Source organism: Chelon labrosus (assembly GCF_963514085.1).
Source record: "Chelon labrosus genome assembly, chromosome: 8".
In the NCBI taxonomy this organism is placed as follows: domain Eukaryota; kingdom Metazoa; phylum Chordata; class Actinopteri; order Mugiliformes; family Mugilidae; genus Chelon; species Chelon labrosus.
In genome coordinates, this window is record NC_140358.1 from 19,414,132 (window position 1) to 19,702,489 (window position 288,358).

The window sequence follows — 288,358 nt, forward strand, 5'->3', positions numbered from 1 at the left end:
TTTTGCTGCTGGTAGGGAATGCAATACCACTTTGCTGGAGAAGTTTTTAAAAGGCAAAGGCCAGAGAGTGAGACTTCTCCGGGTCATGTTTGGACTGGAACACCAGATGGTGGTCATCGGGTGAGATGCATGATGGGATTGCGGAGGAAGCGCCCGGGAGAGCTCGAAAAAGAGGACTATATTTAGAGAGGAATCTTTTACCCACTTTGTGACTTCTGCGGGGATGTCGCCCTTGTGCGTGTCCGATTTGTGTGTGTGCGTGCGTGCGTGCGCGCACTTTGACCAAACATTCATAATTGGGCCGAGTCGCTCGTTAGACTTTGACTCAGTGCTGTCGTCATGCCAACCGACCACTTTTCTTTTGTGGCCGTTCCCATTTTTGCGTAGAGATGGCAACCACAAGGAGATGCCTCACGCACGGCAAAATGCATCCATCATTAGTCCTCAGTATGCATCTTTACCTTTTTGGGCTGATTTCTTTTGTGCACTTTGGCAGACACAGTTTCTTTGTTAGGGAAGCTTGGCACTTCCACAGCGGAGGTTACCGACTCCCAGTAAATGTGTCAGTGGCACGTGTGGTTTCTCATGGGCGGATGTGTCTGTGTGGCACCTTCTTTTTTTTATTTTATTCCGAGCGTGCGCACGGTAACTATGTCAGTATGCTAGTCTCATTAAGGGATTACTCCTTTTCCTGGACACCTCTCCGAGCATCTGATAGGACTGAGACAGGCTGATCCCTACCAATCGTAACACCCTGCTAGGTTGACACCTGGAGAGTAGGAATCAACACACATCAGTGCTCAAGAATAGAAAAAAAAAAAAAAAAAAGACAGGAGACAGAGAGAAGAGAAGCAACTAAGACAGAGTTGGGGTAGATGTCAGCTTATGAATTATATATAAAAACTATTAGACATAAAGAGAATGACAGAGGAAAAGGCTTGGCTGCAGTGGAACTTCCTCAGTCACATTCAGTACGTCAAAGAGGTTTTTTTTTCAGTCTCTTGAAACCAGCTGTCAGGCAGCCCATTTCTGAGTCAGACCCTTTCTGTTCTTAAATAACTTATTTTGCATCTCTGTCTGCCTACCTCCAGCTCAAACCATACCTCTGCCAATTAAAAGCAGACCACCAAGGACTTATCTGATCTGATGTGTATTGAATTTAGATTAGTTTGCGAGGATACGCTGGTTCTTAAAGTCTGTTTAGCTCGTCACCTAATTGGATTAAAGTGCCTTTTTATCAAGGCGGCCTGTCACACTTATGGGGAGATTATACAGTTAGGACACTCACCTGTGTATCAAGAGGATTTGAGCGATGAATTGGAGTCTAAATTCTAACATCACCCATATTTTTTTATTAAAATGATGCAAACATGCCCTTTTAAATGCAATGCCGGTGTAAATTATTCCCCTTGTAACAGAGAATCTGGTTAAATTAATGCATCTGAGCTGTCAAATGCAATCGATTTACCTTAAGTTACAGAGTGAAAGATCCTTCAACGGACAGATTTTCAGCGGGCTAAGTCAGCCAAGCTCCCGCCCAGTCAAAATCCGAGCTCGTCCCGAGGCTGATCAGGTTACTCCAGCTGAAGTGTTGCGTTTGGAGTGCAGCTCAATCAGCCCCATTAATGGATTAACAGGCGGCATGTAAATGTTGCCCCAGTGGCTCGGGCTCTCTCTCGCGCTCTTTATAATTGTTAACTGTGAAGTTCACATCAAAACTAATAGCTGGTCTGATGCCTTTACCGCACGCTGCTGTTGCCACGGGCAACCGATGGAGTCTTGCTTTGTTTGGAGTAGTCTGCTGCCGTGATCGAATGTGCAATGCAAGGGAGGAGACAGACCCAGACTCAGCAAAAGAGCCAGAATAAATGAGCGTTACAAAGAGGGAATCAAAAGAGATATACTGGATTCTGATCAGAGAGAAGAAAGGACACACGCTGGGACAGATGACACATGTAAATGTCAGCCGGATAGTTTGGTTTGATTGGCTTTGAATGGAGAATACCTATGCCTGTGTAGCTCGCGTGTGTGTGTGTGTGTGTGTCTGCATAAGATAGGCTGCGGGGGCTGAGACACACTGCAGAGCCATAGCAGACTTGAGCAGCCCCAGGGAAAGTCTCGCCCTTCTCTGCCCATTTCTTTTTTTACACCACACCACATGTGCGAGCCGCCACATTGCATTTCAACCTGAACTTGTTTCCCCCTCCCTGTGAGCGCGCAGAATTTATTTATTTATTTTTTTCTCTCTCTTTTCGGAAGGTGAGGTACTTGATGCAACTCATCACTGAGCTCACAGCCACTGTCTCCTGCCTTGTCTGCTCAAAGAGCTCCGGCGCCCCGCTGGGAAAGATGAGAGGCTTGATTACAGTCAAATTAGCAAATGAGCAGGTTAATTACGGAACCAAATTCCTGTGTAAGGACTGTCATTTTTCTGAGAGATGCTCCTGCTCAAAAGAGCCCAAAGAAAAGGGGTAGAAGGAGGGCGGAGGAGGAGAAAAGGCAGAGGACAGATTTCTCCTTTCAAGGAAGCTCCCCAGTTTATGCCCTTCTTAGCTCTGAAGATTGCCGATTGAGGTTATGGGGAAACGGTTGCATCAATGAGCTATTATTTCTTTTTCAGAGGACACTTTTCCCCCCTACATTTTCTTTTTCCTCTCACTCTCTTCCCCTCACTCAGGAGACTGCATCAAACCCCTCACTCCAGCTTCCTACCCGCTCACCAGCTTTCATCCTTCACTTCACAGGAGCCTTGGGGAGGCTTCAGATTTTTATTTTATTCGCAACAACCACGTAGGGAAGGAATTCACGACAAGGACGTTCCATTTTGCAGAGTGCGGCGAACTTGCTGGGGAAAAGGCAAACGCAATTAGGGAGAAAAGGTAGATTTCTTTGGCCGACCTTGGTCAGCGGCAGCCACCGTTGTTGAGTTTGTTCGTGTCACAAGCTGGCGGTAAGTGTTTAGGAGCCCGGTGATGCACCGCGCCGAATGCTCTGCGTCGCTTCGGCCAGTGGCCTTTGGGTGTCTTTATGACTGCGCATAGCGTGTGTGCGTGGGAGACGTGGATGGATTTTGTGGGCAGATGTGTATGAAGTCTGGAGCAAATGGAGTGAGAAGCCGAGCAGCTGGCAGAGGACAAGGAGCCGGCTAGTGAGGAAGATGAGAGATTCACGCGCGTCCGCACACACGCTAGCTATGACAATTCACGCCGCCGGTGCACACGAGAAGTGACATGACTCACACCAGTTCACTTACCAGATGCCGTCACTTGTGTGTCATCTCGGCGACAACCTACCGCAACACCGCTAACTTAATTTCTCCTGCCTTGTCACCCGCGTGTCATCGTCTGTCATCAGTTCAGTAAATTACATTTTCACTCCGGCAAGTGTTTTCAGGGAATTTGTCTTGGATGTAGTCGTATTTCTTAATGGACTCGGAAGTTGTGAAAGTCGACAGTTGGGTGGATGCAGCTGCAGCCATAGGGATACTCATCAGAGGAGCGCGCAGCTCGGAGTGGGGAGTTTAGTCACCGTGAGAAATGTGAGGACATCTGTCAGTCATAATTGAGTGGGGGGAGGGGTGAAGATTCGTTCTGTGTGTAGCTTCCTTAGCAGAGGCGTATCTTTTTTTAAATTACAGCGTCAGCAACACTGACCCTTACCCTCCCTTTCTTCTTCATTTCTCCCTTTTCCGACATCCATAGTTTCGCTCTGCCCCCTCTCGCCTTTCTCCCCCTCCCACTTAGACAAGTCTATTGGATTTTTAGTCCATTCCAAATGAATTGAGCAGCGGCACTCATGTCGAAACGAGCCCAGTCGATTGCCTAAATGTAACTATGCACAGTTATCGGGACTGCAGCGCAAGCCATTTGCGGGAAGCCTAAACATTATAAACAAATAAAGCAGCCGTATTGCCTCCAGGCCTTTGGTTACGAATGCGCTGCAGTGTCTGGTGAATGGGCAGCCAGCGTGAAATCCAATATAGGCCTGTATGTGGAGGAGGAGGGAGAACACTCCGCTCCAATCTTCATCAATATAGCACTATACAAGACTGGTGCGGCCACTGCCACCAAAATACGCCCGCTATTATTTTGACCACTCCACGCCACATCTGATACTTCTAACACCAGTACTACCCGCTATTTCTTTTGCTACACAGACAGAATTACTGTTGAGCGAGGGTTCTGGTTACAGGTGTTTCCTGCTGAGCTGTAATGAATCTCTCCAGGTAATCAGAGCACGGAACTCGGGCGGTCCTTAAAAAAATGTCACCAGTTTTTGTTTTTTTGTGGATCTGAAACAGTTGATTCAAAGCATTTGTCGCACTCTTACATGGTTCTCACAGTTTTGGCCTCGCTTTAGTTGCAGACTAAAGAATCATTCTCTCATAAACACAACAGTCTAAAGTGCTGGCAAGGGCGTGGGATGAAAAAAAAAAATGTCCCCACTGCTCTTGCATATTATAATATCTATTGCAATCACAGTGGCCCCTGCAGAATCAGTGATTGCTAGCCTAGTTTTTAGTGGCAGCAGAAGCCATTATTAACGGTTCAAACTTAATGATTAATGTATGTGTTGGAGGAAAGAAATATACCCTCCAGCATGACCAGTATAGATGGGATTTGTCACGGCATTGAACAGGCTGTGTTCTGTCCTACCTACCCCACAAACTCTGCCCTAGACTTTATTTATCTCTTATCACTGTGTCCTAATGGTTCAGCGTGGTACAGGAGCTGTGAGGGATAAATCACCGGGGGTCTGGTTGCCACAAGACATGCACACCCGGAGGAGTCCTTTCTCCTCTCTGATTTGCTGAAAATCCTCTGGTTGCCTTGGAAACCCCTTTATCACCAGCAGTTATTGTGACATTGACCCAGAGCAAGGGCCGGGGCGAAGTGTGATGACCTCGCACCAATTGTTGCAGCGTGCCTGCGCGGCTCGCCTCCGTTTCTGGAGGATATGGGCTCCTCGAGACCGCACACAAAGGCTCGAGAACACACATATATCCGCAGCCTTTTTTTGCGTTGATTTATTTGCCTCAAGCCCCCCGTGGTGGGATTTTGTCTCTTTTGTGCATGCGCGCTTACGCGGATTTGACGGCGAGGTTAAACGGCAACGCGCTGCCTTTCCTGGTGCGTGACCTTGGAGGATCCTATTCCATCCATTCCTCTTTGTGCTGCTCAGACACTGACAGGCATTAACCCAGCCGCAGTCCCACAGCTGCCGCCAATCACCTCTCAGACAGCCGCATATTAATTGCCACAGCCCCTCTCTGCCTCGTCACCGCAAACAGTATCCATCTTGACAAGTCATTTATTCTTATTTTCAATTTTGCGGACTTATTTTCCAAAACAGAAGAGAAACAAATCTGCCAATTGGATGTGATAGCTCATTTGTTTCTGTCAAGCCAAAGTGGGACATTTCTTGAATTAAGACACAGTTTTAAAGGATCAGCAGTCAGAACACTTGTTGCATGGGAGATTATGTAACATGTCTACCCCATTGAGTAGATTGTTAATGTCCTTATTTGTGCAGAACACATCCTTTGGAAGACTGAATAAAAAAAACTGAAAGATAATTATTTTTGGATGAGTAGCTTTTTAAGTCTTTAATTAGTTTTCATAATTTTTCTTTTTTTTTGTAAATGTTCACATACTTTATTTTGCGATGTGACTCATGGGACCCCAAGGTACAGCATGAAAAACTGTATAAATCTTGTGTGTGGTGTGGTGTGCATTTAATTTAACTCCAGCTGCTGCATTAATTCCATTCATCCATCCATTTCTCTCTATTGGGTAGCCATTATGGATATGGCTGGTTTATAAAGCATCTTTATGAGACAGCTTTGGCTTTTTGTCCGGCTCTACTGCAAAGTGGCCCTTGCAAAAGCCTTAGCAGTCGTTCTCTCGTCTCCCCCTCTTACCCCTCATTTCATTTCTTCTGTGTGCCTTCCCAGCCACATCCTCTCTAATGAAGCTAAATCTAGCATGCTAAATGGGACCAGTCAGCTATGTCATTGGTGCTGGAGCGGCCAGGGCTGTCTTCAATTGGCCCCGGAGGCACAAACACTCCAAGACGATGAGTTGGTGGCATTAGAAGCATTCACAGTACAGCAAGCACAAACAATATAGGCCCAAGCAGGGAAGCACTTATCTGTGGTAGCTCAGAAATATTGGTGCCACGCATGTGCCCGGAGACAGAAGCACCCATGTGTGGGCTGTCGAGAACAGATAAAGTAACAGAGTCAAAATGTGCATGTGAGAGTGCAACTGTAGCTCCAGCTGAGATCGGTGCTGCTACCAGAGATCAAGAGCGGAGAGACGTGCTTGGTGGGAGACCAGGCTGTCGATTGCGCCGCTCTCAGCTTCAAAGTTCTCAGCTTCAGGATTTTCTATAGAATCTAATGGCTTTGAAGTGTGAGTGCACACAGTAATACAAGTGGAAAGCGCCGTAATATGGGACCCTACACGACAATCCAAAAAGCACACACTCTTGTAGGCACACACATGCGCACGCATAGTGTGTCAAATCTCCTACTGAAGTCCAATATATCCCTCACAAACCCATTAAAGGTGCTTCATACAATAGCCTCTCACAGCATACTGAGGGAAGCGAGAACAGAACAGACTGAGAGGGAAGCAGAGTAGAAGAGCCGTGCATTTGTGAGATACTCCAAATTAAAACGGATTCTGGTGTACATGTACATGGTTCTGTTGAATACGTTGGATAGTAAAACATACAGCAGCTTGTTAAGTTGTTCAAAATTGTATAATTGTGTAAGCATAGAGGGATATTCTATATCATACGTAGCTGATTATTCTTTAAAAATGCCATAGCTCTTCAAAAGTATTCATTAACAGCTATTTACGTATAAAGGATATGTAATACCATATGTGCTATGATGTGTTGGGACGGACAAACCTACGAAACACAAATAACGACTTGATTTTGACTTTGATGAATGCACGCGCAACTTATTTAACATAATTTCAGGCAAACATATGCATCCCGGAGACATTCCTCCTCGCCACACATTGCTTTGACATTTAAATACCAGAGTTTATCGATTTATTACACACATTTTCACAGAACGACTCGAAGCTAAACCCCATACAGGTTCCATGACTAAATTCCATGTTTCATGTCTGATTCTGTTATTTTTTTTTTTTAAAAAAAGAAATAACTGAAAACATGTGTGGAGGACATGCCTGAAGTTTCATGTCTGTTTCTGAGATCCCCCTCAGTTTATCATCCTTTAATCCACCACCATGAGACATTCCCAAATCTCCTAAATTAACTAGTTACACTCACGTGAAGGGATGAATCACTGTCGCGTGTTTTTGCATCAACCTGAGCTGAAATGAGATTCCCATATATGGCTGACAATCTGGTCTCCTCCCCGCTCTCCCCCTGTTTGACATTTCAGCCTGAAGAAATGAATCTTCCCTGGCATTTATTCACCGCTCCGGGGTTGCACAGCCCTACAGCTCCTGTCATTTACACTTTTTAATATGTGTGTTAGTGCTACACTTTTCTGTTTACTTAAACAATAGCTGATTTCCCTCTAAAGAGACAGGATGGCGGCGGAGATCGCTCCAGCGTTCTTCAGCATTTCACCTCTGCATAGGGTAAAGGCATGCGCGTGCGCACACACACACGCACGCAAATGCAAAGGCAACGCATGTTGTACAGTAAAAGCCAGCCAAAGCCTTCAGTGTGTCACCTCTGTCATAGTGTTAATTAGACAGTGTCACCGTCTGTCCCCAGTGACATTTATTGCACATTTGAATATTTTACCCAGACAGATTGTAAGAATGTCAAGGCGTGACACTGAGTTATTAAGCCCTAGCCCTCTCCCTCTGCGACAGAATGCAGGGCTTGTCAGCACTCGATTGTTTTAATAACTCACTGGCAGTGCCGCAGCGAAGTTTGCCCTGACTCTCTGTGCTGCAGCTAGTTCCTAGGGCATAGGTGAAACGGCCCACACACTTGCGTGCACACACACACACACACACACACTGCCATAGGTGTGATTACGCCGAATGAGGATGAGCAGGAATTCCCTCAATGAATAAAAGAACAGGTAGTCTGGCTCTATGACCTCTCCACTGACATTATCAATCTGCAGACTGCCATGCTTTTCCATATCGCACTTGACCTTCACCTCGGTTAACACCCTTGTCAGATGCTCAGTCCAGCATGGATGTGTGCCATAACCTTAGAACATGATACCACGGTGTCGCGCGGTCAAGCCCTTCCTGCTAACCCTCACAGTGGACTGAATGAATTGCACATGTCCAGCACTCTCGAACTGTTGCAAGTTAAACCAAGGAGGCAAATGCAACAAAGTTCCTCGTTCTCCTATAGAACCATCCTGGCTGCCATGTACAAGGACAGCATTTTAGATAAAGTGTTCTCATTCTGCATACCTTTGCAGCAAGGTCAGCGAGACCCTGTTTAAACCGAGTTCGGCTTGCAGATGTTAGGTTGGATCCTCATCAGCTTGTGATCAAACAATGGCAGATTGTGTGGCAGAAGCTCTGGCAGCAGTCCCTGTTTCAGAGGATTCAAACCAAGGTGTGCTGGAGAAGTAAATATCTGTAAGAGGGCCTTATTAATTTGTCTGTTCCATGCTGGAAATCCTGGGAAAGATCATTCAAAAATGTATTTTTTCAAAGTTGTCCCAACCGAGAGGCCAAGCCACCACGTGAAAGTAGCCAGAAAATAGAAAATCAAAATTATTACATGCTTCATTTTGCAAAATGGACCCACTGTTAATTTAAAGATTATAGTGTAAAATTAGGACTAACAACTGAGCGAACACAATTTCCCCCCTGATTTTTTTATTTTTTTTTTAAAAACATTATTCATTTGCCATATTGCGGAGAGACGGAATGAAATCGCGAGTGAAGCGGTGTGAAGAGCACGGAGTGAATGAAAAGAAGTTGCTTGTAGTGTGGCCTGGCACAGTTGTGGTTCTCGGACTGAAATGGGCTTTCATGGGTTTTTGTGGAGGGACTGGACTGAGCTGTAAATTTGAAGCATATTCTCACTTTGTTACAGAGTGTGGTGGACGTGAAGGCCCTTTAATACGGATAAATACTGGACAAATATTGATTTGTTGGCACTTTCTATTGCGCGTATACTGTAACGAGCCGGTAGCCCCCGAGGTGGATCCCTGGCTGCTTTTGAGTAAAAAAAAATTCTACTCCTCATTTGTTTTTTGAAACACTGTAAGTCTATATTATAAGCCTGGTTTGTTTAGTCATTCCGAGTATATCCTCCCTGCTGCCGCCGTGTCCCATTCCCACAGCTCATTCTCATCTTGTCCGTCATTTCTCCCATGAGTTTTTGAGCTATGTGTAATTACCCAGTTTGTTTGCACCTTGGCTCTAACTGCCTGTCTTGTCGCAGCCAGCCTGTGTTCACAGGAAGCATGTGTGTGTGTGTGTGTGTGTGTGTGTGCATGCGTGATGGTTTGCATGTGCCAATCAGTCTTTAGCAAATATGGGTGTGACATGCAAGAGTATGCAACAGTGCCTGTGTGTTTCTCAGCACATGTGTGTGCCACCCCGAGCCCACTCTGGCAGACACAGAGAGACAGAGAGAGGGACCTTGTCGTCTCTAATCCCTTTGTTTTGAGTCAGATTAGAGCTTTGCGAGGCGCTTGCGAGGCCTGCAGAATGTGGATTTAAGGATTAGTCTAATAAACAGAGGCTCTGTGGCACTCTGCAGCCCAGTGTGGAGATTACACAGGCACCAAGAGCAAGGAAGAGAGAGGGGATGAGTTCCTTCCCCTCGTTCATTTCCATCCTGACAAATGAGAGGATGAGAGGATGGCGAGACATGGGGGAGAAAATGGAAGGTGGATGAGGTCTGCTCACAGTTTCCGATCACCGTGGCGACTTTCATCCGTCTCAACTCCCTGCAGGAACCACAACTCTGAGTTGCGCACTGTATGCAGACCTTGGGATGTGTAACTCTTATCCCTACTCTTGTATGACCTCAACAATACTTCATAGCGGCTGCATTCAGGCTGCCTGATCACAGGGGATGCTCCCTCATTCAGAGACGACACTCGGCAAAGCACAAATAATGCGTAGCAGCCTGGTGAAGCCAGGCTCAATTCCTATCAGAATATGAGTCCGGTAGCGCGCCATTTTGATTTTCATTGTGGAGAGAAGCATACTCTCTGCACACCGCTGGATAGTCGTACAACCAGAGCAGTTTAGTTGGAAACGACTCAACCGTGTTCGATTGACACGTTTGAGCACATCACTGCCACTCTAGCAACAATTTGATTGGCCCGTCAGATCTGTACAAAGCTCATAATCAGGTCCCAACTGAGCTACTCCAGATTAACTTTCCCTCACAAATGTTTTGTGGGCGGGGGAAGTTTGGGCTTGCTTCCAGTCCAAATGCACGGAGCAAGCACTCTATATTAACTTGAAGGCCTAAAAGGAACACACAGTGATTAGCCCACTAAAGAACACAAATAGTCTACGTTGCTTTTGCTCTACAGTATTTCAGTACGGTATGAAAATCAACTTCCAGGGACACGAAACCCAACAGGATTAGGATCAGCTACAGTCTTTTATTGTTGTGAGAGTGACCTTCTTGTTGTGTGGCAGTGCAGATGAAAGGCAGCCTAACTCCAGTACTGACTTCATCACGAGCCCACTTGTTCGCTAGGGTCTAAAAATGTGACATGCGAGTTTGCTGCACATCACTGCACCCCTGCACCGCAGCTATGTTGTAGGACATTTAAACCCAGAATAGTCAAACGCTGACATGATTAAATTATCACATGAATTTGACGCCGTTGTGCACTTCCGCATCAGTCTCGCTTTTTGATTCGTGTTGCGATTTGCTTTTACAAAATCAATTTTCCTTTCCTATTAAAACGACTTTGATGCATCAGTATCGCGACAATGTCAATGACAAAAATAAGCATGCCAATAAACAGTGACAGAACCAGTGAATACAGTGACCGATCACACTTAATAAGCAATATACCTATTTGGCTCAAAAAGGTGTCGGAGGTAATGGGGCGAGGTGTGTGTGGGGGGGGGGGGGAGAGAGAGAGACGAAATGTTTCCTGTCCTGCACGCCCCTCAGCTGTTGGCTCGCAGAACATCTTGGACTCAAAATGGACTGCAGTTTCCAGTTGAACTGGTGCCATCCAAGCATCCCCTGCCATCCTTTTGCCTCGCGTGTGTGTCTGCGTGCGCATATTTCCGTGCGCCTTTGCGCTCGTGCGTGCACTTTCCTTGCCACCCGAGATGGAAGACATGATTAATGGCTCTTCGCGGCGAGGAGCGTCTCAGTCAGAATCCAGTCTTAAGCTCACACGAGGCACTTTTCCGTGTGCACGCGTTAGAGGGAGAATAATAGAGGTCAGAGTGCCTTTATGAACGCGTGCACATAATGGAATATTTATATATGCATATATGAATGTGTTGTGTTCTCAATATACACGCACAATCACACCAGTTTTCCCTGAGTAGTAATCAGGATGCCCAGACCTTCCCCTGACGGTTAAGCTCCTTTGCACCTTGTCTTTAAACAAACACAAATTTATTCACACAGATTAAATCTGAAATTTAAATTACAACGTCGTGAGACATTTTGTGTAAATCCTAGTAAGTGGTATAAATTGCTAAAGCCAATTACAGTTGGTGCATTTACATGGACACTATTAGTGCGTTAATAATCACAATAGTTGTCCAGTCAGAATTACAATATCTCATGTAACCACCTCAGTCAGAACAGAGATTTTAAGTCAGATCGAAGGGGGCAGTGTAGACCTTTGGTAGGAAAATATTATCTCCAAATAACCATGTGAACGCTTTAGCTGATTCTATGGCCGGAATTAATACAATCTTTCCACCCCACATGAGTTAAACATCGGGTGATGTGACGGGTTTCCTGGAAAGACAGAAATACGGCAGCAGTTCAAAAACAAGTGTTTGAAAAGATTTAACGAAGCCAGAACAGAGCCCTGCTGAAAACATGTCTTGGTTCATTTTTCTTTTTTCTTTTTCAACTAAATAAATTCAGCTTTGTGAATAAAACAGGCAGTGTTTACCACTGTCAGATACGATGCTCCACATCAGGCAGAACCACATGTCAAAAAAAAAAAGTTTCATTCATTAAACACATATATCTCACTGGATCATTTTATTTAGCACCAGTGTAAACATTTAAGTTGAACTCTCAATTTCAATCTCTAATTTCAGTCAGGGCGAAGAAATATCCCCCATGTAAATGTAGGCAGTGATTCAGGAAGCACCCTCCGGAAAAAAATAAAAAGATTACGCGTGAAAAGAACTAATTATACGCCAACATTAGAGGGATTTTGACTTAAAGATCTGGTGATGTGATGTCAAGTACACATTGTTCACAGGGGAAGTCTGAACATGTAATCAGAGGCTTTGCCGCATTGTATGTAGAGCAGAATCATTTTAACCACATTTGGACCTCGAGTAGGATTCTCTTCACGAAATCACAATACGCGCAGGTTTCTGATGATGTGTAATTGAGTACAAGTCTCATTCAAGGATTTGTTTTTCCCTCTTTATTCTCTCTGTACTCTGTTCTCTCTCTCTGTCTTCTCCTTTGTTTCCCTCCGTCACTCTGTATCTTCGTTTCTTTGTCTTTGTGAACAAACTGTGTAAACAACTTCATTTGAGCGGCGGCAAAAAAACAGCAGAAAATTGGAGCCAAGCGCTTTATAGCCACAATTTCGTCTTTTGTGATAACGCGGCCAGGTTTTCAATAGGCCATCCTTTGCCACACAAATTCCATTCAAATTAAAAATGAAGAGAGAGACGCGGGGAAAGAAAAGGACACCAAATGAACAACTTCATCTCCTGTTGACAAAGAGTGCTGGAAGAGTGGATGAATTTTCTGATGGAAAGGCTCCATGCTGTGTTTTTATCAGGCTTTTAGCTGCCAGTCTTGTTGGCTGATTGTTGCTTTTGGTATGGTTACAATTGAATTAAATGAGCCAGGTAACGGCTGCGCTGCAGGATCTTTTAATCCAAGCATAAGATGAGACACGACACGATACAATGAAATAAGGTGAGATAAGATATAGAAATTACTGTATGTACATTGCAATACTATGTGTAGAAACATAGTTGCATGAACAGTCAGGTCTACAGGTAGCCATGCATATATAGAGGACCAGTATGAGGAGGTAATTAATCACTTAGTTAATTAACAGGGTCTGCAACTATGTAATATTATTTGGCTTCCCAAAATGACGAACTGCTGTTCCGTGATAATAAACTGGATATCTTAGGATTTGGAAATGTCTGACAAACAAAACAAGATTGTTAAAGATGTCACCTCAAGGGTTAGGCAAAACGGTGCATGCAGTTTTCAGTATTTTCTGACATTTTCACACCAAAGAATGATTCAGTTATTTTAAAAAATAATGTGAAAAATAATCAAAAGTGATAATTAGCGCACAGCCAATACAGAGACACAAAAACAAACAAAAAAAACCACTTAAACCTTTCCAGTTGCACTATCTAGATTTGTCAGGACTATAAGAGTGAGTCAGTAAATGTCAGGATAGTGTGTGGCGTCTGCAGTGCGAACATGCCCCTGTTGGTGCACCCTCCTTGTTGGCTGCACTCGGAGTCATCTGGACAGGAAGCCTCCCACAGCGCGACGGCCCCCGAACTGCATCCATACCGGCACTCGCACATCGCCTCCGTGCTTATTCGTCTGATAAACGAGAGCCGTGGCTGGATGGAATCTTTGCGGCTAATTGTCTTTGGGTGTCTTGCCAACGTACATGTAACCATTACAAATGCGGTGAAATAATATGCAGAGCCGAGCCGCGGTCGATTGTGATCTGCACGTTCCCGGAGCCTGATGTCTCTGCAGCCCTTTCTTCAGGCGGATTTGACGTGTGATGCAACAAAACAAAAAATACCTGAGGCAATTTCCAAAAAAAATAAATACATGCACCAAGCGCCTAATGCAGAAACATTTTGAATCCACTGCTTGATTTTTTTCATTTTTTTTTCATCAACCATTACAAATCCTAAGAACTTGTCTTGATATGTTTTGATTTTGACCAGTTAAGGTGCTTATTTACCATGTGGTATAAACACACCTGAATCATGTACTAACACATAAAATGGGTATTAAGAAAAAAAACACAACAGCAACTGCAATTCAAACCTATTTGCCGCCTTTGATATTCGGACGCCGTTCTTTTTCGAGGTTGATTAAGTGGAATGGGAAACTTATTTGATGCTCGCTAATCCACTGATGTCATTAACTTCCTATTAACCGAGTGTAATTTCTAGTTACAGTGGATTTACATAGTGTCGTTCTCCATATTTTCCTTCTAACGCTGTTATTTGCAGAGAAAAGGCCATTATCTGCACTAAACTTCACCTCTGTAATTTCGAAAATGAATTCTCCACCCTGCCTGTCATCTTCCAATTACATTTCTCATTCTGCCTGGATTTCACGGTCACTTCACGGTTGCATGCGTGTCTTTTTCCTCCTTTTCGTCTAACCACCCTTTCCTTCCAGTCAAGGAGACGCAGCTACTCGCGGGGCTGGTGCAGGTGCGGCGTTGCACCCATGTATTTGTTCATCTGTCTGCTATGTACCGTATGTCTGGGTGTTTCTGTGCGAACGCGCCCGACTACCGTAAGATCATGACGTGTGAACAGTGAAAATATTAGTAACTTATCGCACTTCTGATGAATGAGACCAGTCCGCTTCGGTGTGATGAAGGGGAGTTTGGACCGTTGTCACCGCAGTAATTAACTTGAAAAACTTTGGCTTATTTGGGTGTATACAAGGACGTGCATTTCAGCAACCTTGGGGAAAACACCTGCGCAGATATAATGTGACGGATGCATTCCAGATCTCATGGTTGTCCTCCTTAACTTTCTCCATTCCATCCATAAATCTGATATTCTGTGTCTTTTCTGTTCCTCGTACTAGCATGATACTTAGAAACTACTGCTGAACCCGTTCTATTGTGACTCCCACATGCCTGCTAACTGTGTATAACATATAAAAATGCTATTATATCTATTATACTACTACTGTATTAATTTGTGTCTGATATATTTTTTCCATTAACTTCTATTCTTTCCATCGATGTTTAGCCATTGGATACCGGATATCTCGCACATCTCTGGTTGCCAAGGTTTGGACCTTTTGTCCACTCTAGTTTGCCTGCAGTCCTTCAAAGACATCATACTTCTGCACCACTTGTGCATGTCGGCAGTGAGGGCGCACTCAAAATGTCAGCTTGCACGTCTTTGCAAAGCAACATTCGGGGGCCTACACTGTACATCACGTTGACTGATTAATCCGCCGCAGTTGTCGCGCTCCGATGTCCTCCACTGTTTCATCAGTTGTCCTTGAAACCGTGGAAGCTGAAATAAGAACCTCTGCCATCTTGTTAGTTGCACAGCTTCCTCCCAAACAGTTCAAGGCACACGTTCTTGGCAGCAGGCAGTTCTTCACCGACAGCGAATGACTCGTTAGTCTCGGAAATGCGACGTTCCCAGAGCGGCGGCATTCGTAGGGTTGGTGGCTCTCAGCGCTTCCTTCTGCTTGCGCACGTGCGACGCGCACACACACACGTCTGGTCACCGGGTTAGGACGGTTATGATGTGTTCGTCTGTTGTGTCTTTTTAGTGTCAGAAATCATTGTTGAAAGATTACACCATAAACTCTGATTGTTGATTCCACAAGATTTTAACAGATTTTTAAAAGAAAGACTAAAGCTACTTTAGTGTCAAACAGATGCTCTGTTCAGTGGAGAGAAGTAACATTGACAGTATGGGCATTACCTTTATCTGTCATTCTGTTTTTAAAGAAGAAAAGAAAACTGAATCTGTTTCAGGGGTTTGCAAGTCTATTAGTCTGTGCTATTAATTATGTGCTGTTACAAACTGAGATCATAATAATTAGTCTCCGAGAATACTTTACTAGCAGTGATTAAATAGTTAGTATATATAAAAAGAGACTGCAGCTCTCATGACAATTTATAAACATGGCAACATGGTTATGTTATGATATTTATTTCCCTCCGTATCCATGACATCCAATTTCTCGACTAATTAAGTAATTTGGCCAAATTTGGGGCTATCTCTACTCTTTTACATCATTCTGCCTCTTCCTGGAGAAGAGATTTTATTTTATGGCTGCTTGTAATACTCATACATTAACAATTTAACATGCTTATCTAGAAATATGAAGAGGGTGTGACACACACACTAGTGTTGAGTGATGCTGTTGTTCAATCTGGATTTTCAACAGCTTCTGTTATGAATATAACTGCGGGTTTCCTTAATTCTGGACCAAACGGTCAGGCATTGTGACTTCCCGGATTCATGTTATTACACGGAGCTGCCTGGGAATTAGCACCAAAGGTGGTGTCACTGCACAGAAGTACTGGGTAATTGGATAAAGTGTTAATCAGAAGAAGGTTTTTCATTTTAATTTGCGTTTGAATTAACCAAAGAAGGTGCAACATTTTAATTTGTAAACCATTAGGTGTTTTTAGGTCATTATGCTTAGCTAGAAGGATTTCTAACATTAGCTCTGTGCTTATTACGCCGACTTTTGATTCTCCCATGAAACTTTTGAAAACAGGACAAGCAGCTTATTTTTTCTAGAACTTGAATTATTTCCTCAACGCCTAAACTCTTACCATATGCAACTGAAAGACATACACCGATCAGGCATAACGTTATGACCACCTGCCTAATATTGTGTAGGTCTCCCTTGTGCCTCCAAAACAATTGTGACTCATCAGAGAACAGACATGGGCCTTCTGAGGGTGTCCTGTGGTGCCAGGCAACAGAATATTATTAGCGGGGGCCTTTGGGTCCTATGGGTTGAAGGGAGTGGCCTCTGTGGATCATCCCACAGACACTTGATCAGTTTGGGGAATTTGGACGCCAGGTCAACACCTTGTGATGTTCTTCATGTTTTTTTTTAGTTGTTCCTAAACTGTTTTTGTGTGTGTGCCTGTGTCAGGCTGCATCCTGCTGGGGATGGCTGCTACCATCAAGGAGTGTCACTGCTATAGGGTGGGGTTGCCTGGCCTGGTCTAGGTGGGTGGTACGTATCTAAGTAACATCCACACGAATGCCAGGTCCAAAAGTTTCCCAGCAGAACATTGAATTGCCACAAGATGGTCAATGTTATTTACTTCTCCTGTCAGTGGTTTTAATGTTGTGGCTGATCTGTGTTTGGTTGCCCGTTGGTTGCCCGACAGCACTCAGAATGTCCCCACATCTCCTCAGCCAGTATCCCTCTCTGTTTCCTCGCCCTCCATTCAAGGTACAAACACATTAAGGTTGAACTCCTAATAGCCTGTGTGATGGATGCCCGAGCATAATGAGCTCTTTATGAGACTTAATACCTACTGTTAATCAATGGACATAGCAGGGCACTTTTCAATACTACCTTCTAAGCATTTTAAAATGAGCCCTCATTGAATAGATTGGCTCCCATTCTGTATCCTTCTCTCCTCTTTTTCTCCCGTCTCATTCTTCCTCCGTCCCAGCGTGCAATTAGTTACATCACTTATTCTCAATCAAATAATGGCGGTTCTTTAGAAGTGCATCTTGCCTGCACCGATATCGATAAATTCTGTCCAGACTGAGAGATATTCCGATGAAAATGCCATGCTACGCTGTAATGCAGTGGGCGGACCAGACTTTCCTCAGCCTCAAGTAATGGAACCATGGATGACCTATTCATTACCATAAATATCCCATACAGGCAGCTGCTGGGACTGCTCCAGTCTATTACTGCTGCCTGTTGTATTGGTGTACTTTGATCTTTAGCTGCTACTGTAATGCGTTGCTCAAGGCCGCTCCACTAGCATCATGCTTTATTAGCATCATGATCATGCAGAATCTGCGTCTACAAGTCTGTAAAAGGAAGCTGGTGCTGGAATATCAGTGGACAGATTAGGAGGTAACGTTATAATGTACATGCTTCGTTGTGTCAGACGCTGTTTTAAAAGCTGTGTCAAGTTCAGGTAACACTGTTATCTCAGGTACCCCCTGCACTGCATATCTGCGCCTGTGTGAGTTTGTGATTTTCTAAATGTGTGTGTGTGTGTGTGTGTGTGTGAGCGTGTGTTTGGGTGTGTTTGATTATCCCTTACAGCCTCTAAGGGAGCCGGATTCATTCTCACTCTGATAATGAGGGAGAGACTACCAATGCCCTCAAGTCATTTCTCCTCTTCTTCCATCCTTCCTGTTGCATCCGGCTGCTTTTCTTTCCTCGTTGCCTTTCACCTTTTTCCAATCAACGTCGTCTGTCTGTTCAGACACCGTTCTGTCTGCCTTTTCCCGGCTTTCCGTCCGCTTTAGTTGGATTCATGCGTCACTGGCCTCAGTTTAGGATGACTGGGCCGCGTTCGAGTCGCTCGCTGTTTTTATGTAACAGATTCAAATGGTGGCCGACCATTTTTCATCAGGGCGGTCGATGGCTTACTATCTCCGTGGACCACAGTGCTGGCAGCTCTGTTTCTCCCCACAATAGCCTTACTTATCCCACATCAATACACCAATGTCTTGTATATTTGCCTGGTTGCTCAAATGTCCATTCGCAGTGCTCATTCTTACCTAACTTCCCCTGTATAGCCTACAGGGAGTGAAAGGCGAGTGTGAGTCACACTAGTGACAGTGCATCCATAAATTTTATACCAACCCTTTGCTCTCTTTTCTACTCTCTTTTCTTCATCTCTTCCTCTTCGTATCTTTCTTTTCCAGGTGACTGAAGTGGAGATTGACACAACGGAGGCCCTCTAGGAGGCCCCTCCCCCCCACTGCCTTCTCTTCCGCATCCATCTCTCCTCCCTGCGTCCGAGACCCCTTACCCAACCACAGCATGGACCTGAAAGACCGCAGGCACCGCTCCCTGACCAGGGGTCGCTGCTCCAAGGACTCCCAGTACAACACCTCCTCCCTGGACGCAGATGAGTGCCGCGTGCCTACCCAGAAGTCCTACAGCTCCAGCGAGACGCTCAAAGCCTTCGACCACGAGCAGAGGCTGCACTACGGTGGCTGCGTGACTGACCTGGTTCATCACGAGGCTGATGAATACTCCAGGCAAGGTGGGTCTGTGGCGCAAAGCATCCCTTTCAGATCCTCAATATACAGTTGGGCTGATCCACACTGTGCTGGACTGAAGACATTAAATCTAAAATCAAGCTTTCTTCTTATAATTTTTAGGAATTTTCACTTTCCTTCTGAGGGTTAAATGAGATTATTGGTACCTTTTTTCATATCTGTATGAATATGAATACTAACCAGCTGCAGCAGGTTTGCTTAACTGAAAGGCTGAAGCAGGAGAACAAAGCCTGGCTGTCTCCAAAGGTTAAAAAAATCCACCTTCCAGCCCCCGTAAAACCTACTAATCAAATATCTGCTGGTTCAATTCCAGCCTACACCCTTTGCGTTTCAGTCCTTCTTTCTCACCCATTAACTTATTGTCTCTCCCTTCTAGTAATAAAGGCATCTTATTTCTTTTTTACACTTGTGTATTAATCAAACAAATGCAGTATTATGTGTTAATTAAAGCACCGTAGAGGTGCTCATAGTCACATAGTTCTTTTTGTCCGTTATCCTTGTTTCCAAGGTTTCAGTCTTTGTGCTAAGCTAAGTTAACCAGCTGGTGGTTGCACCGTTACTTGCTATTTTTTTTATTTACTCTACAGAGGTATTAATTTTCTCATCTAATTCTTTTCCAACATGTAAAAGCCTGTCTAGATAGACTGTTACATGCAGCTAAAAAGCATTTCCCTGTCAGAAATTTTAGCAATGATTAACACTGTCACTGCAACTCTGCTATAAAAGTCATTTTTTCCAGCACATGTGGTTGAGCCCGACGTAGTGACATACTCTAGGATCCCTCCCATTCCTGTTATATTATCCAACATTACATTAAAAAAAAATCTATCACACACTGACCAGTCACATTGTTGCACGTGTAAAAGGTTCCCAGCTGTAAACTACTCTTAGGCACTGTGTGGGTCTTGCAAGGATTCTGTGGCAAGCTTTTAATGTAATCAGATGCTGGAAAATGCTGCACTTTGCAGCAGAGGACCAAAGCAGACCTTTAGCACTGGCAAGGCTGTCATAATGAACTTCTGTATCCCCTGGTGAGCGAGTTAGCCGATAGGCCGATAGGTCACTTTTGAAAAGGTGGGTGGGCTCTCATAGTCGTGTCTTTAAACTGTATGTGTGTGTGTCAGTGCGTTCATGTGTATGGGCACGTGTGTATATTGCAAAGGGACATGAAACGGGCAGTATTGATCCTTGGCTAGTGAAAAGAGTCAGACTCAATGGGATTGATCTCTACTAAGCTCTGTTTTCTCTGCATGGACACAGACAGGAGAGAAACCCAGCTCAGAGCAATGCAACACAACAATGCAGAAGATAGTAGAAAAACACTCACAATCCCCCTTACAAAATAGACAGATGTACACGTTGAAGAGTCCTTGACTTTATTTTCAAAATGGAACATTTTCACAATATCTTGAAAACGTATACACACTGCAAAGTCTTCATGTCTGACTGTGTGGTTTCAAGAATCTAGTGAAATGAATCAGTGTGACAGTAGTTTAAAAAGGAGATGCACAAAGGCACACTCGCAGAGGAGTTTTTTTTCATACAAAGGAATACAACAGAAGAACATACTTCATCTGAGGCAAAGGTAACAACAGAAAATGGAGGATTGATTGGCGGTATGGATGAAAGACTGGAAGTCAGTGGTGTGTGCTGTTCGGACACACTCCAATGCTGCACTGAGCTGACCTCACACCGGGCGATAGCTGGTCGATACCACAGTCCTCTCAGCCTATCGGCTCCCTCGAAAGCCCAGAGCCGCAGATGCATCGTGGGAAGTGTGGCCACAGGAGACCAACAGTGTTGCAGCACCATATGGACTGTGACACTATGGGAGGAGGAGAAGTGCTGGAAGGATGGAGAAAGAGAAGGAGTTGAAGTGAGAAAGACGGAACGAGAGAGGCAGCCGATAAATTGAGTCTTCTTGATGTCATTTAGATATTTTTATAACCAGCATGAGACAACAAGGCAGAGAAACAATGTGTTGTTATTTGGAATGACTTGTAGTTAAATGGGTAAAGTGGCAAGTGAAGACAGAAGCAGTTTTGTTTAGCTGAATATTTTACAAATGGCTTGTGGAAAGGTTCGGCGGGCGAACTGACCTGCCATATTATTTAATGGCAAATATGTGTACATTAGAAAATGTAATTAACTCTGATTTCATTCTGTGTATGATGGTGTTACTTCAGTGGCTTATCACTGAGAAGCTTTGAGGTCACCAGAAGCTATTCTCAGACTGTTATTTTGCTTTAATGTTTCTGCATTGCACAAACCAATTTACAGATCTGTGGCGTGTGAATGCGTATGGACTTGCCTATACGGCTGTCATTAGACTGATGTGTGAGACAAAAAAAAAAAAAAAGGTGTAAGTCATACACCTACTGAACACTCATAAATGCACATACAATGACACAGTTTAACATTCGTGAATAGCTTATCGACTCACCTGCAGTAGCTGGGGGGAAAAAAAAGTTCATCCTCCGCTAAAATTTGTAATGCACATTTTTAACAAGTCATTTTTGTCGGGCGCCTCGGTTGTTCTGAAAAGTCATTTACATTAAGTTATGCAGCGCAAATTATTAGGAGTACAGCAGATGTCCTCAGGATATGTTCTGAGCCAAGCCGGGAATCTTGGGATACGATTCTTGGAGAAAAATTTAACAGTTTTTCTTCGATTAATTATATTAAGATTTCTCATATACAGACGGTGATATAATTTAGTAAGTTGTACAAATGGTCAGGTATGCAGTCATGTATACTGCTTAGAGACAACAAAAAGCTTTTCCTCAGTGCCTGTACAAACCCATTTTGCTAACATTTAGTTTTGGTATTACTCCTGAGATGCCATTGCTGGATTGTTGGATTGCTGTATATTTGTGTTTTTAACAACACAATTACTCCCTGTGTTCTGTGTTATAATTTCTTGAAGGCGCACTATTAAAACATGTTAATTGTATTACGAAAGTCTACACAGTATTTCACCTCTGGTTTATGTATGGCTAAAGTTGTCTAGGTGTCAACATTTTTAGTTATTTGATCTAGTGTATCTACAAATCACTACCTACATAGCAGTTTAGTTTAGTAAACATGATGATGTTTTAGTGGGTGGGGCTTAGCTGGAGGCAAAACAATCCACAGGTTAGTTAACTCTGACTAGCAGCTTCTGTTGCAAAGATTTAACAGGCGAGTTTTGTGTTGTGCGACCCGAAGTTCTGCCTAGCTAGCAACAAGGCTGGGAAAAAAAACCTGCATCAGACTTGGGTTATGGTGAACCAAACCAAGCTGTACTAGCAGGCTGGGTAAGTTACCTACATTTTGTATTTGTAAAGCATCAAGTTAACTATAAACGTATTATATATGCAGTAGTTATATAGGCTAATAAATATGCCAGTCTCAATGCCAATACAGGTTAATGACTAAAAGGCTACCAAAAAAACAATATGTTGTTAGCTTATGTGTAGCTAAATACGAAGTAAATGAAGCTTGCTAACTTGCTAGCTAACTTTCTAGTGGGAGCTAGCAAATGCTATTTTGAAAAGACAAACACACAAGCATTTTTGATGATGGCCTCGGTCCAATCTTCTCATTTTGTTACATTTAACCACAGGTTTCTCCGATCTTTTTGACTCCGAGTGACAGCTGGTATACTATAAAATTTCATTTTGGAGTTATTAACCTTACTCCTCCGATTCTGGCTCCCTGCGTCACAGCAAGATGACATTTTGGTAACGGTAGCCGCTGTGGTTTTTGCCTCAAACTAACCGCTGTGACGTAGCCGTGACGTAGTAGTGACGTAGGCTGTAATAGGGCCTATTATTTCCCCACGTTGCCTGCCTAGGTATCTAGGTGCGTTCATTTAAAATGTTGACATAACAGTGACCCAGACCAACAGATATACATAGCTATATGGGTTTTAGAAATTTTACTTACAGAAATACCAGCTCTTAAATTGACATAATTCTTAATTTATGTGTGCAGAAATGATTAACTGCTACTAGCAAGAGCTTGGGTGTACACTGAAAATTCAGCTGAATGCTGCCTTCAAATGGAGTTGTTTTTACCCTCCGTCCCCTCTGCCAAGTTTGTATAAGTTCACGAGTTGTCGCCCGTTTGTTCACATTCTCAGAAATGGTAGAGCAGGTTTGTTAAGTCAATACATTATAATTTATTTGTATAGAGTTTTCTCCTCAGTTACACAAAACATTTGAGGAAAATGTTGATATTCCAGATTACCTCGTTTTTTCATTACACCTTCATTTGATAGGCGGTAGTGAAGAGAGACGGGAATTTCAGGAGTTGAACCTGCGTCTCATCAGAAAGTAATATAGCCTCTGTTCCTGTGCATTTTCTACCTTACGTCACCCGTCTGTTAGCTTGCTAAACCGTTAGCGTCCCTGTCTTCCAGTCGCCAACAGTTGCCTAGCAGCGGTGTTCTCAGGACTACGGCTGATGTTACCATTTGAACGGCGAGCATTTTGTGTACAAGCCTTTCCGTGTCATAACCACGAGCTTAGGAGTTTCATTTGAAGGCATAATTAACCAAGGCAAAACAAAATGATCCCCGCCTCCCGACAAGTAATCAGTTGACTGACATTAATATCAGATCGAATGAAGCATACAGCAATTCCGTCTTATTATCAGAGTAAAGCTAGGAAGAATGTGCTATTGCATTGTGCGTTATACGTTTTATCCTACTGAAATCCCTATTTAAAAACAATGTCAGGGTAAACATGCTGAACATGTGCAAATTTTAAATAAGTCCTTTTTCATTTCAGTTTATTTCCTGTGTTTGGAAAACTAGCAGTCCCAAATGGCTCTTTACAGATCCTGATAAAGCGGGTTCAGTTGTGTCTTCCAACAGACCCCCCCTCACTTTCATTGGATCTCAACGCCACAGCTTCCCCATTACACACTTATTACCTTGTCTGCTTGGATAAGCACAGCCAAATAACACATTCTTTCCTCAACATAACATGCAGCAGCCTGGAAAGCTCATTACAGGGCCTCACTATTTAACGCCACAGAGCAACATATTTGAAAACATCAGTGATCCCAATAAGGCCAGAGTCTTGCTCTCATGAAAATAGAAATACCAGGGACTCATTACGTTGCTTTCTTTTAAAAATTAAACTGTAACTAGTCCATTTCGCTTTATTTTCCATGGCTTTGTTAGCAGCATGAATCACTGCTAAACAGATCCCTTGAGAAAAAGTACAAATAGGATAAAAATGTAAACTAATATACACTATACTTTCCTATCGCTGTCTCTCTTTATTTATCTGCTGCATTTTACCTCTCCGATCGTTTTGCTAATACTACAGTAGATGTCTTTGCTTTCTCTGCCAGTGCCTTTCTGCAGCTCCTATTTAGCACATCCCAGGGGTGTGTCATCCCTGCAGGTCCACCTCTAGACAGCAGGCATTATCACAGCCACTGCAGTCTCTAGGAGCTTTGGCCTTACCTTTCGGGGGGATCTAAATGAGCCCCTCTACATTCTCCTGTGCTGTTTAGCCCCAGGGCTGGAAACCATGCAGAGAATCCACCACCCACCTGCCTCCCTTACTGCCTGGACAACACTCAGCATCATCTACTGTCGCTTCCAAATTGTGTATCAGCCTTACTCTTTCCATCTCTCACCTTTTTACCACTTTCTTTTATGTCCTTCTTTGCTCTTCTGTCACACCTTTCATGTCGGCTTTCTCCGTCACATTCTCTTTTCCCATTTCTCTCACCCTTGCTGTTCCTGTATTGTTGCTTTAGTGGTCATATCACACATTTGTAATGCCGAGGCCGTCTCTATGGATTTGAGAGCAGGCACAAAGGGTATTTCTTCATTTTTTGATTTCACACAGTCTTTGCCTGCTTTTCGGGCTCCATAGGATTGACCTCTCATCTTCAGACGTACACAGAAATGTGCACGTATGTGCTGTTATTGACAGAAGGAGAAAATTCAAGCCGAGAGAGCTGCGGTATACATTCTGTGTGACCACGTTTCCCTCATTTCGTATTCTTTTTTCTCCATTGACTTTGATATGAAAAATGACTACTGTAGCCAAGGATTGCTTTGTCCAAAAACTCTGCCAAACTCTGCCACTCGAATGCTGGCATGATTGCCTCCACTGTCTGTATTCCAGACCCGAGGCAAAGAAAATGCACTGCTAGGTGGCCTGTTGGAGGTTTTATGCTAGAGAGGCTTCCTTTGTTTCTTCTCTCCTCTCCATTCTTTGGGGAGATTTCCAAGTATCTGCAAGAGCTGCTGCAGCAGCAGCAGCAGCAGCAGCAGCCTCTCATAATGTGTCCCCTTCAGCAAGATTCAGGGACTAACCCTAACCCTCTAGAGAACGCAGCCTCCTGTGTGACAGTGTTTGCAAAGTCCTCTATGAAAAGATGAAAGTAACCTGCACGATAAAGTCTATTATGTGGAGAGCGGAGACTATTTCAAATGATTTCTTAGCAAGAGACACGTGTTTACAATACAAACTACCTCTGAAGACCTAATTTTATTAAGAGTACTGAACGTTGCTCTCATGTAACACTTTCAGATACACGGCGGACGATATCATGTTATGCAAATCAGCCGCCAATAGTTTGTGTGGAGATTCAGGTGTAGCCTCAGGGATGAGGAGATACATACTGTAGGTATGGCAAGGTCACTTGTTTCCAGCTTGCGTCTTCTCAGACTTCAAGCAGCTCCCTCTGGAGCCACAAACAACTTTCTAAAAGTTTTTCACACACGCAGAAAAGCCCGCAATGACTTGAAAACAGACTTTGTAAAATTGATGGAATTCCCCTTTAAGACAAACATGTCGTGGGTACGCAGTGGTACATGTTTGCACTCTTCCACCACTGCTGAGACCCAGTGTGTGATTTCTGGTGGAGACGCCTGTGGTCCTTGCAACAAGAATTTTAAGGGCTTCCAACATGTAGAACTGTTGACTGCCAGTGGGAAAGCCAGTGAGCGTTCTTGTCCTTGATGCTTCACTGGCGACTTTTACTTCTTGGTCAACGCTCTTGCACAGTGGTGGTTTGAATTAGGGAAACGTTGTGTACCTACTACATGTTCGCCTCCCGGTGATGCTCATCGCTCGCAGAGGCTGGTGACATCCTGTGTCACAGAAGGAGCACATGTCTGTTTGCAGCCCGTCACGGCTCAACAGCATGGCCAAAAGTGACAAGGACTACGGTGCACAGTTACATTGGACATTGAAACCTGAGGGTAAATAATTGCAGAACAAAAAGTAAACAAGTAAAAGACAACAGAAAATGTATATTCTGTATTGTCTGTGTATATTCATGCACACATGCTCGTGACTGTCCTTGCATTCCGCTGGGTTACAGTCAACCTGGACTGCTGATGATCAAAGAGAGAACAAAGCAGCTGCATGCTATTAAAAATAAATGGCGGTGAGATTAAATGCAATCCCTCCCCTCCCTCCTCCGATCCCTCTTTATCTTTGTCTTCTCCCTGGCATTCTGTGCCTTCGCCAGCTGCTGACACTCAAAAGCATCCCGTTGCTGCAGCAATAGAGTAGCAGAGTTGCTGAAGAATATCCTGGGGCCGACTCTACTCCACTCCTCCTCTGCACTCCCACTCAAACCATCCCCACATTCGCTCTTTTCGACAGGAAACTGCTCATGTGGGTTTGTGTATGTGGCCCCTACACGGGCAATGAGGGCTATAACTCAGAGTAACATCTGGTCCAGCATTTGGCACTCGCAGACTCACTCAGGTACTGTACATGTCAGAGTGGCCCAGTTTGCGCACTCACTTTACCTCTTTTCCCTGCATTACCAGTGTGTCTGCGCAAGATGTGTCTGTGAAAGAGTGAGAGTGATTATTAGTTGTTTTGGTGTTAAGTACAGATCTGCCAGAACCTGATGTGCCCTTGGGATTCAGTTTGTGGCATCATCCGCACAGACCGAAATACACCTCTGCTTAGTTTGTCAAACGCCGTCTGCGCTATAAAAAGGGAAAGTGCTGGCTATTAGCAGTGATGTTGGCACAGGTGCATGCACACGCTCATGCAAACACCGGGTAACAAATGAGACAAATAATAGGAAGAGGCCAGGGAAATGCATGCCGAAGGTGGCAGCTATTTAGCACCGTTCCTGGCTCTTACTCGCAGACGCGCACACACACACACACGCACAAATATTGGGTAACAAACAAGACAATTAATTGACAGCGTCCAGGGAAATGCATGCTGACATCTGCAATTTTCTTGGAATAAAAATCACTTATCAGACAATTTTGTGTGGGTTTTGTGAGAGTTGAGTTAATCTATGTTTACTATATAATGACCCTCTTTGACTCTGCTTTGGCAGCTTTTGATAAATGAGGCAGATTGTAAATGTCACTGTTATCAAGTGTTTTTTTTTTTTTTTTTCCTCCCGCTCTCTCTCTCAGCAGAGTCTCTTGCTTCCTAGGCTGTAATTAAACATGTTCCCCAGCTACAGATTTTAAATGTGTGTGTATGTGTTTGTGTGCACAGACATATGCCACATTTCTCATACAAGTCTATATCAGTTTTGATGTTGGTTCAGTCCTCGCTTTAGTGACAGAAATTATACCAATGCAGCACCATGGAGCAATTTCTTTTCAACCGACGTGGCTGCAAGTAATCTTCAGACCCCATGAGATAACCATGGAGATAAAGACACATAAGGAATGAAGCTATATGCACAGGGAAAGATACATCAGAAATTGCATGGCACAAGAACATGTAAGAATCTCTGCAGATCATTCCATGTGCTGGAATGTCTTTCGTTTTTGTGATGAATTTGTACGCTTGCCCGGTGTGAGGCCAGGCTTTGAAACATTTACACAGCTGGTGCAGTCTCCAGAAATGTAAGATTTAAACCTTGATTTGGCCTCCTGGTGCATACTTCGCCACTTGAACATTCCGGGCAGACGGCAGACATCTTCGAGTTCACAAATACAAAATTAAACAATCGACCCTGGGCAGGATTACCCTTATGGTTCGCCTGGGGAATTCTATTAGACCAAAACACACAATAATGTGCACTATGTCATGCTGAGATGCAGCTACGCCACGATCTCTCAGCGCTGGCGAAAATATGGATTCTGCTTAAAAGTCATTCATTTTTTAAAACTAAGCCTTGTAAATCAATTTTGCAAGTAAACGCATAATACCATAGCGTAAAGCAGAATCGCTGTTGCCATGGTTACCTGCAGTTTAATATACCTTACAGAGCGAGATTGGGGGTTAAACCCAGATTTTGAGTTTGCAAAACATTGTATAGAACAGATTAGTTTGCATTGTCTCTCTTTTTCAGTGTTGCATGTGTTGTTGTTTTTGTGTGTGCTCAATCCTCAGAGGCCATGATCACAATCATGCGATGGAATTGGCAAATTTTGCAAGGCGCATGCAAAAACTGCCGTATGAGGACACTCGTATACAGTTTAAGTTCCAGCTAATGGTTGACTGGTTGACAGATTGTGTTATAATGAAACTGTAATGGTCACTGTTGACCCAGAACACCACAGCTGCTTATTTTACCATTCTGTCACAAGTGCTCTGTGATAAACAAGTTTCCTCTGGTATTACTGAAGTAGGAAAAAAAAATACAACATTGAAAATACGGTTTAAGTAGTTTATAGATCCAGTGCTAGAGCCTATCCCAGGTTGGGTGAGAGGTGGGGTCCCAAAGTCACCAACAAAGGAAGTCCATCACAATGTGACCAGAACTAGACATGCACATGTTTGCACCCATTTCGGTATTTAAACTCCTCTGAGGTCCAAACCAGAACCTTCTTGTTGCAGTCTCGCAGCTAACCGCTGGGCCATCTTGCAGAGATTGAACAAAGAATTGAAATTAATAAAACTATAAAATTGTTTTGGTTAGTTTTAATCGGGAACACAAAGGTAACCTGAATGAGACACCAACCGGGGACTTAGCTGTAGATTGGGCTTTAAATGTGTCATACCTCTCAGCAGTGAACATCTTTAGCTGTATTACCTGTCCAAATCTTCAAGCCTCTATTTTTAATACAGATTTATCATTATGGATGTAAGTGGGGTGTTCCACTGTTATAACCAGCCATGTTTCCGTCTAGTCAACTTTGGTTTCCTGGTCATGGATGAGAGGTGTTTCACTGCTTAGAGCTACACGTCTCTGTGACAAGATCTCCTCTAGAGTGCATGGTGTTGTGTCATGTCCCGTCATGTCCTGTCCAACACAGACTGCTGTCCTCTGGGCAGCAGTAGAACCAGAAGCCCAGGAATGGATGACATTTGTTACACCTATTTTGGGCTCCTCATTAGGAGGTGCAAGGGCCCCTGTGGCTCAGATGGGAACCAAAAAGCACGATGTCATCTGGGAGGTGTGGGAAGTGTTTGACCATGACACTCCTATTTGGGCATATCTGTTAGGTCGTTACTGCGCCGCTAATGGTGGTGTTAATGACTTGCCACATGCTATGGGATATGTATGGGTGGAAGTAGTGTGTGTGTGAGGGAGAGACATAGATTTCTGATAATCAACACCAAGCTTTACGAGGTTGACTGTCAGTGTGCACAGTCATCCTGTCACAACATGTCAGTTACACAGTGAAGGTAATGTTCTACAAACGTGGGTACTGCCACTCATTCACTAGGAGCAGAAAGCACTTTGAGAGACAAGTGAAGTTGAAGAGAAGATATAATAGATGACGGTTACCAAACTATTTAATGAAACAAGAAATACATTCATTTTCACCTTCAAATTTGGCTGCTTTAATTTTATATATCCTTGTTTACCGGAGCTAATTTTAACCAAAGCTTTCATTTGTACCTGACAAGTCCATTAATGTGAATGTTTTGAAGAATTAGCATGAGTGCAGCTGCTTTGTTTACTCATTAAGAGCAAAATGCACGTTTACTTTCCAGATGTCAAGATAACATTTTAAACTTGACAGACTCCACTACCACACATCACTTTGTTTCTCAAACCCAGCAAAACAGAGTCAAAAAATTTTCTTTTTGAATAATTACAGTTTTCCTCTTGCGGTCCTGGGGCTGATGACTGAGACAAGTCATTTAGATAAACAGTAAAAAACCTTTAATACTATTTAAATAAGGGATTGGAGGTTGACTAGATAGCAGAGTGTCAGGAAACAACATTATTATTATTGTTGCTTGTTTTTCACATAATTGGTTCCTTAATATTAAGGCTGGTGGCACTGAGAGTCCCCCTGTGTGCACATTCGTTCGACAATATCTGTACATTGGCTACTTAATAAAGGCAGAAAATATTGTGGTTCAAACTTGCCAAATGGTTTCTTCTTCAGCGACTGAAACACAAACTTAAAGCTTCGCTTGATATCTCTGTGGTTTGGTGCTGGGCGTGTAGCGTGGAGCTGCTCCTTAATTGGAGCTGCATCAGGATACGAGAGAATCCAGGCTCAGCAAACACAGAGCAGCTGTGGGTTCTACAATGAGGTTGACAGAAAGCTCAAAGACACTAAAACGTTTCACTGAGTGATACTTGGATAGTTTTCGTCGCTGTGTTAGTCGGTACTAGTGACAGTTTTCACATCGCGCCCTGTCATTTAATCCATTCTTAATATAAAAATATTGATGAGAGCAGCTTTAATGTCAAGGAAAGACTGTGGCTACGAACAAAAACTTAATTATGACTCGACATGACCGCCAGTGTCCTGCATGAAAATCAGACGTGCCGTACAATAGATCGAAAACTCTCCGTATTTTGACACCTTTTCTTCTTCCTTGTCACATAGGGAGCACACTACTTCCTTTTTTGGGACCAGAAATTACCAATAATAATGTCAACATGCCATGCTGCTTTTTTTCCCCCCCATACCTCTGTACCTGAAGAGTTTGACTTTTGATTATTAATATCGCTAGAGGTATTGTTCACTAGCACACACTTCTGATGTGTGTACATATGCACTCATGTAGAATTCCCTTCATTTTATACACTACTTCAGCTCATCACCATGGAAACCCTGATTTGTGAAACTGTTTATTAATATTCTTCACGGCTACACTGTGGGGTTTTGTGTGTGTTCGTGTGTGTGTGCATGTGTGCGTGTTCGAGAATAATAGTAGCAAAACAATCTCACAAACTCCATTCCTGCCTCCCGCAGTCAGACAACAGAGACCTTGAACCCTGACCCTTGTATCGCATGTATTCAGATTAATGCCACCCTGGCTCCTTTGCTCTACGGCTCCCTGCTTAGGCGCTGTCATTATATCCACTATATTGGCACACTGCTCAGGTGTAGACACAGTACTGCTGTGTCTATCTGCTCCGTCTCCCTACCTGCAAAAAGTGTGTAGGGTTTCATCAGTCTTCCCTTCCTCATCTTATGATCCCCTTTTTCGTCATCAGCTTTCCTCACTCTTTGTTTCACTCCTTATTTTTTCCCCCATCAACTTAAGAGGGGGGACATTTTTCTCACACGGTGCAGCAGCAGCAGCAGCAGCAGCACCTCGGCAGTCTGCGCAGACTAAACCGCGGACCATTCTTCATTGCTTTGACGCAAAATGAATTTAAATAACAGGCCGTTCGAGATTTATGAGTCTTCTCACTCAAACTTTGAGCAACATCACATTATGCAGCATGCACTAATTTAATTGGCCGTTAATCACATCCGTGGGACTGAGTGGATAAGAGGAAGGTCATCTTTACTAAAGAATATATGCATTTAAAGCTATTATTAGTATTGTTGTCACAGCTGCAGTAAATAGCCGGTGTGTACCTTTTATTATATGCACCTTATTACACACTGCCTGGCCAAAAAAAAAGTCGCATCCTGGATTTAACTAAGCAAATAGGTATGAGCCTCCTATTGGACAATTACTGCATGGGCGATTATCAGTGAGTAGCATTTCTTAAACAACCATGTTGAAAGACACATCCTGTGGTTGAGGAAAAGATGTTAGTCTGTTTGAGAAGGGTCAAATCATTGGCATGCATCAAGCAGAGAAAGCATCTAAGGAGATTGTAGAAACTACTAAAATTGGGTTAAGAACTGTCCAACGCATTATTAAAAACTGGAAAGATAGTGGAGAACCACTGAGGAAGAAACGTGATCGGAAAAAAATCCTGATTGATCGTGATCGCTATCACTTAAACGTTTGGTGAAATCAAATCCAAGAAAAACAACAGTAGAACTCAGGGCATGTTTAATAGTGAAAGTAAGAGCATTTCCACATGTACAATGTGAAGGTTACCCAAGGGATTGGGACTGAACAGCTGTGTAGCCTTAAGAAAACCACTAATCAGTGAGGATAACCAGGAAAAAAGGCTTCAATTTGCTAGGGAGCATAAAGATTGGACTCTGGAGCAATGGAAGAAGGTCATGTGGTTTGATGAGCCCAGATGGACCCTGTTCCAGAGTGATGGGTGCATCAGGGTAAGAAGATAAGCAGATGAAGTGATGCACCCATCATGCCTAGTGTCTACTGTACAAGCCTGTGGGGGCAGTGCTATGATCTGGGGTTGCTGCAGTTGGTCAGGTCTAGGTTCAGCAACATTATGTGCCCAAAGAATGAGGTCAGCTGACTACCTGAATATGCTGAATGATTCCATCAATAGTTTTTCTTCCCTGATGGCACGGGCATATTCCAAGATGCCAATGCCAGGATTCATTGGGCTCAGATTGTGAAAGAGTGGTTCAGGGAGCATGCAACATCATTTTCACACATGGATTGGCCACCACAGAGTCCAGACCTTAACCCCATTGAGAATCTTTGGGATGTGCTGGAGAAGGCTTTGTGCAGTGGTCAGACCCTCCCATCATCAATTCCTAATTTGTCCACTCTTTTAGTAAGAGAAGAGGACATAACACAACACTGAGACCCAGGACTAAACAGCAGACAGCAATGTGCCCAAATTGCTAATTAACTTGTTCTTCTTTGCACTAAAACAAATGGAAACAAATCTGGAGTTATAATTTATAGGCACATTATACTATAATGTTACTGGTCCAGCCAGCTTGAGATTAAATTGGGCTGTATGTGGGCCCCAAACTAAAATGTAGTACATATTGGTTAGTGTGTTATACAGACCTTTGCTTAAACAGAAAAGATATTTCATATAATGCCTCCTTTTGCTTGGGTTCTCATAGTAAAGTATGAGCAGTATAGTACATTCTATTGTATTATTTTGTGTGTGTGGAGTCAGCCGTGGAAATAGTTTTGACCAGCTTTCCTGCCTTCCTTATTTAATAGTTCTATGAGTAAGCTGAGGATTTATATATTTATTTTATTTTTTCTGAAGTGGAAATTGTTTTGTTCTGAGCGACTTCTGAAGACAGCATGAAATATTGTGGGAGACAAAGGGGAAGAACTTTACTTGGGATATGTTACCCCTTGAAGTCGGGTCCAAATTGTCTCTGCTTTGTCATTTCCGCTGTTTCCCTGACTCTCTCCGTGTCTTTCTTTCTCCCGCATCTGTTGAAACATTTCATCACTAAAGCTCTCCTTTATTAGGAAGGAATATATATGTATATTTTATTGCTCGGGAATTCACATAAAAGACACAAAAGGGAAGTTCATTTTCTTCTAGGAAACTAAAGTGCAGCGCAGATGAATTTTGAATTGGATGCAAATGAAAATGGAAAATATTAAGAAATGACACATTTTGTCTGCTATTAGCCACACATTCCAACATTTCCTCAGCTGTGACAAAGAAAATAAGACTTTTACTGCTGTTAGCAGTAATTTCAGCTTGTTCAGGGGATTGCTGGAGAACCTACCGTGCGCAATTGCATTTGCTTCCTGATTTTGATGCATCCTCCACCAAGGTTCACTGGTGGAGCACTTCAGGGTAAATCAGAACTTGTTGCGAGCTGGCACTCCCCTGAATGCTACAAATGGCATGTCCGAGGGTGGCCTGCACTGTAAACTAGCCGATCTGGAAAAAGCAGCATAATTGCAGGCAATGAAGCCCACAAGCTCTGCCTGCTTTACATCCTTTACAGAATTACACAGTGGGGTGAGGGAAAGTCAACCAGCATAATGCAGAGTCCTGCTGCCTATACTTTGCCTGTCAAACCGCTAACAAGCACAAATGATTTTTTAATGATAGGCCCCTCTATCCCACAAAGCCGTCTCCTCACAAACAGTCATACTCGTACACATGCACCACACATTGCACACTTTTGCTTCCACACACATGCATAATGAGTTTTATCAAGGGAAATACATTTGGTTTAATGGATCACTGCCAATGCCATACCCACTCGCATTATTCTATTGTCGAAAAGCTCCAACAAGATGCTTCCATTTCCCCATGTCAGTTATTTTTCTGAGACATTGCCTGCGGTGCATACGCCAAATGATGATGTATCTCAGGTGAAGGAAACTAACATTACTGCTAAGCAAAGAAACAAGTATCATTGCCATGTTTCAACCAAATGATGTCTCTGTGATGGCCAAAGGGATACAGATGATGTCGGAGAACAAGAGAAGCTTGTGTTACAACGTAAAAGTCCAGGAAAGTGCTTGTGTGCACATCAGGTCCATTGTAGCATAAGCCAGCAGCCTCTGTGCCTTTAGCCCTACTGCATTGCCAGATGAAGCTGTCCTCCCTAGAAATACAACAGTATCAATCATCAGCCATTGGTATATATTTACAATCAAGCAGCAAAGCCCCTTTAGCGGTAGCAGCTGTTATTAGAGCAAAGCAGGAAGTCAGGTGACTCTGCTACAGCACACCATTGGACTTTTACGCAGAAGACCTTTTCCAAAGCAACTCTCAACACGAGCTTCCTTTAACATTTGCAGTAACCATTCCCAAATTTAGTGCTAAGTGCCTATTTTGGTGTTTTTTCTTGTAACCATGACAACAAAGCTCCCCGTGCCACGGTGAAGTACAGTAGTAATTGCAACCAAATGCATCAATATTTCCCAAACCTTAATTAAGTACTTTAACCCGAACCGTAATCTTGTTTGGCGGTGTCTCAGAGGACGAGCAGTGTCTCTAAACCACCTCTTAGCGGAGAAAACAAGGCTAAACCTTCGAGGTAGGCAAAGATATACCGGCATTTCACCGACAGCGGATGAAGTTTGAGAGTTAGCAACAGAAGGGAGAGAATAATACCGCAGTGTAGCAACAAAGCGACGGTGAAACATAGTGGTGGGAATATTCAGATCTTGAGGTGTTTTGCCTGCTTTAGAGTAGTACACCTGCACCAAATCGACTCCACCCTGACCAAGGGACATGCTATATCCCCCCTGGTTTGCATCTTCGTAGACAAAGATTCATGCTGCAGCAACAGACCTCAAAGCTTTGAAGAACTGCTTGAACACCTTGGACGGCCAGGGAGTGCTGATTGTCATGGACTTTCCTCGTCACTCAATATTTATGGGGGGAAATTGAAGAGAAAGAGAAAGCTAAATATTCTTTGCCATCACAAGGAGCTCTCTGGAACACTGCCAGATCATGCTGGGATAAGATTTTACATGCCAGCACATTCACAATGAAGAAACACAGATGTTGCTGCACAACGCTTGATGCACACATTAAACGCGGATTATAAGCGCAAGTATGACAGCGTCAGTGTTGTATAGACAGAGCGGCATTGATCTGATTAGAATGCAGCGCCGCATTTGGCCCCCACATCTGTCATAATATCATGTAACACACATGCAATTGGTTTTCTATTTGCCGAATGACTGAGATAGATTTTCACGTCTGCTTCAACCCCACGCACCAATCCGTCTTTCTTTGAGCACACAGTACATCAGGCTGTGTCTACAGCTGATGGTGATATGGAGAGATCGGGTTTTACATGTATAATCACTGCTTATGGGATGTTAATTGAACAGAGCGGTGTCCTGCGGTACGTAACATTAGATACTGGTTGTAAGCACACACACACACAAACACACACACACACATATATGCACATATCATACACACTCTTTTATGTTGTGTAACTGTGTCCATGTAACACTGGTTTAGATTAGCTGTGTTTGTGGCCCAGTTATTGTCTTTGTAGTTGGATGGGTTGATCTGCATAAAGACTCATTCTAGCTGTGATTGTGGAGTAGACAATTTTCTAGCAAGCAGTATAATTTGCTGACTGACGTTAAAGGACCCGTGTGCTCTACTCTCTCAGGCCTCCTGGAGTTCTCTCCCGTTCTGCTACGATACTTCTTCTCAGGTATGGGTTCATCGACAATAGTTAGATCCTGTAGTGTAAATTATCAAGAAACTGTAAAAAGTCCCTCATGTCATGTATTGTAAAAAGGAAACTGTTCCTTTTGTCATCCTTTATGATAAGTGGGCGGAAAAGACAACGAAGCGCGGAAATCGAGGAATGGTAAAACTGAAAACTGTGATGTCTTGCACTGTCGCTGGTTGGAAGCTTGGCAAGCTGTAGCATATTAGCTGAATCCACCTGTGGAGTTATTCACTTGCCTCTGGTGTCTACTCTAGTCCATCTGTTTGTCTGAGTAGAAGTATGGTGCCGTTCACCACTCTCCTGGCTAAGTTTCCTTTCAGGCCCCCCGCCCCCACCTTCCTCCTCCATTTCTTTCAGCCCAACTCTCGAGTTTAGGCGAGGACATGTGAAGAGCTGTGAAGATCCAGCAGACGATTTTCATCTGTTTTAATTCCTCTCCCTCTGATTGCGTCCGTACGCCTGATGAGTCACAGTTAACCCAGTCACACAGCTGTGCGATTCCCAGAGCACCGATTCATACGATGCGCCGCCACAATGCCCACCTCTCTTCACTCGCCTCTTCCTTTCCCCTCCCTCACAAACTGCTAATGAAGTGAATCACAACTGTTTTCCCCCCGATCCCTTTACCCCAACAGCTGATGGTGAGCGATTGCATCCACAATACTCTTTTAATTAGTATAGAGAATAAATTGGTTGAGCATGCCTTTTTCCTTAATTGCTTTTTCCTCAGCTTGGATTTAATTGGGCTGCAGCACTGTTTATTGATCTCCTTTGATGTGCTTTAATTTGGATAATTTTATATATTTATTTTGGACGTGACGAGTCGGTTTGTCTTGAGGGGGAGCGTGTTAGGCCGCAGGGCTGGTACTGCAGCAAACTGCAGTACATTCAGGGAGCCCGGGGTCCAGCGTGTGATGGCAACTAGGTGGGGAGATGATCAAACCCAGAAGGCAGCAAAGCGGCTCCACTACAGTCTGAGAGGCCTCAAGTGAACAGCTCTTTGATCTCACATCAACACCTCATGAATGCCAATGTGGATCAGTAAAGCGAGGAAGGCAGGCCTTCTAAGCCAGCCTTAACAGGCCTGCAGGCCAGTACATATTTCTTCCAGCAGCTAGTTTGTATTTTGTGCCTGATTCATGCTGCGTCATCTCTCCCCCTCCTGCCTGCCACAACAAAGCCCAATTTTCATCCTCCGCCTCCATAGTTTCATAATTAGTGCGCTTCTCTGCGTGTGATTGTGGGTTTGTTTTCTAGATATGCGTGTGCATTTGTTTTTGTGAGCATTTGTTAGTGCAAGTGTCTCAGTTTAGTGCATTTACTCTCTACCATCCACCTGTCTATGTATTACCTCTCCCTCGCAGGAGGCAACTTCACCCTGGCTGAGCTGGGAGTTTGTGAGCCAACTCCCCCTCCTCACCCCGCTGCCGTTCCCTATTGTCCCGACCTGGGCCTCCTCCAGAGGGGCTACTCCCTCAGCGCGGGCTCTGATGCCGACTCGGACCCAGAGGGGCCGTTGTCTCCAGAGCGAGCCATCCAGCTGTGGGCTGGACGAGGAGGGGCGAAGTCCCGCCGCAGCTCGGGAGTGTCCAGCCGTGAGAACTCAGCCCTCACTCTCACCGACTCTGACAATGACAACAAGTCTGATGATGAATCAGGTAAGACTTTTGATGGCTGAGAGAGTAAGACTCGATGAGGGCGCGAGAACAAACTGGGGAGGTTGCATCAGAACGGTATCATAATCAGTTCTTAAAAGGATCATGAGTGAGAATGCATGTATGAGTCTGACACAGGTTGGTCAATATGGTTAAAATCTTTGAACCATCCCTCAAACACACAACCATTATATGAATAGCTAGGGAGTTGGATTTATTGATTGAGTCTGTTTGTGATCTGAAGAACGGTGGTTGGACACCCCCCCAGAGAGCTATCCTTATTTTGATCGATTGCACTTAGCCAAAGCCCTCTGACTCCACCCTTTTAAACCACTTATCTGCTGAGAGCTCACCACCGGTCTGTCATTCTTAAAACCAAAATTTTTGTTGGAGATAGCAACGCTGGTGCATTTTAGCTTTTGTGATCCGACCCCAAGATGCAGTCGGAGAGGAGCTAATCTTCTCTCTGTTGTTTTCTCTGAATCTCCCCCGCCAGTGTGAGAGTGTGAGGTTCCCGGGGGGAATCTCTTTCCTCTGGCAACTTTGTTTATTGCCAACTTCCCATTTCCTTGTTAATCCTGACGCAGTCGTAAACTTGTGCACGAGCTTCACCGAGGTGTCAATGGAGGTTAATGAAAAGTGGATGGAAGGAAGAGCAACAGTCTAATTAATTGAATTCTCGGCAGCCACACGTATCAGCTGTGGATCAACCTCCGTTGGACTGCGGGCCCACGATTCAGAAACAACTTCTGTTGACTGATCAAACTACTCAACACCTATTAAACACGTCAAGAAACACCTTCCCTGAGACGCTCCTCTCATCCAACCACCCGATAATTGCTTTGTGGTTAATTACCAAGCTAATCTTGCAGGCACAGATATCAGCTGCAGACGCCGCTCTCACTCTCTCTCTGTCTCAGGGCCAGAAGAACGCCGCTGAGCTCACTGTCGTCGGCATTTCCAGACCTTGTAAAATTAGCTTCTTAATCCAACTCTGTATTGTGATAATCATTCGCCTGCAGTATGATGTCACTGAGAGTTGATTGTTGAGAAGATCAAAAGTTGTTTCCCAAAAGAAACTTTGTCAAAAAGTGTTATTCATGCGTGTTTGTGCCAGACGTTCGCTTGGATACATTTATATTGGTGATTGAGCGGAACGCGTGTGAAATCAAAGTCAGTTAAATGTAATCCTAGACTTCAAACGTTTGCCATCTATAGAAGTGTTCAGGGGAACCGTCGGCTCACTCCTTTAGGCTCGTCTCACGGTTTCACAGACTAGAGATTTAGATCCGGCTTCCGCGCTGGTGTCTCTGCCAACGCGACGGGATCAGAGGCGGCGCAGCAGTCCAATAAAAAAAAGACCAGGTGAGCGCATGTGTCTGATCAAGTCGAGTCCTTCGTTTTTTTAGTCGCTCGGAATGAGGAAATCGCAACCGTCACCTTTGCTTGCATCTCCCTCAAAACAAAACATCTGAAGCTGACGACACGCTATACCTCAAAGCAGCCGGTGGGAAGGTTTTACTCCCACTGAACATAGCAGGAGTTGGTGCCCCGGGCCATTTTGGGTGCTAAATTTGAATGTGTGTATATTTTACTGATTTTCTCGTTGCCTTTCTATACGTTATCTTGCCTGAGTGTGTGTGTGTGTGAGAGAATGTATGAGCCCAAACGCTGCACATGCGAGTGGAAGTGTGAAACAGGAGCAACGGGAGTGTCAAAACAGCAGGTGGAGGATCTGAGGGTCTAATAATAGAGATTGACAGAAACAGACAGAGAAACAACATCATAAACACATGCTAACAAATCAAAAAAGACGGTGATGTGCTAAAACACCAAACAGCATGCTGCACCACTCTCATCTCGCCGCGTCTCTAACAATCTTCAGAACTCTCACCTCCACTTGCTTCTCCTCCTCCTCCTCCTCTTCATCTCCCTCTTCTTCCTTCTTTCTCCTTCATCTCGCAAGCCTCCTCCTCTGTCTTCTGTTCACTCACGCTGCGCCTCTCACCGGCTCTCGTTACGCTCAGTACAGCTCCGCCGTGTGACTGACAGGTGTCAGTTTAAGGGTCTAGGGTTCCCCTTCGGGGCACGGACCTACATGTGGATGAGTGTGCATGTGTGCCGTATAGCAGATCCCGCTACCAAAATAGATAGCCCAGAGAAACAGTGACAGTTAATAATAATAATAAAAAAAAAAAAACTCCATGTTACTACAATTTGTGCTTATGTGTGAATATTTTGTCTCAGCCAGACAGGCGGTTACAGAATGACTGCACATTCACAGATTTCTTTTGCCTCGTTTCTGGGCTCTTTGTTATTCCATCCTCCCGTTTTCCAGGCTGCCTAACTACGCGGACTATTTTTAAACCTTTGATTCTTGAGGAGTGGAATAGCCTGGAAAACAAACAAAACAGAACCTGAGTCAATAACAAATTAAAAAGTGTGATCCTTTTGACAGATAGCAGTCACAATACCTGGTGCCTTTGCTAGTCTCAACACAATTAGCACCCAAAGTCACATTAGCGGTATAGAGAAGCTTCTTGACTACAGCGCTTTAGCAGCAAAACTCCTGCTTAGATAGATAAGGGGCTGTGTTGTTGTATGCTTTCATGTGCGATTCTACAATTCTTGGAGTGTGTGTTTTGCATGCATTAGATGAAAAAAAGACACAGAGAAACATGCTGCATTATCACAAGAATTGCCCTCAATAATACCGTACAGTGCCCCTCCAAGTCTTAAGATATGTGCATTTAAATTCAGAGTCAGAGTGGTGTTTATTTCTATCACAATGCACAGTCGGTACAATTTGCGCATCCAAGGTCGGCTTATTTTATTTTCCACAGGTATTTTTTTGTGATGTGAAGGCAGGCAACTGATGTTTCACTTGTCACCACATGACAATATATTAAAAAAGAAAAAAAAAAACACCTTTTACTCTAATCTGCCCTCCTGTGATGATTTGCACAACTATGAACACCAGCGATTAAAGCTTAAAACACAGTACAAATGACGAGGCGGCTTAATTAAAAGCCAGACTAAAAAGATACGTTTTAAGGTCTGTGAGAGATCATTATACCGACAATGACCTTGGGACAAGTCGGGCCAGCAGCGGCGGATCTGAGGGATCTGTAACGTATCTTGAAAGCCCAGCTGTGAGATAATTCGGTAATTTAAATACCGCTAAGAAAATATTAAAAACCTGCTCTTAAACTAATAGGACGCCACAGCAGTGACTGTGTGCTGTCTCTCTGGCTGGTTTTTGTCGGTGCAACGGGCGCAGTGTTCTGAAATTGTGGGCAGTCAACTGCTTTACCGGGCAAAGATATCACTGCAGCAGCCAAGAGGTTATGAAAGCAGGCATTAAACAAAACAGAAATTAGACAGTTTAAATTGTTCAGATTTCTTTGTATTTGTTGTTTTATTTTATTTTTTTTGACATCAGAACAGAATAGAACATATTAACGAGTGGTTTCTTGTGCCTGTTAAATCAGTCTCTGAACTGAAACTTTTTTTTTTTGTAGTTGTTGTTGTTTGTTTTTCATTTACTGCTGGATTCCAATTACAGAGAAGTATGTAAAGCCTGTTAAATTTGTTTCATAAATGCAACTCAGGGATTTCAAAGTTTCCCCACATCCAGCTTTACTGTCGAGTATTGAATAAAGACACTTCTCTTTTATTGCCCCTTCCAGACACTATTAAAATAAAGAGACTAGAGCGTTGACTTGGCAGGGCCGACGCGAGTTTCTCTTTGCACGTACGAGCTCACTGAGACAAACAAATATGGGCATAGAGAGCAGCGCTGGGAGATTTCATTTTGGCAAAGTGGAGGAAGAGATTTACTGTCACACTGTGCACCGCCTCGTAAAACGTCCGTCTGGAAACACAGGCAGGAGAAAAGGAGCGCTTGTAAATTCCCACAGCAGTGCCTGATGGCCACATCCAAACTGCATTGATCAGGAGGGGAGAATGATTAAAACATGCATTAGATGAAATAAGATCATGCTTTGACATTGATTTAGACCCGAAGCCCAGGGCAGACTTTACGGCCACAATCCATAGTCCAGTGCTCTACATATGCTTGTGTGTGTGTGGAGGTCCATACGCCTCTGTGTTCTCCACTCATTAAATAGCAGCCTGTTAAGGAAACAGACAGAATCTAATTCAACTTCAACATTGTTTTCCATCAATAAACCCGGGCTTTACTCATACAGCCGACTTTTTATGTACACAGGCGCAGACTGGCCGCTCGCCGCACAGTTGAGGCTCGGCCCAATCACACATGCATGCTGATTAGCTGCTTTCAGACGATCTTCTTCTCCTCCTCCCTTCTCCGGCTCAATCTCTCCATCTGGTTGACTGGATAATAAATCACGGGGTAGTATTGTGACATTTGTGACAGGATGTATTAATCTCATAATTAGAGAATGAAAAGGTGGCGCTAAATTTAGTCTGGCCTTTCTGCCTAACCCTGCCCCCACTACCCAGCATCGCCCCCCCTCCCACACCCCCGCGCCCCTATCTGGGCATGTTCAATTGCCTGGTTTCCCTCTCAGAACCATTCTTTACCTCTGATGTTAATTAGTAGCTTTTGTGTAATAATTCTCTTTTTTGACGATACAGATACAGAACTTTCTAAATGCTCCTTAAAACATCTGCAGTCATAAGGGTTGTTTTTTTCTTTTTTCTTTTTTTGGTAGCTGGTGCTGTAATTATGTTTTAAAAAAGGCGAGCTGGGCAAAGTGATTCCTCTGATTAACTAATCAAATCTACTAGCACAGGTGGCAGAGTGCCTGCACCAGTTATGTGCTCTTTATTCTTTTTTAGTGCACCACACAAGTCCCAGCATAAATCAACCCACGTTCACATCAGCTGATGTTTTTCTTTTTTACATTAGAAAGTAAAGCTTTGAAAGGATTGTCTTGTAATCAAGGAGACTAAGATAATGCTTAATTATGATCATTGTGATTTTGAATAAAAACTGCTCCGTACTACGGAACACAGATTGTAATTATACGCCACAGAGTGATTGTAAGGCCCTTTTGTTTCAGGGCGTTGGATTTCCACTGCAGCCCCTCTCAAAGCCAGTAACTTGGTCCGTGCAGCTCCTGTCTATCAAATTCAAGCCGCACTTATAGAGTTGGGCTGGTGGGGTCCCGCAAGACCACCGCTGTCCCCTCAGGGTCCCTGTGAGTGTGCGTGAGTAAGAAACTGAGAGCGAGAGCTTGTGTGTGTGTGTGTGTGTGTGTGTTAGGAAGGTGGGGGGGCATTAGCCTCTGATTGAGTTTTCAGAGAGCAACGTGGGGTGCGAAAGGCTCGACAATGGTCTAACAGAATTAGTAGCTTGTGATGAATGGTGTGTGAGAGCAGCACTGACAGCTCGCTTTCACAAATACAGTGCGCGTGGATTCACCCAGCGGTTCAAGGACTTTCTGTCCGTGCGCTGAGAGCTGCGCGCGCCGCCACGAGGAAAAGAAGGGATGGGCGCACGTTCACGCGCCGTTTTATCTCGTACGTGTACGGCTAGTGTTTGAAAAAAAATAAAAAATGCCCTGCAGTTGGGATCGGTAACGATTGGTGTGTTTACCACGGCGTTCATACATGACCGCACACTCGCACAAACAAAGTGATGAATAAAAAAAAAAAAAAGAAATTCCAAAGACCTTGTTGAGTATCTCTGACTCAATAAAGACATTGTTGGACCAGAGTTGATACTGAAGTGAAGGCAGATAACACAGACAAAGACGGACACACAGATGCATAAGAGCAGTGTTTAATAAAAGCCCTGGGATATTGATCACAGCAGATGGAGGCTAACTCCCATTAAAGGAAGGGAGCCCGGAGTGATAGCGAGACGGGAAGGGGAAAAAAATGGGGAAACTCAAACGATGAATAAATGGAAAAGGAAAAGATGAGCGAGGGCTTTTTACATGCGGCTGACAGCTGAAGGCCTTGAAATATGTGTTATTGTGTGTGCTCCATGGTGTAAGTAGGCAGTGAGAGTCCGGTCGTACCAGAGGTATTATTATCGGGACAAAAAGAGAGTCACAGGCAAGGTGAAATATCATTGGCATGGGACTTGTAACTTGCTGACGACTACGCTGCCACCCTAATAGGAAATTTAGTGAGCCGTAATGGCCTCTCATGCCACCTTCAGACCTGCCGGAGAAAGAGAGGGGGAAAGAGAGCGAGAGAGAGCAAACGGAGGATTCGCCAGTCAATTATGAGTGATTATATTTTCCCCTGCATGGTGCTGGAACTACTTTTGTAGTTTAATAGTGTGTGCTTTGCCTCATAATGAAGGCTGGAGGTGTCAGACGGAGAGAGAGAGCGAAAAGCTGGAGGGCGGCGGGAGGGGTGACGTCTGCGTTCACTTTGTTTTTGTTTTCTTTATTTTTCTGTCTTGTGTTTCCAGTTTTATTTCCCAACTCACGCTTTCGTTTTTGATTCGTCATAATCTTTTTTTTTTCCTTTCTCCTGCTTTTTTCCCCCACCTCCATTTCTTCTCCCCCAGCTTACCTAGATGATGAGGAGGATGAGGATCCGTTTGGAGACTATGTGATCAGTAAGTCGCATCTGACTGTAGCCCCCACTGTGATTATTCGACCCACTTTAGACCTGTCTGCCCCTGTGTGATTGTGGTCCACGTGCTTTTGTGCTTAGCTTTACCTGTGTCGCCTGTGAAAAATCCTTCCGACGGCTTCTAACTGGACTCCAGCTGGGAAAGTACGGTGTTGCGTTTTAAAAGTACGCCCGCACATATTGCCGTAATTGTCGTATCGCTTTCAGGTTTCGCCACGGTTCTCCTTCACCATGCCTCATCTACATTTACGAGCGCCTTTCATTATGATCTCCTGTTCATTAGCACACGTCCAACTGGTTAATCTCTTTGCTCTTGATCAGAGAAAATTTCCCAGAGGGTGCTTTTTCTCCCCCTCAGCCAGTATTGGAAAGTCAGCCGTATTTACTCGCGTTTCGGAGATTGTTTGTCTCTATGAGCGTGAATTAGTGTTAATGCCTGTGTTATTGGGCTGCAGAGTTTTCATCTGTTTTCATTAGTAGTAAGGTGGTAGGAGTAAGGGAGTGTAGAGTGTGTAGTGGAAAAGAAGGAAAGTAAACATCTTTTTGTGTGTTAGAAGGCGAAGGTTAGTTTTTTTTATACTTAAGGTCACAAGCTTGAAGTGAATAAGAAGGGGTGAGTCGTTCATGAGTGGTTTTTAGGGGGCTGGATTTTTAAACGGGATCGCATGAATGCTTTTTTTTTTTCACTTGAATTATTTCTTTTCAACTCAGAGAAGCCATACAGGCTTGTCACAGGGTCACACTTTTACTGTAAAGCAGGTGAACTCACGCATACAGGACGGGATGCAGCTAAACATACAGTACGGCTTCATATAATGTAACCTTTACAGTGAATTAACAAAGGAGTGTTATGACGCTGACACGCCGCGTGAAACTGCGTGAAATTGGCGTCAATGTAAATCCACTGACTTCGCTCTTACGAGGCTTTCAGGGCTGATATAAATTATGTTAATTTCCCTCTACGTCTCTATGTTATTGCTTTTTATCTGTGGAGGCGTATCGGAACATAGACAGCACCGTTCCTCTGCGGTGAGTCAACAGCGCAACTTTCTTGGAAATTGAAGTCTTAAAATGCTGTATGTATTGTGTTTACCACACAGGTTACGCAGAGCAGTACACAATGACAGTATTGTATCTCAACCTTGAACCTTTTGCAGAAATCTGTTGAATTTACTCCAAGAATTAATAACGGTATGAAAAAAAATAAGCTTATAGATAAAAGATTTATATTCACTCCAGGAGACTTTTTTTTTTTTTTTTTTTTTTTATTGCTTGAGATGTGCCGTGAAACTAATGAGCCAAATCATAAGTTCCTCCCTGATACTTAAAATAAGAACATACAGTAGTGTCAATGGCCCAGTCTTGACAAGCGCACAAATCAAAAACACTCATTCTCCCACCACCATGTCTGCACAATTATTAAAGCAGTATTTCATTTTGGTACATTCCAACTTTCGATTTCTAACAAAAGCTGTCCTGACACAAGATAATTAATCTCTTAAGTCATGTATATCTGAATGAAATACTCAATTATTGCAGCGTAGACTGTGACATATTACTGTCATGTGTGTTCTTGCTAAAATGGAACTGAGCATAGGGATTTATTATAGTTATATACTGTTTATACTTATTTACATTTAGCTTATTTAACTTGATGCCCGTCTCAAAACGTGACAGCATTTACCAAAGTACCGAATGTGGCGTAACAATTCAAGAAGTGGCTCCTGGGTAAATCATTCACACAGATGTCAGACGTCCAGAGAATGATGTACAACCCCACCAGTGACTGTAGAGGACGTCAGGCTACGGCGCCATTAATCTTGTGAACGGGCATATTGGCAATAGCCTCAGAGCTCAATATACATAGGTACACCAGAAATCAAGAATGTAATGGTTAAGGCATGTTTGCTTGTTATGTCTGGCCTTGAAATACCACCTGTATCCATATGTCTGTATTATGCAGTACACTTGTATTATACAGTATGTTTGAAACTTAATGTCATTCCTGAAGCAACAGCCTCCTTTTTATATTTATATTTAAGTATGAGTCATATAGCACATTTTTTATTTTTATTTTTTGTTTCAGACATGAATATTTCAGCACACAGACAATGAACCCTGAAGATTATGGCAACCTCCCAACTTTTTTACTAGTGCCAACATGAGATAGGCATTTAATGTCCGCCTTCGGCGTGAACTGGAGCAACACTGGTGATCCTTTTGTTGTTTCTTTCACATATCCCCATCGGTCTCTTTGACTTTAAACACAAAACAAATTCACCTTGTGCTTAAAACCGGAGTTTACTGACAAGAGCGCACGCCATAAACAGCTGTGTGTCCCTCTTCTAGCCGGCGGTGACCGGTGACTTTAACTGTTTATTGCCCATAAATAACTTGTGTTTAGATAGCTGTGTCCCCTGGCTCAGCTATTCTCTCAACCTCCTGCTTAAGCTCCAGAACACGTCTAATTAATGTGCCCGCATATTTATGCGCAATCGTGCAGACTAATTGATTTTATTATGATGGACAGTCAGACAACTAAGCCCAGATAACACCATGTTGCCGCCATGTCTAATACATATTAGGTTTTGCTATTTGGAATCTGGGCTGCGGCAGCTCCAGCTGCAACAATACCGAAGGATGTTTACTGTTGTTTCAGACTTACACGTGACGTGGCAACAGGGGATTGAACTTGACTTCAGATTGCATATATGTTTGCATAAACTTTATACAGATGCATCAAAATCAGCTACAATGGGAGCTCAGTCAGCGTTGGAGTGTCACTCAGTACTCAGGGACATCCTCAACTGTTTGTTTTTTGGAACAGCACTGGCTGTATATATATGACACGAGAACTGGTGAAGCAAATTCATATGACTGGCATCACCTTATCAGACGAGTGACAAAAAAAAAAAAAGAAAGTTGAAGCTCAACTTTCATGTCCGCGCTCCACGCCCGACACATCAGCGACAAGCATCAGAAGTCAGCTTGTTGCTTCATATCTCCAGCTCCATTAAGAGTGATCGTAACTTGTTGCTCTCTCACCACTACTGTGAAAATAGCATTAGACGTTACTGAAAAAGGAAACGTGTCGCGTGTTCTGCCTAATTTCATGTCATAAACACGTTTGTTAGTTTGCAGCGGCGTTCACACTGTGAGTATTTCGGCCTAAATTTCTCACGCTGTCTGAATTTTGCTCACAGATCACACAGTGTAAAGGGACCTCGAGTCGTCTTTAAAAATAGAGTGGTATGAGTTGCCCACTGATGTGAAATACATGAAAACTAGCTCAGTCGACAGATACTTTGGTTGGAAGGATACCAGAAATCCAGAAGGTTGTCAGACAGAAACGAAGAGCAGCAAAGCATCTCGAACTTCACAACGACGCATTTAAAAAAAAAAAAAAAAAAAAACTATTCACAGAAGACTGTTTGATTCCGCCCTCAGACATCACTGTATCATGTAACTGTTTTGTTTGTCGAACAGTTTCATAATGTGCAGATCTCTGAGAGGGGGATGAAGCACTGGAAATGCACGAATGTTGTGCGACGCATTCACAGTCGGAGATAAAAGAAGAGCTAACTCTTCTGAATGTAACAGCAGTGTGCGGGATTTCTTTTTATTATTATCATTATTTATTTAACTGCTAGCGCTTGTGTTTGTTACCCAACAAGATGAAGGGAGAAAGCACCGTGAGCTGTAACGATTAACCTTATTGATCTTTAGAAACATTGGATTGAAAAAGGTCTGAATTTTATAATCCTGTTTTGCTTTCATTCGCTATTTTTCCCTTTATCAAGTGGTTTGAGTACAAGGATGTGAAAGCCAGTATGTGTTGTGAGCTTCATCGCAATGTGAGTCGCCTACATGAATTCATATCAGTTTATCAGTGTTTATTTTTACCTAACACGGAGCTTCTTTGACAAGTTCACCAGTACTAACTAAAGCTTGTCAAATGATGTGGTCGTGATAGACCATTTGTACATGAGATAAACAGAATGATATGAACAAACACCACCCCTAGGTGAAATATCAAAGTTATCCTCATTTTTTTCTTTTCAAAAAGTAAATTTAAGGCTAAAACTTACAATAAGCCATGAAGTCTGAAGTTCTAAATGCATCCAAGAAACAGTTTTATTGGCCCCGTCAGGTCACCAGTGGTGGAAAGATGCTGAGGTACAAGAAGACGTAAATTAAAGTTGAACGCAGTCCGTGTGTTTTGCATGACAACAAAGCCCGGTTTGACAGGGGCAACCGTCTGAAGACTGCTGACAGATCATAAACTGCATTTATTGGTTGGAAGTTAGCAGTCCTAGAGTCCTGATGAAAAGTCCTGTGGGACGAGTAGTAAAAAAAAAAAAAAAAAAAGTACGAGCTACAGAGGGCAATTTTTATGAGAGCAACTCTGAGTGAATAGAGGAGGGGAGCTGTGGGAGACCAGATAGCATTCAGAAGTTGTTTTTCGGTAATTTTTAGAATGAACTCTTCCACCAGCTGTCACTTTATTGTTGCCGGATACAAATAAAAAAAAAGAAATGAGAATCAGTATCATCATTAACAGGAGGAATCAACTGCGTAGTTATTAAACCTTCATATTTGCCTTTTTACATATTTTAAAAATAGAACACACCCGGCAAATATTCAGCCAAAAAAACTCCGCAACCCTCCGCCGCTGTTAGCTTTCCACTGTCTCTGCTCTACACGTAGCAGCTGCGCTTGGCGTTCAGCACTTCCTCCTCCAGCAGAGTGATTATGACAGGCTGATTGGTGTTTTGTGTTCTTGGGGATGAGAAGATCAATGCGGGGCTGATAGCGAGGGCCGGGCCGGGAGCGGAGAGAAAGGATGAGAGAGAATGGGGATGAGGCCTTGTCGCTTTCGAGTAGGAACCAGGGATCAGGAGATTTTAGAGGGAGGAGAGGATGGAGTTAAAAACCGGTGATAGAAAGGGGTTAGAGCCGGGAACGGGGGGGGGATTCTTGTGGAGAGGATAGAGAGTGATGGGTAAAGAAAGAGGGGGAGGTAAGGAGGAGGAGCAATTGAGAGTAAGATCCAGATTTAACAGAACAGTAGAAGAGATGGCTGAGGATTAACATTCTGTGACTGTCTGCAAGCGCAGGGATAATCTCAGGCATCCTGCAGTGCACTGTGGGAAGCCCACCACTGCTGTGGGGGTTGAGGCCTACCGCCAGGGCTGTCACTGTGTGTGTATGAGTGTGTCACACTTAGTCTAGGTGTGGCAGGTGGAATGAGGTGCTGAATCCAGCCCCCCCACCGCGCAGCGCCCCGAGCAGCTTGATGGATATGCCCCACAGGTGGCATGAGGCCGACGTTGCACGGGCATTTTTCTTCGGCGTCAGGCTGCCCCTTAGTCCAGAGATGGTTTATCTCCCACTCTTCACTTTTTGATGATTTAAAGGGGGGGGGGGAGAAATCTGCCATCCAGCGTAAGCGCACACATTTTCCTCCTGCATGCGGTGAGTCAGTAGAATGCTCCTCACAGAGTTTTAATCCATATTGATTTTTGCTTCATGCTGTCTCACCGAATGGAGCGCATCACCGCGGGGCACCACACAGCATGGACGAGGCATGGCGTGGCATTACCTTGCAAGTCTCTGCTGGCCGGCGTTTGTTTATGTGTGAGGCAGAAAGAAGGAGTGAGAGCGTACCTGATGCAGTCTCACAGCAAAGTGCGACATTCTCACCAAGGGACACGGTCGGGTTATAACTTGCACATATAGCACACGAGCACCCATGGAACATTGTTGTTAGACTGAGATTAAGGGGATGCTTGTGGTATTACAGATTACTGCTGGTGCCTGTTCTCACATACAGATTTAAAGCGGAACGCTCTGCTTACGAGCCCGCAGCCTCTGTGCATGTTAAGCATTAAGTAGGAACTTTAGGTAATTACTTCTGATTGGACAGTTATTTTCCCCTATTGCCACCAGTGCTGTAGAAGTGACATAAAAGCCATATTACATAAAGCTGCTCTAACCCACAGCGATGAAAAGATCTTCAGAAACATGAAACAGGCTCAAAGTAATTAATTTGTTTAAACAAATAGGTCTCAGGTTATGCATTTGTTTCATTTCAGCAGTATGGATGCTAAGGATGCAAGGCAGAGAAACAGTCCCTGATTAAAACCGCACTGTTCAGCAGGAAGAGAAAAAAGCGCCAGCACCGCTGTCAATATTTCTGTTAAAACTGTTTCTTCTCCACTCAATACTTGCTTTAATAGGTTGGCTTTGTTTTGCAGGGAGTCAAATGGGAGGAAAGAGAAGAGATGAATAAATCTATACCAGAGTCTCTAGCCCCTGATTGTGCGAGTCCTCTTTGTTTTGCCACTTAATGCTCAGAGCTGGCTAATCATCATACAACTAGCAGACTTTATCTTCCATCTCCAGAACCGTGCTCGGTGACAGGCTGGTATCTCAGCTGGTCCCAAATCTCCCCTTTCCATGGCTAAGCCAAGTATCAGTTGTACAGGCAGTCAGGCTTAGGGCGCGAAATGGAGGAATAGGACTTTTTGGATCTTTATCAGCTGCTTTGGTTTTTGCCATATCCGAAAAGTCTCGACTTTGCCAACAGACGCAGGAGTTTGGCGTTCAGTCTGTCCTCACTCCTCGCGCTTTTGCCCAGCTGAAAGCTTAGTCCACTTTTGTGCGGCAGTTTATCTGTCCCACTAGTTACAATCAATAGTGCACCCTGGTCACCTTAGACTTAATCAATGGGTCAGCCTAGACTACCCCAGTCTTTGTCCCCAGCGTCCTTTTGCAAAGTCATAACTATCTATTTTAGGGCAGACAGCAGGAAGCATTGCAATCAATAGCAATGCATATAGTACATACAGTTAGTCCCATATGATCTTTGAGATCAGTTGCATGGACAGTCTAGGCATGCTTTAATATACTGGTGTGAATTAAATGCCAGTAGCCTGTATGCGCAGAATGGAAAACGTGTAAACACAACACAATCACGTAAATAGTAACAACCAGTTTCAAGGAAGTTATCCCCCTAGGACACTTGCATCAGCAAGCACAGCAACCAGAGCCGCTTTGGAGCAGCAACAAACACTGGCTTTGTATCTATTTCAGCAACATTTCTGCAGGATTACCAAATCACTAAAGTGCTGCTGTTGGTTGAAAACGCATGTTAGGGATTAAGAGAGGCTGTCCAAATCCTGTTCAAACCTTTCTGCCGTTGTACTTCCACACTCTTCAGCGCACAGATTATTCGCAACACTTGATTATGCAAAATGATACAGACAGCCATCATTATGTGGTGTTTAAAAAGGCCCAAACACATTTAATTGTGAAAACTATCATGTGTACCGTCGCGCAAAATCCTATAACGCTGGTTAATGACTTAAATGGCTTTTACTCAGTGTTTTTTTGCGCTGGTATGAAAGTGAAAGTCTCTGAGACTTCCTGCGCCTATGGCCCACTGCTGATAGAGTTGCAACATTTGCGGTATGGATTTGGTTGTCTGTGGCAACTTCCCCAGAAATAACCCTAAAGTATATTGCATTGCTACTAATGAAATCTCTTTGAACAGATGTCTGAGAATGAATGCAGAATGCTAAATTATCATCAAAAGAGAGCCGATAAAGTGGTGCTAATGCAAACTGAGCATTAAAAGTATTTACCTGGAAAAACATTTGACTTTTTTTTTTTTCTTTCTTTCTTTTTTTTTTTTATGAATGTGCTGTCTTGTTGCGCGCTTAGCATTTATCAAAAATGCATCTACAGAATAAGTCATTTTCGGCAGGGAGCCGTTAGACGGAGAGCTTCTCGGAGGTAACCAAATCCTTTCACTGTGATTTGCTGCTCACGGACTCATTCTTTCTTTAGAAGACAATCAGATCACGTTGCTCACAGAATGATGGGGGAGAAAATAATGTTTGTCTTTTGTTTTGTTTGTTTTTTTGCTTCCCCCAGAATTATGTGAGTTGTGGTGTTAAACCACATTCTCTCCACATTCCATCAACCAGGATTTACACCGATCGGGCACAACATTATGACCACCTTCCTAATATCGTGTAGGTCTCCCTCGTGCCTCCAAAACAGTTGTGACACATCAGAGAATGGACATGGGCCTTCTGAGGGTGTCCTGTGGTGTCTGGGAACAGGATGTTGTTAGTGGGGGCTTTTGGGTCCTATGGATTGAGGGAAGGGGCCTCTGTGGGTCATCCCGCAGATACTTGATCAGTTTGGGATCTAGTGAATTTGGAGGCCAGATCAACACCTCGTGCTGTTTTTCATGTTTTTTTTTTTTTTTTAGTTGTTCCTAAACGTGTGTGCCTGTGTCAGGCTGCATCCTGCTGGGGATGGCTGCTGCCATCAAGGAGTGTCATTGCTATGGGGGTGGGGGTGCCTGGTCTGGTCTAGGTGGGTGCTACATGTCAAAGTAACATCCACACGAATGCCAGGTCCAAAGGCTTCCCAGCAGAACATTGTATTGTCATAAGATGGTCAGTGTTATGTACTTCTCCTGTCAGTGGTTTTAATGTTGTGGCTGATCGGTGTAAATGTTTGAGACCACCACTTTCAATGTCTTAATCATTGTGTAACCAAGTAACAGTAGAATCTTACACAACCACTTACCACTTATTGCCGGAACAGGAAGAACTCTAAACCCTCATGCACCTTTAAAACCTTCTGCTGCACAAGCAAATAAACACTGAAATTAATAAAATATTGGCTGGACCATGACCTGTACGGCCTCGGGCTAGCAACAATGGTCACATTTGATGATATTAACACATTCCGTTTTTTAGCCACGGCCATCAAGTAACATTTCACTGCGCACCTCAGCACTGGATTAAATCAGAATCATCCAAGCAGATCAATATTAGTATGCTTCAGTCACCTCTGGGCTTCATTAATGCAACCCAGCCCTCTGAACCTATTAAAAATGAATTGACTAATTGGGGATCGGTGGACCGGTATTGCCTCTCTATTTCTGGCCAAAGACAGGAGCGAGGCGACATTGCTGGTGTGACGAGTACAACGGAGAGGGTACAGAACGCTGGGAAAGATGTTCTCACGACACGTCTTTATCCATTTAACGTTATGCAGTTTTCAATCTCAAGGCGTTTATATCTTGTCACGAGCCTTTATATTGATTTTACTTACTTTTGATTCCAGGCCCGCTCTCTTTCTTCTTATTCTCCTTCAATTTCTCAAGCCTTTCAGCGCTGTGAATTTCCTCGTCAATGCAGCCGACCCGAGGTGCCGCGATCACTCCGGCAGCAGCACTTATTTGTCCGCTGCCACAGGACGTTTTCACCACCTCGCTACTGTTTTCCTTTTTCTTTTTTTCTTTTTTTACCATATTCTCTTCTGTGTTTTTCCTCCAAAATAACTCACTCCCCCTTGATCTCCAACTATTCATTCTCACAGCGTGCATGTTTGCATGAGTTCTTGTGAGCAGCGAGGAGGCACAGAAGCTAAATCTGGCCCTATCAGATCAAAAATGTCAAGAAGTGTTCGAAAGAAAGATCCGCGTGTCTTTGCTCGGTAGATTCACCTGATCTTTCAGCTTTTTGCTCTGCAGGTATCTCAGTGTGTTTTATTTGTGTACGTTAGTACCTCAATCACCGTTTTTGTTTTGTTTGTTTGTGCCTAAGTTATCGCGTAGGCATGCAAGTCTGCAAGCGTGAGTCAAAGACGAGTGTTTGACTTTTTTTAACAGATTTCATTTCTGCCTTTCTTCTCCATCTCTGTTTTACTGCTTTTGTTGTACCCCTCCATATTTTAGTTCTTCACACATTTGCTGGATCGTTTCAGTTTTTTTTTTTCCGCCCGTAATTCATCATAAAAGCATTCCCAGGCCTTCTGAGACTGAATATAGAAGGCAGCATCTTTCATTTGTTTTGTTTTTTTATTTCAGTTGATTTTCTTTTTTATGTGTGTGTGGTTTTTTTTTTCTTATTTTGTGCTCATTTATTTTGAGTTGAGATTAAAACTAGGGTAGCATGTTTGTAATATCCTCTATGCTGGATCAGTTTTTGTCGCACATGGTTGTTGCGCGTAACCTGTAGATATATGAACACGCACACTGAGAGAAATGTTCACATACATGTGCACAGAAACACGCGTACATCAGATTACAATTAGCCCTAAGTGTGCTTGACTCTGTGTTTGTGTTAAGGGCCCATCCAAAGATTGGTGGTGTGGGATGAGAGGTATGAAAAGTGAGAGATTACTCACCCTTTCTAATTCGCCCACACACACGCACACACACACACACACACACACACGCGCATCCGCACTCACCTCTTTGCCTCATCTCTCTTCTTGTCTCTGTCATGTGATTCAAACTAAATCCTATTTTGTGTTCTCAGGCCCACACAGTTACACTGTGACACAGTGAGGTGCACGATGTGAGTCTAACTAGCTCTGTAGCAGTGTCACATAGCCAAGTCCCTTCCTAATCAGGCCACTTAGATACACACACACACACATGCACACACTTCGCGGAGGCCATGTGTTGGGACGGTGATAGAGGGTTGGCAGTTGGCAGACAGACAGCAGACGCTGTTCTTCGACATCAAACGTCTCAGAGCAGAATCTCGCTTTCATGCCTCTCTCTCTCTCTCTCTCTCTCTCTCTGTCACACACACACGCACACACACACCATCACGCAGGCACACACAAACACGGCAACACACATTTCCTCTGATCTTGCTGCCAAAACTCAAAGACTTGGAAAGGACTAACACACACACAATAGCGGGCACATACGCACAGACTCATACCCACACACTAAAAAGTCTTGAATTAAATTTCGTCAGCCGCTGTTGAAACCTGCTCGGCGAGACGTAAGTATGCGCTACATGTGTTGCTTGAAAATTATTCCAACTTATTTGGTTCCTTTCACTATTGAATCCATACAAGCATTGTGATTGTATCCATAGCCTCAGACAGGCACAAGTACAAACACGCTCACAAACACAATGTCGTAGAGTACATTGCACTGCAGCAGGGCTCTTGTAATACTGTATGTAAAGATTGTTGACGCAGCTACATAAAAAGTTTAGATGCACCTATACAGGCCACAACAGGTGACTGCGTTGAATATGAAAAGGATGTGAATCATATTCCTCTACTTTTGTTGCACCAAAGCGTCAGACAGCACTTACCACCACCATATATCAAAACACTAAATAAGGGGATATCTTTTGGAAGAGTGGTGCTCACTTCTCGAGTTAAAGTTAATCAGATTTGGAGCCTGGCATAGTCTGACGCAGGTCTTATCAGAATATGAGTCTGGTAACACGCCATTGGGAAATCAGTATGGGGTGTGTTTCAACTGATACAGAGAAGAAAAAATAGCTCTGCAACTGGATAGTCCTACTACAAAACAGTGTCATTTTGTTGTGAATAAAATTGTTGGGTTGGTTAGGTTAGGTTAGGCTAGGTTTGGGTTGATTGGGTTTGGTTTGGTGCGGTGTGGTTGGGTTGGGTTGGGTTTGGTGGGTTGGGTTTGGTGGGTTGGGTTTGGCTTGGCTTGGCTTGGCTTGGCTTGGCTTGGCTTGGTTGGGTTGTGTTTGGTTTGGTTTGGTTTGGGTTGGTACGGTACGGTTGGATTTGGTTTGGTTTGGGGGGTTGGGTTGGGTTGGTTTTGGTTGGGTTTGGGTTGGGTTGTGTTGGTTTGGTGGCTTGGCTTGGCTTGGCTTGGCTTGGCTTGGGTTTTGGTTTGGTTTGGTTTGGTTTGGTGTGGTTCGGTTCGGTTCGATTCGGTTTGGTTGGGTCGCATTCGCAGCCATTTATCATGATCTGGTAGGGATTAAATGACTGGTCATAATAAACTAATTTGTCATGAGCTCTTTGGTACACAAGAGAACACAAATAACAAGACGCAGTAAATCTCTGTGGCCAGACTTCCTCACACATGTCAGGCATTCACTTGCTTGTCACTCTATGTAACCCTGTTTACTAATCTTGGTTTGACTTTAACAAGTCACTGTGACCAAGATATGAATCAGAGCCAAAGTGTAATCTTTTTTCTTGATTCTGGTCAAGTGAAGAATATTCCATTGCCCTCCAGTGAACTCCATCAGTGAGAAAACAGAATTGAAACTGATGTAAATGTCTTGATTAAACCTTTGCATAGCTCAGCTGAATAATTTAAATGTCTCTTATTCATGATGGATGAATGGTAACGGACAGTGATAGAGAGTGGACTCAACAGAAAAGATGGAGAGATATACCGCGCAGATATGATTGATAAGATGAAAGATGATTCATCGACTCATCTTGACCGTGCGAGAGCTGCGAATAAAGCCATGGGAGGCAAGCCAGTGAAGGAGAAACTGACTTCTTCTGTCTTTAGAAAGTTTGGAGGAGGACCTTTGAAATAAATAAGAGCGAGAGGATGTAAGCAGAGCTGCGCACAATGCGTTTGTTTTCACCGAGCTCGGTTTTATCATATGGATGCAAGCTTTTGCCACTTGCACACACACTTTTACAATTCCGCATGTGCATGATACACAGCCACCCACAGATCCATTATACACACGAGCTGCTTCACCTTGACAGTGGGCTGACTTAAGATGCTGTATTGATTGTGTATTTGTGCAAGTGTGTGTGTTTGGGGGTGGAGGAATGGGCCATATTTATTCTGTGCTGCTTGTGTACTTGTATTCATGCACATGCACGTGTTTGCATCCAGCCTCTCCTCTAGAGAAAGTTGGTCGGCCCCTCTGCCCTTCAAAGTCATTTGGAATTCATCTGCAAGCCTGACCCTGGCAGCTGTTTGTTTTTCCTCTCCGGAGAGAGGAAGAGGAATGGAAGGATGGCAAGGGGGGGGGTGTGGTTAATGAGTGAGAAAGTGATAGATATTGAGGAGGACAGAAGAAGAATGGAAGTGAGACTTGGGTGAAAACTCGGGCGATGCGGTTGAGGACTGTTTCTGCTCCCGCCTTAGTGGTCTCAGTGCTGTTTGGTTTGTTGAGCATTTGAGACACACAGGACAATAAGTGGTGCTCTGAACGGCTTCCATTAGTATCCCTCATAGACCACTAGTTTGAATGTGTTGAATCTGTGCAGCAGCATGAATACAAAGCAGGGCGAGGCGGCTGAGATAAAAGGACGGAAAGGGTCTCTGAGCAATCCCTGTGTGTAAATATAGGTTTTCCATAAAAACAAGTCAGTGTATTGTATTAGTGTGTCATCTGGGATCAGTCAAAAAAATGTAAAGCCTCTATTTCTGTGTGTGATGAAGAGGAAACCCTGTGGGACGGAGAGGTTTTGTCTTTTGTCTGTGCTGGATGTAGGTGTAAGCAGGCGAGTAAATGGGCACAGAGGAGGAGCGATGCTGGAAGATGAAGTCTGGAAAGCTGGCGGAGGGCTGAGAGGGGAGGAGTAAGGGCAGGGGAGTCACAGGTGAAAGGAGAGCAGGAGGAGGGAACCGGAGGAAGAGGAGAATTGTGATTCGATAAATGGGCAGAGAGGAGCGGCGTCAAGGGAGAGGTGCTATCCTATTTTTACACTTCTCCTTCTGGGATCCCCTATTCACTCGATGTATCCATCATAATGACAGAAAACCCCCAAACTCGCTTGCCTTCCTTTCTCCTCCCCACTCTCCCTGTTTCTCTTTTTTCCTGCATCCCTCTATATATTTCTGCATATCTTATTTTTATTTTTTTGTCGAGAATATCAAGGGCGTCTTTTGTAAATGAATTAAAAGACTGCACGTTCAAGCCTCGCGCGCACAACTTGCTTATTATTGACTAACAATATGGCCTGCACACAAGAGACGTCTACAATGCCTTCCCCCTCCAAGACTGATTCCTCCTTTCACAAATTTTGCGGTCTTCCTTACATTCACAAGCAATTCATTTGGCCAAAGCTAACGTGTATTGATCTGTGCGGCTTAGGCATCGTAATCTCTTCAGTCAGCCCAGTAAATAGCCAGCACAAGATATACACGCACGCACATCTTCCAGCCAGAAATCAACCGCGTGTTTCCTGGAAAATACATACAAACACACACACACACAGATCAGGCATAACATTATGACCACCTCCCTAATATTGTTTAGGTCTCCCTTGTCTGACTGTTCTGACTCATCTGAGGGTGACCTGTGGCGTCTGGCAACAGAATGTTATTAGTGGGGGCCTTTGGGTCCTATGGGTTGAGGGGAGGGGCCTATTTGGAGGCCAGGTCAACACCTTGTGCTGTTTTTCATGTTTTTTGAGTTGTTCCTAAAGCGTTTTTGTGTGTGTGCCTGTGTCAGGCTGCATCCTGCTGGGGATGGCTGCTGCCATCAAGGCGTGTCATTGCTATGGGGTGGGGGTGTCTGGTCTAGTTGGATGGTACACATCTAAGTAACATCCACAAGAACGCCAGGTCCAAAAGTTTCCCCGCACTGTCACAAGACGGTTAATTTTTTTGTGGTTCCTTTTTTTTTTCATGTCACACAGGAATACAGAAAAGCTTTGTATTTGTTTGCACCGCGCTGTTTACTCACCCATGACAGGTTTGTCGCAGTGCTACCTGTTTTCTTTGTTGGAGTTTTGATTGCATTCCTCATAGAGGGATTCATCATCTTTAGCGGGCATAAAATGGAGAATTACAAGCCCATCAATCCTTGTGTTTGATCTAGCTCGCAACTTTTTCCCCGCATGTATTTTCCCTTCCCCCGGTCTATGCGGGCAGGCTTTTATTCTACAAGAGACCCACCATGTTTGTGATACCCGGAGGTCATTTGTCTCTGCGTTAGTGCTTGTCCTTGCACTTGTCCAAACCCTCTCTGCTCCTCCTCGTCATCATCCAGATATGTGAGCTTCTGGGATGGTTTGTGTTTTTATTTTCTATTTTTATCGGTAACATTTATGTGCACCGTATTGAACATAGTTTGAATCTCTTCCATCATGCGCTACCATCTAGTCAGACCCAAATTCGATCAGCACGGCATGAAAATAACCCTGCTCTCTCAGCAAGAGTCATAAATAAACATCTTCATTGACAAGGAGAAGATCTACAGCAGACGGTGCACCGCTTTGTATGTAGTTAATTGATAAATAGAAACTATTTATGCCATTATTTTTGAAAGCTTTCTAATTCTACTGTTAGTGGCTGAAACATATACAGCCTAATGGTCCCGTCTGACTAAATCCATCCATCCATCCATCCATCCGTTGCCGTTTTGAAGCTGCTGCTGCTGCATGATTAGCATCAGGGAAGAGTGCCATGCTGAGCCCATGAAGGAGATGTGCCACTCCACTTCAAGGAAACCAGAAGGGTGTCACTTATCACAGCATCTGCAAGCGACAAGTTAAATCCAATGTTATGTAATAATAATTACAGATGCAAAATTTAAAAGCTGCACACGTAGCAGCATTACTGCTTGTTTGTCCAAGGCAGTTTTTTGAGCTTTTTAATCAGCTACGCCCAGGTTGTGGCAGCTTCACCTCCTTTCCAATCACACAGAAAGAGGCTGGATTAATGCCCCCTGATAGAAAATGTTCCCTGACACGCTCAGCTCGGGGTGAGAGGAAAAAAACATTTATATAACTCAAAAAAACAAACTTGGCCTGATCCAGTAAGAACGAATCGCGACCAGACGCACTTGTTGGAGTTGCCGTGCGGACCTCGAACTTCAACAAGAGGTCTGGGTGGTTCAATCAGCTGTGACTGGATGGTCAACAAATCCACGACGATGCCAGAGAGCTGAAAATCAACTGCCGTTGCTGTGATTTTGCCCAGCACGCGCAGTTTGTCATTTATCAACAGGAATGTCAAGTCAATTTTATTTCTAAAACCGAATCTGCAGCCAAAGTGTTATACGACCGCTGTCAAGAAATTAGAAATCCTAATTTAAAACGCACAAAAGCAAAGCAGCTCTGAAATATCAAAGGAGGAAAACTTACTTTTAAGATGGGACTGCTAAACAGGCAGTGTCTGGGTCAATCAAACATGCAGAGGTAAGCTTTTCCATAGTTTGGGCTGCAACTGCAAATCTCCCCTTCAACCTCGACCTTGGGACAACTAGAAATGAGTGGTCAGCGAACCTGAGTGGCCTTAACGGGACGTGCGGTTGTAGTGGATCAGAGAGTCCGTTTAGTGATTTGTAGGCAAAACACCAAAATCTTTAAATCAATCGTAAAACGTGCCGGGAGCCAGCGCACGGAGGCCGGTATGGGGGCAACGCGTTCTCGCTTGAGCGCTCCTGCTCTAAGGCGAGCTGCGGCACTACGTTAGTCAAGACAAGACGAGATGAAAATATGTATAACCCTGTGAAAATCTCTGAAAAGACTTCAGATAAAAGCCCCAGTTGGGAAAATATTTACTTGATCGCTGAATTTATCTGTTTGTCCAATTTAAGATGGAACCATAGAGAGGCTATTAAAAACAACTTTTTCAGAATCAAATGTCGGTGCTGTCTGAAAATGCCAATTCCAGTTTGAGCCACGGAGAGTTCATGGAAATCCATTTCATTTAATAATGTTTTCGAGAAATTTCTTATAAAATTACTAGCAAAATTTGGTTTACACGCAGACAAGGAACAGAACCTTGGGAGAGGCTCCTCGGCATACAAATTTGTTCTGATTTATTTCTTTTAAACCAGATGCAAGTTTCTTGTCAGCCCGGCTACTGCTTTTATTTTAATTAAGACAAAACTGCTGCATTTAATACATTTTTAGTTTGTGTCATTTAGTAATATTAGATCCGATCTTTTTCAGTTTTGTTTATCTTTAGTTCTGGCAGCTAAACACTGATTTACGAGGGCAATAAACCTGTCAATCAGTCTCAGTCACTTTTTGTGCACCTATCAGGGTGAGGTTCATTGACACGGTCTTGACAATGTGAGGACATTTGAGTAATCTCATAGATGTAAAGTTTAAAAGGCACGGTTCCCCGCCAAGGAAACTGCTGTGGAGCCAATTCGGATCTCCACTCTTCCCCAGCTGCGAGGCGATAACCTCCTTTCACTTCTCTTTTATTGCACCAAATCTGCCTGCGTGTGTCTACAAGACAAACAGTCAAATGAGCATGGAGATGAAGGCCATTTCGTGTAGTCATGCTCGGATCCGTGCCAGCGATGCAGCGTTTCAATTTGTTGAGTTCGGCAAAAAATTGAAAAAGCACTCAGGCTCCCCTCACCCAAAAAATCCCCTAACAATCCCCTCTTTTGCTTTTTAAATCAGGTTTTACAAACACCCTCCACTGCGCCGTTCATCCATCCATTTCTGAAAAGCTCCGATTTCAGTGATTTCAGTGGCGTACGGAATCGGCATTATGCCCGCCATCAGTTGCTTGGAACATGTAGCTACACCAGTGTGGTGCTTACTGTTGAGAAACGCATGAATTCTACCTTTTAAAACAGCACCACTATTGTTTTAGCAATACACACCGAAGGATTCCTCCCTGTTGTTGTCACATCAGCTGCAGTGTAATGCATGTGTGTCGAGCTTTGTTTTCCATTGTAGTTCATTTCAACAGTATGGAGAGCCTCCAAAGTCACTTTTGGGAAGGAAAACATCTGCTAAATGGTCACATCTCACTCTCGGAACCGTAGCTGAACCAGGCTGTACCTGGTGGGTGCTTCAGCGCGTGTGTGTGTCTGTGTGCTTGGCAATGCAGAAACCCTGGCTAACCCCCTCTGTGCTTCCCAATGTCCTGTCTCTGAAGAGCTATGACCATTAAGCAGCTGTTCCCTTCTAAAGCCACTGGAAAAAAAAGAAAAAAAAAAATCAGAGAGCTGTGAGAATGCAAATGAGCGCCGGTATGCGCCAAAAACTTCTCTGGAGGGAGACACTGTTAGGTCAGAGGCACATACAGCGCGGTACATGTGCTGGCGCTTGCACATACGCGCGCGCTCGCATTTGCGCATATGCGCTCGCATGCAGCTAGATTAGACTCTCTATTATGTAGTGCAAGGATTCTCTTGAGTATCAAATGCTCTTGCTGTAACTACTTTTCTCTTGGAATTGGAGAGCGGAGTCTTTAAAGTCCAATACGTCTGATTAAACAGACTCTAGATACTGACTTCTTCTACTATAACTACCTGTCTCGACGAACACTTCCCTGTTTGTGTAACAGTTTGATGCAGTGCCTCTTTTTTTACACCGCAATTGCTTGGTACATATTAGGATGCGATACAAAGATGGATTCTCGCTTTGTGCACCAACAACTACCTTTTTCAGAGGCCTCTTGAAATAGGTCTCCTTTTGTGTAGCTGTCCGCGGTGCTGAAACCAGCCTGAAGGCGATACGGTTGGAGGTGTGTGTTTCTGCGCGTCTGTGGAGACCGGATTGTTTTTTTTTGTTGTTTGTTTGTTCTCGCCTTTGTTGTCTTTGACATAGCTTTTCTGTTGATCTTCAAGGATGCCATAAGTTGTCGGCTGAATGAGTGTAAAAGTTTTGACAACTGCGCGAGTATTTGACGAATAAACGACGCAGCTTCAACGTATATACCGTATATATAAGCGTGGTGCAATTGCAGTGGAGTGCATTACTGGAATGCTTGCCTCTTTTTCCCTGAGATGTGATCGCGTATAGCGGAGTCAGCCCCTAGCTAATGAGAATATATGGTGAAAGGTAAAGCATTTGATGTTATTTTTTTCCCTGTGCCCCAGTTTTATTTATACTAAGCTATACAGCGGGCTGACACAAGTCATTCTCTGCCCCGTGGATGAAAGAAGAAGTTTGTGATCTTTTTTTTTTTCTTTGGACTTGTGCGCATGCCTGTTGACTTGTGTGTGCACGGATGCACGTGCGTGTACTCCTTGTGCTCCCTCCCTAACAAGAGCTTAACCTTATTAATCACATTAGTGTGCCGAGGGTGGCTCTGGCGACACTCACACATCCTTCCACAGACACACTCGCACACACTCAGACATGCGCACACAGGCAGAGGCATGTCAATCTGTCATTAGTTAATAGCTCATTAGCACAAGGTGATTAATTACTCTGGCGGGGTGTGGGGATGACAAGGATAGGGGGGGGATGAAGGAGGAAGGAAAAGGACTGTGGAGACGGCGAGGCTTTACTCAGAGGGAAAGGAGTTGGAAGGGGGGGAGGGCGGTGGTGTAAAAATGGTAACCTCCTCTTGCTTCCCGTGGAACGGTTTCACCACGATCGATTCCCGCAGAATATGCTGCGAGGGGCCCTTCATGCATGTGCGTGAGTGCGTGCGCGTACGGTCCGCCTTCTCCTGGAGGTGTTTTGCTGCTCTGTGTTTTTTCCCGTGTCTCGCGGGGATCAGCTGTAAAGGTTAACTAGTCTTTTCTTAAGCTTTCAGCCTCATGACAAATGACCATGTTCAACCCATGGGGCACCTTATAGCACAACTACACCCTACCCCCCCCCCCTCCCAGATGCACCCTTTCCCCCAGTATTCCTGTGTGTTTCAGTTCAGGAGGCAGGTAGGAGGAGGAGAAACAAGGGAAGGTAGGTGGATGGGAGCAGGCAACGGTGAGAGAAAAAGAGCAAAAACGTTGTGAGGGGGAAATAAGAAATCGTTGAGATGAAGAGGCAAAATGTGGAAATATATGAAAAACAGGATAGTATTGTATAAATTGACATCTTGCAATTTGAACTCCCTTTTAGAATTACTTTCAGAAATCACATCTTAACATAAGAGTGTAATCATGAGGTAGAGAAAGAAGGTGAAGGGGGTGTAAATCTGCACAAGATCTGCTCAATATGCAGCGGTTCTACTTAATCTCATACCATTACACGATCCTGGCTCACCTTTGCCTGTGTGACCTTTCCATATGCTCTCTGTCACCATTCCTGTAACATACTTCTGCTCCTTTGTACATCCTTCCCAAACAGCTCCATGCTGAATTACAGCAGCTTGAATGGACCCTCTGGTGAATCACGTTGAGTGGGAGCGTCTTTGTAGCCCACATATACACCCAATATATATGGTTATACAGATATGCCAGGTATAATGATGCTGAATGGCATTGATAAATAACCTGCATGGGAAAATGTATCGCTTTGTGTGTACGTACATGTGTATACGTGCGGGGGGGGGGGGCTCACGCGAGTGTGTGTGCGTGTGCATGATGGAGTATTACAAGGTGTTGTCAAGAAAGCAATTTGTTTCTGTCTCAGATGGGTTTTTTATCATGACAAATCGACGCGAACCTCATCTAGAAATCCAGCGTCTCCTCCTGCGCTCCCTCTCCGATTCTACCTCTCAACTTTAATATGATGAAGTCATAACCACAAACCACCCCCTCTGGTCCTCCCCCGCCCCCCGGCTCCCGCCGTAAATCGAGCCTCAACACCTGGCGTGTGCCATGCGTGCGTGCTGGGGGACGGTACCTGCCCCGAGTGTGTACCCCTCGTAATCTCGGCGTACGTGTACTGTACTTTATGTCTAAGCATGCCCGTACGTGCTCGCACATATCAACCGCGTGCCGTGTGCGCACGCCGGGGTGCCGCAGTCGTGGCGTGGCTCGTTGAGGGTGATGGATGGCGCCGGGGAATGTCACATGAAGAAACGGGGAATGAGGCTGACAGTGGCGCTCTGGAGTGCTGGCTCAAGGGTCGGCCTTTACCGCTCATCTCCTCCTCCCACTTCATTACAGCGCGCCTGACTCTTGTGGGCCGTAGCTTTTTTTATTCTGAGCAGCAATTTTACACCTGCACTTCGATGTGCGTGCGTCTTTGTTTCACCGTCTCTCTTGCATCGGTGTCTGCTTCCAAATTAGTTTTATAATGTTAAACAAAACACCCTAGTATTCCAGACGAGTTCACCATGAGCTGCCTTAAATGTCGTTCATCTTAGTGATCTTATTAAGTGCTGAACAGCTTTGATGATACGGGGCTGCGTGATATCTGATAAGTGACTGATGTGTCTGGATGCATACTGCACATTGATTAATGTGCTCAGTAATGTGGGATTATGTTAATGTTGGAACAGCATGATGACCTCAGCCTTTTGGTTGATATGTGACAAAATGTCTGCCCTCTGCTGGGCAGTGTGAGGACCTTCACTCACCTGGCAACCCGGTCCACCTGGAAACGTTGGACTCACTGTATCTTGGCAGCTTTAGCTTATCCTTCCTGCTTTATCTAAACAAATAAATGGATTTCTCCTCTTTTAGGCGAGGCTGGTCTCGGCTTTTAAGGCAGGAGGTTGTTACGGTTGTTGTTCCAGTGGCTGCCGCCCTCCTTTGTGTTTCTGACATTGCTCCGTTACTGTTTAGGCAAACACCGGTGAATGGGAGCATACCCATGTGAGATCTGACATATTACTGGCTTCATCTCTGCAGTGTCCTCTGCCCTTCCTCCCTCCCTCCGGCTCCGCGTCTCCGCTCCGCTGCCTCGTCTTTTCTCCCTTTAACCTCAATCCTTCCTTTCCTCTCCTTCCACCTTCTCCCCGTCCCTTTCTCTCCTCCCGCCGCCCACTCCCTTGTATCTTCTGTACATCATTTAATCCTTCTCCCTCTCGCCTTTTGATGTGCATGCTTTGTCACATTCCCAGGATTCTGTCACTCTTTCGCTCTCTGGCGCTCGTGGGCTCCACTGCGCGTTCCCGCCCTCGTCGCCACCTCCTCCCCCCCCCTGCTCCTGCCTTTCCACCACCACGCTCTCCCTCTTCCACTGTCTCACCCCTACCCCTTTTCTCTCTCCTTTGGCTCATTCGTTAGCTCCCGCCGTCATCCTTCCTCCCCCTCCATCGCTGTGGTGCGACGCTGCTGGGAGAGAGAGAGAGAGAGAGAGAGAGAAGGAGAGAGAGAGAGAGCGGGTGTGAGTGTGTGTGGAGTCTGCTCTCAGTCTCAGCTGTGGGCAGATGGAGGATGGAGCTACAGCCACATCTCTCCTTGTCTTCTGCTCTGCCTGCCACAGGCTGAAAGGCACTCTCACGCTCAGTGTTTTCTCATCCATCCATTCCCCTGCGCCCGAACTGGCCTTGATCTGTGACGGATTGAGCAAAAAACAGGACTGAGGACAAGAAGCAGGAGGGAGACAAAAAAAGACCTGCAGCCTCCTGGAGAAAGGGGAAAGCAGCACGGGGCACTGCGCTCATCTTTTTTTTCCCTCCGGTGTTTCGGTGTGTGGCGTTCATCTCTGCGGCGCAGCCACCACACGTGCGCAAGTGTGTCGATCCACACCGCGCGAGTGCCTCTGTGTGTGTGTGTCTCCCATCTCTTTCTCTCCCTCTCTCTCCCCCTCTCTTTCTCTCCTCCTCTGGCACTCAGCTAGCGGATTGTGCGCCTCACAGAGCTCACTTAAAACAGACAGAGAGAGGAGAAGAAGGGGGGAAAAACAAGAGTGAAGAAGAGGGAGAGACGGCAGGCAGCAAGGACTCTGACAAGAGGGAGAAAACAGGGCACAAAAGATTGAGAATCAAGAAAAGAGGACTCTTAAGGGAGCAGAGAGGAGTGGAGCGTGGAGGAGAGGCGATAAGGGTAGAGGGTTAATCAGAAAGAGCGACAAGTACGGAGCGATGCATCACGCAGGCACGGGAAGAACCAAGACCCTCTCTCATGAGACAGGTAAGACCCTCGGATACTTCTTTGTCACTACGGCAATCGCACGGCGTTGTGCTACATTCGCTGTAGACGGGAGTGAATGGAACAAAAGAGCCACACTGTAACTTGACTGTAGCCAAAAACCCTGTATTTGTTCTGCTGTGGATGGACACATACGGATCATTTTATTTTTTTTTTCCAACTTCTACATCTTGAATTTTAATGTAGGTAATATACACATGGATGTGGACTGTGTGCGCGTGTGTGTGAATGTGTGCGCATGCTGGAGGCAGTGGTGATCAAACGGCATACATCTGAATAGAACTTGGCTTTGATGTGCCCTTGAAGTTATGATTGGCATCCGTGAATGCCAGCATGTTCCGTTCCTATCCACTTCTGTGAGCTCATTTTATTTGGTCATCGATTTGAAGATGGTGCGGGTGCAAGTGCGCTTTGTGCGTGTGTGTGTGTGTGTGTCTGCCCCCAGATTTCTGGCGAGCACGTTCCAATTGACGGTGATTATAGTGATTGACAGGGGGCTGATGGGGAGGAATGGACGGGACACGGGTGCCCCCTCCTCACCCCCCGTTCCGCGTCAATCCGTAATTTATTCATGTGTGTGTTCCTCGATATTTACAAGGTTATCGCCTTTCTAGCCCAACGCCGGTTAATTGATTGGATATTTGGACGTGACGCGGGTTTCATTTAAAAATCAAAGCGGCCTGTTGTGTTGTGAACTTGTCGTGTGGGGTTATTTCAGAAAGGACAGTGGTCGTATTTTTTGTTTGTCAGAGCAGTCTGGCCTCAGAGGGAAAAGGTTAAGAGCTTCCACCGTATATCACTTTGTCTATGTCCGTGTGTCTGTGTGTGTGTGTTTGTGTGCGAGTCATATAATAGTTGTTTGATTGCTTTGTGGGTGTGAGGGAATTGCTAGCACTCGTCAAGCTAATCAAACAGTTCCCACAGACAATCACAACGTGGCACACACCCCTCTCAGCAGCTCTGACACGTCTGCCTCCTATCCGAACAAACGTCGTGAATTTAAAAGCCAGTCAGGCGTAATGTGTGTCTTTTTGTTGTTTTTTTTTTTTAAATAAAGGCAACATTGTCTAAGGAAATACAGGCCTTTGACAAGCTCACACACACACACACAAACTCCCTGAACCGCCCACACGCATGCACACAAAGGCACCCACCAACACACACACATCTGTTACAGGGATCCGGCCCAGCGGTGGATAAATGTGCCTTTCTGATTGCTGCCACAGACAGGACGTGATTGGCATGGCAGACCAGGGAATTAGCCACGGTTTCCATGGCGACTAATTAGGAGGGTCCTGACTGGTGGGTTTATGAAGACAGATGACAGATCGGTGGTTCACTTCCTGCTTCGCAGATCGGGGTGGTCCCATTGGCCAGCAGGACCCCCTGCAATCTGAGACAGACAGGCCCTGTGCAGGCCACCCCACACGTGCTCAGCTGTCACCAAACATGCATAAAATTAAACACAGATCTGAATATTAACACTCGCCCCCCCCCCCCCCTGCTGCGTTCTTAAACTCTTAATATGCGTGTGTAAAGAAATGAGCACACATTTACTGTATGCGGTGCGTCGGCTTGACCGGGCTGATGGGTGGATAGAAGCCTCGTATTCCCTCTTTGCTCAGCCACCGCTTCGCGCAGTAAACACCACATGTGCTCCGCTGTAGGCTAAACCCACGCTAGACGTATGCATATTTAGGGGCTCATTCAGCAGACACCGCTTTCATGTGACAATAAACAAGTCAGAGGCACGCACACACTCACACCCACCGCGTAGCTATAGGGCATGTGAGAGAGAAATAGGTGTGATTGGGTCCATCTGTGGCGGAGAAAGGGAGCGAGAGGGAGAGAGAGGCACACAGAGAGAGCTCCATCTGTGGACACCTGCCCTTCCTCCAGGCTACTGTCCCTTTTTCTCTGAACTGCCAACAAGATCTGTGGTTGCACAGGTGCATGCGCGCCTGTGTGTGTGTTGTTTTTTTTTTTTTTTTTCACGAATCCAGGGATGCTCTGTGCGCGTTTCTGAAACAATCTTATTGTGAAGAATTTCACACTCTGATCTAGCTGAGTCACAAGAGCAGCAGTGAATAAAAAATAAATAAATAAAATATTTCCTTGTTAAATGCGTAAAATAAAATAATATTTTTATTGTCTTTTCTCATTTACTGTTAGCAAGAGGAATATATCAGTAATTTATGCGTCTTCGGTTCCAAGTAGTTTTCAGCGCGAGCCTTTTTGGCATGTCATAGCAGGAAGAAAAGGGGTAATTTATAATCTTGCGATGGCTGCACTGATGTGTTCCTCGTGGTACTCCACACATGCATCTCCTGCTGTGACTAATTAAAAGAATAGCATGAAAAGGGTCTTATTTTTTTATGCTTTCTTAAGGAATTATGCTCAAGGGTGCACAAATGGGATTTCCTTTTCTTCTTCTTTTTCTTTTTTTTTTTTTTTTTGACCTATAACCAACACTTCTACTACCAAGTGATACTCACTGTTCCATTAATAATTGATGATCCTGGACACAGGCGATCCAGCTTACAACACACCGCTGGACACCTTAAAAAAAGAAATAATAATAAGCGATAACAGGTAGAGGAGAGTGAGCCTTCCTTTCCATTGCGTTTAGCTCTCCATTCTGTCTCCCTCTCCCCCTCTCTCTCCTTTTTTCTCAGTCAGGCACCAGCTCCACCTAATGGCCTCTACAGGTACTGAGCTAGACACACACTCAACACTCAGACAGGCTGACACGCACACACACACACACACACACACTTTGATTAAAATGGCTGGAGCTCGATTCCATTTCACCAAGACGAGCGAGGTAGTTAGAAAGCCACTGAGATAATGGCCGTGATTTTTATTTATTTATTTGTTCCCCCTTTTCTTTTCTTTTTTTTTTTTTTGTTGGGTCGGACGCCATTTATTGGAACACAACCCCTCCACGCGGGGAGGCCGAGGCAGAGGGGAGGAGAGGACACAAAAGGCGAGGTGATTGGAAGAGGCACAGAGTGGGAGAGGGAGAAAAAATAGCAGAGCGATTGAAGAAGACGTGCGTGTCACGGCTAAACAAATAAGCATGTGTGGGAACAGATGGTAATAAAGTTCTCTGTTACAAGACTAGTGGCTCGTAGGCACACACACACACACGCTCTCGCGCAGACAGACACACACACACACACACGCGCGCGCGCGCGCGCGCGCGCGCGGACCCACGCACGCACAGCTTGATTATGCGGAGTATTGGGCCGTGAGTCATTAAGACTTTGCCTCAGTGAAGCTGACTCAAAAGTGAGCAACGACAGCCGTCTACAAAGGCCGGTCACTAGCAGTCATCTCTTTCTCCTTTCCCCGTCTCCACTCCGTCCATCTGTCTCTGTCTGCTTCGTTCCCTCTCCTTCTCTGTTTCCACCTATTTCGGCCTTGTCACAGACTTCCCTTCGATTCCTCTCTCTCTCTCTTTTCCCATCCTGCTTTAGGAAAAAGCTTTTTTCTGTGTCTTTTTTTTTTTTTTCGGGTTTTCCATCCCGTCGCCTTGAAGCCAAAACGTGTGTATAAGTATGTGTGTGTGTGTGTTGACGTGTGAGGGCGATGTGTCCTCAATCACAGTGAAAGCATTTGTTTCCCTCGGCCAGGGGAGATAGATTATGTATTTCACTGCTTTTCGGCGCTTTGGCTCTCTCCCCCCGCCGCCGCCGCCGCCGCCCCCGTCACTCGTTTTGTCCTCCCCACTCAAGGTCAGTTGGAAGATTGCTTTCAGCCCCCTGTGTCCTCTCCAACGCACCATGTTTTATTGTGTGTATGGCCGCCGGTGCCGGGCCGTTTGTGTATAATACGTCCGCGGCGTGTTGGAAATCACGGAATGAGGGTTTGTGTCTCGTATTGTTCAATCAGACCCGTCTCTCATCAGGTATTGTGGTTGTGTTTGCGCGGCTTGCTGATTGAAAAGCAGTCAGCCGGCAGTCAATCTCAGTTTTCCGAGTCGGTTCTGAGGAGAAGTAAATGGAAAGGGAAATCATTAAGATTAAACACAGCTGATGTTAAGGCGTTCGGCTCTTCGAGTGTTTTTTTATTGAACATACTTAAAAATGTTTGGAAAGGGCTTCCTGGCGAATTTCGTAGATGCATTTTCCTATATAAATATTTAATGAATTTATCGATCTGCAGAGAGTGTGTGTGTGTGTCTGCTTTAAAGTGTGCGTCTGGTTTTTGTATGGACGGTTGGAGGTATTAATTTTCACAGTGGTGATTTGGGTGAGTAAAGGGCTGGCAGGCTAACTGGTGTTCTCGGCGTGTGTGTGTGTGTGTGTGTCTGATCAGTGAGCTGGCTGGTTTTACGCTTCACTACCCTGGCTGCTCATCCATGTGTGCCATCTGCATGTGGCGCTGCCATGTGTGTCACCTATACCCCAACACATCCCGCCCCTCTCTCGTATCTTTAACCGTCCCTCCATCCACACCTGACACCGCCTCATTGTCTTCTTATCGTGGGCTCCCCTGCTTTCATTTAAAAAGCTAATTTATGAGAAGAGAAAGAAAACAAAAGCCGACATCGCAGTTCATTTGAACCCTTTTGCTTACTTTGCGCCGCATATTAATAAAGGGGAGTAATTTTTGTCGATGGTTATCATCATTTTTATCCACCTTTTCATTTTCTGTAAAGCAAGAAACCATCATATCCTCCATCATCGCCGCCGCCGCTGTGTAGGATGCTGTGTTACACCGTTTGTTAGCTATGCAACGCTGACGTTCTAAGTGATCGATCCACGCCAAAGCTAACCATGAGACAGATGAAAGTGTCACAATTACAGTCAGGCTGAAGTGATGAATTGATCCCTGTATTTGTGCTGGAAAGGGGTTTTTGTCTTAGAGATGCCATCGTTCATCCACACAGCCTCATTATACCTTCTGGTGTAGCGGCGACAGCCGTGACTCATTGACTCATCAAGCTGTTGTTTGTAAACTCGAAACCCGACTAACCATTTTCCATTCCATTCTTCATCTTATCTAATGTTTCCCATTTCTCTGCTATCTCTGCCTCTCCTCTCCCGCCGCTACCTCCCGTCCACGTATCCTCCTCAGCACCTCCCTTCATCTTTAATATCCTTCTCCCCATAGCACTGACTCCGGCTTCCTGAACTCTTCACCTCTGCTTTTGTTCTCTCTCCCGCATCTCTTCCTGCTCTCTCTTGAACACTCTCCTCAAGTCTGCGTTATTAGCATAAAAAAAGGAGCAGAGACTACCTTTTCTCCAGCCCAGACTGTGAGTCACTCCGCCCTGCCAGCTACTGGCTGCTTCCCTGGCTGTCACGTCGCGACAGATGTGAAACCGATTTTAAGGGACGGGGTGAGGACAATGGCTCGTGCGTTCGAGTGTCGCATCCAGCACTTTCAAAGAGCCGTGCTTCTGCTGAAGAGTGTCAGGTAGTTTGCCGCGCTGCTATTGGAGCAAAAATGGGTCAAATATAGGATTGTTTCACAAACACAGAGAGGAGATGCTTCGGCAAAGCAATACTGGAAACAAGGCTCCACTTGTAAGTGAAGGAGCTGTCCTCCTGCACTTCTATATATGCTTTTGTTGTGTCAGGGCATACCTTATAGAGGTAATTCCCAAGCAGGAATACTTTTACCCCAGTTGCCAGAGGGTAGAGCGTACGGATAATGGTGTAGCGTAATGCATAAATGGCGATGGTGTAAGTACAAAATGAGGTTTGCGTACGAGGACTATTTTCATCCCCTTGCTGTGCTGAAAGATTTCATCGATTACATATGTGCTTTAAATCACAGACAGGACTTCAAGCCTGTCTTCCCGCAGACAGTAACGCATTACGGAGTTAGTTTTATCACTTTTGAATTACTTTGATGAACCCGGCGAAACGGCTCACGCGAAAAAGATTCATTAGCCGTCCGTCAATTTTGCGAGGTGGATGACACATCCAAGTAAAATGTTTTTTCACTTTTCCCTCAATTAAGCCGACATAATGTTCTCACTTCCACGAGGAGGCGATTAAATGGAGAGACATCACTGCTTCCATTTTAGTTATTTTTTTTATTTTTTTATTTTTTTTCCCCATTACAGCTTTCAGGCACGGCTCAGGAGGGATTTACTCACTAGATGCTACAGTGTGTTCACTTTGTACTCTGTACTGTAGACTCCCAAGTTTGAAAAGTTACATAACATTTTATTTACATTACCAGCATTAATCTCTTTCTCATTCTGACTCACCAACTTGACACACACACACGCAAACAGTGGCTCCAGATGCTGTACTAAACAGAAGGTGTGTTTTGAGGAGACGGGGCACCGCGACCTTGCCTTGGGGATGATGACAAAGTGAAACTCGGTCTATGCATGTGTGTTAGTGCGCGTGTGTCTGCGTGCGTGCGTGCGTGCGTGCATGTGTGTGTGTGTGTTTTACTAATGACCAGTGCTTAAGGGGGAGATGAGGGGAGATGGGCCATGCAGCAGGGCAGAGGGGGCAGTGAAATGATTCCATCGATCATTCTTGATCACCTAAACAATGTCACACGGCACATTCATCTCTCTGGATGTGTGTGTGCACGTGTCTCTCTCCCTCCCTCTCCCTCCCTCTCCCTCCCTCTCTCTCCCTCTCTCTCTCTCTGTCTGTCTCCTTTTCTCTCCCATTGTCTCTCATATTGACACACATTGTGACTCTCACCCTCTTGTCTGCCTAACCTTTTTTTTCTGCGTACACACACACACACACACACACACACAGGGGTTCTTTTAGACTGATGCCACAGTGATGGGACTGGCCAAATGCCAGCTATTGCACAGTTCCATTAGCATTGCGAAGGCCGGCCGTAGATTGCTATTGATTGACTATGGCTTCTATTCATTGGCCATTCAGCTGGAAGCACACGCACACACAGACACACAAGGAGAGGTGTGCGAAACCAGACTAAAGTGTCTGAGGAGGTCAGATTTTCTTCGGGTTTGTGTTTAATTCTATCACGTCGATGCCTAATGTGCTGGACATGTGCTTGTAAAAAAATAAATTCAAGTGTTTCTTTATTCCGAGCTTGTTGCCTTGGAGAAATAGTAAAACAATCGCAGTGATTTAACGTGTGATTTTCTGTCAGACGGGCCTGAGCACTTGTTGGGCTGCGACACGGACTTGAGGACGCCGAGCTTGTCGATGGCTTAGCTTTGGATTTTAAACAAATCAATGCCAAGCGACTGGACCCCGGAGCCACTTCTTAATGAGACCCACTGCTCAGCGATCTCCATCCTCTCCCCCACCCCACACCCCCCCGTCTCCTCCTCCCGCTCTCGCTCTTTCTCTGCGTGTCTATTTCTCGCCCGCTGCTCCGTTTCTGTCGCTCACACTGTTTTTATTTTCCGCCGCTCTCATCCCTCTCACCTTCTGCCCTTTGCCCGCCAGAGAACGCGCACGCCGGCACACGTCGAGACACCTCAAACTAAATTTATACATCTGTTTTATTTTCCCAACCCGGTGTCCCGGCGGCGGCCGCGTCTGTTCTTGCCCAATCTGTGTGTTCACAGCGGGGACAACTGTGCTTCAATATCCTATCCCAGTGTGTCCTCTCCATAAAAAAAAAAAAGGTGTAAGATGATTGAATAAAACCCGCCGCTTGATAATGCGCATACTATTACTGTTGCTTACAGTGCACATGCAAGTTTGTGCAAAACCTCCCGACAGCTGCATCTACCGTGCGCGAGCATGCGCGTGCGTTTGTGCATGTGTGTGCGTGAACACGTTGAGGGGATTAAGAATGTAATGCAGGATTATCCAGCAGGTAGACTTCCCACTTCTTCTGCTGAGGAGTAGATGAGGGATGAGGAGGGAGAGATGGATGATTGGGTGGATGGACGGAAAGGTGAGAGGAAGGAATGTAAGATGGGAGAAGCAGTAGGCCGGTTCATTCGCCGCTACCCGCGCAGTTTATTGGGTGAAGCAGTTTTGAAGGATTTTATATGCAAGAAATTGTTTTTAAAATTAAAATATTATCATAAATTGTAAAGGGGAGAGAAAAACAAAATCATTGGTGGAGATTTACACTTCACACCTTTTATAATTCGTTCCACATGCACAAGTAATTCCAGGATGATCCACTTGTCTCTGTTCCTACTCGAGGAACAGCAAACAAACCAGCTCCAGATGATCTAAGTGTTCTAGTAGTTTGATATTGTACAGGCAAGTCAGCGATGCATCTCGGGGCTCAGTCATTTAAAGATTTATGGACACGGCGTACGATTTATTTATTTTTTTCCACGCTGTGACGCACTGGAAGCCAGCGCCATGTCTGACAGGGTGGTGCAGAAGCGTGTGTGTGCGAAAAAAGGGATAGGGCAGGGGAGCGGAGGATGGAGGTTTCTGCACAAGTGAAGGATAAAATATTGAATTTTCTGTACTAGTAGCAGGAGCGTACCCTTCCTCCGCTTTTTGCACTTGTATATTTGTGTCAGCAAATCTGCCTTTGCTCTTTTCAGTCAGAGCTCTTAACATTGTTACCCGCACAAATCAGTGTTTGAAAATAACGGCACATATTCAGATATAATGAGAATTGAGTCATTGCCATTGCACTGTTCAAAGTGGTTTTTATTTAGCACGGCATACTGCTTCAAGGTCCCCACTGCCTTAACTCATCAACAATTGCCAAGTGTTAAATAAAACATGAGACATAAGAGCAATGTGAGCAAAGGAGCCCGTGTTCCCCATTTACAGCCCACACGAGGCGGCCTCTCTCTCTCACTCTCACACACACACACACACACACACACGCATGCGGCTTTTGGGGAGGGGTGCAGGGTCTAGATCTGTAGCTTTCTGTAACCGTTTTGGACTAATCCTAGTTTTAATATGTCTCTCACAGCAGGGAGGCCTGCCTGCTTAATAGACGGCGCGGATTTTTTAATTACGTCGATCTGCGGATGTGTGTTTCTGAGCCAGTGTCATGTGTGTTTAGGAAGGAAAGGGTTTGAAGATACGAGCTCCGCTTTTGACGGCAGTTTGTTTTGCCACCGGTGCACGTGTTAATGAAGTTAAAAAAATAAATAAAAAAAAAACTATAGGAGTGTTTGACAGGGAGAGGACACAAAGAGGCGTACGGAGCGTATAGGCACAATGCTCACGCACAGATGATGGATGCACGCGTACACACGAACACATCCAGCGAGTGAACCCTTGGCAGTACTTCTTCAGTCTGTTTGAAGTAGCGTCTCACGGGAGGCTATGGGACTGTGGCAGTGTTTCACCCACTCAAACACACACACACTGGCTCGCAGGGAAAGAGGGATTGCAGAGAGAAGAGGCAGACAGAGGAGACAGTAGGAGGAGTGCTTCTCCTCAAAACACACTCCAGCTTGTCTCATCCCTGTCTCGGGGTCTCTCTCTCGGCAGGCATAGACAGGGAGCGCTCTGAGAACAGGTTGAGGTTGTTTGCAGCCACACGTTTCTTTCTTTTTTTAAATTTTTTTTTTCCCTTTCCCTTTCCCCCCCACGTCCCCCCCTCCTCCATGCCCATGCGCTCATATCTCGCTCTATCATGCTCGCAACCGGCTGGGTGAGATTGAAACAGCGCACTGGGGACACGGCGAGGATATTACCCAGGCTGCATCAGACAGGAGACTCGCCGTTTCATTTTGTCGCAGTCTCAATTAGAATAGCTGGCCGGAAGGAGATGACTCCGGTCGCCGGAGCCGAACACAGACACCAGAGCTTCCTGATAAAAAGCCACCCCTCAAGAATATTTTAAAACGCAGCCAGGCCTCTTTGACACAGGATCTCTCCTCCCCGTCCCTTCGTCGGGCTGCGTGACCCGATCAAGGCCGCACAAATTTAAAGCACCACTTGCAAATTTCAGCGCCGGTAACATCATCCTTGAGGACGAGCCGGCAATGCAGGCAAACATGGCGCAGGACGAATAAAGCAGGTAATCAAAACATGCCACATGAATGATTGCCGAGTGAAACAAATCAAAGGTGTTGTTGGTGTTTTTTTCCAAGCGCAACTTAAAAAAAACAGCTCATCCTAATGCTTTAGTTTTCCATCCCCAGTCAGCCAGCCAGCCAGCCAGGCAGCCATCCGGGCGGGCAGCCGGCCTCATGTTTTCTCAATACAGTGTATAAATACATGCATAAAAAATGACAAATGCACAAAACTATCCCACCTAAACACAGCGCTACCCTACTTCTAATCTGCAAAGCTATCATTTTGTTCCTCGTCGCGCTGTTTTTCACACTTGGTTTCCATACAATCCCCTCAAACCCTGTAATTTTCTTGTGGACAAGGTGCTGCTACCAGCCATATCTCTTATTTTCTGTCATCGCTCTCTCATACTCATTTCTCCAGACCTCCCTCTGGTGTCCCCTGATACAGCAACAAAAGCAGCTAATGGAGAAGGAATGTACCTACACACGGGCGCAGATGGAGAGACAGAGAGAGAGAGGGAAGAGGCTGAGGGACATAAAGGAGCGCGGGCAAAAGGGAGCGAGGGAGAGAGAGCCATGTAGAAACAGAAGGGTGGAAGCAGGAGGGGAGCCGCAATCTTGTACGGTGGCGGGGAGGAGAGCGTAAAAAGCTCTCAGTCGTGTTGCCAATGTAACACCCTTGTTCCATGTGTTTCCACGGCTTCTACTTCGAGTTGTAAAGTCTTAGTCTGGGCGCACTAGTCACGGGAATATTTGGGAATATGCAGGGCTGCAACTAAGTAACTAATGCATGACCTATTGAGTGTAAAAACAGTCAGAGAGGATGCTTCGAAATCGTGTTGCTGCCCAATCAACAGTTCAAAAGTCAATAAAAAAGCCACACATTTTTTAATATTTTTTTATTTATATTGATTCATAATCATAATATACTTGCAAATGATGGTGGAGAAGAAAATAAAATCGCAACGAGCCCCCACCGCTGTAAGCTCTCGTCTCGTATTTGCATCTTTCAAATTCCGTTTTACTTTCCTGAAGGGTTTGCATGCAGGATGCACGTAAAACAAAAGATTGAGTTGCATTAATGGTAAAATGTGTGTCCACATTCTTATGTAGGCACAATAAAAATGTGGTCAATGAAAGAGGCGTGCACAGACGTCTTAAAAAAGAAACAAACCACTGCACTAAACCTGGTAAAATTCGAGTCTATTGCTCATTTCCGTGCATCTGTAATTCCTCCGATGTCTGCCGCACCCCCTACACACGTGGAAAGTTCTGAAACACGCCTCTAATGGTTACAAAACCATAGTTATAAAGCCTTACCATTTCTGCTTTTAGTGCTGTAGGAAACTTTTTTGCAAGAAGCATTCAGGATATTTTTCTGGCACTTCGGTTATTACTTACATTTGCATCACATCCCGGCTCTTTCCTGGAATATTATAGTCATGCAGGGGTTTCATTTTTTCCCTTTTCTTTTCCATCATGTCTGCAATAATTCTCCGGTTATAGTCATTTTACCACTGTACATAATTTAGAATAACTGATATCTCCTAGCTATTGTGTGCTTTTAAACTACTGGAATGATGTGGGGGGGGGGGGTTTTCTCCCCAGCCGTTCATTTCCTCGCCTTTCCTCTCCCGCCCTTGATTTTGTTCCCATCTCTCTCCTGCCCTTCACCTTCTCTCCTCTCATTCATCCTCTCGCTCTCCCTCCAGTTCTAGAGGCTATTTTATTTTTTTTCCCCATCCCCACTTAGCTTTTAGTGCTCTTCTGTGCCCCACTCCAGGGGAATCCACCTCTTTCCAGACACGGCCTTATTTTAGCAACACAAGCTGGTCCTTGGAGAGCACTGTCAGACCTCATACACTGTGCCGTCTGCCCCTCTGTGTGTATGTGTGTGTGTGTGTGTGCGTGCGTTTCTGGATTTGCATGTATGTGCACTTTTTTTATGGCGTTTCAAGACTGACGGGGCATGCACCGTCATCAGGAAAAGGTCCGCGCATGTTCGGAATTTCAAATGTGTTCCGCCCGTCCTCCGTTCCTCCTTTCTTTCTTTCCTTCTTTCTTTTCTGGAGCAGTCAAAGCCACAGGTGAATTATTGATGTGAGAGGGAATTGTCGTTCTACTTCAGATCTCCCACCGTTTTCTTTTTTTTTTTTTTTTTTAACAAGAAAAGTCTCTGAAGGAAGGCGAGCATGAAATACCTAACATTCTTGGTCTTCTCTGAAATTCAGCAGCGAAGAAGGAATCGTGTCTCCTGGAGCTTGCAGACCTCTCTCTCTCTGTGTGTGTGTGTGTGTGTTTGCGTACGTGAGTGAGTGGACTATTACTTCCATTTAAATATTGTGCTTTTTTTCCCCTCTTCACGCACCCTCAGCAAACAAAAGAAGAACAAACTAATCAGCCGTCGCCCTTCCACTCGTCCACACTTTCTCCTCTCGCCCTGTTTTCACTCCTCACATCAGCAGGTGAAGTAGCACTCGGCTAGCTGTGCAGCGGTGCAGCGGTGCAGCGGGGAAAGACTGAAGATCTTCAGAACCGTCACTGCGGGCCAAACGCCTTATTTTGTCAGAATTACAAATTCCCCACAACCAAGTTGGAGGAAAAACTGACCTACATAACTACAGACCAGAAAAAAAAAAAAAAAAAAAACACCAGTGGCCCAATTCTCTCCTCCCTTATTTTCTCTATCTCTGTCGCTCCCTCCGTAGCTGCTCTCTTTCTCTCTCATTTCGTCACCCCTCGTTTATCTCTATCCTTTCCCCGACAGCGGCTTGGTGAGCTATCACCCCTCATTCGGATGAGAGGAATGGCGTGTATGTCTGTTTTCTTTTCTTTTTTTTTTTTCTTTTATCATAAGTGTGTGCTTTCCTGTGCGACTGCGCCCCTATTTGTGTGTGTGTGTGTGTGTGTGTTGCACTGCACGGCCGGCGTTTCTAAAATGGTTTTGGTTGGCAGAGGAGGGAGGGGTGGGTGGTTAGGTGATCCAACCAACCTGCTACTAGGTAAACACCATCTGTTCACACAAAATGCCCACCCTCCTCCCCGCCCCCCAACACCACGACGAGAATAGAGTGAACCAATTGCACCTCTCCTCACGCACCTCCAACCATGCCAGGTTCGCACCAAGGTGTGTAGGTAGATAGGTAGGTAGGTAGGTAGGTAGGTAGGTAGGTAGGTGTGCGTGTGCATGTGTGTGTGTGGTAGTGATGATGGATTGTTTTTTTAGATTTTAAGATAAGGAACACACACAGGTAACATATTTTTCTGTACCTTACCCTTTTATAAATCTCTCATCCTCTGTGCATGTGTGTGTGTGTGTGGGTGGGTGGGTGCGCGCGCTGTCAGTCTGTCCATCTGTCTTCTTTCTCCTTCTCCCACTCTTTCTCCGTTTCTGCCTCAGCCCCGCAGTAGGACTGAGTCAAATCAATCAATTCGGGTTTCTTGGGCAGACCAGTGGCACGGCAAGAAATTGACCTTTCATTTCAATGCGTGGGTGTGTGCGTGTGTGTGCGCGCGCAGGAGTGCGCGCGTGTGTTTGTACACAAAGCAGAGGGAAGCGGTCGGAGCTAAGTCGCTATCTTCCTCAGAGCCGATGGTACCATCCAGCGTGGCGATGCCCCCAGCTAGCCGCACACACACACACACTCACAGCTCTCCACCCTCAGCCATAGCAGATATGACAAGTACACGGACGGTGAACACAGCATTAGCGAGGCCCTGTGCCTTTTTTTAGCTTTTATGCTAAGCGGCATGCCATTGCAGGCTTTCCATTTTTACCCGACTGGGTATTGAGCATATTGAGTGAGTGAGTTAGCCTGGGTTAAGTGGCTGTGCTTAAGGGCACAACAGCACTGCTGCGATCACTGGCTGCTCCGGTGCAGCGTTGGAACGAGCCCTGCGAAAGAAGATAAAAGGCTCATGGAAGCACACACACGCGCACAGGCACAGACACACACGCTGACTGAAGGGCAACACACACAGACGTGAGAGTGAACGGACAGTGTGTGGGGAGGAGCTGTTTGATTTTCTGTCATCCCTTTGTTTTTGCCAAAATGTCAATTTGTATTTATGTCATTTCCTCTCCTTTTTTTTTTCCCCCCTCCACACTCTCATTTATAGATTTCAAACCTCGTCACACAAACCCACACACGTGCACGCTACGCCAGATGTGCGCTGACACTCCTCATCTATCCAGAAGGTGGGGGTTTAATATAGATTTATAATGATTATCAGGAGACCGAGGAGGAATATATTTTAGCTGGCTGCTTAAAAAAAAATAAAAATCTGCTGTTAGAGGGCACGTAGCGGTGCAGTGAGCGGACAGAAAGAGTTCAGTGGAGGATACCTTTTGGGAAGCATTGACAGAGAGCCGTAAACGCGTGAATCCTTGGTGTGCGTGTGTGCTGCAGGCTAGGTCACATAAACAAAGCCAAAAATCTGAGAGGCCAAAGCTGCTGGGGCTGTAACCTGAAGGCACTGTATTGAAAAGAGATCCACTGCATGTGTGTGTTTGCGCGGGCTCTTTTATGTGTGCTGTTCGGTGCGTGTCTGCAGGGCATCGCTAAGAGTACCCACTACTTACTTTCTCCGTGTAGCCTCCATAATGTCATGCTAATGCGCCGTGATTCCTCCGCTCCTGGACCCCGCGTGCCCTCCAGAGACTTTTCCTCTGAGAGCGCCTTGGCCGATTGAGCCTTCCCCGCTCATCCGCCGCAGTCTGCCTGTCCTCATCCCGCTGCTCTGTACTAAAACAGCTCATAATTATTGTCTTAGCATCCTTCATGTATAATTTATCAGCCGTTTAAAAAGTGGAGGTGCATGCAATTAAATCTAGAGGGAGCGTCTGTCTTTTCCGAAAGTCTCGATAATTTCTCCCCTTTCTCAGAGCTTTCAGTCCTTGTCCTTTTGCTCTCCGTCTTATTCTTTCACTCTGTTGTGTTTCCCGCTTCCTCCTGTCTCTTTCACTCAGTTTTTGAGTCCATTCTGCCTCCCCTCTACCTTAATATCTAAAGATGTGATGGAAATTGGATGAATCATGCAGAGGTGTTCTCTCCTTCCCTGTGTATCCATTTTCTTTTCATCTTTCACTCTTTTGCTCCCTTATTCCCCCTCTCCCAAAGAGGAAGGAGAGGAGAGGAGAGGCGCAGAGTAATTGGATTCCCCCTAATAGCGAGGGTAATGTTGACAGTACATAAATCCTGCCACTGAAATAGCGCCTCGTTTATCTTCTGATTTTGCCTCATTGTTTTTCGGCGCCTGTTTCCCACCCTCGTCTTCCTCCCCCTCCAACTCCCTGTATATGTTATCCCTCCATCCTTCCTTGCCTACCCCCTCCCTCCCTTAAACTCCCCCAGGGTCTCATCAGGTAGCCTTGATTGTCTAGATGGGCCCCGTATGGGACAGTGCGCCTCGACATAAATTGCTCGACACGGTTTGGTTGCTGCCAAGCAGATATTGTAAGGAACAAGGCGGGGAGGAACATAAAAGTCGAGGCGCAGATAAAAGGGGAACATGCGCGTTGCGTCGGGGTACGTGGCGCAACATAAGGCACACAGGAAACAATGAAGGATGCACTTGACTCCGCTCTGTGCAAATAAAATCTGTTCCTTCTCTCACCCGGCACATTTCGCCTCGGTGCTTTCATCTGGTTTCAAGGATGCCGATGCTTCGGGAGGACTTTAAATGGCATTCAGTGTCAAATCTGCAGGTCTGCGTGTCTGCTGAGCAACCGCTCACTTAAAAGCGTGTGCAAATCAGCCCCGCAATATTTATGCAAATTCGAAATTGCTACAATTTGGGATCACACCTCTCACAAGAGACCAATTTATAAAAAAAAAAAAAAAAAAAAAAAAAAGAAGAAGAATCTGTGCAGCGGAGGGTGAGATATCCTGATTTTTACTTACTAATAAGGGTCGAGCCCTAAGACACTGGATCTTAGTCAATAATTAACTTAATCATCTTAATAGCATCTCTTTATTATGCGCCTTCCTAACTGGCAAACATCCACATCTGTTAAACTCCGCATTTGTAACGCAGGGTTGCTGTTATGAATGTCTCGGAGCTGATCGCATCACTCTCATGACATCGCAGTTGTTTTTTTTTTTTTTAAGACTCTGAGTCAAACAGACACAAGTGTAATGTCTTTGGTGCAGCACAAAATACAAGAATCAGCTATGACTAAATAATCTGAAATGCTGCAGGTAAAACAAAAAAGGTGCACGGGAGTGTCTAGGGAGAAAAGATCTGGCGCTATAAAGAAGATAAAGATTGTGTCACTCTTGCCATTCCCTCCTCTCCTCTAAATATCAAACAGCTTCATCAATAATTGACAAAGTGTCCAGCAGCTGATCAGCTATGAGCGGCCCTTTATAGCAGTATTAGGAGCCCGTCACACGCACACACACACACACACCTTTCCTCCACCATCCTCCCTTTCATGCTCTTTCATGATCCATCTCATTGATGCCGGAGTCCAGGTCAGGTCAGCTAATCAATCACCCGGGTGGCATTTGAATTGTTTGGTCTTCCTACAGGCTGCCTGTGCACTTACTCCTCTGATCTCCTCCACTGCAAACACAGAAACACTGACAAGGTGAGCCATGAGAGACGGAGGCAGAAAAGCACTGCGAGCGGGTGCCATAGGTTCAGCGCGCGTCTCGGACATTTGATGCTATCGACAACGCCGAGAGTCGAGCAGCGCCGAGGTCAAGTCGCGCTCTTTCATCCTGCGTTTCCTGCTCGCGAGTCAACTCGTCACCTTTCATACGAGATAGCCTTCGAGAACGGAGATGAGAAGATGATGGAAGCAGTGTATAATTGCAACGCATCGTTTTTTTGTTGTTTCCCCCCCCCCCCCAACTGGCCTAGCACACATCAAAACCACCTCTGAAATCTAAAATGTGTACGCGGGCCAAACATGTAATATTATTTGTTGCTTCCCTGGGTGGTCTGCAGCTGCTTTTAACACACCACACAGCCATTTAATTGGATTGTCAATCTGGGGAAGCCCACTTCCTGCTCTGTTTAACACTCTCACATAATAACACGCCGCAGCCCCCGGGCGCTGTTACCTTAACCACACATCACAATCATATAATAATCAGATTTTATCTGTCGCTAAGCCAGGTCTCGGGTTAGATGCTAAATATGTGTTGACAAGAGGATAAATCTAAAGTAAATGAAGATGATATAAATACACGGAGGAAAGGAGGAGAAAAGGAGCCATTTTGTCTTGTGGTGCCCTCCTCATGCTGAGCTCTGACATCCTTCTACAACCAATCAATAGGTCACATTTCTTATTACACTCTGCCACTCAGCGACGCCGGTTCCTGCTCGTACACGCAAGCAACACAAACACGAACACCTACGGTAGAAGAATTCACAAAGCTCTCCTGTACATCCCCTCTTTGATGGCTGCTTCCTCCTCTTCACCTCCGCTCCGTCGCCGCATCTCGAGCACAGTCGCAACCGCGCTTCCGTCCCTTAAAGCTAACACGCCCACCCCCCCCGTCCAGTTTGCCCTCCGTCTCCTGCGTCCACTCCTCGCACACCCTCTTCCTCGTTCCTTGCCCCGTTCTTCTCATTTTCCACTTTGCTGCTCTTCTCCTCATCAGTCAGTCAGCCTGCGGTCTGACAAAGATGCAGGATCTGATGAAAGCTGCCAGACTGTCAGCACACATCTATTCACCAACACACACACACACACATGCCCACACTTTACATGCGGCAAAGGGCAGGAAATGAAAAAAAGAAAAGCTAAATATGGCATGAACGTAAACAACGCATCCAATGCATCCACATTCACTGTTTTCCATTTTAATTCCCGTGCGTTCACTTCTTCTAAATATGGCTTACAGGCCTGCCGTCAAAGAGGAATGCTGCTAATCCACAGATTGTTTTGGGGAGCATGTGTGGGGAAAGAAATAAACTTCAAAGCCATTGATTGTGTTTCAAATTCCAGAGTAGATGCTATCTATCTGACTGTTTTCAAGGCTGCCACCAATTATTGCCAGTCGCTCCTCTAAGACTGTGAATATGCTCTCCAGAACACTGCGTATTCAATTTTCACGTTGTTCGGAAAAAATCCAAAATGTTATTTCTCTGATAGTGCACATGACTGTGACCGCTCTTGCTGTCTTTGCCACCGTCTGCTATATTTGACTGGTGCGTTACACAAACTAGTGTTTACTTCGCGTTTGTGTCAAAAGTATTGGAACAGGATTTAGCGGACTCGATGAGGCGGCTTTGAGAGTGAATTTCGCCGTCGCGCACTCGGTGGCATCAAAGGAGACATAATTTCTCTTTGCCGAAATGAGTTTGATTCTTTCTCGTCTCTTGTACCGCAGAGTAAACAGACACAGCGGGCCTTTGGTTTGGCGTGCTGGCGTCTTGTGGGAGTTGGTCCGTGAGCAAAGATGAAAATATGCACAGTTTGATTCCGAGGAAAGATGTCCTCAACCCTGCCTCTTTTTCCCTACAGCTCCGCGTCTCTTCCCGCGCTCTGTTTTCATCCCATGTTCCCTTGTTAGCCTGTGTTCTTCGTCTCCAGGGTTTTCAGAGGAATGAGTGGGTGAGCGGTACGGGAACCTTCGGCGCATATGTGTGTGTGTGTGCCTGTGCACGGACGCCCGCGATCGCGCGTGTGGAAATATGCGCATGCTTGAAGTGAGATAATGTGACAGAAAGCCAAAGGAATCGGTGTGCAGTAGTTGCATCTGTTAGCTTCAACAGCGGGGTGCATGGGTGCAGAGCCAAATTTGGGCCCTGCCGTCCTCCAACTGCAGCACATACCGCAGTAGATTCCGTTCTTGGAGAGGAATATTTGGAGATTTATAGAAATAGGATGAAGGCAAACAAGAACAGCCAGTGCTGGCCTTATAGGAGTCAATCTGTTCGCCACTCTATTGTTGGTTTTAAAAAAAAATAATAAAATCCCTCACAAAAAGAGGGCTCGGCTTCAGACTCAGCCCTCTTCTCTTCTGCTAACGCTTCCAGTTAATCCACTGCCACAAGTGCCATCGAGCCCCTTCTGCTGCTTCCGCACTTCCATACATGCATACACGCTTTTGGCTCCGTCTCCCTTTTCTCTGGACCGCATACAGCAATCCAACACTTAACCCCCCTGCCACTCCCTTTGCTTTTTTCTCATGTAGTCATATGCTTGAGTTTCTGAGTCAAACTGGCAGGAAAGGGAACTTGTCATTGCGCGGAGACGCAAGGCATCGAGCATGTGTCGTACACAAAACCCGACAATTTGCCCTGATTTTCTGTGGCACGCCGCAGACAAAAAGACATTCAAAAACTCCCCATTTTCAGCCAAAAGAAACTTTTAGAAAAGCATTTGTTAAATGGATCATCAGTAAATGAGGCGCTGCCTGTTAAATGAAGAATCGAATAATGTGCAGTTAACGATAAACAGAACCTCATCATCAGCGTGGTCTAATGATAGTCTAATTGAATTTTTTCATGGCAAAGAATTAGAACGATCATTTTGACAGTGTGAGCCACAGGCTACGATGCAGCTCTGAATCGTCGATAAAAATAGCGAACCATTTGGATCTGCCTTTTCTTGGGCGTGCTTTTATTTTTTTCCTAAGCTTTAATATTTAGTGTTTGTTGTTTCAGGATCCACTGTAACCCGCACTGCTGCATCGAATGTACAGTATAGCGTTCTTTTTTTATTTTCCGCTCCAGTAAAGAAGTGATTAAATTGTTATGCTCTCTAACAAATTTTAAACCAGACACAGATTCAATTTTCACTGCAGAGAATATATGTAAAGTTCTTTAATGAATTGCCTTTCCCCCTTCTCTTGAGAGCTTTTCGTAGCCATTGTGTACTCTAGAGCCCGCTGCCAAGGGTGCCTCCAGATGTGACCCAACCGAGGCTGCCTCTGTCTCGGGGCAAATTGTGCCAGATGGGGGTTGTGGAGCAGCTCGAGAGATGGAAGCCGGGGGCCTCGAGGCAAAGAGGAGCCCTGTGACATTGAGGGGCACAAGTGGCCGCAGAGCTGACAAGATGTGAAGTGATATGCCCTCACCATCCCTGTCAGTCACGCCACCTCATTAGAGACCAAGAGAGCGCGCGAGAGAGAGAGCATTCAGAGAAAGAGATTGTACCGCTGGTGTTTGTGTTAGCAAGAAACCAGCTTTTATTCGAATTACAATCATGGGAAGGCTTCACCGCTGTCAAGAACCTTAGTTCAAAGATTGTTAAATTAGCATGCTGTATGTTTGTCCGCATAGCAACGAAGAGTTGCTGCAGAGGCAACTGGCACGGATATTGGGTGCGCAGGCTGGAAGCAGGGGAAGGGGGGAACGGAGGAGGGCGGGGTGTTGGAAGGGGGGGTAGATAACGTGAAAGCATGAAATATTAACCCCTGGCTAAACACCCAAGCTTAGCCGTCTGTGAAATCCCACTGTGGACAATTCTAATACATGCATTCACAAGGGAGATGATGGGGCCTTGTTGCACAGCCAGATGGGAAGTGTGCATTAAGGAGCTCTCTCATGTATTCATACACCCATAATAGGATCTATAAGACGAAAATCCCAACAGTCATTTCAGTAACGCAGACGGAACAATGCTGCAGAATTCAAAAAATACTTGCGTGCACATACACATACACATACACACCCTCTCTCTCTCTCTCTCTCCCCCTCACGCACTCACAGACACAACATCCTTTGCCTCTGAAGCTAAATAGTTGATTGATGGTCTAAGCTGTGAAGAAATGCTCTCCTTTATGTCTCTAAAGGTTTGTAATTGCTGCAGTGAAAGGATGCTCACTCGCCTGGAATATTGATCCTAATGGGATTACTATCCTGCACCAGAGAGAGGGTGATTGAGGGAAGGAGATGGAGGGGGAAAAAAAAAAATAAGAGGGAGATGAGGAGGGGTCCGAACAGAGAGGTGAGCAGATAGACGGGCGGAGAAGCCGAGTTCGTCCTTGCCCGCGCTCATTGATCTTTTCCGTTTTCCGCCGCAATCATTTGGTAAAAACTTCCGAAACGGGAACGATAAGGCATCGCCCTGGAAACCAGAGAGGGAGAGAACTGGGAATAGAAATGCGGGGAGAGGGAGAGGGGGCCGATTCTCAAGGGAGAGATCATGGAGGGGCGATGGAGCCCTCCTACCTCCCGGTCCTTTGGGACGGTTGTTTTTGTTGTGGATGCTTCTGCGGGAGTGTGTGTGCGCGTCTCGAGTCCCGGCAACTGCAAACGAAAGTGGGTTCAAGAAGTATGAGGAAGAGATAAGCTGAAAGATTGTTTTCAAAGGAAGGACTTATATAACTGTTGAGCCGGAGGTGTAGCGCGAACATAAACCGAGATGGAGAGCAACCATATGCTCTCGGTGACCATATTGTAATTCTGGGAGTAGTACAGCTCGCTGCCTCCCCCGATTATTTCCATCACTGTTCTGATTCCACCCCGCCCTCCTCATCTCTCAGACTTAATCAGCATGGAGGGCCATCAGCCTGTCCGTCACTCTGTCCATTTGTCCGCCTGCCTGTTTGACTGCAGTAACCCCAGATGGGAGGCTTGGCCATCAGTGTGGGGCCAGACTGTCCTCCACAGCTAATTGAAACGTTATGAAGGGGCAGACTCATGGAATCGTGTGTGTGTGTGTGCACGTGCAGAGCTGTGTGTGTGTCAGCCTGCATCAGCCTGACCATAATGTTGGTCATCTGCCTGTGTGTTGTGACTAACTCCAGGCTCATTCCATGCTGCTGAGCCCGAGCACTTAGTGGCACTCACACAAAAGTCACCTTTATGAATAATTATCAGAAAACCATTATGTCCGTTCAGCGCCTCTTGATGTTCCTCTGCGGGAGTGCGTCTTTTCACAGAGGAATGTGTGTACGTGTGACTCATTGTTTGGCTGGCTTTGAAAGTTTGTTTTTCTGCAGTACGGGCGAGGGGAGGGGTGGGCTGCGGGGGGAGATGACTTTGGTTGGAGTTCGAAGGGAAGAAAGGCGCAAGGATTATCCAGACAAGGATGCGGTTGGGAGGGGGGAGGGGGAGCGGAGGTCTGAGAAGCAACAACGAGACAAGACAGTAATAATGAACCGCAAACTGACTAAAAAAAAAAAAACGTGAATATCTACCCGGTGAAAACTGTCTGAGTACACACACACTCGCACAGACGTCTCTCTACCTGCCTTTTGGGTGATTGTAAAAATGAGTTTTCAATACCTTCAAAGGTTTGTAATGCAGCCAGCAATTTCATTTTGACAGACACACTTCTAAAGGTGCAGGTATTTTTTCTTTTTTCCAGCACAAAAAAAAACTTCACAGTGTGCGTGCGCGTGTGTCCGTCTGCGTGTGTGTGTGTGTGTGTGTGCGTGTGGACTCGGTAGTGATCAGACTCCCACAGTGCCGTCTCAGCCTTTAAGAACTGCAGGAGACTTGTAGAGGACAAAAAACAGCATGAAAGGAGAGAGGGAAAAAAGGAGAAAGGAGAGGAAGGGCAGTGTCGGGTTCACTTTCCAACTGTGTGTTTGCATTACTTTGTGAAACTACACTTTTTTGACAAGGAGGCCTGTGCTGGCTGATTATCAGAGCGCCGGCATACGTCCCGCTGTTCTGAAATTGCAATTCAACACGATAAGCAAACAGGTTTTGAATTTGTATGGCCGCACGCTAGGCGCCGAGTTTCAAATAGACGCGTAACATTGTTTACACAAATCGGCGTCAATCAAACGCGTCCGTCAGACGGACAGTTTATGAGCCATGTGTCAGCTCGCACTCCTGTTTGGAGAACATTTAAATCGCTGCTGACATGAGCAGATGTCAGTTTGGTCCACGTAAATACGCGCAGGTGTTGATAACGTACATCCATTAGTGCTGACTGCAGATGGTTTTCATATATGGTACCGGGGGAAAGGTTCACGCATTGAAACTAAAGTGAGGATGCTTTCAACAATAATGCACGAGTAGCTTTTTGACAGTCAAATTCATGCAAATTTTCGTTAAGAAAAACAAGAAACATTTGATGTGACCACTACATCCTTTTCTAAACGAATTTTACCAGCTACACTTGCACACAGTTTTTTTCCTGGCGTGTAGCTTGTGCCAAGCATGTTGGAGAACTTTCCACAGATCTTGCTGTGGAATTATTGTCTTTCAGTGTCTTCTGTCTCTTCATGTAATCCAGACTGACTCCATGATGTTGAGATCCAGCATCTCTTCTGGGTCAGACCATCTGTTGCAAAACTTCTTTGTCGTCTTGTTGCTGAAGATAGTAAGTTATGACTTGGACTGGGCGTCTGGTGTAGTCGTCATGCTACAGGATGAATATCAGACGCCTCCCTGATGGCACTGCGTTATAGATAAGAATATAAATACATAAAGTGCCACAGTACTATACATTCAGAGGGAAAAGCATGCACACATGCCATTAGAGACATCACCACTAGTGTTCCTGCAGGTGTTTGATCCTGTACATCAGACCGATGGCTTGGCAATGATCGTTTATGACACAGCCTGCCACAGGGAGCCCCAAGGGCCCGTGAGGGCCACATAGTCTCATTCTGGCATGACATCATTGGCTGTGACCTCCGAGGCAGGGCGACGCTGAAGGCGCTAAATGCCTCGTTTGATAGAGCAAGAGTTGAGAGAGATGAAGATTATGATTTCTCTCCGTGAACCATTTAGTGCATTTGTGCTGTTGTGGAAGTCAGCAGACTGTGTAGAACAGACACACAGGGCAGCCATTTGGTGAAAAAAAAAAAACACATCTGCCTCTTAGCTGCTAAAGTACTTTGTCTGGGTTACAAGATGACATTAAAAAGTCCAAAATGGAGCCGTTCGAAATTCCGATGTATAGATGTGCAATAAAAGCAGATTTTGTCAATTAGAGCTGAACCAACCACTGCTTTGCATATACGGCGTGCTTCAATGCCTTTCACCTCACAGTTTGTTTTTAATGTTACAACCAGATTTGGCGTTCTCCATTTGGAAAACCTGTTTACGGGATTCATGTTTGGGAGATAACATGAAATTATGTCAATTTTGAATTGATTATGCGAAGTAGTACCAAACGTTAAGAATGCCTTAACTGTAGCAGCGGATCTGTCTTAGTCTTACTGGTCATATATTTTGAATATTTTGTCATTCAAGGATGAGCAGCTACCATTATCCACTCGTCTTGAGCAGGGATGAAAGTTAAATCCTCCACTACCTAATGCAGCTGCATTACACCATCTCATATAATGAGTTTACCTTCCATTCAAAGTTTTTAATAGTGAACCCCCTCCTGGATGGCTTTTGGGGGGGGGGGGTCCATAGGCATAAATTATCATTGATTGATGATAACTGGGAGACAGAGTAGATTATGCCAGATTTATGGTGTCTGTGGAAGAGCCCCATTTTTAACTGGGTGATTATGACTGGAGGGCTCCGCAGGTTGTTCACGCATGTGTTTATATGTACGTGTGAGTGTGCATATTTTCCAGGACACAGTACCCAGAGACTGATGTGCCTTGTGTGTAATAAAGAAGCAGTATAATGAGATGCCTAACTTTCCCTCTTTGAATGATATTTTACATTAAAAATGTAAATTAAAAAGTCCCCCATCACCACACCCCCGACCCCCCTCTCCTCATCACTATGTCCAAAACAATTTTCTGCATGGCTCCCTTGCGGTAGTGGAATTGAGTGTATGTTTGCGTGTGCTTGCATGTGTGCACGTGTGCGCGCATGTGTGTGTGTGTGTGGTGTGTGTGTGTGTGTGTGTCCGTTCTTGTCTGAACCCTAACTGATTGTGATTGCATTTCCATCGGATTTTCTCCCGGCGAGAAGGAGAGCAGAGCCCAGACGGAGAAATGGGATCAGAGGGGGAAACTCATCTCCCCTTCCCAGACGCAGTCCGTTCCAGAGTGTGTGGTCATGTCCACGCACACACACACACACACACGCATACACTGAATTGTGTCCTCTATTACTTGGGGTATTAGCATTACTAATGAGGTGTGAGAGAGGGACAGAGGGGGAGCGAGTGGAAAACGAAAAGGAGGTGGATCAGAGAAACAGAGCGGGAGAGAGGAAGAGGTAACTATCAATCTCTTGCAGTGGAATCAATGGGGAAGGTTGGAGAGGATGGCAATGGGAAAGAAAATGGTGAAAGAGGTGGGAAAGCAGGTAATGCAAGGGAGAAATGGACGAACGCGCGTGAAATCTTTTGCATTTAAAACCATCTGTTCCGTGGTGTATGTCATGCATGTCTGCAGTCAATGTACATATGTGTATCATCGCACACATATGAAAGAGGCTACTTATCATGTCTGGTAATCCAGGAGGATTTCACAGTCCATTGAGAGGGATGAGAGGATATCCTGACTAACAATGGCTTTAAGAGAGGCTTTTACCCTTCCTACTCATACCGCGTGTGTGTGTGCGTGCGATGAGTGTCTGTTCAGGATCAGACTGACACTTCAGAGAAGTTGCACCCGTTGGACACCTGTTCTGATAACTCAACAGTGACAAGTGCTGCCTACGCTGTAATTTCCTACACAGTGTGTAATGCACTAGTAATGAGACACCCTACAGTCTGCAGGTGTGTGAGGCGGTGTGTGGCAATGTGCGCGCCTGTGTTCTACCCCCCCGTTAGTGTCTTTTGCTCCGGATAAACCTATTGTCCTCCCCCCACAACCACCATTTTCCAAAAACTCCTTAACAGTTTTACAAGTAATCTCTGCTTCTCACCCGTCTCCTAACCCCGTGTCGCCATCCATCCACCCATTATTTCATCTGTTTTCTCCTCTCCATCTGGGGCTCCTCTAACTTTTTTCTTTTCCCCGCAACTCATGTGTGCAATCATTTCTTTTTTTTTTTTCATTCCCACCCCAGCCCCCCTTCCCCCTCTTCCTGCACTCCTTCTTTTGTCTGTCATAGCTGGATACAGCGCAGTCATTTGCTGCTACAGTCTATAGCTAGAAGCCCTCTCGCGGAGATAGATGCCTGCCTATGAAAGACATTTGTTTCCTTTACTGTCACAGTGCAATAATCAGCCGCTCTAACGTAATCAACATATTGCCCTTGCAGTAAATACAGCTGAGCAAGTGGGTCTGTGCGCGTTTGTGTGGGCATGTGTGTGTGTGTGTGTGTGTAAATGGGAAAAGAGTTTGGGTGTTTTTCTGTTTTGTGTTTGGTGTGTGTGTGTGCGTGCGTGCGTGTACCTGCTGTTGTGCAGATGTGGATGGATGTCTATGCATTTTTTTTTTTTTAGCAGCGCATGCAAACGTAGGTTCTCGTGCATGTGTATGCCATGTGACAGAGAAAGATGATTCTTGGTGAAAAACCAGTTTGTTAGCGAATTAGAGTTAATTAGCCAACTTTCAGTTCCCAATGCTGTAATTGGGCCCATTTCTCTCTGTTTCCTCCAGCTGGCGTCTCTCATCCACTGCGGAGAAAGGAGGGGAGAGAGAGAGAGGGGGAGAGAGAGAGAGAGAAGGGATGAGTTGCAGGAGTTGGTGGGGAGATGGGGGTGTGTGCGTTACATGTCTGTAGGGGTCTGTGGAGTGCGAGCGAACCTACCCCCCGGGGGTAAGAACCACTTGCACCGGGATCGGGAGAGTAAGAAGTATTAACTGAGAGATAATGACGAAAGGAAGGCTAATGGGAATGAAAATGCAAAAGAACGTGTGAGATGAGGGCGGAGAGGAAGTGCAGGAGGGGCGCGGGGAGGGTGGGGGGATGACAGAAATATTGAAGGATGAGAGGGAGGGAGGCAGTGAAATCATAAGCCATTACAAATTGAGGGAGAAGGGTACACAGCGGCGGAGCGGTTTGGAAGCGAGCGCTGAGCGGACGAGTTTAAGTCCAGCTACCCCGCAACTTTTCTCACCGATTTTTCTCTCTCCGCGCCGACTTAATAATCCCAGGAATGCCGCGGAAATAATATGTTTTCTAAAATAAAAATAAAAAATGGCTTGTCGGGGCTCTGGTTGAGAAATAACGCAGCGCATAAAAAATGGGCGGGAGTGGCAGAGTGGGAGAGAGGCGAGGGAGTAGTGAACTGAAGAAGGAGTGATGAAAGAGGGGAGCAGGGCCTCTCTTGGTGCTGCAGCGTGATGATCAGTAGAGTCTAATGAAGGTGCAGATGTCCCAGAGGAGCCCTACGCTCTTTTGACGACCACTGGGAATGGCAATTAATGCATAGTGTACTGAAGGCAGATGCATACACGCACACACACACACACACACACACACACACACACATACACACAGTGGCTGGTGCACACATTCGGGCGCGCGATTTGCATAAAACGCACCACAGCCCCACTTGAATTCAAACGGTGCGAACACTGTGTGGTGCATTCAGCCATATTGCACTTACCATCAGATTATATATCGTAACAGGCTACCAGCGAGCGGCATTATGCCCATTATTCCATACCAGCGGCAGACAGAATAGCTCACTGCTCAAGTGATTCCCTCCATTGTGCACGTAACCACCCAGAACTCTCGACACCATGGGTCCCATTCTTCCTTTGGATTCACTGCAGAAAAAGGAGGCCCGTTCCTTCTGCTGTGTTGCCCTATATATATATCATATATGTGAATCGGTGCAGCTGGATCCCCTCGCGCCGGCCGTCTGCTCATTATCCGATTGGAGTTTTCTATTCAGGTCGGCCGGTGTATCGACACGCGTAGCGATGTGAGATAGATTTGGAGCGGGAAAACGAGCCTCAGGTGGATGGGTCCCTGCACCGCGGATTAGCCGCGTCGCGTGTGTGTGTATACTGTGGAACGACTACTTTTAGAGCAGGTCACCGAGGGACCTCAGAGTTATGTAAAGATGAAAGGATAAACTGCTGAGACAGGAGAGTGGGGAGAAATGGACAGAGTAAGAGATATAAAAAAAAAAAAAAAAAAGGAGAGAGCGTGCATGTGCATTAGTGTATTTGTACATCTGTGCATGAATGGGTTTGTGTGCGCACGCTTGGGAAATGTTATAAGCCAAATACGGCCGGTCTGCCCTCTTCTGAGATAAAAGCACCTGCCTTTATACCTCTGAGACTGCAGTGTAATGGCACTACAAGACAGAAGCTGACACACGTGGCCAGAGAAAAGGGATGGGGGTTGTTGGGTGGGTGGGTGGGTGCAGAAGCGATGGGTGGATGACGTCAATATCATCCCTGACATTTACACTGCGGGGGGCGGAAAATGGGACCTCCTCGGTTCCCCTCCAACCTCTCGTAGCGGAGGAGAGATGGGACCGAAACTTTCTCCCTTTTTTCTGTTTGTCCTCTTCTTTATCCTTTGAAATTACCTTGACCTTTGCATATGTCAATTGAAATTGTTCTTCCCTTCTCCTCATCTTTCATTTTGCTCTGTGCTGCGCCTACTTGCTTCCCGTTGAAAATGTTTTATTTAATTTTTTTTATTTTATTTTTTTTGTCTGAGGCTGCATAAAAGCGTATGAAATATCTACGCCAGCTGCCCCTGTCATCCTTCATCTGCAACAAATGGGCACAAAAAGTAACAAGCCAAGGTCCCGCATTCGGCACTGGGTGGTTCTCTTATTTTTTGGCCGAAGATTCAAACTTTCATCCGTGTAATTCCTCAATTGTAAAAGGAGAATGACTTCAGATACGTACTTACATTTACCAGAGATACGCAGCTCATTTCAAAGGGTAAAACAAGCCATCTGTAAAATATATCTTTAAAAAAAACACACGCACACACTGATAGTTTGGCATCAGACAGCAGAGGTGCTATCAGTTGTAGTTAAGGAGGAGGGGTCTTAGTTACCTCTAGGTTAATGATCCTCATTAATATGCGCTAATATACCCCAGGTCATGCAGTAATTAAAAATCTCATTCAACGCTCTCAGCTTAAACTGACTGACTTGGCTTCGTCCTACAAAGATTAGCATTTATTATTTGTCTCCGAGGTCTGTGGTTCGTAGAGAGGGGTGAGACTAACAGTCTAATAGTCTAACATTTGACTGGGCTGTCTGTCCTCCTGTGCCTAGTAAAGGTTTTTTTTTTTTGCCTGTGCTTGGCTGGGCACAACTGTTTATGAGCTGAAAGCGTTTGCAGGTTGTGCCCTGGGGAGTTGCATCACGTTTGCAAGAGAGTGTTTGCGCAGAATGGGACCGCAAACAAGCTCTCCTCGAAATACACACTTAGGCGTACGCCTTCACATGCACGACTGCATGTGAAGTCCATTAGCGTGGGGACTTCCATATTCCTCTGAGTCAGCTGATGTCAGCTGATGCAAGGTGTGCTAATTGTAAGACTGCATGGCGATTGCGTGTTCTTGGAGAAAAGGTAGGTAGATAGGTAGACAGGTAGGTAGATAGACTCTAGCTCTTACTATTTATACAACAGTATGTGTGGTAAAACAGTCAATTTGGGGCAAAATAACATGATTTTTTTTAGAAGTTCTACTGAAGAAGTGTTGTGTACAAGCCATTATTACCAAAATCACAAAATTTCTTTGAAATGAACTGCATAACCACCATTTTCTTCCATCTTTTGTGGTACAAAAGAGCCCAATACTGTGGTCATTTACTACTGCCTACTTTTCTGGTTTACTTTCAGATTACTTTCCATAAGCTTTTTTTTCTTTTCCCAGTTGCACACCTGTTTGCACAGAAATAAAGAATGCGGGTTGATTAGAATTTTCCTTCTTCGCAACCATTTTATTTTTTTTTTGTTAAGGGAGACAATTATCTCTTTGACAGTGGCCTTTGGAATATGAAAGAACCGTTGTGAAACCCAACGGAATCAATCAGATTCTATTGTGCATTCTCCCATTATTTGCGAAACCACCGCTTGAAACGTGGGCACGCAAAAGCCATCCGAGGTGACGGCAGACTCCCAACTTCTTCGCAATGCTGCGTCGCTCTGGTAAATAATAACACTGGTGCAGAACACGTCCGAGCCGAGGTGCGAGAGGCACGAATGGTGTGGAGACTCGAGCCTGTTCACCTTGAGAGAGAGAACAATGCTCAACAGTAAGCTAGTTAGGGAGAGCATAATGTGGATTATTGTATTTTTCCCAGCTCTCAGTCCCTTTTCTCTGCTGTTACTATAAATAGAGACTGCAGAACATCAAAGAGAGGAGAGGTTTCTCTCAGCAACAGGCCACAGTACAGTCATTATCCGCTGGCTCTAAATACATCACCCCTCTTCTGGCTGATCCCACCGTAGAGGATACCAGGGACTCTCTCTCTCTCTGTGTGTGTGTGTGCAGGCATGTGTTTGCTCACAGCCGACGGAGACTGCTGACTCAGCCTCACACGCATGCACGTACTTCACACAACGTTACAGCACGTAAAAATGATTTCATTGAAATTAAGTTTATTCACGAGACGAGCTATCTCTCGCCGCGCAGGGTCGCAATCTGCAATCCAAAGCGCCGAACAAATCCGGATCACTCACCATCTTGTCTTCCTCTGTGGTTCCTCCACCACTCACCGTTCTTATTTCTCTTTGTTTTTCTGTACCTTTTTTTTTTTTTTTTCTTTTTTTGTTCGTGCCGAACCGCATTGTCATAGCAACCGCGGCAATTGGCGCACGGTTCAGCAGGGGCCCCCGCTACGTTGAATAGGTATTTGTGTAGGCACCTGTGCATGTGTGAAAATGAAAGCGCATCCAGAATATGATGTTAAATGTGGGCTCCTGTAGCCGGTGCGTCCTTGTGTTTTTCATTCCTCTTTTCATGAGAAATTCCGTATGCATTCGATTTTTCATGACAGTATTTTTATTTTTGTTTTATTTTTTTTTTCAGATGACAGCGAGGGATGGTTTTGCTTTTGCATTTCAAAATTTGTGTGAATTGTGATCTTTGCAAACGGAAATAAAGACATTTTCCATCCACTGTATAGAAAAAAAAAAGATTGCGTGCTGCAGATATAACAAGAAGCACAATAGCGCTGTAGAAATTCAGTGTGTCTTGAACTGGTGTAAACATTTAATCTAAGCTTCGATGACTCACAGTTAAGTGCTAATTAGTGAAGCTGTTTTGAGCACTGAATTAAGTTTTTATTTTTGGCAAAGGCTCTTACTTTCCAAATTCCTACCTTCATCTTTATCTGAACACTGTATCAGCCTCGTTTTAATCTTTCAGTAAACATTAATTATTGCTTTAGTCAAAGCTGGCTTTTAACTTAAATTAACTGCAACTTACTTTTGCAGTGTTATGCTCACTTGCAAGCAGGTAAAAATGTGGCATTTAATTTGTGTTAGACAATAATGATCCTCTCCCAATTCATGCCCATAACACTGGATCTATACCTTACAATTTCGCTCTTGTGAACTAAACTGTCAGGCGAGCGGTTCAGCGGCACGGCAGATTGGAGGAGAGGCTTCAACCGGCTTCTCACCCCGCTGATTTTTGTGCTGCAACATCTAAAAGCTTTCTCCAGTGGAAATAGCCAACCCACAGTTATTGGTCTCGCAGATACAATATAAATCTCAGATGGTTTGTCCAAAGCTGCTGGCAGGTTTCCTGTTGTTTTGTTAGTGTGTTCGCTAAGTGCTGAGACCAAGTGCTATCTCCAGTAATCAAAGAATTTATTCATGTCACCCACAAACACTTCTCTCTAGGCAGAAAACATAGCAGCGGAAAGAGAAAGCGCTTTTATTCGCATTGTCCTCGTGTTTGATGTGGCGCAGCTGCCATCGCTGTATTTTGGAATACGAATGCGTGGAACGGTTGGGTGACATTTTTTAAGCAAGATTTATTTTTGTGTGTTTATATACGTATACAGTATTTATATAGTGCAAGGGGTATTACTTTGGTGCTGATTTATATTTATTGTATTCTCATCCCTGAAATTTACTCGCTTTCCGCCACTATCAGTTTGATTCATTAATGTGCATTGGGCTGCTGAGTGAACACAACAGCGGCAAAAAAAAGCTGATGTATTGTTACAGGTTTTGCACACACACTGTACACCCAGACATTTATATTCCCTCCTTTGCAGATCTGCTCCTTTTAGCTGTTACAGTGCACGTTTAGAGGTAATGGAAGGCTGAGAGGAATAGGTGTCTATTCCATTGCACTTTGGGCTTGCGTGCTTGTGTGGCGTTTCCACTTGCACCGCACATGTGTGCGCACCTACAGCCATGTGTGCTTGTGCATTTCACCCGTGCGTGTGCATGCATTGATGTGGGAGGAGGAGGCTATTTATTTTGATTGTTTTCAATGAGGGTCTGATGCACAGAATCCATAACAATACCATCAATCCAAAGCGGCAGCAACAACATGGATGTAATTTATATGGTAATGCAGCCTCTATGGTTTGCCCCAAGTTACACAGTGGACATCTTTGACAGTGGACAGCATGAGTGTGCCGTAGCATCCTAATGCTATGTATAGCCATGGCATGGACACACAAATACACACACTAAGAACTGCAGATGCTCAGCACATACCTCCAGCAACATGGAGGCATGTTTCAATTAACAGATGCAGACAGAACCTGGACTGCATTTGTGCTTCTGGGTCTCAAGGTTGAGTGTGTCTGTCTGTGTCAGGTTAAACCTGCCCTCAGCTCTCTCTCATCCTCCAAAAGTAAAAAAAAACAGCCTCTTGAGTGAGGATTGACACTCCTGACCCAGATGTTTGAATTACTGAGAAATGCGTCGTTAGAATTCAAGCGGCGGGTTTCTTTCCTTTCAGAACGCCTACCATCCATCAATTATCTATTACCGCTTATCCTCCAGGGGGCTGCAGGCGGTGGGGGACTGGAGCCTTATCACAGTCATCATCGGGGCGAGAGCCCAATTCAGAACCCAGTAGTATGAGACTGCATGAATGTGAAGGTTCATGTGCGTGCCGCGTGTGTGCATAAGCAGAGATGTTTGTTTTGTTGTTATCTGGATAAATTCAAAAAGTGTGTGATCATTTTGGGTAAGAGTAAGATAAGAGTAAGCGTCAATCCTTATCAGAATATGAGTCTGGTAGCACGCCATTTGGGTTTTATTCAGGGCGCATTTCAACCGAAACATGCAGGAAAAAAAAAAAAACACGCAACAAACTTTGACATTTCCCTTCACCTCAGTAGTATATTTTCTTAAGCCCTTAGGTGTCTTTAATTGTCTTGATTGTATACTGTATGTACTTTAACAAGATTATATACAAAGCAAATCATAGTTAATAACTATGTAATGTCTGAGCGTTCAGGTCTGTGCGTGCCGCTGCTACTTTGTGCTCAGATCCTTGATGAGACGATAAACATTGTAATTCAGTTCATTAAAATTTCAGTTCATATTAGTTTGTAATTGGTTTCTATTATTCCTGCACACTTCACATCACATGAAGGCCAAACGATATTGTTAAGAGGATACCAATCATCAGAACCTATTACTTCTGAATGACCTCAGTGCCGTCTTTTGTAGAGGTGGGGTTTGATTTGTGATTGAAAAGATCGACCAAGGTTAAAGTCTTTTGAGGTTTTCTTGGTTCATCTTTTCATCTCTTTGCTCTGCATATGCATTTCTCTTTAGAAAGAATTCTGCATCAGATCATTCTTTTTGTGCACATCCTGGCACGCAGGCTGTAATTTTCCAACTTTGCCAGTTTGCTCTTTGGCTTGATATAATGAGCACACGGGGAATTGTCAAAATCAAATCAACTTTTGGCTAAATATTGGATTACTAAAATAACAATCATTGAGTTAATTGCATCGCAGATAGTATATTCTGAAGTTTTCAAGTGGAATGAGTAATTCTCAGTCATCCTGTAGGATTGTGGAGTGTAGCTGTAACAGATTTGTTTAAAATATACTGGTGCATATTTATTTAGCTGTCACATCTGAAAACCTAACATCTCAAAATTGGGAAAGCGTGAAAAAAAGTCTAATTATATGTGATCAATGATCTTAATAATATCCTGTTCAAAGTCATTTTATTACAGTTGGAACAGGTAGACTACAGTGGATCAGGGAGCTCAGCTTTTGGGTACGTAGGAGCAGAAATTGAGATGAAAATCATTTTTAATAGATCGTTCTTCCAAAACTCCCGGTGTTTCTGAACTGTACATTCTTTAAAGGATTATAGTTCTAATGCTGGAAATAAAAAAAAAAACACCGTGATGCATCAGAACAATGTGATACTGTAAGCCTGGATAGCACCTTTTTTTTTTTTTACTAACTGGAAGGCATCTTTAGCCACGGCTCTCAGTTGTTTGTGCGTGTGTGCGATCTGGCTGCTCGGGAAAAGGGCCTCCGTAGTTGTGAAGCGATGAAGTGATGCGGGCGAGATGAAAGAGAGGAACTGAGCACGAGCAGAGGAGAGCTCCAGGCCAGAGACGAACCCAGACACTCTGTTACACATCAAAGAAAGCGCCGGTGATACAATCGTCTCTTTAGGCTACGGAAGCCCAACTTTATTAATTAAAAAACACGTCTGTTGAATCATCTTCTCATCTCCACCCCCACCCCCTTCTACTCGCTTTATCACTCATTTTGTGAGATGGCGACGATTACGAAGGGAAAGAAGAGCGAGGGGGAGGCCGTGGGAGAGCACCACGCTTGTGGCACGACGAGCCGTTCCTGGATGTGCTGCGACATCCATTTGTTGCTCACACATGCCGCCGACAACAGGTGTGCGTCTTGCCACAGTCGGACTAAATGTGAAATATTAAAAGGCAATGAATAAGAGGGAAGAGGAGGCGAGGACTTGAGAAAAAAATAAAAAAAGGAGGGAGCGAGGAGCAGGAAGAGCGATGGAAGAGACAGACTGCACTTGTATAGATAAATAGAGAAAAGGACCTATTGTGTCAACAGCTGTCTAAATAGCCCTCGGATCACTGTCAGGCACTATCACACATACACACACTCGTATATGTGTATAGTTAGACCCACACACACTGACTGACAGCTCCCCCTCAGTCCAACATCTGTGCTGACAGCAGCCATGGTAATGAGTCTCTGCATGTGCCAGCATGGGTGTGTCGTTTCTTTTTCCTCCCTCTTCCCCGCGCACAAGCCCGTTCATTCATCGGCCCCACCGCGTTCTTCCCCGATCTTCTTTTTTCCCCCTCCAGTTATTCTCCGTCGTCTCCACAAAAGCACGTGCTGATTGACTAAGGAGCAGCCGCTAAACGAGGACAACGTCAAGCGTAAAGTTGCGCCGCAGATCGGCGCGGGCCCCTGCCAGAGTCGCCATCCAGGTGTGCCGTGTCTCGAGCAGAGGTGTGGAGGAAGAGAGGGATGAGAGGAGGGAGAGATGAAGAGATGATGAATGGCTCTCGTTAGAGGGATAATTTGTCTCTCCTTGTCTGACTGGGCTCCAGCTGTCGCTCCATCCCTCGCTCCACTCCGCTCCCCTCTCCTCGGCCTACCACTCCTCACCTCAGCCAGATGGGTGGACGGATGGACGGATGGAGGGAGCGACGGGGACGGAAATAGAGGCTCGGGAAGGGAAGAGAAGCGGTGTCAATACGCAGATTTATATGCGATGCATAATGCCATCGCACAGTGAGGAATAGCTTTATGCAGAAACAATAGATTAATACGAAACTCATACTGAGATGAATCAGAGGAGACTTCCACAAGCACAGCAACAGGCAAAGCTCATAAACTTGAATGAGTCACACTAAAAGGAAGTCAAAGCCCGGTGACCGCGCAACAAACTAATGATGATATTTTTTTTTTTGGCGCCGTAGCCAAAATCATCAAGGGACACCGCTGACGCTTTGTAGCACAGTGCTGCCGTCTTAGGACGCCTAGACTCATCCCCGTGATGCACTTCCTTTTCACACTAATCAACACTTGCGCGAGGGCCGCGGATCCAAAGAGTGAGAGACGGGCAGAGAGACGTATACAGATGGCCGGGGAGGCGGCTGAAGGATGGCCACGAACAGATCGTCAAGAGAACCACGTGAGCCTCTTTGCCAAGTCTTTGTTCTAATAACACAAAGCAATTTCCACTGACCTTTCTGGAAATGTAGCGGGCAGAAATGACTGAGTTAAAGATGCCCCACAGCATAATTGCTAAGGAGATTAAAGGCCCCTTAATTGCTTTTGGCCAACTGGTGCAATTTTTCCTTTTTTGTAATTAAAGTAATTTAAAATATTAATAACTGCGCTCGCACACACATAACCTCAAGTGCGCGAGCTCACGCGCAAAAAAGAAATGTATAGAGATATAAATATACACGGTCCGAGTGATAAAAAACATGCAGTGGAACTATCTTAAAGGTGAGATGCTACACGCAGACTGGACGTTCCTCGTTACCCGCTCGTCACCAATAGCCTCGTTGCAGGCCTTGTGAAATATGCAAATAGATTGATTCTTTCTCGGCCTCCCTTGAAGAGTGAGTGATCAATTAATTTAGATCAATGGCCTTTTTGCATGTGTGCCGTGCCTTATTCCTCCTTTACCTCTTTATTCCATTTTTTTCCCCCCCATCTTCCTCAGTCCCCTCTTATTGCCTCTTCCCTTCCTAATTACCATCCTCTATTGCTTTCTCCCCTGTTTCTTTATTGGCAATAAGTTTTGTCAGCTCATTGCGCCTGGACCGTCCTCTTTTCTGTGTCCTCTTCGCTCTCCATTCATTACCGCCCCCCTCTCTTGTCTCTCTTCCTGGTTACCCCTGTGACCTCCCTGTCTCTCCCCCCGTCTCTGTCCGTCTCTCACCGCCCTTCCCTGTCCGTCTCCCTTTCCCTCCTCTCGGGCACAGTGTTTGCTTTGCCATTGTTTATCCATTTTTCTCTGTTTGCTCTGAAGAGATTGACCGTACACACACACACACACACACACACACACACAGGCACATACACACACACATACCTAAACAGAAGACAAGGCTGGCATCCCTCTGGGGTGCAGTTAACGTGGGGATCGATCCTAGCTCTGGTTTCCATGACGCAAAGCTCCACGGTGGAGCATTTTGGACAGCACCGCAGAGGCCTCGGTCGGCCCCTGTTTTTGTCAAATACATTTCTACAAAGACCAGACGGGACCCGAGGTCCGTGATTAATGCGCTTCATTTCGATGCAGCACAGATGGGCAGGTTGGCCAACAACCGCTGTACGTCTTTGTTTCTTAAACGACGTCTCCATTGATCTTCCTTCCACCCTCTCCCAGGTACTTTCCCTGATGCAAGCAGTATTGCACCGTCAACTAAAAAAACAAAACAAAACAAAAAAAACTCCCTCATCTATCACGGCCTTCAGAGATTCTGATTTCTGTCAATACTCTGTGATGGGAAGGTGAATGCTGTCAAATTACAATCACACCACATCTGTATTACGAAGACGTGCCGAAAAAGGAGAAAAGGAGGGAGGGGAAAAAAAAAGAAACGGCGCGATGATGAACGTTCAACGATCTCGTCTCTTTCGTCAAACTCTCAATACTTTTGTGTCTTCCTCCTCCTCTTCTCCTGTCTGGTTTTATTCTGTATGAAAAGACGGAGAGAAGGCACAATGAAAGGGAAAGAAGACTGCGCACGGTAATGTCTCTATTTTCCTGATGAATCGTTCAGCGGCTCAAGAAAGAATGGACAAAGTTTATAAAATTGGAGCTGACCTGTTATTTCTTTGAATTGTTATATTGTTGCAGTGGAATGTGAAGGACAAGGCATCCCTGAGAGAAAGGGTAAAAAAAAAAAAAGAGATTTATTTCAAAGAGATTTATTTGTAAATGCGTATAAAGAAAACTTTTTCCGCCGCCCGGGGCGATCATTTTGACTAGAGAAAATAAGTGATTATATTAAAACTTCTTTGGTCGCCTATCCAATTAGTAGTTATAATAACCTGAGTCCTACAGTGGATAAGCTGGACTCTGTGACCTCATTCTTGCCGTTTTGTTGATTGATTGAGCTGCAAATATGGCAGACATAATTATTCTATATTTTGAGCCGTCTCTAAATAGAATTTATTAGATTTGTCTTTGTCCTTGTTTCCAAACCTTTGGAGAGTAGAGCGAATTCTCTCCATCCCTTGCTTCCCTCTCTGGTGGATGGGACAGCCTGATTGTGTCCACGCATCCCATGGCTCATACTATTTAAAGACTTGGCTGTTAACTTTCCTTTGTCTTACCCATGTAGAGGACGATCGCGCGGTGATGTAGGTCCTCATGAACGTCTTCTTCCATCGTTAGTGGGGCTATTTGGGAGAAGACTTGCTTAATTTAATACGCACCGATGGCTTTATTTGGTCTGGTGTGGCCAGTAAATCCTGGTTGCTGATACTTTGCAGATACTAGAGTGTAACTGGCATAAATCAGTCAATTTGGGACACTTTTATGTTTTTATTTTTGTTGGGTGCCGTAGGAAATCAGATGGTATGACATGCAGCTTCTGAGTTTGTTGTGATGTTTTATAATATCTTAAAGTGATGGCCAGGGTGGGTGCAGTTCATGTCTTCACGATGATGGATATGTTCCTGCATCGTTTCTGGCATTTGCGCAGAGAGCTGAAAAAATCATTTTGGCAGATTAATGTCCATAAATCAGTCCGTGGAAAGATTCCCATGGTCGTGGTGCTTAAGTTGCAGTGACGTCAGCAGTTTCGACAGCGTGTGCAACGAAAGCTCCAAGGTCTCTTTGTGACTCATTACCGTATTTAGGAAATCCGTGGGCTTTCCGTGTGAATCTATATCTCTGCAGAGTCTCTCCAGCTTCATCTGTGTTTGTATCCGAGCTGCTTTACATCACCGTTATCAGGGGCTGTTCCAAGAAGCAGGCTTACTTAAAGGTTAACTTTGCTGAGTGTATCCCGCAGCAGGTCCTTTTATCCATGCTGCAGGTTTTAAAGAAAGGATTTAATCAAATTACAAAATGCATTTAGTTTTATTTTATCTTGGGGGTATTACCTACCAGAGAAAAATGTAATAGTTATTGTTTTATAGTTCATTGTTTGCACAGGAAGAGTGCAGTATATCTGAACGAAAGTAGATTGAATGAAAACTATTAATGTCGACTGAAAACAGCTGAAATGGATCGGAGTCAGACGTTCACTTATTTGGAACGATACCAGAGATGAGGAGAAGAAAATCTATTTTTCTGTCATTTGGGTGAACTCACCATTTAAAGGTTTCTGGCTTCTACTCATCAAAGATATCCTCATACCTCATTAAGCCTGCCTCTTTGAACGGGCCCCTGTATCACTGTCAGTCAGAGCCATCTGTTTTGTCTAACGTCCCCTCCGTCCTTCTCTCTCCTCTCTCTCCTCTCTCTCTCTCTCTGTCCCTCCATGCTCCAGGTCGCCCACTCCCTCCAACCTCCTCCTCCACCCTGCTCCCTCCGTCCCTTCCGTCCTCTTCCTCGTCCGCCCCCCACCACCCCTCCCCCGGCCCGTCTCCACCGATCAGGGAATGCCAGGTGCCCCTGCTGGAGAAAAACTCCACCCACTCTCACCTGGAGCCCCACCCGGAAGACTCATACTTGCTCCGAGCCCAACCCTCCTCCACGGGTAAGAGAGCGCTCCATCCGGCCATCCTTTTATCCTCTCACGGGCTGTGTTTTTGCATCAAGATGTCATCCATCACCTGGGTCACTGCATTACCTCATCACGTGTCCATTTCCAGATCTGATTTACTCGTTGCTCAGTAAAATGCCGAGCCATCCTTCGCTTTAATTTAATGTCGCATCTTGTTCTGGTCTGGTCTTTTTTCTTTTTTTTTTGCATTCCTCTGAAGTCAGCATTTGTTTTCCGGACTGGGAATCAAACCAAAGAGAATGACAAATTACAAAATGTACCATTAGAGACATAAGATTCAGATCATGGTTGTTTGAGATTATTGTTTTTATGGAGGGGAAAAAAAACTATTTGATTGTGTTCATTGATAGGGTAAATCAAAATCTTCTAATACATTTCTATTTAAATATTAACAACAATAAAGTTGTTATGATCCATATAGGGCTTTGGTTGGTTTGCAAAATAACAAGTATTGTTAAAAGCCCACCGGTTTTTGAATAAGAATAACAACTAGCAAAAGAAAATACTCTCATTTCTCAAAGTTCACTTGCTTCTTGCTCGGGTGACAATTCTGAGCAGACAATTTGCGATTTGTTAATGGATTACAGTTTAAATGTTACCCTCCCACCTTTGTCAATTATCGCCGAAAACAATGATGCAACTGAGAGCAACCTCTACTCTCTGCAGAGTGCAGACTGGTTGCCAGTGAGTAGGTGTGCTTGTACTTCTTTTCCATATGACATTAATAATCCACCAGAAAGTGAAAGGTAAGGGGATGATGAATTTTAAGTGCCGGCAGGAGGATCACTGTAGCAAAGGCAAACTAGTTAGTTTCCCCGGCTCTAAGCTTTCTCTTTCATCACCAGACTCTCTCTTGTTGGCTGTTACAGGCCCTGTGTGCTCATATCAGCAACCTCGCCGCTATTTTTCTCCCCCGTACGCACACACACACACACACATAAACACACATGCAGAAATCTTCAGTGATGAGTTTGTTCATCCGCGCCCGCGTTCGTTCTCAACAATTAGCTACTGTGGGCCAACTGTCTGCCGTTCTGTCCTCTCTGCCTCCCTTTCCCGCTCTTCCCCTGTTTCTCCATTCCTCTGTGCATCTGCACTTGTAATCAGCAGATATATTTAGCAGAGGCCTGATGGGAGGGAGAGGGGTGGGCAGAGAAGTCCTAATGTGATTTTTGGTGGAATACAATCTATTGTTAATGGCGTTAGGCTCTCCTTTGATCCAGTATAAATCTTCATTAGGGAAGGCCCGGGTCCCAGGTTCAAGAGCAACGTGATTAGGAGGCTTTTAAAATGACGTTACATCAGCTTTCTAATTGGTTTACTGTTTGCTGGGGCAACATCAATCATTAGCCCAGTAACCGCACAGCAAATAAATTCACTCTGCCACTGACACCCTAATGGCAGACACTGGCAAAGAGGGAGAGTGAGGCTCGCAGGCACACTCTCTCTTTCTCTCATTCTTGTTCGCATACACCCACACTTTCTGTTCCGGGGCTTCTTTCAGTCTCCGCCGAGCATGTACGCGCAGACAGCGAGCAAGAGAGACAAAGACAGAAGAAAGAAAAATGACAGAGAGGCAGGGAAAAAGAGGCAAAAAGTGGCAAATGGGAGCAGAGATGGAGAAAGTCAAACTTTGACTTTTGAAGCTGTTTAATGAGACATCGTGCGTGAAAAAAAAAATCAAAAAGGATCGAGAGAAGAAAGCATCCAAAGCATCCAAAGTAAAAATAGACAGAGAAAGGGAGACAGACACCAAGACACACGGGAAGTCAAGGAGACGGAAAGGGAAAAGGGGGCATGAATAAAAAAAAAAAATTGGATAAACTGATGAGAGCTTCCGAGGGTGAGAGAGTGATATTTGGATGGAGGAAGAACAACATTGAGATGAAATTGCAAATTGCCACGTTTCCCAGCCAGGGCTGCCGATCTAATGGGCGCAGAGAGGGTCCTTGGCTTTGGGCATCCATTAAAATCGACCTAAATGAGTTTAGAGTGGCAGTCTGGCACTACGTGAACATACCCTGGCATGTTGGAAGGCACAGGAACGGCTGTGAGAGAAGAAAACACCTATAACCAGCGACTGTTTATGCATGTGCCGTGAAAAGGCTCGTCTGTCTGGATGTGTGCATGTTTGGTGAGGTCCTGTAGAGAGTGGATGCTGGGCAGGAAATGAGCCTTACCAAGCCAGGCAGAAACTGACCACGGCGAGATAATCCTCAGGAAGCCGCATGCTGTTTGTGTGTTTGTGTTTGCGTGCGTGTTCTCCTAAAGTAGCCCACCATTACCTAAGCTAACAGGTGGACAGACATGACTTGTGTTCCTGGTGAAGCGTGACAGGAGAATGGGGACGGAACGCTGTTGCAGAGGATTGGCTGGGAATTGGTCTTGCGAGTGTTTATGTGGGAATACTGTCTGGCTCGGAGCACCTGTCTGGGAACGCCGGGAGAGCCGAGACGGCCAAACGGAGCGTAGCAGATCGCTCCTGGAAAGAGCTTGCGCTAGCTCTGTCTCTGGCCATTCATTATGCATGGGGAACACTAAGCTATTTTTAGCCCGAGCCTCCTCTAAAGTGGCTAGCTATCTCCTGCCAGGGAAGCCACCTCAAGTCACTGCCGAAGCAATGAATGTTTAATGGCTTTGTTGAAACGAATCTACAGAAACAAAGGCACAGCAAAGACGCAGTCCCTTCTTCTCCACTGATGTTATTCTTCCTAATGGTGCTTATGTAAGGGTGACATTTGCGTAACAGTGGGATGATTTGTGCGTGTGTGCATTTATACGCGTGTGTGTGTGGGTGAAATGCACACATGCATTTCTGCTCATGGAGAGTGTTTGTTTTTGGCTGAATTTGATGACTCTTCTCTAGCGGATTATTGCCTCCTAATTAGACAGAGATGACTAGCCAAGGCAGGGGCGGTGTGTTTGTGTTTGTGTGTGTGTGTGTGTGTGCGTCCGCATGTGTAAATGCATGTCTTTAACTTTATCTCCGGTTGCCCGTGTGTGTGTGTGTTTGTGTATAATAAAACCAAGGCGGGAATTATGCCCCCCCCCTCCCTTTGTCAGCACATGCGTGTGTTTTTGTGCACGGCTTGGTTTCACCTCGAGTTCTCCTTCTGCACTCAGCCTCTGAGCTCTGAGAAGAATGACAAATGAGGAGCATGTGACATTCTGAGACAGAGGACATATGAAGCAGCAGCGGCGGCAGCAGCAGCAGCGGCAGCACACGGGAATATACCACCTCATAACACGGGCAGCATTGCAATAAGCTCGGAGAGGGGGTGCATGAAAAACAGTGGGGGCCGGTGCGGCAGATTTTTTTATTTATTTATTTTTTTCCAAAAAAGAAAGGGGGAAGCAGTGGAGATATGGGGCGTGAAATAGAGAGATGGAGAGACAGGGGGGAGCGAGAAGGGTAGAGGAGGGAGGAGAGGGGGCGAGGGGAGGGAGCTGAGCCCTGCAATGATCCCTTTTTAACTGCTGAATGGGCATTTCTGTCCTGCACACGTACACACACACACACACACACACACACACACACACACACACATCCTGCCCCATGACTTTTCTCTGTTAACCACAGAAAATGTCAATAAACTGTTTGCCCATCCAGGGCAGCAAAACAAACTGCCTTGGTTGGTTCCTGCTGCCAGCTGGCCACACACACACACAAGCATACACACACACACAAACTGTGAGATTAATGTGGTGTGACGAGCCCTTGCCTCTCACTGAAGTGTGTGTCTGTGTGTGCGGCGAGTGTGTTTTACAGGGGAGGCAGGTTAGCAGACAGACTAATGCTCTTCTTCTTCTGAATGAGGCCTCTTTGAGTTGGCGAGCATAAATGAACTTCCAGGGATTAGCCTGCAACAAACCCACCAGCTTACAGCCATAGTCCCCCCTCTCCACTCGCAGGGGACCTCGGACAGAATAAACTGGGTCACAGCTTCGAGCTCTGAGCTTCTCCACAAAATAAATAAATAAATAAAAGTGGCTGTGAAAACAAAAAAGGGAGAACATCTTTTCATGATCGCTGTTTACTCAGACTGGTGAGTGAAAGGGAGGAAAAGATAAAGTCGAACAAAATCTGCTTGGCTGCTCGCTAATTGCTCTATTTCCCTGTTGCATGTTTTGTCTTTTATCGCAGTGGGTTCCTGGTAAAACCACTGCCCCCATTAGTTTACCTGCGAGTTGTAGTTTAGCGACCAGACAATCCATCTGACTCGGTCCCCTACCTTAATTTATTGGACCCATTTACCTGCAGACTCCACAGTGCACTGCCTCCGTTCCAGTGGTTAGTCAGATTTGTGTGTCTGCGGCCAAGGAACACGCTCATTCTCCTCGCCGTGTATTAAAAACGGCTGGCACGTCGGCCTTGCTCCTCAGGCAGAGCCCACTTCTCAATGTGCTTTTGTTTTCCGCGGCGAGCTCTGAGGATTCTTTGTGTGGATTTGAAGTCTTCATGAGAAGAAATTTCTCTGACATCAACCTCCCATTCTGTAACAGCAAAGAAAAAAAAAAAGAGAGGAAGCACTTTGTCTCCAATCATAAATATTTTGCATCAAGTCTAGAGAGACTCTTTTTTAAACTTCCACCAAAGGTTGTGTAACTTTTTGTGAGAGTTTAATTGATTTTTTTTTTTTTTTAAGCATTTATTTCCGCAGCTGTACGTTTCAGCAATGACAGGAGTAAAACACAAGTCGTTTATCCACTTTATTCTGCAAATATTGATTCAGCGCAGGCTAAAAGAAACAATCACGTTATATCGCGCGGCATTTCTGTTCAGTTAACCTGACAGCACACGACAGCTCCGTTGGCCCCGAGAGGCTGTAAAGAGAGTAAATGCGTACAATTACAGACAATGCTTTTGTCAGAATTTAGATTTTTCCTGACGTTATGTGGTGACATGTAATAGAATTTGCTGCTAGATGACAGATAACAGAATTTCCCTTTTCTCTTTTGAGTCGGTAAGCGAAATGTCTTTATTGCAAAAAATGTGCAAACTGTGGTCGATATGACTCAGGCCCTGTTTAGATATGTAGTGGCGGGATAGAAGAATCCTCTCTCCTAGTGGTGTAGAGTGCCTGCACATGCACAAATACAACAGTTTACGGGAAACTAGGACCAAAAAAAATGATGTATTCTTCTTCCATACAAGGTGTGCCATATATTATTCATCCCAATTTGAATGGAGAAAAAAAAACTGCTCAATATTTATGGCAGGAAAGCAAACGAAGGCGAAAGGCATGCATTTTCTACGCAGATTTAAACATGGGAGTCAGCGGGCTAGTGTGGTTCCCTGCTTTTATTTTTTGCATCGCTGGGGCCGTGCTCATGCCTGCATGCGTGCGTGCAAGCTTTTTTTCCCCCCCCATTTTCTTTTCTTTTTTTTTTTTTTTTTCTCAGTATATGGCTTTTGGTTGTGTGCATTGTTGATATGCTTAAGCCAGATAAAAGTATTTATGCAGAAAGGGTGCAGTAGGAGCTATTTCACATTTCTAGGGGCCTTTCAGGGAGGGGAAGTCAAGTCAAATTTATTTATAAAGTGCTTTTAACAAACACGGTTTATCTCAAAGTGCGTTACATCTCGGCAAAGGGGACAAACGAAATTCAAATAAAAGCAAGATGAAAGAGAGGGGGAAACAATCCCCACCACGGAATGAGGCTGTATAGGAAGGAGGAGGTGGGGAGTACAAGATTTAAAGCTCGCTGAAAGCCCTGCTATTAATTTACACTCTGCATGTATGATTCAAGGGTTTGCCTTTTCCTGCCGCTGTGTAACTGCATCTGCGGTATGTTTGCATATGCGAGTGTTTCAATGCATGTATCTGTTTCTCCCAGGAGCATCTTTGCATAGGCAAACAGATGTTTTGTGTCGGCCCCGCGTAGCAGGGGTCAGGCCCCATCCTTCTCTCGTCCCCTTCCCCTCTTTCTCCCTTTCTCTTCTTTCACAAGCATCTGTTCTTCACGGCCATGTTGGTGACACCTGCGTCCCAGTGGTATCGCGGAGGAATCAGGTCACCTTACAGACTGGCTGCCATTACAGCTGGAGTTTGGAGGCAGCTCACTGCCCCCTATCTGCACTAAACACCCGTCTAGGAGAAAGGAAATGAGTGAAAGTTATTTAGCTTGCGAAGGAACAGCTCTATAAATACATTAAATTCCTGGATTTATGTGCAAGATTTTTTTTCTCTTATGTCTCAGCGTGTGTGTAAAGTTGCTATCATTTATGCGTCTTACGAATCTCATGTCTGGCAAACATCAAAGTAAAGAAGCAGACAGGAGAGTGCAACACATCCACACGTCTCTCTCTCCCTCTCACATACTGTTTCTTTTCTAATCTAATTGAAGAGAAGATGACAAATGGAGGAGGGCAAGTGTGATCACGCAGCTTGACAAAGCGGTTGCTTCTGTTGTTTTCGCCCCACACGTATGTGTGCATATGTGCGCCTACTCCAACCTTTGATCAGCACGAGAAAGGCAATGTGCAAACAAACACTCATTATGATGTATTCCACGCTCGGATGTGTAAAATATTGAAAAAGTGGAATGTGTAGCATTGACGAAAGAATTCGCAATCCGTGTTGGAACGCAGGGATTCGGAGCCAGATGTAACATTGATGATATGGTGTGTTTTCCAATATCAACATTTCAGTTCAGACAGCAGTAGAATAAAGGTGTGGACAGTTTGTCTTGACATGTGAAATGATTTATTTATTTTTTTTTTAGTAAAGAAAAAAAAAGTATTTTGTCAATTGAGAACATGCACCTGGCAACGTGTGAACAAATAGCATGCTCATGCACGAAGAAGTGATGCAATTGTGTCAAGCTCTCCTGTACTGTATAGTATGTGGTTTATTGATTTTCCTGTACGAACCCCACACACACACACACACACACACCCACCCACACACACACACACTCGCTCGCTCACATCCACGTTAAAGATGGGCTCAGATCCCCCACTGATTCACATAGGGAGAAAGGTGATGTGTGAATGGGTGTTCTTGTCTGAGTCATCCCGGTTTGTTTTTCAGCTCTCTCACTCAACAGTCCATTAGCTCATTGTTGGAAGGGCCGGTATTGGATTCTAGCTGACATGTTCCCCCAAGTCTGAGAGCAGGAGATGAGGGCGCACGCTGTGCTGAGTGCTCTAATATTGCTCACACACACCTTCTGTTAGTTGTGAAAAAGAAAACTGGAAAGAAAGAGAAAGAGAGAGGGAGAGAGAGGGAGGGAGGGACAAGATTGGGAGACCTGGCGAAAAATGATGATGGACAAAACACAGAAAATGGGAGGCAGATTGTGGGAAGATGATCATCAGATTTCATGTATCTGTTTAGCTGGAATTTCCTTCTCAAATAAATTATCGACCGAAAATATGACACCTACTCTGAACCAGATGATTGCAGAGACAAAAGTAGCACATAATGGGATGTTAATGGAGTTATTTGCTAGCCGAAGAGCTTTGCTTTTGACATACTGAGAAATAAACAACAAAATATCAAATAACATTTGAGTTCTACTTCTGGATTTGGAGCCTTTTGTAATGAAATCCTCGAGTTCTTTCATTTGAGACTCTCTTTGATAAAGAAGTGTATATCCTAAACTCCTTTCTTGTTTTTGTGCAGGGGCTGCCAACCACCACAGTCAGTCCACACTACGGCCTCCACTGCCGCCTCCACACAACCACCACACCTTGTCCCACCAGTCTGCCAACAGTCTGAACAGAAACACCCTGAGAGGGGGACGCAATCCCATTCACGCCCCTGCTCCCGGCACTGGAGATGGGCCGACCACCCCTGAGTCGGTCCAGTTACAAGACAGCTGGGTGCTCAACAGTAACGTCCCGCTGGAGACCAGGTCAGAAGAAAATGTTCTCGCTTTTTGTTTTTTTCTGTTTTTGTACTTGACAGGTTTACCTGATGCCGGTGTCTGCAGCCACATACAGTAGGCACAGCAGTGGGATAAGCCTTGAGTAATCAATATTGAGGAATGAAAGGTCAGACTCGTGCTGCTTCAACACCATTCCTGTGAGCACGGAGCGGTGGTGTCAGACAGAAATACTGAGAAAGAAAAAAAAAAAAAGAGCTGTGAAGTAAAATACCCTTGAATCAGAACTGTTTACTGACTCAGACTAAAAGAAAACACATCACATTATAATGTTGAGGATACAAATTTAAGAAAAGCAGGCAATTTGTTCGGTGACCTCGTGAATGAATGAAAGCCGGGCCGGTGCAAATAAAGTAGCATAAAACATTAGTTAGTCCATGGCCACACTTGAAAATGTAAACGGTTATTATCATGTTAATGGTGCTGGAACCTCCTTGTGACTAACAAGTGGTAACTAATCTCTATAAACAAATATCTATACTGTAGGAAAAGGACAAACAGAAACAAGTGCTTCCCTGTCGGACCCACATTGTTTTCATTCATTCATTCATGCATTTTATTTAACCTCTTGTCCTCCCCCTGTGGTTGGGGTGGGGGGGGGGGGGGGGGCTGCAGCCTATTCCAACTTTCATTGGGCGAGAGGCGGGGTACACCCTGGACAGGCTGCCAGTCTATCGCAGGGTTAACACAGAGGGACAGACAACCATTCACACTCACACCTACGCCCAATTTAGAATCACCAATTAACCTAGCTAGCATGTCTTTGGATGGTGGGAGGAAGCTGGAGTACCCGGAGAGAACCCACGCAGACACAGGGAGAACATGCAAACTCCACACAGAAAGGCCCCAGTCGTTGTAAGGCATCAGTACTAACCTTCGCACCACTGTGCTGCCCCTAACACATGGTGTTTGTCAAGTCAGATACCTGAAACAAAGCCATTTGAGCAGTTTTAAACTTTTAACTGAGAATGTCCAGTCGTAGGCTTCTCTCAAACATGTCTAGGGTTGCTAGTGGGGCAATAATGACATGTAAGTCTTGTTTCGTATATACCTGGATATCTCTTATCTAGACAAGCATCGAAACACTGACTACTGCTCCCTGTGTCATGGATTTTCAAGGTGAGGTAGGACCCGATGAGGCAGGAGTAGGCAAAAGCAAAATTTAATTAAACAAAAGGAAACACAAAGCGCTGCTGAGATGGCAGGAGAAACAAAAACAAAAATCAAAACTTTCAAAAAGACAAGAATGTGACACAACAAGACCAGAGCTAGGAAACACATGGAAATGGTGGAAAACAGTATGATGTGACAGAGGACAAAGGGAAAAGCAGGACTACATATACACACACACACACACACACACACACGCAAGGGCAGAGGAGACACAGGTGAAAACAATCAGGGCGGGGCAGACAATTACACAGGTGGGAAATCACAGGACAGGAAGGTGACGAGAAACAGGTGAAACCAATCAAGACGGGGAAGACAATCACAAAGGCGGGAAGATACAGGAAGGGACTCAAGACAGGAAACCAAGAATTTAACAAAATAAAACAGGAAACTGAAAAACATGAACGAAACTCAAAACATGAACACAGGAATCAAAACACAGAACCATAACACCCTGAAGCTAACTCATCAAGGCATAGCCAGTGGGCTACTTGATTTACCAGTAATAATAGTGTTATCATCCTCCTGCATTGCTTTGGGTAGCTGTGCCTCAACATCTTATAACAGAGTAAATGTTAATCCAAAAACTGCTTAAACTCTGGCAGAGCTGCTCTTGGCCTATATGAAGCTGTAAGGCATGACACAGATAAGTTATGAACTCTCCGTTACTTGAAAGGTCAGCACTGTTAGGACAGATTCTTACTCTCTCAGGAATGCAAATTCAAAACAAAACTTTACTCTGGTATATTCGCCACACACATTATCCTGCCTCCACAAATTAATCCACTCATCGTAGACTTGCACTTGAATTAACTGACTTATGTATTTGGATATGTTTGCTCTTTCAAATGTTGCTGGGACCACTTTACACCCACCTAACACTCAGTAAATTACTCTTAGTCTCCCCCGCGATTCGTTTATAAATTCACAATTCTAGTTACAATTGGATGAACGCCAGAGACTCTAATATTCATCTAAAGTAGTCACATGTATACTCTCAGAAGACAGAGAAAGACTGAGACTTTTGTGTTCAGGTCCTCTGCACAACCGGGGGAACCGCACCAGCACAGAAATATCATGTAAATCCACAGAATATCAATGAAATCCTCCGCTCCATGAATCTAAGCCAATATATGAACCCCCACCCCAACATGAAAATTGCTCTGAGCTGTGATTCACAAAAGTGTGCCGCTCAGATGTATTCTCCACCTCATCTCCAAGCAGGACGCCGACAACACGCGAGCGTGTGTCAAAACTATTTTGCATGATACCTGGAGAGAGGGAGCAGGAAATACAAACCATTTCACACGCGCTACACATGTGCATTTGCCAGTACACAAAGAACACTTAGCAGGCAAACAGAGCGTTCATGCGGGGTATTACTATTCATGAGGAATGCAGGGAGAGGGAAGCGCCGTACACGCTTGCTAGCATGCACGCCGTTGTTCTCTGAGCATTTACTCTGCTAGCTGTAGTTATGTTTTTCCTGCTGGGCGCTGGGGCTTCCAGCTCTGATGGGCCCGGATAAGCTCCCCAGAGTGCTGGCCCCGTGCAGTATTTATGAGGCCTGGCCATGTTTAATTCAGCCCCACTGATCTCAGGTCTATACTCAACCTGTGCTGATGCGGTGTGCCCGCAGCCGATGCATGATGGGTAAGAGGAAGTGTGGTGTCGAACAAGAATACCTACATCTTTAAAAAACAAGCTATTTCAAGTTGCAGCCGCTTCTCCAGACCTGCGTTGCCATGGTGATGACACGTACGCCATATCACGATTTGAGGACATCTCGGAGTTTTGCGATTTCTGCTGTTACAAATGATGCAGTGATCATGGGTGAACAAAAGTTATTAATCTTCTCTCCTCCGAGGCTGTTTGTTGACTGCCATCTTTACAGATTTAAATGAAGCGTCTCACGCGCACACGCTGTCGAGACCTCCGCAGTGCCAGTATTTGGTCATGTTCAGGTGGTGGGGTTGGGCATGGCTCGGAGCCCGTCGCTGTGAATGGAGCCCAGAGCTGCGCACACAGAGTCTCCAGCTCCACCCTCCAGCCCAGATTGGGCCCTCCTCTCTGGTGCAGGCTGTGGAGGAGGCTGGTTGAGCTGGCTGGAGCTGCTGGAGCTCGTGACTGGGTCAGAGCCAGCCAGACAGAGCCAAAGAGTCACACCATCTCCGTACTGGCAGAGCCTGTCCTCTATCTCATTATTACCAGCCGCTACAGGAAATGATGAGCAACCTGCTCATGTGAGGGAGGGTGTGTGTGTGCGGGATTGTGTGCATTTGTGTGTATGATTGTTTCCAAGCATGTGTGTTTTCTCTGATGGTGACCGCTCCCCAATGTAATCATATGTAAATCTTGGCATTTGTTTTCCACTTGTTATAGTAAATGTGTGTGCGGGTGTGTGTATCTGTGTGTGTTTTGGCTTGACCCAACAGTGTGACAGCCCTGAGAGGATGAAGATTGATCACCTAAGAACACCCCAGGGCTTGAATGACTGGCAGGGACGTAGAGAGATAGAAACAGATGAAGGAGGGGAGCGGCGGTGATATAGCAAAGAAATATAAGTCGGCAGAGCAGGGTAGGCGGGTGGGTGGAAGGGAATGGTTTACGGTAGAGGAGGGAGAGATAAAGGCGGAGAGAGAGGCAAAGAAACGGAGAGAGGAGGTGATTGAAGGAGATTGTTTTGGAGAGTGTGTGTGAAAGAAGATAGAAAGGCAGGGGAGGGAGATTGGGGCCCGTAGAACATGGATACATTTACCTGTGTGAGATAAATGACTATAGATGGCTGCTGCTGCTGCCACTGTGTGTATGTATGTGTGTGCGCGTGAGCGAGAACCAGCGAGACCGAACGCATTCCTCTGTGTGAACGCGAGCGCACATGTGAGTACATGTGTTGCGGCATTTCTCTGAGAGAGACCCTGATTTCCAATCGGTCCCTTGGAGCCTCTTGGCTACCTGATGCCAGGTTCAATCTCTCTCTGTGATCTCGGGACACCCCCCCTCCCCCGCACCCCGTGCTCGCTACTCTATGGGCCGCAACTCTAGGGGAGAATTAAGATCGCTGAGAAGGCTGCAGCATCTCAATTTATCTGGAAAGAGCAGCAGAGGGTGGGTTTGGGAGCGGGAGGGTACCATAGATTACTTTCAAATGCATTACAGTGGGGACAGATACGAAGCTGCTACCTGTGGGAACCACGGGGGGTGAAGAAGAAGAAGGAGAACAGCGAAATGATCCATTCTCAGCCCGGGAAGCACTGCTGCAACGCGCATGGGAGCTACATAATATTATGCAAGGCTTGTTAATGACACAACCTTGCATTCATACAGTATTTACTGTTGTATCCAACAATTTTATGCAGAGGTATTACCCAAACAAACTTCTCTACTTTTTAAATGAACATTCACTTTTATCTGCAATTAATTTTAAAGAGCAAACTCAAAAATGTTTATCTATACCAGACACAAACTGCAGGAGCAAACGCAGATAGTGGCTCCAAGACATGTCTGGTTCAAATTTTTTTAACTCCTCTTTAGAGAGTCAATCTTATTATTATTATTATTTCTTAACAAGTCATGATCTCGACTGTTCAATTAAAACGTCCCGGTTGTGACTCGCCACCCGTTCCTTTGATTGCAGAGGTCATGCACACCTACAGCTTCTTGTAGACAGTTGCGTGGGAGGAAATGTCCAAAGGTAAACACGTTCCATTGCAGCAAACTTAAGTAGAATTGCTTTTCAGTCCTCGGTTCATTTTAATAAATAAATAAATAGACAGAAAATCACACTACCATTTATGTTGCCTCAGTTTTTTAGCAAATCATCAAAGATGCATGAGTAATAGATTTTAATATTTTAGCTTGTTATGAACATCAGTCAGCCTCACAACTTCTCAGTGTCCTCCTTCACAGCGGTTCTCAGCAAATGCCCACTCCGCCGTGTCCATCTGCCAATTTTTGTTTCCCCGCTACAACTGTAATAGGCGACAATTCTCAAGACGCCGTCCTTGAGCATCCTCTGCACCCCTTTGTTTCGTTCTCATATCTGGCCGCTTTTCAGTCACTCCCGTGCCGAGCCGACCTCCGTTAATTGTCCTCTACATCTGATGGTGGTTCTCGGAGTGCTATCCTGAGCGACCACATGTTTGCGAGAGCTGAGAGAGTGAGCCGTGCGCGGCGCTTGTGTTCGCGCGCGCACGTGGACATGCAAAAGCGCGCGTGTTCGCCCGCTCGGGGGGGAATGCGAGCTTTGACTTCCTGCTAATTACCCAGCATGCTCTCTGTTCTGTGGTTAATTGTCCAGGTCCTCCTCTTCTCTCAATGGGGAACAGGACTGGAACGGAGTGAAAACGCATCCTCTCTTCCTCTCCCTGTCTGTCTTCTAATCTGTAGCCCTCATCTCCGTCTTCTATTTGTCTCTGAGGTCACTGTCGGTTCGACGAGGATGCAAATTAAACATTTGATTGCACACGCAGGGCGATGCCGTGGAAAAATGCCCTCCTGAATTTCTGCGTCGGTGCGTGGGCGTGTGCCTATGTCTTAGTCTGTGCAAATGTGTGTCAGTGTGCGAGCTTTCCATATGCGAGTGTATTGCATGCGTGAGACAGGATACATGACGGGGAGGTGGCACTGGTTAAGGGGATCTCTGTCAGCTCTCTCTAATTATGTCTGACATTTCCATGCTGGACCACTGTCAAAAATTCCACAATATTCGCACACTAATGCACAAACACGCATACAAGCACACACACACACACACACACACACGCCCCAGCCTAATGATACAGAGTTGTGATTGCCGGCTGCCTGCTATGATAGAACCCCTCCATAGTCCTAGGCAACATAAATCAATGTCAATTACCTCCCCAGAGCACATTAGACACTTTCCATTCCTACTTGTAATTAGTATGGCCCATAGACATATTCCCATCACACACCAAGCTCGCAGTGGAGCTTCCGCACACAAACAACAAAGCCAGAGTATAAAATGAAATCAGTGTGCAGGTTCAAATGCATACCGGCACATTGAATCATAAGCACCGCGTAGCACAGAACGCGAGCAATTCACCAGCTCACCCTCTCCCTGCATTCACACACGCATTAGGAGGAACGTAATTAATTACCGCTGGCCTTGCGATCACACAGCGCGTCAACGCCTGTGAAAATTAGTTGAAGCGAAAAACACATGCTGCTTGACCTTGGAGAGTGTGCTTTTGTGCATATACACATACATGTGCATTCTTGCATTTGGTGGGGGAGTAAGGGTTTATGCATGCATAATAAAATTGATGGCGGTGACACTGAGAGTGTGGTATTTTTAGACAATAACCTCATATTTTATTTATTTTTTTATTTTTTTTGCGTGCCATCTCCTCGTGCTCTTTCAGCCTCTATCTGTCTGGAGTATTCTTCTTTTTTTTTTTTTTTTTTCCTTCCTGCCTTTCCCTTTCGCCTATTTTCCTCGCTGTCACGCTGCCTGCCTTGACAGGTAAAGGGAGAGGAAGGAGGATGGAATAGGTGGAAGGGGAAAAAAAAGAGAAGAATCCAACAATAAGTGGCATGAAATGATGACAGAGAAAGAGGAGAGACGGAGCACAGACTGGCTGAATAATTGACAGAGAGTGGAACGGCGCTCCCAAACCAAATCTTCATGCTCGGAGCACATCACCTGTTTTCACCGACTGTTTTCAGACCGGCTGACACATGTACAGACACACCGCTAAGAAGAAGCCACAGTGATTAAAGACACTGGAAAGATAGGAGGCCGCAAAGTGCACTTAAGCACAGTTTTAAATCCAATCATCCGATTCAGTAACAGTGGTGGGTAATTACTGGTCCGCTCCTACTCGCCCGTCTAAAACGAAGAGAGAGAGTGAACTATGGAAGAAAGAAGACAGCAAGTGACACACGTCTATTCAGATATGAGTCACATGTCTCGGTTCAGGCAGCAAAGACAAAACATATATCTCGTAGAATCCACTTGACTCCATTTGACAAAGAAAAACCTTGTAACGTAGCTTTGTATTGTATTGACATGCTTGATATGATCCCCTGGTCAAAACATTAAAAATTACGCTGTCAGAGGGAGTGCAGCTAGATAGCTCTTCAATTTCCCAGCAACAGCTCGGCTAGACTTAGAATCAATTCAGCACTGAGAGCATGAGATGAAAAAGCCGTGGTCGGCATAGTGGCCAAATGTTTGCCCACAATGTTTTGTATCCTAGGTAATGTCTTTTTACATTTTATATTTTAACATTAGCTACCTGTTGTTACCGGATGACTCGCAATAATGTTAGCCTATGCTTTGTTGGTTTATTCCCTCATGATTTATTTAGGACTTGCCTGTAGTGGGTGGTAGAACGCCCTTTGGATTTCATTATGGGGCATGTTTCAACCAGCGCAGATAAAAAAATAAATAAAAATACCTCGGCATGCAATTGGATTGTCCCACAAGCAATCAGAGCCAATATCGTTGTAACCAAATTCAACTCCACGGTGCACAGTTCGGTTCAATTCAGTTTTTATTTATATAGCATCGGTGACACTACAAATTGTTTCAAGGCGCTTTACAGAACCCAGAGCACGCACGGCGAGCACTAAGGCGATGGTGGAGGGACGGATAACTTCCCTTTTATCAGGAAGAAACCTTGTGTAGAACCCAGCGGATATGGGGGGACCTCTCTCCCTGAGGCCGGACAATTAGAACCGGTGACGTGAATGACTGCGTCACCGACTCACCGTTACCTTTTTTTGTACATCACCAAACTTTGGGCTGGCTTCCGATCTAGTTCAGGACTTGACACGAGACTTGCCGGACTTAATTTGGGCTCACAACCATTTATTTGGTAAGATATGTCAATATTGCAGAAATAAAAAGGAAGTTTGATTAGTTAAAGAGACATGCAGTCAATTTTTTTCCCACAAACTATTGGATGTGGCCAAATTTTAGGAAGAGAGAACAGGTGGTGAAATAATTACAAATCCTACATCCCAGTTAAAAGACAGACTTGTGTGTTCATCTCTGACCTACTTTACTTAGCGTAGTTTTCCCGTGTGCCTCCAAATAAAGTGGTAAAGGTAATCTAGTTAAAATGTTGGCTTGTTTTCTCCCTGTCAGAGTATGTTAACACGTTTCCAGATCACAGTAATTACTTTGTTGAGTGTAATGTTATCATATTAGAGCAGTTACGGAAAAGACATAATGGCATGTTGTAATATCCGAGAATATTCCATTAGCTCTCAAGAGCACCTGACGCCAAGGCCCTACGACTCGGGCTGTGTTTTTGAGGAAGTGAAGATCAGACAAAAATTTCCACTCCTTGCTGAAATGTCCCTCCTGCCAAGGTCAGAAAAAAATCACAAGGATAGGAGTAGAAGGGCGGTCGTGCACACGCTCACAAACACACAAACAAGCAAGTTCTACAAAATCCGGTAGACGTAAACTCTTTTTTTTCATCAGTCAACTCCAAGGCAATAAAGTGACCTTCCCCTCTGATATGTAGCACTCACCTGAGGGCTTGGTTCTGTCGTACCACCTGGGGTCTGTGTAGGGGCAGCGCCTTACTCCTCACATGTGTCACAAAGGATGTCACAAAGGTTTCACGAAAGTCCTTCTTACTCTGTCCTTTAAAAAGAGAGTCCTTTCTTTTTTTCTTCTAAAGCAACAGTGTGCCTTCAAGGTCAGATAGGAAAAATCTGAAAGGAGGGACGGGGGCATTTTCTAAGGAGAGATCGGCGAAAACACATGATTAAACAAAGAAGAAGCTGAAGAATAGGAGAAGGAGCGGAGTGGCAGGGAGAAAATATCACATGAGAAATGTGCGGAGAAGGGGAGGGAGAGCTGTGAGAGAGAAGAGTTGGGTGAGCAGGTGCGGTGATAGCAGAGGATAATGGGTAATATGAGCAATGGGATGATGGTTCAAATCCCTCTTTTATCCTCTCCCTGAGCTCTGACCCCACCTGGACAATGAGGACGGGAAAGGGGGACGGCACTGATCCTCTCCAGCCATCCAGGGCGCGAGCGAGGAATCGTAAGTGGGGTGAACGGAAGAGAAGCGAGGGCACGAAAAGGAAAGAAAAAAAAAAAAAAAGGGTAAAGCAGGTGGAGGTTAAAAAGAGACGTTGGACTGGAACAGGGCGGAATTGGAGACACAATCAGTTCAAGGATGTTCCGACCCATATGGCAGGAAAGGTTCATCGGAAAGAAAAATTGGACAGAAACTCACACGTATGTGACCCTGTCATCTGGACTCCAGCAATGATTAGGTGCTAGATTGGTGTGTTTACCTTCTCGCAGAGCTAACAAGTTATCTTGTATAGAAAGTATGAACTGAAATCATTTCTCTTTCTATACGTGGAATGACCTTTTTTCTCCCTTTTTTTTCTTTTCTCCAGGCACTTCTTGTTCAAGACGTCGTCCGGCACTACCCCTCTCTTCAGCAGCTCCTCTCCTGGTTATCCTCTGACCTCGGGAACGGTGTATTCCCCGCCCCCTCGCCTGCTACCCAGAAACACCTTTTCCCGCTCAGCCTTCAAATTAAAGAAGCCGTCCAAGTACTGCAGCTGGAAATGCGCCGCGGTGACAGCCATCGCCACCGCTGCCCTGCTGGCCATCCTGCTGTCCTACTTCATTGGTGAGTGAACGCGCGCATATAAAGTATAAATTATTCATGAAGAGGGTTAATTGCGTTTCACATGTGTTAATTAGAGGGTTTCTTTTGTTGAGAAGAACACACATATATATATATATATATATATATAAATAGCCATGAATTGCTGTAACACAAGCTAGTGCACACATAAACAACTCTTTTATTTCAGGTTGGTTAGTCCAGCTTGCTTTGGGCTGATTGACAATGCATGAACTTTATTCTTTGTATTCTTTCTACACCACAATAAAAAAAAAAAAATCCAAGCTAGCAGCCTGTCATGGACACAAAGTAAATTCAGAAGGCGTTAGCTTTGTCACTTTAGTCTTGTGGTGCGCTGTCAAAATCGGCCTCAGCAGGAGCCTTGGCTTCAACTCAGCATCAGTAAACAACCAGTCAAACAGACAGGAAGATACATAAACCGCAGCATACTGGGCCTGTTTCTCTGAGCAGGTATCAGTCAAGGTAGGAATTCCTAACAGACCCAGCAGGAAAGTGGATGTTTTGCACTGATCTGGAGCAGAACGCAGGATAGTCATACTTAAAGGAATGGCAGATACTCAGAGGAGAGCACTTACCGAGCACATCAGGAGATTCTGATGGCTGTCTGCTGGTGGATCTGTGGAAGAGAGCGAGAGCGTCGCTTAGAGTGCGTGGGAGTGCGCGTGGGCACGGATTTTTATTCCTTCTTGACCTCATTCGCTGGTCAAGATAATGCAGACCTGTCTATCTGTGTGTGTGTGTTTGAGAGAGAGAGATAAAGAAAGAGGAGGAACAGAAAATGAGAAAATGTAAGTATGTCTGTGTGTGTGTGTGTCTTTGTGTGTATGTGTGTGCAAGGAGGCAGATGTGCCACGGAGCCCCTGATTGGCCTCTTACCCCAGAGACCAGAGTCAACAGATGGGAGGATCTTAGGAAACAGTGGCATCAGCAGAAAGAACAACCCCCTCATCACCTCTACATACATTATTAATATATTTTTACATTATTTATAAATATATATATATATATAGTTAGTTATTTATAAATCACCATCCGTCTATCCATCCATAATGAGTTTCTGTATGTATGGGTCGTAGCCACCCCTACCTGCTCATCTGGATGTGGCCAGATTGTGTGTGTGTGTGTGTGTGTGTGTGTGTGCGCGCACCGTGTGCGCCCGTGTCCAATATGTGTGTATTTGTGTGTTTTGTGTGTCCCCCCTGGAATGCCCTTGAGAGCGGTGTGTGTCCTCCAGAACAGATCAAGGCCCCTTGCCTGGGGCACACAGACAGATCCATCCTCTCCTGAGCTTTACACAGTCACACTGGACTGGACAGCCACATATGGAGCTGCAAAAACAGGAGTGGGGAGGAGAGGAAGGAGGGCCACAACTATCACAAAGTGCAACACTGCCCCCCCCCCCCCCCCCTACACACACACACACACACACCCCACACCCCCACCAGACCAACACAACCACCAACACAGGGCAGGGATGTATGAGAGAATATCGAAAACTCAAAAAGGCAATTTGGAATTTTTTGCAGGAGTTCACTTGGTTCATTAACGACACAAATATTTGTTTTTATCAGAACATATAATTGTTAATTAAAGATAAAGACTTAATTAGGAAAATTATCGAAAGAACATCTGTTTCCGAGCCTAATTGCTGCCGTTACTTCTTTTACAACTACATCAGAGTTGTTGCACCAATTTGGTACTTCCCAGATACATGCAACTTGTTAACAACAGTGAGAGTGTCTGTCTTATTAATTGGTAATATCAGCTTGTTAACCATACCAACAGATTAGTTTATTTCTAAATGTATTTAGGAAGGAAACGTGTACTGTATCCAAATACTGTGCAAGAATACTATGTAATGCTGCATTTCTAATAGAATTGGAGCTGCAGTAGTCTCTTATCATTTCCCTTTAAGCTCCACTTTCCGTGTATTTGTTTTCTATTTTATTATATACCAAACGTATGCGCTTTACCACCAACGTACTTGTCCAACTGGCTATAATTCAGTAAGCTGAACAAGACTAAAATGATATTTTATTGTTATTATTACTTCTGCTAACTGCGGGGCCCCTCTCCAGTGGTTGTAAGGAAATGTTTTGCTCTGGTGTTTTGTCTGTGCCGAACAGAGCTGTAGCAGTGCTGCCAAGCCTGAAACCCTTGTGTTTACCTAGCTTTTTGTAGCGTTAATCGTGCAGCAAGTTCACTACTCATAAGGGGGATTTTGTACTTCCTTGTGTGTGTGGGGGTGTGTGTGGGTGTGTATGTGCGCATATATGTGTGTGTGCACGCGTGTGGGCCCAGCATTCACTGGGGGAATTGTGCAGAGCACCCAGAGCCATGCAGCGTGAAGAGGACCCCTCTGAGGCGTCCGCCCAGGAGCCCACTCATAAATTACACCGGGACACATGTGCCTGAGCAGCACTTTTCTTTTGGTGCGTGTGTTTGTGCGTGCATGTGTGTAAGTACTCCTGCCTCCCACGAAAAGTGCGCTCACAATGTGTGCGCATCTGATTTTGAGGCTTTGAGGGGTGTGCCGGCTTTCAAAGTTTTATTTTTTTTCTTCGTTTTCTCTTTTTCTTTCTTTCATATTTTTCATCTTTTTAAAGACCACAAATAAAGCTTCAAAAATTTCTCAACAATCTTCCAGAAGCACACACACGTGTACATGCTGAGAACCTTTAAGAAAGGCGGCATGCTTCAGGAGCACGGCCGCCAGTCTCTCTTTGAAGCTTATTCACTGGTTCCTACTCTTAGAACCGAGCCACGAGGATGAGATAAACACACACATGTACACAAAATGGATAAAAGCATGTGCAGCTGTGAGTCCGTGCGTGTCTGTATATTGTGCGTGTTTGTATGCGTTAGATATTCGTGAGGACGGGCGGTTGCATTTTCAGCTTAAGAGTTTTGTTCCAAACTCCAGTGGAGTATGGCCTCCTCTTTACGTGTGAAGGAATGACTGAACGGATGGAGGGAGGAGGATAAACGAGAGTGCTTGTTCTTCATTCCCCCGGCGTCTTGTTTGCTTGCTCCGCATGGAGCACCGGAGCCAAAGGAGAGGTGGTTGCTAGGATACAGGTGAACGGTTGGCATACAGGAGAGAAGACAGGTCCATCATTGTGAATGGCAACCTGGAGAGAGCGAGATAGAGGGGGAAAAAAGGAGAAGGAATGGAGTAGAGGTGGTGCATAGAGGGCAGAGGGAAAGGTAAAGGGGAAGGGAAAAGAAGGATTGATCAGCGGGGAGACGGAGGAGGAGAGGGCTGAGGCTGATGTGTCACTGTCAGCACCGTAAGGCTTGAGAGCGCAAGATTGGCGGGGAGGGAGTGAGGTCTGTTGTTTGCACTGCCGAGAAAGAAGGGAAGATGATGGGGAGGAGGAGTGGGACTGGCAGGACAGCCAGGTGTGCAGAGGAGAAACTCAGGAGAGGTAAAAGGAGGAGAGATGAAGGAGAGCGCGGCCTCCTGAGGCTTCTGTCACCTGGAATATCTGTGGGACTAATGTCTCCTAATTGATCACAGCGAGCAGAGAACAGAGGGAGTGTGACAGAGACGAAAGGACAGAAAGGGACTGGAGGACAAGAGCAGGCGGGTGATGACAAAGGAAGTTAGAAGGGATAAAAAAGGGAGGAAGTGCGAGAGCCTCGGAGGACGGGAAATGTACAGAAGGAGGAAAAACAGACAGAAGAAGAGATGCACTGTGGTTAGAAATGAGAGGAGAGGCTGGTTTGATAAATGAAAGATCGAGGACATGTCAAACTAGTTGCGTCCAGGTGGACTGTTTTCACATACCAATACATATACACACACTCACAAGCGCGCACGCACACACACACAGGTGTGCCCTTGACTGCAATGAGTAAACTTGCTAGCGGGCGCTTGTGTCACCTTTGCGGGAGTGTTTCGTGTGATTGTGTGCGTGTGTGTGACTGCTGAATTTGTCGGGCACAGTGGCATACTCCACATGGTATTGTCACCACTGATGAATGAGAGTACACACACACACACACACACTCGCACACACGCAGACACAGTGTATTTTTAGTCTTACTTTCAGCTCCCCTGTCTGTTGATTAAACAGACCCACACGCTCACACACGCTCACACACAGATGCACTGTCATCGAGTGTGACCTTCATGCCTCTAAGCCGACCACTTTCCATCCATCACGGGAGTCGTGCTGTTCCAGACTGATCACAATCGCTTACTGCCCATTCTTCCCGGTTCTAAGTGTCTCACTTCAGTGCATTCATATCACAGTCGTCTTACATAACGTTACATGTTAATGATTTTGCGAGCGCGAAGCTAAAGCTAAATTTGCTCAGTAATTTTTCTAGATTTATATATTCTGAATAATAATAGTAACAGAAAATTATTTTCAAATTAAGAGTTGGAAGAACATTAAATCGTTAAAGCAATATTTAGGAATATTTCAAATCTTAATTCAGGATTTTCAAGCACAAATACAACATTTGTTCTTAATTCTTTTTTTTTTCACACAGCCCCAGAGCGGATTTGGGAAAATAACACACAAGTCCATGCTTCTGGGAGTAAAAGTAAAATGATGAGGAAATGCAAATAAGTTGCTAATTATGTGCCAAAGTTGTTCTGAATTGGTTATGTTCCCTTTTTGGGTTGTTTTATTTGAATATTTTTTGATACCCGAGGGAGTAAAACCAGTCATTATTTTAAAAAGAATTATTAAAAGTGAAAAAATATAATCAGAAAAGCTTTTGTATAAAAAAATATGTTCCTCTTCTTTTCTATTGTATCAATCGTCTCTCAGAGCGGGACTGTATTTTTAGTACGTGTGTTGAAGAGATAACGCAAAATAGTTAGTGGATTGTAAATTTTTTAGAAGAAGGTCGGTACTTTTCCCGTACTTTCTCCCGTATTTTTTCAAAAGTTGAAAAAAAAAAAAACTCATCTTGGCGGTGTCAGCTGGTGACTTGTGTTGGACCTGCAGGTCTTACAACGTGGCTGCTTTCCAAACCTAGCTCCTTGACCCAAAGTCCACTCTCACATTGCATGTGGCTTCCCTTCTGCTGATCCAAGGTGGAACAGCTAGAGGTCAGGATGTGTCGCTCACGGCGGCGTGGGTGTTTGTGTACGTATATATTTGGTGTGTGTGCGCGCCGGGTGAATGCGCGGCTGGGCATATGGTGAATGCAGGAACCTGGGCATAAGGATCAGACGTGGAGCGTGTGTCCGCAGCAGCAGGGCCTGTCGCACTGATAAAGGTTAGGATCTTACCACACGCTGCCAGTCCAGGAAAAGGGGGCAGAGCATGGCCAGGACCGGGCGCAAGGTGCTATACCATCTGCACCAGAGGGATGAATGGGTCACCTGCACTGGTCGGGTAATACAAAGCAGGGTGCACAGTTGTTTAAGTTGTAATGCCAGTGTTCATCCTCTGACTTTCTGTTTGTATACTTGGAGTTTCTCTACGTGCTCAGGAAGATCTGCCTCGCTGACGTCATTGCTCAACGGTGTTCACTTTGGCTGCATTAGCGCGCATGGGCTCATTTCATTCAGTTATTTCCTCATTCATTTATTCATTAGTGCGGGTCTTATCTGGCCTTAATCGTTAGTCCAATTAGGCCCGTGGTGCTTCACTAGTCCAGTGTCTGAAACAGGAGATGGATGAAGTCGAAGTGAAAGAAATTGCTGTCCTCTCCTCTCTAGCTGTCTCTCATTTTCTTTCAGTTTTCTCCGTCTCTTGGCCTCCAGAACGTACTCTTTCCCCCGTCTTTCGTCCTCACTCATTCTCTCCCACTCTCTGATCTGTGATAAGATAGCATAGTTCCTCATATCCTGTTTCTAATACAGATCGATGAGAGGGAAAGGACCGAGGTAGGGCGGGATGAGACGAGGCAGAGTGGGTTGATGCGGGAGAGGGAGGGTCAGGGTACAGATATCTGAAGAGGAAATGAGGATTCAGAAAGGAGGACATCACTCAGATTCACATCTCTTTTCATTTAGCCAATCACGCGGGTGCACGCGCGCCCCCGCTCGAGCTCGTGGCCGCATCTGCGTCAGGCTGTCTCAATGTTTCAGTGCCAATAAGGAAGCCATTTTGGCTGCATGATTGAGTGAGTTGCAGGTAGGAGCTGCGAGCAACTCACGTAACCTTATGTGTTGCAGTCAATTACAGTTCAGTTGCATCAGCTGGGTGAGGAGGTCCCGTCGGGGGTTGCAAGCGTGCGCGCGCGCTTGTTGTTAATACCATGCAATTTTCAGCATGCATACGCAGATCCACGCACACACTCAGGAGCAGACAAATTGTCTCTCTCAGTGTATATGACCCCCGAGGGCAGCAGCCAACCGCCGCCCCCGTCCCTCTGTCTGAGACTCTAAATGATCTCAGCAAGCGGCGCATTCAAAACTTAGCCGAGAGAAAAGGCTGCTTTATTTATAGATTGCATAAGTGGATATTGTGCAGTAAATTCTAAGAAAAATCTCAAATGGACTGGATGTCGAGAACCCGGGGCAGTACACTGTTCCTCCTTCACTCTCTCCAATATTAAGGGTGAGGAAGGTGCAAGTGCTACAGTTAGACACAGGGAAGGGGATTGTTTTTTGGGTTTTTTTTAGGTGGCTGCTTTTTGTGCATGTGTTTGTTCTGGGCAACTGCTGAGTGAGTGCCTCAAGAAGCAGGAGAAGGGGGGGGGTGAAAGGTAGAAAAGGCTTCCTAAACCAATTAGAAGCCAAGCCAAGGATAGGGGGCTGGTCTCAGCTACAATTACTGCCCTAATTGAGGTCAGAGTTGTTAATTTAGTGGTGAATTAGAACAGTTAATATGCATTTATCACGATGGCCAGGGGAGAAGACAAATGAAAGTGTGTTGCCCATGCGTGTGTGAGCGCATACGCTTGTGCTCTTTGTGTAATTTGACTTGCATTGCAAGAGACTGCGCACAGGAAAAAAATTAAAAATAAATATGTAAGAGGCCAATCTCCGCCTTTGGTGCAATTAGGGGCATCACAACCGATTCAATGAGAGGGTCTTCCATGTAAATAGGCAATGATAAGGCTGAGTTGAGACAGCAAAGGGCGAGAGACATAAGAACTGAGAGGCGGAAAGAGAGAGAGAGAGGGAGCACATTTGAACAGCTGGAACACGTTCCAGAGAACAGAATGATGATGATACAATATTTTCCAGTCAGGGGACACTCAGTGCACAGCGTGCCACAAAGTCACCTTTCTCCGTCTCCACCTCCCTCTTTTTTCCCCTCATGCAGAAATCCATTTACACCCTTTAACTCTGAGACGTATAAATATTTTTCAAAACACGCACACGTGCATTGTATATCTGTCTGATGGCCTGTGTTGTGAGCCACTTACTGTCAGAGGATGAATCACAACCGTATATTCTCACCCGACCAGTCAATGAATACACTCATCCCTTAAATCTTTCTCCCCCCCACACTTGCTGTCGTCTTCTCTTTTCCGCGTTTCATCCACGGGGGCCTTTATTCATCTCTTCCTCTCTTCTCTGCAACATCATCTGTAGCCTGTTTTGCTGCCCCTTTCTTTTTTTTTTTTTTTTTCATCCTCGGGGGATTTTATATGTTCTTTAATATTCTCTCAGTTCTCGCTGTCCTCCAGTATTCTCTCTGTTCCTCGCTCCTCTCCTCCCCTTTGCCGAGGTTTGGCACAATTTCTCCAAGAGCCCCTGACCGCTGGCCCCGTCTCCGAGCCTGGCCACCACCTCCTCCTTCTCATCTCGCTAGTCCCTCTGTCCATCACCCGTCGTCCTTCCTTTTCTTGTCACAGGATCACGTGTGCTGCAGCTTTTTCAGATGCCGTCTTTCGCAGATGATACTGCCGAGCACTTTGCCTCCCTGAATTATGCATCGAGATTACATAAAAAACCTCATGAAGCAACTGATCTATTTTTAATCCAACTCGTTTGCTTGTTAAACCTGCTTCTCTGTGATCTTTGTGTGTGTGTGTCTGTGTGTGTCTGTGTTTGCGCGTTTGTGCGTTTGTGTGTGTGCGTGTCTGCCGAAATGAACATGAGTGAGAAGACAGAGATTAAAAAGAAACACAGCCCAAGTCACACTATCTCCCTTGTTCTCCCCAAGTCTGTCAGTTGAATTCAATTCAGATAGGCTTTATTGGCATGGCATTTAATAAAGCCTTCCAATGCAGCTCGAAAACAGTAATTACGGCAATTATGATCAGAAAAGAAAATGCTTAAAATTATGGCAACACAAAGCTAAATACATCAATTTCAGCAGTTTCATTTTGTCTAAAATTACACCCTAACAAAGTTTAGAGGTGTTGTTAAAATGAGGGATGGTAGGAGAGTGATAGCAAATGTCTCTCTTTGTCTTTCTTCCTCCCTCTGTCTCTCCTGCTCAGTGTCTTGCTGCAAAGAAACCTGTTGACAAAGCAGTGGCTTTTGTGCACTTGTCACCAAGGAGTAAGTGTGCCACCTATTGGTCAACATTTCACAGACATCCGCAGAGGAAAGAAAAAAAGTGTGGGGGGGGGGGGGGGGGTAAAGGAAGGGGAAAAGAAAACTATTCAGGAAAAGCACACATGTGCACCGACCCTAAGCGACACATAAACACAATGGGCCGACACACACAATAAGCGAGCCATCGGGCTGTCTCGCGTGTTCTTGGGGATGACCTAGATTGAGAGCGCCGTCACAATAGACTCGCAATTGCTTACTGTCTCCAGCTGATTCAATAGGCAATCTTTTTATCGACTTCTCCCCGTGATACCATCTTTGCGTGTGCGTGCACCTGCTTGTGTGCGTGGATGCATGTCTGCGTTATCTCCGAGGAAGGACGGGCAGAGATAAGAAGAAGAGGAGGAAGAAAAAAGGGGAATTAACAAGAAAAGAAGGGGAGGAATGAAGGTCAGTGCGATGAAAGAGGACGGGGCAAGAGGTGGATATAAGAGAAGAGAGAGACAGAGGGAGAACTGTAGTCTCTGCCTCTCTCTCTGCCTCTCTTTCTCTTGCTCTGTCTCTTGTTTTCAATGCCAGCCCCCCCATTGAAAAATGAAAAAAAAAAGAGCTGACAGTGGAGGCCGAGCAGTAGCCAAGGTGTCAGCGCTTTCCTTTGACCAGGAGCGAGGGAGAGGAGAAGGAGGGAAAGAGACGAAAAATAAAAAGGAGGAAACAAAGAAACCGAGCGAGGGGTAGAGAGATGGGACATCGAGGGTGAGAATGAGACTGCCCCGACAGCAAATCCTAAAGCTGCATGCCCTTCTTCTGCAACTTTTACACCCATCCTCGTGTGTGCAAACCCTGGGCAAGTGGAGATAGAATTTGACAGGAATGAAATTGATTCCCGGGCTTCACATGCAGGTGTTGTAAGGCTTGTGTGGTGGGGGATAAGGCCACGGCTGAGAACCGTGCATAATGTACACAATCACACATCCACGCTATGTGTATCATCAAAGGCTGCAGCACATATAGAAGATATGCAGGTGCTTTGTGTCTTCACAATGACAATGATCTAAAATATTCACACAGAGATTGTTCAAAAGTAATAGAAAACATTCATTCACAACAAACAAGAACATACCTGCCATCGAAAAAGATCTTTGTTTTCATATAGCATGGGAACAAACAGCTTTCTTAGTGTTCGGTTTTTCCTTTCTCCTGTTTTTTTGTTGTTGTTTTTTTGGGTGGGGGGACTTGGCAGGAGGCTAAGGAAGGAAAAGAAGTGAGGGAGAGTAAAGAGCTGACAAAGTGAAGAGCGAACACACTCGAACAGTCTTATACCACCGGCGCACAATAACACAACAGAGGACAAAAGAAGAGGAGAGGGGAAAGGAGAGTCATGGAGCGTTCTCTTCAGAAAGAAATCTGTCACTTGTTCTCTACAAGATGGTGTAAAGGCTTCCAAATAAAAGCGCAAGACGCCGTCATGCTGAAAGACGGCTGCGAGGTTGAGGTGAAGGGAAAAACAGAGGCGTTTTTATGGTTTTTAATTGCATGTTTTGTAAGGCTTGACTCTGTTTTTGTGCTTTAGGTTACCTGCCACTTTGACAATGATAGTGATTGATAAGCACTAATGCTAGTATAAAGGCAACATTCTGTAAAAGCTACAGGATTTGCCGCATAAATGACAGATCAGACTTGAGAGGGCTGGTCCCTCGTACTTCTTCTGCTTGATGAGCTTTCAAGAGGTTTTTATTTTTTTTTTTCTCCTTCTCTTTAGACTTGTAGAAAATCTTACATTGAAGTCATATGTCCTCACCGCCATCCATCTCCCTACCCCTCCCCCTCCCCCTCCCCGCATCCTCTCTCTCCATCTCTCTGTGTGCAGCGATCAACTTGCTGGGTTTGACGTGGCAGCTGAAGCCATCCGACGGCCCGGTGCTAAACAACGGACTGGGAGCTGGCCTGCCTGTCAATAGTGATGTGGCCACACTGCCCTCTGGAGGCAGAGGTATGAACTACACGTACACACACACAAACTGGTGATTCTGTCTTTGAAAGGACTTTCCGTTGACATAATGCAACCCCAAGCACCTGAAATAAGTGCCTAACTGCAACACTAATCATAACCTAATGTTAGACAGGTTTTAACCCCCAAAATCTCTGAGTCCCTAAAAGGACGGCATGACCCCACAACGTCAGCATTCCACGAGAGTTTGGACCCCACACATCATAAAAACAAGAACACACACATACACACACATACACCACGTTTTGATGTACAATGTAGCCTGCCTGCCTGTAGCAGCACAAATTACATTTTTTTTAAAAAATCTTCCTAGCAACAGATCCCGCTAAAATCCCCAAATTAACTATAAATAGATGCTAACAAGTAGCCAATGCCTGGTTTATTTCTCTGTGCCACAGAGCTCTATTGTTGTCTAAATACTGTGAAACATTAATGAGCCACACTGTGTACTCCGTGACACGTTCCTTCATTATGATGAGCATGTAGTTTAATTTGACCATCCCGCTTCTAATAATAAGCATGCTAAATGTGTATTAATCCAAAGCCTTAAGGACTTCCCGGCAAACTCACTACTTACTTCTAAAATGAAGCTTTGAGCAATTCTTGACAGTTTATGTCTTCCCTGGGAACAAATTGGTTTGAGGCTGAACGCAGCAGACGGGGTACAAAAGTCAAAAAGTTTTGAAGGACAGACCTCCAGATTGGAAGAAATTTCACAATACCGCAAGCCTTAATGGCTTCTAAATGCTGCGTCTGCTGTATGAAATACTAAATACTAAAACAGTCCAATAGATTTTTTTTGGAACCCAAACAGGCTCTCTCAACTAAAATATTTATGACGCAGTACTTGCTGTGCTATCAGTATGTGCTGTTTAACCACTCCGCTGAGTTGTGTCGAGCTAGGTTTATCGTTTCAGTCAGCACAGACGTAAAACTCCTCTCACTCACCTCCCCCCTCTCTCTCTTTTAAGGCCCCCGTGTGGTTTTCTATCTATTCTTCTTTCACTCTCTCGATCTCGCTCTGTAACACACACAGCGTGTACTATAGGTACGTGTGGGCTGCTGCTCTGTGTCTGTATTCTGTATTAATGAGAGGACTGTTGTGTTGTGTTCCCCAGCCGTCAGGCCAGATGCTGCTGTTGTTCTTCTCATTGTTACTTTTATTTCTTCGCTACTCTGCACACAGACACACACACACACACACACACACACACTCTCTCTCTCACTCAGTCTTTTTCTGTCTGGGCCCCGGCACTCTGCTGTTAGATGACTGACCTGATTGCAGGATGCTGTGTGTGGATGTGTGCGTGCCTGTCTGCTGTGTCTGCTCGGAAATCTCTGCTCTGCAGTTCCATCAGCCCTCAACCATTTCAGCCCTGACAAACAAAGTCAACTGTCTTGGAGGCTTTGACACAAAGGCAGTATTTAGCATCCTGCCACCAAATGTACCTGCAACAACACCCATTTCAACACATTGTCTGAACAAACAGTTCGCACACCTAACGCCGCTCATCCTCTTCTATTCAGCGGCCGTGAATTTTTTCAGAGCAGATTATTCAAAAGCAAACTGTGGCGATTAACTATTGACTCCCCCAATCAATGCCTTTAATCACAGATTATGCAGTTTCTTTTCCCCTTGCTCCAGGGCCATGGGCAGGCCGGAACAGCAGCATAGACACGGGCAACATTGATGTCGGGAGGCGGGTGACCCAAGAAGTCCCCCCGGGAGTGTTTTGGAGATCCCTGCTCCACCTCAGCCAACCCCAGTTCCTCAAGTTCAACATCTCCCTCGGCAAGGACGCCCTGTTCGGCGTGTACATTCGCAAGGGTCTGCCTCCCTCGCACGCACAGGTACAATCCGCATGTCTGGACTGAACACCTTTGGGTTTCTTATCCTTTTATTCATTATGAAAGCTTCTTAATGAATGAACAATCTTCAAATTAATCAACTACAATTGAGAACACATAATAAAAAAAAAAAACTTCATGGGACATCTTAAAATTCATTTGTGATTCATTATAATAGTTGTTTGAAAAAAACTCATTTAGACTAAGATTTGCACTTAATTAAATTTCACAGTAATGTAACTTTTATTGCCGCTTATTAATTAGAAACTACTCAATTAACAATGGATTTGATTTGCAGGATGGGATAATTGCATCCAGATAACTGTTGCGCTCTCTGACCTGCCTTAAGCTTAAAAGACCATACAGCTGCGGTTACTGTGCTACAGAAATTAAAAACACTTACTGGAAAAATTTCTGAAAATCCAAAGAAAATGGCAAACCACGTGGCACACTCTTTGGCATTCTTCATGCTTCACTGGCGGTTTGTCAGCCGTACTTTCTTCCCCCAGCCTTTAAGCTTCAATCATACACAACTGCGGGTCATTTCCCATAGCCTAAAAAGTACCAGCGCAGCACTCCGTAGTGGCATCATAGATTTTATTCCGGGCGCTGTCACTTCCATTGAACTTTCTCTCACACCTTCTTCTCCGCAGTATGACTACATGGAGCGGCTCGACGGGAAGGAGAAGTGGAGCGTGGTGGAGTCTCCGCGGGAGAGGAGGAGCATCCAAACTGTGGTCCTCAATGAGGCGGTGTTTGTCCAGTACCTGGACGCCGGTGCCTGGCACTTGGCTTTCTACAACGACGGTCGGGAGAGGGAGACGGTTTCCTTCAGCACAAATGTCATGGGTGAGGCAGAGTCAGCATTTGTTCTTGCGGGAGGTGGAGGGAGGGCGGTGCAGCAATGATAGGCAGCTCAAATGAGATTTAACACCAGAATATATATATATAGCGGTTGCAGAAAGAGAAAATGGAACTTTAGCTACTAATATATGGACGCTAGTAGTCCACGAATAATCAGAATAACAGCAGAATCTGAATAAAACTGCCACATGTAACCGCCTCAATCAGAAGAGACTGAGCCAATCTGGCCTGAGTAGAAGGAATTTATCAATTTGATCAGATCAGTCCAAAAATAACCCACTTGATCCAGTTATTTTTCTCAGGTTGGAATAAATACATTCTTTCTGTGCGTTCTGCATTTGCCCCACGTGGAGTAATCACCAGGGGAGTTACCAGGATGGACAGAAGCATTGGTGAACATGGCAAACACCAGGTTTATGCTTAAAAGATGATCAATGTGGGCAGCACTGCTGAAAACATAAGTCTGTTTGGTCATCTTCTTTTATTAAATAAATTCAGTGTTGCCAATAGACCGGGGGACTTCTTCCTGTTTAGTTACATTTCCAGCAGATTTAACGCTCCACCGCAGGTACAACCACTTTGCGATTGTCAAAAAAAGTTCTGCTCTGATTGATGTTGCGGGGCATGAATATCTTATCGGGCGATTTTATTCGGCATCCGTATAAACAGCCGCGGTAAGATTTGTGCTTGCCAAAACACAGTTGGACCAACCATGTCCTGAAGTACTGTGTGCGTTCAAAAACAAAATCCTTTTTTTTTTTGTTTTTTTAACATAATCACTTCCGTCGCGTGTGCGCTCGTGTGTGAAGAGGATAAAGTCACGGCACCAGAACATATACAAATAAACCAGCGCCACAAGCCTGTAAACTGAACGATTTCAGGGCCCGAAAACAGCGTCCCAGAACATTTCAGTTGTGGTGGAGTGTGGGAACAAGGGGGGATGAATAGAAAGAGTCAAGCAGAGTGAAAGGATCCTTCACTGTCAATATCTGGGGGTAGAGCTTTCAGCGGTGGTGGTAGCTGGAGAGGCAGAGGCGGCCAGGGCAGAATTAGAGTGAGTGGCGAGAGGGGGAGTTTGAGGAAAGATTTAATGGTCGGGGCAAAGCCAGAATGGAATGAAGTGGAGTGAAGCACGGGAGGAGGAGGAGTTGCAGAGAGGAGTGAAAGAGAGAGAGTGGCATTAGGGTAAGAGGGAGACAAGGGGCTTAGATTTTGGGGGGTAAATGGCTGAAGACAGAGCAAGAGAGGGGAGTGTTGGGTGAGTAATGCTTTGTGTAAGAAGAGTGGAAATTGGGGGGGAAAAAAAAAACATGAAGGAAGGAGGAAGAGACGGATAAAAGTCCAAAATGAGTCCTTATGATTAGCATCGACCCGATTTCTTCCCACCAAACCGGTCTCCTTCTGGTAAGTGGGTTAAGAGGCACTAAAAGGTGGCTAGAGCAGCTGAAGCCGTGCGAGCGCGCGGCCAGAAACACACTCAGAGAGTCCAGCTAAAATCTGCCGAGCTCCGCCGAGCAGCCACACCTGGATGAAGTATTAATGACCTCGGCGGGGCCAGGCAAGAGCGAGGAGTAAACAAGGAGAAGAACGCCCGGAGGAGGACGGAGGCGTTCGAGAATGTTGATGTAAAGTGTGAGAGGGCTATTTTCTTTTGTCTGTCTTCTGGTGCAGTGTGTCGCGCATTGGTGGATGGGTAATGGGATACTGTCTTGAGAAATGGTCGATTCAAAGTGCGTTCTCCCCCAAACAATGAAAAGGGAATCGTGGAATCTAGGAGTCGGGCGTTTGCTTTTGATGTCTCTGTGACAGTGAGACCCTGAACTTGAATTTGTCGCATCTTAAAGAATGAATGGTGCCAACGATTTAACAGAAAGCTTTGATGCTTACCATCAAACTCTCTCACCCCTCCCTTCTTTCTCTCTCTCTCTCTCTCTCTCTCACTTCATCTTCTTCACAGATTCAGTGCAAGAGTGCCCGCGCAATTGCCATGGCAACGGAGAGTGTAATTCTGGTGTGTGCCACTGCTTCCCGGGATTCCATGGCATGGACTGCTCCAAAGGTATTAGCTGTTTACAAATGTGATTCTTCCCTCAGAAGATGAAGGATGGGAATATAAAAAATAGAAAAATAAATAAAAAATTTAAATCAGCCGCCGCCTAATTAGACGAGCAGACACATTTCAGCTCCGTGCGGGAAAAGCAGGGAGGATTAAGAGCAGCAAGATGGCGCATGGCCTTAGGTGGAGCCGAGACAAGACGACTGATGATGAATGGCAGCTCCCCAAGCTAACGACTCCCTGGCTCTGTGCTCACCTGGGATAGACAGCTTTGATGAATAGTTTAGTTACCTCTGCCTGTAATTACTCTTTATGTCATTGGCACTCTCTAGCCCCTTAACCACTCTATTCACCCTCCTGCAAGGCGGTGTGTGGATGCGCGCGGGTGGGCAGCGTGGCGTTTCGCTGCTTTGAGAACCTCTGAAAAAGCCCGTTAATTGTTTTTTTTTCTTTTCTTTTCTTATGCACAGGGTTTAATCTCTACCTCCCTCCTTCTTTTTCCTCTGCCCCTCCAGCGGCGTGCCCGGTGCTGTGCAGCGGCAACGGCCAATACGACAAGGGCTCCTGTGTGTGTTACAGCGGCTGGAAAGGCCCCGAGTGTGACGTCCCCGTCACGCAGTGCATAGACCCTCTCTGCAGCGGCCACGGCACCTGCACCGATGGAAACTGCATGTGCTCCATTGGCTACAAAGGGCAGAACTGCGCAGAGGGTGAGAGCAGGAGGGTTAATGTTTTCAGTTATCATCTGGGGTGTTTGGTGGTTTAATGTGCGTCAGCTGTTTTTTATTTATTTTGTTTTTTTCTCCTCCTGGGCGTGTGGGTTTCGGAGTGTCAGAGTGGGTATTTTTTGAAAGAAACATGAATGCTTGCAGCACTACAAACACTTTTCACACATTCACACGTTCAGACGGCTCATCGTGGCATAATCTTACGCTGAGCGAGTGTCCGTTTCCTCCATATATACAGATGAAGCATGATACTGCAGCCGAACGCATGAGAGATGGTATTAAGGGTTGAAATCGCTGCTGTTGATCCTTGTTAAGAAGGATCGGCACGCCATATTCTCAGTCACCAGGAAGAAAGAGAGAAAACGATGGATGAGGAGGAGGCGGGAGGGGGGAGGAGGGAGCGGGGTGAATATGTATGAGGAAAGAGAGAATTGGAAAAGGAGAGAGAAAATCAGCGTGCCAAGGGTGGCGATGAGGGAGAGAAAGACGACAAAGGCAAGAAAAGAGAAGAGTGACAGAAGAAGTCAAAACACAGGGCCCTGAGAACAAGGTCAGCATTTTCTCTCCTGCGCCTCATTTTTTTCCCTCCATCTCCTTCTCATCCAATTTTTCCCCCCCTTCTCCTCTTGGTCTCAAATCTGATATTCATCACAGCCGAGTCCCTCAAACAATTTACCTGAAGTGCCCGAGACATGAAAATCGATAACTGTGATCCGCCATTTCTGCCAGGCAAACAGAAATGGAGGGCCGGGGTTATGTGCGAGCGTGCGCTTTTGTTAATATATGTGTGTGTGTGTGAGGGTGGGATGGGGGCGGGGGGGGTCAATCATGCCTGAGGTGGCGGTGGAGGAGAGAGAGCGAGAGAGAGAGAGAGCGGGTGTCTCACACTAGAGGACAGGAAGAGAGAGAGAGGGTGTGAGTGACCGAGGCAGAGCAATGAGAGGAGGCCTGAGGAGGGGGTGGGTGGGCGCTTTGCCGGGAGGAGGTAATTTGTCAAATTGGTTTTCACTCACTGCTCGGACTCAGAGCTGCCTGTCAACTTGGCAGACTGACAGTGTCAGATTCTCCCCCACGTACTGACACATGCGCACACACACACACACACACACACACACACAAATGCATCCGCACGCTCATGCACACAGGCAAACGCTCACACCAAATGATGTGTCAACGGAGCCCGCTGCTCTTTGAAGAGTGGGACACATTCACCGGCATGCCCCAATTATACTTAGCTATTCATTATTCCTTGCTTTAATTGCTTTAGTAATATTTTCTTTTATTTCATTATCTTTTTGTGTACACAAAGAATGAAAATGTCTCTTGCGTTTAAAAAAAGAAAAATATATATTTAATTTGTTTCAACCATCAGCTTTGATTGGACTTTTTCAAGCCCGTGTTCATTTAGTTAATTTGTTTTTCTGATTGTTTATTTCGTTTTGTGTTTTTTCCACATCGGTGTATATCTCCGCTTTAATGCAGTGGACTGCCTGGATCCGACGTGTTCCAACAACGGCATCTGCGTGAATGGGGAGTGCCACTGCAAGCCAGGCTGGGGAGGGCTCCACTGCGAGCTGCCCAGGGCCCAGTGCCCGGACCAGTGCCACGGCCACGGCGCCTTCATACCAGACACTGGGCTGTGCAGCTGCGACCCCAACTGGATGGGACCCGACTGCTCCATGGGTGAGTGTGACTGTTCAATTCAGGTTGAGCGTCAAACGCGCTGAAAACTGAGTTAAAGATACAGTTCGGGTTGTCGAAGTTTTGGAGTGAAACGCCCACTGACAAACCCCATCCCCCGAACATATTTTTTGGTTCCAGGCTACATGGCTAATTAGTTTGTCAATTTAGTTCAAACTGTTCTGGTTTTCAAACTGCGCTTGGATAGAACCTAGAAAACCACAAAAATTACAACATGTTCACAAATGGGACAGAACAACTGTTGTGTTATTAAAGCCAAATTGGAACATGCAGTAACAAAAAAAAAAAAAAATGTGGCAAGTTTTTACTGTCAAGCTGACATAAAACCATCCCTCTCGGTAGACTGTCGGTGACAGTGTGGTTGTGACAGCTTTTTATGACTATCAGGGTAGCGCTGAAAAAACCAAAATGGGCATTGCGCTTGTATTTATATAGGACATTTCATTACTGTAGGCTTTACACGACAGGAGCAAGATGGAATCAATAATGTATGAGAAAATGCTGCAAGAAGCAAAGAAAGGAAGAAAAGAATTTGGAACTTTTAAGAAAAACAACCCACAATAACAAACGCCCACGCCCGGCCCACGGACGCGAAACAAATGCGGACCCACACACAGAGCAATCAATCATAAGCTGTTTATAACCTTTAAACATCACAGCTGTGACAGATCTCAGGTCTGCATGCAGTTTGTCATAGGGAGTAAATGCCTCTTCAACAGATCTGGCTCTTCTTATGGGTATACTTAGAAGACTGCATGATGACCTGTGACGTGTGACTGGGCTGGAATCAGCGAGTCAGGAATGCACCAGAGAGCCGAACTATCATGGGCTTTATAGATTATTATTAGAATTTTTACAGTGATTACGTATTGCCCTGGGAGCCAATTAAAGGGGACATATTATGCAAAATCCACTTCTTTATTGTTTTCGAACATAATGATGTGTCCCCAGTGTGTCTGGAGACCCGCAAAATGCGAGAAAAGACCACATCCTCGTTTCTTTCCTCTCTCCGTCGATCAAAAGGAGCGTGCCTTCAAGTTTGCGGCCTCCCAGGACGTCGTAAGGGGATAAGCACCACACCCACGGCATGGTTCAAACACGCGCCGCTGAACTCTTGCCGTTTTCTTTACCAGCCGTTTTCCCCAGAGCATCCACGGGCATTTATCAATATGAAGTAGACAAATACGTCCTGTTTACTTGTTAGCGCGAACTTGACTTGAGTTTGACTCTGAAGTACAAACGGGAGGACGCAGTACGGTCATTCTGTAACTGGAACAGTGATGCCTGTGTGATGCATTCTGGGATACCTCGCTATACTAAGTCCACACAAGTGACCTCCCGATGTGTCCTCGATGAAACGGGCGGGGCAAGTGCATTATTTGAACTATTTCTCAAGTACAGACAAGAATGGATACTGATAAAAGCCCTTTATCAAAGTGGAAAGGGGTGCAGTCGTTAGCTCATTTACTGTATACTTTAGGCTACAGGACTGAAACCATTGGTAGACAGGATAGGATTTTAGAATAGGATAAATAATGAAAGAGCAATTTAAAGTCTTTCTCAAACTCAGTGAGCGCATGACTGTGGGATTCCTGGCTGCACCCCAGGTTGTGAAGCAAGAATATTTCTTGTAAAAAAGTAGTAGTAAAGTAGCAATATTTATGTTTAAATGCCTTTTAAAATTACATTCTGAACTTCCACAATTCTTTAACTCAATAAAAATAAAGCTGTTGAGCCTCCGCTGCAGCAGAGACGACAGCCTTCCTCGTACCTGCCTGAGAACGCTACACATCTCACGAGCTCCAACCGAAGCGCCCGCATTTGTTATGTGAGAGGCGACGCTTAACTTTAATAAGGATAGCATTGTTTCACGCTGCAGGATCACTCCGCAAGTACATGCTACGTTCCCCACACCCCGGGGGGTCCTGAGCACACGAGCGGGGAGGGGATTGTCACATCTCGCTACATGCGCCGCCGCTGCCTGCAACGCCTGAGCCTCCCAGCCGGTGTCTGGAATGGCTGCTCGGGAAATGAACCCTGTCGTAACAATACTAAACTCACTGATTTTAATTAAAGGTGCATGATGGAGAATTGTATTTTGCATAATGTGGATTGGATTGTTTTACAGCTTGAGGTATCTTTTTTTGCCAATTGCCAAGATTGCTAATTTGCGCTTTCGCACGGGATGAGATCAACGCTGAAGAAACTTTTTGATTTCCAATTGAAAATTTGTCTAAAGTGAATGTTTTTTAGAATATACAGCATTGTTTCAAAGGCATTTCAATGCCTATATTTCAGTGTGACGTCAAGACCTGCTAGTCATTTAGATGCTGTTGGTACAACAGATTTTTGCAACAGTTTGTGTGTTTGTGACCAAAATTTTCTTACATCCTTCAGAGGTATGCTCAGTCGACTGCGGAACCCATGGAGTGTGCATGGGCGGAGCCTGCCGCTGCGAGGAAGGCTGGACCGGAGCAGGCTGTGACCAGCGTGTGTGCAACCCACTCTGCATCAAACACGGAACCTGCAAGGACGGGAAGTGCCAGTGTCACCAGGGCTGGAACGGAGAGCACTGCACCATCGGTAAGTGTCTGTGTGCACGCGTGCGTGCGTGTGTTTGGAGGTGTGCATTTGCTGTGTGTCAACACGTGGGTGTGCACAGAAACACCAGCACCCAGACTAAACTGGCAAGCTCCTTTTTAGTTTGTTAAAGGAATTCGGAAACGAGAAGTGGAGGCAAAAGAAGGCCACGGGGAATTGAAGAAGGGAGATGACGTAGAAGGTGGGCGAAAAAGACGAGAAGAGGAGCAAACTTCTTAGAAGTGGGGGTGGGAGGATAACAAAAGAGCGGGATTTAGCTGTTTTTAGGCTGCCTCTCAACTACAGAACCCAGGAGTCTTTTTTTTTTTTCTTTTTTTATGGCCTTTGAAACACCAAAGTTATGTGATGAAAGCAAAACTCTTCACTTCACTGTGATCAAGAATAACTCTCTCACGTTGTTCGTGCGCGTGCATGCACACAGTTGTGCTGGAGTGTGTGTGTGTGTGTGTGAGTGTTTTTTGTCAGTCAGTCACTGTCTCATATTGACATCACTGTCACTTTGGATGGATGAGTGCCAGATTCCTTTGATTCACCGGCATTGCTTTGAGACACAAAGTCTCATTTCCTTGTCACCAGGAGCACTGTGATTGCAATCTGATACACACACCAAACAAACACCAAAACGCACACAAAGCAACACACACATATATACATATATATATATATACCTACACACATGCACACCAATACATTCATATGCACAGGGGAATAACAGTTTATGATCTTTCCATTTCCCCCATCAGAAACTAGGGCAGCTTTGACTGCAGCATCAGCCCAAGATGAAAGAGTTGTCAGGCCTCAGCTTGGCACAAAGCACACTTCACTAGCAACAGACACTCTCCGTGTTAGCTTATCTCAGCTTGCCTGTTATTCATTTCAGCTCTGCATGATGTTGCTTGCATTAAAAGAAAAAAAAAAAAAAAAACAACTCTCCCCATCTCTTACCTTTTGCACATTTTCTCCCACTGCAGACCATGGGAGCATGGTTGACAAAGCAGGTACCGTATCTGACTCTGGTGTTTTGTTTCTTAGCCTGTGGTGGTAGAAGCTAGCTGCTGCATTTGTGGGTTTTGGCCTGGCTTGGCTCTGTAGACTCTGTGGTGCTATCTGTCCGTAGATTAGGGCGCCAGCCTCAATGACGACTCCCTGCATGTAGCGCACTCCCGTTTACAGCAGTGCACTGCAGCAGGGTTAGGCTGTCATTGAGCCTTGATGTATTGTGGGGTACTGTAGAGCCTAGTGTGGTACCAGCAGTGTTGAGGGGCTGTGCTGTGAATGTGTGGTTGTGCATGCGTGTGAGCGTGTTCTCAATATTTCTAATGTGGACCCCGAAAACACAAACACATCACGCTCAGGTATTCTAGTCATGTACTGCGTAAACACAGCTGCTTCGCACAAGGAGAAAATGATGAAAGTTGCAAAGAACCTTTGAGGTAATTGGTGTATTTCATAGGCCACTGATGCAAGGCCTAAACGTGGTGTCAAAAAATACAGAGCAGTTAAGTGTGTGTGTTTATACCCTGGCACGTGTGTGTGTTTGAGTGAGCCAGCTTACAGTATTAATTCGAGGTTTGCTATCTTTTCATCAAACCCATCCCTGCCAAGTTAAGCCGTGCAAAAAAAAAAAACAGAAATGATAAAAAATACAGTTTAGTCAGATCACACACAGATAAACAGAATAACGGCTAAGGTTAAGACATTGATGCAAAGGGTTCAGGTCTGGGGTGAGTTGTCTCACACGCACAACAAGAATTCTTAATAGATAGGCCAGCAGCTGAACCTCTGTCGGGTTGCGGAGAGCGGCACAGATTGCCCGACAGCACAGGTCCCTGGAGCACCGTTGAGAGTGTCCTCTCACCCTCTGCGCTTAATGGAATAGCTCTCATTGTTTTATGAAGAGGCCCAGAGAAAGGAAAAAAAAAACAAAAAAAAACGGTAAATTGCAGGGTTAAAGAGGGAGCAAGAGACAGAGCGGGAGAGTAAAGGAGAACAGATGGAGTCAAAGGGAAGCGGAGAGACGGGTCAAAGCACAATGTGGGATAAAGCAATCAATGTGATTTCTAAGGTGCTGTCGCTTGTTAAGACTGGGAGGAGCAAATGAGTGGAGGGGTTTATTTGAGAAAGTGCAAAGGTATCTGGTCCATCTATAAGCTGTGATTGTGGATTTATAGACATGACCTTTACTGTGTGACCTTTAGAGGAGACAGAGATGGGTACAGGGGGAACGGAGAGAATAGTGGAACTTTTTAGCACAATGTCTTAAGTTTCTTCTATACACTTTGTTCTCGCTCTATCTGCCTCTTTCTCTGTCTCTGCTCCCCCCTCTCTCTCCCTCTCTCTCTCTCTCTCCCCCTCTCCCTCAATTCATCTTTGGAGTCTTACACAGTATCTGTCCAGTCATATATCCCACCATGCACACCCTCAGACAATGCATACCACGCAAGAGTGTGTGTGCTGACCCATAACCCAAGGCAATTTCTTCTCCTTTTTAAGGGGATTTCATCAGAGTCCAACTACATTACTGGGGAGGGTGGACTTAATAGTTTCTGAAATCCCACTTTATTCTAGTTAGTATGAGGGGGTATCGACTGGGCCCTGGCATTAAAGAGAGAGGAGCCTCATGCCGGCCTGCCCAGGCAAGCCAATCAATGCCCACTATGGATTGTCCTGTCCGGGTGCTTCATAAGTATTTGGCTGCTTTAAATGGCAACTCCATTTAACAGGCAATCACTACTAACTGCCTTTGTTCCCCGAGCTCGATACTTGGGGACAATCTACTCCGGCTTGACTGTTAATACAGCATCATGAGCAGCCCCCTGATGCAGAAAATGGTAATAATTAAAGATAAAACCTTTGATTTGATTCCTCTTGTTGGGATGGAATAGAAAAAAGAAAAAAATGCAGCTGAGCCTCTCTCTTCCCCTCCTCCTCCTCCTCCTCCTCCTCCTCCTCCCCGTCCCAGAAAACAAGATGGCACACTGTCTTTCTCAAAGTCCTTTGTTGACTTTCCCTCATCGCCTGGTGGTTGAGACGTATGATAAAATGCCAATCGGGGTGAAATGCCTGTTAATTTAGCTGCTGCCACGGTTTAGATTGCACTATTTGTATTCATAATGCAAGGTTTTATTGATGCAGCGATTTGTTAGAGGGCAAAATCCTACAGTGCAACTTGAGTGAAAATATGTTCATTAATCTACTGAGCAGGACTCTGTGAAAAGCATTTCGTATTCATAATCTCTTACTGGGTTATTTTGTCCTTCCTCAATCTGCGTCGACACACTACTACTGAGTGAGAAATGTCAGGTCATATCTCCAGGGTGCGGCGCGCTGTGTGCGTGCGTGCGCTTGTGAGCAAGTGCCGTCTGTCCGTGCATGCACGTATTGTTTTATCAGTCAACCCTGTCTTTGCCTCCATCTCCCGTGGGTAGACTTAAGACTGTAGCATCCCGCTCCCCCATTTATTGAAGAGGAAATCACTGTGACAAGTTTGTTTGGGGCTCTTTGTGCTGCCGGAGAAAACATTGTCATTGTGTGTCATCATGCCTTATTTTCTCTCCCCTTGAAAGATTATAATGCGGCAAACGCACAGTCTCGCATTAAGAGTTAGGAAGGTGTGATTTAGGGCAATACAGGAAAAGGGTAAGACTGTCCAGGAGTTAAAAGGGGTTTTTGAAAAAGACATTTATGGGCAACATTGTCTCAGCATGGATGCAGATGATAAAAGGGAATATAAAAATGTCAGTAGCATTTTAGACACAAGTATTTATTTCTTGGCCTTTAGCAGAAGTTCTATGGACTCAATTAACTGCATTATTTTCCAATAGGTGTACTTTTAAAGGACTAAATTCATATTTTTTGTTACATTAGAAGATGGTGCAATCTTATTTCTTTTTTTCAATATGAAGCTGGAGCCAGCAGCCAGCTGGCTTAGATTGGCATAAAGACTGGAAACAGGGAAACGACTTAGCATTACTCTCTCCAAAGTGTAAAAACAACAAGTTTTTGTCTTATGGGGGGGTTATGCATGGGACCTTTTTTTCTTGGCCAAGCGCAATAACTTCCTGGATTCTCTGCTGATGTCTTGGCCACCATGTGGTAGCAAGACTCTAGGAAGTCACAGTTGCCAGGAAAGAAATAGTTCCACACTCTTTAAAATAAAATTAAAAAAAAGAAGAAGATCTCACACTTTTGTTTCAATATAGATTAAATAATCATTATACAGTGTAATGTGTTAATTGGTGTGTTTCAGAGTTGCTAATGCCTGGATTTCATTACATATGCAACAGAATAGGTGTTTCACTTCTTTTCTATATTTATGCTAAGCTAAGTTAACTGCTGGTCATATACGAGTGTGGTCTCACACTTTGTGTCAAAGTAATTATCATTTAAAATGTTTTTTTTTTTTTTTTTCAGTAATACAAGCAATCTAGCAGTCTGGAATAGCCAGACTCAATTCTTATAAGAGTCTGGTAACACTCCACTGGGATTATGGGATGCGCTGCAACTGATAAAGAGAAAATAAGACTTCTGCACCAAATCAGAGCCATTTTGTCGTAAACAGATTCAACTCCAAAGCAGATGACATGGATGACTGCATCACTGTTTTTCTCCAATCGGTCGCCGCACAGAGCCGTCCAAACAGTTTGATTTGCTCAGCGGATTTCTGCTGAAAGCATAATCAGTTCCCAGCAGATTGACTCCAGACCAGCTTTCCCCCCTCCCCGTAAAAAAATGTTGTGGGCGGGGGAGAAGTTTGGGCTCCTTTCCAGGCTGCAAGAAATCAAAAGTTACCAGAAAATGGTACTGCCCTTCATAATTGCAAAATTCCTTATCCAGACTGCTTCAAATTGTCTGCTTCCCTTGCCTTAAAGTCACTCTTGAGTTGAGGGTGCCCTTGCTATGCTAGTTACCGAACTTACTTGGCTGCGGGGCCTTAGATTTTTTGGTAGGGCTTTTTTTTTTTTTTTTTGCATAAGCTAAAGTGAGGGTTTATTAGTTCATAGACTGCCACCGCACAGACACACACACTCACGCGCGCACACGTTCTGTCAAACATAATCTCATTCTCTCATGAGAAAGCATTACTCTCAGGCCATCAGAATCCCATTACCTACACTGAATCATAAGTAAGAGAGAGAGAGAGAGAGACTGCAAAAAATAAAAAAAGAGAGAGAGTGATGATGGGTGGGGTTCTATCCAATCAGCGAATAAAGTGATCTATCCACCTCTGTTCACACATACATGCACCCATCCCTCAGGTGTAGAAACTTTCAGATGCGAAGGCGTGCGTGAAAACTGACCCGCTCATTTAAACTGATTCTTGAACTATTAACATTGACAATAACTGTGCGCTTATCAGACTGAGTGAGACTCATTGATCTTTCATGACCATATGCGCGTGTGTGCGTGTGTGTGTGTGTGCATAAGAGTGGATGCGTTCATCCGTCTATCATTAACGATAACCTCCCTCCCCTTTCCTTCCTCCTCACCCCCCTCCCCCTCCTCTCCTCCTCCTCCTCCTGTTCTCTTCCCCCAGACGGCTGTCCTAACTTGTGCAATGGGAACGGCCAGTGTACCATGGGCCAGCAGAGTTGGCATTGTGAATGTCAGACGGGCTGGAGGGGGCCTGGCTGCAGTGTTGCCATGGAGACCTCCTGCGCCGACAACAAGGACAACGAAGGAGGTGAATTGTGGGGTAAATTTGGGGCAGAGCTGTTATTAAGTGAAGTCTTGGCTTAAAGGAGGCCAAAAAAAATTGCTTGTGAGAGGAATAAAGGACGATAGAGAAGAATAATGAATTAAACAAGAAACAGAATTAAGATAGAGGTCTCCTGAGAAGAGCCCTCACCACGGATGGCAAAATTAAACTTCCCTCTGTGAAATAAAACAAGGATTATCAAAATATTGCATCAAGAACGGAAGGAGCAGCTTGCTGCGTTCCTCGCCGCTTTTATCCCACCACCTTTTATCCCACTTTCTCTTCCCTACCTCTATCAGATGGGCTGACAGACTGCATGGACCCAGACTGCTGCATTCAGAGTCCCTGCCAGAACAGTCCCCTGTGCCGGGGCTCCCGGGACCCTCTGCAAGTCATCCAGCAGAGCCCGATGTCCCAGCCCAGAGTCCGCTCCTTCTACGACCGCGTCAAGATGCTCGTGGGACGGGACAGCACGCACATCATCCCCGGGGAAAACCCGTTCAATTCCAGGTAGGTGCAGGAAATGCACGCGAGCCAAGGCGCGTATTTACAAGTTATTAATATCCGTGTCGGCAGCGGTATCCTCAAACACCAGCTCCTCAAACGTAACAACAGACTGACAAAGCTACCTAATGACTTTGATTTGTAAGATACAGCATTTCAATGGATGGCTATCAAGCTTTCAACCGTGGAGTATTCTCTGTTCTCAGACTGTCATTAGACTCACGCAGTGCAGTGATTAAAGGGCAGAGCAACTTTAGTCTCCTTAAGCAAGGAAAAGTTAGACTCAATAAGCTAAATTATTACAAAAATATATTTGACATAATCTAACAGATGCCAATTAATGCAGCGCTGCGTATAAATTCTCGTACAGGCTTGTGAGGCTGCATGTTGCCACTTTGATGTTCTTTAAAAACATTGACATTTAAGTGAATACATGTTTGCCATAAAATATCCTGTCTTTAGGTTCATTACACATATATCAAATAGACTCTGGAATGGTTCGCAGAACGAGCCAAGACCTTAACGAATCCCAGAGCCACAGGCAGGCGAGCCAACGTTCCCCATAGATGTAGCGGAGCTGTGAAGCACCGTCCGTGGGGCTGTTTTTTTTCCGTCCGCTCGGCTGTTGGAAATAACCCATCAAAGTGATTTCACCCTGAAATGTTTAAATATTATTCTATGTCTACCAGTTCCACGGGATGCCGCCACTCACGCATACACACACAGTCTGTCACAGGCGCACACATCCATCTATAACGTCACGGTGTGTTTACATGATTGACATGAACTCATCTAGATGGTGGGGGCTGCTGATTGTTTCTAATTAATGAGTGGTGGAAGACCAGAGCAATAAATGAATGGGCAAATTGGATGATTGAAAGATGGAGATTAATCAAATCAGGTGATGGATGGTTAGGAAGCCTGGGTTGATAGATTGACTTTCGCTCTCCCTCACTCTGTCTCCTCTGTCTTCTTCCAGCTTGGCATCTCTAATCCGGGGTCAGGTGTTGACTACAGATGGGACCCCTCTGGTGGGGGTGAACGTGTCTTTTGTCAACTATCCACACTACGGATACACGCTGACACGGCAGGATGGAATGTATGTACAACAGCAACCCAGCACTCCTTGCTGAAATTTGGAAACTACCTCACCACGCAGGCCGTAGGATGATTAGATTAGATTAGATTAGATTAGATTAGATAAAATCAGATCAGATCAGATTAGACTAGATTAGACTGATCCCATGAGGAAACAAGGCAGGTGGAGTCACAAATAATTAGATAACAGTGGAGTAAATGTATTAAAAAAAAAAAAAAAAAAAGAAACAACACAACTGAGGATTGCAACACTCATAAAAGCACATACAGTGGAAGAAATATATTTTTAAACACATTTACATTGTGTGAAACCAAAAACTAGGAGTGACCCTGACGTTACAATGCTTTTATTTAACGTGTCTTAATGTGTTTGCATTTCTTCTGCAGGAATTCAAGGTTTTAAGCTTTGACTTGTGCAATTTCCCCTCTACAAGTTATATTGGAAATAATTATTTATTTTTTTCCTGCAGACTGACCTACCGTCATTGAACACAGGGTTTCAGTGTTTTTTTGTGCAATCTTCTCCTCTTATCGATGCTTTTATTTTTCTTTGCAGACATATGTGAACTTCTACTAACATTTAATTGACCTTGAATTCCAGAGGCACTTAACCGTTTCGTGGACTTGCAACTCGAACGGACGTGCTCCGATGTATCTGTCTTGCTCAGTGCTATTTTCCTCCACTTGTTAGAGGCTCTCGGTCGCAGCGGTTCCGTACACTTGCCGCGCTCTGTCCATTTTCCCGTAAGACATGACAAGTGTGTGTGTGACCTTTCTCTGTACTAACCATTAACCCGCAGCTGTTAACCATAATTTGGAGACAAAAAAGGTTACAGGATGACATCTAATGAAATTGCTTCTATTCCGAGCCCAGCCTTCTAACATTGCATTATTCACATTTCAGACCAAACGGATGCCTCGACTGGCCCTCGTGACATTTAGGCTTGTTGTGCGTAGTACAAGTGTATTGTACCATAATGCTGCAATATTTGTTTTAGGTGATTCCTTGTTGCAATTACTCCTAAAGCAATGGAGCGTATTGTATATTAGAAGTCCATATAATTATCCATCCACCACAGCACTCCTCATCTGTACCTCATTCCCATCCTCTTCTCGCAAACCTCTCCAGGTTTGACCTGATAGCTAACGGTGGCGCATCGCTGACCCTACGGTTCGAGCGTGCCCCCTTCCTGAGCCAGGAGCGCACTGTGTGGCTGCCCTGGAGCCAGTTTTATGCTATGGACACTCTGGTGCTTAAGACAGAAGAGAACACGATCCCAGGCTGTGACCTGAGCGGCTTCGTCAGGCCTGACCCTCTTGTGATTGCATCCCCTCTCTCCTCCTTCTTCAGCTCCAAGCCAGGGGAGAAACCCATCATACCGGAGACACAGGTGCAGTACCACTGACCCCAGGCAGCTGGCTAATCTTCCTTCTGGTTCCCTCGCTCTCTTCCCACTCTCCTGTATGCCTATCTTTTGTAGCTCGCCTTCCGCTTCCACAGTCCCCTCACCCCCCCCCCACATTTGTTCCCTCTTGCCTATTTCTTTATTTCTTCCATTGTTTTTTCCCCATTTCTTGTCCTTCAGCCATCAGTGGAAGTGTGACCCCCATTACTCCCTCTCTCTCTAATCCCCCTAATCCCTTTCTCCTGCCATCCTTGCTTTGTCTTCCAGGTGCTGCATGAGCAGATCGAGGTGCCCGGCACAAGTTTAAAGCTGTGCTACCTAAGCTCCAGGACCCAGGGTTACCGCTCCCTGCTCAAGGTCACCATGACTCCCGCTGTCGTGTCCATGGGCCTGCTGAAGGTTCACCTGATGGTAGCAGTGGAGGGCCACCTCTTCCAGAAGTGGTTCCATGCCTCACCCAACCTGGCCTACACCTACATCTGGGATAAGACGGACGCATACGGACAGAGGGTCTACGGCCTTTCTGAAGCTGTTGGTGAGTGTGAGGGATGGATAAAATAAAACTTGGGCTGGAGAGCACAGATTTCTTTTCCCAGCCTTGCACGCACTGAATACATTAGACAATTTACCACTAACACGGCACTGCCTATGACAGAGGGAGAGAGGCTAATTAGGGAGCTTGAAAGAGAGATAATATGCACCAGAAACCCAGCTTGAAACCACTTCCCAGTATGGCCACAGTAAAGTGCTTTTCCTTTTTTTTTTTTTCATACGTCTATTTTTCATTGAAGGCGCGTTTGGTTCAGTCAGCCAGCCGTAACTGTGGTGAAGGGTTATTAGCCATCAGGGTGAGTTAGCAGTTAACTACTGGAGCAGCAAGCAGGAGTCCAGGGGAGCCTCAGTGCTATTACGTTCTGCTGTCACAGTCGCTCACAGATGCTGTCAGCCAAACACTGCTGTCAGGCCACGAATGCAGTGGACATGTGTGGCTTCAGTGTGGAATAAAATCACGAGGGGCGTGCTGTTTGGGAAATTGCATTCACTCAAAGATCCCGAAAGATCCCTGGAGTCGGTGCATTTTTACATTTCCCAAAGAATATGCAGGATACACACGGTTTTTAATTTGAATGTAGGGATGCAGGTATATTATAATAATTATGGTTTGTGGTGAAGCTGACGTCAACAGCCGTCTCACTGTAACTCAAGTGGGAGTCAATGTGTTAACACGCTTTTCCGTTTAACAAGTAGGAACAGAGCAGCACACACATGCATACACACACACTGTACAAGACGCATGCGCGCACACACACTCTAGTCTTAAGACAAATCTCAGCTTATTTCACTAAAGTGTTCAGTGCATTAGATCAAATCAGCTTGGACTCTGTCAGGACATGTGCACTATTGGGGCATAATGTTTCCACCAGCAGTTTCCACCGTAGCAACCGCCGCGGCCTCTAGGTTTAAAGGCCTACTGGGCAAACTCTTCCAATTAACAGGGTTTTTAATTGATTTAGCAGCGTGTCAGAGTGTTAGTTAGGTGTGAGTGCAGGTTTTGGTACAGGTGCTAACTAGCTTCTCTGTGTATCACACGTTTCACATCCTAAATGAACTTGGGAGTTTATGCTCTGATGAAGTTTTTCATAGCCGCTCTTCCGCTGTTATGTCTCTCATAAATCTTTTTGGTCTCTTTTCTCACTTCATTCTGTGTAACTATTTTCCTGCTTTCTGCTTGCCTCTACCCTTTCCTACGTACAGTGTCAGTGGGCTACGAGTATGAGTCATGTGCCAGTCTCATCCTCTGGGAGAAGAGGACAGCCGTTCTTCAAGGCTACGAACTGGATCCCACCAGTCTGGGCGGCTGGTCCCTCGACAAGCACCACATACTCAACACTCGCAGCGGTACGTACAGAACACTGTACACGCGATCTGATGTACGCGTTCAAATGAGCAGAGACGTTTCTAGGCTTTTCCCTGTTTTTCCTTCGAGTTTATATTTAGCCAGTGTGTGTGTAACAAGTTTACAGTACTGTATGTCTCACTAAACGTGCTATTGTCTTGGGGAGGGTTTAGACCACAACGCGCTTCCTGTGGTTCACATGGAGTTGCCAGGCGCCTCTTTTTACCTGTCAGTGAGGATTTTCACAGGAAGAGCTTGTGTTGTCTCACCTAGTCTGACTGCCTCATCCTCTAAAATTGCGCACCGACCAATCAGCAGCAGATAGAAAGAACTGAGGCAGGGGGCAGAGGTGTCTTTTCCATAAAGTGATTCTCTGTGATGGTAGGCGAGTGAGAGTCATTCTTTGTTGCCTTATCTACAATACCGCAGCCGCCCTCATCTGCTAATGAACTGGACACAACTAGAGAGCTAAGTGCTTTTGAGCTGAAAAATGCCAATGTCCGCACGCTGACGTGCTCAGAATGAGAAACACTATTGATGTTTGGCAGGTACATGCTGACCATCTTAGTTTAAAAGTGTAAGCGTGCTGTCATTTGCTCATCAGCCGCTAGGAATCTCATTCAGCTTGCTGGAATTTGGACAAAGTATTGGACAAACTAAACTTTCCTGCCTCGTGGTGGCGCTAGCAAAGAGTTATGACAACTCTTCATCTGGGCACCCTCAACTCAAGAGCGATCATCATCTTCTCGTGTCAAGAGCCTCGCTGTCAGAATGGCTAAAAAATAAATAAAAAATAGCTTTCAGCTTTCAGCTTCCGTGATAACTATAGAGCGTTGCCAAACATTCTCTGAAATAATGACCCCCTACTCTATTTTTGTTTCTGTCTGTCTTCTTCATCCTTTCTCATGTCCAGGCATCCTTCACAAAGGCAGCGGTGAGAACATCTTTGTGACAGAGCAGCCCCCGGTAATCACCAGCATCATGGGAAATGGCCGGAGGCGCAGTATCTCATGCCCGAGCTGCAACGGCCTCGCAGACGGCAACAAGCTGCTGGCACCAGTTGCCTTGGCGATGGGCATCGATGGCAGCCTGTACGTCGGGGACCTCAACTTTGTGCGCCGCGTTTACCCGTCTATGAACACAACTGGCATCCTGGAACTGAGGTAAAACTCCCATATCAATTATGAAAAGTGAAGTAGGAGAAAATAAAAGCATAATCAATTATAACGCAGTCTGGGGTTTAGAGGTTTCTTGATGCTGGATAGTGACAGAATAAGGGCAGGTTAGACTGATGTACAGTAAGTCAGCAGAGGAAGAAGTCTAAAGACTACATGCTTTCAGTACATATAACATAATAGAGGAAAGAAGTGAGGTGAGACACTGGGGATTGCAAGACTGAAGAATTATGCACTGTACTAGATACCACTCCTCAAGGGTGTTTTTACCCATGTTTAAATTTTGCTGTTCACACCACAGCCTTTGTGTTGCTCTCCGTAGAATGCTCTCCACAGACTGTGTGAATTAACATTTGTTTTGTTGTGTTTTTACCTCCCTCAAAGGAACAAAGATTTCAGACACAGGTGAGACGCTTCTGACGATAAATTTAAAGTTTCTAGTGCACATACCAGCAGCAACTGCAAAAGTACATCTTCATTGAAAATATACTATTCGGTGGAATAATAACTTTGTCTTTTTCTTTTCTGCCACCTCAGTAATAACCCCACCCATAAGTACTTTCTGGCTGTGGATCCAGTATCCGGGGCACTGTTCATCTCAGACACCAACTCCCGACGAATCTACAGAGTTCGCTCATTAATGGGAGGCCGGCTGCTGTCGGACAACGCAGAGGTGGTGGCGGGGACAGGGGACCAGTGCCTGCCCTTTGATGAACGCTGTGGCGATGGTGGGAAAGCCACTGAAGCTACACTTATGAGCCCCAAAGGTAAGCCGCCTAGGTGATGCGTGGCTAGCAGGACCAGTTGCAGTTCAGTTATCTACATTTTAAAATATCCTATATTCAAATGATGAATTAAAAGAGTGAGCATTATGGTCCTTATGATCTTAACTCTTTGAGACGTGTGTAGTTCAGTTCACAAGACGTGTAAACTGAAGGTGTCTTATATTTTCACTGTGAATATATATATATATATATATATATATATATATTAATTTATTTTTTTCATAATATGCCCATCTTGTGACTCAACTAAAGCGGGACAGAGAGAGAGAAGGAGGTTATAAACCAGGTTAATGTTAAACTTATAATGGAATTATTTTTGTGGATCATCAGATCTTAGAACACTGTGACACCAAACTGTCAAGGATGTCACACTGTCACATTTCTTGTCAGTGACACGAGGGTGTGTACATGTAAGGCTGCAGATGTTATATATATATATATATATTTACACACAGTATATGATGTGTGCACGGAATGATGAGTGAATGTGCGGGGTGTGCGTGGTCTATGACAAAAGACGTGAAAAGACAGAAGCCACTGATTCCCTCTTACCTGTCATAAAGTCAGCCAGCAATCATCAGCTTACCGTCTCTCTACCCGTTTCTTCTCTGTCTCTAGCTCTTCCTCTCTTTCCTCTTTATCCATTTCTCCTTTACACCGTGCCCTTCGCTGTATGCTCAATTTGTTGTAGTGTTTCAAGAAGTTATCCGGGGGGAGAGGGGGGGGTTGCTTTGAACAGTAACACATCTGTGAATGTTTGCTGTCTGTTCGACCGACGAAGCTGACACATGCCCTCTGGTAAATGATAAAAGGACGGGTGCAAACAAATGAAAAGTAGAAAGACCGGGGTCACAAAATAAATGCAGCGAGTGGAAACCAGGAACGAGTACAACAGATCAGTTGCCATTCTAGGCAATCTGCTTGCGGTCTACAATTGCGCTCTGAGAGGTGCATGAGCTCAGCTCAACATCCCGATGACTCATTCTAAAACTAACACTTTTCAACAGTTCAGTGCTCATTCCATCACTGGGTTCCCCCTCATTCGATGAAGCATCGGGCAATTCAGCTGCCAGAGCTGCTATCCGTTTTCAGCGGCGGAAAGAGTGAAGTTTAATTGACTTAAAATATCTATGGGCTGCCCGCGGTGTCTGAATTATGGCTCGTCAGTCACGGTGTTCCATCTTTACGCTGGCAGGTATCGCGGTGGATAAAAATGGGCTGATGTATTTCGTTGATGCCACCATGATCCGCAAGGTGGACCAGAATGGCATCATCTCCACTCTGCTGGGGGCCAACGATCTGACCGCCGTGCGGCCGCTGAGCTGTGACACCAGCATGGACGTCAGCCAGGTAGGAGAGAGTGAGAAGGAGACAAAAGGTGACGGTGTGATAGATGATGATCTAAGAGCCCCCTTAGTGCTGAGCTGTGACGACTCTGTGGACTCGAGCCAGCCGGGAGTTCGGGGAGAGACTGATTTAGGGAGGGATTAAAGAGTCAATGGATAAATGAACGGATCAAAAGAAAGTGAACACTGCAGTCACTTAAAAAAATGAAGAAGAGACTTGTCTGAGCCTTGGCACCCTTTCAAAATGTCTCCCTCGGTATAGATACGGTCTCATGTATAACTTTTTTCCCTTGCCAGGTGCGTCTTGAGTGGCCCACGGACTTAGCAGTGAACCCCATGGACAACTCTCTCTATGTCCTGGAAAACAATGTCATCTTACGCATCACTGAGAACCACCAGGTCGGTACCAGAAGGCTTGATCACCACTGCAAACCCCTTAGGGTGACACTCACTGTAGGGTTTTGACAAGATTTGGTCCCAATTAGGCTTTCTAAAGCCAATTTAGAAGCAAAGTTCAAATTCTAACATAGTTTTTTCTAAGTCTTGCAGTGGGGGTAAAATTACTGATTAATTAGTTCTGAGAATATTCTACTTTCCTGAGTCTTACTTTATTATCGAAAGTTTTATCTGCACATTTTAATAGCAAACCACTTCTAGCACTTCCACAGGATATATTTCTATTGTTTGTTCAATATTCTCTGTTTTTTGTTTCTCCTAAAGGTGAGCATTATAGCCGGGAGACCTATGCATTGTCAAGTGCCAGGCATCGACTACAGCCTCAGTAAATTGGCTATACATGCGGCCCTGGAGAGCGCCACAGCCATCGCCCTTTCGAACACGGGCATCCTCTACATCGCCGAGACAGATGAGAAGAAGATTAACCGAGTCAGACAGGTATGACACGGAGAAACACTGAACACAGTTGTTAGGCTGTCTGGTTGTTTTGTAATGAATTTGTTTAGTGTAAAGTTATTTTGGGCTACCAGAACTGACAGCACAGCTGGTGAGTCTGTGTGGGTGTTTTATTTTTTTGAAATTATTCCTTCAGATCTCCAGACTGCATTCAGTTTCACTTAAAAATAAATTTTGGTTTTGGTAACACATTGTCTTTGATTTGGTGGTAATTTGTCCCCAGGCTCATCCTTAACCATTTCTTTGCATTTTCAGGTGAGCACTAACGGAGAAATCTCTCTCCTGGCCGGTGCTGCCTCCGACTGCGACTGCAAAAACGACGTCAACTGCAACTGCTTTTACGGTGACGACGGGTACGCCCCGGACGCCGGCCTCAACTCTCCCACTTCCCTGGCTGTGTCCCCCGATGGGACGCTTTTTATCGCAGACCTCAATAACATACGCATCAGAGCTGTGCGGGCGAATCGGCCCGGCCCTGCCGTCTCCAGCGTGGGATACGGAGGATCAGCGCAGTATGAAGTTGCATCGCCAAGGGAACAGGAGCTGTATGTCTTTAATGGGGAGGGGCAACATATCCAGACTATTAGCCTAGTGACCGGGGAGCCGCTGTACAATTTCACCTACGGCCCCGATGGTGAGCTGGTCATGCTGGTGGACAACTGCAACAATACTGTCAAGGTGAGGAGGGACGGCCTAGGACAGGGAGGAGGAGCCGGCCTGCTCAGACTGGTCCTGCTGCCCGAGAATCAAGTGGTGACCCTTGGACTGGACCCCACTGGGGGGCTGCGCAGTGTGTCTGCCTTGGGCCAGGAAGTGGCACTGATGGGTTACAGCGGCAACACAGGCCTCCTCGCCACCAAAGCTGACGAGACTGGATGGACCACATTTTACCAGTAAGTGTGTGACACAGATAAACATAGTGAATATGTCTGTGTTTTTATGCCTTTATTCTATCCGTCTAAAATACAAAATGAATGTTGCTGGATTTATTTTCATCATGTCCTCTTCTGTAATTCCCGTTTTCTTCTGACAATACACACCATGGTGTACTGCTGCCCCCCAGTGTTAGCCTTTACAACTACAAGCAATTCCTTTTTTTTTAAGACCTGTTAAGGTCCTCTCTGGCAGTTTTTGTGAGTGTGTATCTCAGCGTCCGCACATGTGTTTCAACACATGTAGTGCAGTACAAGTACGAACATGTCACTTCTTTGCTAACTTCACTGCAATCGCCCATCACCTAGGTATGACAGCGAGGGCCGCCTGACCAATGTGACATACCCGACGGGCATGGTGACAAGTCTGCACCGCGAGATTGAGCGCTCCATCAACATCGACATCGAGAGCTCGAGCAGAGACGACGATGTCACTGTCATCACCAACCTGTCGTCTGTCGAGGCCTCGTACACCGTGGTGCAAGGTAGAGACACACTCGGCACAAACAGGACATGCAGCGGAAAATTAGCTGGTCATGAATTTTTAAATGCTTGTGGAATTGCTTGTGGGTGGACCAATGTTGGGCTCTAGTCATCAGTATAAGACAGTTTCAATCAGAATTTAATAAAAATATATTTGGTCATTAATATTTTTAGCAGATTTCTGTAATCCTGAAAAGATTGAGTATATCAGTGCTTTAACAAGACTCACACATATTCGGTCTAGGACTGCTACATCTTAGTATTCAAAAACACAGCCCCTCTCTGTGATGGTGAATATGCACCAGCCTGCTGACTCTAATTGAAAGTCTTGTAATTCTGACTCACTTCTGTGCATGCTCCAGGAGATTATTTTTCGTCTCTACCCACATCCAGCCCTCTCTCTCGCTCGCTCTCATGGAGTAAAATCACCAACATATAGCTGTTAATCCCAGCCGGGATCATCCTTCTTTTGAATATCATCACAGCAAAATTCATTAACTCATGTAGAGTGAATCCTCCTCATCCCTCAAGCTTTCTCCTCACACACACACACGCGCGCGCACACACACACACTACAAATACAGCTCTCAACCAGTTCCCATGATCCCTGAGCTTATTTGGTCTGTTTAGAAAGGAGGAAAAAAAAGGAAGAATAATTGTCTCCCTTCCCTTGACCAGTGCAAACAGCGTGACAGAAGTATGAATGCAGACTCTAAAAGAGTCTAAAGGCCTCAGAATAGGTGGTAGATATATACAATGATCCACCTGCGTTGCTGTTGGAGAAGAGTTGTTCAGGGCGCTGTAAGTCATTTAAGGTTTCCATTGCACTGTGTGGGTTTCAGCACAGCTCTCTGCTGACATACTCACTTAACCATCTCCCTCTCTTTCCGCTCTTTCTCGCTCTCTTCATTAACTCCTGCACAGTGAATTCTCCTTGGCCCTCAAGCTCTCATTTCACCCTCTCTCTCTCTCCTTCCCTTAACCTCACTTCTGTTTTATTACGAGGTTGTTCAGACAGAGAGAGCAAAGAAGATTTATCTAAAGGCTGTTGCTGCCAAGTCAATGGAAAATGCTTCACTTGTCTGTTTGAGGCATTGTTAAAAATGTGCCTGGAGCTTTATTACAAATTGCCCTTATGGATTACTGTCATTTACGGTACGACTTCAAAGGGAAAAACCATCTGATCTCATCACCTTTTGTAAATGAAATAAAAAAAAATAATAAAAAAACTTTCCATCTCGGGATCTTTGTGATATTTCTGAGCTGGAAACAATTCTATCTTGCTTTTAGTCACTTCATTGTGATCAGGGCGCCTGTTTTCCAACATCAGAGGAGAAATTGAGCCTCGGCATTAGGCACGGGCTTATCTGTTTCCATTCTTGTGAGTCATTAAATTGTAAAGATGGAGAGATTGTGGTGTGACGCCTGTATAGCCTGACAATTTCCATTCAGAATATTTTGGAGTACATAAACTCTTTATGGATAAAATCTGGTTCTCAGTGATGTGAGCCTTGAACAGAACGTTTCTTTGTAATTAGATGGTGGTAAAATCCAGAGGCTACTAAATCAGATCATTTTTGATTGTCTGGTTGGGTTGAAGGATTTTGATATGTCACACTGTATCCATACCCTCCATATCAATCCAATGCTGTCACCAAGCTTCTCCCTAACACACATAAGTGTGTCAAATATTTGAATTTGCTGGTTGGATTTTCTTGGGTTTGTTTCCGGCATTAGATGGAAGTTTTGTGTGTCTCTCGCCTTGACTCCTATGCTCTGTTTACTTGTCTTCCCCTACAGACCAGGTGAGGAACAGCTATCAGCTGTGCAACAATGGGACCCTGCGAGTGATGTACGCCAATGGAATGGGCATCAGTTTCCACACAGAGCCCCACATCCTGGCAGGATCTGTCAGCCCTACTATCGGTCGAAGGAACATCACACTGCCCACCGACAATGGCCTGAACTCCATTGAGTGGCGTCTGCGCAAAGAGCAGACCAAAGGAAAGGTCACTGTGTTTGGGAGGAAGTTAAGGGTAAGATTACTTTTCCACCAAGTCAGTGATGGCATTGTCAAATTCCAAATATAATTTACTGAAATTACTTTTCGGCCCAAAAATATAACTGAGGTACCTTTTCTTTAGGCTCATGGCCGCAATCTTCTCTCCATCGACTTCGACCGCAACACGCGCACAGAGAAGATTTACGATGACCACCGCAAGTTCACGCTGCGTATCATGTACGACGCTCAGGGCCGGCCAGCTATGTGGTTGCCCAGCAGCAGCCTGGCAGTAGTCAATGTGTCCTATTCTACCACCGGACAGCTCATTGGGCTGCAGAGGGGGAGCATGAGTGAGAGGACTGAATTTGATCCCCAGGGACGCATCCTGTCTCGTTCTTTTGTGGACGGGAAGGTGTGGAGCTACAGCTACCTTGACAAAGTAAGTGCATTCATCTTAAACACTGTCATCGTAGATTCAAGTCTCACCGAGGATGGAAATAGCATAAAGTTTAGTAATTTGGATTTCAGAACTGAGTGGAATAATACATCATTTTTATGGTTATGAAGGTTCAGATTTGTCAGATGAGAGAAAATTACTCCTGGTGCTATTTCACAGGAGGCAAGCCACCCATAGATAATGCTATTATATTAATCCGTATTTCAACTCTCTGTTTCCAGTCCATGGTGCTGCTCCTGCAGAGCCAAAGACAGTACGTCTTTGAGTTTGACGCCTCAGGTCGGGTCACAGCTGTCACCATGCCCAGTGTCGCTCGTCACACCATGTTCACACACGTGTCAGTCGGCTATATTCGCAACATGTACAATCCACCAGAGAGCAATGCCTCCATCATCCACGATTTCTGCGAGGACGGAAGACCTCAGGCCACGCATTACCTGGGCACCGGCCGCCGTGTCCTCTACAAGTACGGCAAGCTAGCGAAGCTGTCCGAGATTGTGTACGACAGCACTGCTGTCACTTTTGGTTACGACGAGACAGCCGGCGTGCTGAAGATGGTCAACCTGCAGAGCGGGGGCTTCTCTTGCACCATCCGCTATCGCAAAATGGGCCCACTCATCGACAAGCAGATCTATCGCTTCAGCGAGGAGGGAATGGTCAACGCGAGGTTTGACTACACCTACCATGACAACAGCTTCCGCATCGCCAGCATGAAGCCAGTCATCAGTGAGACGCCGCTGCCTGTTGACCTCTACCGTTATGACGAGATCTCTGGAAAGGTGCAGAATTTTTGCTCTGGTCTATGCAACCTGTTTAGCAATAATGTGTTAAAGGAAAATGTCTATGAATAAACCTGTTTCTGTCTGTAAGAGGACTCACAAACCTTTTCTCCTCTCCTATAGGTTGAGCACTTTGGAAAGTTCGGGGTCATTTACTATGACATTAATCAGATAATCACCACAGCTGTTATGACATTGAGTAAGCATTTCGACACCCATGGTCGCATCAAGGAGGTCCAATACGAGATCTTCCGTTCACTTATGTACTGGATGACAGTGCAGTATGACAGCATGGGACGGGTGGTGAAGAGAGAGCTGAAGATTGGGCCCTATGCCAACACCACTCAGTACCGCTATGATTATGATGGAGATGGACAGCTCACCGGCGTCAAGGTGAATAATCTGAGTGGAGAGATTGGAATTTTTGACACTGTCTCTTCTTTAGAGGGCGAAGTGCCCACTACACTTAAATTGAGCTGTAATGTGTGACTGTCTCGGACATTTCTGCAATCAGGGCCTAGTTATGATTATAATGAAAGCAAAAACCGTTTGAATCACGTATATAATTTTTGTTTTATCCAGGTAAATGACTGGTCTACGTGGCGCTACAGCTACGACCTAAATGGTAACCTCCACCTGCTCAATCCCGGGAACAGTGCTCGGATCTTGCCACTCCGGTATGATCTCAGAGACCGCATCACACGCCTCGGAGACGTCCAGTATCGCCTTGACGAAGATGGCTTCCTCAGTCAGCGTGGTTCAGACGTTTTTGACTATAATTCCAAAGGTCAACTCCTGCGGGCCTACAATAGAGGGCCCGGAGGCTGGAGCGTTGTGTATCACTATGATGGGCTTGGCCGCAGGGTGTCTACAAGGAACAGCCTAGGGCAGCACCTTCAGTTCTTCTATGCTGACCTAAACCATCCAACCAGGGTGACACACATCTTCAATCACTCCAGCTCTGACATCTCGTCGCTCTACTATGACCTGCAGGTAGGTCATAACTATAAATATCGATTTTTATTCCATATATCAGGAAATGTTGAATAATAACAAAATTTAAATTTGTTTCATGATTAGGGTCATCTGTTTGCCATGGAGGTGAGCAGTGGAGAGGAATACTACATAGCTTCTGACAACACCGGCACACCACTGGCTGTCTTCAGCAGCAATGGACAGATGATCAAACAGGTAAAATACAGAAGTGCCTAGATAAAGGCCCCTGGCTTTTGCTGTCCCAAAAGCAACCTTCAGCGAGACATTAAATCCTTCTCAGCTCCGGGGATGCTTTTCTGTACCTGACACAGTGTTCTGACCTTGCATCACATGAATAGCAGCTAATTACTAAAAGCAAATTGTCTCTTCTTGTGCCACCCAGGTGCAGTACACACCCTACGGTGAGGTGTACCTCGACTCCAACCCAGAGTTTCCGCTGGTGGTGGGTTTCCACGGTGGGCTCTACGACCCCTTGACTAAGCTGGTTCACTTCACTCAACGGGACTACGACGTCTTGGCAGGACGGTGGACCTCGCCTGACTACACCATCTGGCCCAAGATTGGGAAAGATCCCTCTCCTTTTAATCTGTATATGTTCAAGAACAACAACCCGCTCAGTGACATGCTCGATGTCAAAAACTATGTCACAGGTAGCTGATTAATATATTATTAATTTGGTGCGCATGTTGAATTCTGTTGTATCACTATTTAGGCCTTTTAGAGAAAACGTTCATTGTCTCTCAGTGTTCAATGTCGTGACATTGTCCAGAATCTTTTCACGAGAAAAAGGTTGTTTTGAACTTTGTAGATTATGTTAGTAACAGTGCTCCGCAGATGGCAGAGTAGCTGAGAGCTTTGCCTAACAACAGCTGATTTACAGGAGCAAACAATCTTTCAGTTGTTTTTTTTTTTTTTTTTTATAATGAAAAAAGTGAATCATTTGCTACTGTGTTTAACTCTGCCATTCAGCAAAGTAATTTTCCCCTCATCTGCTCCTTTAGATGTGAAGAGTTGGCTGGTGATGTTTGGCTTTCAGCTCAGTAACATAATCCCAGGGTTCCCTCGGCACTCGCTCTATTTTGTGGAGCCACCGTACGAGCTGCAGGCAACCCAGCACTGTGAAAACGGACAGGTACAGTCCGCTGTGCACACAACGTAGCCATTCTCGAAATCAAATCCAATGCACAACATTTTCTCTTGAACTTGTGTGTCAATACGTCATCATCTAATTCTACAACAACATTTTGTTTCCATTCCCTTGTGTAGCTCATCACTGGTGTGCAGCAGGCAGCGGAGCGTCACAACCAGGCCTTCATGGCTTTGGAGGGTCGCCTGCTTAACAAGGAGCGTCGCAGGCGCAAAGACAAGCCCGGCCACTGGTTCGGCACCAGTACCCCCATAATAGGCCGAGGAGTAATGCTTGCACTTAAGGAGGGCCGAGTGGTGGCTGGTGTGTCAGCACTGGCCAGTGACGACAGTCGCAAAGTGGCTCTGGTGCTCAATGGTGCCCAGTACCTTGAAGGCACACATTACACACAGGATGGGAAGGACTGCCACTACTTTGTGAAAGTAGGCTCTGCTGACAGCGACCTGTTGGCCCTTGGGCTTACAAATGGCCGCAAGTCTCTGGAGAGCGGTATCAATGTGACAGTGAGTGGCCGGTCAAGGAGAGGAGTGACTGTGGAGTTTGCAGTTCCATCATTAGTGCTCAGTGTTCGGTACGGGCTCGCTGTGGATGTGGTGGATGAAGAGAAGGTAAGACTGTTGGAACTGGCTAGGCAGAGAGCCCTGGCAGGGGCCTGGGCCAAGGAGCAGCAGAGGGCTAGGGATGGAAAGGGAGGCAGTCGTCTTTGGACGGAAGGGGAGAGACAGCAGCTCCTCACAACAGGTAGAGTACAGGGCTACGATGGCTACTACGTACTGCCGGTGGAGCAGTATCCAGAACTGGCTGACAGCAGCAACAACATCCAGTTTCTCAGACAGAACGAGATGGGCAAGAGGTAACAGCCCTCCTGAACTCGCCTGAAGGGCAGACTCTTCCCTCGTCCCACTTTCACTTCTCTAATTCCGTTCCTCAACCTTACTCCTCTCAAAATCCATGGAGAATTAACCAACAACTGGGTTATTCACGGAACGCTGCAGGGACTTTTGAAAAGAATGACTTATCAGAAAACATATTGTTGATTTTACTGCCACAGGCAAAAAAAATTAAAGTGTGGTCAAACTTTTTCTTTTTTTTCTTTTTTTTTGAAAAAACTTTGAACAACTGAAAAAGCACTGAAGAACTTTTAGAACTGCTGCTTAGTGAATAAGAAGATTCCCCTTTTTAAAAAAGATAGTGATATTTTCGCCCATATTTTCTGGGTCACACTGAGAGCGGCCAACACCGATCAGATGGAGAATTGTGCTGTGGCGGCTTCTGCGATCAAGGCTTGTCAGTCTCTAATAAATACTGAAGGCAAAGGGACCAAAGTGGAGACAAAGCCACTCCAGAGCGCAGCCATTGCGAACACACATCACAGGAGGACAGCATAAACAACGACAGACAAGGCAATGTTAAAGGTCGTCCAATACTACAAGTCGCCTCCCTGTCTCAGGCCTCCCATTGTCCACAGCGGACCAGTCCTCTGCTGCCGAGGCAGCGCACATCCAACCAAGCAACACACAGGCTAACGGCATCCATCCTTAACAGCTGTTAAGGGACTAGAAAATGAACTTTTTACAAAAACAACGTTAAAAAAAAAAGTGATGGCTATATTTGTGGACAGTGGTATCACACAGCATTGTTTATTTTCAGCTGGGGAGAAGAATCATATTACTACATATGTGTCCGACTACACTAAATTTCAGGATGTTGCGTATACTGTAGATGCCGTAGTTTTGTACGTTTCAGTCGCGGTAGAATTGTGAGACTTTCACCAAGGCACTTCTGTACAGAACGATCAAACACACCACTTCACAGAGTCCGGAAAACATGCTGAGTTAGTATTTATTTTATTTTATTCTTTTTTATTTATTTATTCTTAGTACTATATGACAATCATGAATGAGTCACCAGTTCTATTCGAAAGGGACATTAATGGATGAGTTTATTTTCTTTTGTAAAATATGTAATAAATGTTCATTTTGTTTTTGTATTAATTTCAGTTTGCTGCCAGGGCAAATAATAGTCACTCTCAAAAAGAATAATTTATGTAATAAAGTGTTTTAAAAAAAAAAAAAAAACAGTTTATACTTTAAATAAAGTCTTTAAAACTGTGAAATCTGTTTTTTCGAAATATATTTCGATGTACAGTGTATAGACCTACCTTTATGCAGCACAGTAGAATATTGTTCAGAATATCAAGTTTTATATTTCTAAGAGGAAGTGGCTTGTAATGTGCAAAATCTTTAGCTGGTCTTACTACTCTAGAGTTTTGTGGCACTCTAATACTCCATATCTACAATATCAATCCCCAGTTTGTTGTTTTTGACTGTTTTTTTGTTGGAAGCTACAGATATTTCTGTCCTAGATCCCAACAGCAGTAGCAGTAATGGATCCCTCTCACTGTGAAGAGACTCGTGCTGGATGTCATAATGTACCAAATCAGTATTATCGAAGGATGATTCTTATACATTCACTGAAACGAGACTCTTCTGAGAACCTTATCAATAAAACATAATTGTTTACTTCAACTGAGCAACGTCTAGTTCACTTTCACCTCATTTTTTTTTTCACTACACTTTTGCAGAACATCACGTAAGTAGCGACAATCTTTGGAGCACATCGTCTATCCATTAATGATCTTTTTTTCACATCTTGTTAATTGTGCATCACTCTCACTGATAAGAGACAATATTTGCTAAAAAATCTAACAACACTGTCAGTAAACAACCACTTTGCCTGCCCTGGTTCATGCTGGTTAACTTTCATGGCTCACTGAGACATTTAATGGAACAGGGCCATCATAAAAACAACTGTTTCCCCCCACACTGAGACAAATCAAGATGGTCTAATGCGCATGCGTGCTGGCTCGGTGGGGCCGCTAATGAAATTCTGTTAAAAAGGGTAATTACATTCCCTGCAATGATTTATTTACACTGTGTATTTGTTTTAGGTTTAGTCTAGTCACAGCGGGCAGCTGTTTGTGGAAAAGTTACTTTGCTATACTTAGCTAAAAGCAGTAGCTAGCTATTTTGAAGCCAATTAGCCACATATATTTCCTTCAGGATTTAATGGAGACCAGAAACAGCTGAAAGGCAAGTGAATATTGCACTTACATGCATGAGGAGGTCCAAAACAGTTGTTGTTTTGTTCAGTTTTTCTAAATATAAAGCACTTTATTAACATGTTTGGCAGGTGGACTAAAAAAACAATAATTTGAGACTGTTCACAGGTTGTTTGTGCTGCCCCCAAGTGGCCAACTATAATAAGTTCATAGAAGGAAAAGTGTCTTCCCATTACATGCACAGTCATTTGACAAAACATTAGGTACGCTAGTGGGAAATAACTGTTCTAATGTAACAGTGTAGCACTAAATCTTAGCTTCATGGATTTGAAAAACTAAAGTTTAAACTCAAGTCTCGTTTTGTGAAAGTTAGAAAGTTTAATTTATGTTGAAAACGGTTAACAACATTCAACCTGTAGTTTGTGGTGCTGTTAAACTGGATGGAACTATAACACAAAAAGTGTTTCTGTTATTTCGTCACTCTAGCCTGATGAATAAAATGGGTTGGTCAAAATAACAGAAACATGTGTAGGTACAACAGAATACAATTTGAACGACTTCAGATTTTTTTAAGTCGACTAATATGAGCTGAAAGTCGAGTTGACGTCGACTAGTCGATGACGTCACATATAAAAACACAGTAGAAAGTACTGCTTTGCAACAATGAAATCTATATTCTTTACCTGAACTCATGTATGTGCAGCCTCCTTCTCTCTATCCGCAGGACGTTTGGTGAAGTTGTTAATTGACTGCAGCTGAGATGATTTGGACCGTTCCTCTGCTGGCGTTAGCGGATGCCTTTTCAGACGAGTGAGCATTGCAGTAGTACTTTTGTCGTATTTCAGGACTGACTTACATATCCTGCATGTCACGATAGAATGGGCTTCAACTCCAGTGAAGTATTTCCACACACTTGATGAACCGCTGCTAGTTTGCTGCAATGACCCACTGGGCTCCTTGCCTGGCTTCTCGGAGGCGTCCGTGTTGTTATTGTCACGTGATCGGCGAATCGTCGACTTCCTGCTTAAAGCCTCATGGCACAGCAGTAAAGTTGATTAGTGTTGGCACCCCAAAATACAATTTGATAGCACTACAAATCACAGCCTGACATGGAAAGAGTTTTTTGGACAGTTACTTTAAACAAATGCTGAATGAGATTACGTCCATGGAATCTAATATTGTAAGGAATAAGAAGGACTGTTAAACATTGGACATAAAGAAACTTGCAAGTGAATGTAAAAGCTGTGTTCAAAGGTTTACTTACAGTATAGTAAAAATAAGTATATGTATTATGGAGAAGATCAGTGTCAGTGTGAGGTCGGGGTTCATTTGAACTTCTATACTGTTAGTAGTGACAGAAAGGTAATTTCAAGTCTATTTATAAACTGATCCAGGTCACTAAGTGGTCAGGCAGACACGTTGCAACCGAAATCCTGCAACAGCAACTGTGTTAAAAATAAACAGATCCAGCCAGGCACAAACAGCTACAGTACACTGGTCTACAGTCTGCTCTCTTCCCTGCCTTACATTACTGGAGAAGTGCACGTCAGTTGTGGCCAGTGTTGTGTAAGTTCACACCAAACTAGAACTAGTTCAAAGTTCCCTTCACACAGATAAAAGTGAACTAGTTCAAGTTCACTTCATTAATTTTGAACTAAGTTCATAAGTATCCAGAATGAACAGCTCACGTTCATTTTCTTTTTTTTTTTTTTAATGAGCAGCTTCGAGCTATTCTTGTTCAATAGAATCTCTGACTGACCTGCCCATCCATCCCCAGCTCGTTATGTTTTCATCTCCAGGATCTGTACTGCTTTTTTGAATAACCATTGACTGTGTATAGTGTGCATACTATCCACACAAACAAATGAGTTATTTCCTATAGGAAAGCTGCTTCTGCGGTACCGGAGGCGGCTTTTCTTCTCAGCTGCACCAGCCATGCTGTATGCCGTAAATGCACATTGGCTGACAGCTGTTGTCGATGTCAGCACATCGGCTGACAGCTGTCGTAAAACTTTTTTTTTTTTTTCCCTGAATGGGGCTGAACGTCATTATTTCCCTCCAGATTGAGCAAAACTCCCGTCTACGCTCCAAGTTAGAAAAATGACGGCGTTCATTGCACAACACTGGACACGGCTGTGCGCTGTCATCGTAGCATCTGCGTCAACATAACGCAGATGTCTAAACCGCCTATTAACATCACACACAACATTCACATACACAGTGGTCCAATCTACTAAACAAACTGAAATGACACGACATGACATGTGTTTCCTTATGGCAATAAATTATTTTAATGCAAGACTAAAAAGCAAAACTGCATCCAACCGGTAATTTGGTTTCTGTTTAGCAACCACAACATTTTTTTCATATTTTCAGTTTTATTTCCAATGTACGTAATAAAAATAACATTTGAGTGATTTTTCATACCAAGATGAGCATGGGAAAAAAAATAAAACAACATGGCCGTTGAAGGTGAACAGTAATCAAACATAAATCGCCGCCATCTTTAAAAATGCATTCCATTTATTGTCATGTGATTCCACCGTAAGACATACATCTGTGCAAATGAAAGGTTTACATTTCAAGCGTCAGCTTCTCAAGAGCACCCCGTGGCTCATTAGCAGCCAGGGTCTTGGTGGCCTTTGGGTGAAGATTCCAGAATAAGGGATAGTCCTCGTTCATGGTCGAGAGCATAGCTGAAGGGGAGTTAGGAAAGGTTGTAGGTGGTTGACCAGGCAGGCAGGAGTAGTATCTCACAGAGGTAATCATCATAAAGTGCCAGAGAGCATCACACTAGATGAGCCTGAGATCAGTATATGTTTGTGTGCCGTGTATGTACCTTGATGTGTGTGTGTGTGTGTGTGTTTGTGCCTGCTGTGTGTTGGTGCACAACTTCAGGAAAGAGCCTGAGAGTCAGGTTATGTTTAGAAGCTCAGTTACAAGCTGCTACAATATAACCCCTGGACAGATCAGTCAGTCAGTGCTGAGGGCTTCACATCAAGCTGGAGTAGCTCTGAGGGAAAAGGCTTCCACATAGAATGGAGGCTTTTATTAATGGACGTGTGCAACTACTCGTAGAGGAAAAAGGAGGGCGAGCAAGGTTTAAGGCAGATGAGGGAAAGGGTGATTGGATTCGAGGCACAGAAATGAGGGCAAGAGGGCAATAGGGGGGGGGACACTTGGGGGAACAGCGTTATGTCAGCATGTCCCAGAGACAGCAGCAACACAGAGCTGTCCAGCAGGCTGTCAGGCACGTGTCTCCTGTGTCGTCCCTTCTCCTGTCTTCCACGACATACACTGAAGAGGAAAAAACAGAGGAGTCCCAAAAAGAGTCAGCAGGGGTTAACAAGGTGAGAGAGAAAGGGCAAAAGGTTGGAAGACAATTAAAGGAAGCAATCAGTCATTTCTTTTCTAAAATCACATAACACCACAGATCATTGTCAGAACTACACTGTCGAGTCTCCAGCGGTGAGTTCAAGTGTAACCATGGCTGATATGATTTTCCTCTAATTACATTCGTCATGGGAGGCACATCTCCATGGTAATACCATGGCAGCCCAGAGCCATGATCAGACATCATTACAGTTGAGGTAACGCTGGGCAAGACATATGCTTTTTACGTCACATGTATAGCAGTGGCTTTATTTCACTTTAAGTCAAAAACATTAGACATGTAAAAGGTTTCACAGCTGCTTCAGTCAGCAGAGGGAAAAAAACAAGTCAAACTATAGGCTGTAGACTAAACTATCTCTGGTTCCTTGTGTATGCGATTAATCATTCATGTGAAAGGAAACACTCATCCAACTGCGACGGCGTGACAAGGCATCTAGGTGACCTGGTTTCGATCAACAGATAAAATTAAGGTAGCTAATCACTTATAATCACGGATTCTGATAACGAAATCAGACTAATGACTGGTCAGTGCTGGTCACAGGAGTTGAATCACTTCAGTGCTCGCATTGACAAATAAAGGTGTTCTATATTCTCTGCTAGCATGTCGGTTCTCTTTGCATATTCATTTCTGAATATTTTACGGTGTGCTTTTTGTTTCGCAGCTTGTGCTACAGTTTGCTGGATGCTCGGCTGGAGTTGCTACCGCATTAACACGAGTTATTCTTTATGTAACAGTCCTACATAGAGATTAAATCATTTGTCTATCAGTCTCATTTGCTTGATAACCATTTAATAGCTGGTGTAATTTTTCCAGCAAAATGCACAACATTTTTGTTCCAGCTGTGAAACATTTTCAAAAAGCTAAGCAGGTAAATGGAACTTAGCTCCATTAGTTGTATTACGTCTCTGGTCTTCTCCCACTGTGATTAACAATTTTTATCAACAGTAGCCGTCTGATGGAAAAAGTCTTGGCGAACTGCCAGAACCTTCAGACCAAGGCGTGAATGGGATGATTCACAATAGTGTGGGAGAAGGTAAACAGTGACGAAGTGCATGTGCAGAGCTGTTCCAGGAAAGTGAGTAAGATTGAGGGGAAACCCTGGCGAAGTGTGTTAATCAACAACCATATCTTAATTCTTTCCTCCTTATTTAGTTGTGATAAACTGTTTGAACAGCAGAGAAATCAAGGTCAATGACGCTGCACATTTTAATTTATTATTCTGGAATTGAAACGGAAATGTGTCTACTGACACTCATATGACGGGCAATTGTTGCAGTGACAGCCAAGGTGACTGGGTCAGTGGGTTAATTGCCCCCCCGGGGACAAATAAAGTTTTCTGAATCTGAATCTGAATCTGAATTAACCACCTGCTCACTAGACATTGTCATATTGCATTGAATAACTGGTTGTTGCTTTTTTCATAGCACCACTACTCACTAGATGTTTGCCATTTATCAGTTCAGCACATTTGGATGTAAAGTCAAGTACTTTAGTATATGAAAAAAATGGAACTTGGAAAATGGAGCAATCATCTGATTCAGTTGCAAAATAAAGGGCACTGGAACTGGTGTTAAAAGTGTGCAATGAACAGGGGCGTAGCACCAAATTCTGGGCCCTGTACACTCTTAATGTCAGTGGGCCCCTATCCATGCCAGTGCTAGCAAAAAAAAAATAAAAATAAAAAATTGGGGGCATTTATTTATAAATATAAAAAGCATAAGTAGGGCTTTAAAATCAGGTCAGATTATATTTATGACTGGTTCTTTCATTGAACACCTGAACTGATGCATTTGGCCTACTTGTGCTCAAACATCTATAAACATTTTGATTTAAAAGCATTTATTGTTGAACAGGAGCCAACAACTGTACACAGAGATTCAAATCAAATAAACTATCTCCTTTTTCAATGAAATTGTTCTTCAGCTTGCAGAAAAAGAAATAAAGCCTTGCTAAAGCCTTACACGAGATGCAAGGATGTCATTTACATCCCAATAAATGCCCATTGACTCTGGACTACGACAGCATTAACGTTAATTGGATGCAGGTACACAACAAGTAAACTCGGTTCACCTTTTGGAAAGAAAGCAGTTAACAGTTGCTTCTACCTCATTTCTTTTTCTTTCCGCTCTTTCTTTTTCTGATACCCCGATTTGTGTTTTTTGGGCGGCATGATGACAGATAGCCTCCAGGTCATTCAATCTGCGCTCACTGATGTACTTGTCGCCGGCTGCTGCCTATGGGCGGACTAAACCATTTTGCGTCTCCAAGAGGGGGGCCCCAGAATGTCCAATATGTTGGAAGTTCATTCCTCTCAGTTGATGTTATCAGTATATTTGAAATACATTATGACACCAATTAATTGGAGGGCCCAATTAATTAAAAAATAAATAAATAAAATTTTCATGGGCCCCATCGCTACTTGGGCCCTGGGTAGTCAGGTCCCCTTTTCCCCCCACTACCACGCCCATGGCAATGAAATAAAACCTTTACAAACATTCCAGGAATGTCTTGATTGTTAATTAAGCATCTAATTTGCTGCTCCAGCCATTGGAAAAAATAAAAAATAAATAAGCTTTAATTCAAGAGTCTATCAGAACGATCTTGGCAATTTTCAATCAAACTGAAATTGCCAAAAAGCAAGAGCACAGCTGGGCTATATTTTTGTAAGTAGACAAAATGTCTACAACAGTGACATTGTGGAAAAAATCCAGCAAAAGAATTTCCATTTTCCCATTGCTGGTGCTGCAGCGCCCCAAGAGGTAAACTATCAATGCTCAGGTAACTGCACTGGTCACCTGTCCCCCGCTTTGCAGTTCATAGCAATCCGTCAGGACTCTCATGATACGGCCCTGTCCCCAGTCAAAGAGTCATTCAGCACTTTTCATATAATCCTCCAGACATTTTGTCAAGGCAACATAACAAATACTGTACATATCTGTTGTGTGGTACCACTCACCTGTGTTTTTGGGAGCTTCCCCATACATAGGCCCAGGAGGGGGTCCGCCTTGCCAGCCAAACTGTGGTTGTCCAGGGTACCCTTGGTAAGGAGGCTGTCCTGGGCCAGGATAAGGACCTCCGGGGCCCATTTGCCCGGCAGGATAGTTAGGGTATGCTGGATTTGGCTGCTCCATGTTCACAGGGTAGCCCTGTGGAGGATAGCCCTGGGCTGGATAGCCTTGTGGAGGTGGGCCCTGGGCAGGGTAGCCTGGAGCAGTTGGGCCATTGCCTGGGTATGGAGGTGGCTGCTCAAAATTCATCTTTGGGTTGAAGGATCACTTTAAAAAAAAACAAAAGTGATGGTGTAAATAACAGCACTTTTAATTTCTGGACATACTAAATGTATATTGACTCTCGCAATTAATTATATTCTAGCATTAATGTTAAACAATATCATATAACAGAAATGAATACAGCTAATTTTTCTGTGTCTGAATACCAACGGAAGGCTTTATGTTTGACCATTTCATTTTCCAATTACTCCTTCTTAGTCTTACCTTTGTCCTACTTCCTTCCCAGATTCCTTGTAAAAGGGCTTGGTAGCCTCTAGAGTCACATTAGATAATGAATTCCCCTGAGTCATGATACAACATCATTACGTTTCAAGATAGGCATTAAAAGGATGCAACTGCTTTCCAGGACAGCAATGCATTCATCATTTAGTTCACTCCCTTAATGCTAAAAACCTGTCTCCTGCTACATTGTGCTACTGCAACAATCACGATCTCCACAGACACAGAGGCAAGAAAGCACAACACATTATGTTAATGTTTGCAGAGGCTGTTCAAACACTGCTTAACAAATAGAGAAGCCAGCTTCATAGAGCGCAGGGTGAGGCTAATGAAATGAATCGAGGGAAAGAGAGGGGCAGAAAGAGATTGCTGTGACCATACAGGCCTATAGGAGATGTACTTTCACACCTGGTCTTCTTCTTAAGTGAGAATCACATGAACGTGACATGTCACACGTTGCACACCGCATGAACGTGTGAAAATAACGTGCCTATCCAGCAACTAAAAAACACTCGAAAGAACAATAAGCTTAGTATCTAAAGGTTATTTGCTCCCCTTTGGACCTTGTGAACTAAGTACATTTCCCAACCAGCCACTAATGGCTGCTGATGAGGTAGATCCAGGCCCATCACAAACCCCCGTGCTCGCCTTCATCAGTAGAATTGCTCATGCAGAACAGCCATAACAAGGGGAAAGTGGGCCAGATGGAGAACAGCAACTGTGCTTGCCCTCCCAGGATTCCTCGGTCACGTTGTGTATGTACACTGTAAACATCTCCATAGCACCCCTGCCTAATTCCTTCCCGCTCATCCTCTCCATTCAGATCCCACCTTCAGTTTATAATAAAACAATGTTATCACTGCGGCCCCAAATGAAATTGTGTCAAGAGTTTACACTCTGTCTCAACTGGGTCACACAATGGCACTTGTTAATGCCGTTATCTATACTGTTATCTGCTTTGGAAAACTAATATTGAATTTACTGGGTTCAAAGTATGATGACGGGATTTTTTTTTATATCTTTTTATTGCCTCAGAGTATTAATAACAACATTACATTGTGACTATCAGGAAATGATATGCCTGTGGTTAAGATAATTCGTATATTTCGTACCATAAAAGCAAAACGGTGGAATACAACCGTTAATGTACCGATATGCTTCTCTGTGTGGTACCTGCTCAAAGATGGCAGGACATTTCACCACCTGAGCGTGTTCTTTGAGCTACTGACAGATGACAAGGCCTGGGTAACTATGGTTACTGTGTCCAGGGAGAATTGAATATTCCCTGGAGATTTATTTTTGCCATGCCAGTAAGCCAGCAAACACAATACCAGGACCCCAGAAGTAGCTCTCTCGTTACAGTCGGTTTTGATGTTTTCACATACACCTGTGCTCATCCTGACACGACATGTCAAACTGTGAAACGCTGTGAAAGAGGTCTACAGTGTTAGATTACTCGCTACAGGCTGAGAAAGGCCTTCTTTCAAAAGGTCCTTACAAATAATCAGTAATCCGACGCCAACAGTGTTGCCTTCCTACAGAATCAAAGTCCCTCTTGTAGGCCATCTTACTTCTATTACAGTCATGTAAATCTTTACTGGACTTTGGCATTTGACTAGGTTTTGCTGATAAGTGACTTATAGTTCCTGATTTGTATGAAGGCTCCCTCAATACGTGTCTCTTCACTGCGTGACTTGCATGACCATTTGCATGTGAGCCATTCGTTTCCACCCTTTTGGAAAGCAGAAACAAGTGAGTGAGCTCTGACAGTGTTTTCACAACAGCCTGATGCTGATAATCTCCCACACAGACGCACACGCGGACAGTTCACCCCATCCCTTTCTGAATCCATTAAACTCCTTTACGTATGCATAACAGAAAAGAAACAGAATTTAACAATTATTAACAATATAATAAAGAACACAGGGTGACATTTATTAACCAAATTCAAACCATTAACTGTGTTAGACTAAGGATGTTTAAATATAAACTAAGCAAAAGCTCCATCAGCTATTGTAAAGCTATAAAAGCCAGTGTCCTGACAATAATGTGCAATCACCAGGCAGGCTACTAATGGAACCAATACGAACAAAGAAACTCCTATTTCATTTTAACACAAATTCAGCAGGAAATGCGCTAATTAAGTTAACCACATGATGTCAGCATTATTGCAGTGTGTCCTACAGCATAGTAGTATCTATTGAACTGAAATGGGTTCTGTTGAGACAATAAATGCTCAGTTTAACCCCAAATACTATGGCTTAAAGGGCAGCTACAAGAAACAGGTCAATACTGGCCTAGTTTAAACTGAAAGAGCTTCATTATATATAGACTGTGCGAGCACAAGAGGAGCTATACATGCGGCTGAGCGTGCCCTGTAGCCTGGCAGCCCATGTTTACTTCTCCCACGTCTGGAGACATCACGAGATAAGGCTGGGTGTATATGATATGACCCCATTGGACCTAATTAGGAAAAAAAATCAGAACAACCGCACACAAACACCCACTCAGGGCCAACACATCTCAGCCAAGATATGGAATACAACTAAAATATTCTTTGTTTGTTTGTTTAAAAAAAGGTGTCCCACATCCATCCATCCATCCAGGTAGAAAAACCTCTAAACATTAATTTGAACTGAGCTATGGCTAATTTGTTATTGGCTTAACATTATCATATTAGCTATTTTTTAGTTTTAGTAGCAAATTAATATTAGTAATATTGGTAAAAGTATTAGTATCCTTATTATCATATAATGTGTTGTGCTTTCGATATAACATATAAGACATATATAGATGCTAAAGCAGAAGAGGCACCTGCAGGCCCCAATCCTTGCCAGCACCGTTACCCACCCCCCTAAGTTTATGTCGACTAGGCTCATAAACACATAAATATAAACGTTACGGACATGTTTATAAACCACCTACCGTTGAATTAATAGCGTCCCGGTGTGTTCTGTGTAGCTGTTGCGGCTGCTCGGCAAGAAACGCCGTCTGTCTTCAGTGTTTACTACAGTTTTTACCGCAATGAGCGACTCTCCACTGAAATACAATGCGTATCGCGTTAGCTGGGCGTGACGTCACTTTGAAGGGTACAGGGGGGGGGGCGGGGGAACGCCGCGGGGGCAACAAAAGGACGCGATTGGCTGCCGAGCCCAACGGCTGCTCGCGGCGTCCAATCACAAGCGAGCCCGGTGATGGAGGGGACGTCAGGGAAAAAAACACAATGACTCCGGATCATTTGACTTTCTAAAAGATTAAAGAGGCCTACATCACCAAGTAGGTGGCGGAATAAACCAAAGGCGAGGGAATAGCTGAGTGACTAATAAACGTTAAACATTAACCAGTGACCTAGTTGCATTCACTCTAGGAAATGTGCTTATGGGGCTCCTGGAAGTTTGGCACACCAAAAAAAAAAACAAAAAAACAGCGTGTAATATTAATAATTCATATAAATATGGTTTGTCATGTTTGTTTTATTTTTACTGTTTGATGGCATCAATCCGTTTTTATTGAGCGTTTAACGGCAGAGCTGTTTAGATAAAGTGCGTTGCTGGTTTTCTCCCAGCAGATGTCAGACTAGTCCCAGTCCAGTCTCCTCTGAATTTAAATGAGTTGTTTTGTTCTTGTGTGCGATTACAAATGAGTGCAAATTTTGCTTTGCTTTTAATATATTGTTAATATACTATTAATATATTAATTATCAGTACCCACACCCCTCAACGTAGGACCGTCCCATTTAAATACATAATATTATAAGGAAAATTTAACATACTGGACGTTTCTGTTGGCTAAACACACATTTTAAGAGTAATTGAGTTTGTATGCGGTTTTTGTATTTTGGTTTTATTTTAACTTAAAAAATGTAATAAAGTGACAATGGCACTAAAGCATGACGTAAACATTCAGCTTTAGTTTAAATGAAAGCCCACCACAAAGGAACTCACCCACCAAAGAAGTATTTGATAATCATTATGGAGTATAGGGTTGCAGTATTGCCCAGTATAACTGCAGTTTGTTTGGTTTATAACAGAGCAGCCTAATTTTTAAATTAGTCTTGTTTGCTTCTTCTTTCTGAGGAAGGAAGAGGGAAGGAGTTATAACATGAAAGAGTTATATGACTCTTGGACGACGCTACACATGCTGAGCTTTGTTTCTGTGTCAGCGTCTGTGCTGTTTTTAGGTGACCAGACAGCTCACAGACAGAGTGAAGGAATGTATCTGTACCATATATATGCACTTTGTTGTGAGTTCACATACTGTACATGCGTAGCACCTAAAAGACGATTATGGAAGAAGGAAGCAATATGTCTTTACAAACAAGATTCTCTGTTTGCAGTCCTTGTTGGTAAGTACAGAAGGAAGCAAAACATCCATGGACAAACTTGCAAAGACATGTATTGTGAGTTCACATGCACGTGCACAACCTGAAAGCCAACTGTGGCAGAAGGAAAAATAACTCTTTACGAGCAAAAATTTTCCATTCGCAATGTGTGTTGAAAAAGGAAGTGATGAACAACAAGCAGGATACAAGTGTTTATTGTGTGTTGGATATGCTAGATTTTCATGCTGAAGTGGAGAAAGTCTATATATTCAGAAACATACTGTTCTATAACAGAGCATTATAAGATGACAAAAAAGTTTAATGCATCCTATTATTCTGCAGGGTAATCACGATTGTCTTAGCTTATGTGTCCCTGTCACATGCCCAGTGATGAATCTACTAAAGCCCACCCACTCTAACCAATGCATTAACGCTACTACAAAAATCTTCTGACACAGTATCATACATGCATATTATAAGATCATGAAAGTTTTATGCACCATAATGTTCTGCAGAGTAACTACAAGTGCCAAATATAAACCTGCTGATACGCACATGGCACATGCCACATGCACATGCGGTTGTAAAACAGTATATTATCTTTTCCATTAGATATTACATTACATGAGTACAGTGTGAATATAGTAGCATACCAGCACCCTGCCAGCATGGCAGCTGCCACTGACAGCGGAAGTGTTCGGCAAGGCAATTCCACACCATGCAGAAACATGTGATAGCGCTTATACAACGTATAAGAGGTTTGCTTATATCCACAGACTGAGACATAGACCATCAGTGCCCCTGAGAATCATGCATGTATGCACACTGAGCTATGTTTACAGCTAGCATAAAGTTGTGCATGGAAAGGATATTGATGTAAGGTACTGGTGGCATGTTAAGCAACAACTTGGCAGCAGCTTTAAAAAGGGCTGATCTTACAATGTCCCTTAGCAGAGATTGTGAAACAAACAGCACAGGAATCATTAGCTTTACTGAGCCTAATACACGTAAACACGGTATAGTCTGCGATGACTATTGTATGCTGAGCTTTTATGGCCGTATGTTGCAAACTTCAGTTCCTGAAACTAAACAGAATAAACCCGTGATGAACAATTTTAAATATTACATTACCTAATGTAATCCAAGAAACTAGTAACATCTGGTGCCTCAGATTTAATTTCAAAGCGCAGGCAGGATCGTGGAATTGTACAATGCAGAGCATTATTTTACTCATGTTCTGGGCTGAAGTCAACATAAAACAGTTGGCTGAACTCCTGCAGCGTAAATATTTAAGTAAGAGAAACGTAAAGTGGGATTTCTGTTCATGGTCTCTTCAACACATGGTCGACTTCAGCCCCTGTCCCCTCCCCGTCATGATGAATGTCGCCAAGCAGCCCGTGTGTTTGAGTGTCTGTTTACATCGTCTCCCCAGCAATTCAGCCCGGGCCCGTGCACACGGCCTCAACCCGGAGCGGCTGATAAAAATAGCGTCTCTTACAGTGAAACTGGAAGGGGAGCAGGTGGAAAGGGAGGGGCGAAGAGATGAAAAGGGGGAATATTTGGTCTTTGGCAAAGGGCGCTGGAGCAAGTTTACCAGGGTTCATTTAAACTGAGGGAAGGAGGATGGGTAGATGTCTGCGGGGCTGTTGACAGAGCTACGAGGAAGATACTTTCCAAAACAACATTGCATAGATGGAAAGCAATCACTGTACTGACTTGTTGTGCAGAAGGACTGATGAGGCATATCTGAACAATAGCAAAACTGTACACATTTAATGTCGCTTTTTGGATATAGTGCCGCATACCATTGAACAGCCAGGTGTTTTTTTACTCCTCAAATACGTTTGCATTTTTTTTCTCGTACTTACAATATCAGAATAGAAAAGAACAAAATAAGCCTGTTTGCAGACGCTTTTGGACCTTACTAGGTGATTTATACTTTGTCCAGAAAGTTGCTGACAAACTCATTTGTTGCTGTCACACACCCAGTGAGAAATGTTACAGCTATGGCTGCAAATGGCCTCCCACTCTAACCACTGTGTATTCACGCCACAACAAAGATTTCATATAATTAATCAGTTCATAATTCTGCATTTTAAAAATAAGACAAACAGTGTGACAAAAGTGTAGTAGAAATTGAATCATGCTCAGTATTTTGTGTAGGTGGAAAGGTTTGGATACACTTGTAGAGTAGGTGCGCTCACCCACACCCTTCTCCTGAAAATCTAAGAAGCGTTTTTGTGTACAAATCCCAGATAAGAATTATGTATAAGTAAATAACCACCTAGTCCTAAGTGTATGTCAGAAAAAGAATAGTATATTCGTGTGTGTGTGTGTGTACGTAGACAGACTTTGAGGTTTGCAGAGTGCTTTCGAGTATTATTCCTCACAGAGAGGAAATCCTTGAAAGCTCTATGATGGGGGCACATGGCGCTTGTCAAAGTCACCTGGCATCTCTGTTCTCTCTCACATGTCCTTGCCCTCACGTGCTTTGTGAAAACATCCGAGTGCACACAAACTTTGGGTTCACCCAGCATCACAGCGACTGCTGGCGAAGTGTTATCTTATCATTCTCCTGCTCGGGCCCAGTATTTGCTGTGGGCAGCAATAACACTACATCACAGAGCAAGTTTGCTTTGCATGCCCTCAGAACGACTTCAGTAGACCAGCGACTGAGCCTGAAAGTCTCGGGGTTATTAGGAAGCGCTTCATAAATCACAGCCTCTTCACCAAAAGTCAGTTGTTAGCTCTAATGCAATTTGAAGTGGTTGCCAGTCACGTCTTTCGGACCATGCGACTGGAACAGCTGCAGCAGACTGACCTACATACGACTGTTATACACGACACATTAGGGAACCCAAGTTCCTCAACATTGGCGATAGTTTTGAAATCAAAATCATGAACTGAAACAAATATTTAGGCCATATCTACTTCAGCGTTGAACATTACATATTAGAAATAGCTTCCTACTCAAACACCAGCAGGTGTCACACCCCACCTGTCATTGTGTTGCAGTTTCACAGGCCTTTGGGCTGCAGCTGCCCTTATCCTTAAGAGCAAGCCTACTCCTGCAGTTAAGTCTCCCTAATCTACAGATCAGCACGCATACCTAGCTCTGACCCCGCTGAGACAGGGGCTGAACACACAGTGTGCATGGGTGTGGGGAGCCTGCAGTGACATTTGCTAACTGTGCACAATTTGTTCCTTTCAAACCATATAAATTTCATTTATACATCTCACAAGTCTGGCAGTTCAGGACTTTATCTCTGATCAAAATGTGCTTTATGTTTAAACCTGAATGCTAATAATTTAGCCTAAAGAACCTACTTTAATGCTTAATCATTTCAGCACAGATGAGCCAGTTCTGTCTGCTTGTGTGAAGGAACTTCCCTCCACCAGTGTTTGAAAACACACCACTCCATACATGAGATGGCTATGCGAATAATTAACAGCTTAACATATACGTTTCTGTGGCCACGTGTTTTTCCATTACGCGAGGTTTCAAGAGGCTGTGTAGGAGGAGCTCTTTTTCCAAACACTGAAACATACAGTAGTTCCTCCTCCTAGCCATACTGTACACCATCCACAGATTAGCACCACGTGTCCTGTAACGGACAGTATAGAGCTTCACGAAATCCTCCAAAGTTGTTCCTTCTTTATAATAACTGGAAAAACAAGGTTAAAGACTGAATGAGGCCTTTAAATATGGCGATATCCATGAGTCCCATACAGACTGGATGTTAAAGTGGTTCGTGACCGAGCCGTTTACGTCACCATGCAGCTATAAATAAAGATAAAAGTATAGGGTGGGACATCTTACATCATTTAATGGTTTTAGTACAGTTTACATCACAGACAAGACGCTAACATCGCCCTAAATATTTCTCAACACAGAATGTGACACACATTTGCTGAAAAGATAAAGACACCAACCACTGATGACATTTTCTGAAAAGTGTTTATTTGATTTTTTTGTTTTACATTTCATCATACAAAACAAAGCAGGAGCTGATATTCAGTCGGCCCTGAACCCTTATATTAGGAGACACTTGTTTGCCTGTTACAAAGAAAGTTAGCATTTCTTTTTTTCTTCTCAGGGGGGTAAATGCAACTAAACAAAATCGATGCCTGCATTGAACAAACTCTACATGTGTTAATGTATTCATCTTTTATTCCCCAACTTAAAAAATAGGCTACATAATACACATTTCTTATTTACAAAATAATAAAAAAAAATTAAATCAAAATGGATTTTTTCAATCCTGTCGCAGCTCTGAAGCGAGCAAGCAACCAATCATTTAATACAATTAATACTTTTTTTTTTAATTTTAGGGTGGAAAAACACCCTATAGTTTTCAATGTTTTCATTCTCTCTGGTACCTCACAGAAGCGTTTACTTAAAAAAGGTGAAAAAAAAAAGCTTTATATGTAATGCATTACAGTCATTAATGACCATGGAGGTGTTTTAAACCAATAACTCTCCACAGGAGGTAATACTGGAGCTCAGATGTCCATCTCAAACTGGCTGTCATCTGTAGAGAAAGGAGGGACAAAAAAAAGTTAAGATAAACAAGGGAGATGTTTGACAAACAGCTGGCAAAAAAAAAAAAAAAAAAAAAGAAAAAAAAAAAAGAAATTGTTTGCACTCCGACGTCAACCACACCTTAACGGACCAAAGGCCAAGACCAGTCCTTATCAACACACACGAAACTGGCAGGACAACTAAAACAGCATGTAGCTAACAAATCCAAACCCCATGACGTGAATTATGTTTATCAACACAGCAAATGAGACAGAGGGAAAAAGAGGGTCAGCCCTAATCCCCATGGTCTTTGGTTTGACAGGAGGAATGAAGCAAGATAGATTTATAGCTGCATGTACTCTTTCAATAAATAGCTCTCAAGTTGACTGTGAGCCAAAACCTTCGGTCACTCTGCCACGAAAAGCCCCACTCAAACCATAATGAGAGGTTTTATCTGTTTTTAAAGTTAAAAAAAGTAAGAAATAAACACTGTACTGCAACTGTAAATTGGCTCGATGCCGGATGACATCTTAATCTTCACAGTAAAACCAAATTAACAAACACTTACTCTGGGAATGCAAAGTAAATCTGTCCAACGCTGGGAAATATGTAGTGATTGATCACTATTAAAGATCCTGGCCTAGGATTAAGGTGCTTAAATCCTAGTTATACTCATGATATCATATCCCGTGACACATTTCCAAGGAAAACATGCTGCATGTATGCTGTGTCAGCACTTGCTGGATAAGACTATGGGTAATGTGAAATGAATGTGAGACAATGGTGAGGACAGAAGATTAAAACTTGCATGGTCATCATATTTTTTCTAAAAAAAAAAAGTACGAAAAAACGCTTATGACTGGATTATAAAGGTTGTCCGGCACGTACACACACACACATATAGTGCCGCATCTAAAACATAAAAACAAAGGAAACCTGATCTCATGGAGATTTATTTTACAAAACTACTGAAGGCATTTGTGATTTCATGCTTGCTCAATCCGCTAATGTCAGTTTTTATATGTTTGCATACGCATTAACCCACAAAGTTCACCAACCACTCAAGAGCAGAGCAAACAAGAGCTAAATGACGTCATGTTTACCAGCAGTGTCCTTCTCTTCCTCCTCCACCTCTTCTTTGAGATCCTGCAGCTTGCCCATTGGGTGCGTGGCCGGTACCGTTACCCCTGGGATCTGGGGAAGACAGCACGGCGGGGTCCGAGCAATGGGCGAATTTCTACAATCCAAGAGAAACTTCCTGTCATAGATGATGCGGGTACCTGGGATTCAGGGGGGGGGGGGGGGGGGGGGGAATAAAACAAATCTGGGTATTTGCTTTTCAGGAAGTGAAGCACATAAATCTGAAGAAAAACAGACCAAATGCTGGAATTCTATTAGAATGACGAACTTATCTGGGGAGTTAAGCATCATTATTCTCTACTGGAGGGAATTTGGGTGGGAAAAGGAGGGACGCGAGTGCACACGGAGGGGAGGGATGAACGCTTCCAAAGCAAGGAGTTCTAGGAAATCAGAGCACAAAACATTCTCTCTTTGAAGCTCGGGGCTTTGGGATCTGAGCCACATGTCTCATACTTTGACTGGCTTAAAGCTTTAACATAAATAGCAGATGAAGCATGCATATGTCCAAGAAAGTCTTGAGTTTTTTGCCCTCCAGAGCAGTAGTATGACTTAAGCTCCTAACAAACTTTACAGCTTGTCACAACCAAAATCAACTTAGCCCGTCGCCATATCAACGTAGGTCAACTCCAAGGAGTGTCATAAACATCTTCTTGTGACAAGTGTGACCAGGACATGACTTTCTTCTGGACTTTGAACCGTTATGTACAGTATCAGATCACCCAGTCGGCAGGGATAAACATGTTATGTAATAACTGAGCAGTGAGCGGTTCATCCTGGACAAAGGGAAGCTGAGTGGAGGAGGGACGAACTGGGGCAAGAAAAGGGGTGGGGGCTGGAATGCTAACCTATAGCGCAAGTTATGCACTGCAAGGAAGAGTGCAGAGCTGCTACGTCCAGAAGCGCATGCTCTGACCCCAAGCAGAGTGTTATGCGTGGCTTATAATGCAATATGCAAGTCAAAACTCCGTGTTGCAACATCCTGCACTGCATTTACCCAACTAAAAAAAAAAACATTGCTCACACTCCCCCATGCATTAGACATTTCCTTTCACCTCCCCCCCTCCCCCCGTACAGAATGTTCTCCACTGTTCCTCAAATGCAGAGCAGAGAGCAGCGTGGATAGGACGGCCTCCAACTCCCCCACCACCACAGAAGCCAATCGCTTTAGGTTGTGGTGGCCGGACATATACACCCTCTTTAAATCACGAGTCACGGGTTCGACAAGTCTGGTCCAACGCCTCCAGACATCACATCAGTGTTTTTGATGCAGAAACAAGAGACTGCACGATCAGAGCAAGTTGCTTTTATTATGAAGACGCTTGTATGCCTCATGCACATCTATTATGCGTGACAAAAATGCCACCAGCAGCAAAAACATAAACATGAATGCGTTGCAACTGATTTGATGGCAATTTAAAGCTTATTTGATGGTAATTTAAAGTTTATTTGAAAGCAAGAGTTAGGGGAGGGGTCCACACAGAGTGTTTCTGTGGTGGTGGCTCTTGAATTCATGAAGTGTTTACTTTTGACAAAACATCAACAAACTTGTTAACAGGAGGGCTGAACCAAACTGTCACTTTAGAGCAACAAATGTGCCTTTCCAACCTTTTCCTGGTTGGTTGGTTCAGAATTGTTATCAGTGTGGTCACTTTTAATTACTGTCGCTGGTGTTAAGCAAAACTAATCCTATAAAACGACACTTTTAAGACTTGTTGCGTACGTGTGTATTGTTTGCAGACTATCGCGAGACCTCTCCGTCGAGCTGTGCGTGTTTGCACGTATGCAAAAATAACCGTTGAGTTACAGCTAAAGTTATCAGCTTTTGACCTGCGGAATGAACGCATTTGTTCAAACACAAGCACACTCTTCACTTTTTTTTATTATTATTACTATCCTCGCAGCACTTCACTTCAGACTTTTCCGTCTTCTTACCTCCAGGGGTGGTGGAGAAGAGGGTCCCCCCTGGTGTCTGGCTGTAACAGTCGGGCAGCTGGGACCAGTCCTTCAGGGTGAGCACCTTGGTAGGGATGGGGCAGCTCTTCACTTGATTTGTGCCAGTCGACATGCTAGCTTTGGCGCAGCTGCTGCAGGCGAAGAGTTGTTTTAAACTCGATATATAAGCTCCCTCGCAGACTCAAAAGTTTGTAGAATGCCTACAACTAACTAAGTTAAAGTTGTTAAAGTTTAAATTAAGAACTTGCACTTCTAATAAGCTCTGAGTTCGAGGCCCGGTGGTCGCCGCAAACAGCTACCAGACGCTACCATGTGCTGTATTTGTAGCACCCACAGCTGCAGCAGTCGCTCGTGATGTTTTTGTACAGCAGCGACGGGACACGTGGGGCAACGGCGAATGAGGCGCGATGGTTTTCTGGTAGGGGACAGTCCGCGAGGGCGGAGACAACAGTGCCACGAGGAAAACGTTTCACTGAGACGACAACAACAAAGGTTTAACGTTGGCTCAAGAGTGTATCTGTTGAGCTAAGGAAAGATATTACATTATGAAACCATGTGCAAAACTTTAAAACGTGGACAAAGATAGTTTAGTAGTAATAGCAAACTGAACTGAGCTCCAAACATCCATTTTTTGCACATTTAACCTGAGCTCATGCAAGCACCCCCAGCCTAAATTTACCTTTATCTCCCCTACATTTGTCTGATACCTTTACTAACTAGTTACTTTACAGATTACATTTTCTCATATGCTTTCTGTCCAAAGAAAAGCACAGCTCTCAATCAGCCAATCAGACTTTATTAGTGTAGCACTTTTCATACAAAGAAAATGTAGCACAAAGTGCTTTATACAGTAAACTGTGACTTAGGTTCATACGATAAGAGCAACTCTGATAAATAGCTTGGACTAAGGCCATTAAGGATTTTAAAATCAATTCTGAAGCAAACCGGAAGCCACTTCAGAGACTAAAATGGGTGTAATGTGTGCTCCCTTTCTGGTCCTCGTCAGCACATGGGCAACTGAGTTTTATAATAATTGTAAGTGCAAAATATTTTTCTTGGGAAGACCAGAAGCTAGGGCATTGCAGTAGTCAATCCTGCAAGTAAAAAAAGCATGCATCATTGTCTCTCTGTTGGCTTGAGAGAGAAACGGTTGAGATGATAAAATGCAGTTTTAGTTGTTGTTTCTAATACGTGGCTCAAAACTGAGATCTGAATCAAAGATAACACAGAGGTTTTTCACTTGCTGACAAGCTCTTGTTGACAAGCTCTTCCTGACAAGCTGTTACTGCCAGTGTTCGAAGTTTTGTATTAAGTTTCTCTCTCTGGGCTTCAGGGCCAATAATTAAGACCTCTGTTTTGTCCTGGTTGAGCTGCAGAAAGTTTGTTGCCATCCATGACTTGATCTAAAATACAATTAAAAAGGGCTTCAATTGGGACAGTGTCATCAGTTAGTTTCAAGCTGTATTTCTGAGGTCATGCAAAGTTCACTCTTTCAGGACAGTGACGCTACAAATATACCATAAAGTAAAACATGGTACATTGCCGTGGATTAAACTAACCATCAGTGTATGAAGTAGTCAATCTTAAATGCCGCCAGGATAAGCACACATCTTCTATGAAACCACCTTCTGATCAACGCGGGGAAAACCATGGAGATGGTGGTGGATTTTCACAGACACCGTTCTGCCCTTCCCTCACCAGTGAACATCCAGGGAATGGACATTGAGCAAGTGGCCTCTTATAAGTACCTGGGTGTTCACCTGAACACAAAACTGGACTGGACTCACCACACTGACGCACTCTACAGGAAAAGGGACAGAGCAGGCTCTACCTTCTGAGGAGACTGAGGTCTTTTGGAGTGAAAGGGGCACTCCTGAAGACCTTCTTTGATTCTGTAGTGGCATCGGCCATCCTGTACGGAGTGGTCTGCTGGAACAGTGGCATCACAGAGAGGGAGAGAAAGAAGCTGGATAAGGTCATCAGGAAGTCCAGCTCTGTCCTGGGCTGCCCTCTGGACTCAGTGAGGGAGGTGGGTGACAGGAGAGTCCTAGCAAAAGTGTCCTCCATGCTGAACAACGAGTCCCACCCCCTGCATGGTGACCTGGCAGGACTGAGGAGCACCTTTAGTGACAGCCTGCTTCACCCTTGATGTGTGAAGGAAAGATATAGAATGTCTTTCCTTCCTGCTGCTGTTAGGCTCCACAACGAACACTCTTAATATGTGCAATATTACAACACCACAAGTGCAAAAAACTTCTCACATATGTGCAATAGTATTACACCACAAGGTGTAAAAACTCCAAAACACCAGTTTGACACCAGTCTATGCAATATTTTACAATTCAATCTGTGCAATATTTTTTATCCTATTCTATTTCATTATTTATCTTTTATAAGCTACTCTTTTTGCACTTGTTATTTTTTATTCTGTCCCATTGCGGGACTAATAAAGGTTTTTCTTATTCTTATTCTTATTCTGTCCCTCAATAAAATAATATACCTGTTGTAAAAGCTTTCTGCGTAGTTATGCTTTTCAGTGTCACACAGAATTGCTCTTAGGATAAATACTGCAAACAGAAATAGCAAATGTTCATTAAATTTTTTGGATTGGGAAATAGGAATCTCACAAAAAGATGGCTCCTCTGGACACTCTGCCTCGCAAAACAAATGCATCTCCGCCTCATGCTTGTTAATTGCTGGACAACACTGCCCCCTGCATGGGTTTCAACGTGTTGGAGCCGTGGACTGGCTGGCATACAGTCAATGGTTGGCACCAAGTGCGCAAGGTTCCTCCGAAGGGCTTATCACAACCTCTGCAGATCTTTATGGGTTACTGTTATCTATGTCTCATCATTTCCACAGAAAGCTCACGCATTATTTATTTTTATTACAGTATGTTTATTTTAAATATCCGTGTATTTAAATATTGTATTTTGCCAATTTGACTTTTTTTTATATAATTATTTTGTGTTATAGTAGTGCCAGTGTATTTATTGTATAACCTACATTATTCTGATGTGAATTCACTTAATTCACCTAATTTTGGATAATATTTTGCTAAGATGCTACCTGACAAGTTTTCCTTACAAGTCTTGTAAATGTTAAAATATCTACACTTTGGACATGAATCAAGCCATAACAATACAAAAAAAAATGAACAAACGTTCAGTTAATTCCTGGATTTTTATGCAAACGTCACTTACACTTTACAACCACATGAGGGCGACATTGACATGATTAAACATTTCAAAACGTCGACGTATTAATTAAGGATTGTCATTTATAAATGTGTGTAAAATGTCAGTGTTACAAACCGAAGACAAGAAAATTGAGGGTTGTAACAGGGCCGCAAATAATACAGGCAATCTCTGTGTTTGCGAGAAGTTCAACGAGGTTGTTCATTTGCTTGCATTTTGTACGTTTATCATTCTTGGTCCGGTATCTAACGCAAACATTTGTGGACGTTTCCAGCCATCAGATAAACTTCTGAATGCTGATCAATTGTATGAGACAATATCTATATCTATATCTATATCTATATATCTATATCTATATCTATATCGATATAGATATAGATATATATATTATCATTTTTTTGGGTGAAAACGTCATTGTTTACTTGAATATATAATTCACGTGTGCTCATTTTCTATTTCATGTGTGTTCATTTTCTATTTAAAACAACCTCGTCCTTATTTGAATAGAATACAATCCCTCTATTGTCATTACAGACACACAACAACACAGGTTGTACAGGTAGAACGAGATTTTATACCAGACTTATCTGTGTATTTTTGGTGTATTTCATATTGTTCTTATTTCTTACCTAGACTTTTATGATTGCTGTACAAAAACAAGAAGACAAGCCCCTTGTATGTGGGAGCATACGTGGCAATAAATACGATTCAGATAAATAAATAAAAAAAAATAATAATCTGATCTAATTTCAGCCTTGATTTACCTATTTTTTTTATTCATTTTTATACAAAAAAAAATAAAAAAAAATAAAAAATATTTGACAAAGCCAGTTATAGATCATATATAAATGATCAACACACAACGGTGATACAACAGAATAACCACAGACTTCCTGTGAGGTTTAGTCATTTGGCCGACGTAAAGGAAAGAGACGCAAAAAAACAAAACGATGACAAACCCGCCCTGGCTGTTCATTGGTCGAGAAATATGGAATCAGATGACGTGACAGTTCCGGGTTTCTAGGTCCCGGAAAAGGTAACTTTCGGTCATTTCTGGGTTTCAGCACGACTCGCTGTGCTTTCGGCTACTGAAGGTAAGACTGCTTCTAGCCTGCCAGCTAAGCAGGGTATCAATCTCCAGCTAACCACTCTGATCCCATTACTGCCTTTATCTGTTTGCTGATTCATAATAATGTTAATTTGCGCGGGCAGCAGTGGTTTGGTTTAAGCTACATCCGCTGTAGCTAACGTTAATCAACTTGCCGACAGTTGCTCAATGATACAAGCGGTGCCATCAGCAACGTGTGTCGGCTTTTGTTATTATCTTACCCACCCTTCTGCTCTTCTCCTGTAGTCATACAACCGATATGTAAAGATGCTAAATTCGCCTCAATGGACATCACATTGTGGCGGTGAAAAATTCTGGAAAATTTGTTTTTATTGCTTTAATTGGCGGATTTTATGAAGTATAAACGACGCTCCTTGTGCCGGATTTGGGGATTCCCCGGCAAAAACCTTAATTAATATAAGTGACGCCTTCAAAATGGATAGTTTATGCTCCCTGGGAAATATAAATAACTCAGGCATTTGCATGTAATACGCGAGATAACGTATACCCTCCGCGTAATGCAATTTGTAAGTGAAATTATCAGGATGCTCTGATTTTAATTCCCACAGAAAGCGTAGGAGTATATGCTATATATGTACTATTATTATACAAGAACATTTTCGTTTTTTTTTTTTTTTTTTTAACTGGTTTAATTGACCTGAAACCACCACCGTGTACTTGAGCCCCCATAAAGATTTATGCGTCCAAACGTTGCATCACCACCTTTATTTATCATTTGAATTACTGCCAGATTTTGTGTTTAAGATTCAGACACCTGTGACGTGCACCGGAGACGTGATTCACCGATTTGTGAATCACACGTTGTGTAAACCAGTGCATTCAGGACATTTCGTAATAAATTTGTACATTTTGTTAAATAGATGGAAAGTGTGTTAAATGCCTGGATAAATGACGATTCTCTGTGTCTGTCTAAATCTGGGGCCCATTTAATAGAGGACAGCTGCAAACTACAATTATTTACATCCCCGGTGTGTGTCTGTGTTCCTTTTCCTGAGCTCGACAGGTTGCGTTACTTAGATGTTGACAAACATTTACATTTACAGCGTTTAGCGCGGTCGGATTTAACCCTGCACTGCGCCGTGAGGTTATTAGCGGGCACAGCTTGAACTAGAGTGACCTTTCACTGACCACAGAGTGGGGTGAGTCTTAAAAGTCTCGTCACTGGTTGTCTTCAGCTCGGTCTCTCCTGAGCGCAACTCACATGGACAGTCATCGGACAGTTTGTCTGGTCAGAGGGGAATGTGTCCGTCTGCGCTGACTCATCCCTCTACGACCTTTAAGGCGACCTGCCCTTGTGCTGAATCATAGTGGTGTTTAAATACCAGGTAGTGGATGCAACCACTGTTGGGTGACACGAATGACATCCTCCTAAGAAGACTGTACTTACTGATGAGCATTGAATGCTGGCAGCCGTACAGTACAGTACAGTACAGAGGCTGTTTGGTACAGAGCTCCGATGAGTACAGAGTGTGGTCCTTAGCCAGCACAGTCCCGCTGTGTGTGCGGAGAGATTATCAGGAGATTGGTTTAAATGTCTTTCGGATACTGACACCAGTAAGTGGCACACTTCTGTAATTCACCGTTCATTGTTTTTGTCAGAGTCCTGTTTTTCTGCCATCAGATGAACTTTGTTAATCAGATGACTTCCCCTTGGGACAGCTGTTGCTCTGTGACTGATATTTGACGAAAAACCTACATATATCTTGATGAATGATCTTCAGCTATGATAACAACCTTATTTCTGATGTTGATTTCTGCTTCATCCTAACCTCAGGTGAAACATTGAGGTAAAAGTGGATCGGGCATTTTCATACTACACCTGTGGGACTGTGTAAATTTCCTAACACGGTTATCTTCACGCGCCTCAAACGCCTTTGGGACCAAGCACCTTTTAGAACTTTTCTGACCAACGACCCTTCCAGTATGGGGCTCCAGTCAGACTTCACACTCCAGTCCATCCTCTTCTTACCAGTCCACCTGCTGATATGGCTGTACTCCATCCTGTCCTTCCTGCCTTGGTACTTCATCACCGGAGCTGGCCAAAAAGAACATCTGTCTAAGCGGATAAAGGCACGTTCCACTTCAGGCTGTGCAGAGGGACCATACCGCTCTGTGGACCACTTTGAATCCCTCGCCAGTGAAGACTTCCCCGGCAAGGACACACTGGATAAACTGTTCAAGCATGCAGTGGAGCGCTTTGGAGAAGCTGATTGTCTCGGCACCCGGGAAGTACTGAGCGAAGAAAACGAGACCCAGCCCACTGGGAAAGTTTTTAAAAAGGTAATGCATGCTTTACTTTTTTTTTTTTTAGGGATGTATGCTTTGAAGGTACAACTTGTCTCATGTTGTAAGTGACTCTTTCTGTCCCGCTAGCTGATCCTGGGCGAGTATAAATGGCTGTCCTACAACCAGCTGGACTCCATTGTCAGTGAGTTTGGCAATGGATTGGCAGCTCTGGGGCAGGAGCCCAAGAACACCATCGCAATCTTCTGTGAAACCAGAGCGGAGTGGATGATCACGGCACAGGCATGCTTCAGGCGCAATTTCCCATGTAAGTATGAAACGGTGTGTAAATGACCAGCTGCTCTGTCGCACGGTGTGCATCACGCGTTAACGGCTGTTTTACTCATAACAGTGGTGACATTCTATGCCACACTGGGGGAGGATGCAATTGCATTTGGCCTGAACGAGACTGGAGTCACTCATCTAGTCACCAGCGCGGAACTCCTCGAGACCAAACTGAAAGTGAGTTACAGCGCTTGCACTTATCTGCTCCCCCCCAAGAACAAGAGATTCTGTGATAACATCTCTACATACGTGACGCTGATAATCATCATAAGATCATCACTTGGGACTAAGCAAATAATACCTTAAAATCGACATTAATATGGAGAACCCACAACTACACAGATGAATGAGCACAGTATCTGTTGAGATGGATTTGAGGACACATAAGTTACTGCATGAATGGTGCTCAGTCTTATGGCGTAGTTGTTCTTTTAAAAGGATGTGTTATGGCAGGTATTTTTGAATGTTTGTTCTGTTGTCAAGCTGAGGTGCAAAAAGATACGGTCTGTGTCACGACAGGAAATCGTTTGATTTTGCTTTTTCTCTTCAGGGTGTGCTACCACAGATCCCCAAACTGAAGCATGTGATCTACGTGGACCAGAAGAAAGTGAACTCAAAAGGCTACCCAGCAGAACTTTCCATCCACAGCATGCAGTCCGTACGCGAGCTAGGCACGAAGCCTGAGAACAGTGCGTATTTCTCTTGACTCATTACGGTCGCGCTCTTTGAAAAACAAATTCGGGGCTTGAAAAGCGCACACATGCAGAACAAGACAGTAACTGTTTGTCCATCCTACAGTGGAGAGGCCGATTGTGAAGCCCCAGCCCAGTGATCTGGCTGTGGTGATGTACACCAGCGGCTCTACAGGCAGACCCAAAGGAGTCATGATTGTCCACAGTAACATCATTGCAGGAATGACCGGCCAGTGTGAACGCATCCCTGGGCTTGGGTGAGCTTCTGTAGTGGTCAATGTCTATGCTTTTAGTATAATATAATGTGTACAGCAAGAATTATTTCACTTAATCTCACATCTCCCCAGTATTCTTCTGCCTGTTCACACTAAAGCATTGCTAGCTGATAAAATATGCTGCGAAAACACACTGCCAAATAGATAACGGTAGAATTTTCCGTGTAAATTTGTGTAGGGGGGGCAGGCTCCTGTACTAACAAACACTTGCCAGCTTTCCAGAGGTGTAAAGACGTGGATGGCATTTTTTGAGATTGTATATATTTCAAACTGTGAATCAAGGAACTAAAGCCAAAGCTGACCACTGTGAAAACTGAAAGGGGAACAGAAAACATGTACTAACTGCCAGCTCGAACTTCTCTCCCTGTGCCCAGGCCCAATGACACTTACATAGCCTATCTGCCATTGGCTCATGTTCTGGAAATGACAGCTGAAATCTCCTGTGTCACATACGGCTGTCGGATTGGCTACTCATCCCCCCAGACTTTGTCAGACCAGGTAACAAGCAGTCACCGTGTGTTTTATCTGTCTATAGGTATGCTTTTTTTTTAAATGGTGTTGTAATCACAGTGCAATCACTGACTTAATGTTTCTTCCTGTTCCACTTAGTCTACTAAGATTAAGAAAGGAAGTAAAGGCGACAGCTCTGTGCTCAGACCAACCCTGATGGCAGCTGTGCCGGTGAGAGTCCGCCGCTACATTCTTTCCTCTGTCCAGCGTTTACTGCTATGTTTTTACTGGCACTCTTATTTTTTCCATTTTCTCAACTGTACAAGTAAAACCAATGTTCTTTTTTCTCTCTGTGAAAAGGAAATCATGGATCGCATCAACAAGAATGTGATGAGCAAAGTGCAGGAAATGAATTTCATTCAGAAGACACTGTTTACAATAGGCTACGACTATAAACTGAAGCAGATCCAGAAGGGCTATGACGCACCACTCTGCAATGCGTAAGAGACCACGATGAGTTCTTCAGCGCCCTTATAATGTAATGTGATGCCGATCTGACATAAAACATGCCACGGCCTGTCTTTGCAGCTTGCTGTTCCAGAAAGTGAAGAAACTTCTCGGCGGCCAGGTTAGGATGATGCTGTCTGGAGGAGCTCCCCTGTCTTCAGCCACTCAGAGATTTATGAACGTATGTTTCTGCTGTCCTGTGGGCCAGGGCTATGGCCTGACTGAAACGTGTGGAGCTGGTACCATCACAGAGGGTGAGACCAGAAGTGCATAAAATACACAAAGAGCACAAAAGCGAGAATGAATAAGTGTGTTGTTAAGACGTCGTGTCTCATTGTACAGTTGCAGACATCAGCACCGGTCGTGTGGGAGCTCCCCTTATTTGTTGTGAAGTCAAGCTCAGGGACTGGGCTGAAGGTGAGGCTGGTAAACTTGTCAGTGCATGTTGTACTGAAGGTGCGGACTGGGAGTTTTTTTTTTTTATGTAATTCTGTGCTATTATTGTACTTCCTCGTTTGATGCTCAGGTGGATATACCAGCAAAGACCAGCCAAATCCAAGAGGGGAGATCCTGATTGGCGGACCCAATGTAACCATGGGATACTACAGACATGAAAGCAACGAACAGGACTTTTTTGTGGATGAAAACGGTCAGAGGTGGTTCTGCACCGGAGATGTGGGAGAGATTTACCCAGACGGATGTCTGCAAATAGTGGGTGCGTATGTTTGTTCTCTAACCAGCTGCACTGGAAATGTTAACTTGACTATACTTTAGAAAGGTTGTTTGCACTTAATAACAGAGGACTGCAAATGCTTATTTACTTTGTCAACATAGATCGAAAGAAAGACTTGGTCAAGCTGCAGGCTGGGGAGTACGTCTCTCTCGGGAAAGTGGAATCTGCTCTGAAAAACTGCCCTCTTGTCGACAACATCTGTGCATACGCTAACAGGTGAGTGGGTTGCCTTCATTTATTTAGGAAAAGTTGTGAAATACAGGACTTTTCCCTCTTCTGTTTCTATATACAAATCCTCTGCATGCATTGGAATTTATCCACCCTGCGTTGAAGTTATGGTCATAAATCATAGCAGGAATCGGTATGGATGTATTTCTGTGAAGTTTCTCAGTCAATCAGGTCATGGTATTTCCAAAAAAGAGTTTAAAAAAGGCAACTGGACTTGTAGAGTTTTTTGAGAAGACGTTTCACCACTCATCCGAGTAGCTTCTTCAGTTCTAGGGGGACTGGTGGGAGGTTTGAGGTTTTGATGTATTTCAGTGTATCACAAACCATCTGATGTTCATTTAATTTAACCCAATGCGATGTAACTCAAATATTAATTGCATATAGCTTGCGTGAGTAAAAATATATTCATGGGTAATTCTTCAATCAAATAAAATTGTGTGATCATATTTATACTTCGGCTTATTATATTGATATGACGTTCCTTAATTTGGAAAAAATAAGGACGACGACAAGACATGAATAATATGGACCATATGTATTTTATTCCTACTATAAAGTCATTTGGTTTAATTAGACATTTTCTTCCACCATTTCCTTTAACCAATAGATTTCATCGTGACCCTATTTAGAATTTAATCATGATACTCAACATTGTTTACCCCTCCTTGGCATCCTACCAGGGCCTAGCCAGTCGTTGCCAGATTCCATTCTTATCAGAAGATGCATCTGGTAACTCACGATGCACACAACTGGATAGTCCTCCAATCAATCAGAGAAGTTTTTCCAGATTAACCCCAGCTTTCTAGTGCTACCATTTCTCAGCAGTAGTTGCAGACTCTTCCCAGCTCAAATGTCATCCTTCACAGTCCCACTCTGTGAATTTTGTCATTTTTATCATTCCACAGCAACCGACATTTCAACCGCATTTTTCTCTTCGGCTGACTTCTCTTCTCCCTCCTCTTGAGCACTCGTAAATCTGCCAACTTCCATTGTTGTTACACACTCGGCTACAACACCTTTCAGCTCTTACACTTGAGCCAACACTGCAACTGATACCTTTAAGGGCATCCACTTGAACTCAGGACTTCCGCTTAATCTGAACGTATCACCTGCACTTCGATTGATATTTGAACTGCTTTCAGTGCTTTAACTCCATCTAAATGTGCAGTACTTGAACTGTAAACACTTAAGCTTAATTCAGTACTGCAGTTTTATTTTCAGCCTCTTTTTTTTTTCTATTCCAGTTCCACTCCACTACTTCAACAATTTTAAATGTGTTTTTCCTGTAATATTTCTTATCCTTTCATAAACCTTTTTAATGTTCATCCTTGCAGTGACCAAAACTACGTGATAAGCTTTGTGGTTCCCAACCAGAAGAAGCTGACAGAACTGGCCAAACAGAAAGGCATTGAGGGAACGTGGGAGGAGACCTGCACTCACCCGGACATGGAGCGAGAGGTTCTGACTGCGATCAAGAAAGTTGCCGCTAGCAGTAAGAGTTTTCTTTTTGATATACATTGATGGAGCTGTCTTATTCTTAGTGTTAATGTGTGCTTCTTATGTTATTCACGTGAGTTCTCGCTGGGCCTGTCAAAAGAAGACAGCTTGAAGTTTCATTTCACACCTGGTATTAGAGCGCGTCCCCTCGTGTGTCTTGTGATCAACTGTCAATCACCCACTCTTTGTGCAAATAATCAGGAAAAGTGTATCACTTGTGAAACGTAATGTCGCTGCTGCAATCAGTCTTCTTTGAGACAGCAGTATTAAAAAACAAAAAGATTAGAAAAAATATTTTGACTTTTGTGCACACGTCTTACTTTTAGCATGACTGTGAAGAAAATGACAATACACAGTGACATTTGACACATCCTCGTCGATTTTTCCTTCATGCTGGGGACAATTGTGAATGAATGAAGTTCCTTACACTCTTGTCCCATGCATGCTTTAGAGATGCTAATTTGGTTCCTGCTGCTGTGTGAATCTGTAGGTATTTAATAAACACAGAGCAGAGTCTGTTATAAACAGCTGAAAGCCACAAACTAAACCGTTGAGAATTTACCACAAAATACCAGATTACAGTTGTTATTGGTGAGTCTCATTAGTCTTGACGCATCACTTACTGTGTCTTCTTTGCAGTAAAGTTATGGACGATTCAATCTGTAATGGATCTGAATTTGTAGAACAAAGTGAATGAGGCAAAACTCCACTTCATGCTCACACTCCTTTAGGATGTGGTCAAACAGTATGTGGCCCAGACTAAATATAATCTGAATGACTGGATCTCAATGGTCCTCAAAGAAGCTCAAATGCATTCCCACCATGATTTAAAAGCTACCCTCTTGTGATTGGATCACCCAGGAAGTATGTTACCACCAGGTGTGAACAGAGTCTCTATATTGTGTGCTATTACTTCTGAAAAAAATAGCAAATTATTCATGAAGATGGGTGAGCATCACCGTTCTCTGCTTCTCTGCTTTTCATCCATATAGTTAAACTTCAGCGATTTGAGATTCCAATGAAGGTGCATCTGAGTCCAGAGCCGTGGACCCCAGAGACGGGCCTTGTCACAGATGCATTCAAGCTGAAAAGGAAAGAGCTGAAGAACCATTATCTCCACCACATAGAGAGAATGTATGGGGGGAAGTAAGTCGGTACGTTATCACCAGAACCACTGTTTTGCTGTGTAAATAATCGTCCAAGTTTTAGGCTGTTTGTGTACCACAGGCTTTCAAATGGAAAATGTCTTGAAGCGTAAAGAAGCTGATGCTGTAGATAGTTGTAGCTGTTGATGTGCGCTGCTTTTAATGTGTGTACGTGGGTGTGTGTAGAAGTTTTGATTGTCCAAGAGATGCACAGATGTGCCAACTCTTTCACTCCTTTCATGAGAAGGGTCCAAGACCTTTATAGCACTCAACTGCCATCAACGCAAATCTGCTGGCACTAAGTTTGTAGCCGACAAAAATGCCACTATTGTTCACAAGTTAGAGACGTTTTGTCATTACTTCCATTGAAAACATTCATAAATGTCATCACAGTTGCTAGTGATGCCCTTTTGTAAAGTTGGAGTACTGATGTTACTGTGCCTTTAGCCTGCGGTGTTTGTGTCGTCGAGCAGAAGCAGCAACTAGGCAGAAACAGTTTGTGTTACAAAAACGGCTAAACAGCCATGTTTACTTTTGACGTGAGGAAGCGTTTGCCCTGCCTTTAGATACAGGCATTGATCATGGGCAAGAAATGTTCATGAACAAGTCTGTGTATCCCACTTATTTTCACTACCAATGATGTTTCGTTTGTGCTTAGGTTATTGTAATGATTTATACAGAAAGGAATACCAAAATGTGTAAACATAAATGACTCAGGAAGATAAGCAAATGTTTTAATATATGAAATAGTTCAATTGGGGTTTGCTTGTATGGAAACATTTTTGCACACCTTATTTATTTAAGATCAAGCATGCTTAACTTCTAAATTTCAGAATAACCTATATTCAGAACTGGCATACTGTAATACTGTGCGTATTTTACCTCAGTTAACAGATTAATGTACTATTTGTTATCCAAGAAGTATTGGAACCTAAATCTGAGTGTTTTCTATGTATTTTTTCCTGAATACTGTGTTAGATTTGCATCATTAAAACTTTAGGGACACAGACAATACATCCACTTTGCAGTTCTTGTATTTATTACTCCATCATTGTGGTCACATGTCTTGTTCAACATTTCAAAAAATAAACAGTTTGTATTCTGTGCTGTCTGACATTTTATTACAAAAACAAATTTACAAATGACACCTTAATGTTTTAAGATTGCTCAAAAATGTTTTGAGAGGAACCAGGGATCCGAGGAGCCTCAGCTGTTCCAGTCTTGAAATCGGAAACAGTCACTAGCAATCTTCCAAACAGGCTGGTCATTGTTGGGCGAAGCCTGGGCTGTTAGAAGAAAGTTCTGGTTGAAGAAACGCTGTTTGTTTCCTTCAAACTTGACAATCCCACCAGTCACCACGAGCAGAGTAGTCTGGCCTTGGGTCGCTTGTTCTGTGAATGAAGAAAGGTTAGACTTATGTTCAAATTGCACGCCTTCACCAAAACAACATCACATGTTAAAATGACAGGCTTTGCCTTGATATTTTTTAAAACCACCAGCAACACTGGAAGATTTCTGAGTTTGAGATTGCCCCAACTGACCGTGAACTGGTTGACAATCCAGCGTGTGAACTTGGAACTCGCTCGATGGCAGTGACTCAAAAAACTCGGCCAGAGCATCCTGCCCCGAGATCGCGTTTCCATTCCACACCAAGGTCGCCTTGTCGAGGTAGAGTCGGGTCAAGTTCTGGGACACAAGAGCCAGTAAGATAAGAGCAACAAGGACAAAGGGTGTTGTAAATCTTGACAGTGACTTATGTTTGAGAGGCCACTAATGAGAGAATATTTGAACAAACTAATATAGAATTTATTATACGATGATTTTTGTCACATAAATAACCAGTAGACCATGTTGTTAGTAAACGCCAAGGCTGGACACTGGTGTATGTGATTATGTGTATTGTATTGTGTTATTGTAAGATTAGAAAAAGTAATATATATGTGCAGATCATTTAAACCACTCAAATAATTTCATTATTACAGAATCGTTCAGTGGCACTCAGCTGGAAAATAAAGTGGTCAATGCTGCACTCTGGCGATCAAACTGTGTAATTATAAATTGAAGCAAACATCGCTTTGGCAATGTAGGACTGGATTTTCTTATCAGCGGCTGACATATACATTAGTATCAGTAAATCTCTAGTGTGCCTCAAACAATTGATGTAAAACAAAAGAGTAACTGATCTTTAAAGTCAGACTTAAACAATAAAACAACACTCACCCTTCTTTTCTTATCCACGCAGTCGTAATAAATGTTGACAAACTCCTCTGAATATCTGCATGACTGGTCCGCGTGGGTCCTGAAATCCTATCATGTAAAACACGTAGCATATTAGATGTTAAACTGGTCAACTAGTAAATATATCCATTGTAAAAAGGCGCACATTGGACACCTAGCTAGCTAGCGAAGCATTGTGACAGCTGATTGTTTTCTGGATAAAAGTTTTAAACTTACCAGGGTGCTCGCCATAAGTACAAATATACGACTTGAAACAACAGCGAATAATGAAATTACTACAAAAGTGGGAACTCTTTTCAGGAATCAGTTTAGGTTGTTTTTCTATCTCATGTTGATTTGGCAAACAACGCGTCCATTTTGTTGTAGATATTACTTCCGGGGGAACTAACGACACCTACCTACCAAAATAAAAGACTCGTCTTTCCGTCAAACGGAGTGAAAGCGTCGTCTCCGAGTCGCTTTCTTTATCTCGTGTATTTTCATACGGTTTGCGAACAATATTAATGATCGGATTGATAATAAGATGAAAGGGACTTGACAATTCAGTGTTTCCGTCGGGCGATGGGGCTGCTCGTATTTTAATTTGAAGAGAACAAAAGGACACCAATGCGGAAGTCAAGTTCATGATTTCCTGAGTCATTGCTCCTACGTTTCAAACGAATTTAGTCTCCAGTATCAGCGGTAGACTGCTACGAACTTAGTTTGTCACTGAATTACATAAATAATGGAGGGTACTGTATCAAATGTGGAGGTCTGTAATTTTGCTTACACGGGACAGTTTGAGAAATTAAAGCAGTGCATTCTGTCAGATAAAACGCTTGCCAGCAAAACGGACCGGGTAAGAATAAGTGAACCTGCAGAGACCCTGGAGAAATTGTGTGTTTTGTTAGAGTCAAATAGTGAAATAGTGATTCTGTGATTCCAGGACCGGAGAACAGCGCTGCACTGGGCTTGTTCTGCCGGCCACACCGATATTGTGGAGTTTCTGCTCAGCCTGGGAGTTGATGTGAATCTTCAAGATGATGTAGGCCTATTTTTCTTTTATATTATTTTTATCTGTGTAAATAGAGTGCCACAGATTGTCATGAAGTCCTTTTCGTCCCCTAATTGTGACATTTGGCATGTCATTTTGATTTAAAGAATTCAGTTTCAGTATGATGGTGTGTGGTGCTTTATCCCCAGGCTTCATGGTCTCCTCTGCACATTGCAGCATCTGCAGGCAGAGAAGACATTGTGAGATCTCTGATATCCAAAGGAGCTCAGCTGAATTCAGTCAATGACAACGGATGCACCCCTCTGCACTATGCCGCCTCCAAAGGCAGATATGAGGTAACCAGTTGGATCAACACTGGCTGATGCCATCACCACAGTGCTCCATGCTTATAATCTCAAATGTGCATCGTAGCGGTGTAATATTTCCTATAAGGTGATACATCATTTAGTCATTCAACAGGAAATTAGTGTAGGAACCAGCCTGTTATATCCACAAAGTACTTCTTAACTAGCGGAGTTGGTCATTATAATAAAGAGTTCCTAACTTTAGGACACCTAGGTCTGACTGAGAGTCACTCAAATGTAGTTGTTTTGGAAAAATATAGGTTTCTATTGTCTTAAAAAAACAATAAATGTTGATGGAGGTGAATTCGGAAAGATTTCGTTAGAATACCAACTTCCATAAACCAACTTCCGTGTATAAATGTATTTTCCGACACCCGTCAGCCAAGCACTAACAGGAACTTAATCTGAATAGTGGTCAGTTCATTCATGAAACTCAACGTCATTGGTGCCACCTACTTGTTTTAGCGTAGGACTTCCCTTTGTTCTTTACTGGAAGTTGATGCCAGCAGCCTTGTGAATAGCTCTTTAGGAGAGAGTTTTTATTGACATTTAGAAGGCCTCCTAATAAGGCAAAATGGGCATTTGTAACCGTTTTAACCAAATGATTCATGGAGAAAATGATCAGCAGGTTAGATGATTATGAAATAAATAATTGGTTGTGGTTAATATTTTAAATATAAATGTATGGCTGGATAAAATTAGTTGGAAACTATTTTCTTTGTGGAATAGTAATCCATTTTTAAGTACAAAATCAGACCAGCCTGTGGTTAGATTCACAAAAAGTACTTCTTAACCAGCTGAGCTGGTCATGATAATAAAGAGTTTTGTAATTCCTAACTTTGGGACACCTAGGTTGTTGATCTGAGACTCACTCATATGTAGTCTTTTGGAAAAATATAGCTTTCTATAGTCTTAAAAAGAAAAGTAATAAATGTTGATGGAGGTGTGTTGGGGATTGATGTTTTTACCCCCACCCAGAATGAGAGCAGCCTTCTGAAAAAGCATGAAGTTTCCCAAAAATGATGACCACCGACAGCAGACCTCTGATTGTTTTTAAATTACAACCTGGCAGCAGATGTTAATGAATCAGGTTCCTAGTCCACACAAGTTAATGAATCCGGTTCCTAGTCCACACAAAACAAAAGAGAGCTAAAATGACTTAACACATGGTCTTAAGTGCTTTTGGACTAAACCATTTTTAAAGAAACAAAGGTAGAAATGGAAACATCCAAACCTAGAAACTTCAAATGGAAACAGGTTTTAAATGAAACCCTTTTAAATACATTAACTTCAAAACAAATATTTTAATCTTAAATTAATATTAGTCTTAACAAAAAGAAAATACAAAAGAAAGCAATGCCATTCTCTCCTCCTCTAAATATTAGATGGTGTAGTCTGGATTGGAAGCACCTGGTGACTGTGTGGCGTTCAAGTGCGCGCATCTTGGACATTACCTCGACAGGAACACCCCCAAAAGAGAAAGTGGTTAAAATCAAAAACACCAATAAAACAAACCCTTGAGAAAATATATTAACTCAAGTCAATGCTTTAAACTAAACGGATCCATATTTAGTTAACACATATATACTAAATAAAAGTAAATATTCAAACAAAGAAAGAAAGGGCCGACCTGATGAACAGCTCGGTCGTCTATCAAAATTATTAATCAAACCACAAGTTTACTTAACAGTGGTGCTGTAACAATAAGGTAATAGAACTTTATCAATTCCAAGGTTGATTCATGTGCCAGAGGATGCTTACAGAGAAAATAACTGCAAACATAGCATAACTGAGATGTTGAAAATATATTGCATGTGACATTGAGGAAAAGGAAAACATATTTTCAAGTCAATGCAGGTGGATGAGTTATACACTTTAAAGGCCTGTGGGATTCTGTGGTGGTCCTTGTGCTTCTGTAGGGCTCAAATAAAATAACTAATATTAATTCAAACAAATTTTCAGTCCATAAACCAACTTCTGTGTATTTCTATAAATGGTTTTTCCGACACCTGTCAGCCAAGCACTAACAGGAACTTACTCTGCATAGTGATCAGTTTATTCATGAAACTCACCGTCACCCACAGCCACCTACTTGTTTTAGCGTAGGACTTCTCCTTTGTTCTTTAGTGGAAATTGATGTCAGCAGCCTTGTGAATAGCCCTTTAGGAGAGAGTTTTCATCGTCATTTAGAAGCCCTCCTAATAAGGCAAAACGGGCATTTGTAAACGTTTTAACCAAATGATTCATGGAGAAAATGATCAGCAGGTTAGATGATTATGAAATAAATAATTGGTTGTGGTTAATATTTTAAATATAAATGTATGGCTGGATAAAACTGCATTATATCTTTTTATATTTTTACATAGTGTGTATATGATATCTGAAAACGGCACCTCTATCTTAATTCTGTTTTAGCACAATAGCAGCGTTATTATCATTAGTGCTTTAATACAGACAATACATGCTGAATGAGCAACTCTACATGACTTTCCATCGAAACACATACGGTACAGTTTGAGGTTAGGTTGGTTATGTCACCCACAGTTTTCCCAGACGTTTCAGGGACTCTGGTTCCAAGTTTCAGTCTCACTTCTTAAATGGTCAAGACTCTCACATGGATGTGGCCAGCCAATCTGAAACCGAGATGATGGCATCGGAAAATGTGCATTTTGTATGTCATGTATGTGGGAAATCACACACTTTCAAGTCAGGGCAGTTGGCAGTGGTTTATGAGAAACACATTTTCACCCTTTGTAGATTGCCTTGCTGTTGTTGGAAAACGGAGCTGACCCCAACGCTACCGACAAGCTGGAGTCTACAGCTCTCCACAGAGCGTCTGCCAAGGGCAACTACCGCCTCATCCAGCTGCTTCTCAAAGAGAGTGCCTCCACCAACATCCAAGACTCACAGGGCAACACACCACTGTATGTGTGGATTTATGTTTGTAAAGTGGTCGCATAAATAGTGGTATACACCGATCATGCATAACATTATGACCACTGACAGATGAAGTAAATAACATTGATAATCTTGTGACAATTCAATGTTCTGCTGGGTAACCTTGGACCTGGCATTCGTGTGGATGTTACTTAAACATGTACCACCCACTTAGACCAGATCAGGCACCCCCACCCCATAGCAGTCACACTCCTTGATGGCAGCAGCCATCCCCAGCAGGATGTAGCCTTGTTTAGGAACAACATAAAAATATGAAAAAAAGCACAATGTGTTGACCTGGCCTCCGAATTTCCTAGATCCCAAACTGATCAAGTATCTGTGGGATGCACTGGAACAAGCCTTATCTACAGGCTTGTTCTAAAAATCAGTTATTGTGGCACCAACCATACAGATTGGTTTGGGATATTTACTTTGAATTTTGATATATTGGTCTGAGCATTGTCATATTTAGAATTCTGAATATATTTTATTCCCTTCTAGCCACCTGGCATGTGATGAAGAGCGTGTGGAAGCAGCCAAGTTGCTGGTGGAACACGGGGCCAGCATTTACATTGAGAACAAGGAGGAGCAGACCCCCCTCCAGATGGCCAAGGGTGGCCTGGGCAACATACTTCGCCAGATCGTGGAGGGATGATGCTTTACCTGGTGTACAGGTCATGTTCCTGCTCAAATCCCCACTACTGCCATTGTGCGAATTCTCATTCCAGTCAGTCTTCTGAGCGGCCTAGTGTGACACATTCAGATGTGTGGCAGGTGGAGGATGAGACAGTGTCTGAGAGAAAGTTTGGACTGGACTGCATCCTTGTCAGCTCCTCAGATGTGGCTTAGAAACTGCGCAGACCTATGTTGAATGAAGCGCAGTCTTTCCAGCTTATGTTGATTTTTTTTTTTTAAGTTTGAATGATGGAAATGATCTGTTGTTGATAAAGTAGAATAAATGTGTTGTGCTTGAATACATATCTCTCACCCATTGGTGCTTTTAATTGTTTCTCTTCATTTAGTGGACATTGACTACTCCATCTTTTTTTTGCGTGCCTTAACCCATTATCTCACACAAAGATTTTTAATGTAGAACGCTAATCCCTTTCCCCACTGCTGGTGGTTCATCATTTTTAATGCAGTGCTGAATAGGAAGGACACAGTCAGTATCGTCTGTAGTCTATACACAGACCAGGCGTAACATGACCACCTTCCTAACATTGTGTTGGTTCTGCTTTTGCTGCCAAAACAGCTATTATCCTGTTCAAATAGGCCGTGAAAGAAAATGTGATTCATCAGACCAGGTCACTTTCTTCCATTTCTCCGTGGTGTGGATACGTTTGTCCCCACGTACATTAGTGAGCCTTGGCCGCCCATGACCCTGTCGCCAGTTCATCACTGTTCCTTCCTTAGGCCACTTTTGATAGATACAAACCACAACACTGCACAAGAGCTGCAGTTTTAAAGATGCTCTGACCAGTTGTCTCGCCATCACAATTTGGCCCTTGTCAAACTTGCTCAAATCCTTACGCTTGCCCATTTTTCCTGCTTCTAACACATTAACTTTGAGGACAAAATGTTCTCTTACTGCCTGTTAGCTATATCCTGCCCACTAACGGGTGCCGTGATGAAGAGCTAATCAGTAATATACACAGATCAGACATAACATCATGGTTACTGACAGGTGATGTGAATTGTTATGTCTGATCTGTGTATATTCCTGTAAAACACCCAAGTTTTTATCATATTTTTTTTACTTGACATGACTTATGTAAAGATACCACTTAGTCCGTGCTCCAAATCAAATTCCAAGCAGTGAAGACAGTCATCAACAACTGGAGAAATGTGACGCAACAGCGACTTCACTAAGAACAAGCTATCCCGTCAAAAAATGAATGAGAGTACAAAGAGAAAACTGGTGAAGGAGGTTTAAAGAATCTGTCAGAAACATTAAAGGTGTTGCAGATCTTTCTGCTAGGGACAGGGTGTTCTCCAGACCTCCCTATTCTTTATCTTTCTGGGTTATTATGGGGCAGGGCAGTAAGCTTTTTCTGACAATGAAAGACAAATATCCGGTCTCCCAAAACCAGGAAAGAGAAAGTTGGAAATGAGGATGAACCTGGCAACAATCCAAAGTACACATCTGAATCAATAAAAAAAAAAAAAAAAAGGTGTGAATAATAATAGTAATAAAACATTGGTGTTTTGGAAATCCCCAGCCAGGCCAAGACTTGAATCCCCTGATCTTTGTGGCAACCTTCAAGGGCTTCGTACGGGAGTCCCCCTCTAAACGGGAAGCATATTTTCTTTGAGGTGTGGGGGTGGTTTGCAAATAATGAGTGAGACAATGTTTCAAAACAATGCTGTAAAAAAATCAACTAAGTATTAGTTCAGGCACACTAATGCAGTTGGGCATGCACACTTGCTTATATGCTTATAGTAGTTGGGTCATTCTACGTTTTTTTTAAATTTTTTTCCACAATTTTTCTCTGGAATAAAATACAATAGTTTAAGCAAATAATATACAAGATTTGCATATGCACAAATCTACAAGAAACAGAAACAGAAGTACAACGCTACAAGTGACCTGCTGCCACTCTCTCAGGCGCCCGGATCAGGAACGACCTGGTAAGTTATAGCCTAATTAGATAGATAGATGGATAGATAGATAGATAGATAGATAGATAGATAGATAGATGCTTTATTAATCCCAAACCGGGAAATTTCACTAAGTAATACCCTGCATCAACTTTAATGTGTATAGTACGATTTAATGTAGGCTACTGCATAACCGTGCATTACATTTTAACTATTTTTTTAAGTAAAAAAGTATTATAGCTAAGTATAGTAAGTATAGTTGTAGTTGTTTTTGTAAATGATGAAGATATATGGTAACCGTTGAACCGTTAAGAATAGGTTTTTTTGGGAAATCCCACATAACCCTCCGCAAAACGTTTACAAGCCCCTACCTAATCTACTGGGCATGCGCACTGGGCTCCTTCGCTTTCGCTTCCTGGAAGAGAGGTCGTATTTAACAGCAGTCGTCCCCACCCACTCACTGCACTCTCCGGAGGCAATGTACACACCAGAGACTGGTTGAATTTACATACAGGAGACCTCTTTCTGTAAGGCGTTTAAAAGGTAATTATGCCGCAATCATTTTTTGCCCTAACTTTATGACCTTGCTAACGCCAGCAGCTAAGCTAACGTAGCTAGTGGACGTTTTTAGCTAGCGGCAGAGTCCGCGACCTTGTTTGCACTCGTTTACAAGCCTTAAATTGCATATCGCGGGTTACGAGTCGAAGTCCAAATCGACAATTTCCGCACACTACAGGTGATTGTACTTTTAGATCGTTGTTCTACTTTATTCCGGTGAATATGGGACTAAAACACGGGCTTGTCTGGTTAGCGAGTTGTCAGCTGTCGGATAGCTACAATCGGCAGCCAGTTTGTTTTCTCTCCAGAGACTGTGGGGCTGTTATGTCACAATTGCATTGTTTCGCGCAGAGCTGCGAGACCTTTCTACGGTTTGTGAGTCAAATCGTTACAGTTTGACCACATATTACATGTACGTGAAAGTAGTGCGTGGACGACACGCGCGCGGGCACACGGTAAAACACCGCTGATGTGTTTTACTTTCGACTATGTGCGTAGTTGATGTGGGGAAATCCGTCGCAGCGATACTAACACATGAGAGAAACCTACCCGATTGACTGATTTCTTGAAAAAAAGGCCGACACGCAGCACAGATCAAAGATCACGAGCGTCTCCTAACCCTGCAGAAAGTAAACATGACGCCTGAAAGATGATTAATAAGTAGTTGCTTCATCATCGACGCTATACTGTGGTTACGAGATTCTTGAACAAAAAGTCATCTAGCTGTAGTATTGCAGGAATAAACTATTAAGAGATTTTAACTTAAGACTTCCATGTGACGACGGTGCAGTGACCAAGTACCTAAATATGACTAACAGGGAGTGATGCACGTTTCCCATGATGTGTTGCAACATTACTTGTTACTAATGGACGGCATGTACCCGTGGTAACACAAATAAACTTCGGAAACAGATAGTGATCAGATCATCAGATGGTTGGTTCCTCAGACTGTTACGTCATAAGAAGTCTTAGACATCCAGGTGGAGTTGAGTGATGCATTCTTACAATGATGTGTTGTCACAAATATCCAGAAATTCACCGGTTACTTATGCACAATGTGTTCATTACTAACATGGCTTACTAAAATACAATGGCACACCTCTTTACTGCAAGATGGGCGTGCTGCATATTGCATTAGACCTGTTTGGTTTATGTCTAACTGCCTTGTGTTATCCATGAGGACACGGTGTCCTTCGGCATTGTGTGTGTTGTACTGTCAAGGGTAACACCCCTTGCAAACGTAGCTTTCTCCTGATGTGTCTGTAGATTAGCCTGCCTCTCAAGTGCCCATCCCGCTCATGGAAAATTCTCTGTATCCATGTGATTTGTGTTCCGGCTTCTCTTAAAGGCACAGAAACCCTCTAATGTGCTGATGAGCTTTCCGATGCCAGACACAGACACATACATTTACATTACATTTAAATGAAATGATCTGATAATGACAACCGTTTTTGTTCTTCCTGTTTTTTTTTTCTGCAGCCGCTTTTTACGCTCATTAACTCGGTCCACCCATCAGCTTCCCAGCTCAATCATGTGTGATCTCAGACAAAACGGTGTTTGGGAGACGGACGACGCTCCAGATTTTTCCCGGATGAACAGTCGCCTGGACTCCTTCCGTGGCTCTGGGCTGGCCTTGCAGGTGCCAGCGGAAAGACTGGCCAGGGCTGGCTTCTACTTCACCGGTCCTGCTGACCGTGTCCGCTGCTTCAGCTGCCACAAAACTGTGGAAAACTGGTGCAGGGGAGACACACCTGTAGAAAGGCACAAGGAGGTAATTACACATACAGTAATGAGGAACAGTGTATGACAGTTTAGCTTTCTTTCTTTTCATCATCGAAAAACCACATTGTCCCCTGTGTTGCAGGTTTCCCCGTCATGCAAATTTCTCAGCTGCGCCCACCACTCCAGTTTTAGCTCAAGTTCTAATAATTCACTAACTAATGGTTCCATATTCAATGAAGAATCAGAAGACATGGAATATCGTTTGAGAACAGGAGAAGTGGTTGATGAGACCACTTACCCTTTGGCCCCACACATGAGGAGTGAAGAAGCCCGACTTCAGACCTTCTCTTCCTGGCCCAACACTGCTCCTGTGAGACCGCAGAGTCTGGCCCAAGCAGGCCTCTACTACACTGGGCAGAGCGACCATGTGCAGTGTTTTTGCTGTGGTGGCACGCTGGCTGGCTGGGAACCAGAGGACACCCCATGGGAAGAACATGCCAGACATTTTCCCCACTGCTTCTTCATCCTTGGACACGACGTGGGGAACATCCCATTCCTGGGCGGTTTAGAAGAGGAAGAGAGCGGCAGTAGTCAGCGCGCAAACTCTCATGTCCTTATGGGTAGTTTTGAGGAGAGGCTTGGCAGCTTTGCAGGTGTCCAGCACCCTGTGAACCACGAGAGGCTTGCCAGAGCTGGATTCTACAGCTCAGGTAGAGCACAAATGTTTGACCAAGAGTAGCATAGTCTGCGAAAGAAACATCGTGCAGCATTTCAAAATTGAGTGGTTTACAGTTTTATTTATATTTCAGCGTGTTCATGGATTAAAGTGTAAGTTATTTCCTTGCAGGGGGAGGAGACAAGGTGTTGTGTTTCACTTGTGGTGGAGGATTAAAAGGCTGGCAGCCTTCTGAAGATCCGTGGGAGGAACATGCCAAATACTACCCTGGGTAAGAACAATCAGGATGTTCCCGTCTCTTAATTTACATTTATATACACAAAAAATATTTGCTGTGGCATTTGCTCTTTTTTTTTTTTTACAATTATATGCTGTTTTTTTTTTAATTAGATGCAGCTTCCTGTTAGCAGAAAAAGGACAAGAATTTGTCAACACCATTCAGCTACAACTACCGCGAAGAGACGGCGCTGTAAGCATTCAGTTTTGTATTTATTTCTTTATCTTTTTTTTTCTTTTATTTATTTTTTTTTACTAACCAAGTAATTTTTGACTGAAGCAAATGATCGTATTTACATGAGGTTGACAAAATAAGATGGTTTGCCAAAGTCAGGACAATAACATTTTATGTCCACAGGTAAGATTCTTGTGGTAACAGAGTGGATGAGGTTGCTGGGTTAGTGGTGGGAGGAATGTAACCAGCCGCCAATACGGCATGAAAAAACTATTCAAGTATGTAGTATGAATGTGGCCTCACCACTAACAATTGAGTATCCTGAGTAATTCCTGTAGCCATGTTTCTGTGAGACATACAACTGTGAACTCAAGTAGGAAGCATCCATCTTATTATCTGGCAATCTCATATTGCACATGCTATAAGGGAGATTCATTCTGTTTCTCCTCTTCTCCATGTTGTCTGGTTAAAGCCAGTTTAATGGCCAAAGAGACCTGGTTTCTGACCATTAGTTTAGCATGTCGCACGCGAGTGAATACGACCTAGACCAGCAAAAATATAGCTATGGTGGAACTGAAATGAAACTAAATTGAAATGAAAGAACAACAAGAAGTCACTCTACATATCTCAACTCTTTAGATGTGTACAATTTAGACACATATAGGCAGTAAATAGAAGTTGAAGAAATACTAATCTTGTTAAAAGTATAGTGGATAGACTTGACATCCGAACCAGCTGAATGTAGATGTAGAAAACTGTAGGCTATTAGTGCAGGCTGGTTACTTCAGTGTAGTAACCTGAGTTACCTGGGTAAAGTTGTCTCTTTCTTTGTACATGTGTTCCGTACATTTTCTTCCGGATTGATATCTTCCAGCCATTTAGTTGCATAGATCGCATGCAGTCTGTGATACATAGTTCGGTGTGTGGCAAATAATGTAATTCTAAGTGTCTTGCTTTTGTTTTAATTAGTTTATTCTGTAAATAACAATGCGATCCTGTTTGCTTTCAGGCTCCAAGTCATCAGAATGGATTTTCAGGGGACATAAATGGTAAATAGTGGTATATTTCAGTTTAAAGTGCTTTTCTTTGAAAAGCCTTTGAAAGTAAAATAAATAAATAATAATAATAATTAAAAAAAAAAAAAACTAGATGTGGGCAATGATTTTTTTCCTTCTTGTTTTCAGAGATGCTGCAGTCCCCCATTGCTCAGAAGGCCATAAAGATGGGTCTTGAGCCCAGCGTGGTGGAGAAGGCCATCTTGGAGAAATTCAGGTTGACCGGCTCAGGCTTTTCCAGCCTGGAAGCACTGGTGCAGCAATGCTTTGACAACAGACGTGACGCTGACATGGTGGAGGAGCAAGGTAGTGCAGCTCCTGTATCCAGTGTTCATGGCTTAAACAAATTCCTCATAAAACAAAGGTTGAGTGAGCCGCAGGGATGTTTAATCCTGTTTTTCCTCCTTTGTTTCAGATGAGGACCCGATGGAGAAGCTGGAGAAGCTGCAGAGGGAAAAACTGTGCAAAATATGTTTGGACAGAGATAATTGCATCGTGTTCATCCCATGTGGCCACATGGCCACTTGCAAAGAGTGTTCAAAGTCACTCACCAAGTGTCCTATCTGTTGTGGAGAAATAATACAGAAGGTCAGGGCCTATATTGCTTAAGGGAACCACAGAGTCTTAACAGACATCAATGCTGCTTTCTCATCTTTATGATATTGTAATTCAATCTCAAATGTACAGTAGATAATCTATAATATTTATATAAGTATATATAAAGATCATGTTGTTTGTATGAATATCTGAATGATAAAAAGAAAACCTATTTTCACAGTCACTAAAATGCTAAATGGCTGTTAATATTAATATTTTACAAATAGCTATTGACACATGTAAATACACACTAAAGGAAACATTACAACACTATTTTGTTTGCCAGAGGTGCCTTTCTTTGGGTGTATGCTTCATGTACATATCCTAATATCCTCATTAATTTAGTTAAACTAAGCTGAACATGGAAAGCTGTGTTTTATTCACCTATGCCCTTCTCATTACTTTTACCTAGTGTATTTTATGTTTAGATGTAATTTTAATTCTTTTAATGTGTGCCTCTCTTTGTAAATTCAAATTTTCTTTTCTTTGATTTTAGTTTAGGCCCTGCAGTTAATCGGTGTGCTGTGAATTTATTTTGCCATTCCATCATGCAATCTGTTGTTATAAAGAGTAAATAAATCCTGGCTCAAAGTATGTTTTTCTTTCTTAATGATTGCAATTTATAGTCATATTTTGTGTTCAGAGAGAGTCCAAGTCAACATTGACAGACACTTAGAAATGGTTTGTATATAATCATTATAATCTCTTTGATGGAGTCAGTCCAGTTTTACAGATTGTGTAGAATTATATTAGTGAGAAAACCATATTTTTCTGGTAAGGTCCAAATGAAACTGTATTATTATTATTTTTTTTGTATTTTCATTGGCCGACTGGGCCTTTCTGTGTGGAGTTTGCATGTTCTCCCTGTGTCTGCGTGGGTTCTCTCCAGGTACTCCAGCTTCCTCCCACCGTCCAAAGACATGCTCATTAGGTTAATTGGTGATTCTAAATTGGCTATAGGTGTGCGTGTGAATGGTTGTCTGTCTCTGTGTGTTGGGCCTGCGATAGACTGGCGACCTGTCCAGGGTGTACCCCCGCCTCTCGCCCGATGACAGCTGGGATAGGCTCCAGCAGACCCCCGCGACCCTTAACAGGAATAAGCGGGTACAAAAGATGAATGAATGAATGAATGTATTTTCATTAAAAATCACAAAAGCATTGATCCCTAACAGTAGCTTGCATTCAGTATCTGGATGAATACTCCACATATTTCACTATAAATAGTATATGAATGGGTTGATACATTGATATTCAGATTGTTAGTGTGTGAGATTGACTCATTTCTGTCGAGAAACATGAATAGGGTCAGGGTTGAGGATGAATTGCATTCCATGTGTCACACAGTGGATTCAGATAAACTCTGTTTAAAATTAGGTTATATCTCAAATGCTGAGCAGTAAGTGATGGTGGGGGACGTTTGCAGCAGTCTTTTTGGATATGGCGCCTATAAGCATTTCTTTAAAACTGCTTCATGATGAGCAGGAAGTGCAAACCTCCTGGATTAGTGCTATTTCTCCCGGTGATTCCCTTATAAGTGTGCAACAAGAGGCGCACCACATAGCGCTGTGGCGGCAGCAATGAGGTGCAGTACTCGGCAGCTGCCACTAGATGTCAGGTTCTCAACAGTGTATCTAATGCGAGCATTGTGGCCGCTAGGTGGTAGCTCTGCACCAGGATTTCCTCCTCCCAGGTCGTCGAAACAACAAACCGAACTACGGAGCAAGCGGGGTGAGAGAACGTCCGAAACCGCCTCTGACCGCGACTTTTAAACTCTTTTTACACAATTGTAGCGGAATTCAGACGGAGGCTGTATAAGAATAGTAAAAGTTACGATTCTACCGGGACTACATTTTACAACAAGGTAAGTTAGCTGTAAAATGGCGGAGAGCTATCTGGAACTTAGTTGATTTGTATTTTGCTAGCTGTCTCGCTAGCCTGGCTAGCTTTAGATGAGCCAGGAGCGCGGATGTCTGCCTGAACCAAGTCGCTTCGCTAGCTCGCGGTACATAGCTACTTCGGTTGTTAGCAAGCTAACGAAATGGATTTTTGCCACCGCGACGCAAAATATATAGTTTGCAACTGAAGGGGACGTTTTATTGTTTCAATTGACTTAGTTGCACTTTATATATTTGTAAACAAAGTGTTTGTTGCTTATGCAATACGGTGCTGGAACTCCCGAGGCAAGATGGAGGACGCAAGGACGTGATGTTTTTTTAGGTAACGTTAGCATTAGCTGTTAGCGAAGCTAACTAGTGGGAGTTATTTCCACCTTGTTAATTGTAGCAAATCTGTTATTACTTGCTTCGTTGTCGGACGAGCTCCGTGTACGACTGATGTAAAGACAGTAGGTAGTTAATGCCCATGGTAACATTATCGACTAGCGTTAGTGTGCACTAGCTAATGTTAGCTTGTGCTAGTACAGTAGGGCTTGCGTTGTTTTGTTATTATGGTGTAAGTATTACAGCGTTAGTAAACGCCGGTGTGTTCTCGAAATTTAATAATAATTTATTGTAATGGTTTGTCGTCCTTCGTGTCCAGCCCATTTGAGTTTGTTTGCACTAAATAGTGCATGCTTGCTTCATTAAATTTCTACTAGCTGACGCTGGGAAAAGACGCCAAAACCCTCGGTTAACTTAGCTATCGATGCTAGCACCAGCGGCGCACCGGTGTCAATTTTGACAGGAGCCGACGAAGAGCGCAGCCATGGCGGCTTTGTTGGAGGGAACGGAGCCGGTAGTTGGTGGCAGAGTTGTCTTACGGGAAACCACGCCGTTGGGTTATACATTTTCAATTTATCTAAGATCTCATAGTATCGCATCGCGGTTAGAAGTTTATCAGATACACTGCACGATTTGGCGCCACTTTTTCAGTCTACACCCATAGATTCCTGTCGTCTTGTCGAGCAGTACCCCCCTCACTATCAAGGAAATGGGCTCATTACCAGATTCATAAACTTACAGTCGTAGTGACTACTGCACATATGTAGGGCTTATATTGAATGAGACAACATTACGGTGTTACGAATGCATTGGAACATTTAAACAGATTATTGTCTATTCGTGATAAATATTCTGTAAGCACGCAGTTTAGCATATATGAACCATAATTTGCCGGATATTGTTAGAAAGCAGCCTCTTACTAACGTCACACCGGTTTTGGATCAGATAGTTTGCCTTAAAGTCTACTCACTACTCGTATTATAATTTAAAAATGACACAGTTGTGTATCGTGTATGCTTGTAGTCGCCTGAAAGAAGCGTCTATTGCACCCGCGGTGTATGATGGGGTGGAGTTTACATATTCCCTTTTTTTTTTTTTTTTTTTTTTTTTTTTAAGGCTTAACAATTGTCTCCAAAGTGCTTTTATTGACTGGGTGCTAAGGAGGCATTTGCATTTGCTTCTGAATTACAAAGAGGAGGGGGGGCAGCTCTTATTTGAAAAGTTACTTCTGCTTTTCACTTTGATGTATGTTCCACTAATTTACACATCACAACCATGCAATAGTTTCCCTGTGGCCTGCAGTATCTTGTTGATGTTGATACTGCCTTTTGATTGGTTGACATGTATATGGGGCGGATAGGGCAGTGCCATATTTGGCCATTGAGGAAGATACTCCAATCTTCCTGGCATGACGTTGTCTGTAAACGGAGGGGAGCAGCGAAAGCGAGGGAGCCAATGGCTACACAGTGAGCGTGACAGGAGCGCTTGTGTCCGCCCCCTGTTACCATGTGAAACCTTTTTTTTTTTTTCTCTCAAAGGCAGCAAAGAAACATTTGCTCACTACAGTGGCTGTGATTTATTTTTATTTTTTTTACAAACATGCCCACATGCATGTTTGTGTTTGTTTTGCAAAAATGTTTCTGCTGCTGTGTTTCAGTAATGAGCATCATGTCATGTGTAGTTAACTAAATTATTCGGTTCCATGTTCTAGGTCACATGCGACCTCTCCTGTCTCATATTTTCTGAGGATCTCAAGCCACTTGTAAGTTGAAGTTATCCAGAAGATGTTACAGAAATGATAGCAGCACCAGAAATACCATCAGAGTTCGCCTTTACTCAGTAAGTAGCCGCTTCCACTTTTTATTTTACTGTTTACGGTAGTGGTTGGATGTGGGTTTTCATTCTAGTCTCTGCTTGTGTCTACCAGGGATACAGACACACGATTCTCCTCAGACACAGACTTCTCTGAGGATCTCGATGGAAGGAGTGCAAATACAACTAAAGGAAAGGTACGGAAAGCGCAAATGGCCCTTTTGGAAAACAGTGCTGTGTGTTTTGTGCATAAATGTTTTTTTTTGAGACATGCATAAAGTAAGTTTTGTGTTCCTTACCTTTTTGTAGTAATTCTATTTGTGTTTTTTTATGCCTTTCTAGGGTGGAAAGAAGGGGAAGAAGGCAGCAGGGGAGAAGGGCAAAGGAGGGAAGGGAGCGGGCCGGTTAAATGGCCACCACCAAGAGAATGGCATGGAAAACATGATGCTGTTTGAGGTGGTGAAGCTGGGCAGGAGTGCAATGCAGGTAAGAACAGCAAGCTCTTTGAGATTTGGATTTTTTTTTTAATGCAGTCTACATTTTTTATTAATTTTTGTTAATCTGTTCCTATCTTCCTTCAGTCTGTTGTTGATGACTGGATTGAGTCTTACAAACATGACAGAGATGTTGCACTGCTAGATCTCATCAATTTCTTCATCCAGTGCTCAGGATGTAAAGGTATGCACGTGTCTCTGCATCCTCTTTACCGGCCTGTTTTAAAATGTATTGAGGAAAATGTTTTAGTTTTGTGTGTCCCACAAAGCACTCCCTCTGGTCTCACTGAATATTTCTTCTTGACGTCTTTATAAATTGTCTTTTGTGTTTATCAGGTGTGGTCAGCGGAGAAATGTTTCGCAACATGCAAAACTCTGAAATCATCCGACGAATGACAGAAGAATTTGATGAGGTAACTTACTTCATTAGTGTAATTGTTACCATATTCACCCAAAGTCTCTTCTGTGTCATTTTAGGTTGAGTGTCAAATTCCTACAGAATTATTTTATTTACCAAGCACAGCAAACTTTGTGGAGATAACAGCTAATAGTAGGTGTATTTCAGAATTGTATTGAATGTTGTGTTCTTCCTTCTGTGTCCTCTGTAGGACAGCGGTGATTATCCTCTAACCATAGCCGGGCCCCAGTGGAAGAAGTTCAAATCAAGCTTTTGTGAATTCATTTTTGTGCTAGTGCGCCAGTGTCAATACAGTATCATCTATGATGAGTACATGATGGACACAGTCATCTCCCTTCTCACCGGACTATCGGATTCGCAAGTCCGAGCCTTCAGACACACCTCAACACTGGGAGGTAAGATTTAGCATGTCTATGAAGTACACTGAAACGTCAGTGGGGAATTGCAGTAAGTTGTGATTAGTTGGCTGAGTGGGGAAAGTAGGCAACTTGAAAGCATCAGACTCCTGGTACTCTTGTAACTGCACTACTACCTTCAGTTTCAATGCCCTATAGATAGTATTAAAGATTACTAAAGTATCTTGAATTATGTTAACTATGTATGTACACAAACTGTTGTTGTTGGATTTTATTTTACCAGCACACTTTATGATTTGTTGGGTGCTATCAATGTTAAAACTCATTTAGGCTTCTAAGAGCAGGCCACTTCTCTCTTCATCATTGGCTGGGGTTGTTATGTACACAAGGGCACTCATGATTCATGTAAGCAGCAAACATGGATTTATCCACTAATATAAAGCACCAGAGGCATGGTGTGGGTGCAGATTATATGATCCACAATAATCTGAGGTATGCAGAACACACAGCCAGTATTGTTTATGAAATAGCATAGTACACTTAAAAAGAATAATCCTTGTGTCACCACAAAATATTTGCTCTGTATATTATTCACCGTCTTGGAATGAGTCTTGGTTGTTGACCGCACGTTTTAACAGTAATCTGCTTTAATTGTGCTTATGTTTTGCTGTCACAGGTGGTCTTAGGCAGTTGTCTTAAATATTTTCCTGTTAAATTTTGACTGTTACTATTCATATACTTCCTGTTTCCAGCATGACTGAATCCAAGGTCTTATTAGCTGGAGATTTTATACTAAATACAAATAGTCTTTCAGTTTCTCACATTAAGTTACGGGTAGGATACTTAGTTTTTGTTTTGAAGATTACATCTTACTCAGGGGCTGGTTTATGTTGCACATCATTGGCAACATGCACAAATACAAAGTGTCAACTTGCATATTTGAAGTTTTAAGGCTGTTAACAGTTTGGTGAGTTCTCTTGTTTCTTGACGCTATTGTATATTTGACAGCAATGAAGCTGATGACAGCACTGGTGAATGTAGCTCTAAACCTGAGCATCAACATGGACAACACACAGCGCCAGTATGAGGCAGAGAGGAATAAAATAGTGGCTAAAAGGGCAAACGACAGGCTGGAGCTGCTCCTGCAAAAACGCAAAGAGGTGAGCGTGCTCTCAATCTCCTTTCTTTGTTTTGAAATGCAGCTTGCCTAAGCACATTCCTTTTGCGTTTACATACATTTACACACCGGATGCTTCAAATTCTAACGGAAATCTCCTGCCGCATGCAGGTAATGTCGAATGAGGTTCGTTAGCCTTTGTGGTATGCACCAAACTGGAAAGGTTTTTGTTGAGCATAGGCAGAGAATCCCCTATTGTGAAATGCGTGCATTACAACCCGTATATAAAATAAAGGCATTGCTTGAAAAATCGTGGCCACCGTTTCGTCCGTGGTTCTGACTAATCAGAGATTCCCAAAATATACATTTGCATATTGCCAGTGAACAGTAACAGTAGAGCAACAGTAACTGGTTGTGCCTCGTGGCACAGCATAATAGACCTGATGTTCTTTGTTTGTTTTTCCTCATACCACCATATGAATTTGGGCCAGAATTAAAACAACAAAACTAAATAAATCCCACAGTAGCCTCACAATCGCTGCTGACCAATCAGTTGTTAATGATTGCATCTTATGACCATACTTTTTCTGTTTTTAATGAATAGCAATTGCAACACCCGGTAGGTGGTGGACCCGCGGTGCCAAGAGCTATTCAGCTAGCCATGTCAGTTTATTAGGTTATATAACTAAAGGTCCTACCGGGCATCCATCTGTTTGTTCACAGTACAGCCACATCGCTGCATGGTGGCATAGTTGGCTGTCACATATGTCTCATTATGTTAACAATGCCTCATGGTCATCTCTCACTAGGGCAGTCATGTCAGTTAGGGTGTTTGTTTGACCAATTAAATGTGCTCATACATTTTATTCTCTTCATTTCAGCTCCAAGAAAATCAGGATGAGATTGAAAACATGATGAACGCAATATTCAAAGGAGTGTTTGTTCATCGATATCGGTACAGCTTTACACTCCTGACATCTGATATCAAAAAACTGATGATTAATTCTGCTCTCCTTGTACTTGTTAAACAATTAATGATATTATGTTCCAACAGTGATTCGATAGCAGAAATCAGGGCAATCTGTATAGAAGAGATTGGAGTGTGGATGAAACTCTATAGCGATGCCTTCCTCAACGACAGCTATCTGAAATATGTGGGATGGACAATGCATGATAAGGTGGGCTATACAGCGCATTCTTTATTTCCTTTTGTACTTCCTTTGGAGCCTTTGTGTGGTTTCAACTGTATAGATTTCTAATCAGACCAAGTAAGCAAAAAACACATCTGTGTGGGTGTGCAGGGCTGTTAAAGGCACAATCAGTGACTCATTTGTAAACATAGTGTGGGCACCGAACTTAAAAAACGCAGAATTGCAACCTGTTGATTGACAGGTCCAATTGGAGATTACAACGAATAATATATTTGTCTGGTTAAATTCTTCTTATTTATGTTACTTATGAACTCTCGTAGATCCTGATTGCTTTTGATGTCTGGCATAACTGGTAATACTTTCTGCTGCTTTCTAACTCTATTCCAGCAAGGGGAGGTACGTCTGAAGTGTCTGATAGCTCTGCAGGGCCTCTACTACAACAGAGAACTCAACGCAAGACTGGAACTCTTCACCAGTCGATTCAAGGTCAGCACCACCTGCTGGACAACTTAAGCGCAACTTTTATTTCTTTCCTCAGATTCACATATATTTACTGCACTAACAGAATTACTAATTACTCTATAATGGACTAACTTTGCCATCTTTCTCTTTGCTCAGGACCGTATTGTCTCCATGACTCTTGACAAAGAGTATGACGTTGCAGTACAGGCAATCAAACTCCTCACGCTAGTCTTGAAGTAAGTGGCTGTTTTTGATAATATCTGATGTCGTGTACCTTGTATCATTGAGACACAGTGTCCATCAAGGGCAAGCCCTTTCACACAGTTTTTATGAGTTACATCAAGCACATCTGCTAACTGGCAACCTCTTTGTAACTGTCTTTGTTTTGTGTCTCTGCAGTAGTACGGATGAGGTGTTGACCTCCGAGGACTGTGAGAGTGTCTATCACTTGGTTTACTCAGCACACAGGCCGGTTGCAATTGCAGCAGGAGAATTCCTCTTCAAGAAGTATGTCGGACACAAATCAGATTTTACTTGAGTTCATTCTTGCAGCCATTTTGTTGGGAGCTTCATAAATCTAGTTTGTTAACCTGCTCAATGGCCGCTGTCTTTTACAATGTTACAAGAGAGTCGTTTCAGAGTGTAGCTTAGAAGTCCTTTGTTAGCTGTAGGGTGAATGTAGGGATGTGTTTTGTGCGATAACCAACTAATGATAAACATTCTCATAGGTTGTTCAGCCAGCGGGAACCAGAGGAGGAAGGTGCCCCTAAAAGGAGAGGCAGACAAAGCCCCAATGCCAACCTTATTAAGACCACTGTCTTTTTCTTCCTGGAGAGTGAGGTACTTTATCACATTTCATATTCTATTCCCACATTCAGGCAACATGTCTTTCTTCATTTCCAGTAGTATATAGAAGTAAATCAATCAGCCATCCTTCATTTGTGTCAACCCTTGTCTCCTTAGCTCCATGAGCATGCAGCTTACCTTGTGGACTCTCTCTGGGAATGTGGTGCAGAGCTACTGAAAGACTGGGAGTGTATGATCAGCTTACTGCTAGATGACCCATTGCCAGGAGAGGAAGGTATGACACTGGTCATTTCCTGCACGCCTGTGTGCTGGTATGCAATTCAGCTGTTCTGCAGATTATCCTGATTGTTTTTGTGTTTGTTTTTTTGTAGCTCTCAGAGACAGACAAGAGACAGCCTTGATTGAAATCATGCTGTGCACTGTACGGCAGGCTGCTGAGTGCCATCCACCTGTTGGAAGAGGAACTGGCAAGAGGGTAAGAGTAACGGTCACACCTTGAATAGTTGAACTGAATAGTAAACCAAGACTGGTTAAACAACAAGTGTGTTTATTTTCTGGCATTGTGTTAATGAAAACATACAGAGTACATGCTTGCATCTTTAAATAACTTATCCAGCACAGGCTCTGAGTGTATTTGATTATATTCAACTTTTGCTTTCTTCTTTGCTTTTCCTGACCGTTGTGGTCTGCAACATTTAACACACTAGAAAATTATTGTTTATATGCATGGTTGAATATACTTATGTAATGTGTCATGAGCACATGATTTATTGGCAAAGGTGGTGAGATGGTAATAGTATTTTATTGACAATGCCATACCAATTGCACCAATTGCTTTAGTTCGTTCTGATTGGACTTAAACAGAGCTTCTTGTGGTTTTTAAATATATAAGCATCTCTGCTGGGTTATGTAACACACATCGGGTTCAAAAGGGCTGTTCTGGGTTTTACTTTATTCCTTAAATTGTTTAGGAAATGTTGTGGGAGAAAACTGCCTCTAGCAACTGGACTAAAGAAACCAGATAATCCTTAGGTTAAACTTAACCCCAAGTGGAGTAGTTAAATAGTAAACTTTTTTGAGAATTAAAAAGCTTAACATGTAGACGTCTTGCAGGCATGAATGCAAACTAGTTGTGTGGACAGCCATCTAACTTGCATGCATGTTGTGATCAGGTTATGACGGCTAAGGATAAGAAAACCCAACTGGATGATAAAACCAGAATGACAGAGCTTTTTGCTGTGGCTTTGCCCCCTCTACTGGCCAAGGTATGTAACATCCACTCTTATTCTATAAAGAACTTTCTTATTGGCTTCAGGCTTAACAAAATATAATTTTTCTTTTAATGTTTGTTCTCCAGTATGGCACGGAAGCAGAGCAGGCGACTAACTTGTTGCAGCTGCCTCAGTTCTTTGACCTGGAAATTTATACTACAGGACGTCTGGAGAAGGTAAGACAATCCGGCGGATCTGGCAACGCCAATTATTGTATTGTTTATCGCACATTCCTCAGCATCACAGCTTTGTTTCTTTCGTGTGGAGAATTGAACTAAAAACTAAAAAGTTCCAGTGAAGCCAGAGAAAGTACTATGTCTGTCTGGTTGTGCCCTACATTGGTAAACTGTGTAATGGTATGTGGCAGGTGTGCTGCAGGCTTTCAAGCTTTGAAAAACACGCTAACCACAGGAAAGCTGAAGGTTTCTTTAAGGCATGTTTCCTGCAAGCATTATTTGTGTCCATACTACTTTGGAAGTCAGCCCTGGTTCAGTAGGAAACTTGCACATGTGTGATGGTTGAAGCCATATGAGCACGCATTGCACATACATTGAAAATTAGTCTGGTTGTTCTGACAAAGCCAATTACGTCTCGATGAGTGTATTACATCTAATAAAACTTTGTAATACTTGTTACCTTTAATCACACATTGCGTCTATCTGTCGCTCTCTCCACTCCAGCACCTGGATGCTCTGCTGCGTCAGATCCGAGAAATTGTGGAGAAGCACACAGACACTGAGGTTTTGGAGTCCTGCTCCAAGACCTACCATGCCCTCTGCAATGAGGAGTTCACAATCTTTAACAGGGTAGACATAGCCCGCTCTCAGCTGCTGGATGAGCTGGTGGACAAGTTCAACAGGCTACTGGAGGATTTTCTACAAGAGGTAGGAGTGAGTGAGAGTGTGCACAAATCATGCTGTTCATTGCCTGCTTTGGTCAAGTGAGCTGAAAAAGGTGCTAGTCTACAGCCACATAATAATCTCTTCAATTGTCATATTAATAAAATAAAGTGAAAGCAAATCAAACCGTATAAACACTGTCTTAACAATAAGCTTCTCTTTACCTATTGTTATTGTAACCACTACAAAACACCTCAGTTGTTTTATATAGACCATTAAATTGGCTATACTCGTATCTCAATTCAGGGTTTCCCATGCAATGTTAATACTATGGACGCCGCCAGGGTCTAATTTACTACGCCATGGCCTCATTAGGAATTGGAAATATATTTCCACGTCTCGAACAATGTTGTGCTTGTGTTGTTTTTCCTGTTGCTCCCGAAAACATTCGAACACAGTGAGATTATTTATCCCTTCCCTCCCCAAAGCCACCTCCCCCACAGACCCCTCCTCCACACACATACCAGCCACTGACCTGCTCTGTACTGAATTTAACGTGCAGAGGAAACGTCTCAGACAACTTGTGTATTGTGAAACCATACCAGTACTCTGAGATTATTCCAGTTTTTATGCAGCACCTGAAAACTTTTGTCTCTGTCAGATGAATTACACACCCACATCCGTGAAATCACACCTGAACAATTTCTTTCTCCAGGGTGAAGATGCCGATGAAGATGATGCTTATCAGGTTTTGTCGACTCTGAAGAGGATCACAGCATTTCACAAGTACGAAATTATTCTTACATTCACGTCACGTACTCCCTTTTGCTTCACCCGCACCCCTTCCAATTACACCAATGTTTGTGTGACACTGACAAAGACATTATCATCTTTGTTGTAGTGCACATGACCTGTCAGGGTGGGATCTCTTTACCAGCAACTTCAAGCTGCTCAACACGGGCATCGAGAATGGAGACATGCCTGAGCAGGTGAATAAATACGCCTATGTTATGACTCACAGGCGGAGAATATGAGTAATAGTAGTACACATAACCCATACATTCTTTTCTTCTCACGAGCAGATAGTCATCCATTCACTGCAGTGTACCCACTACGTGATCCTGTGGCACCTGGCAAAGTCATCTGAGGGCAGCTCGAGAAAGGTGAGACCTAAGCTGTCATCATCGCCTCTGTTCTGCCCCATTTCAGCACATTTGGATCAGTGGAAGTGTGATGTCAAAATAAATTCTTGACTTTCAGGATGATATGGTGACCCTGAGGAAGCAGATGAGGGCATTCTGCATGATGTGTCAGCGCTACCTCACAAATGTCAACACAGCCGTCAAAGAGCAGGTGACGCCGACAGGAGAACAACAAATATCCATGTGTAGCAATAATAATAAAATCTGCTGAAAAGCAAATCAAGAGATAACGAGTAAAACAGAGAACGCCCTTTAACTGTTTCGCAAGGTAGTTTGGATGCCATTCGTTACAGCTGCAGTGGATATTTTTGGCTTCAAATTGCTGTTAAGAATAGTGGTGTTGCATGAACAAGTGCTGTCAGTGCATACCCTGTGTTTCTGTGTGTGCCTTATTCATATGTGTTAAAAACAAAATCACTTTGATCCAATTTGGCGATGAAGCCATCTGCGGCTTCTAATCTATGAAGTAAGGTTTGCATTAGTCTAAAGGCTCTCCAGTTATCTACAGATGTCTATTTAGGAAGAAGGCATTTGCATAACACGCAAAGTTTTTATTAACTTTTTGCTCTCGTTCCTTTTCTCCCACAGGCATTCACCATCCTGTGTGATCTCCTGCTCATCTTCAGCCACCAGATGGTGTCCGGGGGCAGGGAACACCTGGAGCCCCTGGTTTATTCACCTGACGACTCGCTGCAGTCTGAACTGCTCTCCTTCATACTGAACCATGTATTCATCGACCAGGATGATGACACGAATAGCACAGGTACAAATGCAAATAATGCAGACCTAGTGCATCTCTAATGGCCACGGCAAGTAAATTAATAGATTTTCAAATCCTTTTTTTTTTTTTTTTTTTATGTAATCTCAGATGGGCAACAGGATGATGAAGCAGTAAAGATTGAAGCTCTGCACAAGAGGAGAAACCTCCTTGCTGCCTACTGTAAACTCATCATCTACTGTGTGGTAGAAATGAAAACGGGAGCCGACATCTTCAAACAGTACATGCGGGTAAGTAAAATGAAGAAATTGTATATTATATCCATTTGTTTTAACCATATGCTGTTGCAGGAATGCCCTGTGTGATTATTAAAAATGCAAATCAGCATATAGTCACGTACACACAGATAAAATTCATCATCGTCCACTTGTGTTATTTTTTTTTTAACAGTATTACAATGATTACGGTGACATCATCAAGGAGACAATGAGTAAGACACGGCAAATTGATAAGATACAATGTGCCAAGACGCTCATCCTCAGTCTGCAGCAGGTCAGTGCACACACACTCTGGCTCACTCACTCATTAATTAATTCAGTAATGTTTAGGATGTTGTTTATCTAATTTGCCATGTCTCTCTTTTCTGGTAGCTGTTCAATGAAATGCTGTCTGAACTGGGCCATGGGTTTGATCGCTCCTCCTCTGCGTTCTGCGGAATCAAAGAGTTGGCCCGTCGCTTTTCTCTAACCTTCGGTCTTGACCAAGTCAAAACCAGAGATGCCATAGCTATGCTGCACAAGTAAGGCTTTATTATGCTCTCGGTGGTTTGCTCCGCTCTTGTTACACTTTTAGCTTTGCGTTTGGGAACTTGTCATGTTGAGACAAATTACTCTTTGAATACTGTATTTTCTTTTGCCTTGTTTCTTTTTCTCTAGAGTTTGGAGTGGCTTGAGTGATGACATTTTGCAGTTTAGCTTATTCCCATTCAATGAAAATATGTTAGTAAAAAAATAAATAAAGTGCCATATCAGCAAAACTGCTCTTTTGCTTTTGCAGTGTATGGTATAAGTAACGTATGCACTCATATAAAGTGTTACTTGTGCTCTTATACAGATAAAATACAAGGTCAGAAACACACTTCTCCTCAATCATGTTTTTCCCCACTAGCTCTATGTTGTGTCTAAATAGTGTTTAATAGTAAAAGGGAACTGTATTGTTTATCGCACGTTCCTCAGCCATCACAGCTTTGTTTCCTTCGTGTGAAGTCTTGGACTAAAATCTCACACAAGTTCCAGTGAAGCCAGAGAATGTGCTATGTTCGTTCGGTTTTGCCCAACACTCGTGTGACAAATGGGCATACTTTGTAATGGTATGTGGCAGGTGTGCAGCAAGCTTTCAAGTGTTGAAAAACATGCCAACCATAGGAAAGCTGAAGTTTTCTTTAAGGCTTGTTTCCTGTGAGCCTTATTTGTGTCCATACTATTACGACTTTGGAAGTCAGCCCTGGTTAAGTATGAAACATACACAAGTGTGATGGTTGAAGCTGAGCCTGCATTGCACATACATTGAAAAAATGGTGCTGCAGGAGACGTGTTTCTATGCATTCTGCATCTATGCATTCTGCATGATGTGCTACATGTCAACACAGCCGTCAAAGAACAGGTGACACAGACAGGAGAACATGTACAGCAATAGTAATGAAATCTGTTTCGCAAGGTATTTTGGATGCCATTCGTTGCAGCTGCATTGGATATTTTTGGCTTCAAATTGCTGTTCAGAATAGTAGTGTTGCATGAACAAGTGACTTCTGTGCATACCCTGTATTTGCCTTACTCATATGTGATTAAACAAAATCACCTTGATGCAATTTGTCGATTAAGCCACCTGCGACTTACTTCTGATGTAAGAAGCAAGGTTTGCATTAGTCTGAAGGCACTCCAGTTATCCACAGATACCTAAACTTACGCAAGTGTGCTGGTTGAAGCCGTATGAGCCTGCATTGCACATACATTGAAAATGGTGCTGCTGTTTTATCCAGTAGTTAACCGTTTGGAATTAAATGTGTTTGTTGTGAGGGAGGCAAGGAGAAGTGTAATTTAATTTAAATGATTAAATATAAAGAGCACATGCTGAAAGTAAAGTATTCTTGTATGTCTTCAAATATGAGTGGATCTGTAAATGTTGAAAAACAATTTGAGCAGTTTTGATAAAAAAACATTAATATTAGTTATGGTATGGTGTCCTACGGTGTTCCTAATCTCTGCTGATGGTGTCCTCTTATTCCCCTCTGTCTCTCGTATCTCTCAGGGATGGTATCGAGTTTGCATTTAAGGACCCTAGTCCCCAGGGAGAAGGAGGCCCTCCCCTCAACTTGGCTTTCTTGGACATCCTTAGCGAGTTCTCCTCTAAGCTTATGAGACAAGACAAGAGGACTGTGTAAGTTTTTTTTTTTTTTTTTTCTTACTGAGCTTTCTGGTGGGAAGTTTCAGTGGCTCAGTGCAACAGGTGTTTGTGACAACTGGTGCAACTGGTGTTTCTGCTGGGTGTGTGAGTGTGTGAGTGTGTGAGTGTGTGAGTGTGTGAGTGAGTGAGTGAGTGAGTGAGTGAGGCTTTTTTTATGCTTCAGTTGGAATGTGCACCTGGTTTCATGTGTAAAGTTTGTCCTCTGGAAGCATGAGTTTATTCATCTTGTCCATGTGACCTCCATCTTCTTCCCAGCCACATGTACCTGGAGCGCTTCATGACGTTCCAGATGGCCCTGCAGCGAGAGGACTGCTGGCTTCCCCTGATCTCCTACAGGAACTCCCTGCAGGCTGGTGGTGATGACGATACCATGTCTGTGATGAGTGGCTACTCAAGCAGAGGTTCTTCCATTCGCTCCAAGAAGATTAAGCCTCCTGCTGCTACAGCTGGAACCTCAGCAGCCAAGAGGAAACTGCCAGAAGGTATCCCACTCTCAAGAGTGCAAAAGAAATCATTAATAATGGGGTATTCTTAGTTTACTCACACTTCGGCAAAAATTTCAGTGTCTTCAGTTTGGTTTAAAAGCTTTGAAAGTGGACATCAGCAGTTTTCTTTTTAATATAAAGTTCAAATAGTTCACACAGAAGGAGAGTATGTCTTCGTGAAAACCACACACATTGTGGCACTGGCACTGTCGGGATGTTACAAAAAACCCATCTGGAGCCCAGATTAACCCAGATGTGTTCCAACCAGCCTGGCTCAGCCAGTCAAGCTGATGGGTGAGGAGATTAAACAGCAGATGGTAGGAAAGAGTCGCACTACTCCGTGGCTGTCCCACAGGGTCTGTGTTTTCTACAGATCTCTTCATGACCAAGGATGTCTCTAGAATATCAAGTGTTAGATGAAATATCTGTCATTTACAACACATTTATTTGTACTCTCAGGGACTTCTGCGACCCCATTTGCTTGTTGTGTCATTTGCACTCAGTACTGAATTCCATATTCAGTCACTGTCTGTGAGAAGCCCTACATTTGCTCACAGTTAGCTTTCAAACTCATGTCTGATCATGGTTAAGGGCTTGAGGAAGGAAATTGCTCACCAGGGCAAAATGCATAACAAAAGACGAGTGCTTTTTTTGTTGCCGGTTTGCCTAACATTTGGCCCTTACCTTTCAGAGGAGAGCAGCAGCGGCGAGGTGTGGCAGCAGAGCATGCAGACCCCAGTCATGTTGCCATCCCCCCACCTCACCTCCACTGCCATGCGAGACCCTAAGCGGGGTCGTGATGACAGCTACATGGGGGCGTATGCCCTCCCTCACGACCAGCAACAGACCCATCAACATCCGCAGCACCATCAACAGACGCCTCAGCACCACCAGACACCCATAGATTACAAGTATGTATCAGTACTGCATGCATTTCTTAACTGTTGCACTTTGTTCACAATTCAATACAATACTTGTTACGAGAGTTTAAAAAGGGTGAAATTAGAAGATTGCATAATTTTACATTTTTTATGGGTGTTTTTTTCAATCGGTATTTTGTCTTCATGTAAATCAGTTTCCCTCGGTGCAGAGTAATAAGTATTTAAATGTTACAGCCCCACGGTGTACACCATCAAACATTTGTCACTTGCTTTCACACTGCAAGCTTTTGCTGCTGCTGCCTCCATTCATTGAGGTGTAAACATTGCCACCACTGCCGTCTGACTTTATGATGGTTGTTCTGCTATGTGATCGTGGATACCACAGATAACGGCGAGAAAAATTACACTAGAGCTGATGTATATATATTGTCTTCTAAATCATTAAACTGAATTGGACCAATGGAGAGAAACCGTCTGTAAGCAACATCAAATTCAAAGTCTGGTTATTTGGACTGACAATAACTACCGTTTTAATATTCGTTTGCAGAACTTGTCATGGTAGTAACGTTTTCCTCCTTGAGGTTTAGTCTGTTTGTGCTGAGATTATACATGGTTTATAGTGAGTAACGGCAGCATGTGGCGCACAGGCTCCTTGAATTGGAGTTAGTCTAAAACCACAGCAGTTTGAATTGGATGCACCATCCTGCTTCCGATGGAAATTAGCTGCCGTGGCAACCGCTCACGGGAAGCACCTCAAAGCGCTCATAAACTCATGAACATTTGCTTTTCTCCTGCCCCTCTGCTTTGTTGACCCAGCATTTGCAAAAGACTTTAATGGCCATTGAATTTAAATTAACTGTCTGTTATTTCAGCGCATCCTAAGGCTTCACACCACAGGCTTTTTTATAAATACAGTATATCTAGGCACATGTCCAGGCCATCATTCAGTTCAGTGGATCACATAGTCTCTGAGAATGGGACCCGACTGGAATGAGCCAGAACGCATTAGGACGAGGTTCAGTGTAATTTCCCATTTGCATGCTATTAATTTTGAGGGCAAATGGTAGCAAAATGCTTGTACTTAACAGCTTGCCAAGTGTTGGCCCTACTGGGACAGTGAGTGACTAGTTTATTTATCCACCCTGACTTTTCACAGGCACCAGGCCAGAGGGCAATTTACTTTTATCTGGCTTCCTTATGTTACCTCTGTTCAAAACGCCAGACACATGTGGATTAAAAACATGACTGATTAATGTTGTTTTGTGCATTTAGTCCGCAGGTGACGTGGATGCTGGCTCAGAGACAGCAAGAAGAGGCACGCCAGCAGCAAGAAAGAGCCATGAACTATGCCAAGCTCAGGACCAATCTGCAGCATGCTATGTAAGACACACACACACACACCGGCACATAGAGGTGCATGAAAAAAAATCTTTATCATAAGTACACACCACTAATCATGAAATGGTTTGTTTAGCAGTCGTCGCGGCACTGGGCTTATGGAGGAGGATGAAGAGCCAATTGTGGAGGATGTGATGATGTCATCTGAAGGTCGCATGGATGACCTCAATGAAGGCATGGACTTTGACACCATGGACATTGATCTGGTGAGATACACGTCACTGTGCTTTCGTGAAGTTATACTTGACTAAAGGTTTCTGATAGTGTACAGGAGTGTCGTGCCCAGGTTTTTGAAATTAGACAAAAGGTCATGTCCCATTCACAAATGAACTCTTGAATATTTTGATATGAAAGTCCCAAATGTCAGGTGCTGTACTCTAGTCTCTATCTTGTTTTTGTTTACCACTTCCAAACACATTTGCATTCTCATCCCCTTTAGTTCGATTCCCATGCCCGAATCACCGTGAACAATGTCAGAACATCAAATTAAATTAGAAACCATCGGTTTTTAAAACACCAAGTAAAGTTGCTGTAGACATTAGTGGCTCAACCCATGTGAGCTCTGGCCAAACAACCACAAGATCCAATTAAATAAAAGAAAAGCAAACTCAACACGTTATTTCTGTCCTCATCCGTGGCAGACAGTCAACAGCTCCATCTTGGTTGTAAAGCTTAACAAAAACACGAGCTGCCTCATGGAGCCAACGTGATGGGGATTGGGCAGTGAAAGCACATTTTATTTGTGATTTTTATTTGCACCATCTGTTTTTTTTTTGTTTTTTTTTTTTTATATATTTTAGGCACTGATGCTGGCAAATCTCAAGACCAGTAATCAAGTAATTTGTTGTTAATATCCTTGGAGACAAATCAGCTCTTGTCACTGAGCATCGTTGGCCAAACACTGCTGTCCGCCTACTTAATATCTTTCACACTTTGACAGACTCCTTTCACAGTTTTGTTATTCGATTTAGTTTTAATTAGACCTAAAAACTAAAATTCATGACCAACACCATAATATTTTCCTTTTTTTAAATGCATACAATGCCTATTTTTCTATAATAAAGCTTTATTTGTTTAGCATTAATCTTCTACATGTAACTTGCTGCATAGAAATGGGAGGAAGAAAAAAAAATCTTGGATCGGAGGAAGGCTATATCTGAGTTTTGGTTTTAAAAAGCTGAGACGTGTACTCTGTCGACAGTGCCTTGCAACTGTTGGTACAACATGAGGCAACATGGCATATTTATTTGACCATTCACGCCAACACCACAGAACCGTGTATGATGAGTGTAAAGCCAGAAGAAAATTGCATCCGAGACAAATGTCTATTTTGGATGCTTACACTAGAGCTGGACTCAATGAGACAGGCTCCAAATGTCATGTTGAATCAACCAGAAAATTGTACAGCTGCCCCAGTCAGTTAAATGCAACAACTATCTGCTGAAATTGTTAATTTTTTTTTAGTGTTGCGAAAAAAAACTATGATATCTCAATACTTTTGTTGTATAAGGAAAAATCATTGAGTGAAGCAAGAGCAGTTCCTGGAGTATCTCTTATAAATGTGCCATCTTTGTCTTCCAGCCGCCTTCTAAGAACCGTCGTGAGAGATCTGAGCTCAAGCCGGACTACTTTGACCCTGCTTCTATCATGGATGAATCGGTAAGGGGCATCTATACTACGCTAAGACTAGGTTGATGGCGTACTCCAAATTCAGATATACGCTGCTGTTACACGTAGCCATACAAACACACAAACTGTGTTTTCATAATATAGAGTGACGCGGCTTGTGATGAATCTGCTGTGAAATTAGATCTACTTCTCAACGGTTGTGGAACCGTTCTGCAGTAAATCAAAAAAGAGTTGGCTCAAGACCAGTCACATTACATGGATCACTTGCTAGTATGTTGTATTTGGGCATTTGGGGAGGCTGTGCAAAACATTTAGACGAGTACAGCTGACCAGCCTGCAGCCAAGTGCAACATTTCTTTTTGGTCACAGAGCAGCCATTAATGCCTGGGTAAACACTTTTATTTCAGACAGCATGGCCAGCTTTAAATTCTTGCTACATCGTGTCACAACCTTAAACCCCTCCCCAGGATTTTGCCGTAGGGTTTGTTCTTGAACTTGGCTTTAAAATGCAGGATTCAATTGAGCACCGTGTGAACGTTTTATCAACTGTAAATCATTTCTGATCACACAAAAAGGCGCATATGTAATCAAAACATGGGACAGCCTTCTCCTAGCTATATGCTTAGCGTCCTGTTTCACTGCGGGTTTCTTTTTCTGAGCAGAGAATCGACATGCGACGTATTTCTTCAGCTTTCGCCACTTGAAACAAGCCACCACACCGCAGCTCCACACAAGCCCGCCTCAGATCCAAATTTCCCACAGTAAATTACTTTACCCACAGTGCTATAATGTGGCGGCGGCAGATGACATTATATACTGAGATTAGAAACAGAATGTGAAGTATACTCAGTGTGGTGTGAATTTGGCAGCTATTCCGCTACCTTTTTCCAAATTGTAATTTCAACCAGAAAGAAACAGTCGGGCTGTATATTAATCTTCAGAGTAGATTGCTTTGTTCAGTTTCATTGTAGCCAAATATGAGCCTTGTATTTCGATAAGTATACAGTATAATAATATAGGAATTATGTCATTCGAATCCATTTTCCGATATCAATCATAGATGACATCTTTTGATTTCATAATGGGTCGTTAACATTTTCTTTGCTTCCCTCTAGGTCCTCGGAGTGTCCATGTTTTAAGCTAATATCCAGATGATTTTGACGCTGGGATAACAGAAGAGGCGCTTTGTATTTAAAGAGAATTTTAGGTGCGAAAACAGAAGTGGTTTCTGTAAGAAAAAGCAAAAATAAAACAAAAAAAAAAACATGATTCTGGCTTGTACTCCACGTGGACCAATGACAACCCACACTCAGTGTTGCTTGCTCAGAGAGGACTTTGTTTCAAATATTTACTTTTATAATCTTGGGTAAGCTCTTCCTGTTCAGAAATAGTGCAACAGGCCACTTCCAAACCTATTAGAAATGAGACGTGTCTGAAGAAAAATCAATAATAGCTTCTTTTTTTTTTTTCCTTTTTTTAAAACGGGGATGAATTGGTGTGTTTAACTTAAGAAACATTTTTTTTTTTTATGTCTAACCCTTTTTACAATTGTAGTAAGTTACCAGGTGTGAAGTAGTAATTTATAAACGGACTATAGTAGCTTGCTTGTACTGTGTTAGCCAAGTGGATGGAGGTCTTTATGTTTCTTTATGTGCCCTTTTTTTCTTCCCCTCCTTCCCTCTGTCTCTTAAGTTTCTTCTCCCTGTTGTTGGGCCTGCGTTGAGGCCCTGATAACCACTGGTGGTTAAGATGGTGATAATGTCACGTAGAATCAGTCAAGATCCCTTTATGCTGTGAAGATTCCTAGAGTCCACTGAACGCACCACACTGTTCAGCAGTGAGTCCTAGAGCTTACCCCAAGATTTGGATCACTCCCTTAACTGTCATGTACGAGAAATATGTCCCAGCCCAGAATGAGTTTTATCCCAGTAGTACCACTGTGTGGGCTCTGGAAGATAGCAGCTCGGTCAAAGAAAACCCCCCCACGCTTTTCTTTTCAAATCCAGCAGCATAATGTTGAAATGGGTATCTCTACATTTTAAATAAAAGTTATATATGAATCGGTGCTGATTTTATATATGTGCTTTTGGTTTTTCTTATTTTCAACTTTTCAACCAGTCACAAAGTTTGAGAAACGTGTAAGTAAAACTTAAAAAAAAAAAAAAAAAAAAAGAAAGCATGTGAAGCCATGCATCAAGGAAGATTTTTAAACTTGTATTTTTATGTTTTTTGTTTATTTTTTTTTTTCTTTTTGTCTTGATAATGTCTTCGGGTTTCTACCTTTTTTCCTACATGTAAATTAGTTTGGATAAAACTAATGAAAAGACTTGTGAAATTCAGCTTTAAGGTTTTCTCAACATGAAAGGTCCTGTCACAAAAATACTTATAGATAAAACTGTAAGGTAGTCATTCAAACAATACTGAAGATGAAAGTTATTCAGCAGCGCTGTGGCAGCTAGACAAAGCTTAGATTTTGACATATTTGTCATACACAAGTTTTAAGGAACTGTTTTGTCTACTGAGGTTTTTATTTTGTAGTCATTCCATGCTTAAGCCTTAAACATGCTTGTGGAGGTCACCTTTACTCACAGTAATCTTCCATGTCAGAGGATCAGTCATGTTTAGAGGTGGATAATTGGCTTCTTAGAACATGAAATATGAGGTGGTCAGATGTAATGTGATAAAGTAGATAAACAGCCTATATGTGTTTTGCCTAATTATTTTATGTAAGTATAAAAAAAAGAAAAAAAAAGAAAATTCTTTTAAGGAAAACGTACTGTTTATTGTTTGTTACTTACCACTACATCGGTATAAATTCTTATTAGATCATGTGTATATATACAAATTTAATTTCTTTCCTTCCTTTTTTGGCCATTTCTGTGTTTTACTTTTTTGTTTTTCTGCACTCTTGCCTACACTCTGAGTTGTTGTCTATTATCCCATCCTCTTTCAGTCACTCTGTTTTCTGATTTGTACTTGTCTGGAGACAGTAACTTTTGAATAAAAATCAACACATTTCATCTGTGGTACTTTTTACTTTTGATCGCAACAACGTTTTGAACCAAAAGTATTAATCCTGCACGATATATATCGCAACCTTTTTTTCTTATTTAAGTGAAATGTAGTCCATTTAAGGTGACACTTAAGTTATTCACCTTCAAGCCACGTGGGGGCAGTGTAGTCCAAGACGATGGCATTGTTCTGGCTGTACATGGTGTCAGCCTTTTGTAATCTATGTCTCCTTTTAACTTTGTCGAAAAGCTTATGAATATGTATCCTGAGTCTATCTCAAAGCACATATATCTGTATGTGACAGCTCTCGCATTTGTGTTTACTATCAAAAGAGCCCATTTCACCAAGAGTAATGCCGTGTGGAGACAAAGGCCGCCATAGTTGCTGTAATGATAAAAGTGAGGACACGAGGTAGCAGAAGAAAGGATGAAAGCGACACAGACTTCTGTGTTAAGTGCATGGTTAATAAAGAGCTGCTCAGATCAATGCGGGCGAGAGCTCCCTTCATGTCCAGCTTGTAATACATGAGGAGGCTCATCTATCACTACGTCAGTCTGCTTGTCACGCGCCGGGCCGTCAGCATAATGTGCAGAAAACCACTTTCCTCTGCAGTTTTTTTTTTTTCTTTTTCTTTTTGTAACCACCTATTCATGCAGAAAGAGCCCAAAGAGAAATTTTATATCTGCGCATAGCTCTTGTCAAACCAGTTTCCAAAAAGTTCCGTCCGCATCTCACACTTGTGTGCCAAGAGATTAGTTTCCTTCTTCTTTTCTTTCTGCAGCTTGTTCCCACAGCAGTGCATCTGCCTGGGTTGGTGTAGGTTAAGTTGTGCTGCTGAGGTCAGGGCTGCCGAGTTTAAATCAGAGCCACAGCCTCAGTTGGGCTTCCAGCTTGTATTTACCTCTGATAACCCAAAGGCCTCCACTGACACTATCAGTTCAGCTAGTGTTGAAACCGCAGCGGGTCAAGGAGTGCTGGGGGAACGTGATTAACACATATGTGTGAGTGCGCCGGAGAAACCCACCTAACAACATCCATCCAGGATGGGATTTCAAGACCATTTGAAATATGTTTGTTCTGCTTAAACTGCACCTCCTTCCTATAATTGATTGCGACTCTCCGAGGAGCCGTTGTGTGCGGAGGATGAGACTTTTCCAGCGTTCTGGAAGAAGATAAACCTCACAGAATTCTAATTCCGCGGATAAATCATTAATGAGAGCATTGGTTGTAATCTCCTCAGCTTGTAAGGGCACAGAAAAGCAGCTGACCCTGGAAAATCATTTACAAGAACCATCCTCAGATTAGACACACTGACTCATGCGCGCAGAATACTCCCAACGACTTTCAACGTCCAGACTCATCTTCTTGCGCCTCATGTTGCGCCACGGTGCACGTCATGCTTCACGTTTCTTCGGCACTCCATCATTCCAACAATGTGCCGTGCACCCAGTGAAATATCTGGTAACCAAATAAAAGGAAAGAATCTCTCCTGGATTAATAGGAGACGCTCTGTGGGCTGTAACAGAGATGTCAAGGTGAATGTGAAATGAGGAAAAGGATCAATGCCCTTCATTATGAGGAGCAGGTTTCATGAGACAGGCCAGAACAGGTCAGAGATTCCAGTGGAAAGCTATGAATAGGGCGCTGTGGGAACCTACTGTCTGCCTCCTGACGGTTTCTTTCGTATTGACACACGGGGACAGCGGCTAAAGATATGCTGAAAGAGGGAACGAGTGACAGGACTATTGTACTCGGAGGGTAGAAGCAGGAGGATTACTCTGCCTTTGGCACTGATGGTCCAGGGTGTGGAGAGAATCTGTCATCAGCAGAGCTGCAGGTGGTCCAGAGGTCCGCGCAGGGCGCTCGACCCCGAGAAGCAAGAAAACAAGGCAGGTTTTCAGCAGGGAGCAGGATGATATTTACCCTGGTTTACCCTGGAATCTGATTCTCTCCACCTTCTCTCCTCACCTCATATCACATCATTGTTGTGGAGCCACTTTCACTCGTCCCACCGGGCCTGAGCTCTGCAGTGAGGGTAATAATGGCTCCTCCCTGCAGGAAGAGGAAACAAGATTATGGTTTTTCAATTAACAGGAAACCCGTGAAAACATGCAAGCTACCGAGGCGGCGATACGCCACGCAGGGCCTCGGATTCCTACGCGTCTGTTTTCAAATCCCTCGCAGCTCGTTCAAAGGTGACCCACGGATGACTGAACGGATTTCTGGGCCCAGCCAGCTCCGCTAAATCACGAGTCTCAGTAAAGTTTGGATGAGTGTCTTATAAGGGCGTGATGAGACAGGTCTAATAAAAATGACGGAAAGCTCTGCGTGTCACCAGCCCCTGCCAGAAAACCCCAGTGATGAATGAGGGCCGGGACACCTCCGCTAATAAGACTCATCTCTTTAATTGGCTTTATGGTACGACTGTGAAAATGGCCCGGGGTGCGGCTCTGCTCGCCGCCGAATGTGTGTGTGCAGCATCCACGCCTGCGCTATGCTCATTTGTGCATGTGCGCGGGGGGTGTATTGGATGTGCCTGCATGCGCGAGTGGGTGGCTCAGGCCTGTTATTAGCTTTCTCACTTCCTTTCCGTGCTGATACGAGCCAAAGATGAGGCTCGGAGCCTCATTAGGAAGAGAGCACTTCTATTGCTGGCCAAGATTTAACACCTCACCCAATAATAATTTATTCAATCTATTCTTAAGTATTGCATGCACTGGTAGATTGGGGTTAGGTTATGTAAGAGTGTGATAGTGCCTAGTTTGAATGTGATATGATGATAATTATAAATCCAAGGAAAGCGACAGATGGTGGGGTACTTTAAGGGTTCAGCAGGTATTAGTATTGCTACTCGGCTGCTGCCAGATCAGTTCCCAGACGAGTGAGGGGGGGACGGTGGTGGTAGAAAGGAAAATTAGAGGTAGTCAAAGACAAGAAGAGAGAGTGCAGACACAGTAAAGGAGAGCTGGTCCTTGTTAGCACACTATTCATCAGTCTTGTGAGGTCAGGGTTCAGGGAGCCCTGAGGGTTGGTGTGTAGCCGGTCACCTCTAACCCCTGACCCCCCGGCCAGCACCTGGAGCTGAGGTATTTCCTCATAACATTTACTTGTAACATTTTGTCTCAATTACTGAATCTCAGCCGGCAGCCCGGAGGCCTTGCATTGGAACGAAATGGCATCGAACGCTTGTAAATGTGAACGCTTTCTCCGGTCTGTATCGCAGCCAGCGCTACTGTTCCCGCTCAGACACACACACACACACTCACCGAGCAAGGAGTCGCTGACCGAGGGCGTTTGGGAGCGGACGAAGCGGGGAGAGAAAGGAGGATATGCAGCGAGGACAGGGAGGTACAGGAGACGGAGCGGGTGGAGGAGGCGGAGGAGGGAGGTCAGGGTCACAGCTGCGATAAAGAGGGCAGAATGAAAGATGTTGCTTCAGTGGAACTGTGAGGAAAATAAACATCCTCCTAAAAATAGTTCTGATCATCTGTCCTCGCTGTTCGCTTCAGCCAGGTGTAAGCAACTTTGCTCTCCATACTACAGACCCGGAATCTGCTGACTTCTCAGAGGAAACTGGGTTAATAATGTGAAAAATGTGGCTTTGATCTTAACTTCCCCAAAGTTCACGAGGACCAGCGAAGCCAGCGATTATCTTAACCCCCCTCCAATAAATATGACGTGCCTGTCTTAACTTCATATCTGCCCCTGCCCGCTAAGTCTCAGCCGCGACCTTTTGCCCTGACCCGCGCCGTCGACCCTCCTTCTCGCCGTACGTCTTAATTTCCCCCGAAAGAATTTCTGCTGAGCCGAGCAGAGCTGCTTGGATTTGAATAAAGTTTTGTGGACTGGCTGATTGACAGCCTGCAGCGTGACTGAGCCCAAATGCTCAAGGCAAATAAGAGGAGCACGCTCACGCCCCTGTGCCTCCTTCTGCCTATCTTTCTTTCTGTGTTTCTCTCCACGCGCACCCCTCCAACCCCCCAGCGCTTCTTCCGGTGCCCCTCCTGCCTTTATTTATGCCTGCAGAGCCACTTTGTTGTGCTTTTAGTGGCTGGGTTTGTAGATGGAGCAGATGCTGGAGCTGATATTCCCTGATCCTGCAGCGAGCAGAGATAAGAGCAGATTTATGCCGGAGTGAGGGAGCATGGGAGTAATTGCTGAGGCTTTGATGATGCGGCTGAGAGCACTCGTGTACCCTCGGCTGCTTACTAACAAGGACACCCTCAGATTTAGGAGTTTGTCTCCCTTGGTTTTTTTTTTTTTTTGGGTGTATATCTTTGTTTGCCAATGGTGTATTTGTGCAGCCGAGCGTGCTTGGGTGCAATGCTACCTTTTTTTTGTTCCTAGCGTGAATGCGGGCATGTGCACATAGCCGTGTTTACATTAGCTGTGATTATTCCTGCGTCTTTGTTTTAAAGGCGGGCTGAAAATGCACCATTTTGTTTGTGTGTGTGTGTGGGGTGGGGCATTACCCATGTAGACTTCCTCCAGGCTATTTTATCGCCTATGTATTTATAGCTGCACAGAATTACGCTCAGCTGAAAACACATGACATAATCAGGATGACAGATAACATTCTATCTGCAGATAGGGTTCTTTCCGTGAGATTTGCTGTAGTTGACTTATAAGCGCATTTCCTCAGAAACAGATGACCATGACTACTACATTTGAAACAAAGGCACATTCAGACGCTGTTTCTCCATCAGCGCCGGCGAGGCCCGCATGCAGGGTCACCACCAAAACATAAAGAAAAGGATCAAAGTTTCAGCAGCCCATGCAATTACGCTGCACCTGCCAGGGCATAAAAGCCACTGATGAGGTTGTTGGGCTATTTTATTCTGCACCTTGATTACAGATGGAGGCTAATGGCCCTTCAGCCGAGCACTGGAGAAATGGGAGCGATCTGCTCAGCGTCCCCTGGTGATGATGTCACGGAGGACATGTCAGTGACACCAGGCAGCAACAATGACATGTTGATCCCAGCAGGCTTTGGAGCCTGACCTGACTCTTGACTGGTGCAAGAGGGTTCAGACAGGACAGATACCTTTGTGGGCTGTGCAAACACACACACACGCATGCACAATCACGCATGCCAAAGCGCGCAACTCACACAAATCTTATCTGTCTCCCTGCCCTGGCCCTCACCCTTGGTCTTCCTGTTTTTCTCAGGGGCCCAGAAAGATTCCAGCTCTCTGCCGAAGTCAGAGGCGATGTGCGAGGATATTAGCTCCGCCGGCTGAAACACTTTGAGGAGTATCTGCTGTAGTGAGCTGGGGTGATAAGTGGAAGATCATTAGAAGCCCTGAGCTGGAGCCAAATAGAATTAGATGACGCACGCCGCAAGATCATAACACAGGCCAAAATCACTAAGGACACTGGGATCAAATTAGATGCTAAATCCCTCTGTATCATTTAACAACAATAATTTCTTCAACACGTCAGCTCTGTGGGCTACTTGTTTCTGTTCCAATCCCGCCAAAGAAAGCCAGAGCTCAGTTCAGAGGGGGAGAGCAATGAGTCAGATCCTCTGCTCCAATTATATCTGCATCCTGCAGTCTGCTCTTTTAAAGCGAACACACACATCCTCGCATGAGAAAAACGCACACGGGCAGAGAGAGAGACACACTTTGAAATCTGCCCTGCGCGCTCAGCTGCCAAGAAATGCATGTAGCAGTCAGAAAATAACAGACTGGAAAACAGAACCGCACATGCCGTGGCCACACACACACACACACACACACACTCACACACACTTGAACAGGAGCTTGTTGACCATCACACAGCCAAGGGACTGTGAAGAAGAGGGGGGTGAGCTCACAGAGGTCGCTTTGAAGTTTCTATTCAGGTCTTTGTCCCATTCAGGCTGCTGGCAGTAGACATCTCTACTAGGGGCCTGGCCCCTCCCATCGCCACACCGTCCCCTCACACACACACACTCAGAAAGAAAAGAAGGCACGTCCACAGGTCCTGTCCATCACGCAGGCCTTAATTAGAGCGGATTCAAATGCACCCTTTTGTACCCTTCTCACTCTCTTCTCTTTCTTTAACCCCCACCTTCACTCATTTCGCTCTCTTTCACCGGCTCCCACCCTCTCTTTTTCTCCCATTCCTCACTCGCTCCCCTAACCCTTTTCCACTTTTGTTGCCCTCCTTTTCTTGGCAGAGAGTGAGGCACCTCTTCAGACGTTTTCTTCTCTATGCCCTGAGCCCCTTTTCTATACCGTTCTTCTCCCCCCACCCTCCCCGAGTCTGGAAGCTGAGTGTGACCTAATGTTTGACAGACAAGTAGCCTTGGAGAAAAGACTCATCTATCAGAGGCTTGTAATTCTATTAGAATGGACAGAACACCCCCCCAGGCCAGCATTTGGCATATTCTGTCCATCAGTTTAGCTCTTCTCTAAATCCTCCGGGCAATGAGCCTACAAAATGCAGTTTACGCTAACAAATAATCACAGTAAGTTGGTAACATGTGTGTGTGTGTGTGTCCCTACTTTCTGCCTATTTCATAGTTTTTTTTCATCGGGAATTGTCTGGTTCTTTGATATTAAGCATCAAAGAACAATTTTTCTTTTCAAATTCTAATCTCATCTGAGAGGCTAAAAAGGTATAATGTAGGGAACTGTGGCAATTTAAGATAGGAGGCTCACAAGCGTCTACTAATCAGGATTGCTATCAAGAATCCGAGCTGTTTATATGTAAACAGAGACGGTTACATGAAACATCTATTGTTGGGCTTGTTATCAGACCTAATTATTGATATGAGGGAAGGGAAGGGCAGAGACGAGACGAGAAAAGAGGAGAAGAGAAGAGAAGGAGAGGTTCTGCTTATTTCTCCCGCTGGGTTGTTAAATTGAGGAGGACGTGTTTAGCGCAGATTGTTATTTGTCTGTAATCACTGCTTTCCTGTCAGTCACCGTGGCTCAGATGAGTAAAGGAGGGGAGCCGGAGTGAAGCAACAGAATGAGAAGCGAGAGGAGGAAGACGTCTGGACAGCAATCAAGCGTACCACAAACAGGAAATGTAAGTCTGCGGATGCCCCAGCTGTTGTGTTTGGCCTCACTGCTGTTACTGTTAAATCAAAGCAGCATGAATAGCTCGCACAACAACCTTCGAGCGTCAGCCCCCGAAAATAGTCAGTTTACATTAACTGATTTTTCCCACTGTTTCAACTGGCTCGGTGTTTGGAGTGGGTCCATGTTGTTTGCGTTCGGGCCCTTGTGCTTCCTTCGGCGAAGACTTGGCCGTGCGTGAGGCAGACGGGAAACATGTGCCGCTAAGTGCTTTTGTGTGTCTTTAAAGAAATGTTGTCTCAGTGGTTAATGGCTGTTTGATATTGATTACATCTGGAACGTCCTGGTCACATGTTACTGGTCTTCTCCAGATAACGAGGGTTAACCACTTGACCCCGTGCATGCCAAAGTGGCTCCGCTCATACCTGGATCCATGGCCGGGGCCGAGGCCGCCTCTCCCACCGCTCTTCCAAGGCCACAGCCCTCTGGTCTCCGGTCTGACCTGTAGCTGCACCAGAGGGAAATGCGCTTGACTTCATTAGGGATAGATTAAAAGCAAGAAGAGGGAAGAAGAGGGCACTTTACTGTGATTTATTTCACTGTGAGGTTGCTGGACTGACTGCAAACCCGCAGCGGCTTCATCCAGGAATGGTGATGTCATGGTTTCAGTGTTTGCTAAGTGTAAATATCAGATTGGGAAGGAACTATGTCCTCGGCAGCGGGGTTCATCTTGGATTTTCAGAGAGAAGAAAACTAAATCTACAGCAAATGTCTCCCTATTCAGCATTTACGAGTTGTGATGAATGATACAACAGTGAATAAGATATTATTCTGGGAGAATTTTCGGAACTGATGAATGGTTACGGTCATTTATCTTTCAAATGTGCAAAATATTCTCTGTTTTTCAGCCCAGGTATGAGAGAATTTCTTCTCTTTTATGTCATTGTGTGCAGGTATTTTTAGCCAGGGTAAAAAATGGATCTAGGGATAGACATGTCAGACTCTCAGTCAACGTCTAAAACTACTCTATGGGCTGCTATGGAGGTTTATTAAGACATTCCTGGTCCCCAGAGGATAGCTCCTAATGGTAACCAGATGACATTTACTTAGGAGCCAGCAGCGGGTCGGCATTTCTCGACGTTTTGTGAAACGTCTCGACACCTACTGGACCATAAAATCTGGCGCGTATTCACCGTGCCCAGAGGAGGAACCGAGCTCGCGACTTTGGTGGTTCCCCAACTTTATCTAACCGAGGCAGACGCTTTTAGCTTCGAGCGAAATATCTCATCACCTACTGGATGGATCGCTGTGAATTTTGGTACTGTCGTGCCCCCCTCCCCCTCCACCTCAGGATAAACTGAAATTACTTTCATGATCCCATGACATTTCCACTAGCCCTGACATCTGGTCAACAGTTAATTTTCATCACTACTTTGAATTATGGCTGAATAATTGCTGAAGTTGCGGCATCCTATAATCCTCTATAATCCTCAGATGCACTTTGTGACGCTAAAACTATAACAATAAACATGATATGCTCTTAGCAGCTTCGTGTTAGCTTTTTCTTTGTGCGCTTGTTAGCTGTTAGCATGCTAATGGGTGACTTATTGACGCTCGAACACAAGTGCTAAGACACAACTAGCTCGAAGACGTCACTTTCGGGGCTCTGTGAAATGGAAGCTTTTCCGCTGTTGCAACACGTCCTGACGCATTCGGCAAAAAAAGATCTTATTAACGACTCCCAAAACAGTTATCAGGACTGAAGATAATCTGCAGTCCTCCTCCATTTTGAAACCAGCGTCTGTGTGTGAGTCTCTGTGGTATCAAAGTACATTCGGTCTATTTATAGAAGCACCAATCACAGCCACCTATACACATTAACATGATGACCTCATTCCTTGAAAACGCCACTATTTCATAGGTAGCTGTCTGAACAGAGGGGGGGGGGAGAAAAAATCAAATTGTCCTCCCTGGTGTGACTGAATATGAAAGCTATGCTCAGTACAGCCCTTTGTCTTTCGGCTGTACTGAGTTTCCTGTAAAGCTTTTGTGCTTATGTGGAGTAACGTGGACACTCAGTCATGTGTTACATATCCCTCTTGTAATCCCCTTGTACTGAATAGGATGATGTTTTGTTCTTGTGCCACGTCTCTTGCTATACTGCTGTAATAGATTAGTTTTTATGGTTCCCCAGGCAAATCTCTGTATAATATTGCACTCGGCCAATAAAGAACATTTGATTCTGCTGATCCCGGGCTGCGGTTTGATCACACTCTTACAACAACAGCTCGGCATGTGCGCCATGGCGGCCGCCTTTCTATTGGTCACCCAGCTTTGGCCGCAGCTGTGGCATCCGTCAAAGCTGAACGCGGGAGGCCTCCCATTGGCTCGCAGCAGATCAGGTATCCGTCTGTGACCGCCTCATTGGCCGGTGGAGTATCAGGTATCCCAGACGTCCTGGACATCAGATGGGACATGCCAGCTCTGTGGCAACTGGCCTGTGTTTGCCATTGCCAGGGCAACTCTCTAAAGGTCTGTTGCCTGTAGATGCAGTCCTGGCACTTCTGCGGCTCCTGTTATCACTGTCTCTCTCTCTTTCTCCCTCTCTCCCTCTCTTTCACACACACACACACACATAAATAAATGTGCTCAGATAATTAGAGTGTGTAATCATTTGACTGCGTAGCTTATTGTTTCCCTGAGATTTATGTCCTGTTGACACACAACAGGATGTGATAAAAATAATTTCAGAGACCATAAGACGCGTCTTTAAATGATGTCTGTTTCCTTTCCTTTGCAATTACAGTGAATTCCCCTCTTGCGTTGTGTGAATCGATTTCATCCCAACCATTAGGGGGCAGCATTGATTGAATAAATGTGGAATTAAGAGAACCTCTCTCTCTCTCTCCTGCCTCTCTTTCTCTGTATCTCTCCCTCACACACACACACACATACTCACACACAAAGGGGGCACAGACATGGACATGATCAATTATGTGTCAAGCATTTCTTCCTCAATGAATGAATGGCCCAATGACTATAGGCTACCGACCGCCTATTGTCTACTGACACTGGAGACTAAGTTCTCATGCAGTTCATTATCCCAAAAGGGGACAACTAGAAAGAGATCCAAAGAGACCATTAATCATCATACCCTTCAGGGAGGAAAAAAAGAAGGGACCAAAATAACAGTTACTGTAATCCTATAGGCTACAGTAAATGGCAAAGATTGTTTTAGAACAAAAGCACACACACATTTAGAGAGGTTTGCTGCAACGCAGAAATTACAGCCCTGGTCGGTCGTGGAGGAAATATCACCAATACGAGCCTCGATACCACGGTGATAATTACACATCTCCATAGGAGGGGTGCTTGATGGGACAATATTAAAGGAGGGTTATGGCACAAGTAATTAGTTCAGGATCCACAGGGACGAGCACGTTTCTGGACTTTATAGGGGCCAAAGTTTTGCTCCCGTAAGCACTTCCACACACTCACGCCGCGCTCTCGTTTTCCTCACCAAAGCTTTCAGTATGACGAATAACTCCAAAGTCCATTTCAATTTGGGTCGATGGCTCAGGCCGAGGTGGTGGGGGTGGAGATGTGGGGGTCAACCCAATAACACCCCCCTCACCCCCCTTCCCTCCCTCCCTCCTCCTCCTTCTCCTCTCTGGCAGTCTCCCTCCCTCCCTCTTTCTACCATCCACCACTCCACGTCCCCATAAATGCCTTCGCTTCCTGTTTCCAGTGCTTCCAAGTTCGGACAGAGCGCTGTGATTGGCCGCGACTCGCGCTGTGGGCTGTTCCCCCATGCGCTCTCCCCGGCTCGGGTTACAGTTGAGCTCTGGCGGCTGCACACACCGGAGCGCGGAGTGTAACAGACGGCTTTGAAAAAACACACATACCGGCATGGGTATGTTGGTGAGCTGATTTAGAGCCACCTTGAGCGCTGGCGAGCAGGTCCGAGCTTCCGTCGGCACTTTTTTTTTTTGTTTTGTCGAGCGGCAACAAAGCAGAGAGTGAGGGGGACGCGCGGTGTATTTACGCACTGGACGCGCAGCATGCCCGAGTTGGACTAGAGGAGACTCTGCTGGAGCGCAACACGCACGCGGAACGGCGCTGAGAGCCGGGAGGGATATTTACAATAGAAACAATTCCTTCGCGAGGAAGAATAGCAAAGGGGGAGGAGGAGGAGGAGTGAAAGATAACACTGGAATGAAGTGGACCTCGGGATTCCTGGCGTGCTGCGGAGTTGTGACTGATGGATGAATGTGGTCATCTGTAGGCTATATACAGCGACAGGTACAGGCACCATCGGGGGAGCTCTGACAAAAGACGCGGCACAGCGCCTCACCGACAGCCGCATCGCCACAGAAACTGTGCCATTATTGGTTAGATCTGCCTCATCGCAGATCAGGTCGTGTCGCTGAGTTTTAGAAGAAGGTCGCAGTTTTTTTTTTGTGTGTGTCTCAGCCACAGGTCAACCAGGACACCCGCTCCCTTCCCTTCCAGATACTACCAAGAACCAGAGGGGCTCCTTCGCACGTCTTGCAGACAGTTCAGTCAAGGACACTGAGTCTGGGGCAGATTTAAAGAAGTCGGACAGAAGGACATGTATCTGATATCGACCTCACATGCTCCCGACTGATCGCGGCTCCTCACCTTCCCACAGATAAAGGCTGCCAGGCGCACCGTCCGTCGCTCCGAGTTATCGCCTCACTGTCTGCACATCTATCAGAATGGCGGGACTCGCTTGTTGGAAGTATTACCTCTGGATCTTTATTTTAATGTGCAGATCGGCGCTGCCCTCCGCAAAGTCGCTGGAGACTATAATTTGGAGCTCACAGAACCCCAAGTAAGTCTCCTATTTCATTTGTACAAGCACGCCAAACTCGTTGGGTGTGTGCGCAATGCAAGACTTACATTACTGGAAAAGTTGCCATTGTGTGCAAGCCGGGTTAAATGTCCTGTTAAATGTAGCAATTATCTTTAAAAAAGAGAGCATAATTTATTCAGTTTTAATTGTCCTCCCCGAGCCGCAGAGATTGTGTTGATTTATTTCTCGTTGGGGGGATTTCCCAACACCAAAGACTCGCAGCAAGAACGGGCTTCTACGACATCCAGAAGGCCTCGCTCAAATCACAACAATACGTGGTTAATTATTGCAATTTTATGACAATATTAGAGACATTTGCTGCTCGAAGTGGTAGCAAAGTCTTCCCCTGCTGTCCCTGAAATGCGAGTTTATCTTCCCCCTGTGCGATTTACTGTAATTGGTGTAATTAGCTCTGTGGAGAATAGAAGCCAAAAGTCAAGTAAGCCATGCCAAGTGTGTCAAGGTGTGGCACAAGATAGTCCACATCTCAGGAGTATCTGAACATGGGCGCAAGAAAGAAGGCCACACTCAGTCCCCAGGTCTCCAAGTTTGAATTTAGTTCGCCCACAAAAAAAAAAATAAAAAATGCCTGATAAGATGGTTTCAGATATAACTGGGGCAACTGCTCGAAAAGAATTTAAATTCTCTCAATTTTCCCCCTCCTCTGTTCCAGCTTTAATTTCTCCAACATGAAACCCAGATTTCTCAAAAGCAGGCAGCCGGAGCCAGACAATTAAAATAATAAAAGCAAAATCATATTATTCCCATCAAAACAGCAAACAGCACGGCGAGCCCAGACTACTGATAATAAATTGAGCTCTGGCAACAATTATCACCCACTTAGACATGACTCCCACATTTACATGATGCTGGAAAGCGTTCATAAGGGGAAAATAAACTAAAACGGGGAGAGGGAGGGGAGGGGGAAAAAAAAGAAAAAAGAAATCTGTACGGTTGGTGCTGACCTTCGTTTGAGCTCGCAGCACCGAGGAGAAATGGAAAGCAGCTCCACCAGCTTATAACTAGAACTTATCCATTCAAGTGAATCCCATGATTTATCCCCCAAATGTCAGATGTCATAGGAGCTCGTTGTGCACTCAGCGAGTATGAATATTGCTGCCATGCTCATTGGAGTGTATGTGAGTGTGTGTGTGTGTGTGTGTGTGGCCCGGTCCTAATGGTAAGACTACGGCCCATCAGCTTTTATTTGACTATGGCTTGCAGAGGTAGTGGAACAATGAGCGTCACCAGACAACACACATATTGCACGGGGCACGAAAAAGAACCCACACCTTCACTCATGGCAAGACAAAATGAAAAAGAAAAAAAAAGAAAGAAAGGGGAAGAAGTGGGAGACATTTATTGATTGATGATGTCACCTGGAGGGAATGTCTGAGAAGGTTACCACGCTGCTTTTAGGGATTGGAAGATCATTTCTCCATCTGTTTCTCCGCTCCGCTCCTTGTAAAATCCCCATGCCGGCTGAATATTTCATAAAGTTCACAGTGGAACAATAATGCACTCTGCAAAGTGTTCTCTCCGGCTAATTATCCCGCTGCTCAGCGCTTGCAAAACAATAGACAATTATCTTGCTGTGTGCAGGCTTTACAATAACAAAAGACAAACCTGTTTTTCTTCTGAAATGTATCAGTCAGCAGCATTCTCTGATAGGCAATAAAAGTGGGGAATACTTGCACAGCAATCAGCATCCGTCTTCTCCGTTTGTTCTCATAAACGCCATCTCTCTGTCTTGGCCTATATTGCTCCGTGTAGTGATCCCAGAGAGAGAGAGGGAGAAGCCTATAGAAATGTACAGTACACTATCTGGTGACTTATCTAGATTTACGATGTCTTACTTCCTGTTCCTGCTTTGGGGAGCACTGCTGCCTCAGCTAATAAATTAATCTGGCCCTCTGCTTGCACACCGTACCACGTACACACACAAAATATAACAATACCAGCGCCTCCCTACAGGCCATGAGTTATGAGACAAAGTATAGGAAACCAGCAGGTTTGGGCCACTACGGTGCGTGTGCACGCTTTTCCTATTCTTCTTAGGATGTGTGCGCGGGGGCCTCCGTGTGTTCCTGCTGCTATGGATTTTCGCGTGAGGATGCTATCACTCCCGCTCCCCCATTATCAATAACTGGGGTTTGCTTAATTGATTTCCTCCCAGCATGCTTGAGCAGGCAACATACATCATAACTGTAGCGGCGCCTCCGAAAGAAAAATAATAAGGGGAATCATCCGTGAATTTTAGTTTTGCAGCGGGACGCGTCAGGCCTTTCGGATTTTTAATTTGGGGCCGGATGAGTGAAATGGCGAAGGGGAGTAGGAGGAGGAGGAGTAGGAGGAAGAGGAGGAGGAGGAGTATCTGTGCGGAGGAAGGCTGGATGTGTCAACGTTCTCGGCCGGTAAAGAAGCGTCTAACATTTGATCAGGGCAAATCGGATTAGCTCTCATTTAGCTGAGTGGGATTACTCCAGAAAATGTCACTTTGTTATGACTGAGCACGTCCCATCCGTTTGGCTTGAGCTAGCATAGCAGTGTACAGCCGTGCTACATGCATACACACACACACACACACACACACACACAATGACACTCCCAGTGTGCTCAGGAATGCTGCAGCGGTGCCAATTTAATGATAATCTGACAAGGTTGCCACGAGTGGTCCTCTAACTCTCCTCAGCTAATATTTGCCTCATGACCTGTAGCTATCGCAGCCTATTTGCAGCAGCTCAGGAGGCAAACAAGATGAAGGGGAGATGGAAAACACGCCAGCACACCTCTGAAAAGCACACAGTGGGGACAGAGCCACGGGGCCGGCCAAGAGTCTGCTGCACTGATTTTGAACCCCTCGCATTTTGGTGAGGCTTGGAAACATTTTGGAGACATTTATTTATTTTTTTTATTTCGGGCCCGGTGTCAGTTTCGAAGCCCGCAAAAAAGAACACGAAGTAGCAGAAGAAAGAAAAGGCGTTTGTGTTGATAAAAGTCAGCTCGAGCTCCCGTTTCTGCGGGTCTTTCCTTACTCAACTTATTTCGCCGTGCGTTGACCTCAGCCGTCTGGCTCAAACAGTCGACTGGTTTTCTTTCTCGCTTGTGTGGTTTAGCGGTTCGGGGAGTTTGAGATTTGAGTGGTAATCAAGCCAAACTTGATTACCACTGTGATATTTAACATGTTTACCTTTTTCCATGACTGAAAAACAATTTTGTAAATTGCTTTCTCCAAAATAGCGTAATTTTATTTCTCTGCCACCGGTTTTGGTTTTTTTAATATTTACTTTTTCCAAGTAAGGTTTTTCAGAGGAAAACTGTGGTAATTAGGAAAACAACCTCTTCCTTATCTTTGTTTTTAGGAGCTGCTGTTATGAAAGCAAACATTTTAAAGGTTGGTTCTCGAAGACCGAGTAACCTTTGACTCCCCCTCTACTTCTGCCATCTCGACTGCGCTGACATTTAAATGTAACAAGGATTTCAGCAGGAGGTTAAAATAACAAATGGCAAGCAGCAGAACTAGAAACTGCCGCAACCTGTTGAACAAGGGCCGGATGAAACTTCACAGACGAGAAACAGGATTTGGTTCGGAGTCCGGTTCAGGCTCCCCACCTCTGCTCGCCGCAGTGCGGGTCTCTGCTGAGAGGGTCAGGGGGGGCTCTTTTTGTTTCTCCCCTGCCTCGCGCCCTGCTGCTTGCCCCCTTTACCCCTATGCCGATACGCACCTTCTCTCACTTTGCCTCCCAGAGTCCCCCCCCCCCACTCCACCCTGTAGACTCTGATCGTGTTTCCCTCTGATAGAGATCTCATTACACACAGAGAGGACTTAGAGCCTGAGCCCCACTCAGAGAGAACGAAAGAGGGCCCACCAATAAGAAATACTTGGGGAAAGCAACTGGCCCACGGTGCTGTAAAGGCTCCCTGTGTCTCGCTATGAGGACAGCTGCGTTTGCTTTTATGTGTGTGTACTTCTGTGTCCGCATGGCTGTTGTTTCAGCGGTGTGTAACGACAGATTCTTCATTTGGTTATCTACTTGAGGCACCTGGGCCCTGAGAGGACTGCAGGACTTTGGGTTATTTCGAGGGGGGGAGAAAAGAAAGAAAGAAAAAGAAATGCAGCGTTTTCATGATGGTTTTCCTCCAGATGGACTCACTTTATCCGCTGGTGGTTTGGCTGACGCATCACCGAAAGCTGATCATTCTGTTTTTGTGTGTTATTGATGCGTTCGTTTCTTTATACTCGGGCAGCGGCGCACATGAAACCGAGATTCTTCCCCCCCCCCACTTGGGCCGGGCAGCATTTGCAAGCAATTTTTAGGATTTCTTTTTTTTTTCTTTGTGCGCGCATGAGTTTGCGAATGATCCCTGTGACCCGTGGTTACTGTTGCCTTTCTTTCGAGGCATACGAGAACGACAGCTGAAATTTATCAATCATTTCCAAGCCCGGATCTAGGGCTGAAAGGATTAGTTAATGAGCTAAACAAAAGGAAAATGATGGACAATCAGCAGCTTTGAAGTTGACAGTGTTAATAATATTAATATAATCCTCAGCAGTCGACTTCTAATATCACAATACTGAGCTTAAATAGAGATCAAGATGCTTTATTACCCATGTTTGAAGCCTGTAGAACCTGATACTACAGTTGTATCTGCTAATGGTTTAAAAAGTATAGGAAAAACATCCCATGATTAATTGAAGATCTTTTACAGTTAGAATATTTTCCCCCGCCCATACACTCGATCAGCCTCTTGTAATTTATCAAACAAAAAAATTAGGTGCAAGGATTTGCTGCTTTTGCCCGTTCCCGTGATAATTTAAAATACTTATCTTGAAGCGTCTGTTGTTCAAAACTAGCCAACTGGCAGATGTCCACGTTGGCCTGTGAAGCTGCGATCATTATATATTTTTTTAAAAATAATTATGTGATATTATATCGCCTAGATTAGACACTTCTCCTATATGGCTTCGTTTGAGAATCAGAGATTAAAACCACTCCAGAGTTTCATGTATAGGCGTGACAGTTCATGGGCAAGTTCGTTTGTTCTGAGTCACCCAAAAACTATGACAAATGGTGCAAAGTGCATTACGCAACAAAACATTCCTTGGCAGTGAAACCACATTAATTTGAGATTCAAGTGAGCCAAAACAAACACAAATTACTGGATATTTGATCTTCGCCTGATGCCGTAAGTCCAATTATATGTGAAACAAAACTACAGATCAATATGGTTTATTTTTTCTCAGTCGAAAAAAAAAAGGGACGCCCAGCTCATACGAAAGGGATGAATTTAAGCTTACGGGAGTGAATGAGTGCTTTAGAGTGCATGTCGGTGAGCCATTGTTCTTTGTCCGGCCACAGTGGAGCATTAAGGAAGTGTTAGGAGCGTGCCAGTGTGCCCCTGTGAAAGTGTCGAGGGCCGAGTGGTGGTTGAGTGTGGAGTGGCTGAACAGTGGCTGCCTTACAGCCAGTTAGCGACCCGGCTTCATTAGACGGAGGCCTGGCTGGCAGCAACCAGGAAGTTCCCATCAGCTCCAGCTCTGCCAGGCAGAGGCACAGGCGCTGGTGCTGGAAAGCTTCCCTCAAGATTTCTTGCCGGCCGTGCTTCGGGCTGAATCGAGGAAAAATGGAGGGATGCGGAGTTACAGGAAGTGGAGAAAAAAGTTGAATGGGCAAAGTCTGCCTTTTGTTTGCCATCTTAGTTCTTTTACATAAGAGCAGTTGAAAATGAGGGGATTAAACAGAGGAGGAAAGGGAGCTAATGTAGAGCGTTGAAATGCAGCCCTCGGCTCAACCGCACATCCTTTCAGTCCAGCACAGAGCTCCTAGATTACTTCCATGTGTCAGTGCGAGGGAGAAAGAGAGGGAGAAAAGAAGAAAGGAGGACAGGGAACGAGAAGTTGAGCAATTGAAAAGCAAGCAGACTTGGATTGGTGGAGATCAGCGGCGGTATCGGACAGTGGAACGGATCTGTGTGACAGCCATCTCTAAAACCATTACCCCTGCGGCTCCGACTCGGGGAACTCGTAACCTCCTCCTCCGGGCTGACCTCATAGACTTAACTCTTTCTCACAGAACCCCTCTGTGCCGAGGAGGCAGACCTCATCAGATGCCAATCCCAAACAGCGGGCAGGCAACCTTAACAGCCAGCTGCACTACAAGTTCTTTAAAACGTCAGGAGTTGTCACCGGCACACAGGCAACGAGGGATCTGTTTCCCCCAGTTTGTGGCGCTCCAAAGATCTTTGTGGGGAGGTTTGAATTTATTGTGCCAGGACTTCGTGGAAGGAGATGACGTGTCCTCGAGAATAATGACAAAAATGTGTGGGACAGGGCAGGAAGTGCATGTTAATTAACAAATAAAACTGGCAAAGAAAACCGCCGAGGTGGGAATATAAAACAAAGTCAGCATTGCACTGTAATTTTCTTTTTTTTTTTTCTGCTGAAAAACGCGAGAAACTTATTGGCTCCACTTGTAGTTTTACAAGTTTCACTTTAACTTTCCACCTCATTAAGACAATTGCAAAAAATAAACACTTCACTACTAATTGTTCCTGCTATTTTTAGAGCTTTCGACCGCATGCACAAAATTACAAAATTAGGTCATAGTCCACTTACTTTTTTAAAATTTTTTAGTACTTTTATTTTCAGACTTTTTCTGGATGTTTCAGAAAAAAAAAGTTTTAACTCTAGAAATATATTAAAATAACTGTCCTAATTAAAAAAAAGTTTAAGCCGTAAATTATGTGTTCCAAAAATAATCTTAATATAATAGAATATAATAGAACAGAATAGAAAATAATATAATATAATATAATACATGACATTTGTTGCTGTTGTGGAATTTTACAATTTACCTGTTGCTTCCTAAGTGGAACCAAAGTGAGCTTTACTTTTCTGACACGCCATACTTTTACAAGGAGAGACCGGGTGAAGCATGACCATACCCAACCGGCTCTGAACATATCATTAATGATCATCATGGAGCCCTTTGTTCAGTGTTATGAGTCCACTAATGGAGTGACAGGGTAATTGAATCGAGCGGTAGGATAATAGAATGATAGAATGATAAAGTAATGGAATAGTGTGGTAGTAGCAGTCCTCTTTTCCCAAGGGATGCCCCCCGTAAGTGTGTCAGCGTGGCAGATGGGCGGTCTGTACCAGGCCCCCCCCCCTCCCCCTCCCCCACGTTAATTATAAAGCATCATAATCCATCTATGGCATACAGAGGCAGGACATGGAGACTATTAGGGGGAGCATGGAAATGGCACAGTGTATAATCCTCGGGACTTTGCCACTATTAGGCTCCCCAGGCATCGAGCGAAAACCTCTCATTTCTTCAGTAATCTAGTTTGAGCAGTCCCTTACTTGCGCTCTGTCTCTCTCTCTCTCTCTCTGTGTGTGTGAGTGTCCCTGCAAATGTGCACTCCAAAATTTCAGATGTTAACTGGAAGTTAGATTTATCTTTGATTCATTTTTTCCCACCATGCCCACAGGCAAGACAGACAGCCCAAAAAGCATTTGAGTGTGAGTGTGTGTGTGTGTGTGTGTGTGTGTGTGTGTGTGTGTGTGTGTGTGCCTCCGTTAACCCATTCTGCCAAGCCTGGGCTCGGCCTTTTCTAAGCAAACTCCCAGCATGGTCCTGGTCTCCCTTGTGCTGGTGAGAGGAGTTGGAAGAAAAGGCCTGTGGGACTCCTGCTGCTCCCAGGCCCGGCCCCGGCCCCTCCGCCCGCAAAGGCCCGGCCTGGGATTTGGTGCTCGCCGGGGCTCTGTGTGGCAGCTGTGACTGACGCTTCAATCGCCTCTCCCTGGGACACCCCAGCGCAACCCTGCATTCCCTTTCACACCTCGGAAACGAGGGAAAAAGACAATTACACACATATTCAGCAACCTCCCTCTGCCCCGCAATCCTGCATCTCTGATGTGCGGCCATTTACCAGACCTATAAAAAGACATTTGTAAAGTTTCTAGTGTTTTGCAAATAAGTTCTCCTTCTAAACAACTTGCAAATTAGTTTAGTTGTCTGGACAGTCTGTCTGCAATTTCTTTTGAGCATTTGAAGTTGCCCTTGTTTATTTCATTTTTCTCCAATTTGTGCTCCCCCTAAGTAAACACTATAACTATAACTCAGCTATTTCCTTTGAATTTCCCTTGATATTTAGAAAATGTAAGTAATGGAAAAAGATTTGAGCCTTAAAGTGGAGTTAATGCTATCATGTATGGATTGTCGGTAAATTGAGTTTGTCTCTGGGCTATTGGAGCAGGGACTCGTAAGCCAGCGGGATTTGGGTCTCTTAATTGAATTATTTTGATTGCTGACTTGATTGATGGAGTCAAATGTGGAGCGCTTTCCGAGAGTTTTTGTCTGACTAATTCTTCTTCCAATAGAGCCATACCAGACAGATACAATAGGAACCTGCAATCAATCACAACTGCAACCCTGCGCATTTTGTGTGGGGAGAAATGTGCCTGCCATCAGGTCCGAGCTCCGCGAGCCATCCGGACAACGTAAAACCAACAATGACATCAGATAGTAAAGCACTCTAAAGTCTAATCTTCCCATAATGCCATGCTAAACCCCACAGAGACCCGCGGCAGGGAGAAAGGCTTTTTTTTATGCCCCAGTGCTGCTCCTCCTCCCATGGCCTCTGGCTCCGTGTGACTGTGTGTGTTGGTGTGTGTGTGTGTGCGCCCACGCATTTTAGGAGGAGAAAAAGAATTCAGGACTGAATGGAGATGTCACTGTCAGACTCTGGCCTCCACATGAATCCGCTCCAGAATGACCATATTGGCAACTTGTGTGAGCGTGTGTGTGTCTGCGTGTGTGTGTGTGTGTGGAGTGTGAGAGCCAGTCGGGGGTCTGCCGTTTCCCCTCCACGCCGAGTTCTTACGGCCGTGATTGGAGCTCGGCAGGACGCAGGTCTACATTTCATCCTATTCATATGAGGGGAGGCCGTTTCATCTGCCACACACATGTTTCCCATTAGATGTGTGTTTATTCTCCCCCATGATGTGCTTGGCCGTGGAAGCCTCTCATCTCCCCGATATTGGAAATAGCGGTGAAGGTCTGCTAAAGCAAACACAATATCCTAAACCTCTCAGCCCGCTTTATGAACTACGCAGAGGATATGGCCGAAAGCGTCGCGTCGACTTGATTTAATGAGTCGCGTTTGGTAGCTTTTCCTCTTAAGGCTCCCGTAATATAACATTTCACACTGTGATTTTAACATGCTAATCTTGATGTGTGGCGCTCTCTCCACGTTCTGCTGCCTCATCTTCGCCTTTTCCCCCGTGCACTGAAAACTTCGACTACTTTTAGCTGTTCTCCTCATCTGTTTCTCAAGTCCCCCCACTGTGAAACATGACAGCCCGAACCTCCGCCACATCACTCGTCTCTTCTCCTCTCCTGTCTCCGAGATGAAAGCTTTTCTCTTCAGACAAACCTCTGTGAGTCCTTTCTGCGCGCCGAGCCCAGGCCTGTGTTGCCGCTTTTAGTAGCTCTGTATGCTGCATTTTCTGATTTATTTATACACTTCTGATTGTAGCACCTCATGCATGTCAAGAATCTCAAAGTCAGAACCTTGCATGTGCATTATGTTGACTGAGTCAAATTCTCTTTTTAAATATACATGAATGCATGAATATATTTATTGTCGAGAAGGCTCTGTGCATCTGGGAGCGTCTCATTTCCTGCAGCGGCCTTGCTCTGGAATGGAGTGGCGTGATCCTTGGAGGCGCCCCACATGCTGCCACCAAATAGAGGGCCCGGTGCACCTCTCACACAATGGAGGGGTAGAGGGAAGGGAAATGATTTGGCTCCTTTTGGAGCGACTGGAGCAGTCGCTTCAAAGCGGCGCGCCTAGCCGAGGCTTTAACCGGCCATCCCTCCGCATTAGATGTGCGTCCTGTGATGAGCCTTTGAAGGGTGCGAGCAGTTCCGGCGGAAAGATTGCCACTGCATTGCACGGGTGTTGGGGTTCAGCTTCGCAGAGAGAGAGACTCGCGAGTCGGTGGCTTCGACTGGATTGCCGCTCTCCGCTCAGTGTTACTTAAGCAGCCTGGACAGAAACGTGTCGAACCGAAAGCCGCAATGTGACGAGGCAACAGCTGCTGTGTCACGTTTGGATGGAAGCACGCACGCAGACACACAGACAAAGTGGGTACGGACTTGTGCGTGTGCACCGTCTCAGGAGTCAGCTGTGGTTGGCTTGTGCAGATTAAGGTTTGAGTGTGCGTTACAGATGGCAGTAATAATGATCAGATAGCCCTTGTAATGGAGACGGCCCAGTTTGTAATGGCTTCCTAAAACAACACATGGAGCGTCTTTACGAGGCCACAATCCGCCTGGTTATCACAGAGCAAACTGTGCGAATGAGAATAGCATCATGTCAAACAAGCTATTTATTAGCACACACATTTCATTTTAATACCGACAGCCTGCATCTTGACTGCGCCGCGCTTGTTAAAGGCGAGTGTTATCAGAGGAGACACAGAGCTCCCGCTACACCAGTTAGGCCGTCCTCCCCTTTTACATTCACTGTTAATGAGCCTAATGATGTGTGTCTCCGCGATTGCATCAGTCAATATGCTGTTCAATATGGGTTTTAGAAACCCACTGACAACTTAAGCATGTCCGCCTGGATAAGATCTCCCATCGAAGGGAAGAAAGAAAGCAACTAATTTGTCTTGGATTTGATGGAACACGTGTAGCTGTCTTTTACCATCATGAGCTGAGATTGTAAGCGGAGAATAGACGTGTCACTCACATTGTCTGATAAGAAGCTGCTTTTAAGACACAGGCGGCAGCTGTGTGTTAAAAACACAGCGTCCTAGTTATTACAGCGCCCCTCTTGCGCGGAGATCTTTTGTGTGGCGAAGGAAGTTCTTTGTCTTTCTGTTGTGTTTCTTTTTGATTTCAGTGCAGGTTTAGTTTCAGATGACTTTTTATGTTTGAAGAGGGACTCAGCTGAACTATTTTTTTTTTTTTTTCCACTTTATACCAGGAGGTGTTTAGTATATTAGAGATATTTAGTAGTTTAACAATCCCGGTGCAGTGATTACAGATATGTCTTTTTCATTTCTGCTGCTCCTTGTATTTTACTGGTTATTTTTAGTCCCATTCTTACTGCAGCTTTTTTAACGTTCTCAGTTTTATTACACTTTTAATGTGCTAATTTTAGTTTCTTCCTTGGTAAAATAAAAAAAATAGACGGAAACCCCTGTGACACAGATAAAAGCAGTTTCTTTTATAAACCGCACAGCATTTGATTGATCTGTCTCACGGTCTTGATCCCTGGGCTTGGCTGATTAAACCTATCCATCAGCTTCTCTTATCAGCGCCCTCGCAGATCGACTGCAGGACACCGAACTAAAACCCCCTGTATTGTTGTTACACAGAAAAAGTCAAAGGGTAAGGACAGGGAGGGGAGAGGTTTACTAGAGCTCTTCTCTTCAAGGCCCGGCGAACAAAGAAAGAAAAATCCCCCTCTATGTTATTTTAAAGGAATACCTCCTATAAATATACGTTCTGAGATAGGCATCCCTCATGCTATTGTCACGAGTGTGCCGCACGCGCACACGTGCACGCAGCGGCATCTTTCTGTCGCGCATATTGCAATAACCTCTACGTGAGGTCGAAACAGCGGCACTGCAGATTGTGACAAGAGTGTTTCCCTTCTAGGGGGAAATCATAAACTAATGTTTCCTGTCCGCAGAGTGTCATCTCCCCAAGCTAGTGATGTGACCCTGCCCCCGGTCACAGCTCTCTCAGACATCAGCCAGATAATGACATCTCTTTCACTGACAGGCTGTCATTCACGTGCAAGCCATTGAGACACACACACACACACACATACACACACACACAGATGAACTCACGCAGGCAATGGCTCGTGCTCACTCGAAAACGAGGGCAGATGAGCACGGCCGCCGTTATGAATCATGTGAGTGATTTGCAAGTCAAATAGCCAGTTTCGTAAGATGTGCCTGTTATTTTCCGAAATAAATTTGCAGTTTCTCATCTTTCGGGTGACTGTTGGAGCAAATACATCAAGGCTACTAAAATGTGCATGATTGCATGTCACTTTGCTCTCATTTATCTACAAGCATCTATTACCATCATGTTGTCAAGTCAGTGGAAACGGCAGCGGAGAAGCAAACAGATGGGCTTTTATAATCCACAGATGTAGGATTTTGGAACAGTTAGTTACAGATAGTGCCTCTCTTTTTTTACTCTAGCTTAGCTTAAACTCCTTAGATCGCATTAACGTGCCACTCTTAACATCAGGCATCCGAACTATTTCAGCAGTTCAACATGAATGTAGACTTTTATGGTGGATAATGATCATATCTCACCTTCATGCTTTTATATCGACACTTTACAGCATGTCACAATCAGATAGCGCTCAAGTCTCCAACATGCTCCATTATCAGGAAACAATCAAGTTTACATAGCCAGGATCTCATGTTGAAAGGAGATAGTTTATTGAATTCCTGTTGCAGCATGCCCCGCAGAAGCAGGTGTAGACCTGTTAGCTTGGCTACTTGCTGCTAGTAATTTTTGGAGGGTGTGAACTCGTCAAATGCTAGACGGGGAAGAAGTTGCCTGCGTGGCACATTCATTAACCTGGTATCTAGCTAATCTCCCAGCTAATTCATTTAGTTCTCCGAGTACTCCCGTGTATTAATATCCTCTCCGTGCTGCCGCTCATGGGATATAGTAGGACCGTAGCCATGGCGATGATTGTGTCATTATTTTGCAGTCAGATGAGTGATATCCCAGAGGGCTCTAGCTGAGTTGTCCAGGCCAGTTGAGAGGGACTGATTAGAATTGCAAATGGCCGCCAAGTGTTGTGTTTATTGTGTGTCTCAATATTGGAGACAATCAGGCGAATCAAAGCCCTCAGCTGGAGAGATGGGACTGAGGCACGGTGGGCCTCTCTGGTTGGCACCACGTCCTCAGTGCTTGCAGAGTTGCCCCCCCTCCTCCTCCGCCTCCCTTCTTTTCTTCTCTCCGTCGCCCTCTCTCCCTCTCTCTTTCTCTCTCTCCCTTCCCCTCTCTCTTCCCCTGTGTCGTGCGTATACGTCCTCAAGTACATGGACACAGCTGGAGAAAGAGTAGGAGAGACAGAGAGAGACACTAAATCTAGTGCACTCAATCATCTGTAGTGTGGCGGTCCTCTCACACAGCTGAGAAATATTAAACACGCTTTATGATAATGAAAGCGCGGGCGACAGACATAAATATCGGAGGCAAAGTGCTGAAGGATTAAATGTCTTGTACGTTTGCTCATAACACAAATTTGTCATTGACTTCATGACTTCCTGAGTCATTAGAAGCCGAATTATCAGCTTTCCGTCAGTGGAATTTCTTTTTCTCTGACGCCTGCTTCCGACGAGGAATATCGAGCATATCAAGGGGCTCGGGAGCATTCAAATGTCTGCGTGCGGTTCTGTTGTCAAGCCCCGCGAATGGAAGCTTTTGGCAGCGTGCCCTTGTCACGGCTGGGTGACAGACTGCGGTGCAAAGTACCCTAAACACACATTTCCCCCACAAATCACCTGTGAATTGTTCTTCCTCAACGATTGGCCATTACCCCGATATTGACTCGCTGTTTGTACAAGATTCGGCGAAATCCATCTGAAAGCCGTCCAGCGCTGTTGTGCGAGACAGGAAGCTAGTGTTTTAGCTCCCTGTGTAATTCACTCTGTCAGTTGCACACAGAGAGGCCTATCTTCTCCTGTTTCGCTACTGTTGGCTTTTAAAGAATGCGTGCGTGTGTGCAATGTGCACGCACGTGCAAGGATGTGTGTGTGTGTGGTCACGCACGCGCACGTCCCCGTTCGAACACTGGATAATTCCTCAGGTCATACATGCTCCCCATATAGCACCGCATGACCAGTCACAACAGGCATGTGTGAGGCCCAGGTACGGGCATGCACAGTGAGCAGGTATTGCTACAGGGAAGTGACTGTTAAAGCAACGTTTTATTGCACCACACACGTTCTTAGTCGCTGCTTTGGGCGAAATGAAAGTTATGAGGAATGCGTCCTCACTCGACGGAAATCCCTCCGACTTAGTGGGAGCTTTCACCGTGACTTGCGAGCGGAGAGGAGGCCAGCAGCAGCCTTCATAAGACTCACATGATATTATCAGAAGTCACCAGCCTTGAAAGGCAACAGCCAGCACATGTGAAAGGCAGCAGCTCGCGGCCTGTTTAGATAGCGCTGTGTGCCGTCGAGCTTTGACAAGCGGCTGATGAGCAATCCTAAGCATCGAGCGTGTGTGTTTTAGAAGAAAAAGGAGAATGGCTGAGGAGGAGAGTGTGTGTCAGATCGTCGACGTGGCTGTTTGTGAGTGTGTGAAACTAAGGAGAGAGTTCACGAGGTGACATCTCGTCAGCTATTTGACTTTCCCAGTTTCCCAGGGAAGCAGTTTCAAGAACAATGCAGAAGAAAAACCACCAAAGATCGAGAATTGAAATGCCACAAGAAGAAGAAAAAAAAAAACCCAGCCGCTGTTTGTTGGTGACTGAATTATTGCCGCTGCTTGAGATTAGAGACAGGGGAAATGTATGAGTGACTGCACTGTGCTCGTAGCAGACACATATCACCTACCGGACTCCTCTACCCATCCATCTCGCGACGCTCCTCACAATAGCAGGAATACATTAAAAAAAGAGCTAGTCGGGCGGGAAGAAGGGGGGAGACGCAAGATAAATATTGTGTTAGTATTTTCCCTCCCTCTCCCGTGCAATTGTCTTTCACACTGACAGATGAACAATGAAAGCATTTTGAACTTTGCTGCATGCTATCTTTTACTTCTGGGTTCAAGGCTGTGCTGTCAAAGCCAGACGTGTTCTGGCAGCGATTGATTGATTTGCTTTCTGTGCGCCATGTCTGCCCTTTGTTCTTCCAGGAGAGCTTTGGTGTCTCTCCAGTGTTCCAGATTTTCTGAGGCTGTGTCATATTAACACCTGTTAACAACATACAGGCTTATAAAATATCGATTTGGCTCGCCTTTGATCCAAAAAAAAAATGTTTCTGTAAAATTCAAACTCGGACCGGTTTATTTCTGCTTTCTGAAAACCTGCGCACTGGAAGGCGCAGAATTCATTTTCATTGTAGCTTTATTTCGGAATAGTTTGAAATATGATGTCTTGCAGAAACGGAAAAAAGCTACAGCAAGCTGGAAGCTTAGCTGAAAGCTCGGTTAGAGACAAATGGTTTCCCAGGCTCGGCGCAAAGGTGACAAAATCCACTTTCCGGTACTTGGAAAACTGACTAATTAACATTTATTTATCTGGCACTGAAAAAGCAAAGTGAAAAAATGACACGTTGTGGTGTTAAAGACGGCACGGGCGGATTCTGTTACCTGATGGTGGAGACTGGCTCGCTGTTTTTTCTGCAAACTCTAGACCTGTTTTTACTGCAGATATAAGAGTGGAATCAATTTTCTTTCTTGGGGGAAAAAAAAGCAAATAAACACACTTCCCAAAATGTCAAACTATTCCTTCAAGAAAAAAAAACTCATTAGTAATGGGTGTCAGGTTTGTTTGGCAGATTGTCTTCTGCCTGATCACTCCCTGATTTGATTCCCAGATGTGTCGGTGCCAGAATGCTGCTGAGCAGGGCAGCTAAACCTCCTCCTCCTCCTCCTCCTCCTCCTCCTCCTCCTCCTTCTCCTGTTGGTGTCGGAGCGTCGGCTCATTCTGAGCACGAGTTTGAAAAATTCGCTAACTTCAGCTACAAACCGTTTCCTGACCCTCATCCTCAATGAGTTTCTCACTTTGCTCCATCGTCACTTCAAAACCGTGTGATCCCTCAAGTAATTCTAACCATGCTGCGAAAGGAGGACGTTGTTAAAAAACGAATTGGACCATGACTGGCTCTATCTAAGCCAAACAGATCTGAAATATATATTTGTGTATGTGTGTGTGCTGTGTCTGTGTGTGTGTGCTTGTTTGTGTTTATTGGTACATCTGATTGAGTAGCAGCATTAAAGGCTTGTTTTCTAGAAATGCTTTCTGAGGGCTGATGGGGTTTGGAGATACAGAGCAGAAAATGGCTACCGGTACAACGCAAGGCAAGCTGCGTGGGTTTGATAATGATTATGGTTCCCTTTTCTCTTGAATTCGTCCTCCATTCCCCCCCAAGTGGGAGTGAAACACAATCGGGTGACCGTGAGGGATGTTATTGTTCGTCTGGGAGGTTTCTCCCGCTTTCTCCTCCCGCCCCCTCCGCCAACACCCCTGCTCTGCTCGGCACCGACTTCGCCCTTGCATCCTGGTCCAGCTCTTGACTCTCTGCCCTGCAGAGCTTAGTCCTGGGGGATTCCTTTCTCAGCGACAGTCCAGTGCCCCCGCCTCACATGCATGCACACACCGACTTTGGCTTTGGTTTGAGGTGTCTGGCACAGTAACACACACACTCACACACACAAACACGGGGCCTATACGGACACATGTATATCTGCGCACGCAGTCACACAAACACAGTCGCACATACAGTGGGCTCGGGCCAGGCGGGTTTGGCTGTGAGTGTAGACTGGGCCTGTGGAGAGATCTTTACGGAGCATGCAGAGCCCATCTGTGGCTGCTCCTCGGTGATGGGAGGCAGCTGGCTGTGTGTGCTTGTGTGTGTGTGTGTGTGTTGTGTAGTGGCCAGGGAAGGAACTAGGGGTGGAGGAAAAGAGGCTTGTGTGTGTTTGGGTCACAGAACAACCCCAGAGTGAGGGCTAAACTCAGACTGAAACTGACCCAAACACCCTCATTTAGCCAAGCCAGATCTTCTCTTCTCTTCTCTTCTCTTCTCTTCTCTTCTCGTCTCTTCTCTTCTCGTCTCGTCTCGTCTCGTCTCGTCTCGTCTCGTCTCGTCTCTCCCCGCGGCCCTCCAGCTGGAAGAGCTCAGTCCCAGGGCTCCGGGATAAATAAGTGGAGACCCAGAGAGCAACCGTCTGGGCCTTCTCTCGCTGTCAGTGATACTGTGGATGACGTTCAATCGCAAACCGCATACACCCATGGCCGCTTAACTAGCCCTGCTCTTAGAGAGGGATGGGCTCCGCACTGACAGAAACCGCAGAGGCCGTAAGAAGAAACAGATTATGCTCTTTCTCCTCCCTAATGACTTCTGACTCTCCCTTCGCTCAACAGTCCTCTTCAGCTCGTCGACCCAGCAACAACGTCCACTTCTGTCCTCCTCGTGGCAAGGCCATCTGGGCGTCATCTTGTTAGCTCATTACAGTCACTGATGGCGTTATGCTAGCCCCTCGTGTGACAGCGACGGAGGGCAACCATACTGAGCTTGTTTGGTGAACATGGGAGGCGTGTGTCATGTCCGTGTTGTAACTCGCCTGTGTGCGACTGTTATGAGTCACATTGAATCTGATCTGCTCTGCATGCCAGCGCGTTGACTGGGCTAACTGAAGCTAGTGTGTGTTTGTCTGTGAGAGAGAGAAGGTGTCTGTGTTCACACGTACAAAAGCAGTTCTCCGCAGGGTGGAATTCAGGATATTCTGTCTGTCTGCCTGTTTTTTTTTTTTTTTTTACCTCTGACACAGTCATTTATGTCCCTCTAATGGGGACAGCCTGGAGGGAAAATACTGAGCTTTCTGCTTTTCAGCAAGTCACTGTTGCCAAGTCTGGTCTACTGGAGTGTAAATGCAACTTGGAATGAGTTTATAGTTTGTCCAATACAGCTACCCCTTGCTTAGTTTGCCCTCTTTTTCTATAAAAAGGGTCAAATCCTTCCTGCTTCGCTAAACAATTCTGGAGCCAGATGGACCTTGTTTTGCTTAATTTCAGGATGCTTGTGTTTGTCCGTGCGTCCCTCTATGTGTGTGTGTGGCCTGTGCGAGCTCTGAGGCGACTTGTTTACCGTGTTTGACATGTGAGGAAATCGCTGGTGTACACTGCGGGGCGTGTGTTTATGTGTGTGTGTTTATAGTCGGGCCTCCCTAAGAACATCTGCCCCCGCGACAGCCTGACAGAAGCCAGCTATGTATACAAGCACTCGGGTCGGGCTGCGGGCTACGGGCCCCGGACCTATGACCGGCTCACCTTCTCGCGGCGCAGCCTCAAATGCTGAAGGTACGCGGTTCGGGACCTGTTTCAGATCTGTAAGTTCACGTGGCTCGGCGGAATTGCGGATGTGACAAACGCGCCGGCAGTCGGTTGGTACGGCGTGTGCCTTCCTCCCAAGAATAAGATGATCACAGGGCGTCGGATCGTAACCGCACATCAAGAGAGAAGCCATTTCAGAAGTGTTTCCATTGTGAAGTCGATCCAGCATGCGGCTCTGTCTGGATGGATCTGAAAGCGGTTTAAGGCTGAAACAGTCCCTGCTTGCAGACAATTATTTAATATTGATTGACTTGAATAAGAACAGGATGCATTTGTACCCTATAATTACACAAAACGTAGACCGCCTGAAGCAAGCAAATCAGTTTTAAATCCCCGCTGCTATACTGTATATATTACTCAAGAGCTCAACTACAATACTCCTTGCGTAACACGGCTTTGTGTTCTTTACAGACTCAAGTGTAATCCTGTCATGTGGGTGAATTGCTGAAAGGTTTCGCGAGAAACCATAATATTGCTCTGAACCGTAAGGCTATGCAATACAGATTGAAATGGTTGTATCTCTACCATATGAAAAGTGTCATCTGTAGTAACAGGGGGAAGCGGCAGCCGCACTGATTTTGTGGATAATTCTCCGGGTGTGAAAATGGCCTGATATCAGGGGGAATAGAGCACCTGTTGTGGTGGTTATGGTGTGTGGAAACTGCGAATTTGTGTCTCGCATGTGCTTGTGCATGTTAAATTGCGAAAGAGAAAAAGACTGTGTGTCCAGCTGCAGAAACGAGACATCAAGGAGAGGAAGTACCTGGATCTGGGCCGTCGGCGTGATCCACTGGTATAGTTGGATTACGCAGAAGACTATAATTGATTTTAATTGATATGTATGGCATGTTCATGCTGCAGCTCAGGAGGAACAAATCAATTTGACACCATTCTGTTGATATGAGCCGTCTCTGCCTCTTTCTCTCCCAGTTCCTGTGTCTCGGGTCCATTCATTCAGCAGCCGGGGCTGCCTGCCAGTGCAGTGCTCGGGGCAGAGGCTTGAGCTGACTGGACGGGGGTGGAGGACATGGGGGAAGGGGTGGTATGAGACTCTGTAGGGGCTTTGAGTGGGCCTGAGTGTAGGCGGCGTTTTATATGAAAGTCGGCGAGGGCAGGGTGCTTGAATAGGGGTGGCTGGGAAGTTGGGCTGGGAAGGTCCAGGATGCACCCCACAGTGCTTTTGTGTGCTCTCGCATTGGTGTGTGCGTGTATGGGGAGGTGGTGGCGGTGGGGTGTAGCATATGTGAGATCATGTGCTCATATTCACCAGTGGAATGTAAAAAGAGAGAGGAGGGGGTTCTCTTCTCTCTTTTGCTTCGTTGTTTTCTGTTCTCTCTCTCCGCTGTGCTATAGCGTTAGGTCTGTTTGTATAAGCTCTTTACAGGATTGTGCGCGCTGTGGAGCCGTCCAGATGAAACAAAACCAACCTCATTTGGTTGTTTTGAAAATGATTCTCTTTATTTTGTTTGGTTCGGGGAGATCCACCTCATTTGACATGAGGGGAATAAAGGCTCTCTCACGTTCGGGGTCATTTCCCAGAAACATTATTTGTATCTGCACAGCTCTTCCTCTGTGCGCTCAAACTTCTTTCATCAACAGGTCCTATAAAGTCTCCAGACAACATGAATGAAAGATGCAATTCAACCTCCCTTTTCCCCCCTTTTTCCCTTTCGACCTTCTCAAAAGTACAATAATCTTCAGTCACTCGTCTCCTCCTCTCCATTGCGTGGCTGTGTGTAGCACCGGAGTGGTGCTGATTAAGCCAACAGAGAGACAAACAGGAGACAAAGTCCCAGCCCACCAGTTTAGTTTCACATCCTGGACTGAAGCTGGGCTGCAGCTTGCCAAGTGGAGGGCTTTTAAACTGGGCTAAACACTAATTGCTGCCCTATTTCTTTTATGTTGCTTCTTTCCCATCTGCGATGGCGCTTCCAGACCTCCACAGCAGCCAGAGCCTCATTATAGCAGACAGTTAACAAAGGCTGGGAAACAGAAGCGGAGAATTCACTTAGGGTAGCTATCTAACCACCAACTATGAGGCCTGCTTGGAAAATTGAATCAATGGCAAGGGCCGGCTTACGATTAAAACCTTCAGGGATATTAAGATATTAAGATGTTGGAAATCTTAATTATTTATCTAAATTGTTGCGGTCCGCTTTGATAATGCAATGAATGGGCTGTAAAACTGAGAGGTTGGACGTGAAGCTCTTTTTTTTTTTAATTCGAGATCAAGGCTTTTAGGTATTTTAACACGTTTTAAACTGAACATTTGAAACTAAAACCTACCTGCAAAGAAAAATATAAAACACCTACTTGTTGAGTGAAACAAATCGAGGTCTGATTGTAATGTTCGCCTCGTCTTTCTTGTACCCCCCGCACCCCTCTGGTTTCATGCTTGTTTTTCCGTAGGTGTTTTTTGTGTGTGTGTAGAGAGACGAGGGTGGAGGGTGAGGGGGGGGGATGAGAGGAAAAAAGCAGAATGAGGGAAATGTTGAAGAGGTGAATGAGAGGGAAGGATAAAGCAAGAGGGAATGAGATTGCGGAGCAGAAATAGAGAGGCCGGGGGGGTGCTGAGATTGGGGGATAGAGGGAGGAATGGAGAGAAGGTGGGGAGGAGAGGGGGTGGTCAGCAACAAAGCCTTATGTTGCCATGGAAACTTGTTTATGCCTCACTGATGCATCTTGTAGATCCAATTAGAGGCTGATTGTGTCTGTGTCTTCATAGACACATGCACGTGCACCGGGGCATGGGGTGAACGAGCGCGCTCACGTGCGTTCATGGAAACATATGTGTGCTTACACACACACACACACAAAACACACACACACAAGCACATGCACGAGTGTTGCTGCTGAAAACCAGCAAATTGTTGGGTGATGTAGGACAAAGGATACCCCACGTTCTCTCTCTTACCGGCCCTCGAATTAGCGCGACCCCTCCCCTCAGCCCCAGCCCCCTCCTCACCCCCACGAGCATCACACAATAGCAGGGAAATAACGTCTCACCCGCTTCCAAGCCTCATACAAGAGCTCCTATATGCACACGGGCTTTCATGACATCATATTCGGCGAGAAAAGTATGCGTGTGTGGGGAGGAGGGGGGGCTGACAGAAAGGATTTCGACCGTTTAGCAAATTTCATTTTGCATTTATCTCTTTTGTGAATTCAGTCATTTATTTTGTAATGCCCCTGCCCATGAAGAATGGCCATGAATGTTAATCCAATCATGTTCATTTTCATGGGGGGAATTTCTTCAGAAAAATGGGACTTTTTAAATGATCTTTTCTTACAATGACTGGCTGTTTGCCAGGGTTTAACGTCGTCAGAGGAGGAGGAGGAGGACGAGTGGTGACGGCGAGCCTCCGCTACACTCACCCGCTCCTCTATCAGTCTCTTTCAGGAGGCATCGCGGCCCTCTTTTTCGCCGGGCCTGTCTGAGGAGTCAGTTATTTAGTGGTGAAATGATGTGTGTTATGATGAAATGAGGGCCTGCAGATAAGGTGAGATTACACTTTGAGAGAAAAAGAAGGGAGAGGCGCAGGGGAGACAGAGAGGGGCCCAGGCGCTGATGTCTTGTTAAAACGCGAGGGATCAGAAAGAACAACAAATGCATTGCGCGCTGCTAAATCCTGCTTAAATCCGCTGGCATGGGCAGATCTAGCAGATAGCCCCGCTGCTGTGCTCGCTGTCTGCGACCACAACACACACACACACATACACACACATACATAAACACACCCGTGGTCAGTCCGGCTGTCTGGGTTAATGCTTGGCTAACTGGGACAGCAGAGCTGAACCATGTTGACATTTTAAGCCTCAAACAAGTCCAGAACAATGATTCAGCCCCCTGCCCCCCCCCTCCCAGACCGCAACCTCAGCCCATTTTGCTGACCGACTAGCACACATACACACACATGCAGACATGCGAAAACATACACACCACTGCCCAAACACACTGCAAGTACTCAGTGAACCCCCCGCCCCCTCTCTTCACACACACTTACACACACACATACACACTGGGTCTCCTCCTGCTCCCCACCTTTAGTGAATAAAAGAGAACAAGAGCTGATCTGATTGAGTTGGCAGCAGAGAGCCAAGTGGAGAGGTACAGTAAGGCCAGATGGATTATCTTAATCCTCCCGTAGATGATCATGGCAGACGGAAGATGGACCAGGAAGCCTTAACCTCCCATCTGACCCCTGCGCACTGTTTTCCTCCAGAAAAGCAAACCTCTTAAGTAGAAGCGGCACAGATATCTTGCTGAAAGCACAGGTCTTATCTGGAACTTTGAAAATATGGAAAAAGAATTCGGTCGCATTCTTTGTATGTAATCCTATCTACAGCCATTCCTGCGGCGGCCATTTTGTGTCGGGCCATCTTGCTTCCCTTCTCGCAAACTTTCGGTATGCTTTGATTCGGATCCAAGCATGAGAAGGAACTTCAGAGGATTTGTGTGAAGCTCTCTCTTGACGAATGCCGAACAGTGTCAAGCTGCTACATGTAGTGTTTTTGTGGGGCCACATAAACGGCGTTCTGCCTTAAAGGCCATGCCAGACAAAATTTTAAACCCATAACTCCTGCAGCTCAAAGTATTAAGACTGTATAAACTGTCGCTGAGTTATTTGGCTGCTTTTTCAGACTTCCTTTTTTACGTGTTGGTAACAATTTGTCTTGTATTTCAACAGGTTTGTGGCTGGAAAGGGTCTGGTGATCTACCCAGACATCGGGGACAAGCTGGACATCATCTGTCCCAAAGCGGACCAAGGAAGAGAATATGAGTTCTACAAGCTGTACCTGGTGAAGAGGGAACAGGCCGAGAGCTGCAGTACGGTCCTCGATCCCAATGTCCTGGTTAACTGCAACAAGCCCGAGAAGGACATCAAGTTCACCATCAAATTCCAGGAGTTCAGCCCCAACTACATGGGCTTGGAGTTCAAGAAGAACGTCAACTACTACATCACCTGTAAGTCTGTCGTAAAAAAAGATGATTTGTTGTTGATATTTAGCTTTTCAACCTTCATTCAACCGGAGAAGCCTCAGTGAACAATCGGAGCGATAATTGCTGCTTCACGCTCAGTTACACACAGTCACACCTGGGAGTTCACAAGTAAAACTAGATTTTAATGGCCGCTGTAGGAGCCCCACAGCAACGACTTAATGTCTTACTGTTTAGGGTGGAGGCGCTCCTCGTCGTTACGGAACTCAATCTGTCAGCTTTGACTGGCTGGTGGGTGTTTCTTTTCGTCTTCTTTTGAAGCACTTTGGTAGTAAACAACATTTATTCAGTGGTGAAAAGGTACTTGGTAGATTTAGTCTAGTTTTGTACTTTGGTAAAATATTTAAATTTTTAGTTTGACACTATTTTTATTCTTCCTACCTGCAAATTTTCATATGTTACAGTCTGCTTAAAACAGTTGCATGACGTTTTCAAGAGTATTTTAGTATTTTAGTATTTTTTATCAGTAACATAGCTTTGGTGCATTAAATTATTTCCAGTGAACTGTAACCTATGAAATCTTATCATTGGTAAAGGGAAAGTAGCCCTATTTATATATGGGTATACTGTATACTCTACATGAACATCTAATTGATTTTAGGTGATCCATCAACAAAATAGCTTGGAATGAGGCGATTTTTTTTATCTGAATTTTTTTTATCTGAAACCTTATGACACAGTTTGTTTCTGGGTAACTTATTCCTTTCCAGTTATGATAGCTAACTACTTCGTTATACATTTGCAGTCCATCTTACATGTGCCAGTGTTTGCAGATTTCCACTGTGTACGTGAAACTGAAAAAGATAAGCAATGACCCAGAAACCCTTAAATGTGAACAGTTTTCTAACTTTAACTTGCAGATCTTTTAAGAAATTGACACGGCCTGCTGATGATGACATTTAATATCTTCAGTTTGAAAATATTAATCTGTTACAGTACACCAAAACAATCATTCGGTGTCTGCGCCGCAGTCTGCAAAACAACAGCACAGTTTTTGAAAGAAGGTCTTTCTCTTTCTCGTCCGCCGGCGAGAGTTTGGGGGGTTCTCCTGAATGGATTCTTCATTTACCTCCTCACTGGCCTGAATCTCAGAAAAGGATGGAGGTTCAGCATGGGGTGTCGGAGGAGAAAAGGGTAGAGGTTCAGAAGGGGGTGCTGGAAGAGGAGAGGATGGAGGTTCGGAAGGGGATGGAGGAGGAGCAAAGGGTGTGTGTTCAAAAGGAGATGGCCGCACCACAGCCACGAAACAGTCTCTCTCTGAAATGGGTGATGGCTCCTCCTCTCTCACAACACGGTCAATGTCATCCTCGGACGTGGCAGGTGATTCAACAGAGGGCGTCGAGCTGGCCGCCACCCTCCGCAACATAAACAGCTGACAAATCTGTCCCACTGCAACATCTATAATGTCAACCAGAAACTGCGGTGTCGAATCCTTGATCTTTTTCAGCAGAACTGGAAGTGGGTACAGCTGTCTGATCTCTAATAGGATAGACAGGACCATGTCATCCTTGATTGGCTGGGGTAAAGTGACTTGCTCCCCACCTCTGAGGGCTCTGGATATGTTTCTCGAAGCGGTCAATGTAAGCGCAACAGACTTTGTGCTGATATCCTGGGAAGGCATGTCCAGGCAGGGGCAAAGAGGAAAAACCCAGATTATCTGCAGGACTCTTGGAACTATTTCCTCCACCACTTGCTGTGGACTAAACAGTCTGGAGCTAGATGCCTCCTCTGACTTCTCTCTTAGGATCTTGGCATAGTGTTGTACCTTGCTGATAACTTCAGGATTCCTGTAGATCAACGTCATTAGAACTGATCAATCACCCCTTCAGAGTATCATAGAGAAAACAAAACAATGCAGTCTGACTGTAACTGTAAATGTGTGTCAAATGTGACTGACTGAAAATTGGGATGTAAGGCCCATGGCAACATGAAGAGCATCTTGGCTTCAAGCATGATGTCCCTAATTTTATTGCCGGTGTTCACCTTCCAAATCTGAAACAACAAATTACGAGTGTAATTTTGACATACACTCACTGGCCACTTTATTGGGTACACCTGCTCAACTGCTCGTTAATGCAAATATCTAATCAGCCAATCACATGGCAGCAATTCAGTCCATTTTAGGCATGTGGACGTGGTCAAGACAATCTGCTGATCTGCTGAGATTTTCACACGCAACCATCTCTGGGGTTTTACAGAGAATGGTCTGAAAAAGAGAGGATACAGTAAACGCCTTGCTGATGCTCATTGTCAGAGGAGAATGGCCAGACTGGTTCTTGCTGATAGAACAGCGCAACAACTCAAATAACCACTTGTCACAACTGAAGTATGTAGAAGAGCATTTCTGAATGCAAAACAGGTCAATTCTTTGAAAAAAGATTAGCCACAGCAGAATAAAGACCGCACGAGGGCCACTTTTTATCAGCTAAGAACAGGAAACTGTGGCTACAATTCACAAGGTCTTGCTAATATTTAACAATAGAAGGAGCACAAGTGGAATTGGTCAGAATGCATGACAGCATGAATCCATCCTGCCCTGTCAGCAGTTCACCATAGTGATAACACGCCATGTCACATGGCTAAAATACCCTCAAACTGATTTCCTGAACTTTGCAAAGAGTTCACAAATGGCACATGGTCTCCATGGTCACCAAATCTGCAGCAACCGTGTGATGCTATGATTTAAATACAAATCAAACTCTCTAAGAAATGTTTCCAGCACAGCAAATAATTGAGGTTGTTCTCAAGACAAAAGGGAGTCCAAACCAATACCAGCAAGGTGTACCTAATAACGTGGCCAGTGAGTTTTTTTAAAGGATAAAATATAACATTTTATGGCAAGGTACTATAAGTGTTCTCAGGTCTTACCAGCATGAAAAGAGGCATGCCATCACCCCCATTAAGACCGTCATGTTCAAAGTTGAAGACGCTTCAAACAGAAACAGAGCGCAGGCGTTTAGTGTGACATAAACAGTCATGGTGTGTACGGCCAGAATGAGTCTCAGTAACTCACCATCCTCTCAGTTCCCTTTTGCTCTCCTTCAGCAACAAGTTCATTATATCTTCAGAAGTCACCTCAGGTGGGATCTGACTACTCTGCTGAAGCTTTAGGAGTTCAATCACGACTGCAACCTAATAACACAAAGGAGATAAGTCGAGATAAGTGGTGCGTGACAAGTCAGAGTTTTTTAAAGTTTTCGCTTGGAGGGATATTCGCGCTTACCTGAAACTTGTAACTCTCAGTGTTCCAGCAGAGCTTCATAGCCTCATTATACATCGGTGTTTCAGACAAAATCATATTGGAAAGAAACAATATCCTCCTACACGTTAGCTTCAGTTGCCTTTTAAAAAAAAAAAAAGCGTTTACAAGAGTTCGACAGTTTTCCTGAGGGTACTCAAAGACGTCCTCCTGCACAGATGCTCCTCATCTCACACATTCCGGAAGGTCGCCAAGGTAACACTTTTTGAAAGTTGCCTTTAAAATGCCCGTTAAACAAAGAGTAATGTTTAAAGCCACCCCTAACCCCTGTCTACATATAATGCGATTTGCTCGTCACTTTGTGGCTGACAGGCCGTCAATGGTGGTCATACCATGGCGCTGGTTGCCCGGGTAACCCTCTTGTATATTTCCCACACAAAATGTTTCCAAGGGAAAGAAGCAGACCATAAAAATATTGCTAGCACATGGCCAGAGCTAGTCCTTCTTACCGTCAGTTATGCTCCTGCACCATCTGGATCTAAGACGCTCCGAGCCTACTATCAGCATGGTGAATTTAGTGACGGGAAAGTCATGGACGGCGTCTCCTTGTGGTTTGGGGTGACTCTACTTTTGCGTCATACTTGCACTTTAGTGTTTAATTCAGTCCAGTTTAACAGCACCACAGGCTCATACACTTAATTAACACCTTTCTTTCGCCGTTTCTATGAAAAAAGGGAGCTTTATAACAGTCACAAAGCTCAGATTTAGGGCAGGGTGGTTACATTAGAATGCATTTGTTTCCACTGGTGCACCTCATGAAGTGAAACTATTTTGTCATCATAGTCCCAGTTGATGTTGTGCGGGAGCTGTCGTTAATCACCTGCCAAAATCTCTCACAAGCCAAATCCTTTTATATTTTGTCTAATCCAGTGGTAGTCTGTATTATTCTAATCAGCAAATCCAAGGAAAGTTCCAAAAACAACATACAACTAGCAATTATCGCCCGTGAAGCTACTTATTGTATTTCCACAACTAGCTTTTAGAAATGTTGGTGTTCCAAAAGAAAGAAATGGGTTTAGGCCTGTCACAGACATGATGAAGAAGCCTTAGGATTAGTAGGATTCTGATTTTAGTCTTTCGGTGGAATTCTAAAGAGGCTAACACAGTGTAGCTCAGTTCATAATGTAAAAGGCAGTGCCGCTTGAGACATCACTTGGGCCTTATCTAATTTTTACTCATATTAGTTCTCAATTTAACAGTTTTCTAAAATTATAACTCGAATTTGATCTTGTCTCGCGATCTTGCCAGTCGGGATCCCTGCCGCACTTATAATTGATTCCTCCCAGAATCTATGAAATGATTAGAAATGATCCTTGCATTAGAAATTCGATGTCTAAGCTGTCTCATGCCAAAGAACTGCTGGCACAGTGAGAAATCAATACAGGCTCTGCAGGCCATTAGAAAAAAATGGACCCGCAAACCAGTCTCCAATAATGAAGCACGATACTGTATATAACACGGTGTCATCTAATAAGACACAATTAACTTTGTGATCGTTTTAAATATCCATAAAACACTTAAAATATGCATTTGCTCCCATCACATTTTGTCGAGTATGGCTATAATTCTTCCCCGCATGATTCAACTTCATAACTTTAAAGTTTCAAAAGCCTTATGAGGACATAAAGCCGCCATAACTTCTTGTTCTCTGTAACAGCTTTTTTACATCTGCTTCCTCTGAGGGAAAAATTCACGCGAAATTAAATCCCCCATATGTTTTCCTTTTCATCTCTCGCAGTTCAATCGATATTTGTGATCTCCCCCTCGCAGACAGGACGCAGGGAAGCATGAAGCTTGCGATGTTATCAAGCGACAATTTTTGTTTCGGGTGGGTGATGGGGGGGGCGTGCTGCTCCTGTGGCAACATATCATGTGGACTTTATATATTTCTTTGAGCTTTATTACGCCCACATGTCTTTAGAAAACACCTTGGGCAAGTCTTCGTAGCCCCGCAGTTCGCGGCGCTGCTCCGTGTGCTGTCTCCTGATTACATCATAAATATTTGAACTAACTTTATTAGTGGCATGTGCGTGGGCATGCATCTTGACATCAAAGGAAAGCCCTCAACTTTACTTTAGGTCGAATTTGCTTTTCTCTTGTGTCAGGATTCCCGCTGATGTGTGTTTTATGCAAGCATTACGAATACTTAACACTCTCTCCATAGTGTCTCAGGCTGTGAACTCCCAACTAAGAGCCAGTTGTAAATCCTTCACAAGGGAGTGTTGTTGTGCTGGATCCAGCCTGATGGTGGATCATTATTAGGCTCATATACTGTAACGTTTTCGCGTCAGCAGTAATCGGATGTGGTATTTGTCTTGGTGTTATGTTAATGCCGTTGTCCTTTGCAACGGGAAGAGCTTGTTTTATTTATTCCAGTGCCGCCTGTGCATGCACCATGACACACTTCATCTATCATTTAGATAATGGCCACGTGTTGTTGCCGTACGTGTGTAGTAATGTGCGTGTGTTTTCTCGAGGAGGACAATGAGCCCCAACCTCCCCCCACCGATCCCTGCTTTACCTGTACAGCAGAGTCCACAGTCGGTGTGTGCGTTTGTGTGTGCCGGCGCTCCTTAAGGCAGGCTTATCCGTGCCCGGAAGACGCAAATGCGTTCTCCCGCCGTCTCTGCTGGGAATGCGGTCCAGTTGGCCAGCAGAGCGATGTAAATCTGCTCGGCCTACAAAGACCTGGCTTATCTGGTCTGATTAACGGCCAAACGTGGCAGACACCATCTGAGACGAGAGGAAGATGCATAGGGAGTGGACATTCCACTGAATCTTCCAGCTCTCTTTTTTCCTGTCCACCCCCGGCCTCCGAGCTCGACTCCACGTCTCTGTTAGTCTTTATCGTCCCCTCCCCTCCCCTCCCCAGCCCCGGCTCCCCCGCTCCCTCTCCTTCTCCCCTGCTCTTTCCATGGGGCAGAATAAGCAACAAAAGGTGTGGGGTAAAGTAAGCAACAAATGGTGCGTGTATTTGTTTGCGCACGTATCCCATGCCCCGGCGGCTCCGCAGGGGACCCCGTCCACTCGGTCCCGTCCATCCCGGCCCAGCTTGGACAGGAGTTGTGTCGGGGGAGGGGTTAAAGGTCAGAAATCACAGCCTGGAGGTCGCGGAAACACAGCAGGGGGTAAGTAATGATAACCCTGCACTGATCTAAACCCCAGACCAGCACCAGCTTGTGCTGTCCATCAGCACCTCCTACCTCCTACACACACACACACACATTAACACACCTACAGTACTCACACACACATACACACACCTTCCCACTCCCTTGCCGTATGAGCGAACAAACTGGTTATATTTCATTGCGTTGTCTAAACACAGGATATCGAATGAGCTGTTTGTGAGGAAAATGGCTGTACTGTGTTTAGGGGTTAGAGTCAGGAGAGAAGTGATTTTAGACAGGAGGCTTTTAACGAAAAGGAAATATAATGGGGAAAATGAGCAGCAGAGCGGGAAAGGGAGAGAATGGACGAGCATGCATGCCTGTACAAATACCATGTTCGCAGACAGTCTTTATATGTCATCGAGTGGAGCCAGAAAATGTCCCTCCATTTTCTCTCCCTTTCACTCCTCGCTGAAATAATGTAGCATGACTGCTTGGTGATATGTTTTCAGTGGTTAGCCGGGCTGCCGAGTCTCTGTTCTATATAAGGGTAAGGCCATGAGGCAGTAAACAGAGGCCGCCTGTCGTCATGCACTTCTCTTCTGCCTTGATTTCCTGTGTAGCCGGCAGGGTAAGCCTGATCCCTCCTGACAGCTGTCACTCTCCATCGCAGTGTACCATCGTGGACTCTGACACACACCGACTTCCCCGCCAGAATACTGCTGCAGTGGAGCACGCGCTGTCTCACCTCTCGAAGATTGCCTCAGTCAAATACATAATGCGCGCTCGCAGCAAGCGTCAAAGCTGATTTCGTTCTTGACGCTCAGTTTCTTTTACTTTGTAGGTAAACCCGGGGGAGCTCCATGCAATTGTTTATGCTGCAAACACAGAGCGACCCAGATGCACCTTGTTATCTGGGAATAAATTGGGAATGAAAGAACTGTATTTATTTCCCAAGTCGTTTTAACATGGGTGCTGATCCAGTATTTGAAAAACAATACCTAAGAATATATCTGACAGGGTGCATTTGACACTGTGGGATGATCTTTCTGCGGTGCTCACACCTGATAGGATTAAGGTTAAGAAACATGTTGCGTATCAGTTACATTCACGCTCTTTAGCGTGGGCTCTATTTTCTATCACTCTTATTTTTCGCACAGCAACCTACACATCTTACACCCCTCTATCCAAATACCCCCCTGAGGAATCTTCTTCCAACCGGGCAATAGGCATTCAACACTTCTCTCCTTTTGCTTTCGCTCAGCGCCGTCTCCTCTCATTTGCCCTTGGGGGAGTTGAAGGTCAATGTTTGAAATCCCCGGGCCGGGCTGCGGCGGATCACCAGAGCCGCCCCTGTCCTACATTTGCGAGGACATAAACTCTCTAACATATGTGCACACGCGCTCTCCCACGCAGGCTTTCTCCGCAATAATGCAAAATAGCTCACAAACAGGAACACAGGGAGGGCACACATACAAACCAAGGCTTGTACGCGCTCAGATGAATGTAAACACTGGCAGGCGCGTAGCTCGGTGTGCTGCGGCGCAAAAACAGTAATCTGATTAGACAAAAAGTGTTAAATGTCATCTTTTAGAGTTAACATAAAATTACCATAATCAAATCCCAGCCACTCCAGAAAACATTTAAAAAAAAGGCAGCTGCATTCGTCTGCGGAGCATTTGAAAAAGACAAAGGCATTCTGCTCGTCGGATTATAGAGATGCAAATAACTTGCACGTTTTTTAACTCGCAATTAAATGTTTTTTTGTTGAGAAATGTTAACTGTTAACATCTGGTAACCTCCCTCCGTAAAAAAGCACACTGAAATGTTTTAATTACAAGCAAGAGACAGGATTTTCCTTTTGCATCGATTATGGACTCTGTCACATGCTTATTACGAGCGGAGAACAAAGGAGGTACTGTTTCATTTTTGTCTGATTGTGGACATTAAAAAATCAGAAATAGTGATTTCTGCTGTTGGCAAACACGTCCACCAGTCCCTGTTTTTAATTTCGTCGTTTTACATCCTTTTGATGTTACAGTTACCTTAAATGTGCTGTAAACCCCTTTTGTTCCGTGTTTGCCATGTTTTCAATTAGTGCATTTTCATAAATGGCAAAAGGCTTTAAAGTTGGACTCGCAGAGAAAATCCCCAAAATTGTGGATCGACTGAGTAACTGTCATTGATGTTCCTGATTAGAGCTTTAAAGCAGCTAATCGGTAAGCCTTAACGGATTTCATTTTCAAAGTAAACCCTGCTAACAGGTCGGGTTAGCACCGGTGGAGCAGCATGGCCTGGGATAAGGAGATTTAACCCCCCCTGTGAGTGAATATAACCCAGTGTTTATTAGAGTGCCTGTGTAATATATGACTTTCTGCTTGCTTTGCAAATCTATCCAGGCTGCCTCTGCTACTTCTCCTTTGGATATTTCATTCAGTGAGGGTTAGCAGGCACAGCGTTATTGTCGCTGGTTATTGCCTTTCGTTTATTACAGAGGAGTTTGTTTAGAGTGGAGGTGAGGAGGGGGTTGAGGGGAGAGGACGGAGGGGGGGTGCGGGGGGGCATGAGGACTTTTCTTTTAGAGGGAGGGCGGCTCACGTGGCTGTACAAGTGAATGGTAACCATTGGTTACGGCTGAACCCGTCGCTGCTAGATGAAGCTGATATATTCATGTATTCATCTCAATTAGTCCGCTCCGTGCATCTCCAAACGCAGACACTCATCCCTCCTCGGCTGCGCTCCATGCTTATCTTATTAGAATATTTTATCCTGCACGCAAGGCCTCCTTCTCTCTCTCTCTCTGTCTTTCCTGCCATGTCATCCCTCGTTCCCACTCCTTAAAGCATCCATTTCTACTTCCATTATGCTGCTCACACGTTTTAAAGTTGTGTGCGTGTGTGTGCGCGTGCTGTTGGAAGTCTGTGCTCAAGACATTTTTCTTAACTTAGATCTCCACTCAGCACACAGACCACATGGGACCACAAAGCTAACTTTGAAACAACAACGCTGTTGATTTTCTCTTTCGTCTTTCTCCCCTCAACCAACAAACTCATTTGTACCAAGCCTCTCTCGCTAAGATTTTGAATTGTTGAAAGTAGCTCCCTGGTTTTCTTTTATTCCATCTCTGTGGTTTTTGCAGCCCTGAAATAGCTTCAGGCAAGAAGAGAGGAAACATCTTAAGACTGCTTGATAGACGCATGTTTGGAGTCCATGGTGATTAAGAAAAGTAAATGTAGGACACAGAGAAGATGAGCATCTTTGTCCTTAACGAAAATTGCCTGGGACAATGGTGCATCGCTTTGTAAAAAAAAAAACTGAAGCGCAGGATAGAACAATGAAAGCCCGTAATCTAAAACACTCTGGAAATGCATATTTCTCTTTCCATCTGAGATGTCTGAGGTTGTTTGCCCTCTGCTTTGCCAACAGTACATATTCTGACTGTCTTTCTTCTCCAGCCAATAGCTAAGCTCAAATCACAGCTCTCTGTCTGTCAGATGGAGCTTGCTCTCCCTCTCAACCATCCCTAGAACAGTGGTTTGCCTTTTCCAAGGCACACTCTGAAATGGCTTTGTTTTCCGACAGCCATTCAGTGGCACCCTCAGCCAGGTCCTGCCAAGAAGTCCGCCTCCCCCGAGCTGGAGCCCGGACTTGTTTACACAAACTCATCGGAGAAATATGGATGTGTAATTATAGAGGTTGTTAGTCTTAATGTCGCATCCTTGCTATGGAAACCGCTGCATGCTTGGTCAGCTACGAAGAGGGGTGGCTGATGAAACTCTGACCGGGTATGGCGCGAACATTTCTGCGGGAAGCATTTGGGGGGAGCGAAAAAGGAGAGAGAAAAAGTAGCTTCTTGATGGAATCGAATCAACGCAGAGCAAAGCAAACAAACATGAATCACAAGGCGGTGATAGAGATTGCTGTGGTTGTCCAACGCATAAATACAGAGTCTAAATACTGCTCTGCAGGCCAGGACCAAGCCCGTTTCTGTGAATTCAGCTCAGTGGCAAAATGTCCGTGTTCCATTCCAGCGCGACCACAGGCACACAAACACAGTAACAGGAGCAGACAAACACACAAGAGGCGTGTGTGTGCACAAACACGCAGGCATAAATAAGCACAAAGCCACATAAGCAAATTCAAATATATATATACATACTCATAAGCTCGCGCTAGCATGCAAATAGGTGCTCACACAAAGACACAATGCGCCCGCACACCCTCCATCCGCCACCTCCCTGCACACATTTGCTAGCCTAATAGGAGCTGCCGTGTGCATTGTGCATTCGTTAGCGCACGTTCAAGAGAAGTGCAGCCTAGTTGAGATATTTTCAGTCGGCGGTCCCACGGGGGTAAACGTGTGCGCTGTCAGAGTTTGTGCATGCGTACCATGATGGATGGATGGATGCGGAAAAGAAACACGTCTTCAAATAAAAAAAACGTGTCTGAGTTCGGGCTGCGCCGCCTCTCACAGCGACTCGATGATTTCGGAGACGGAACAATTTTTACCTCCCGCTCCAAACCCACGGGTCCAATTTCTTTCTCTCTTTTCTCCTCTTTTTTTTTTTTTTCCTACTGCAACTTAATCTTTCTCTCCATCCGCCGTTGCCATTCCACCTATTTTCTCTCCTCCTTAGATCTTACCCTCCTCCTCCCCCCTCTTCCCATCTCTCCTGCACAGTGACAGATCCTGCAGGAAATTGTTTCGAGTCTGCCAGACATTTTTGTGTTGTAGCTGTTTATTTGTGCTGGGGGCACGGGGGGGTGCGGAGCCCCAGTCTCTCTCCAGTCTCGGACTAGAGGTTAAGCTCCTGAACTCCTTCACCGCCCTGTGCCAAAAAACACTGATCCCCGATCGGCGTAGCTTTACCGTGTAACCGATACCAGGGATGAGGAGAAAGGAGCACCAGAGAGGATGTAATCAGTGCGTGTGTGCGTTTGTGCTCTTTTGTATACGTGCGTCAGCTGCGAGGCTTTGTGTGTATTAGGACGTAATCAGCAACATTTTCTCTGTGGTCTGCTGTGCTCTCTGATTGGGGTTTTGGTGAATAGCAGGGGAAGGGAGGAAGAGCGTGTTTCTTTTCCTGCTTCTTGTGTTGCAGCCCGGGCCTCAGAGCTGGAGAAGCCTCGCTGTGGTTTGGAGCCGCGCTCGGAGCTCTGGCGCTTTACACGTCGGCTAAATCAGAGCCCTGCATTCATTATATATATGTCGCCGTGTCACCCCGCATCTCCCGGTGCCGTGTCTGTGTGCATTAGAGCCGCTCCGGGTCCCATGTTGGCTGCAGTCAGCTTTGTTCAGCCTCCTCCGTGTTAGCAGGTACAGGAGATTCCCCCGGGGTTTGGACACACAGGCTCACACATTGTCGTGCAAAACCTGACACGCACAGTCGCAAGGACACGCGCACGCCCGCACACCTGTGCACTGTCCTCTCTTTCCCTCTCTCTCCGTCTCTGTCTCTCTGTCTCTGTCTTTGTTCTCCCTTTTGCAGATTTTGTTTTCGTGGACAACAGATGGGCTGACATCGACTCGCTCCTCTATGGCGAGTACACTCTGTCTCTGACATTTCTGTCTCTCTGCCCATCTCACTGTCTTTACTCTCTGTCTGCGCTGTAATGTCGGGAGGGCTGAAACCATTTGTCGACTATTTGTTTGAGGCATTTGTCGAACAGAAATGTCAGTCATCCTTTCTTGCCGCCTCTCAAATGTGAGGATTTGCTTTTCCTTGCTTCTAAATTATCTTTGGTAGAAACTTATTTTCTGGCATCTCGTAACAATTAATCCAAAACGTAGTGTTGATCTCACCCCATCGTGACACAGGCAGCACCTGAGCTGTAGCACTCTCTTTGCCTCTCCTTGCACATTAGATTGGATTGTGCCGTTTCCTCTTACTTAGAATCCCTCACTTGGTTTGTCTGGCACTGCCTATTTGAGATTGGAAGCGGCAAGTCTGTGGTAAGAGCAATTGTTTGTTTATTTGTTTCCCATCTTTGATGTGTGTTATTGTGCCGAGCGGCGCAAGGCAGGCTCAGTTGTCATAACTCTCTTCTGGAGGCCAGATTGAAAAGGTCAGTGAAAATGAAGCTCCTCTCTCTCTGCGGAGGACGAATGGATAGAGTGTAGGTGCTCCACACAGACCCAGAAGAGCCTTGCACACGCATCTGAACACGTTTGCACAAATGCACGCACAGGGCCCCCGAGAGCACATTTTTTTACATGCGCCAGCACGAGGGACGAGGGCTCTCGGGGTATTTCGTCCATCGCCGTTTGTGTGTTTGTTGACTTGTTCCATGTGTTCAGCTCTGGTTTCCCTCAGGGGGGAGAGTTTACTCACAGATTACCTCCTCAGTCAGTTTAGATTTTTGGAGCCTCGTGGCCTTTGACTTCGCTATCTCTCGCCACATTCCGATCCATACCAGCGGTTCTTTTATCAGCGCAGGCAGATTTGTGGCTCGTGGACCTTCAGACGCGGATCGAGCCCTCTCCGGAGTCCAGAGTCCCAAATCACTTCAGCCGAAGACCACAAAGGCCCGAGAAAAAACAGAGCGGATCAGTTCGTCATCCGCTGGGATTTAGCGGGTGAACCGTGGTTCACCTCATGTGATTATCAGTGCAAATGAAGCAAGACAACAACATCAATGAGCCTCCTGCTGAGGAACAAGCTAACTAAGAGACCTTCTGTATACATCTGTCAGCTGATTACACATGTGCACTCTGACAATACCAGTACCACCCACTAATAAGGCTGTTAGTGGATTCTTCTGAGGACACGACCCCTGGGATTTGTAATAGGATAAATACAGGCATTTCCATGGGCAAAGTACAAGGATAATCAGAGCCAATAAGACGGAAACCAGAACAGCGGTTTGCTTTGCATTATAAGTTGTTGTTCTTTTGAATGTTAATGAGCGCATTGTGAACGCATTTGCGTCGGGGATGAAACAGGTTTCAGTTAATTTCCACAGAGTGCATGCCTCATATGTTTTTATATCTGTGGAGACAGATCAGTGGTTGTGATAAGTGTCAGGCTTTTCCAGTCAGCAGGGAATACATAAAAGAAATGTGTGTCCCCTACCTGTTTGACGTGCGAAACCGCAATTACAGCTTGCCCTCTGCAGCCCATGAAATAATCAGCCCTCTGATATGCCAACAACAACGTTGGCAAGTTCAGGAAAATGTCATGTCTTTACAGCACCTAAGTGGAAAGAAAAATGAGACGGGTCACAACCTGAACAAAGGAGCAATCATTTATTTATTTATTAATCATAGATAAGGGAATATGTGACAAGATTAAGTTTTGTTTGAAGGTGTCACAAGCCAAAAAGTTCGTCAGTCACTTCTAATACATTAGCATGTCTTTGTGTCTCAGGTTGCACTTCCTGTGTTATAGGTAGCAGCCCACCATTGATTCACTTTGTATTTTACAAGAACCTGACCCAATATTTATTCCTGTTTTCTAATTAAGCAATGGAACTGGAAAAAAAAAAACTGTTGATTTAGTAGTAGATACTTCAAGGATAATTCATTTCCCTTGTTAAATTATGTTAACCTTAGATTGAATTTACCTTTTTGACATTTGTGAACATATTTTTTATAGCCTCCCATCAGCGTTCCATTTCAGGCCAGTTACTCTTAATAATCTCAACACACACTTGTCTCTTTTGCCCGCCGTTTCTCTTGGCGTCTCCCCCTTTCTCCCCAGTATAAAGTGACGGTTAATAGAGAATGAAATTGAATATTATGCTCCATTTCTTTGTGTATAACTTCCCGGAACTATCACGACCAAAGGATGTGGCGGAGACGTTCGAAGGAGTTTTTAATTTGGAGCGGCGGCGGCGGCGGCGGCAGCGAGCGGGCCGGTCAGCATAGCAAAAGTTCCTCATGACGAAGCGAGAGCAGATCAGAAGCTTTTTGCGGGGCTCTGATCATTTAGGTGAAAGCGAGAGTAGAAATACAGGAGCAGAAGTTGACTGGTTGTTGATGTGGATTAATGGAATTTTGGTACAAAAGAGTTGGCACCTCGCCCACTGTTTCCGTGACGTGATGGGATTAATGAAACACTAATATACAACTCCCCTCTGTTTTTTTTTTATAAATTTTTTTTTAACAAGGATGAAAGCTGCACACGTAAGTGCACAATCAAGCCTTGTGCACACACACATGGGTGGTTAAGAGCAAGATAAAACACTAACTCAGCAACTCCCACATGAACAATATTAACCTTTAGCTTTTGAGCCTGTGTGTGTGCCTCAGTGTGCACTGCACCCCCCCCTAACCTTTAGCTCTGACCAATAGGAAGGTGAAGTGCCCGTTTTTTTCCCTCTGACCCAGTTTCCTCTCTACTTATTTCTCTGAACACGCAACATTTCAGCTGCTATTAGTCAAATGATGCGCTGTCTGGGAGGGGAGTTTAGAGGCAAATGTGTGTACGCTGGGTTTTTGTGTGCAAGCGCGCCGCCACTCACATCGTGTTTGTTCACCTGCTAGATTTGTGTATTCAAGGGTGTTAATGTGTGTGTGCCCACTAGGGCCGTGGCACTTTTTTTTTATTTTTTGGTTTTTAAATAACCATCTAATTGACGGGAGCGACGTTAACGGCAAACAAAGAAAAACAACGGTTACAACCATCTGAAATGTTTGTTTTTCACGGTTGATTCTGCACATTTAGATGGGAGTCTAAAGGAGTTACTGCGCGGCCACTTCTTCAGGCAGCCCCCCCCGACACACACACACACACAGTTTTTACCCCTGCGAATGATTTGTGTTAAACTGCTGAGGTTTTCAGCTGCTGCAGCTCGATGATATCGGTGAAAAGAGCCATTACTGCCAATTAGCTACTCTGTCATTAGGGAGGGTTGTGTGGGCTACTGGCAACTTTTCCACACAACAGAATATATTATATCTAAAATAGCTGGTAACGTTGAAACAGCTAATGTCTAAAAATGTTTCATAGTGGGAGCAGCAGAGTCGTGGTAGGCTTGAATTTTTATAGTCGTTGTGGTTATTAAATTAATATTGGATGCTTTGGGCAACCGTCGCTGCTTCTCATAACTTTAATGCTATATGCAGCAGCCAACAGTATTATAAGCTCTTAGTCCTCCACCCTCAGGTTACACAGTTTATTGTGCCAATTGACTGCATTTACTCCCTCTGTGTACACCTGTCAGATTACGTGGGTGTCAGCTTCGAGGAGGGCTTGCACATTGTCTGTGTGCTCGTGTGTGTGTGTGTAGATCGTGGATGGGTAAGGGGTGGAGGAGTGCAGGAGGAAAGTTGAGGATGCGATGTGCTCTAAGATGAGTCTGTCTCCATCATGTCACGTTGGAGTGCGCTCAGTCTGTTCGTGTTTGAGACAGATGACTTGTTCCGCTCCCCAAGGTCCTCCTGTTATTCTGCATCCTTTATCTCCTACCGATCCGACAGACGGCCTGCCCCGTGTGCATGCTTTTGTTTGTTTGCGTGTAGGCGTGGGTGTGAGGTGTATGTTAAAATTCCGCACCTCCTGCCTTAATGTGCTTCCTTGCCGCCCGCGGCCGACGGGGCGGCGTTATACGGTGTCTTTGTGCGAGTGCCGCGTTTTTGGGGAGTCCTGCGCTGTGCACGGGGGCACGGGGGTTGTGTGGGGCATGCCGAGTTGGGAAATGGAGAGTGGAGAGTGCAGCGGTGTAAAAGCTCTGCCCCACTGGATCCACCGTGGAGGTGAAACACAGACACTCGGAGCTAAATGATGCAGAAGCTCTCTGTGACTGCAGACTGAGAGTCTTGCACAGACACACACACGCTCACAGATATGCACACAGACACTTTGGGAGCCGCTGACAGGTCCTCTGCAGAGGTTAAAAGCTGTCATAAGTAGTCTAGAAGCACTAGCCCTGTGGTGTTG

The 288,358-nt window shown here is 44.4% G+C and overlaps 9 protein-coding genes across 12 annotated transcripts in view; 6 read left to right on the plus strand and 3 right to left on the minus strand.

Annotated features, from left to right (window-relative positions):
* Positions 1 to 18,897: 18,897 nt before the first annotated feature.
* tenm2a (teneurin transmembrane protein 2a) lies at positions 18,898 to 167,717 on the plus strand (the record flags this gene model as incomplete). Its single annotated transcript, XM_084550254.1, has 35 exons — positions 18,898 to 19,123; positions 37,659 to 37,952; positions 106,092 to 106,301; positions 113,957 to 114,188; positions 123,780 to 124,018; positions 134,326 to 134,448; positions 136,112 to 136,317; positions 136,968 to 137,163; positions 139,136 to 139,237; positions 139,750 to 139,944; positions 141,445 to 141,645; positions 144,061 to 144,246; positions 149,801 to 149,947; positions 150,262 to 150,472; positions 151,446 to 151,565; positions 152,694 to 152,955; positions 153,238 to 153,505; positions 154,726 to 154,869; positions 155,781 to 156,030; positions 156,427 to 156,447; positions 156,580 to 156,809; positions 158,023 to 158,177; positions 158,471 to 158,572; positions 158,894 to 159,067; positions 159,341 to 159,978; positions 160,327 to 160,502; positions 162,301 to 162,536; positions 162,645 to 162,941; positions 163,181 to 163,738; positions 163,862 to 164,131; positions 164,321 to 164,731; positions 164,819 to 164,929; positions 165,117 to 165,384; positions 165,736 to 165,866; positions 166,001 to 167,717. 35 exons carry the CDS (start codon positions 18,898 to 18,900, stop codon positions 166,736 to 166,738), a joined length of 8,328 nt encoding a protein of 2,775 aa, XP_084406380.1. The 3' UTR covers positions 166,739 to 167,717.
* Positions 167,718 to 170,643: 2,926 nt separating this feature from the next.
* On the minus strand, positions 170,644 to 178,906 carry LOC311492099 (cysteine-rich and transmembrane domain-containing protein 1). The gene is made up of 3 exons (XM_084550255.1): positions 178,771 to 178,906; positions 175,293 to 175,611; positions 170,644 to 172,239 (listed from the first exon to the last, which is right to left on the minus strand). Exons 2-3 carry the CDS (start codon positions 175,591 to 175,593, stop codon positions 172,136 to 172,138), a joined length of 405 nt encoding a protein of 134 aa, XP_084406381.1. The 5' UTR covers positions 175,594 to 175,611; positions 178,771 to 178,906; the 3' UTR covers positions 170,644 to 172,135.
* A 5,199-nt stretch (positions 178,907 to 184,105) lies between these two features.
* eif4ebp3l (eukaryotic translation initiation factor 4E binding protein 3, like) lies at positions 184,106 to 188,266 on the minus strand. The gene is made up of 3 exons (XM_084549558.1): positions 187,761 to 188,266; positions 185,792 to 185,968; positions 184,106 to 184,698 (listed from the first exon to the last, which is right to left on the minus strand). The coding sequence occupies exons 1-3, from the start codon at positions 187,891 to 187,893 to the stop codon at positions 184,670 to 184,672; spliced, it is 339 nt and encodes a 112-aa protein (XP_084405684.1). The 5' UTR covers positions 187,894 to 188,266; the 3' UTR covers positions 184,106 to 184,669.
* A 3,742-nt stretch (positions 188,267 to 192,008) lies between these two features.
* Positions 192,009 to 201,306, plus strand: acsl4a (acyl-CoA synthetase long chain family member 4a). Of its 2 annotated transcripts, XM_084550571.1 has the most exons (15): positions 192,009 to 192,072; positions 193,882 to 194,387; positions 194,481 to 194,658; positions 194,743 to 194,852; positions 195,226 to 195,364; positions 195,474 to 195,624; positions 196,017 to 196,140; positions 196,252 to 196,323; positions 196,453 to 196,592; positions 196,681 to 196,853; positions 196,942 to 197,016; positions 197,126 to 197,314; positions 197,434 to 197,548; positions 198,895 to 199,052; positions 200,050 to 201,306. In XM_084550571.1, the coding sequence occupies exons 2-15, from the start codon at positions 194,031 to 194,033 to the stop codon at positions 200,205 to 200,207; spliced, it is 2,139 nt and encodes a 712-aa protein (XP_084406697.1). In that variant the 5' UTR covers positions 192,009 to 192,072; positions 193,882 to 194,030; the 3' UTR covers positions 200,208 to 201,306. The 2 variants fall into 2 exon arrangements, with proteins under 2 accessions (XP_084406697.1, XP_084406698.1); XM_084550572.1 differs by lacking the exon at positions 192,009 to 192,072 and having other exon boundaries at positions 193,528 to 194,387.
* Positions 201,221 to 202,814, minus strand: nxt2 (nuclear transport factor 2-like export factor 2). The gene is made up of 4 exons (XM_084550574.1): positions 202,657 to 202,814; positions 202,423 to 202,509; positions 201,744 to 201,888; positions 201,221 to 201,593 (listed from the first exon to the last, which is right to left on the minus strand). Exons 1-4 carry the CDS (start codon positions 202,669 to 202,671, stop codon positions 201,409 to 201,411), a joined length of 432 nt encoding a protein of 143 aa, XP_084406700.1. The 5' UTR covers positions 202,672 to 202,814; the 3' UTR covers positions 201,221 to 201,408.
* Positions 202,815 to 203,037: 223 nt separating this feature from the next.
* On the plus strand, positions 203,038 to 207,702 carry psmd10 (proteasome 26S subunit, non-ATPase 10). Its single transcript, XM_084550573.1, has 5 exons — positions 203,038 to 203,278; positions 203,366 to 203,464; positions 203,623 to 203,769; positions 206,536 to 206,702; positions 207,217 to 207,702. Exons 1-5 carry the CDS (start codon positions 203,165 to 203,167, stop codon positions 207,368 to 207,370), a joined length of 681 nt encoding a protein of 226 aa, XP_084406699.1. The 5' UTR covers positions 203,038 to 203,164; the 3' UTR covers positions 207,371 to 207,702.
* Positions 207,703 to 209,715: 2,013 nt separating this feature from the next.
* On the plus strand, positions 209,716 to 214,951 carry xiap (X-linked inhibitor of apoptosis). Its single transcript, XM_084549759.1, has 8 exons — positions 209,716 to 209,856; positions 211,351 to 211,642; positions 211,736 to 212,303; positions 212,441 to 212,540; positions 212,660 to 212,738; positions 213,730 to 213,769; positions 213,905 to 214,081; positions 214,191 to 214,951. Exons 2-8 carry the CDS (start codon positions 211,403 to 211,405, stop codon positions 214,382 to 214,384), a joined length of 1,398 nt encoding a protein of 465 aa, XP_084405885.1. The 5' UTR covers positions 209,716 to 209,856; positions 211,351 to 211,402; the 3' UTR covers positions 214,385 to 214,951.
* A 1,101-nt stretch (positions 214,952 to 216,052) lies between these two features.
* On the plus strand, positions 216,053 to 237,112 carry stag2b (STAG2 cohesin complex component b). Of its 3 annotated transcripts, none has more exons than XM_084550129.1 (34): positions 216,053 to 216,233; positions 218,303 to 218,430; positions 218,519 to 218,600; positions 218,746 to 218,889; positions 218,985 to 219,081; positions 219,234 to 219,310; positions 219,506 to 219,710; positions 220,680 to 220,831; positions 221,670 to 221,743; positions 221,843 to 221,966; positions 222,327 to 222,425; positions 222,558 to 222,637; positions 222,801 to 222,908; positions 223,130 to 223,241; positions 223,365 to 223,482; positions 223,580 to 223,683; positions 224,381 to 224,473; positions 224,566 to 224,655; positions 225,160 to 225,363; positions 226,034 to 226,104; positions 226,220 to 226,307; positions 226,401 to 226,481; positions 226,579 to 226,671; positions 227,109 to 227,283; positions 227,389 to 227,528; positions 227,689 to 227,790; positions 227,889 to 228,037; positions 229,546 to 229,674; positions 229,957 to 230,183; positions 230,878 to 231,097; positions 232,340 to 232,447; positions 232,542 to 232,671; positions 234,047 to 234,124; positions 235,210 to 237,112. In XM_084550129.1, the coding sequence occupies exons 2-34, from the start codon at positions 218,387 to 218,389 to the stop codon at positions 235,231 to 235,233; spliced, it is 3,822 nt and encodes a 1,273-aa protein (XP_084406255.1). In that variant the 5' UTR covers positions 216,053 to 216,233; positions 218,303 to 218,386; the 3' UTR covers positions 235,234 to 237,112. The 3 variants fall into 3 exon arrangements, with proteins under 3 accessions (XP_084406255.1, XP_084406257.1, XP_084406256.1); XM_084550131.1 differs by having other exon boundaries at positions 232,545 to 232,671; XM_084550130.1 differs by lacking the exon at positions 216,053 to 216,233 and adding an exon at positions 216,509 to 216,589.
* A 10,877-nt stretch (positions 237,113 to 247,989) lies between these two features.
* The window catches only part of efnb1 (ephrin-B1), a 55,031-nt gene continuing 14,662 nt past the window's right edge, over positions 247,990 to 288,358 (plus strand). The window contains exons 1-2 of the mRNA XM_084549421.1: positions 247,990 to 248,971; positions 271,798 to 272,075. Coding sequence (XP_084405547.1) covers positions 248,856 to 248,971; positions 271,798 to 272,075 — 394 coding nt within the window. The 5' untranslated portion in view covers positions 247,990 to 248,855. The remainder of the gene's footprint in view (positions 248,972 to 271,797; positions 272,076 to 288,358) is intronic.

Bases quoted from the DNA above. Each gene is read 5' to 3' on its own strand.
- LOC311492099 (XM_084550255.1), bottom strand. From the start codon at position 175,593: ATGAATTTTGAGCAGCCACCTCCATACCCAGGCAATGGCCCAACTGCT. The intron at 172,240-175,292 runs GTGAGTGGTACC...TTTCCTCTTCAG, and splicing joins GGAAGCTCCCAAAAACACAG to TGTATGTCGTGGAAGACAGG.
- eif4ebp3l (XM_084549558.1), bottom strand. From the start codon at position 187,893: ATGTCGACTGGCACAAATCAAGTGAAGAGCTGCCCCATCCCTACCAAG. The intron at 185,969-187,760 runs GTAAGAAGACGG...CCTGAATCCCAG, and splicing joins CTTCTCCACCACCCCTGGAG to GTACCCGCATCATCTATGAC. The intron at 184,699-185,791 runs GTAAACATGACG...CTTTCTCTACAG, and splicing joins GGAAGAGAAGGACACTGCTG to ATGACAGCCAGTTTGAGATG.
- acsl4a (XM_084550571.1), top strand. From the start codon at position 194,031: ATGGGGCTCCAGTCAGACTTCACACTCCAGTCCATCCTCTTCTTACCA. The intron at 196,324-196,452 runs GTGAGAGTCCGC...CTCTGTGAAAAG, and splicing joins CCCTGATGGCAGCTGTGCCG to GAAATCATGGATCGCATCAA. The intron at 196,593-196,680 runs GTAAGAGACCAC...CTGTCTTTGCAG, and splicing joins GACGCACCACTCTGCAATGC to CTTGCTGTTCCAGAAAGTGA.
- nxt2 (XM_084550574.1), bottom strand. The intron at 201,889-202,422 runs GTGAGTGTTGTT...CTTGTGTCCCAG, and splicing joins GCGTGGATAAGAAAAGAAGG to AACTTGACCCGACTCTACCT. The intron at 201,594-201,743 runs GTCAGTTGGGGC...CTTCATTCACAG, and splicing joins GGATTGTCAACCAGTTCACG to AACAAGCGACCCAAGGCCAG.
- psmd10 (XM_084550573.1), top strand. From the start codon at position 203,165: ATGGAGGGTACTGTATCAAATGTGGAGGTCTGTAATTTTGCTTACACG. The intron at 203,465-203,622 runs GTAGGCCTATTT...CTTTATCCCCAG, and splicing joins ATGTGAATCTTCAAGATGAT to GCTTCATGGTCTCCTCTGCA. The intron at 203,770-206,535 runs GTAACCAGTTGG...CACCCTTTGTAG, and splicing joins CCTCCAAAGGCAGATATGAG to ATTGCCTTGCTGTTGTTGGA.
- xiap (XM_084549759.1), top strand. From the start codon at position 211,403: ATGTGTGATCTCAGACAAAACGGTGTTTGGGAGACGGACGACGCTCCA. The intron at 211,643-211,735 runs GTAATTACACAT...CCTGTGTTGCAG, and splicing joins CTGTAGAAAGGCACAAGGAG to GTTTCCCCGTCATGCAAATT. The intron at 212,739-213,729 runs GTAAGCATTCAG...GTTTGCTTTCAG, and splicing joins TACCGCGAAGAGACGGCGCT to GCTCCAAGTCATCAGAATGG.
- stag2b (XM_084550129.1), top strand. From the start codon at position 218,387: ATGATAGCAGCACCAGAAATACCATCAGAGTTCGCCTTTACTCA. The intron at 222,638-222,800 runs GTAAGTGGCTGT...GTGTCTCTGCAG, and splicing joins CTCCTCACGCTAGTCTTGAA to TAGTACGGATGAGGTGTTGA. The intron at 228,038-229,545 runs GTAAGGCTTTAT...CGTATCTCTCAG, and splicing joins GCCATAGCTATGCTGCACAA to GGATGGTATCGAGTTTGCAT.